The sequence below is a fragment of the Metopolophium dirhodum genome, chromosome 9 (assembly GCF_019925205.1).
Source record: "Metopolophium dirhodum isolate CAU chromosome 9, ASM1992520v1, whole genome shotgun sequence".
NCBI classification, from domain to species: Eukaryota; Metazoa; Arthropoda; class Insecta; order Hemiptera; family Aphididae; genus Metopolophium; species Metopolophium dirhodum.
Window position 1 is genome coordinate 18,796,021 of NC_083568.1, and position 280,044 is coordinate 19,076,064.

Sequence of the window (280,044 nt, forward strand, 5' to 3'; positions counted from 1 at the left end):
GTATTACTAAAACTTTTTGTACCACTTTCAATTGTAAACTGAAAAATGAAAATAAATAAAACTTGTTATATTATAGAAATTCTTTAATAATAGGTACCTAATTAAACAGTTCCTAATGAAATATAAATGATGTGGATATACAGAGCTAGGGGACAGGAGTTCCCAACAATTATGAAAGAAAAATATTTTTATAATTTATAAATAAAATAGTATAATAATTTTCAAAAAAAAAAAAAGTGACAACCGACGAATAATTTGTTCGAATTTTCAAAAGTATTTGATATTCAAATACAAATATGTCCAAGACAGTATTTAAAATACTTTCCAAATACTTAAACCAAAAAGTATTTAAAAAGTATTTAAATACATTTACTCAAATACTTGAGTACTTGAGTACTACGCGAGTTTATCGACAATGTTATCGATTAATAAATTAGTTCCGGAGCAATAAAGTAAAAAATAAATTTAAATTTATTTAAAAATTAATACAATTCCAAAATTATTATAGAAATAATATCAGTGTTCGATCACCCATACTATATAGTATTCTTGACTTATAAACCATGCAGTATTTTTATAATTCGTACCATATTTTGATTTTATTATTTTCATAACTATTATTATTATTATTATTATCAAATACATTTATGAAATGTGACTATATTATTAACTATGAAATATGTTATTTTTTTGATATGTTAAAACTATTATTTAAATAAATATTTTTGTATAATATAGTTTAAAATAGAAAATGGCAACGTTGCATAGTTTTTTATACTCAATTGTGTAGGTTTTCTTTTGTATTCCGGTTTCCTTTAATACGCCGACAATTTTGAAAACTACTGTGAAATTTTTACTTTTGACCCCCTTAAGTACCAATTAGATTCACTTTCCTATCAGAAAAGTTACTGTTGAAGAAAATCCAAGCCCTTTTATAGTCCTAAAAGGTGATGTCAGACACAAAAAGAAAAAAAAAACACACATCATTGTAAAATCAATACATTCATCGCTTCGCTCAGAATCTCAAAAATGGAAGGTGTGGGCGGCTGCAGGAAAATGTATTTTAGAAAATAAAAAAAAACATTTCCCAAGTCAGAGATCGGCATGTAAACTTTCTTGATTTTTAATTTTTTTGAAATTTATATACTGATATCACACTCAAGTAGTATAACAATTAGAATCTAGAAAAACGTCTGTGTGAACAGCCCCACAAAAAATCATTTTCATTTTCATTTAGTGAAATAGATCTCCGAAACCGGAGAGCGGATTTTGTTGTTTGGGGTCTTGTTAGGATAAGTGCAATGAAGATTTTCAGAACTTAATCTTTAATAGTTAATTCACTACGGAACCTTAAAAATAAATAAATACATTTTAGTGGGCTTTTTTTGATGTTTTTCTGCAGCTTTAAAGCTTTGTAGTGAATTAACGATTGTGGATAAAGTTCTGAAAATCTTAACTGCACTTCTCCTAGCTAATCTGGAGATTGTAGTTGGGTTGCTTTTTTAAATGTGAGTTCTTACTGTATAATTTTTCTACATTTTACTTTCTTGATTTTTAATCAAGTAAGTATGGTAATTGAAATTAAAAGTCTGAATTTTGAAAACTTCAAGAATTTGTGTTAAATAGGAAAATAATAAAAATGTAATCAGAAAAAATTGATATGGATACACCACTGAAAACTATAAATAATATATTATATTATATCATGTAAATGCACCATTAATTTTTTGAAATAACAATTATAAATATATGAAAATATGAAAACAGAAAGGTATTAAATAAAAATTCAAAAAAAATTCTATAAACTCAAATTTTGCCTAATGTTGTTAATATAAGAATACTGTTGCATATCTTTTGCTGCTTGCTGAGCACTATAATATATCTGACAGTTTAAAGAGTTGCACTTCAGTTCAAAGTTCCTTCCACAGCATGATCGACAGATCTGTTTAAACATATAATATAAGGTATTGTTTGAATAGTTTTTTTTTAAATATTTAATTATTTGATTTTTACCATTTCTAAATCATCTTGTTTTTTAGTCCATTTTGATAATAAATGATTAAGCTGTACAATTAAATACTGAGGATTTTGTTGACATTGTTCACAGAAACCATGCTGTGATAATTTACTACATAAAATACAATTTTGTGAAAAAAAATATTGAGATAATGTTTGTTTACGATTTGTTGTTGTAGTAATATCCGGAAAATGAAAGTTATATTTACGGGGTAATTCTGAATACCTGAAATAAGTATATTATCAAAATAATTTTTCATCAATGATTTGTTTATTGTAATAATTACCATTTGTTTATATCAACATTGAGCAAAGAAAAACATCTTTGAAGTGGCGGTATTATTGCTCTTGTGATATAGTATTCTGCATTTATTCGAGCAGATTTGTCTGAAATAAAATGTTTTGGTGACCGCACAAGTTTTATTAATGGTAAACCTTTTGGTCCGGCTACAATAAGGTATGGAACACGTTCTTTTACTCGTGGTTCAGCACGTCTATCTACTGTTGTCCATTGTCTTAAATAAAATCAGTTTATATTTATAAATATTTTACAGTGATATTACATACATTAATTATTAAAATATCTATAAAAATTTACTTAGCCAATTCCAAAGCAGGTACGCATGCACCTGGCCTATAATTATTGCGCCCTCTATATTCTTTAGCAAAGAGAAAATCTTGGATATTTACATTGCCTTTGAAAATTTTTTTGAACTGTTTATCAATATAACATTTTACTGCTGCAATATCTTTTGTTTCAAATAAAATACATAGACTTTTTTCTAAAATCTAAATAAATAGAAATAGCTCATACGATGTGATGAAAGTAAATTAATTAGGTTTAAAGCTTTGATGATATTCCAATTATTTTATTTCAAAAATAAAATACCTTTGACACTGCAGGACAACCATCACGGCGTACAGTTTCGATGCCTTTAGCTTCATACTTAGGTTTTTTTTGTTCAATATTTTCATACATATATCCACAATACCTTTTTTTTGTCTACATTTCATAACATGAAATTAATAACAAAATAATATTTGACTATTTATAGGTACTAAAGATATGAAAACTCACTTGCAAAATACAGGGAAGGTATACTTTTTCAAATTTCAACTTTATGGGTATAGGATTATCTTTAGTGACAATGTCAGCCATTTCATTACCAATTTTAAATGCCTCTTCTTTAGACCGACCTTGTAATAACACAAATATAGAATCAGTGTCACCATAGATAACTTTAGCATTCCATTTTTTTGTTGATTGAATTAAAGCTATAGCTCTTTCTAAAGTTTCACGTCCTTTGCTTACGACACTATCACCAACCTAAATATCCAAATTAACTTTTAAAACTAAAACAATAACACATATTATTTTTTTTAATTGGTACCTCAATACATGGCATTCTTCCAGAAAAATTTGCCGAAGTATATCCATATGTAACATTGGCAATTAATTTTAAGCCAAGTTGTTGGGCGTTTAATATCTTATATAGATGTTTATTATTTTTTTGTACTTTCATCAAATTTTTTACCTAAATAAATAGTTTAATGAAAGTAAGTAAATAAACAAATATAACAAGCACATTTTTATCATCATTGTTTACCATTATTCTGGTGTCTAATATTTCTTGTAACATGGATGGTAGAATGCCTTTACATATATTTTTCTTAACAAATGCAACTCCAGAAGGAGAAATTGTTATATCATCAGTTAATTTGAGTAAGGTTTGAAAAGGTACATTTAACTTAGTACAGCCAAATTTAAATACTTCTGTTCTATATATATTGAATGGCAGTTAATAAAATTTATAACAATTCACAAGTATGGAAAATCTGAATATATTTAAATTTAATATTAAATATTTTACTAACTTTCCAAGAAGATCAATATTTCCTAAGCATGTTGAAAAACAGTAGTTATAAGCTATAATAATAGAAGGGTATAAGCTTTGAAAATCTAATACTATGACCGGATCTGTATAAAATCTTGATATTTCCAAAAATATACATATTTTAATAAATATAAAGTTATAAAAAAAAATTGTATGGAATGGAATTGTTACTTTGATTCTGGTTCCATTATTAATGGTACACTTTGAGCTGCATTCATTTCAGCTCTTTGTTTTATACTTGGTGAAACAGCAACATAGTTCTTATTTTTGGCTAAACGTAACATCATTGATTCTACTCTAAACTAAAAAATGCATAAATTAATGTTTTAATGTTATACTTTTAAGTTATCATAATAGTACAATTTTAAACCATAAAGTCAAAATAAGAACAATTACTTACTTGTGAACCTCTCGACAGTACTTCATAAAATTGTATGCCAAATAATTTTGCAAGTTCACTTGTTCGACCAATTATATCTAGTTGTTGCAAAATATTTATTGTGCTCTCAACTTTGAACAGATAATAATCCATAGTCAACCATCTAAGTATAATACATAACAATTAATCACATAAAAACTGTTGAGAGGTGGAAGTCAAGATTTCTTACATCTTGTCAGATTCCTTCAACCAGTGTAACACCGAATCATAAGTCATTAATACTATGTACAAAAATAAATAAGTAAAGTAATTAAAGTAATTTAACCATCAAAAATATCTTATAGTCAACATCTTTTATGGAATAAATCATTTTTATGACTCATTATTGTCATAATATAGTATTTTATTACCTACTTAATCAATTTAAAAACATATTCAATATGACTTATGTTTATATTTTAAGTACAAGATATAAGACAAGTGAGGAATGGATTTTATTGTGTTAACATAATTTTACCTAATTGTAATATTTGATAACTTTACATATTTGGTAAACATTAGTGAATATTAGGGGAATTTTTGATGTTTTTAAATTTTTTTTTTATTCAACTTTCTGTATTTCACTATCATGCATTGAAAATATTTTCAATTATGGATTGATTATTTTAATAAGACTTTCTGAAATATTAGGTTTTTGTACATTAATATTTTATACATATTATAAATATAAAAAACCAATAATAATTGTATTGTTATATTTATAATATTGTTTAAGATAACTTAACTTTCAAGAAGTATATAGCTATTACCTGTATAAAAGAGTATTATGATCCCACCAAAACGAGAGTGTGTGATAAGAATAATTGGGTACTCTTTGATGTAGTATAAGGTATACCATATTTTCAAATGTATAACTTTGAACTGCCAACTAAAACAAAAAAGTTACTTAAAATATGTTTCAACAACTTGAATGAAATTGTTTAACTTCATGTCTCAGTAATCTCCAAACATCAAGAACGATTCGTCCTTTAATTTTCAATTCAGAATTTGTAATTTCTTCATTATACTCGGAGCTTTGTTCATTTTCTGTAGTAAGTCTAGATAGTTCTTTATTCATATTACGTCCTAAGTGACGACATCTTTCTCTCAAATAACCCCATGAATGCATTTCAATCTAACATTAGTAACAAAACAATAATGTTATTGGTTAATCAGTTTTCTCAATTCAAGCTACATAAAACAAAATGTTTTGATACATTGTGTTTTGATGCACTGTTTATCAAATTATTAAAAATAAGTTGTCAAATAAAAAATATTCTATAGAGTATATTATTATATTCTTAATTATGCTCACTTCATAGCCACAAATAACTTCAGGATCCCAATTATTTACCAACTGAAAAAATGTATTCACTAACTCAATTTCATCATTACAAACAATTATCTTTGGTTTAAAATTTGAAAAACCATTATAGTTGTTATTTATTTGATTCACCAAAATAGAACCTGATAAATTGAAATGTAAAAAATATATTGAAATATAAGTTCACCTTTCAAATTGATATATTTACCTGTTCTTGAAGAATTTTCAGACATATTGAAAATAGTATAAAAAATGCCTTGTATACAATCATATTCTGGATCTGGATTCATATTAATTCTAGTTTGTGTATGTAATTCCATTGTTATAATAGTAAGATTGTCGCTCTAAAAAAAAAATTAGTCATACTTTTAATTATAATTCAATGCATTAATAAAAATTAAATACATTTTTTGTAATATCTGTATCAATACAAAAGTTGTGGGAACTTTGACCAATATGTATTCCATCTAAAATATTGCTATCTGAACTGTTGGTAGTTCTAATTGAATTGAAAAATTCTGTTCTTGAATCATTACTTGCATCTGCCTACAAAAATATCATTTTATATATTAATAACTTTTAATAACTTTATTTGGATTATAGTTTTGTATATTTTCTCACGTTTAATGAATCCAGAAAAAGAGTGCTAAGTTTTCTTTTTGATTTCAAGCATTTATTCACTACTTGCATTGGTGTGTATGGTGAAGAGGTATAGAATTTGTTTTGACTAGAGTTTGGTGTTACACGATTGATTTTTTTCAATAGTATCGATTTTGAAAGTGAATCTGGAGTTATAAGACCCTTACATATATTACTGTCTGTATTTTTTTTTTTACGTTTATATTTTGAATAACGCGTGTCTAACCATTTCAAAGCCAATAAATATGATGGTGGTTGCTTTAATGGTTCTAAAATTATACTACTCTCAGAAGCAAAAAAACGTATATCGTTAATAATGGGAAAACTTAATGATAATAAATCCTTTCTAATATTTTCGATGACATTATTATTTTGAAATTGAAATTGTTTATTGTATCGAGTGTTTTTAAATGTATCAATGAAATTTAGAGAATCATTATATGAAGGAGGTTTAAAACTTAATGTCCACAATGTTCTTGAAATACTAGTATTATCATCAACATCAGTGAAAGATACATAATTAAATGTGTTATTGTCATATATTTCAATAGAACTATTAGAACTACGAAACATATCACTTGTTTGACTACTGTTTGTTTCTTCATTATTATTTTTTACCATAAATGTTCTGAAAAATTTACAATATTCTATATAATTATAGTTTAATAATATTATAAACTGGTATTTACTGATCATTATCGGATGAATGTAAACTGAAATTATCCACATTAAAATTAGACTTAATTAATAAATCATTTATCTGAGTTTGATTTGAAATATTAGTATTTTCTGCATTTTGAGATAAACTATAACATAAAAAATAGCAATTTATAATGAATCGTAATTAATAATTATTAATATAATAATGTTGTTAAGTAGTAGATAAAATGTAAAGTACTTTTCATTTAATTGCATCATAGATACAGAAAATTCTTCATTTTCAGAATCGTTTCCATCTTCATTTGAAATGTTGTGACAGAGTATACTATCTTCATTTTTAGAAGCAATTGTTTCCTTCATTAATAAATTCATTAAATCAATACTTTGACTATCCCCTATATTATAAAAGTATAGTTAAAAATCAGTTAATTTATCATTGATAGAAAATATAAAATAAAATAGGAAAACATGCAAATATTTGATAGTTACAGTATTTCAAATATAAAATGCCGTGTGTTCTTCTTAAGCATTGATATAATTAATATTTAAAACAACAAATTATATATTATTATCTAGTATGGTGATTTGTGGAAAAGTTGGGTATACTCACTAATAATACACACAACAAAGAATATATTAAATATTAATACATATTTTAAAGGTTTAAAAAAATATATAATTTATAACTTACAAGAGGTTTGAGACTGGAAAACTTGTGATAAATTAATTACTAGCTCTTCATTCACAGATATTTCTAGCTCTGTCAATGTCTTTTTTATTACATTTTTTTTCTGCAAAACATAAATGTTTTAAATGACACATAAGTATAAAAACAAATGTATACAGCAACCACTATGAAAATTTTTAATAGAAATATTAAGGTTGAAATTAAATTTATGTACACCAATTTATGCTGCTCTAAAATCCCCCAAATGTTATTTTGAAATTAATTAATATTTATATTTAACTGAGATAGATTGAAAATGTTTCAAGAGAATAAAAGTAATTAAAAATAATAATTAAAATTAACAGTAAATTATATAAAACATAAGACAATTACTTTTATTTCTTTTATTTTCTTTTTTAATTCAATTCCAAATTCAATTTCTGTATTTGATGGAACAGTTAATTTCCTTTCTCCACTGAATACTTCAAGTCCTTTTCTTGTTATGTTCAAGTCTGTAGATAGTTTATTTATTTGTTCCCGAATATTGACTAAACCAGAATTTTCTAATTCTCCTAAAAAATTAATAATAAATCGAACCAAAAAAATAAATAGAAGAAAAAATGTTTCAGAAGAAAAAAAAAATGTTGATACCATTAATCAATATAGGGTTTAAGATGTCGATAGCTTGCACATCCATTTCATTAGTACATCGACTAGTTTTGGAAAGCCTAAGAATATAAACATATAAATAAATGAAAGAATAAAAAAAAATTAAGAGAAACTTCTATTTAATAAAAACCAACTAATTAGTGTTTGAATTTTATAAATATTTTTTAAATATTTAAAATATTTTCAATTAAAATAAATAGAAGTTTTATTAATCTCAATTTTTTACCTAGTATACAGTGTGTCTCAAAAGTCTCGTATCACCCTTAGTATCGCTGTGGAAAATCAATATATTTAAATGCCTTTTTTTAACAGTATTAAGTATGGAAATTCTGATTGAATAGCATAATATACAATATTTTTGTTTATCAAAAATTCAAAAATTTTTTTTAGGCATAAGTTTTTTAAATTTCTAAAAGATAGCCATTTTATTAATCGTATTTTTTAAAACAGTTCAAAAAAATAATAATGAAATTTAATGAAAATTGACCAAGTTAGAGCTAACTATTATTTTGAATTTCTAAGAATAATAGTTGTATTATGTTACATTTGCAAACGGTATTAGCAAAATATGATTCGCATTCTTTAATAATTGGCTTAAACAGTCAAAAAATTATTTATTATTTGTGCGATTAATCACAAAAAAAAATTAAGAAAAAAAGTATTTGCAACATTATTGTAACATGAGGATAACGCAATTTTACCTGTTTCCTAAAATCGAGACATTAATCTGTTGATAGCATTGAACAATGGTTTATTATAATTGTATAAAGTATCTATAAATTGAACATTATGATATTCAATCAGAATTTCTATACTTATTACTGTAAATAAAACCGCATTTAAATATATTGATTTTCCACGGAGGGTGGTATGGGACTTTTGGGACATATTGTATAATAATATATTACCTTAAGATTTTAAAATGATGATTGATATTAAAAAATCAATACTAAACCTAATGGTAAAAACAGTATAATAACTACTACAGTTTAAAAAAAAATTTACCAACAAAATTTTTTTTTACCCAACTTACCCTTGTTCTACATAATTCCTATACTTGACAGCAGACAGTTTTATGTAATTCATTCCATGAAGATTATAATCTATCATAAACTGTAAATGATACGGTATATGTGCTTCGTGAGGCTGAAATATTGTATTACAAACTGCTCCTTTCTAAAAATAAAAATACACATATTGCAATGTCCAGGAAAAACTATTTTGTCTTACTGCTAAGTATAAAATATAATGTATATGAGATACTAAAATTATACAAATATATTATTTTATATTTACTTGTAATAAATCAACAGCAATTTTTGCTGAATATGGGTTGTAGAAGAGAATTTTTAAAAATTTTGTGTTCTCAGTATGATAGCCATAAAATGATCTATAAACATTAAATACATTTTTGAAATACATAAGTGGGGGCTTATTAGAAGAATTATTGCACTTACTTTCCACATACTGTAATAATATTATGAATATGTTTAGATTTTGAATTTGTGGATCCAATAGCCAGGCTCAACGCTTTATCTAGACTATTTCCAAAATTGTATAAGATCTCTTGATTCTTAGTTTCATACGATTCTTCTAATGGAATAAATATATAAGGAAAGACACCATGCACGTGTAGACAGCACTTTTCACCTAAACATTGAACAATAAGTAATAACTTTTTTTACAATTTATCCAGCACTCAAAAATATTATTATATCAAATATAAACCAAAATAAATTTTTAGCATACATTTTTTATTTTAAACACATTATCCTCATAATTACCGTTAGGCGTACATCCGAACACCCTAAGAACGGGAACTTTAAGTATCTGTGTTCCCCAAAACTCAGAGTACAGAGAATCGAAACCGCCAGCAGGATTACTCATGTAATGGTCTATTGTGACTAAACTCACGTTTTGAACAATATTAGTGTTCTCCATAGTTGAATAGATATTTCAGTATTTGTTATTATGATATATTTTAATGGAACAAAAATCCCTTAAATTCCTCAAAGTAGATACTTGGTGTAATAATCAGCATTTCAAAATCGATAAATAACTAATAAGTAACGCTGAATTCTGTTGACGATTGCTTAAGAGCACTCAACTGCTGAAGTACCTACAAAGTACAAAGTAGTAAGTACGCTACACGATTATTTTTGAAAGTCCAAGAACTGGAGGAAGAATTCTCTATACTTAACTAATTTTTTATGATTACGACCATAGAGTATCGCAATAAACATGGCGGGAAATTAACATGATGATAATTTTTACGATAAAGATACGTGAAATTATAAATCTTAATAGATGGTAGCACTGTCTTAGTTCATTAAACGCCACTGTGGCAAAAAGCGCTATAAGTCATTCTGGATTTTTGGAAACTTCCGTCTTCACCTGATAAGCTCTCGTTCGGCATCGACCTGTTAGTCTGTATATCTTAATTCGTGATCTCGGGGTAAAACTTGTATTTCACTACGGACTACTACACTGGACTGGGAACGAGACGTTTACCGCCGAGCCGCTTAGTGTCCGCGAGAGAGTAAGTTGTACGATGGGAAATCGTACATGAGCGAATCTGGCGCCATCTATACTTTAATGAAAAACCATTTACCAAATTTATTCTCGCCAAATAAAACCACATAATATCGTTTGACGGAATGCCGAATGGGTAGTATGCCTGTGGTAAGCCAGGCTGCGCTAGATACGCTCGCGTACTATTTCCCCTTTCTACACCTCTTTCGCGGACACTAAGCGGCCCGGCCACCATCACCCGCCTCCCTTGACGTTTCCAGTCCAGTGTAGTAGTCCGTACTGTCCGTAGTATTCACTATCACGGTTTAAGATAATAAATCGTGTTATCACAGATTAAAATTTTACATTTTTGTTATATTCATGGATCCACAACTGATATTCCAACAAATTAAACAGATTTTTGAGTGCTCAGCATGAACTAAGATAGTATTATCTTAAATTGTGGTGCTCACTGCTCAGTGAGTCAGTCGGACAACAGACTGCCCCCAACATACCATTCGTACCTATAATATGATCTAAGGCCTTAAGTACCGTATATTGCACATATCACGTACTATAAAATCTATTCTGTGTATTATAAATATTTCTTTTGTAATATTATGTCCATGAAGTATGTCTACAACTTATGTTAACTTCTTGAATAATGTATACCTGAATATTAGTATACCTACTTGAATTACTAACAACTATATAATTAGGTAAAGCAAACTACTTACTACTTAGTACATAGTAGTATTAGTTATGTTTAGTGCTCTACTTACGCTATAGCGCACATACACATTGTGACGTATCGACTAAACCAATTGTAACTTGAATAAAGTTCAACTGACCTAATTCTAAGTCGAACAATCGAAACAGTACTGTACCAGACGACATGTACCACGGTGCATCATTGTTTACTTAATTGACAGCCGACGACAACATTTTTGGCTATTCGGTAATTATACATTTTTAATTTGGTTAGATTAAGGCGAGGTTAAAATTGCTCTTGTTGTTCTCGTATGACATAGTAAAAATCGTACTAATTCTTGTTTATGTTTAAAATGTTCACAGGTATACAGTTTTGATACTTCACTAACTATAAAACATTCAGCTTTGAAATTAGAACTTAACACCATTGTCTTGAGCACTCGATTTCAATAGCTGTTGTGGTAATGTGGTTAGATCCATCGTCATCAAACCTGGCTTATGGAAACCAATGGATGAATCCAACATTTTATAAAAACATGACCAACGTACAAGGTACATATTATCAACAGTAAACAGTGCTGTAAAGGTTAGATTTAAGACAAAATTATATCTTCTAGTGGATTGGGCAAGTTTGGCTCAACAATGGATAAAAATGAAAGAAACTTCACCCGCTATATCCCCTGGACAACAAGTAAAGATCCCGCTTTCTGAACAAAGTTTGCACAAAGTTGGTCAACATATAGATGTAGTATCTCAGAATCTTTCAAATGTAGCAGCAGTAACAAATAAAATGTTTAGTGATCATAATATTGCCAGTCCTGTTACAAGTTAGTAATTTACCAAACTAGTGGGAATATTTTTACCCACAAGTAATATTTTTATTACACTTATTTTCTAGGAAATAATATTGAAAAACCAAGAACTTGGAATACATGGACTCAGCAACAACAATTAAATTGGAATTGGGCATCTACTTCAACAGCTCCACCAACTAAAGCACCAATTATAGAGTCAGTTAATTCAATTAGACCATCGTTTGTACCTCCTATATTATCCGAACCACCTCCATCTTTCCCAATGATGACACTAGACACACCATATCCACCTAATGTAAGTTTTTAACATTTAAATAATACCAATTATTTTTACTTATTTATACTATTTTAGAATTATTGGGCAGGGCCTAATACTACAGTTCCACCACCTTCTGAATCAGATCAGTGGAATAAACTTAATGTAATTTTCAAAGTGGATGATAGAACTCAAGATTCATCATTTATTGGTAAGTATGATTTTATATTATTATAATGCTAAATCTGCAACAAAAAAATATCATTTTTTGTTTATAATTTATAATCAGATACGGCAAAAAGAAAGCAATTGCCTGCTTGGATTCGGGAAGGACTTGAAAAAATGGAAAGGGAAAAACGACGTAAAATTGAACAAAAACAATCATTTGGAGAATCTGATTATTCTATTTCAATAAATGAAAATTTTATTCAAGAATTGCCCAATGTATAAAACATTTTTTATTAATTTTGTTACAAGTTTTTATCTCAGTCGAGTTGCAATAACTAAAAAATCTTGAATTGCGTTTTATTCCCCTAAAACATTTTTCCTTTATAAATTATTTAGATATCTCAAAGTAAATTTTTATCCCTCTACAACTTAGAGTTATCGCGATTCACAACTCGACAGTATTATAAAAAATATTTTGATAATTATGTTTTTTTTAGTCACTAATTAACTTTGATCATGAAACTGAAATGGTCGATGATGATATTGAACATGTGTCTTCCGATTACAACAATGAACCCAGAAAAACTGAGTTTATGCAGAATGATCCTTCTCCTCTCATTCCACGTAAGACTAAAGCTCAAATCTGGGAAGATACGGTAATACAGTTTTTAACATTTACTTATATTCAAAAAAAATAATTTTTAGCTTATTGTTTCTTATACTTTTATGTTAAAATATTTATAGTAATAAATCTATTGGAATTAAATTATTTCAGATGTTAAGTCTACGAAAAATTCTAACAAAATTATTAATGGATGTTACTAATGATATGATGTTAAGTATAGTTAAAAAGGTGCTAAAAACTACTGTACAAACAGGTAATATATATCAATAATGAATTATAATTCTGTTCATAAAATAGTTTGATAGTGTAAGTACGTAAATAATTATATATATGAATAAATTATTAGGTATATTTATTTTATATTTATATATTTTTAAATGTATTATCAAAATTACATTATGCCATATAACAGATATTCAAGGAAATCAAAGCCAAACATCATTAGCTGGTAAGCTAGGTAAGTTTTTGAAATTATTATATAACTTACTGTTTAATATACAATTTTACATCAATGTGCTATTTCATTACTTGAATCTGAGTTTAAATATACTTATTGTGAAGTTATAGACAATCATCCATAAATCAAATCAATAATTATATATTGCTAATTTGTACTATTTATATCGTTTTAATTTAAACCAATATTTTTATGTTATATATCATCTACAAATACATTTTGTTTGTAATTAACTTGTTATAAATAAAAAATTTACTAAAGGGCTCGGAGTTTATGGTTCAGAATCTGAGTCATCGGATGAAAGCGATGAAGAACAGCACTCATCTGGACATAAGCAACTAAAACAAGATTCTGATGAAGCTATTCAAGTAAATAATAGGTTTAATTTGTTTCAATTGATTGATTTCATTTTTGATCTTCAAACATAATTGAAAAAAAATTTATAATTTATATCATATTTAGGAAAGAATATTGAAACGCCAACGTGAGTTCAGTAATATTGAAGCAAGGATACTTAAAGAATTGGATCAGCTAGAAGATAAGGAAAAACTTGTGAGGTCTAAATTTGATAACAGTGTCAAGATGAGTGATGAAATTAGTGATATTGGTAGTCAGGTAGTGGAAAACATTCGGACAAAAGGTAAAATTATGTTTCATTAGTTTAATAAAAAAAATTGTGTATATTGAACAAGTTTGTAGTTTAGTATTCAATATTCCAGAGTTAAAAATAAGTTAAATAAATAAATAAGATTTTTGTTTTTAAATAATTAACTATTATTTAATAAATGGGATGTGTTTTGTTTTTTTTTTGTTAATATCAATACCAAGTATATTGTATAGCCTATAAACTATTATACCTAAATTATGTGATAAACATATTAATAAATTAATATATTTTTAACCATATTAATTTTAGTATTGAATTCATTGATTTTAGGAATATTTTAGAATAATGAATTACTCTAATCTTGTATTTCAGGGAATAATGAAGATGTAGGATCTAACCAAAAGATTGACAAGAGTCATGATATAGTCAAAAATGAATTACATAATGATTTGGATATTAAAAATGGACAAAAGAAAAATAAATCTAATTCCAAAAGATCGTTTAGTTCTAGTTTGTCAAGCAGTAGTAGTAATAGTATGAAGAGCGATAATAATAACAGTAAAATATATAACTATAAAAAAAGCAACAAAGTTCGGTCAAGATCTTCGAACAAAAAAATTTTAAAAGATGGTGTAAAAATAAAACGAAGATCGCGATCTAGAAATAAAAGTAGATCGCGTTCAATACATAGTAGTAGGTCACATTCAAGATATTATAGAAGATCTCCACATAGTTTTAGATCAAGACGAAGTCGATCGCCACTATCACGTCATTCATATTCCAAAAAGTATAAATGCAAACGAAATAGTTCTTCTAGTTCAAATGAATCAAAAACTAATAAACACCGGTATAGACGATAATTTTCTGGTCAAATGTTATTTTAAGAGATTAAAATTCTTAATTATTATTTTATTGATATTACTCATTCAATTAATTATATGTTACCACTTTTTTTTATTATAATTTTAGGTTTAGTTCTTACATTCATACATTTATTAAAATGTTCAATTAGACCTAAAACATATATAACACTTATTTTTTTTTATTTAAGTATTTATCAATATTAAATTATAATTAAAAACTTATGTTCTAATCTTAATCATTAAATTAAAATTTATTTTATAAATCCAAAATGTATGCAACACATCTTATAGTAAATAAGATAAATAGTAAATCTATAATTCATTTATTTATTAAAAATAAGTAATATTACCTATATACATAAAATTTTTAACAAATAAATCGGTAACTTTATCGTGCTCTTTTAATTTTTTGTTGAGAATAACCATATTTTTATTTCTGTGCAAAATGTCACTATTACAGTAACACACATTTTATTATTTATTTTCTACTGATTCAGATTAGAACTTGATAATATAACTATAATTATTTTTATGTTATAAATTGTATATATTTTATTAACTTTATCACTTAATAAATTGTCAATCTAAAAGTTAATCTACATTAGGTTATTATATCAGTTATAATCTATAATACACAATAACCAAAATAAATAAACTTATCATTTTTCAGAACATTGCTAATATTTTATTCAGGATTACTTAATTGGTAAAACAAATAATAATTATTGATCAATTTCTGTAATGGTAAACTGCCACTGGGACTAATTTATTCACCTCATTAAGTCTAAAAGTGTATTAGTTAAACAGTTTTTTTTTAGCTAGTTTAAATTTTTATCGATCTAATTATAGGCCTTATCTGGAAGGGGCAAAGTATAAGGGAGATGCGTAAAAAAAAAGCTTTGCTCAATAAAATATGTTAAAACCTAGAATGTTTTTAATCTCAAATCTTTTGAGCCCTGAATTACATTATATCTATATAATATATAAGGGTTAGGTTAAATGAAGGAAAAAAATTGCAAAATGTTCAGGTTACCCCTTATTATATGGAACTATTTATTTATTCCAAATATTTGGAAAATTATTTGTATGTTAAGTTGAAAATATCTGAATTTGAAGATTATTTTTTTTTTAACCTTACAATTAAAATATTTGAAAAAGTAAAATATTTTTAAATTATTATTATTATGTATGAAACAAATTGTAGTAAACTTAGTTTTCTATTATTTGTGTCTTAATACATTTTTTGAAACATTTTTTTTTCCTAGAGTTATGTGTAAAAATATCAAAGATATGTATAATATTTAAAATTTTCTATCTTTATAACTAAAGCTTTTGTGGCACTGGTTAAAATTAAAGAATTTGCATGAAACTTTTTTTGTAGTTAAACCTTTTAAGGGGGGGGGGGGAAGGGAGAAATCCTAAATAAAGAATAAGGACCACCCTAATTTATATATATCGACAAATTTGAACATATTTATTTAAGAGTTATAGGTTAATAAATATAACTATTTCAGTGCAGTTTATATACATGTTTTGCTTATCTTCAACCATTTCAATGATATCTGGAAACATATTCGTACATAAATTTGATTTGATTTTAATAAATAATTTATTAGGAAACAAATATCCTTTAAATAACAATGTTTTCACAATTGACGAACAAAATAAACTATTATTTACACTTAAATGTAGTTATCAAAATCTAACAAAGACTTCATTTTCCAAATCTTTGTTCATTTCTGCTGTATTGTTCCAATAATTTGTAAAACTTTAAAAATGTAACATTGTAATGTGTTTTCAATGTTCTAGAATCCAAAAACAGAATAATTAATGTGTGATTATGCAACAGCATGCGTGTTCTAACTCAATTTAAAATGTCTAATTATTTAACTCACAAAAATTCAGTAACACGAGTGTGCCAAGGTAATAAACCAAATGTTGTACATGACTTTCCACAGATTACGACCAAATCCGGTTCAACCATGGGGAATGTTTTATTAATCGCAAACTCGACTAAAGTGTCTGAGAATTCTTCTTCTGTACTACACACAGTTCGCAAGGCGTTAACTAATTGTAATTTAGAATGTTTAGATGTCAATATGTTGACTTCAATTCTTGGTTCCCATTTATATCCTTGAAGTATAAAAATATATATAGTTGTTGTACTATTTGTTTGAATAATAAATTCCATGGAATTGTTAATAACAATTTATCCAAAAAACTTGCAACATAATATATAAAGCATTATTCAATAATAATATTTACCATTAATACATTTTTTTGATTCGAATTTGATGTTATCATTGAATTCTAATCCCCAATTGACTTTTGTCAACAAACTACTGTACTGATCTCTAAATGCAAAAAATAATTCTTCTGGAGATATACCTACAAAAAAATAAATCAGTAATTTCAATATGACTATGTATAAGGTTACATATACATTGTAGTATTGTACACTTATGTCACAGGCTAAGCTATTCGGGGGCACCGATCTAAGGCCAACATGAGTGGAAGGGTGGATACAAGATTAATTTTCATAATTAGGTACATATTTTAATATTATTTACAATTGTTATTTTGAATAGAGCAAGCGGTGCAATTTATGTTTGCTGACCAGTGTTGTAAGAAAATACTTTATTGTAATGTATTTAAGTATATTTTGTTTTATCATACATTTCAGTACATTTTTATAATTCAATTTAAATTATTCGGTATTTATAAATAGTTATTAATTCATTTTAGTAGGTAGGTAGGTACATACTATATGGAAATTTGTAGTTATACTTACTATATTATTTATTAATTTATTCAAATTTAAATTAGTCATCAACATAAACACATTTTTATCGATGAAAGTTTTATTATATTTAAGATAAATTTAAATTAATATTTCACATTACATTTCAAAAACATTTGTAGTTCAAAATTAGTAGATGTGAATTTATTACTTGTCGAACTAGCAGTGGCATGTTATACAAAAATATAAGAATTTTTTTTTACAATTCCAAATATGGAAAATATTTGAAGGAAAGTATTCAATATAGTAAAACAAAATTTAAAATTTACTCAAAATACTTGTTGATGGAAAGTATTTAAAATATTATTAAATCAGTATATAATTCATGAAAAAGTATTTAAACACTGGTGTTGGCCCCTTGGATCTAACAATCATAGACTAGCTACATCATTGGCATCACTCATGAAAAAAAAACTGTAGGTTCAATTTTAACACGTTACCGTTTTCGTTGTGATAAAAGCTGACAACAGGTACTTCTAGGAACAACGCCCAGGCAAGCAACTTGGCCAGATATTCGTAGAAAACTTCCTCCTGGCATACAGACACCACGAGATGGTTGGGCAACTTTTTCAACCGGTACTTCTTGTATCCGTTGATGGAACGATTCTGCCAAGGATCCGGCTGTTTGAATATCGTCTGGTCGACGAGCCACGAATACAACGCGTACAGAAAGTGCAAGAAAATTAGTAACGACGAAAACGCGAATTTAATTAACAGCGTTCTGTAAATTAAAAGGTTGCTCATTTTTAATTTTTTTTCAATAATATTAAAAGAGATAATGGCCGTCTGTATAGCCTACTTTCATCGCGGCATCTGAACCCGGACTAAAATAAAAAAATAAATATAAATCAAAATTATAAATCGCGGTTCTTTGCAACAAAAAAGCCGCAGTTTTGTTGATGTTCAATGTTGAACGTGATAAACCATTATCTATGAATTTTTTTCCGAGTTGTCAATGATAAAAGTTTAAGACCAAGGTTACAGTGTAACCACGTCAACAAGGTAGGTTTTTATTACTTGGCGTACTACTTAAGCGTTTTTGAAAACATCAAAATTATTAATTATTACGATTTAAGATTGTAAAAATCGTGGTAATTACTTATTCGCAAAACACCCCCCTGGTTACGCCACTGACTCGTTCAGTCTAAGATTTTCATGTATAAAATATGAAGTAAAAAATTCAAAATAGTGTGTCAAAACATAAATAGTGTTTGACATTACAATTTTTTTTAAAAATAATGTATACTTACGAACCTTTGTATATACGATATAGCTATGAAAGTATGGAACCTCTCTACTATTTTATGTGAAGATAACTTAAAGTTGAAAAATAATAATATTTGCTGATGTTATTTAAGACTCAAGTAGGTATTCAAGACTATAGACAGTAATAAGGAAATTATAATGCTTCTAAAATATTTTGGACCTGGGAAGCTATATAGGTGGGACTGTGAGAACATTATAATTTCCAAATGCTGTGTGGGATTATCATAAGGTTTAGCACATAGTACATACCTAAATTATATTTATTATTTATATTATAGTCGTATAAATTATTTTATTACACAATGTAGTCTATTATTGATATATTTTTTTTTTATTTCTCGCGTTAATCGAGAATTATTATAAATCATAATAATTATCATAAATTCTTATTACTACTATTAAAATATACATTTAGCAATTTATGAAAATTTAAATAACGTTTACATATATTAGATACTCTAAATACCCTATTATATAGTCTGCCTTATAATAATAGGTAGGTTAGGTATAATATAATAGGTACCTAATATCATGGTATTGATCCATTAAAAGTGATTTATAGAAATATAATATACAATAAGTACTAAGAAGTCATGTAGTTTAATTTATTATAGGTAGGTAACTTTGATTTATTATATAATACATTCAACGTAAGTTTATTTAATTATTATTAGATATTTATCCATACCTAATAGATAATATTCATATTATTCTAGTGTTTAGATTCTGAGCGGAGCTATGTATTTATTGTTATCCGGACATTTTGCCCGCAGCTATTTTCGGCATAGTAGGACATTTCCCTTCGATACATTTTTGATGCGGACATTTCCCCCCCCCCGTTTTTTTTTTTTTTTAATTTTGATTATTTCCCTTCGAATATAAAATTATTATTTATCACACATATTTTTTAGCTTCTGTTCATATTTATTTATTTTTATTTTTGTATTAACTGTACGTTAACTAAAAAACTTTAATCTTAATTTCAATAAGAAAATAATAAATAATATTTCAAAACAAGTTAAGTAAAAAAATATAATTTTAAATAAAAGATTGTCTAATTAATATAATATAATACAATACAGCTGGCCGAAAAATCCGACATAAAAATAAAACAAGATTGTACAAACAAAAAATAATCAATAGGTACAATTGGCTAAAAATTCAGACATTAAAATGATACAGTTTGTAAAAAATTGTCCTACCACGCCGAAAACAGCCGGGGAGGAAATGTCCGCCATTCGTATTTATTGGTATTACGATTATGCAAGAGTTTTTTAGTGGCTATCATCACTTTGTGGAGCAGTCAATAAACTTCAACCATCAACCACTATTTTGTGTTGTTTTCTCGACTTCTCGTAGAAAATTGGGGCTAATTAGTACAACAATTATTAGACTCTCAATAAGGGAATCAGTGGTATAAATGTACAGCTATTGGCATATGAATTTTTTCATTTTTTTTTATGTTTATGTCCTCAAATATCGGTAAAAAGTTGTTGGCCGGGTCAAAATACTTTAAATAGTAGTTAAAGACTATTAAAGATACATACATTTAAAATTTAAATACAAGCATTTAAAGTTAAACAAACCACGGGTCACGGATCAACAAGTAAATTCGGCGGCAATCGGTTAAAAAAGACTGAAGGCAATTAATAGTTTCCGACCCAACGTTGTCGCCATGTCTGTTATCGCATGACCCCGCGGTTTGACCGTTTAAAAATAATAAATCATGATAGCGACCGTTCGCAATTTGTTACCATTGACAATATTTATTTTTTACCTCAAATCTCGATTCTCAATATTATTGTTATTAATATTAATACAAAATATATTTTAATGATGATAAATTATTGTTCGTAAACCGAGTACGTGATGTATATGTTGGATTGCTTATTGAATTTCATCCGCCGTGTTCTAGACACGATATTCTCTCGGCGCATCACGAATTCGCTGTTAATATTTGTTAAGACCAATACCGGCACTGTTGTGCCTGTGGGACTGGACCCGAAATGGGAAGTCCGAGACGTCAAAGAGTTTGTCGCCCCCAAGTTGGGCATGACCCCCGAAGAGGTTTGCTTGCAACTCATTATACTCATTATGTCATATATTATATTGCTGCATATCCTTTTTTTTTCTTCCACTCGCGGCTTATGCTGTTTCTCTCGTAGTTGATGATCATATTTGCCGGCAAGGAACTACAAGATTCGGAATTATTGGAAGAGTATAATCTAGCAGAACAGACTGTGTTACATGCTGTTAAGTCCAGACGCAGGTCGTTTAAACGCAAGCCACGTGTATCTACATGCATAGAAGAAGACGAAGAGTTTGATGATACAAAACGTGCAGCTGTAAACTTTTATGTGTACTGCACTTCACCTTGTGCCAATACAACCGTTGGCAAAATTCGTGTGAGATGTTTCAAATGTAAGAGTGGTGCATTTACTGTGGACGGTGACCCAAAAAACTGGAATGATGTGCTCAAACCTAAAAGAATTACAGGACATTGTGAGATATCTCAATGTACAGTATGTAATTTTAAGTTTAATTTTATGCCATTGATTTGTTATTATTTTGTAATTGTTAATTTTCTAAGGATGGGGAGGTAGGGTGGTCAGAGTTTTATTTCAAATGTTCTGAACATGTTACCAAAGGTGAAAATGATGAAGCAGTGGCACTACATTTAATTAGAAATAACTTGCATGATATTCAATGTCTAGCTTGTACTGATGTCAGGTAATATTATTTTATTGTTTCTAAGGTAATGACTTATTGTATGTTTTTATAGATCAAAAGTATTTGTATATCCATGTGATGATGGCCATGTAACTTGCTTAGAATGTTTTTGTGAGTATGCAGTTAGTAGACTCAGAGAGAGAAGATTTGTATTCGACAATAATATTGGTTACACATTACCATGCCCAGCTGGTTGCCCTAATAGTTTAATTAACCAGCCCTATCATTTTAAAGTGTTAAGCAAAGATCATGTAAGTATCATTAAGCATCTAACAATGTAATATGGATTGATATATCAATGGCAAAATCAAACGAGAAGTATGAGAATTAATCTTTTTTTGATAATGCCCAAATATTCATATATCTATAGCCTAAATGTTTATTTATTGTATTTTTAAATGCTATTATAATTAATAACGAATCATTTACTTATATCATATTCATGACTTTGCCATTGTCATACACAGAATATACATATTATGTTATTATGTCACATTAAATTTTCTAAAGTTTTTACATATTTATTAGTTTGAAATGTATGAAAGGTTTGCAACTGAAGAATATGTGCTTAAGAATGGTGGTGTTTTATGTCCTCAACCCAATTGTGGTGCAGGTATACTTGTTGATGATGACTGTGACAAAGTGTCTTGTATTAATGGATGCGGGGTAATACTGTTTACAGGAATTTTCATTTAGAAAGGATTCTAAAGTGAAGTGTTTTCTAAATTTTAGTATGTGTTTTGTAAGAAATGTCTCCAAGGTTATCATATTGGTGAATGTCTTCCAAAAGAAGAACAATTAATCATTGATATTACTGGTTATTCAGTTGACCCTAAGCTAGTTTCACAGGTATACAAATATACAATATTGATTAATAATAATAATATCTTATATACTCAATAAAAATAATTAAACTATCAATATTTTAGTCTAAATGGGATGACGCAAGCAAAGTAAAGATCAAAGTTTCTACAAAACCTTGTCCAAAATGTCGTACGGCCACTGAACGAGATGGTAGATATTATATTATTTGAGTATTTTATATGTTATATTGTTTCCTTTATTATTTTTAAGGAGGTTGTATGCACATGGTATGTACACGGTGTTCATTTCCATGGTGTTGGTTGTGTCAGACAGAATGGACAAGGGAGTGTATGGGGAGCCATTGGTTCAGTTAATACATTGTATTCAGTTTTTCAGTATTTGTATGTATATTTAAGTTAATTCTCTTAGCTTTTTTTTGTTATACAATATTATTTTCATAAAAGGCGTCTTAGTGCCTAACCTTTTTTTCTGTATCCAATATTGTGAATTATCTAATAAAAATGTGTACATCTATTTTGTCATGGTCTATTTATTACTATTATCTTTATTCATGGACCATAATATTAACCAAATACAACTTATTTCATATAATATTATTTACAATTATGATAATATAACCTAACCAAACCTCCATACAATATTGTTTCAGTCGACAGTCCATCATAAAATATTTCTATGCTATCAACCACTGCTGAAAGTTGAAAGATAGTGAGATGTCGCTCTACATCAACCACTAAATTATATTTCAATTTATAATGTAATTAAAATTACGTTTTTGAATAACAATATTTTCCTAGTTAAAATATAAATTAATTTTCCGACTTAAAAAGTTATTAAATAAAGATAACATACCTATACTCTGATCAAGTTGAGAAACGTAGTTGGCGGCCGATGTGTGCAAGGACGTGGCAATATTACACGGCAAGACGCAAGTATATAGATAATTGACTGAGTGGGAGTGACAAATGTGTATTGCCTGACTGCCGTCCGACAAAAACTGGTCGCCACCAACTACGTTTCTTAACTTACACAGAGTATATGTATAAACTTTTTTATTATAATATATATGTAATTACCTAATGGATTTTTTTGTAAAATTTCCATTTTAAGACTATTTACGTTTCAAAAATATGTGACAATTCATAAAAATACTAAATTATAAATCATAATTTTTAACACACACTCGCAATATTTCGATAACTCACATTCTTGATAAATTAGAAATTGGAGATCCTCTCTAATCATGGTTCAACTTATACCTAACAAATAGATGGATATTTGGTGTTTCATCCAAAATGTTCAAGGTAATATTCGAGGTTCCCCAAGGCACTTATCTCCCTTATTACTTAACTTTTTTATTAATAGGTAGTTTTTCCAAATTTTCCCTCTTATTGTATTTTACTTTGACGATACTAAGCTATTTGCTAGGGTATCTTCAACAATTGTCCTTCATTTGTCATTAAATACTTTTATAATCTAGTGTAAAATGTTTTAGCCTAACTCAATGAAGATAAATGTAAAGTTATGTCCTTTTCCAAATCTAGAACTTTTTTATATTACAATATCATACTCTCAACGGGACACCTCTAAAGTGGGTCATAGAGACTAAAGATCTAGGATTCATATTATGCTCATAACTTTATCCTTTAGATCCCATATAGATTATATTTCCTGCAAGGCACTAAGGATTTTAAGATTTATTCGAGGTCATACAACTGAATTCAACTCAATACATTGTTTAATCGCTCTATATCTATATTGTTCCTTGTTAGATTAATCTTAGATTACGGATTACGGAAAGTTATTAGTTTGGAATCTAATCATTTAGGTAAGATCAAACTTTTCAAACGAGTTCAATCTCAATTTCTTTTAACTAAAAATTGACCACCATCAGCACAATAACTACTCGACAGCCATGAGAATATTAACTGTTCACTAGAAAATAGTAAACACGGACCAATTAATTTTGCTCAACCTACTCCATGGGAAGCTGACACATCCAGACTCCTTGAGCGTACAAGTTTACCTGTACCAAGCATTCATACCAGATCACAGGAGCCATTCCTCTTTACTATTTCAAGGTCCAACTCTTAAATGAACAATCCCTTAGTCAGAGCCATGCATTCTTTAAATAATAATAATGTTGATCTTTGGCATTAATATAAATTTCTTTTGTTTTGTCTCTTATTAAATTAACACTTGTCATTATTTTACTGTGATATCTACTCATGTATATATTGTTATTTCAATTTTCAATACCTGTATAAAGCCGTTTGGCGTAAATTTATAAAATAGAAAAAAAATCAATCTTGGTTATATTAGAAAAGTTTATTTAAAATGTGATGATATTTTAAATTTAAAAAGAAAAATGACCAATTAGTAAATAACAAAATACTAAAATATATATTTAAAAAAAAATACAAAATACTTTTTTAGGTACAGATATAATTTTTTTATTCACAAGCAAATTGAAAAATAGTAAATCAATAATATTAATTTATTTCATAAAACTCCCAATTTTTTTGTTAATCTATAGAAAAATAGATTAAGTTTACCATACTTCTTATAATGAAAATAAAGTCATATAGGTATTTAAAATAAAATTACATATAACTAAAATATTATATAATTTTATAAGTTGTGTAGGGTGACTACAACAATATTGATATATTACTTAGAAAAAAAGACTTGATATATCAGATTTCAAGATTGTTTTGGCATCAATTTGTTGTTTAATCTAAAAAAAAAATAAAAAGTACTTTAACATAGTGATAAATGATGAGATAAGTGCTACAAATTTATAAATTCAAGTTAGATTTAGTCATTAAAAAAATATCTGTTCCACAACTTAAAACAGTGATATAATACAAATAAGTTGATTTTCACCATAGCAAACATTGAATATACGGTGTAGCAAACAAGTTGATCTTTGTAAACGATCTGCAAGTAATTGTAAGTACCTATGTTCATAATATACTTGAATATGAAATACATAGTTATGTAGTTGTAACTATAAAATATTGATTATTTTTGATATGGTGTATCAATGAGACTATGAGAGTAAATACCAAACATACTGAAGAATTTTTATGTAAAATATTTGAATTTTACAAGGCATAATATTATAATTATAAGTTATACTGACACTGAGTATAATTTAAAATATATTTTACTTAACCGATGATCTGGAAGCAAAAAACAAGACAACATTGGCTAAAAGATTATTTTAATTATAAATTTAACGATCTGATGAAAAATTATTAGGTATGTGGGACTCCATAATAATACATTACAAATGTAAGCCGACACATGAGTCTTGATATGTTTATGTATATTATACTACTAGCTGATCCTGTGCACTTTGTTGCCCGTTAAATGTACCAACTCTATATGACTCAAACTCTGTTCAATTCGTTATTTAATATTCGGTGTACGGTGTTCAAAATTTATCTTAACTTTTCTGATGCCTGGAATAAAAATTCTGATTCGCAGCAGTATATTATCAGGTAGGCAATCTACCTGCGGTAGATCGCGGACCCGGTGCGGTTTGTACGTAAGTGTATGATTTAACTCTAAAGTATCAAAGTTATACCAAGTTTATTTTGATATAATACGGCGGATTAATGTAATCAATTAATACATAGTCCTAACCTAACCTAAACGTACTAAATTCCGACAAATAAAAACCAAATTTAACTCTTTTTAAATTAGCCTATCTTCTTCACAGAGATCTGCACACAAACGTATATATTTTAATATAGGCTATAGCTGATCCTGCACACTTTGTGGCCCGTAAAAAATGACAACTCTTAAACAAATTGTGATTGTTCAACTTCTTTTTGGTGTAACTCACTGCAGTAAGTGCAACTCAGCCACCCTGGTAGGCAATGTGTGAAAATTCGATTTGATGCATGCTTGTACCTGATCTGCCCGATTAACCAATAGCAACCAATAATAAATAAATACTATTTCTATTAATTATTTATCCTATAACCAATAGCAATCATTTATAAACAAATATTTCTATCATAAATCTCAAAATCTCTGTTTGAGCACTTCTATTAATTGAATGTAGCGTGATGTTATATAGCCTATGACCTTCCTCAATGAATGGACTATCCAACAAAAAAATAATTTTTCAATTCGAACCAGTATAGCCCCTTACAGCCCTTTTTTAGTAATAAAAAGTAGCCTATGTTTTTTCTCAGTGTCTAAACTATCTATGTACCAAATTTCATTTAAATCGGTTCTGTAGTTTCGGAGCCTATTCAATACAAACAATCAAATCTTTCCTCTTTATAATATTAGTATAGATTATAATAAAAGATTAAAATTGTATGATTTATACCATTATAATATAATTACTTTTGTCTTGTTTACAGAAGTAGCCACCCGTTATCAATTAGCTGCTTCACAGGCATCAACCCAGTCATTATATATGTCAACTGGTTCTGATAAAAAGCTTGTAGTCGTTTGAAATGACTCAAGGCAAACACGACAATACACTTTCCCCACGTTTCGACTTTTGTCCCTGCAATAATGTCATCATAGACAAGTGTTATTAATTCAAATATGTGTATAACTACAAACATGGGGTAATACAGATTACGGGGTATCATTAAATTACTATGAGTTTGACAATTATAACATAACATTATTTATGTATTGTATTTCGATATGACAGACAGCTCAAAACCTATTGACAGCGGTACTTACATTTTGACTTCGCATGATTTTTCGTGATTGCAAAACGGACAATTAAACTGCGTGTCCAGAGGTTCAATAGCTTTCCTTTTCGCGGGCGGCTTTCTTTTACTCTTCCTTCGACCCATCGCACTGGGTGACTGCTGACTGGGCGAGTCGACAACTCGCGAAAAACGATATACCTCCGAGAACTTGGAATTTCGTTGTATCACGGACAGAATATTTTTAAAAAAAAATTTAAAAACTACTATGATAGTTTTATGAGTTCATTATTTCTCTACATCGACATAATTCATAATTATTGTAAATTCATCAATAATCAATTATAAATCGGGATAGAGTGTAACCAGTAAAAAACGTCAAAACAAATTTAACAAGTAACAATGGAAGATTTCTAAAGTCTAAACGCCGACTTAAAATTGGCCAGGTACCACCGTAGTACCATCTAGCCCAACTTTACTGACCAAATCCGGAGATGGAAGAGACCAGAAATCTAAACTATGTTTAAATAATTTCACGTTTATGTTGTAAACATATCTTCTGGAAATATAGAATAAATAATTGAATGCCGGCGCCCGGCGGTTGATAAACGCTACAGTGTGGACAACCAACACATACGAGTTAAATCGTAGTTAATAAACCACAAAAATGGGTACCCATTATATTATTTGAAAACCTCGTAATTTCAAATATTATATTTTAAAGCATATTGTTATTTGTTACAGTGAAAATATATTCTAAAATTAAAACTTAGCCGACGAGATTTTGTCAAAATGAGAACCCCAACACACAGTAACGTCAGTAACTGTTGGATTCACGTGCATAGATAATATATTATCTATGTTCACGTGTTCCAAACTGATATAATGATAATATACATTATACCATAGAATATTATAATACATATAATATTCTATGATTATTGATTATACCACGGACAAAATATAACAGAGACAGACTGGACACGAGATGAATATTGTGGTAATGTGGTTACGAGATGTTGAATAACAGGCCGAGTTCGGGCCTTCGGGGGGAAATTTTCCTTTTAGCATTACTAGCGCCGTCCCAGTGGATACTTATGAAAATAGAACACATACAAATTTCTAGTTCCATAAGTTTCCATAATATAATAATATCACAGAATAAAATATTATATAGGATAATATTATATCTTTAATCGTGGGTACCATAGATAATTCTTTTTTATTATCTATACCAATTGCCAGAATGGCAGAATATAGTTATTCTGTGCCACAACCACAGATATATTATTTTTCTATGATAATCTATAATAACTGTATATATTATATTTATATATTTGTGGCTACAACCATAATATTATTATCAGATAACAAAGCATCCCAGGCACGTCGGCTCTTAATATAATATTTAGTATTTACCACGGACTAAGATAGTTCTATCACAGATTATATGAAAAATATTTTTTTAAATATTTTAATATAATCTGTTGCTCTATGATAGTATGGACTGGTATCGACATGGTTGGGGGGTAGTAGAGGAACGGTCCTCAAATGTTTCGACACCGCCACTCCGCCGTCCTAATAGGCCACCGAAATGTACAACTAGGGGTAAATGCTCTCCTATAGCGTCAAATACACTATATTAATGTTATTACTTATTTTAATTATTGTGTTTTTATAACACACGTATAGATGGCGCTTTTACCCCTAGTTGTACCACAGAATAGATTAAATGTACCTTACGGCGGCTTTAGAAACATTTTAGGGCCACTGATAAGATAGTCGATAGTCCATGGTATCTTAGTCCGTGGTGTTTACATAATATTATATTTTTCTATTCTATACGTCATGGTTGTTGATGTTTTTAATTTATACGATGACCATGATATTATAATCATAATAACTGATATTGAATATTATTGATATTATATTATTATAACTATAGTTATAAAGTTATTTTGTTCTGTGTTATTAGTTATATAATATAATAACAATATTTACTAATTATAGCGTTAATCTAACTTCTAAGACTTAATTTTTTTATTATTCTTTCTCTCTTACCTCTCGTATATTCTTTATTAGTAAATAATTTAAATCTAATACATTTCATATGGAGAAGACATCAGATACAATAATCAAGGAATTATTTAACTCTTTGGAGCAGAAAGTGCCTTATGTTCCGGAATCAGATGTTATGTCTACTAAGTCGATGGTAGATTCCATTAAGAAACACAAGCGACATGATAAATCAAAAAAACATAAAAAACACAAGAAGAAATCGAAGAAATCCAAAAAAAAAAAACGTCATGCAAGGTCCAATTCACTAGACGATTGCATAGTGTTGAAACTCAAGAAGGATAAGCTAGAAGAAGCTAAATCTGGTATGTCAGTATCCTTAGATGTAATCATGGAAACAATTGTGAATACTGCTAATGAAAAAAGTGAGGAGGTCAAAGACGTTAAACATGATGAAAATGAGAACTGTCATCTAGATACGACTTTAATGGATAAAAATAAAGTAAACACACCAGAAAATGATTTAAACCAAACAAGTAAATAGTGATTTCTAATATTATATATTTACTTAACTAAACAGATTATAATTCTGTAAACACAATTTATTTTTCAAATTTTCAGAACTTAATACCACAGGACTAAATAATGGAAAAATCATCATTAAAGATTTAAAAGAGAGTCGTTTATACCATGAATTAGTTAATGAAGTCCAAGAAAAAGAACGACTAAAAACGGAAAAATGTAAAATTAGTGATCAAAGTAATTCATTACATGATTTAGAAAACAGGAAAAAAAAAAAAAAAGGTGATTGTTATTAAATAAATTAAATTATGGCATATATATTATATAACAATTTTAAACTAACACAATTAACTACCTAAAACGTATTATATTTATAGAAAAACATAAATCAAAAAAAAAAAAACGATCGCGAAGTAGAAATAGATCACGTACTCCAAAACGACTTAAGAAGTTTAGTCGGTCTCGTTCAAATAGTAGCAAAGATAGGTAAGTGCTCTTTTTGAGAAAATGTCCCACAGAATATGGTTTTGAATTTTGATAAACCCAATTAATAATCAATTTTCTCTTTGTACATTTAATTTTATGTGATGCATATTAAAGATATTTCTATATGGATTGATATTTAAAAGTTTGTATTCAACATTGGTTTAGGTATTCAAGACATAATGATTTCAAAAGTTCTAATTCAAAGAACCAAAGTGACTCAAATACTAAGTGTAAAAAGAATGATAGTGATATTAAATTAAAAGAAAAAAGCAACCATCATAAAAGATCTATAACACCAGATAAAAACTTAAAATTAATTAGACGTTCAAGATCGAGAGATAATAAAAAGCCAAAGAGATCAGAAGATTATAGAACAAGAAAACAATCAAGACCCAGAGAAACGTCTAGGTCTAGACATAGATCTCCTTCATGGTAAATAAATTAATTTTTAACTCTTATTTTTTATTAAAAATAATTTCATGGTTTCTTTTTTAGTGAAAAAATTGATAAAAAGAAACTATTTAAAATTGCTCGTAAAAATGCCTTGTCACTAGTGCAACAAGGTGTATTACCAGTGGGAAGTGTCAAAAAAGATAATTTAGCCAATGTACCCACTAAAACTGTAGATGAACTAACAGGTAATGCAAATTTATAGTATTTTCCTAAACAAATTAAAAATGCAAGACTATGATTAACATTTAAAATGATTCTGTCTTGTTATTCCTACAAATACTATAATTTATTTTCATTTATACATAAATGTTTTATTAGAACTAAAAATTATTATAAATATTAACTTTGTTAGGCTGTTAGCTTAGTAACATTATAATTTTTTTTAAATTATTAATATTTATGAGTACAATTTTAAATTACATAACATGAAATTAACATAACAATATTATATATGTCATCATACAGTTTATTTGTTTAAGATTTTTGTCGAAAACTTTCAAAAAAGGATAAGGATCATAATGACGATTCTTCATATTCTTCCGATGATGACGAGTTCAAACAACCTTTCCACCATCCATTTTTGGTCAAGGAAAGACCTAATATAGTCATGAATATTAGAGTAAATAAATCTCAATTATAAGCGTTTTCATTAGAATTCCATCAGATCAATTAACATATAATTACAACTCATATTTTTAGAACGCAACTCAATTACCTATTAAATCCTTTCAAGAAAAAACTATCGGACAAGATATATTAAGACAACAGTTTCCTGTATCTAGTGGCCAAACTCATAGTTTAGCTCTTACTGAATGGGTGCCCATTGGTCCTGAGGAATCTGCAAAATTAAATAAAATACTTAAACCTGATGAAGGAAACAAACTTATTAATAAATCACATCATAGCCATCAGGCTCCAAAAGTTGCTGCTGTAAGATTATAACTATTATAATTTTATGACATCACTTATAAAAACTCTTATTCAGGTGGAACCTGTTATTCAGCCTGTTTCAAGTCCAAACAATGCTATAGTACCTATGGATTATCAGTATGTGTCACCTGCTGTTGAAACTCCTGCATTCACACCTTATGTAAATGAGAACATTAAGATTATTGGCCCAAGTGGCTGAGTAGTCATTTAACTAAAGGTATTAATTTAGGTTTGATTTTCTAGACACATAGCAGTTATTCATTGTTGTCGTTCGAAACTGGACAGTTCACTGGCCATACTGGTGCTAAAGTACTAACTCCTGCAGAACTATCTGCTGGATTTCAAACCTGGGTGAAAAAGGTAAAATGTATAGGAACTTTATATTCCAATTTATTTTTATTTTTTTTAATATATAGTGGGTATAACACATTTTTGCACTATATATTATTTTCTTCAAATTCGATGTTGACAATTTTCATTGGGCTTTCAATCACTTGGAAATGCTACCTTAACTCTTAAGGTAGTATAAAGGATAAAACTAGAATGATAGTTGAAAAAAATCAAGAAACATTTGTGTTTAGCTTAAAAAATTACATTACATTTTGATAATTTATTAGATACAGTATGTTTATGTTGGTTATTGAGTATCTACTCAATTCAGACAGAACACATTTAATGACATGTTTAGTTATTTAATTTATAAGAAATAGTCTTGATGTAATATTTCAATTATACAATTGAATTATTCTAAATGAAAGTTTTACACATTTTATATCAAGACATTTTCTTTTGAACCGTGTTTATTTAGCAATTGCTACATTGCTAAATAAACATGCATATTAAGTGCATGAAAGCCAAATGGAAATCTGTTACAGGCAGTATTACTTGTGTTTAACATATTTAAGCGCTATATCAACAACACCACAATCGAACGACGGTTCGTCTGCTGAACATTCATGGGATATCTGATGCAGCCCCTTGGTAATTTTAATAGATACTTGAATGTATGCACTTTGACAGTGTGTACATTTACAGTATTTAGTTAAATTTTATTTTAAATGGAAAAAAACATTTGAAAATACTTAACATGTATTTTTGTAAGTATTAAAATTAATAAATGAAAACACATCATTATATGGATTTCAATGATCATCCAATTCAACAGATATTTTTTACCGAAAACAACACGGCTGTAAAATAATTATTACTTATACAATATACACTATACAAATTTTTTATGGTTGATAATTTCAATTTACATAACTTAATTGCTCAATGTAGTTAATTTTGAATTGTAGGACCAGTTAAAAAATTCTGCTCCTGTAAACAGTGGCATTGGGATTCATTTGTTACAAAAAATGGGGTGGAAACCAGGGGAAGGTCTTGGAAAGAATCAATCAGGATCTTTAGAACCACTTTTACTGGATGTCAAAATGGATAAAAGAGGTAAAAAATAAAATAATATTCTCAATATTGGTATAACTATAATGTACGCTTTATCTAATTGTACTAATAGGACTAGTGGCTGAAGAAGAACTCCAAGGAAGTCGAATCAAGAGATTTTCAAAAAAAGTAACAGTACCAGTGTTGTCACTGGAAGGTAAATTGTCCAAGCAGAATAATACATGTTTATGAACAAACAACTTTATTTAAGAGGACGCTACGATACATTTGTTGTCTCCGTCTTACACACGCATGATATACCAAATTGCCGTTCACTAGTTTCAATAATGTGCTGTTAGTTTTGATACTAGAGTGAATTGACCTATCATAAAACTTTTAGGTAAGAACATCTGTGCTAAAGCGTTGCCGATTTTTCTAAATTATCATTTTCAAGCAAGATATGGGTATATGAAATATGAAAAAATAAAAATGCCGATCTCTCACTTGAAAATTAAAATATCAAATAAAAGCCAACGCTTAAGCACAGATAATGGTATTATCTAAAAAATTGATCTATAATAGGTCAAATCGCTCTAATATCAAAATTAACAACACACTATTGAAACTAATGAACTAAAATTTGCTATGATGTACGTGTTTAAGATGGAGACAACAAATGCATGGGTAGCATCCTGTTAATACATATAATTTATTACTGTAGGAAAACATCCAGTTTCATTATTGAATGAATTTTGTGCAAAACGTAAGTGGGACATACCTAAGTTTAATACCTTAGATGAATCTGGTCCTAGTCATAGAAAAACATTTATTATGACTGTAAGTATTCAAAATGTACATGAAAATATTTTACTAATTACATTTTTTTATGTAGGTAATTGTCAACGGAGTACAATACTGTTCATCAAGGTGTCAAACAAAAAAATTGGCAAAAATGGAAGCTGCTAAAGAGTGTTTAAAAGAAATTGGATTACTAAATACAACAAATAAATGATTTTTAAAATGTCAAAATAAAAAAATACTGGTTTAAATTATTCGTATCATCACCCCTTTAAGACCTATTTTTATAGCATTAAAATAGTTATTTTTTTTTAATAAATCACATGAATAATGTATACACTGTCTACGACATAAATAATAATTGAGAAAAAACATCAACAAAATTATCTTATATATATATATATATATATAATAGAACCATAGAATAGATTTAATCTAATCGATTCTGAGATAGAACTTTCAAATGTATTATATTTCTTTATGCCATAGTATTTTATACATAATATATACATAAATATAATTAGCATTTAAATTTTGAATTACTGCAGATATACTATTTAACATACAGTGATCAAATAACAAATTATTTTAATAGAATTTGTCATTCTAAGAGTGAAGAACTAAAAATGTATCACAATATATTTTAATAGTAGTATATTCTATTCTAATAATAGTATACTATTTTCGATTTGTTAATAATATATTTTTAAAATTATTACTTTTATTTATGACTTTAGATTTTAAAAGACTCATGTAAGCTTATTACATTCATTTTTCAAATACAGATTATCATTATGTACACAATATTTAGTATTAACTACAAGCAAATAATATAAAAGGAGAACGGTATTTGGTTTTCCATCAAGACTTGTTGTCATGAAGTATAATGAAAAAAAGTGTTTTCTAAGAATATATCGTAAAATACAATTCTATAGGCTTACTTTCTGTATATTACTTAAAACAATGAAATATTAGTATTTTAAGTACTAAATAATGATTAAATAGATGAACTAATTAATAAATACCAAAACAATAAATAGGTAATTCTTAAAACTGTGTATAAATATAACACTAATAAAATATGTCATTTTGGATTTAAACCATTTTTAAATGGGATTTCATATACTGGTTGTAGATTTGTTTAAACTGACGTTTTGTATAAGGTGGTGGAATCTTGTTTCTAATGTAATTTTCAGAATATGTTTTATACATGTATGCCACACAAACACTAGTTTCAAACATTTGTTTCCTTAAGTCTCCAGGAATATTGGGTATGGACAAAACCTTAGGAATACTTTTTATGTACATCAACACTTTTTCTTGTTCTTCGAAAGACACATTTTCTAGACTAACTTCGGTATCACTCTCAGGTTCGTATAAATTGTAGTCCTTATCCAACAGTTTTAAAGATTCTTTCATGAAATCTGTGATAGTTATCTGCTCACTAATTACTTTTGCTTGTTTTGGTTGATTGGCTTTCAATACAGTATCACTATTAGAAAACCAACTGTAACTGGCTGGTTTCAAAACGGCATCGAGACGATGTTCAGAAATACCCAATGTATTCATAAAAAACGTTCGGCACACCTTCACAGACTCCTTATTCATAGTTAAGTGGAATGTCAGACATCTCTCGAAATTACTTTCTACATTTTCAACCATAATCAATTGCACTAATTCAGTGATTTTACAGTTCTGTTCAGTCACATTTTGCAACAAATTGAATTGATTGAAAATTTGTCTTCGTTGGGGACCAGGTATAGAATAATAACATTGTAGCTGACAATTAGGGTCGCAATAAGGTGGAAGCATTTCACCATAACATTCTGTTAAGTTTCGATCATAAATAATGGATTTTGGAGTTTCTATAGCAAAAAGAGACATTAAAAATGTATTAAATATAAAATATTTAAAAAATAAATGCACGGGAAAGAAAAAAATTACATTCATTATTATCAGAAAATGGTTATACCTTCAACAATTTTGTACTTTTTGGACTCTTCAATTTTATGGTTTTTGGATTCTTCAATGATATTTTTCGAATTCATTTTATTTATTTCAAATCCTATTTCAGTTGTATTACTACATTCATCCACTAAAAATAAATAAATAGTAAAATGTGATTTGTGATTGTTACAAGCAAGTTACCTTTTACGTTAATATTTGAATCATATAAAGATTGTACACCAATCATATTTTCATCATTTAACATACCCAAATAAACATATTCCAAATCTATGTCATTATTATTTGAAATTTTATTCATCGCTTCTTTATCTGAAATAATCAAAATATTTGAATTAGCTACATTATTACTTTTTACTTTTAATTTTATTTATAATAAAACTATTTTATAGGGTTATCAGTCGAAAACTTCAAAAATACAAACTATTCATAAATTCACAAAATTGTCTATACAAAGTATACCTAAGCCAGGTTTAAGATTTGTACTTGATAATTATAATTGAATAGGTAATAGAAATAATAATCAGAGAAAATTAAATATATATTTTAATAATTTTAAATTAAATAATTTTTGATTTTAGTATGTTTGTCAGACGAAAAAAATGTGCTGAGAAAAAAGTAAGATTAAGCAGACAAAAAAAATTAGTGGAATTATTGTAAATTTTTTTAAATTTAACTTTTTATCTAGCGTTCATTTTTTTGTTTTTTAAAATAAATCACAAATATTAATTTAAAAAAAACTTATTTAAATAAGTTAGTTAATAATTACCATCAAATAATAAATTTGTCTTTATTGATTCAACAGACATATTTTTCAAATCATTTTTATTTGTTTCGAATTCCAATACAGCTGTATTATGTTCGTCTGTTAACAATTAACAAAAAATAATATAATATAAAACAAATTTAATTATAATAAGTACTCAATTACATCCTATGGTGTGAAATCCATTATACATTATTTCATTAGTATTGGAATTAAGCACATTTTAGTTTAAAAATCATCTCGCAGTAGACTTAAAAATACAGTAAAATCTTTATAACTCGAATCGGTCGGGGACAAAACAAAATTCTAGTTATCATAAATTTGAGTTATAAAAAAAATGTTGAGTATTTAGGTACACTTTACTAAAATACAGGGGCCAAGACATTCCTTCAAGTTATCGGAAATTTGACCTATAGACGTTCGAGTTATTGAGGTTCCACTGTAATACATTTTTTCCATAATACCACAATCTATTAAAGTTAATTACTTAGTGGATATAATAAAAAAAAATTGATGTACCTAATTAAAAATTTAAAAGAGTAGTTATTTACAAAAATATAAAAGACATTTTAGATCTAGCAGTACCGGATCTACAAATTTTGTAACCCGGGATACAACATAATATTAGCGTCCCTATGCTATATTCTTTAAAAGTTTAATATTTGAAATTGGCCCCCCCTCTATGATTAGCGCCTGGGACATGGGCCATGGATTTGCCCCCCCCCCCCTAGATCCAGTACTGAGATCTAGTATTTATTATAATTGAATAATTTTTATAAATTATAAGTATACTTAGGTAGGATAATTTAAATTAGTAAAATGTTCAATTTACTATAGCTCTTATATTCCAAAAGCCCATTATTATGGACTTTTTATCTTTAGCACCTACACAAAGTTAAAAAACTACTCGTTCAAATTTTGATTTTGATACATCCATGATTTAGTGTATAAAAGGGAGTTTTTCAATTGTAAAACAAAAGTTTGTATCTGTAAATGACACTACTTAAAGAAACACACAATGCAAAATAGTTTTTTCTTAAAATTATTATTTAATATTAAATTATTATAAGTGGTTAGAACTATTAAAAATGATTTGTGCAAAGTTCATTTAAAAAAATACTATTCAAGGAGATATTAGGGTATTTAGAAGGACCAAGTTGCGTCATTGGGCTGAACTCTATATAACTGTTTATCTTATACATTTAAGAGTTGCTAACTTTACACAATGATTTACCTAAGTATCTAAAAATGTTATAATTGATGTTCGATTTATACATAAATATGTGACTTTTTGTGTAGAGACGATTGAGGTACCAGAATTGCAATATAACGTTTAGTTTTTTTTTAATATTAAAAAATTAGGAGATAATGGCCGGTTGCACCATGTAGCGTAGCGATAAGGGATATGGTATGGAAAGAAACTAACAAAAATTAAAAATGTCTATAAATAAATATTTTATAAAAATGTCAAAAATCTAGTTATTTGAATTACAACAAAATAAGAAAATTGTTAATTTACGGTCAGTATCAAATGTTCTAAAAATTTCAACTTCAAATGCTCATAAAAATTTACTTTAGACCCCCTAAAGTACTAACTAGATTCACTTTCTTACCAGATAAGTTGCTACATTGTTATATCGCACAGAATCTAAAATACCAAAAATCTGATTTTGAATAACTGCATAATAGAAGAAGCATACTTGGTGAATCATCATGTATATATATATTTTTTAAATATTAACTGATTTTCCTAAAAAATTGTTATTATATTTAGCAAGTTACCTTTTAAACTATTGTTTGTATCACATGTAGGTTGAACTTCCATCACACTTGCATTCATATTTACATCATTTAATATATCCAAATAGACATATTCTAAATCCATATCATTATTATTTATATTTCCATTTATGTCCTCTCTTTCTGAAATTTAATTTTATATTTTATTGACTTGCTTTAACAAAATATTACATCGAATAAAATAATTTAAGAAAACATTTTTATACATAAAAATATAGGTTGATGTATTTGAAGCATTAAAAATACTAATTTTTTCAAACTATTATAGTTAAAATTTTAAAAATGTAGTGTATTAAATGATTTATATAGTACTATACAGTTCCTATTTGTGTCCCAAAAGTCCTATATCACCCTAAGTATCTCCATGGCAAATCAATACATTTAAATATAGTTTTTTTTTTTTTTCACAGCAATAAAAAAGGAAATTCTAATTGAATTGCATAAGATTATTTTTTTTTTATATTAAAAAATGTTCATAGACCTTATTGTTAGTTTTGATAGTACTTTTCAAGCTTTTTAAAAAATATATTGAAATTGAGTGAAAATCTACCAAGCTATAGCAAAATAAGTTATTAATATAATAAGGGTGATACGGGACACACTTTATTGTATGATTCAAGTATAGCTACAACTTAATATTCCTTAAAAATAATAAAATAAAAAATATATGGGTACAATTTGATAATATTAAAATCTTTATCAAATTTATGAATTTTTTTTTTTCTATTAAAAGAAAAATTACAAGCTATACATAATTTTGTACAATAAATAATTTTGTTGAGTGAAATAGCGGTGAATATAACGGAGTGGAAAGGTACTCAGTAGTACCACCTGACAGGTCAAGTCAGCAAGTCTCTAGGCCAAGAGCGTTTCAATCTTCTTTGAGGATTGTCAGGGATCGCACAGGAAGACAGTCTTTTTATTAATGGGTTAATTTTGAGTGAAATGGGAGGAAGCGGGATTTAGTCAGATGTGAAAGTGTAGGACTTTTAGGTCGTTGTGAAGATTGGCGTTTTTTATGTACCATGGGGCAGATACGATTTGACGGAGGCATATGGACTGGAAGGCTTGTATAGCATGCAGGTTTAGCTGAGCCCCATATCTGGATGCCGTATGCCCACACTGGTCGTATAATAGCTTTAAAAATTAACAGTTTATTGCTGGTACTTAGTTTAGAGCGGAGAAGTGGACGTAGCAGGTGAAGTCTAGAGTTTACGGATTTCCTTTTGTTTTTAAAGATGGGATGCCCAAGTGAGTCGTCTATCAACGTTAGACCCAAGTATTTGACTTCAGGGGTTGCTGGAATAATGTTATTGTTAAATGAAACTGGTGGGCAATCCCCCGGTCTTAGTGAGAAGGTAATAAAGGATGATTTGGAGTCATTTATTTTTATTTTCCATTGTTCAGACCAGATCTGAATCATATTTAGGTGATTTTGTAGCCTATCGGACACTATTTAGTGGTTATCGTTTACAGCCAGGATAATTGTGTCGTTGGCATAGGTACCTAGTTTAGTGTGAAAAAATTTCGGTGTCGTGGGCGAAGACGGAGTAGAGAAAAAGTGCAATGTCACTTCCTTGAGGGATGCCGGCCAGAATAGGGAAGCTTTCCGAGTAGCTATTGTTCACTCTAACTGAAAAGGTTTGACTTTCAAGATAAGACTTGACAATAAGGTAATTGTGGAGAAATTTTTAAGTTTGTAGAGGAGACCGTCATTCCACACTTTGTCAAAACTTGAGCCATGTCCAGTAGGACATCTGCTCAGTAATGCTTGGATTCCATACTAGATGATATTAAGTCATCAGTACGAAGGAGTAGGTGGGTGGTACAGTGTTCAGCCCTGAACCCGAATTGGTGGTTGGGGATGATGTTAGATTTATTGGACAGTGGTAGAAGTCTTTTCAGGAGTATTTTTTCAAACATTTTTGAGAATGTTGGGAGGAGACTGATTGGTCTATAAGAAGTGGGGAGTTCAGGTGGCTTGTCAGGTTTAATTATAAGGATTATATTTGAGTGTTTCCAAGTACCTGAAAAGTAAGATAGGTGAAGTAGGGAGTTAAATATGAGAGTGAGAAAGAGGACAGACTTGTTTGGAAGGCTTTTAACTATGAAGTTGCTGATCAGATCGTGGCCTGGGGCTTTTTTTGTTGGAAGTCTTTTGATAATGTTCATGACTTCACTTGGACTAGTGTGTTTGGCAGAGAAAGTCATAGAAACTTATGAATTTAAATAATAAAAATTAAAAATATTTTATTACCTTTTGCGATTTCTTTTTCAAATGATTCTAAATATTGTTTTGTTAAACTTAATGTAGTCTTCTCTTTAGATTGAAATTCTTTTATGTCATTAACATCATTCAAAATATTATCAACATTTAATTTATTGCATTTTGTTGAGGAATTTAATAATTGCTGTGTTTGAGTAGTATTTTCTTCAGATTGAAATTCTTTAATGCCATTGACATCATTCAAAATTTCCTCAATATTTGATTTATTGGATTTTATTGAAGAATTTAGTGATTGTTGTATTAGAGGGTTCTTCTCTTTCGATAGTAATTCTTTGATATCATTGACATCATTCAAAATGTCCTGAACATATGTTTTATTGCATTTTGTTGAAGAATTTAATAATGGTTTTTCTGTTGAATAGTTCCATCAAATATTAAAATATAAAATCAGTACATTATATTTATTTATTAAAAAGGCATATCCGTACTTTTTAGAACTACATAGATTTTAATAGATCATTTTCTCCTTACCTTTAACACTGTTGTTTATTACTGTAGCATTGGCAAGGGTTGTTGTCTCAAGTATTTTGTCATATTTTTTTAGTTGTTGATCTATTTGATCTTCCAATGAATTTAACAAAATAGTTCTTCCATCATTACTTTTTTTAATTTTTTTTTCTTTGACTAACAAAGTATTTTTATCTATAATATTAAATTCTAGCTTATTAAAATCACATGGTTTTATATTATCATTAACAGGTGTTTTCGGCTGTCTACTATTGTAATCTTCGTGATTAAACAAGTTCTACAAAATATATGTAAATTAAATATTATATGTTTTAGACTAGGTACTGAAAATTCAATGTATACAAACTTTTGGTCTTATTGATGGGACTGCAAACTTATGAAGTTGAAAAACATTAGCAATCTTTGTAATGTAATAACTTTCAAAATGATCAGAGCATATTCGATTGGTTTCTAATGGCTTCCAATATGGTAATCCAATAATAGTTAACCATTTTTTAAGCAGAAACTTGTTTTCAAGTGGAAATCTAAAACCAAAATATCAGAGTATACAGATAACAAGATACATTTAGAATATATTGCATTTTATTACATTCAGTTTTATAAATTCAATATAGTAGAACCTACTCAGTCTTGAGTCTCAAAAATATGTGGAATATATTTTAATAAAAATATTTAAATATTATTTATAATATATTATGTATTGCATATTTCATAAGTTGTTTGTGACTCCAGTGGCCAGTAATCCTAACTCAGTAGCAAAACTAAGTGGATTATTAACTGTTGTAAGTTTGAGTAACTAGATTCTGGATAGCCTGCTTGAGCAATAATGATTGATAATCAATCATGCATGCAATATTGTTTGAATGATGTATAATGTATACTATGTATTTTGTAATTTCACATAAAACTTAAAAATTGAAATATAATTGTGTTATTAGTCTATTGCTACACATACTATAATGGTGTATTCTGTTTTGGTCAAATAAGTATTTTTACTATAAATAGTGAACACACCTTTAACAATCCTAGTTGTGCCACTAACCGTAAAATATTTGGCACTCATCTGCTTAAACTATTATTATGTTCAAATATTTTTAATAATTCTTTACTTATACTAAATATAGTTTAAAACAACTTACTTGAAAAATAATGTATTTTTTGCATTTTTTAAAGATGTTTTCTTACAGCCTTGAATTACACATACATAAACTGATGTTAATTTCTTGGGTAACTCTGTTTTTAAATTATATTTTTTTTTAAATACAATAATTAAAATAGAATAATTTTGATTTATGAGTAATAAACTTTACATACTGCAAGCATCATTAGCACGTTTTTTTCGTTTCCTTGTAAACTTTGTATACTCATACGGTTTTAAATAAAGAGTTGGTACAATATAATTGTTTTTCAATATAGTTTGTTTATAAAGTTTTCCATTTCTTCTTTCCATATTAGAAGTAAAATCATCGGTCTTAAAATGTATTGAGCATATCTTTGACATAGGATTAAACATTCCATTGTGTCCACATAATTTCCACCAAATTTCACAAAGACCTCTATTATCTCTGGGAAAGTTGATGAAAAATAATTTATCAAACTGGTTTCTTGCATTTGCATTACACAAAACAACGGCACATTTATCATACTGGTAGGTCTGAGAAAAACAAAAACAAAACCATTATTATGTATTATGTATTTGCATATACATTTATAGTAATAATAAAATAACTATGAGTACAAACTTTTCCATGACTCGTTACATATGAAGACAGCGATACTGCGTCAAGTTCATTTTCTGAAGGCGACGACAGTGAATCTTGATCGTATGTTTTTAGGGCTCGGTTTGTATTCTAAATAAACCATAAATCATACGAACGCTGTATTACATACTTGCAACACACAACGGTGTAAAGAATTCGAATAAAAAAACGGTCTTACTCTTTCAAATGAAGCGTTCTTAATCGGACGTTCATCATATTGTTCATCACTGTTGTCACTTAATTTCAGGTCTGTGGTATTCGGTGTATCGAAGTCGATGTCCGAATAATTTACATCGCTCGTAGAAGAAACGTCGCTAGAATCGGTATCCGACATGGCGACTGTTTAATTATTCTTTAATAATATCCGTCAAGCACTCAAGCCTCACGCACACCATAGAAAACATATATTGTGCACGGATGCGTCTCTGGCCACTGAAATGGATGCAGGAATGCAGGACGCTGGGTCGTCGGGATGGTAGATTGACGGACAGAATCCAATAACAACGATTAACGAATAACGTTTGGCGGGAAAAATAATACATTAATGATTAACTCCCAAAATTATTATTCATCATACGTTTACATTAGTGTATAATAATATTATACATCAGACGGACGCTAATACGCTATTATTTGGTATCATCGGTCGTGATAAAAAGTTATTAATAGAAATAAAATGTATAACCCAGGACGTCAGGTGCTATGTAGGACAGGCGTGACAGGTTACCTGAGAGCCTTGATATTAATTAGTCGTATATTATATTTATTATTTATGTACGTATCAACTATCAAGGCTCTCAGTTAGATTAGTATGATAATAATAATATAATAGTATAAGGGTTAAATAGCCAATAGGGTTATGTATATATTTATCGTTTATTGCATTTGTTAATCAATGGTAAAGGTAGTATAATGGTGACCAGTCGGTGTTGTTGCGCAAACTTTTTTGACCGTAGACTGCAGAGGCGAAGAAACGTAGAGAGTAAACAATAAAATAGTAAATACCTATTTCAGTTGCACATATTTTGCACCACTATTCAATATTCTGATAATCACATAATATTGTATTCACTAGGTTCCAGACGTTCTACGATATTGTTAATAGTTTTGTTCATTGTACACAAGTATGGCAGTACGTCAGCAACTCAGAAAATATTATTTTATAATGAGATTTCATAAGTATTTGATTATTTTTCGTTTATAAATAATAATACATTTACCGGGGGAAAAAATGTGTACCACCACTAGATATAGGAACGTCAGCTTTTAATAGCATTCGTAGAAATGTAGAATCATTATTCCATCTCCAGTTTTTGTGTTAAAAGTCAAAAATATGTCCAGAATTATTAAGAAGTGGAAAATCATAAAATTAGTCATTGTAATTACTAATTGCGTTTGTATTAAATTACAGTAAAACTTCCATACCACAGTCTTTTGGGGCATAAAAAAAATTCGTATTATAAAGAATTTTGTTAAAAAGAATTGAATAAATTTGGTTTAGTTCTCAAAAATATTTCGTTAAATGGAAAATTATGTTAAATAGAAGTTCGTTATATGGAAGTTTCTAGTTTCAACTGAAACAATAGAAAGATTTTAATTTTGATCCGGGCGAAGTCGGATAATACAACTTAATATAATATTACCTAATACATTTATCTACTACCAATATAAAATAAAAGACTCAAAACTGATGACTCTTATGGAAATTCATAGTTTTTGACCGATTAAAATATAATTAACACGTAAAATGTACGTTAATAAATTCAGCAAGGTCTGTTAAGTGTCATAGACTACTTTTTAATACGTACTTTTTTTCTTTTTAACGCATTAATGTTGAATATAGTTGACTCACAAAAGATTATCATTTTTTATTTTATCAAATTGTTATTAATTCATAGGTGCAACTAGGGGGGGGCTGGAGGGCGGAGGGCTCAGGCGCGGCTCCAAGGGGGGGCCATTGTGGCCATGCCCCCCCCCAGGCTTTTCAAAAATTTTAATTTTTAACATATTTGTCCTTGTGTACTATTAAATCTTGATTTTAATTACCTACCTAACAATTGTATTTGGCGGCCTAAAAAAACAATATGACATTAATATGAGGTGTCAGGTGTGTATCATAATATAGTCGGACTCTGTACTAATTTGGGGAAACAACTATTAACAGTGTATACTAAATTACATTATACAGACTACAGTCATAAACTCATAACATTTTAATACGTTTTCATAGTAAATTGTCGACGGACGGTTTATGTGCCTATATAATTTAGTATGTATGATATTTAATATGTATGATAAAGTGGACGAAATAATAGAAGTATTTTCTAAACAAAAAAAAAGAAGGCTGGAGTTTGTTGTATAAATATTTTATTAAATAAAACCAAATATAATGTGTAAATACAAGACATTATTTATTGACAAACTTACAGGTTCCCGGTTAGAATATTCTCTAAGTCCCCTTTGCAATTTAGTGATAGCTGAAAAAAAATGCCCCCCCCCCCCCTTTGTAAGTCTCTGGAGCCGCGCCTGGGAGGGCTTAGACTTTAAATTTTACGCCTATAATTATTATGGTTGTATATAATTTTAGGTCTGTATTTTATTTGCAGTTTACATTTAACGAAGTTTAAGAAGGAGCAACCACTCATAACTCATAAGTACCTATATACCTATATATATATTATATAATTTACAATTCAATATTCAAATATTTATAATATATGAAAAACAGCCAATAGGTTCAATTTATTTTAATTTTAAATAATGTCAATTAATTAACAAAATAGGTATATATAAAACTGATATTTTAAAAGATTAACTTAAATAGTTAAAAGTTAAATCTTCTTCAATAGTTTTCACATCTATATTTTATAATAGATAATATTTATAGTTTTAGATTCTTTGATTAAACTGTAGAAATGTGATTGATTTCATTAATATGTTTTGCTACCTCAAGTTAAATAAAATATATTTTTAGATAAGTAAGTAATATTCTATTTTAATAAATATAACCAATTTGTTTAAAGATATTTTTATAATTTTAATTTTATATCTATAACTTAGTTGCCACTTGGACTTGGCATACCCTGTACTTACTAATAAATAAATCTTTTAATAAATCAGTAGCTGTTGCTCGCTGATTTTGATCAGGAGTAAAACACCGAAGTATAAAACGGTATGCTTGGTCATTCAGTTCAACTGGTATGTTTGGATGTCTCTTATATTTACCAACAGAATAAGTAATTGCTGCTCTTGATCCAAGTTCTGTGTAAGGTACCTTACCTGTCGCCATTTCTACAACTGTACAACCTAAGGACCATATGTCAGCCTGCAAAAAATCAAAAAAACATTTGTTATAATTCTATTTTTAAACTTATACTTATTTTTTTCATACTGGTGTGCCATAACCGTTTGGTTCATTGTTTATCACTTCAGGAGCCATATACTCTATTGTGCCCATAACACTTCTAGCAATGGGACACAATTCAGAGAGACGTTTAGATATTCCAAAATCGGATATTTTTGCTATGCCATTAAACGTATTAATCAGGATATTATCCCCTTTGATATCGCGGTGTATAATTTTTTGATCATGTAAATATTTCAATCCTTCAAGAATTTGTTTAGTATAAAATGAAATAACACGCTCGTTTTTTTTTAATGGGCCCCATTTTAATTGTAATAGGGAGGAAAGACTTTCTATAAAAGACAATTTGTTATTAATGTTGTCAATGTCTCAATAAAAATGAAAATTAATTACCTGGTACTTGTTCCATAAATATTTTTAAATAACCACCTACAGATATTGATCCTAAATATCGAACAATGTTTTGATGACACAGTTGAGAATGAAGTTGTACTTCTTCGTGCACTGGCCTAGCATAACAAATAATAGATTACCTAATATAAAAAATGAAAATAAATATTATACTCAAATTTATAAATACACAAAATTAGTTTCTGATATTTCCTTGACTGCGATTTGCACTTTTGTATTGCAATCAAAAGCTGCATAAACTCTTCCATATGATCCATGACCAAGAATTTTTTTTGTGTTATAACCATCAAACTCGTATGCAAACTAGAAAAAAATGTTCACTTTAATATAAATTAAGTTAATTTGTATAAGTATAATCATTCAAAGGTACATAGATAACTACATTTACTTCTTCATTATGCAACTCTTCATTCAAGTTAGTCGCAATTCCTTCATCATTATCAATCATATTTTTTACAAGATCATAAAATCTTTGACGACAGAGAGATGATGAAAAATACATTTGGAAACTATCATTGGTGTTAACACATAAAAATAAACACCGTTCATCTATTTTGCAAATACTATTTAAATGAATAACAGATATTATAATTCCAACATTATAAATTAAAATGTAATTTACTAACAAATATTAATTGAATAGGTATATACCTAACACTCCTAATTGCACTCCCTGAAAATAGGCAACTCTGCATTAGTGTACAATCTTTTGTACACTGTTTGTCTAGGGAAATTGAATTATTATCAATCTCAAGGTTTACCTTAACATAGCTAGGCAAATAAACTTTTGATGATTCCAAAACAATAACCTGAAAATAAAATTTGTTTATATATTACAAATATTTTTACTTGATACCTAGCGATAATCATAGGCGTAGCATGATGAATTTATATGAGGGTCTTTAGTCTATAATGCTTTTAATGTCAACATATATTCTAAAAATGTATCTAATAAAAAAATTACTGATAGGGCTAAACAAAATTCCAAAGTGGCTACGCTTATAGTGATTATTATCTAATAGTTATTATTTATGTACTCACGGGGAAGTTGCAAATGTCACTGTCAATTTCTTGTTTGGTAGCATCTATAAAATATTTCATCCAGTACTTTAAGTATTTTTCTAGTGCAATTATTTCTCCACTTTTTTTTCTAAACTTACAAATTAATGTAATATTTTCAACTGTTGATTTATAATACCTATATAATTATTAAAAAATATAATATTAAACAAATAATTCATTATTTGTTACCTAATATTAAAATCTACAAATAATTACTTACCAAATTAAAGGTTTTAGTTTGAACATACATTCAGCAGCTTTCATAGCTTTACTATAATTTTCTGTTAGCACATTCATTTCAAAATATGTTGCAACAACCCAGTAGTCATTGATAGATGTTAAATTGCCTCTTTTGCCAATACAATTGCTTAAAAATATATCTATATTAAGAAATAATAATAATTTAAATGAGACATGAAACTGTTCAAATATTTTGGTTGATAAAACTAAACAATTAAGAGCCGTTCTTATACAATGTCTGGTAAAGTGTCGGTTAACTTTAACCGGATATTTTAAGAACGGCCCTAAGTAACTCAAAAACTAAAAACATAGTTAGAAATTTTTTAATGCATTTCGGAAAATCTGCATCAGAAAAATAAGAGACAAAACCATCAATGAACATATAAATTATTGTTTGCTGCTTTGAAAACTATACAAGTATACAACTGTACATTGTTAATTATTGTTAAGTCAATTAATAAAAATAATATTAAGTATTAACACATAGCTACCAATGTGTTGTAGTTCTTCAGACTTGGAAAATTCATTCCCAGCAACTAATAATAATGTTGCTAAATTGATTCCAGCATGAAGATTTGGTTGTATTTTAAATGCTTTTCGATACCATTTAATAGCATGTTGAAGGGCAGTTCTGTCTTCAAAAATAGACTCAACAAATTTGTCTTTATAAATACGACCATATAGACAAATTAAATCAGGTAGGAAGCTATTATTTTTTTCCAATGCATGTTCTATAACTAGCAACGCTTTTTGTCTATACCCAGGTTTATTACTTCTGACCATAGAATATAGGTAGATAATACAATTAACAATAATAAAAAAGTTACATTTTAACAGTTTTTAGTAACGTACCTATGTAAAGCAAAAGAATATAAATATTGCAACAACGGGGTTTGTGTAAAATGTCTTTTGTCAGAAATAGCTTGTATGTCTTCTACAAGTTGAACCATTCCTTCATGGTCCTGATATAAAATAATAATTTAAAAATATTTAAAATGTTGATCATATTTCTAGTTAACACTGACATTTTATTTGACTAGGTACCTGAACATCTCTAAATGCTTCCATCATTTTATGTAATACATCAACAGTTACACAAGGATCTTTTAGACGTTTTCTCAAAATGAGCAATTTTTCGCGTAACACTTCACCAGAGTCAGATAAAAATTTCTTATTTATATGAACTCTGTATCAATTCAAAATAAACATTTTCAATTAATTACTTTTATTATTAATATAAGTACATAATACATGTAAAATATAATTTTAGTTCCTTTGCATCCCTATTAAAAAGGAAAAATATATATACTTAGATTGAATTTCCACATCTTTAAACAATTTTTCTAATGTTACTGCAACTGATTTTGTGGATTCATCATTGCCATAATATGGAGGATTAGTAATAAAACATGTTCCACAATCAGCTAGTTTATATGAAATAAATGTAATAGAATCATCACAAGACCACTAAAAACAACACGAACATAATTATTATAGAAAGATAATTTTTTCCCATCTAATATGCAAATTAAAAATATCAGTGGCGTGCCCAAGAATTTAAAATGGGGGGGACAACATTTTAGATTCTGAGCGAAGCGATAAATGTATTGATTTTACAATGATGTGTTTTCTGATAGGAAAGTGAATCTAGTTAGTACTTGGGGGGTAAAAAGTAAAAACGCGACGCGCCCGCTGGACGGAAAAAGGATGCTTTTCAACGCTTCAACCGCTATTGCAAACCAAACTTTCGGTGCAGGCGTGACAAAAAATTATTTTAGAAGCTTGTGGTTTTACAATGGTATTTTTTTATTTTTTTATCCTGGATGCAAAATTTCTACCAGAAGGAGCGCTTTGATTTCAACTTATAGTATCTTATATTTTAGCAAATTGGATCAAAATGGTTTTTTAAAAAAGGTAATTTTTCGATTTACTCAATAGTAATATAATGCCACGGAAAAACCACCGACAAATTACGAAAAACCGCTAAAAACATGATTTTAATTTCTAACGCTTTGTTCATTACCATAGAAACGAATAAAAAATAATATTATTAATTGAACTTAAAGGCTATTAGGTAATAAATAGTAACAATATAAAATATCCAGACTGACAAACCGTCTCCGCTCAGAATCATTTTTCTTCTTATATTATGAAATTCAAGTTTAATACAATCCATTATACATTGACCCACTTGTAACCTACTGTACAGCAGAGTGACATCCACTTACTAGAATTACAAATTCAACATAAGAAAATCTCTACATGAGAAATCGAGTGAATATCCAATGATGTTAAAATTTGAACTTCAGACACTCATAAAAATTTTATTTGACTTTCCGGTAAACATTTTTATTTGATAAAGGTAGACAAACTTATGAGGAATCTTGTATTAAATTATCAAATAGTTAGATAGTTCGATAAAAATTTTTATGAATTTTTAACTCAAAATAATTTGCACATTTTCGTGATTTTTACGTGATTTGTCAAAATTCGAACTAAATGCTTGTAAAAAAAAATTGTGACTGTGTTTTTAATATTTTTCAACTGCCACTGTAAGAATATATTAGGAGCCTTGTATTAAATTTCAGGCTTGTTGACTGAACGAATAAAATTAATAATTTAGAAAAATTAATGACTCTTAACAGCTGTAATAACTAATAAGTGATTTTCTGTAGGTCGGTAAAAAAAGACAATTTGGGGGGGGGGGTATAACCCCCAACCTCCCCACCACTCCTGAGCATGCCACTGCAAAATATAACATTTGATATGCATTATACAATATACATACCTTCAAACGTAACGTAACTTCATCATCTAAATTGTTACATAAAATTATGTTTTGATTCATTCCAATATTATGGCGACAGCCCAAGTAATAAGACAAAGAGCTAAGTTTAATACTTTTTGACCAATCAACTATAACTACATCAGCATAATAAAATGTTTTTAATTCATCATTTTCTTCCAAATCTAATTCTTCAAGTAGTTTAAACTAAAATTGGTATCAAAATACAGAAGGTAAGTAAAATAATAGTAAGTGACAAATTTACAACTCAACAGATTAAAAATACTAAGTATTTGAGGCTTTACTCAAAAATATAATGAATTTAATGAATTATATCAAACAGAATAAAGGATATAATGATTTTATTATTTTCTTTTTTTTAGGAGAGGGACAAATCTCTGCACAAAACTGTATTACAGATGTTTGGATGTTTTGTACTTTTGGATATTCCTAGGACTTACAGCATGACATACTTATGATAAGGATTATTATTTATTATATGCTCACCATTCATTCAAAATAAATTATTACTTATTAGGTAGGTAGGTACCTACTTATGAGTTATTAGTTTAAACTTTAAAGTTTGGATGTAGCTCTATAAAATATTATAATAAAATAGAAATGTTCTAGTTATAAAAACCCTAAAAAAGCTTTACGTCGGCTAAGACGTAATACTTCTCAAGTCAAAAAAAGGTATTTTGAGATATATACAGAAAAATATACAGAAAAAATAAACACATAAATTAGTGAAAATATTACATCTAATCATATTGATCCCCGTATCAGTTTTATGGGTTTCTTGAAAAAACCACTTTAAGGAGATACGAGGTATTACGTCTTAGCCGACGTTTAGTAGTTATGTAATTATATATACAGTGTGATCAAGATTTAAGGTAATACTAAATATGTCAGGTGGATGACCTTGTATTGCAATGTAGTTTTCGGGAGGTAATAGGCAGTACTTAATTACATATTTTAGATAAATTTCAAATTTTTAACACTTAGTGTGCGCATGCGCAATACAACTTACATTTTTTTTAAATGAAACACTATTTTTTTACTACATATTTGGATAGATTATTTTTTTAAGCATTTTTTGTATTAAAAGTTTTTTTTAATTTACAAAACTGACTTAGAGTTAGAGACTTAGAGTAAGTCAAAATTTGGATTTATGCATAATACGTGTTTAATGCAATTTTCATTTATAACCACTGGAAATAATAAAATAATTGCCAAATAAATGTTTAATGGGGGACGGAGTGGCCGAGTGGACTAAGGCGTCGGTTGCGACACGCACCGTCGACGGTTCGAGCTCGGCCACAGGCGGCATTTTTCTTCTGGCAGTCACGGTGTGTCGGTGTCCGGAGAGAGAGCTCGTCATCCCCAACCCGGGCCTGGCAAATACTTACTGGTGCCCACTTAAAAATTCTGCCAAAACAAACACTCACGTAGGTATCTGCCATGCCCGGGTGGGGGATGTCGCATGTCGGCCTCTTTCCGGACACCGTGACAGCCAGAAGAAAAATGCCGCCTGTGGCCGAGTTCGAACCGTCGACGGTGCGTGTCGCAACCGACGCCTTAGTCCACTCGGCCACTCCGTCCCCCATCAAACATTTATTTGGCAATTATTTTATTATTTCCAGTGGTTATAAATGAAAATTGCATTAAACACGTATAATGCACAAATCCAAATTTTGGCTTTCTCTAACTTGGTCAGTTTTGTAAATAGAAAAAAACTTTTAATTCGCTCAGAATCTAAAATGCTTAAAAAATAATAATCTATCCAAATATGTAGTAAAAATAGTGTTTCTATTTAAAAAAATGTAAGTTGTATTGCGCAAGCGCACACCAATGCTATTAAAAATTTGAAATTTATCTGAAAATATGTAATTAAGTACTGCCTATCACCTCCCGAAAATCTCATTGCAATACAAGGTCATCCACCTGATATATTTAGTATTACCTTAATTCGTGATCACACTGTATATAGGTAATATATTATACACTGAATTATCGCAACTAAAAATACTTTAACTAGATCATGTGCGGAATGAGACATTTTATCTTTCGGTATTTTTCTTACAAATACAAATATAACCTACCTAACTTATCCCAAACTATATAAAAATTAAAAATACACGGATGACATATAAGACGTTCCACGACATAAAATGACTGAATATTGAAAAATTTTAAAATGTGTACCTATCTACTACCCAAAATCCAAATACAACTATTCCTATATAAGTCTATAATAAATATTATACCTATAAGATATAAATTAAACATTATAAAAAAAATCATTACAAGAAACAAGATAAAATTTATTTTATCCATTTCTGCGGACATTATAATATGATATAAAATAAATATTAACCTTTCAAATAAGTAGGTACTAGGTTGGTACGATAATATCATAACAAAATTGTATTTTTAATTATTATTTTATTTTACAAAACCAACGATGAAAAAAACCACCCAAAAATTATTAAAAAAAATTTAGGTACCATGATTGGTAGATACCCGGTTTATAAACATGCATTATGTTTATAAACATAATCCAAAATAAAATATTAAAATGTATATTAATCTTACATGGGTGATAGGTAGTGTGAAACAAATGTATTCCACTAGGACTACTAGGAAAAAAAATCAAACCCCTATTCCCTAATTCTCTATACAACATCTTAACTAGATTATTACTTAAAGGACATCATGACACTAAAAACAAGTTTGCTGGGATTTTAAGTATGTCATTACCTAAGAAATATAGTGTGGGTCTCGGTCTCACACTTCAACACTAATTATTCAATGAGATACAGGAGTTATAAATATGCTTACGACGTCATAGATCTGAAGTTGGAACGGCGGCGTATATTTTACGTGTAAAAAGGTCTAGATTCTAGATAACCATTTGCCACAACAATTTCAATCGTTAAAGATAAAAAAATTGTATGTAACCTTTAGAGTATTTTTTGGTTTATGGCATTTGTGAGGTTTAATTTTGATATACTTCCTGGTTTTTTTATAGTAGATAAAACTATTATAGTAAATTTTGTAAAATTTGGTTTATACGACAATACAACGCGAGTTGCAAACTCCATTATTTTACATTTTTACCTACTAATTTATAATTTATAATAATATTATATTAACGAGCCAATAACGAGATATGTAAAATTTCACATCACATCACCGTCTTAAACACATAAATACAATTAGGATTATGAAAAAAAAAAATTCTGAAATACTATCGTAAGTTATTAAAATAATTTCAAACTATTTTTACACGTAAAACATGGGCGGCTGGTCATAAGATTTAATATCTTAGTCTGTGACACGATTAAAGACAGTACTATATTCTATAGCCATGGTCCATGATGACGGCTCACAATATTATACAATAATATAACACGCGGCTATTTATCAACTCTCATTATCTCATTGAATAATAACTTTTTTTAACTTCGGATTTTTACCAAAAAGTTTTTTATTATTTAGGTATTTGCCTATTACCTATTACATTATTATTTATTTTATCCAAGAGAAGGATCAAAAAGTGGTACGTAGCAAATTGAAATACGAGATAAAAATGTAACATAGGTACTCCATGTCATCACTTGCTTAAAATATATTTGATCCTAAAAAGTAAGTAATTTTGATTTTAAATAAATGAGAAAGCAACCGAAAAATATATTACCGAAAAAGTAAACAATTTAGCAGAGTTTACCATCCTATTAGATGCTTGTTTTACTTCTTCCATAACTTTTCTATGATCCAAATCATGATAATTCTGAACTAAATCATCTACATCTGTAATACACACAATTTCCATATTTTGGTGCGATTTTAAATGTCGAATGCACTGAATAAAAACTAAATTGTCTGCAATTAAAAAAAAAAAAACAAAATTAGATTAATAAATAAATAAGGGGGGAGGTACTAATGTAATAATATGTATTATAATAACTTTTTATGTATTATTTTGATGTATATTGTCCGTGAGCGATGCACATTAGTGTTATTTTTATAATTTGGTTAATATCGTTAATGTACAATTTTCTTAAAAAATAAATGTCGGCTATCAGTCCATCATCTTTGAAAGGCGGTGTAGGTACATTATATATTATGCCATATTGTCATATTATATATAATAGGATTAATGATCCCCCCTCACAGATAATCATAAAAATTAAAAACCACACATAATGTAATATTATAATTCATACCTATATATTATTATATAATTTATATGTATAAATTATATGTACAATGTATAAACCTTAAATGTATAGTTAGGTAGGTATACTTACCGGCGTAACGAATATTAGACGTCTAAGGGCGTAAACAGTTTAAAACAAGTATATTGATATCACCAATCGGTATTTATACCTACTAATCTTTATGCTTACATTTTTACGAAAAACATCAAGGATAAGTTATAACTAATAATGTGGAAACGTCTCAAGAGTTCCAGACAATACGTTCTAACAACGAACAAGGTAACACTCGTGCCTTAAAAATACCTTTATTATCAAAACATAATATTGGCATGTACTTTTTTTTTTTATACATACTTTGACACACTATCTATCTCTACTTTTTAGATATCGAATAATGGTTTATTATAAGTAGAACGTAATTTTACTACCGGTATTTTAGTTTTTACTAATTGTTATAGCAATAGATAGGTAATATTATTATTACATGTTTACATGTACCATTTAGCTATGTACGTGTCAATATAGTTCCTTGCCTAACTCGGTGTAAGTATACTGACGTTATACACATACGACATACGTAGGTAAAGGTACCTTTATAGCGTTATACTAATGCTAATACTATACGGTGAGATCCATTAAACGTAAGACACTCATGAGCGTATCTATTAATGCATTATTTCGGAAAACTCAAAACACTAACATTTTTTTTAATGTTTAATTTAAATCATTTTAAGTATCTACAAATCAACATTTTTTTTTAAAAACTTTTTGCTTAGCGTGTTCCTAGTTTATATAGAGAGTATAGGGACTCCATGAAGTATTTATGGAAATATTTAACCATACGTCCGTACGTAATTTTATAGTGTGAACAGGACATAACAGTACAAGTGTTAATAGTAACAAGTAGGAGGTTTTTTTGGATTAATTGCGGTAGGTATTGCAGATTCTCTCTTCTTGAAAACAATGTGATAGAACGAGGCCACGAGGGCTTCGCTTGCTGTCCCTGCAGCGGGCCCGCTGTTGGATTCAACAACCATGCAAATATTGCATACTTTTAAAGGTTTACTTAAATAATATTATGCGTATAGCTTATGAATTTGTCTTCAAAGTTAAAATTCTATATTAGAAACATAATTGTGGTTTTCGTAATTTCGTGTCTGTGTAATTAATAATAATAATTTATTATAATATTATATGTTAGTATAGTTCCAAACTTTTCTATAGTTTCATAGTGTATTATTAAACAAATTTGAAATGATTTTTTAAACATGCTCACACTACTTTTGTGCTTGAATTATACATTGGTATATTCAAATTCTGATTTTTGGAATTTTTAAATACAATTGAAGATTTTCGAATACTTGAGATTTTATGTACCATGTAAAGATGATGCGATAATTACAAACTTCTGTTTTTCAAAAGGCCCTTTTTCACTTTTAATTATTCAGCAGATATTTTTTTTGAGAACTTTGATGTATCTAAATCAAACTTTGAACTAATACTTTTTGAGTTATATAACTTTGTGTACAAGAATAATACATATATTATTACTCTATGGAAATATGTTAAATAGATTTGGATCTTAGATGATTTGAAAATGTTAGTAATCACTATTGATATATCAATATAAATAATTTGTAAAAATTATCTAAGTATACTAAATACTACATCTAATATTACATATAGTTTATATATTACCTATAAACTAATGGACAGCGCATTCCACTCCACCCTGCCATCAATGCACTGGAAACATATAAGAGAAAGAAAGAAGAAAGAACATAAAGGGGGTTATCATTGGCGTATGAAACTAATTCTATATTTCCCCCACGTTCACTTTTCTCTTTTACTCTATATTGTACCCCTGACCTCTCCCTCTAAGCGCTGTCCATTAGTTTATAGGTCTTTGCTTAGTATAGGTATAAATATTTTAATTATTATTAGAATTTTGATTTAGATTGGTACTTACATCAAAATGTTCAAGAACTGTTATGGTACCAATATATCAGGAGCCTTGCATTTATTTTTCACGCTTTTTGACCCAACAAATAACATTTTATTGATATTTATAGAAAAAAACTAAAAAAATTTTAAATTGGAATTGTCTGTAAACACTGAACATATTTTGAAAATGTTATCAAGTATAGGAATTGATAAAATAAACATGATATAAATTTCAAGTGTCTACGGTTATTTGTTTTTGAATTACAACAATAATAAAAAATATTTTTTTATTAGTATCTACTGAATAATAATAAAAAAAAAAGGTGAGTAAGTGGATGTCGCTCTGTTGTACAGTAGGTGACAAGTGGGTCACTGTAATGGATGGTGTTAAATTTGAATTCAATGATATAATATCATTTTATAAGAAAAACGATTCTGAGCGAAAACGGTCAGTCAGCCTATGATATTACCAAGTATATTTGATGATATTATTGTGAATAAAGTAATTTATATATAACCTATTTACGTGGAGCCTTGTTTTAAATTTTCAATCCTTAGCCATAAAAGTTAAACATTTTATACATTTTTAACTACAAAATAATTAATAAATTATAAATTTGATAAATGTTGTCAAAATTTGAACTTTAAATGCTTATAAAAAAATATTGTGCCTATGTATTTTTTGATATTTTTCAACTGCAATTGTAATATTATATCAGGAGCCTTGCATTAAATTTTCACGCTTTTTTACACTTTAAATTATATTTTATTGATATTTATAGAAAAAAAAAACTAAAAAAATTTAAAATTCACAATGTCCGTAAACCGCTCAAAAAGAGTCAAAATATTTTCAAAATTTTATGGTGTATAGAAAATGCTAATATAAACATTCAATGAGATTTTAAAGTATCTACAGTCATTCGTTTTTTAATAACAATAAAATAAGAAAATTGTTACATGAGAAATCGAGTGAATATCAAATGTTGTAAAAATATAAATTTCAGACAATCATAAAAATTTAATTTAAGTTTATTGTAGACATATTTTTTTTGATAAAGGTAGACAAATTTATGAGTAATCTTATATTACATTTTAAAATCTTAGATTTAAAAAGAAAAATTTTTATGAATTCTCAACTCAAAATTATTTGTTAATTTTCGTGATTTTTTCGTATTTTGTCAAAATTTGAACTTTAAATGCTTATAAATAAAAACGGTGACTAAGGATTTTTAATTTTTTTCATCTACCTTTGAAACAATAACTTAGGAGCCTTTTATTAAATTTTCAAGCTTTTTTACTCAACAGATAAAATTTTATTGATATTTATAGAAAAAAAAACTAAAAAAATTGAAAACTCACAATGTCCGTAAACCGCTCAAAAAGTCAAATTATTTTCAAAATTCGATTTTCTCGAAAACAGATTTTGTGTAAAAATTCCCGTTTTTCCTTAATTTTTCTTTTGTTTTTCATGTCACGTTTTTACTCTTTACCCCCCAAAGTACCAATTAGATTCACTTTCCTATCAGAAGAGTTACTGTTGAAGAAAATCCAAGCACTTTTACTGTCCTAAAAGATGATGACAATCAAAAAAAAAAAATAAAAAAACACACATCATTGTAAAATCAATAGCTCAGAATCTAAAATGTTGTCCCTCCCATTTTAAATTCTTGGGCACCCCGCTGATATTTTTAATTTGCATATTAGATTAGATTAGATTATTTTAGAGTTGCACCAAAAACCAAAATTTTCTCAAAAACAGATTTCCATTTGCCGAAATGTTTACTTTTAATCCCCCAAAGTACCAACTAGATTCACTTTCCTATCAGAAAAGTTACTGTTGAAGAAAATCTAAGCATTTTTACTGTCCTAAAAGGTGATAACAGACACAAAAATAAAAAAAAAATAATAAAAAAAACACACATCATTATAAAAAAATAAATATATTCATCGCTTCGCTCAGAATCTAAAATTACAAAGTGAAATTGATTATTCTAAAGATGACATTTTTATATTATGCTTTAGTATGACAGAGACAACATATATGGGTTATAATATCCTCTTAATCAAATAAATGAATAATAATTATACAATACATATACATCAAATGTTTATTATGTATACACAATGATTAATATTCATTAAAAATTAGACAATAAGAGATCTATTAACATACTAAACAGTAAATAATAAGTATAAAAATAATAATAATAATTAAAAAAAATAGTAGAATTATTTTTCAAAAATAGGATTATATATAGTATGCTACATTCATTATTTTAATTATGATAGTTTCTGAAAGCATCAACATAATTCTATACATTTATACACAATAAAACAAGATACAAATTTAAACCATTTTTAAAAATGTCTTCATGTACTGGTTGTAAATTTTTTTAAACTGACGTTTTGTAAATGGTGGAGGAGTCTTGTTTCTAATAAAATTTTCAGAATATGTTTTGTACATATATTCCAAACAAATACTAGTTTCAAAGAAATGTTTTTTTAACGTTCCAGGAATATTATATGAACTCAAAACCCTAGGAATACCTTTCATGTATAGGAATACGTTTTCATATTCTTTAAAAGGCACCTTTTCTATACTAACTTCTGGGTCACTCTCAGGTTCATATGAATTGTAATCCTTGTCCAACGGTATTAAAGATTCTTTCATAAAATCTGTCATAACTGGCTCATTAATAATATTTAATTGTCTTGGTTGATTAGCTTTCAATGCAACATCTCTATCAGAATACCAACTGTAATTTATTGGTTTCAGAATAGCATTAAGACGGTTATCAGAAATACCTAATGTGTTCATAAAAAAAGTTCGGCAGACTTTTACAGACGCCTTATTCCAAATAAAACGGTATGTCGGACAACTTTCAAAAGTGCTATCTTTTTTTTTAGAGATACGCAATTGTACTAATTGAGTTATTTTACAGTTCTGTTCAGTCGCATTCAACATCTGAAATTCTTTATAAATTTGTCTTCGGTCGGGGCCAGGCATAGAATAATAACATATTAATTGACAGTCCTGGTCGCAACAAGGTGAAAGCATTTCACCATAGCTTTCTGTTAAGTCTTGATTATATATTATAGATTCTGGAATTCCTAGAAAAATAATAAACATTAAAAATGTAACCATATGAATACATTTTTTTGTTTAGCATAATAAAAACTATATCACAAATAACATTATACTACCATAGAATATTATAGTAAAATATACAAAGCCATTTTTTAAGTATGTGTATGCTCGACCCAATTTTATGATAATAGTATCAGTATAAACTACAAACTAGAACTACTAGCTAAAAAAGCTTGTATTGAATTATCAATCCTTTGCTTTAAGAATTGAACATTTTTAACTACAAAATGATATGAAAATGTTCATGATTTTGATGAATTTTGTCAAAATTCAAGCTTTAATTGCTTATATAAAAATAATAAAGCATAATATATATCTAGAATATGTTTTACCTAACTTATGAGGAATGTTGTATTAAATTTTCAAACTTTTTGACCTAGCAAAAATTTACTGACATTAAAACCAAAAAAACTAAAAGGGACAACATATTTTGTGAGTTCTATTATAATTTTTGAACCCCTAAAGTACCAATTGTATCTGATTTAAAATTAAAACTAATAGAAATTTAAATTTTCTATAAATACTCTAAAATAGGCTAAATATTTGAAAATTTAAGTTAAAGTTAATTGAATAAATTTAATTAAATTGTAGAAAATGATAGTATAAACATTAAACATTCAGTAAAAATTTGAAGTATCTAAGGTTATTCGTTTTTGAATTATAACAAATTAAGAAAATTGTTTGATAATAAATCATTATTTTACGTGAGAATACCCAATTTAATCAACATTTTAACTTAAGACGCTCATAATATATATTTGTGGGATTACACTAAACTTTTTTTTAATCTCTACAACCGCAACTTATCCTTGTAACCGTGTCATACATTTACTAACCTAAGGTTTAAATTGTATGAATTTTTAACTAGAAGTAGATTTTCAAAGTTGTGAGATTTTGACGAATTTTGTATAAATTTGAACTTAAAAGCTTATAAGAAAATACTGTGTATAAGTAATTAAGATATTTTTTAATTTGTATATGAATAACTTTTTAGGAACCTTTAAACTAAAAAAAATGTCAAATGTATATATAGCTCAAAAAGAGTCAACAATTTTTATAATTTTAACATGAATCGAAAGTGGTAATATAAACATTTGGCGAGAATTTCAAATCTCTAAGGTTATTTGTTCTTGTATTGTATTACACTAAATACTGGGCTTGCAATAAAAATGTTAAAAATCAAGGCCTAAACATTTAAAAGTAAATTATTCTTACCATCAGTATGATTTTTTTCTAATAGTTCCAGAATTTTTGTTTTGGAATTCTTTGAAATACTTTTTTTTTCAAATGACAACACATTCTTAGCATCATCACCATCCAACATGTCTAAGTATATATAATCACAGTCATTTCCATTATTTCTTGATTTTGGTATCATATTTCTTTCTATTACAGTAAAAATAATTTATAAAGAATTTATTGACTTAATTTTGAAAAAAAAAAACAATAAATATAGAAACATAAGAAAATGTTTCACTATTTTAAAAAGTGAAACCTTTTCTTTCAAGAACATGAATTAACACACCATATTTGAATGAATAAAATCAGTATTTTAAGGAAAAACAAAAGTTGGTTGTAAATTAATTACCTTCAGAAATATTTTTTTCAATTGATTCTTCATGCGATTTCTTAACTACTTTTGAAATAGATTTATTTTTTGATATAGTAGTGATATTTGAAGTATCGGTATGTATATTTTTCAAATTATTTTCATATATGGTCTTTTCATCTGGTTTGGATACTAATTTAGTCTGATTACATCCATCTGTTAACACTTAATAAATAATTATTAAATTATATTTTCTAAAATAAATTAAATATAACCATTGTTAAAATTATTATTATTCAAATGCAACAATAATAACAACGCTCAATGTCCTGTAAAGTAACACATCATGCACTCGTCCAAACATACAGGTGTTTGATGCGAGTTGAATGAATATTTTGTTATGTTACCACTAACAACACTATTGTTTGAAAGTTTAAAATATATATATTATTTTAAACAATGGTTTGTTTTTACTTTCTTAATCAAGTATGGTAATTGGAATTAAAAAATCTGAATTTTGAAAACTACCTACTATAAGTATATATTTGTAATTAAATATTATTAATGTGATATTTACACTAACTATAGTGCTTAAAAAATATTTGCTCAATCATTTTCATATGTTTGTGAGTAATATAAACAAAAATTGTAGTCCGAGGATTTTTATTTTGATTACCACATATTATACTATATTATTCTGAAAAATTATATTTGAGTAAATAAATATATATTTTGTATGATTTTTCTATATTTTTATGTGAATATATATGGGGGTGTGGGTTACTTTTCATGTAGTATCAGGTGGGGGCTACAGCCCCCCTAACATTTTAGCCCTAGTTGCGCTACTGGATTGATCCTATATGTCAATGTATAATGATTTGTATCCAGAAAAACGTCAACTCTCAAAACTCAATTTTTTTGTGAAAACTATTTGACTTAGAAATTTGGTTGATAGCTCAATAAAAAGTACTTGTCAACTATCAAGTAGATACAGCATTTATCATTTTTAACGGTTAAAAAAATAGTCAACTTTAGCTAAACTTATCTTTAGAAACATATCTCTGAAACTGGATAACGGATTTAGTTGTTTATGCCTTATGGTATTGTTACACATTAGCTAGAAAAGGTGTAGCGAAGAGTTTCAGACCTTTATCTTTAATAGTTCATTCACTAGAGATCTTAAAAGTTGTACAACATAAAAACAGACATGTAGATAAAAACTTAGTACCAAAAGCGATAATTATTTTAAAATTTTAAGAGGGCTAAAAGTATGAAGTGAGTTCCATAAGAGTACAATTACAATATTAAAAAGGGTTAAAATATTTTTAGAAACAGACCACTATAATGTTGTATACTTGATAATTCAGTCAATAACAAGTTAGGTACCTTTTTACACTATTGTTTGTATTAAATGTTGGTGGTTCTTCCATCAAATTTTTATAGTTTAATATGTCTATACAGACATACTCCAAATCAATGTTATTTGAATTTTCGTTTTTAAAATTATTTTCTGAAATGTATTATATTTCAAACATATCAAAAAATTATATAAAATGTTTGTATAGGAAAAACTCAGAATCCTGAGCGAAGAGGGTCTGTCAGCCTATATTAGTATATTGCTATGGATATTTTATGATATTATTGCTATATTAAAGTAATTTATATTACTATTAGACATTAATAGTGGTGTATACAAGGGGGTGACGAGGGGGTCAAATCCCTCCCCCATTGGCTTTTATTCAAAGTTTTGAGTGGGTGGGGGATTTTCCAATTTTACCCTCCCATTTAGATGTCATTTTTTTTTTTGATCCCCCTCTTTCAGGAATCATGTATTTCTTAATACAGTAGGTAGTATTATCTTTTTTGTAAGAATTGCATTTGATAATGTCATTGTGTGTATAAATTTTTTTTATTTATTTAAGAAAAAACTTACACAGTAACTGGTACTATGAAGGGGAAATTTTTCTATATTCTTAATATAACAAAACATAATGATGTGCAAACAAAGAAATGTTTGCAAGCACAGATTTAAATAATTATTGTTCAAAATTGTATTTTTTACTGTGATAATTTAGTATAGCTTTAAATGTAATCACTTTAAATACTTCTTAAGTGTTCCCACATAATATTTTTGTAGTATCACGATACTAGATACTAGAAACTTATCAATAGAATATCACATTACTAGATATTCGATACATTTGAGTAAAACTAGTCACAAGTTTTAAAAAAATTATATTTATTATTTTGGGTATGATGACTTTGTTAAGTAATGGGAATGGTAACGAAAATAATAAAAACATTACCTAGTTTATTGCTGCCACGCTAAAGATTACATAGTTTATGTTCTTACATGTAGAAATTACAGATATCTAATAAGGTACAGACGTGCAATAAAGACGGAAAGTCCCATTCAATGTGTGTGTGTCACAGTTATAAGTTATAACTAATATTATGATTTATCGGTAATGGGTTGAAAAATAATTTCCAACCTACAGCCTACAGAAAATCACCCAAAACTACTAAACTTACCAAAATTTGTATTCGTAAAATAAATATTAAAATAAAACTTTATTTAATATTAAATATTAATTTGATAGTAAAAAGCAGAATTGTATCACAATAATGTATCGAGTATCTTTCGATAACAATTTTTTATGAAATAATCGATATTTTGACTATAAATGTATCATGCTACAAGATAATTGATGCTTCATATAATTGTATCGAGATACGAGATATAGTTGTATCTAAGATATTTCCCAACCCTGCCTGAGGTAAGGATGAAACATTCAAATTATTTTAGAATTGAGGCATAAGAAAATTTTTGAAACAATAATTGTAAGCTTTGTATGTTAATTATAAAGTAATTGTTAGTTCCATACTTGAAGTTAATTCTTTAGAAAATAAACATTCAATATGTCAATAAGTATTCAATATTTTCAAAAACTTTTTTTTTGAAACTGTTATTTGAATATATAATACAAATAACAATTATTCATAACATTTTATACTGCCAGATTGGCTTTATATTTTAGTGCCTTTAATTGTTGAAATACAATAATTTATTTAAATTTTTAAATGAAATATTTATTTTAGAGGATGTTACACAAACATTTATTGTCTCTGTCTTACAAGTACTACATAGCACATTTTAAGTTCAGAAAATCATGTTTAGCTAAGTTTAAAAATTATAGTGAATTGACTTCTAATAAAATTTAAAGGTAAAATTATTATCTAGGCAATGTCCGAGGCTTTTTATTATATTTTAACTAGTAGAGCTATGAGTATTTTAAGACGTACAAATAATTTACAATTTTAATTAATTAATAATTTTAATAATTTATTAATACTTATAGCTCTACTAATTAAAATATAATAAAAAGCCTATGACATTGCGTATATAATAATTTTACCTTAAAATATTATAAGAGGTCAATTCACTCAAATTTTTTAACTAAGAGAGCTAAACGTGATCTGCCTTGCGTAAAATGTGCTATGTTACGCACTAGTAAGACAGAGACAACTAATGTCAGTACAACATCCTATTAAAATGTTATAGTATGTAGCAAAATACTTTTTTTTCCATGTTGATCTATAAATATTGAATACTGAACAAATAGTTTAATTATTTTTCACATTAAGCATTTAAAGTTTTGACTAAAGGAGTAAAGTATCTCTTACAAAACATGTAGAGCGCTACTTTACTCACATTAACTTAAATATTTAAATGGTTATTAATAAAAATAAAAATTTGTGTCATATTTGATATATATTTCAAAAGTAGAAAATGTTTATAAAAGCATTCAGCTTCAGACTATTAAATAAACTATAATAGGATGCCAAGATGTTACGAGATTTCAAGAATGAGAAAAATAAAAGCAATGTTAGTATTAAAATTGCGTATGCCTAAAATACAATAAATTAGGGCTGACGGTATACCGGTTTTTAAAAATACCGATACCCGGTATTATTGTTATTTTAGAATATCGTTATACCGTGAAATGATAATTACTGTTGTTACTGAAAATACCGTGCCACGGTAATTACCGGACATACCGTATACCTACATTTATTATTTATTTAACAACATAATATAAAAGGCCCTATCCTAGCCCCTAGGTTGAAAACTTGGAAGCACTAATAAATTTGCCGAGGTTTATGGTATTTTCGCTAATTACTGAAGTACAGTGCTTTCGGCAATTATCGAAAATACTGTACAACCGGTAATACCTTAGATACCAGTAATAAATAAATACCGGTATCAAAATATGAAATACCATTAGCCCTACAATAAATTAGTAAATTACTTGCATTTAGTTTTATTGTTCAATTAAATGTATAATATATACTATATATTAATAATTTCTCAGAATTGAATAATAAGATTAATAATATGCAAGATTTAAAATTTTAATTACCTTTATTGCCATTTATTTTTGTTGAACTAGATTGGACCGCGCATGCATTAAATATTTGTTGGTGATTTTCTGGATCTTGGTCATCTACATCACGTTCCAATGAATTTAACAATAAACTTTCATTCATTTTTTCCCTTGTGAAATCTTTAACTATCAAAGTGTTATTTTCTAAATGCTTAAATTCTAAATTATTAAAAATAATATCAATATATCTGCTGTTAACTGTGGATGCATGTTTTCTATCATAATTGTCTTCAGAACTTATTACAAATGAATTCTACAAAATATAAAAAAAATTGTGATAATTAAATGACTTATGAAATTGTTGTTACCTTATAATCATATACATACTTGTGGCTTAATTGATGGGACAGCATCATTATTTAGACCATAAATATCATTAGTCATTAAAACATCATCATTTTCAAAATGATCAGAGCAAATTCGATCTGTATCGGTTGGCTGCCAATTAGTTAATCCAATACTATCTACCCATTTTTTAAGCATATTTTTGTTTTGCATTGGAAATCTAAGTGTAATATCAAAATATAAAATTAACAACATAATATTTGATTAGATATAACCCAACCAAAAATAAGGCAGAAAAAAATCCATTAAGCAAATGGACCTTTGCAATAAACCGTGTTATTTATATCATTTTTTTCATGGGTATGAATATAGTCACACAACAATAATGGAATCTTTATAGTTTATATAATTTATGCCAAAACACTTAAAGGTGTAGGGATAAACAAAAATTAGGTTTAAAGACATAATATTGTATTTTTTTTAATGTTAGTATGTACAGAGTGTAACCGGAAGACCTGATAAATGAAATTAACTTTTGTTCTAATCAATATTTATTTTTTTAATTTTTATTCTTTAATGGTGAAAATAAAAAAATTATAACTGATGTAAATGTTTTAGTAAAAATGTTTATTGTTTAAACATTTATTTAAGTCACGTTATATGATTTTTACACATCTCATTATTTGTGTTAAATTAAGTTGATCTAGTCGTAATAAACATTTTAAACTATAATATTTTAAAAATATTTTATTAGAATTTTTTAATAGGGACATATTAAAATCTTATTTATTTTTAAAAAAGTATTAACTTTTTCAACAAATGAGGAACTTTTAAATATTTTGAAATTTTAAAAAATCAGCCATTTGACTTAGATAAATGTTTTTAGTATCAAAAGTTTTTGAAAAACTATATTTACAAATTAGCTATTTTGAATTTTTAAAAATTTAAAATAGGATTTTTTATTTTTGTTATTAAAAATTGTATAAAAAGTCTTATATTATAAATGTTACGCACATTTTAATAAATTATACATATAAATTAAAATGAAAAATAATAATTAGAACGAAACTTATTTTATTTGTCACTTCTTCCGGTTGCGCCTTGTATAATTTGTTTAACAATGAAAAATTAATAATGAATATATAATGATGTACTTATGGTTAAATTTGTACCAATATGTAATATGTAGAAATTATAAATTTTTAATTAATAATAACCACCCAAATGAAAATGTACAATTATATTTTTTATATTTGTATTTTGTGTCAATCATTAAATACTATTACTACCATTTTATAGCTTTAAATAAAATAAATATACATTTTTAATTTTGTAAGTAATAAAAACAACTAGTTTACTTAAAAAACAATGTCTTTTTTCCATCTTTCAAAAATGTCTTGTCACAGCCTTGAATAATACAGTATTCAAATTCTGTTGTATTATTTTTTATACCTGCAATTATGTTTTTTCCAAATTATTTTCAACAATAAATATAAATTTATGTTAACCTCAAATTTAACTAAACTAACTATAATTATCATTCACACTTCTTTTTCGTTTTCTTGCAAACTTTGTATACTCATGTGACAGTAGATAAAGTGTTGGTACAATATTATTATTATTCAAAATAGTTTGTCTGAAAAGTTGACCGTCTCGTCGTATAGTAATAGATGTAAAATCTTCAGGATCAAAATGAATTGAGCATATTTTTAACAAAGGATCAAATTTGTCTTTGCGTCCGCAAATTTTCCACCAAGTTTCACAAAGTGCTTTATTATCCTTTGGAAAGTTGATGAAAAATAAGGTATCAAACTGGTCTCTTGCATTTTGATTACATAATACAACCGCACATTCTTGGTTTATAGGCTGGTTTGTCTAAAAATTTAAAATATTATTAAATATTTACTTAAAATAATAAAATAACTGAACCAACATTTACAAAACTTGTTACAGATGAAGACAATGAGACAGAGTCTACTTCTATCATTGATTCTTCAATATCTATATTTTCAAGTTCAAATTCAGTGTCTGAAAGTGATGATAGAAAATCATCATCAAATCCAGTAGCTTCATTCGAATTCTAAAAAAAAATTTTACAACTGAATAACTCAAAATTATAAATTTGAATAAAATAGTCTTACACTAAAATTACTACAAGATGATGTACTTAGAGTTGAATCATCATCACTGGATTTCATATCACTAGTATTTGGTGTATCAAGTAAATCGTCAGAATTAATATCGCTTGTAGACGAACATTCACTGTCTTCAGAATCTGTCAATATCTTTCCATGTGTAATATCCTCAGGGCTGTCCTGACAATTTGCGGGGCCCAGGGCAGAGTAATATTGTGGGGCCTAAAATGTTATTATCGTCAGTTGGTAGTTGCATATATTTAATATTATGATATATACCTAGGTATAAGGGGTCAACGCGCAAATATATTTAAAAATATAATACCTTGTACTTGCAACAATATGAATAAGTAAATAAATTAATAACAAAACACGTCATATATTTCAACTTAATATTGATAAATTAATAAGTCTATAAATATAGTAGGTACCTAATACAATATAAAAAAAGGTGGACGAGTGGGTAACGCTCTGCTGTACAGTAGTACAGTAGGTGTCATGCATGTTGTGTTATATATGTGTTATATTTGAATTACATTGATAAATCATTGTATACGATAAAATATCCTTAGCGGAGACGTTGTATCAACCTAGCATACTTGTACAAAAAATCAAATTTAATAGTTTAAAAAAAAATTAACAAAGATCGAAAATATCTCTCTTCTATAAATAGTGTGCCTTTCCGGTGAACTTATTCAGTTTGATAAGAGATACAAAAACTTTAAAAATTTCTTATGGCTACAGATAGCTCAAAGCTATAAAAAGCTATAAATAGCTCAAAAAGAGTCAAAATTGTTTGAAAATTTTACCATGTATGGATGGTAATATAGTAATAATGGTAATTTTAACATTTGGTGAAAATTTAAAGTGTCTACGGTTTATGTTTTTGAATTACAAAAAAATATTAAAAATTGATGGATAAAAATTTGTTAATTTACCGAAGAAAAATCCAATAACGTAAAGTTAAATTCAATCGCTCATAAAAAATTAATGTTACTCTCTATCAATATTTCTAGTGTTAACTAGGAAAGAACTTTTATGAATTTCTAATATAGTTTGAACATTTTCGAAATGTTGATGAATTTTGTCAAAATTTGAACTTTATAAGCACATAAAAAATAATTGAGCCTATGTATTTTTTAACTTCCATTAATGAAAATTATTAGGAACCTGCATTACATTTTCAAGATTTTAAATTTTATTAAGGATAATTTTAAAAAAATTTAGAAAAATGGAAAAATTTCTAGGTTATAACTAGCTCTAAAATAGTCAAAATATTGAGAAAATGTTTTATGGAAGATGCTAATATAAATATTTGTTGAAAAAACAAAGGTACTACAGTTATTCATTTTTGAGTTACACCAAAAAAATAAAATGGATTTTTTCATAATTGGTTTTGTATAAAAGTTACCTCTTTTTTTGTTTTTCTCAACGCTTTCTAAAACTACTTGAATTTTCATAATTCATAACATACATACTAGATTTATACTTTATTACATTTACTTACATTATGAATTGTATTTGTCGTATGGATTATGGGACAAGCCTCTGGTCTAAGCCTATTGCCCCTATTGCCAGCTTCATATTCATCCATCTCAAAGTGGTCGTCACATATCCTACTTTTGTCAATTGGTAACCAATTTGAACGATTTGTCGCCATTATCCAAATAGGCAATAACTTCTCATCATCAAATGGGAATCTATAATATAATACACAATAATGTTTCAATTATTTTTGTTGAATCATTCAATCAGGTATAAGAAAGAATATATACTCATGCAATCGAACTCCATCATCAGAAGTATTCAAACATCCCAAAACAGAACAACGATTTTCCATGGCAATAGTACATACAAACTCTCACGTACTTATTAAAAGAATGAAAATGTACTGTGCTTTACATTTAAAACAAGTTTCATATAATTTATATTATAAAGTAGGTAGTACTATAATTGTTAGGATCATCTGCTAGTACTTACCACTATACTCACTATAGCAATTAGTACTCCGGTATATTACTGTCTACTATTCACCAGTCTGAGCAGTGAGCATGACAAAATAGATATAGACTATTCCACGAGAGATAGTAGTGGACACCAGGATCAACATCAATATCAACATGAAGTCCGTGCCACCACCGAATAGTTTGCACAATCGATTGTCATTCGATAGTTTAAAAAACAACCGAGTGATTTTTTGATTGAATAAATATTATTAACCATCGATTTTTTTGAAAAATACACTCGATAGTTTTCATTCGGTAGTAAATAGTAAAGGCGGGTTTCCACTATATACGTGTACGTCATGAACTAAGATAGTTAATTATCTTAGTTCATGGTGTACGTGTATAAAAATACTTTTCTGTGATTGGTTGACGTGTATATGGTGGGTTTTTGATATACCAGAGTGTTATTACCACAGGCTTGACCATTTATACCATGAAGTTGGATCCGGTTCAACTTTGTACGTATAGTTCACACACAGACTTCTATACTATGGAAGTATAGAAGTCTGTGAGTTCACGGCTCTATATTGATAACAATATTGATAACATGTATACAATTTATAATAACATATATAACATAATATATATAACAATAATTTATAAAATAATATATGAGGTAACTGATATGTTACCAATCCTAACCGATCCTAACGTTTACACGTCTGGTACCAATTAGTTTTGACCACAGATTATATGAAAATATTATTATAAATTATAAAATATTATTTTCATATAATCTGTGTTTTGACTATCGAGATTAAAAAAAACAAACTAGTGATTATTCGATATTATCGAGTGAATTCGATAGTTTATAAAATAATCGAATAATTAGATAGTTTTAACTCGATCGTGCCCATCACCACGGACTAAGATACACTAGACATACTATAGATATTATGTTTTTTGCGTTTTTTGGAAAATATATTCATTATTTTGAACCAACTTTAGATTTTATAGCTTGGACGATTACGCATTTATAAATTTGCATAAGTTTATATTTCATAAAGGTGCAACAACATTGCGCACTTTTTACCTTTTTATATTTGAGAAAATATAACACGATTGCATATTTTTGACTATATTATGTATTACGTTATTATTTATTATTAATGTTGGGGAAATTTTTTGAACTTAATTTATATAATTTATTTTTTGTTTGACGTGCGTCGTGCAATAAATATTTCATATTATACGTATTAAATTATTATTATTTTTATTATCATTATGAGTAAATCTTAGAGTTCTTTATTTTCGCAGACCAATACCGAAGATTATTCCTTTTTTTGATTAATTGTGATGTATTATATTATATAATTATTTATTTTTGACTATATTGCATATTGCGTTATTATTAATGTTGTTAATTTTTTTGAATTTTATGAACTTAATTTATGGTATAATTTGTTTTTTGTTTCATGTATATATTATAATATAGGTACTAAGTTTTAGTATTGTAAGTAAATCATTAAAGATATTATAGGACAATATTATTGTTAATTTCTTTAATTCCAACAATAAAAAATTAGTTTATAGTTTAGTATCATCTATAACCATTAACCAATAATTATATCAGATTTTTACTATGTGAATAATCATAAGCATGAACTATGATTATCTAATAATCATAGTTCATGATCATAACTCATAAGCAGCGAACGTTTGGCGCGCGTGTACCTAGGTACCTAATACCTATTTGTACATACATAGATATCTTGAAAATTTGGAATGTTACAGCTGATTGAATTCTACGTTTTATTCAGTATCTGTAGTTCATATTTAACTTATTATCAAGTTGGATATGTATATATATTCACCTTGCTTATTATATGTATAAATCTATGTTAACAATTCATAATTTATTTCCTTCTTTATATTTACTAAAATATGCTAAAATCACATTTTAAACAGTTATATAGAATCCTGTATTTTTGAGTTTATACAGATACATCATGCAAGAAGCACTAAAATTTGATTTCACAAGTAAGACTTCCATTTTTTAATATTTTTATAGTACGTATTTATTTTTCCATTTCACATAAAATATGTAGTAATGAGATATTTCTATTAGGCTATATATAAGTATATATAACTATAGCCTATAGGTTTATACGTTTATTAACCTTACGTATTTTCGTTACGACGAAGTACTTTTCGAATATACCATCACATTACAACATGTCATTGAGGTAGGACACTGAAAAATAGACGTGGTCTGCAGTGTTGAATTTGAATTCAATGTCAAATCATTGCAAATAATTAACAATTATGAGCGAAGACGATGTGTTAGGTATAGCCTCTATTTCTAAGGATATTTTATAATTTATTTATGAAACTTAAAATAATATATTTTTCTATTATACCTATACCTATAATAATATGTTTAAATAATGTTTTGGAAAATATATTAATAATACATTTATTAGGGGGAAAAATGTCAAGAGGGGAGATGGTTTAACACCCAAATCCTTCTTTGGCTACGCCACTGGTTCCGGGTTCGTGATGTAAATAGCTTAAACTTTTTCGGAGTGGAGTGGTAACTGGTAAGCAGTTACCCCGCCGCTAAATGTTGGTCCACTACTCCACTCCACTAAACTTTAAATACTTTCCTATAACTCATAGACATAAAGTATACTAGATCTAAATTCTTTTTACTGTATCAAAATACTCAGAAAATTATTCTGAAGATGAAATTAAAACTGTATGTTGCCTTTCAAAAAAATTAAAAAAAACTTAAAATTTATAAGGATAAAAAAAATTTATTAAAAAAAAAAATGTTGTTTTTATAATGACTAGAAACTATTTACTATTTTTTTTTTAAACCTTATACTTATTTAAATAATGAGTGGTTCATGATAAAAGAATCACCTGGTACCTATATACTCCTTTTTACGATACAGCATATATACCTACGAGTACCTAGTACTACGAGCTATATACCTACTGTTAATTAAATTGAGATTATTACATTGCAGCCGCACCAGATCCGGTGCTGTTCGACGAGAGCCTGGTGGCGTCGTACGATGATATGCTGGACGCTGATTGCGACGAGGACTGCGATCTCGATTGTTCGATGACGGTGTCGGTGGCCGACAGGCGCGCGGCTCACGACGCGTTCCGTGGAGTGCCGGAAACGCGCGTGGCTCAGAACCTGCATCTGTGCGCGTGCATCGAGCTCAAGCACAGGACGGTGGACACGGACGACGACATCATCGAGCAGACCGCCGAGTTCTGGCTGGGCGGCGGGGACGGCGACGACGACATCAAGGTGAAGGTGTGTAAAACGTTTTTCGCCCACACCCTAGGACTGCCGGACTCGCGGCTGGAGGCGCTGCTCGAGCCTCACACCTTTGAATGGTTCTCGAGGCACCGCGACTGCGGCAGATCCTTCGGCGACCGTGACAGTGACGACTGCGGCAACGGAGATGTAGATGATGACGGAGATTACGACGACGACTACGAGCACCGCCGACGGCGTTACGCCGTAACAACGTTCGGTGACAACGACGAAATACCCTGCTCAGATTTCGTGCTAAATTCAAGGTAAGCCATAACGCAATAATACAATACCTTCCTCGGAGTTCCTCCTCAATGGTGGATCGTGGATATATGAAAGGGAGGAGCCGATAATATTTTGTTTTTAAAAAACAAATATAAAATCTTTAATAATATAATAAGTGCGTACACCACGTCATAATTCATAATATTTTATATTATGCATAAAAAATGTGTACCTAATACCTATCCCCCCTCTCGGCCACTTCTATGAGAAAATTCTAAGTATGCAACACTGTACTTCTATTGCTCATCTCTTATTAGTATAAGATGACAAGATGTGCTAATAATATCTACTTATTATAAACTACCCAAATTATATTATATTAATATATTAAAAATAATTGTATCTAAGGTGTTTCGGTAATAAGTACTTTAGTTTTAATATACTTTTATGTATAAATACCCATTTAATTATGAACTATTATAGCGATAGTACCCCGCGGTGTAATATGTAGACAAAATATCCAAATAATTTGATTTCAAATATTAACCTATAACCTACATTTTTGCATTTATATGTTCTTGTTATATGGCTTATAGTGAGGATATGCTAGGTATTTTCGTTGAGTAGTGGCGGCGTGCGGATCCATTGACTAAGCACGGATCATTTGAGATTTTTTTTTTATTGAACAAAAAATGTATATTTACAATCTGTATTTACACGTTATACAATAAGTAAATTTGATGTGGTTTGATTGGTGGGAGGGGGAAGTCACCCAATGGCGGCACTCCAAAGAAACTTGAGATTTAAAAAAAAAAATTTTAGCCGATCCAAGTCATACATTTTAATTGATCTGTACACAATGTAATTAACAACGCGTAATGCCTTAAAATTAAATATTTGCATTACAATTTTATTTTTCTAGAAAACATTTGAACAAAAACAATTCGGCATTTGTTGAAGAAACAGATTCGGACGTAGAAGTATATTTGGACGAAATACCACATTCAGTCTACAATAACGTTATACGTCATATACAAACAATACCAAGAGTGGTGAGCACTTGGATAAGCCAAGAAAACAAGCAGGAAACGTTAAAATTCGAATGTAGTATTAATTGTCGTTCTTTGTATTTAAATTATTTGAAAAAATCAAAGAAGATTAAAAATAAAGTAAACGAAAAGCAGTTTAAAAAAATATATAATAGATATGTTAAGAAAAGTTTTATGGTATAATTCCGATTAACATTTTTATAAAATATCAATCAAAAACGTGCCTTAATATTTCATATTATTTTATATATTATCTACAGAATGTTTTTTTCCATGTTATTAAAAATAATTAAAATATTTTTAAATGATCGCTATATTATATAATGCACGTATAAATTATATCAATTATATCCATATATGGATAGTTGTTTATGACACGTAAATAAACATAATATTATATTATATAGTCTTTTTTTCATGTTTGGAACCATCACTATTACACGGGAGTGAACTGTTTTCTGAAATGATGAATGTCTTACATTGGGACGTTGGGTCAATGGATCATCCCGTATAATAAACATACTATAGTAAAAAATGTTGTTATTCATTGGAAACCAATTCACCAAAATGTTATAAATTTTAATAAATATAGTGCAGTCGCCGCTACTCCTTATTGATAATTATAGCGCTTATAAAAAAGCTATTACGATATGGGCATGTGGTTATGACTTATGGTAAATAATAATACTCATATAATTATTGTATAAATAATAAATATATAATACAATAGGTATACCACTACATAATAGCCAATAGGTATAGTCAATAAGTACGCGCCAGCTGTTACTGCTCCGTAAATACTATAATATAAGATAGGTACCTACATATTGATACATTCAAAAGGTACATTATTAACTTATTATGAATAATAAAATAAAGTTAATTTTTCGTGAATATTAGACTCAGAGAGGAGCGATGAATCTATTTATTTTACAACAATGTGTGTATATTTAGTGTTTTTTTTTTGTGTATCTGTGATCTGTCATCACCTTTTGGAATAGTAAAAACGCTTCAGTTTTCTTCAACATCATATTTTGTGGTAGGAAAGTGAATCTAGTCGTTACTTTGCAGTTACTTTGGGGGTCAAAAGTAAAAAATTACTAATAGTTTTCAAGAGCGTAGAAAAACAAACAAATTTTAATATTTGAGGAAAAGCTGAGATTTTTACACAAAACTAGTTCTAGGAAAAAATTGATCTGGTTTTTTAGTGTAACTTTAAAAAAAATAACCGAATACAAATGAAATTTTCACTGAATTTTAATATTGGCAATTTCTAAACACCATAACATTTTCGAAATATCGCAATACTTTTAAGCTATTTACAGACATGAGAATATGTCGACTTTTATTAGTTTTTTTTAACTATACAGACTGTTGAGACAACATTTTACGATCGGTCGAAAAACTTGAAAATGTAATACAATGTTCCTCATAAGTTGATGTTGGTGGAAAAAAAAGTTGGGTGTAAATCCACAATAATTTTTTATGAGCGTCTGTAATACGTCCATGAACTCGAGAGAACCCACCCACTTTATATGTATATGATACAATCCAAACCAATACAAAAAGTTAGCAAATTTTAGCAAATTTATTAATAGTAATAATTTTTTTATATAGGTGGTCCAAATTTAAGTAACCCATCCACTTAGTCCGATTGTTTCAGAACAAGTACCGCGGTAGTTAGCAAATAGTTGGCAAATCAAAATTCTATTTTTGGTGAACTTTTTTATTCAAAATTTCCTATGTACTTATAAGTGGTACAAAAAAAACAATAAACAAAATGTTTCAAGTTTCAATATACTAGGTAACTTAAACTAAAAATACCATAACGCAGCCTGTCCATGCAACCAGCATGGTCCCACTGACACCAAGCTGGTACCAAAATACTATTAATTAAATATAAACTTTTTATCAAATACAGATTTTTATTAAGATTTTTTTATTTTCATTTAGATTTGTTTTATTCAATTAAGTTTTAGATTCTGAGCGGAGCTATGAATATTATTGATATTATTAATATTATATTGATTCTACAATGATAATATGCGTTTTTTTTATTTATATTTATATTTATATTTTTTTGTGCCTGTGCCTGTACGCGTGTCGAAATAAAGCTTCGATTTTCAACTTCAGTATATTGTTCGATGGGAAAGTGAATCTTAAATCTAGTTGGTGCATTGGGGAGGTCCAAATTAATAAGAAGGGCATAGCCCCCTCCCCCATCGACTAAAATTTAGCCCCCCACAAATATCACTTATTGGTTTAGATATAAGTCCCCTATGGGTTATTTTAAATAAATAGTTTTGTTAGCCCTTCCAGAATTTTAACCCTAGTTGCGCCTATGTGTATAATAAAGGTACCTAAGAATAATAATGAGTCAGGTGATGATGACATTCAACAACAGTTTAATGATATATTGCTATGAGTATATAAATTTATTGTTAAATGATATATTGTTTTAATTTTGTAAATATTTAAAAGTTCCTAGTTCCTATTAACTGATTTTGTCATTATTAAATATAAATTGTTATTAATTTATAATTTATAATTTTAAATTTTCAAGCAGAAAGTGACTGTTATCTACTATCAACAATTGTTTAATGATACATCGTTTTAATTTTGTAAATATTTAAATTGTTCAAGTAACTGTTTTTAATTGATTGTTTGTTTTTATTTTAAAATATAAAAATTATAACTTTATGGTTATTTAGAATTACGACTTACCAACTACTGAGTACCTAAATGAATATTTATTATTTGACATATATGTATTTCAATATATTAGAGAACACATAATGTAATTTCTCAGAAATTGAATTTTTTGCCAAGTTGATATTGTAAAAAATTCCTGGTTTAACACAAACTATTGAATATTTAAAAACAATTATCTGGCGGGAAACCTGACTTTTTTATCATTGATTTTGGTTGTTTTCTAGTTTTTTTCTAACTGGTTTGTTTTGAAAATTATACTTGGCAACACTGAGTGCTTCAGTCTTATATGTTATCAATTATCATTAATTACGTTTCTATTTGACAATAAAACACGTGAGGTACAACACTGTCTGACTGAGGTAATATACCATTAATAAGATAATAATATTAATAATAATGTACTCTGGTACTCATCACTCATGACAAAATACTAAATTATGTATTTATAATATTTATATTATTAACTCATAATTTTAATAATTGACAATATAACGTATTTAATATTTTTAATTTATCCAATATAGTAATATACCTATTTTCAATTTTCTTAGGTAGCTAATCTGGACATAAGTTTTGCTTTATTTTCTTAAAATGGCTGTTATTCAAAGAGTTGTGTATGTATTTGACTCAATAATTAAATGTCACTGTGTTTAATTGAAATCATATTTTCATAGGAAACCGAGAACAAAACGAGGTAAAAGAATTTTGTTAAAAAAAGAACCTAAGATTATAGAAAACACAAAACATTGTGTGTTTATTCCTGGTCGTAAATCATCTTTATTAGTCAGCAGCTGCATGAAAGATTTGGTAAGTGTAAATCGAATAATTATGAATGATTTAATTTATTAATAATTTTCATTAGCTGAAACTCAAAAAGCCAGATGCTGTCATGTTAACTCAAAAAAACGATATTCTACCATTTGACGACGCCGTGCAAATTGAAAAACTATTGCAGAAACATGATTCATCTTTATTTTTTTTTTCATCACACAATAAGAAAAGACCAAACAATTTGGTACTTGGTAAGTAATAAGTGACATACTTTAAAAATTTAAAATTGTACATCAAACCTTGTCTCAGTAAAATATTGTCAAATTAACACATTGACCTTACATCCTTTTATGGTTCACTTCAGTAAGTACATATAATAGCTTCTAATAAATAGAAACTACTCCTCATAAGGTCATACTTATGAATGTCATATTTTTAAATATCTATTGAACTATGCTATCTAATGATGAAAACTTTTTCAACTACCCATACAAAACAATAAACAATTTAGTATTTACTCTAAATGTATATTTGATGTCAAGTTGCGTCGGAACGCAGTTGACTGTGTTAAAATATCTCAATGAGATACAATGTTATTTTAATAAAAAACAAGCATAACATTCAGTTTGAATTAATTGACTTCATAATTATATAATTATATACAAAATGTTTCGGAATTTAAACATAAATAATATGTATTCTAAATTAGTAATTACTTACATGTTTTTTGTAATAATAAGGCATTGGGTATAGATGTGTAGTTTACGCATGCATCCTATGATAAATGTTTATTTTGTTTGATGATTAAATTCTAAATAACTTAAAGTATTTTAAATACATACTTCAACAATTACTATACTCTAAGCCATAACCATGGTTAGCTAACATCACATAATTATTTGTTTTACAGGCCGTACTTATGACCAACACATATTGGATATGTTTGAATTAGGGATTGAATCATATAAAGGGTGTAGTGAATTCAAAGGTTTATCTGAAATCTCAGCTGGTGTAAAACCAGTTTTGGTTTTCTTAGGCGAACAATTTGACAGTGATCAACAACTAAAACGTGTACGCAATCTATTTATTGATATGTTTCAAAGGCAACCACTCAAACAGATAAGACCAAATGGTATTGAACATGTCATGTCTTTTACAGTAGTTGATAGTAAAATACTATTACGTTCTTATAGGTAAGTTTTGACTCTTGATATAATCTTCTATTGACAGAGTAAAATACTTAATGTTTTTTTTTTTTTTATCATTCAGGACAGTTTTGACAAAAACCAGTTTAAAAACTCCACGTGTTGAGCTCCATGAAGTTGGTCCATCTGTTGACTTTGTAGTGAGAAGAGATCATATGGCTAGTGCCGATCTATTTAAAACTGCATGCAAAAGACCCAATATTAAGGTATACACATATTTTTTTTTTCTGTAGTTCTATACAGAAATGTATAGTTTGTATGATATAACTTAACCTTATGTTTTTATATTTAGGGTAAGAAAATCAAGAGTGTACGTCGTGACAATTTCGGATCTAAATTGGGTCGTCTGCATATGACTAAGCAGGATGTGAATACATTGCAGACAAGGAAAATGAAGGGTTTGAAGAAAACGTACGCTGAGAGGAAAATGAAAAGGAAGAGCGATGAAGTTAAAAATGGCCCAGCAGTCAAAAAACCTAAGGTTGCAACTCAGAGTAAAAAATTGAAGAAATTTAGTAAAAAAGGAAGGAAACTAAGAGGCGGACAAGTTTAACAATTTTTTTAAATTTTTATAATTTATCTATAATAATAAGAAATACAATTTAAAAAAAAGTCATTGTTGTTAAACTTTAAAAAAAAAAAAAACACTACTTTTCTGTGCATTTTAACATTGATAATATGATTAAGCACATATTTTGTAGTTGGATGAGCAAAAAAATAATATGTATGGCAAAATTATCTGTTTAACATATAACTTTAAGAGGAACAGTCATGTTGCGTATAGTTCTCACTGCAATTAATTTTGAACATTCTGTAGACACAGCCATCCAACTATACTTGCCAATAGGAAATACTTCTTCCAATGTCTTTTGAAAAGTGACCAATAATGATAAACATAACCCATCATTAGAACCTTCCGGTTGGCCACAATGTTCAATGCTCAATACTCCGTGAGGTTTATGCAGAGCTACATCAGCACCAAATATTTCCTAAAAATATGATAATAATTATAATAGCTCACATAGCACATGTAATAAATTGTGTGCAATTACAGTCATAAACTTGCGTAATGTCGAATGCAAGTTCCGATTGTGGTTGATTTCACACATCGGGAAATGGGCTTGAGTTTTTTCTGACATAAGAACATATAATTTACCACTGAAAGAAATAGATAACCCTTAATGAGTTAGGTATTAAATAAAATTAGTACTTCAAACCCACCTAGTTTTTTGTCTAGCACAGATAAGAAGACGTAACAAAAGTTTTTTATGAGGTTTAATAACAGGCAAAAGGTTATGGTGCCAATCATTTCGAACCTTATGCTTAGCTACTTTATGAAAAGCTCGACCACAATCAATCAATGGTATTATATCATTGGAACGGAGAGTAACCTAAAATTGAAAAAATATGTTAATAGTTCATTATATTTCCATACTTGATCTGACTGTCATACTTCAGAAATATTTTTAATCCATTTAGCTTGTAAAGATTCACTATCAGCTTGAGCTGGTGTTTTCAAACAACCGCCAGTAACATTTCCAGTGAAAATAAATCGAAACCATGCTTTAGATGCAGCTTCAACTGTCAACAATGTATCAAGTTCCATTTCCAACCCTGTTTCTTCTAAGCATTCTCTTTTTACGGCATCCTATAAAGTAGCAAATTTTTTATTCTGTTAATGCTCAATTGTCTAATTAAATTTGGTATGTATGACAGACATGTAAATTTTCTCCAGGTTCAACGCGACCCGCTGGTAGGTACCATTGACCAGCACAAGTACTTTTTGCTTCTTGCATCATAAGCACTTCATCCTCGCTGTTGACTAATACTACTAGCACAATATATGTAACTGTACTTTTTGTGACTGGTATATAGTCAGAAGGCCCAATGGGTGTTACACCCTTAGCCACTAAAAACATAAAAGTTTGTGGATTTTAGTTAACCGTATACTTTAATAACATACTATACAATATACTCTTAATGGCCAGTAGCAACTAAAAAATTTTACCCCACCCCACTTTTCTCTAATAATATGTATTAGATATCTTGGTAATAAATCAAGTGTAAAATTGTCAAATAATGGTTGAACATCTTGTACAATAATTTATACACTCTAAGGCTTAATTTAATGTAAGGATGTCAGTATGTCACAATCTTTCAAACAATCAACTACATAATTACTATACAGCAAAACCTCAACCTTTCCAAGTATTTTACGACGTACAATTGTGTCAACTACAACCATTTTTAATTATAAAACACTATAAAACCATGTCATTACCGCAAGCTTCGTTTTGATCGGCCAACGTGAAGTCGCATAATTCATCGTTTTCGTCCAAAGCTTCGCCACGCAACAACTTCATAACCGTTGCATCTAACATTGCCATCGTGTACACGTCGATCGTTCACCGCAGTGTAAAGCGTTCTCAAAACGAAATATTATGATAAATTATTATGAACTACGTGGACACTCGTCATGGGGCCGACGAACAGAGAAACCGATTTCCTACCAAAAAGAGAAATCACGGGACTACGTAGCGCTCGGGGGATGATTTACACGCTTGTCAAACGGCCTTGGACCGAATACCAGAGGTATGCGACAGGTAGGGTCTAGGGGTGCAGTGAGTGGTCGAATACCTCTTCGCGGTCGTCCTGGTCTGGTGTTCGATCCATTGTCATCGTAGTTTGCTATTTACTCACTGCTGCGTCATACGTGTACAATATATACGTATATACTTATCTATGGTGTACGATGTACATACCATAACATAAATCGTGTATTCATATTCACAGTTTTATTGTGATCGACGTGATCTTCAACGATAACGCCAATAACGGAGGAGTAGGAGGAAAACAGTAAGAAAGAATTAAGGAGGGGTTTAGTGGTCAGATACAACTATGCACAGTACAGTATATCAGTATGAATAATATATATATGTTCAGTGTTCATATTTCAGATAGGTACTTAGAATATTTAGATCTTCGGATTCCATAAACGTGATAACAGTAATTCGATTTTTGGAAGATCAGAGTATCAGCATAGACCAATCATGGTATCAGACGCATAAATATCACCACAGAATCATGACAAAGAATAATAATATCGCTGATAAATAAAACGTTTTATCCATGGGTGCGTTCGAAAACTCAACTGTGGTATATATCTTATTTTTAATTCGTGCGTCAGACACAGAAGATTATAAAATATGGACAACGGGCAATTTTTCGGAATTTTAAAGATTATTTAGAAATTTGCGATATTATTTAAGCTACAATGGTGTGACCTTCCCTTTTATTTCGTAATAATTACTCCATCATGGCATTAATTACAAGCACGGCTTTAGAATATAGTCTGTATCTGTTTCGGCATGAACTATGAGGCCAGAAGTTGTGTGTCCGTGGTCCCATAATATCAAATACTATATACGACCATAGTATAAAGAATACGAAGCACAGACTAAGATTAACTGGACTGGGCACGAGAGAATATTGTGGACTGTGGTTACAAAATTTTATTCAACAGGCGCGGGTGTTCGGGGGGATATTTTCCTTTTAGTATTACTAGCGCATTCTAGTGGATACGTATAGAACTAGAAATTTGTGTGATGTTTATAGTTCCATAAGTATCCACTAAGACAGCGCTAGGGTAATGCCATAAGGAAAATATCCCCCCGAACACCGCCTGTTGACTGTTGCACTAATTTCGTAACCACAATATTCATCTCGTGTCCAGACTCCAGTCCTGTATATATTAGCATAGAACAATATTGGTCCATGGTTTTGACCATAGCAGCTGTCCCGTATATAGTCAGTAGTCACAACTCACAGATTTCTATGTAGTGTAGTATAGAAGTCTGTGTATAAGGTCCACGATTAAAGATATATAAAGAATATATTAGAATATATCTTAAATCGAGATAAGGACTATGGTGTATAATATAGTATTTGATAATATCATGATTTATTTATTTGTCTTATCGTGGTTATATTCTGTGGTTATATTTACAAGTTACAATGGTACTACAACATATTTTTGACTGTGGCGACACTGTAACGCAAATAAATTGTATTCAAACAGTTCAAACCGTCCGTTACAAATTCTGAGATAGACCATGGACATAAATTATAAAATAAAACGCAATTAATAATTATTTTCTCTATTGAAATTTCGACGTATAGGTATTATTAAAAATTTAATAGATAATTATTAAAAACATTTTTTCTGTAAACCAGTTGAATAATGCTCGTTTATCATTGTTATAATTCATCTTTAGAACTTTAGAGATCTAAGAGGTAAAGAGAGGTTCGTTGTTCACAGATCGCGGCTGACATTTTGAGAACATTTTCAACCAACTATAGAAGTCACCAATCACTAGGTAGGTACCTACCAATTTTTCAGTGGCAAGCACTGGAATATTGCTTTTAGCAATAGTACCGACGTTAAAAGTTTGTAAGCTTATTCATAAATTAATGTGTTTTTTTTAAGCATGTCGAACATTGTAGAAATTCCGGATCCCCGATCACCTACTGTAGCTTTTGTCAGAACTCCGTTACGAGTAAGTTCACTACGTCCTGCTAATTTTTAAATAATTAATTAAACCGTTATTAGGTAGTTGCCCTATGGTCGGAACAACTTCTCTTAATTAATATATTTTTAAAGTTTTATTTTGTAAACCTGTTGGCTAATATATATTATATTTTCACACCTAGAATTAATCTAAGAATTACTTACCTTTTAATGATTTCATTATAATGAATAAAACCTTATCAAAAATGTATTCCTAAAATAATTAATAAGAAAAAAATTTGTACCTAATTTGATACCCATAATATTGAGGTCATATCAACCAATTTGGGATTTAACCCATTTGTAAAATGTGACTATCTTAGATAATCATTTAGTTATTTTATTAGGTCTTGTAAATATTATCTTAAATACTGAATTATTTTAATAACATTTATAAATATAGTTATAAATAATATATAAAACCATTTGTATTTTAAATTTTCTCCATTACGGTCAAAATGACCAAGTTACGACCTGCATAATATAATATGACTGGTTAATCAAGTATGGTTTTTATAATAATTATTTTCATTTATATCACCGTCAACAGGTGGTCAAAATGATAATCGACGAAGAAAATATATCGACAGAGACACGAATAAACAACGAAGTATTTGAAAACGCTTTGTCTGGAAATCTATTGATGTCATCACCAATTGTCAGTAACACTTTTGATACAGATGATTCATTCCATTCAGCAGTTGGTGAAAATGATATTGAACCTCTGATAAGCAGTACAGACTCTAAAGGAGTGAAAGACAGTAATAAGAAAAATAGGAGAGCACTGGGATGCATTAAAAATCGTCTGATTGAAACACCAAAGACGGACATGCGTCGTAAACTTTGGCGTAACATGGAGGATGAAAGAGTAAAAAAAGGAGTTAATAATGGAGTTGAAAATACACCACCATTACCCTTTATGGACTTAACTGCTTCAGCTCCTCCAAAATTATATAGACACCGCAAGTTTACATAAGTTTTTTATTTTTAATATTTAATTAAATTTTTATTTATATCACTATTCACCATATAATTTCCGATTTGTCATTATACTATATCTTTACTTTTTTCCATTAATCTAGTAGCATAAGATGAACTGATGTAACCCATTCTCACTTTATTTACAAATTTAATTTTTTTACATCAATATTTGTAATATACCAGCACGTGTACATTTTTTATGCCTTAAAGTCAACATAATTATTAAGGTCATCATGTATTTTTTTTAAATGTAATATATAAAATATTAAAATCAATGAAATGTCATGATATAATAATGTGTATTATGTTTGGGTTAATATTTTTAAACACATAAGTTAAAATTAAGTACGGTGGCATATTCAAATAAAATTCCCACTGGCTCTATTCGCTTAACACTGATTTATATATTCCCTATTTACATGGGACCTTGTTTTAAATTTTCAATCCTTAGCTATAATTTGAACAATTTAAAAATATTTAACTACAAAATATATATTAAATTTTAAATTTGATAAATGTTGTCAAAATTCGAACTATAAATGCTTATAAAAAAAATTGTGTATTTTTAATATTTTTTTAACTGTTATTGTAACACGATATCAGGAGCCTCGCATTGTTCACTCTTTTTTACCAAACATAAAATTTTATTGATATTTACAGAAAAAAAAAATTAAAACTGACAATATCCGTAAACAGTTCAAAAAGAATCAAAATTTTTTCATGTATAGAAAATGCTAATATAAACATTTAGTGAAAATTGCATGCATCTACAGTGGTTAGTTTTTGATTTACAACAAAATAAGAAAATCGCTACATGAGAAATCTGGTAAATATTCAATGTTGTAAAAATATGAACTTCAAACGCTCATAAAAATTTAATTTGACTTTTTTTTGATAAAGGTAGGCACTTATGAAAAATCTTAGATTTAAATAGAAAAATTTTTATGAATTTCTAACACAAAATAATTTAAACTAAAGATTGTTAATATTTTTTAAATGTCATTGTAAAATTATAGTAGGAGCCTTGGATTTAATTTTCAAGCTTTTTGTCCAACAAATAAAGTTTTATTGACATTCATAAAAAAAAAAGTTGGAAACTGAGTATATCCGTAAACAGCTCAAAACATCAAAACAATTCGAAATATTTTGAAAATTTTTTCATGTATAGAAAATACTAATATAAATATTAAGTGAAGATTTCATGAATTTACGATAATTTGTTTTAAGGTCCCCACACACTGGCGGTGGCGTTAAATTCTATTGTCTTGGATTTACCGCTGCGGTGAGCGGTAAAATATGTCCTGCATCAATTCACCGCCACCGATGCAGTGTGTGGGGACTTTTAGAGTTACACCAACAGCAAAAATCAATTTTTCGTATAATTCCCGTTTTTTCTTAAGGGGATTCGATACCGTGATTTTCTGTTTTTGTCTAACACACGCGCGACATAGTATTTTAGACGTGTTTTTTGCCAAACATTCAAACTGATCTATTGAAGCGATAAGAATTCTGAAAACAGATTTGAATTCGTCGTCAAGTCTACTTGAAATCGACTTTCCCACATTTTTGATATTATACCCCAAATTCCAGAAAACGTCATATTAAAAAAGAGTATTTCAATTTTTGGAGAAGCTAAAATCAAACAATCAAAATTGTGAGAAAGTCGATTTCAAGTAGACTTGACAACGAATTCAAATCTTTTTTCAGAATTCTCATCACTTCATTAGATCAATTGACATGTTTGGCAAAGAATCCGTCAAAAATCCTATGTCGCGCGTGTGTTAGACAAAAACAGAAAATCACGGTATGGAATCCCCTTAGTTTTTATTTTGTTTTTCCGGGCGCCTTAAAAAACTATTGGGAATTTTAGATTTTGATCTCCCAAAAGTATCAACTAGATTCACTTTCCTATCAAACAAGATACTGAAGTTGAAAATCGAAACATTATGTCGACTACTAATTGTGTAGACACAAAAATAAAAAACACATCATTGTAAAACCAATACATTCATCACTCAGATTCTAAAAAAAAATAAATACTTGAATAATCCATGGTGTCGTTTACAATCCTTAAAATGTATTTGATACCTACAAGGTTGAAGGTTCTTTAAAAAACATAGTTTAATCATAACATAATCCCAAATGATCAAGAAGTTATTTCTTCTTTGTTAATACGCTTATGCCTTATTATAATTCAATACTAATATAATATAGATTAGATTCAGTGGCATGGATACAATTTTTTGTGGGAGTAATTTTTATTTTATACTTAATTTAATCATAAGTAACTTATCATTTAAAATCTTAATGCATACTATTATCTATTACTTAGGCATAAAAAAAAAATAAAATACAATACTTTGATGATAGTTTATTAAGGATTCATTCTGGGCTAATTTATGTTGTACAATATATCGACAACAGCTGTATAATTAATTTATATTCTGTTGGAATTTAACAATAATTGCATTTAAAAGCATAATATACAATAATAAATTGGTTGTCAATAATCAAAATAGTAGCCAAACTTAAGTCATATTGATGTTTGTACAGTTTTCAAATCAGTTATGACCACAAATTAAGATATTAAGTTATGACTGCATTTTCAGAAATTTGTTACTTCTTTGTTTTCCAACTTAATACATAATATTATAGTATCTATACTTTTGTATGTTTCAAATTTTCGTGAGGGTTTAGCCTGTTTGCGTCATATTATAATATTTTACAATTTGGAAGGATACATGTTGAATACGTATTGCCAAATAACACAATTTTGAATTATTTTGGCAAGTTAATTGATTGTATTAGAAGTTTAATATGAACTACTTATAAGATATTTTATTTTTGTTGATAATAAATTACACATAAATCTATTAAGGTAATAAATTTAAGCAATTAAATATATTTATTATTATAATTTTACATACAATAGAATAATAATTGTTCGTATTAGAAGTATAGGAAAACCATTGGATTGAATTCTAAAATGAAATAATTTATAAATTTGATAATTAAATTTAATCATTAATATTGATTTTCCATGAAGTTACACATAAAGAATATGATAATTAAGATGAAGACGGAAGTACTTGTATGTGGAATTTACATGACGGCATTCTAATTATTTCAACTGTTACGATGCTTGAAATTCCAAAATTTTCTAAAGCTCCTCTAATCAGACCACATGTAAACGTAGCATACTAAAAAAAAAATTATGCAAAAGTAATTAGAATAACAATGTTCAACTATATAATTAATGTTTATATATTTTACACAATTTACTTTGGGTGCAGATTTAAGGTACTGCGTTCCATTTGACAGTTTACTGAAAAAGCGAAACTCGTTGTCATGCAATACATAGACACCTTGATGATTGGTTCGTAAATTATCCACCTGCTTTTTATACACGCATGACCAAAAGTCTGTACATATAAATTTTAAAACTTCTAGCTCTTCTTTGTACCTTGGCAGCTCTTTTGTTATTCTAAGTAGAAAGGGGGCAGTTTCACAAAAATGCCTGATAGTTATAAATACTTAATACAATTTACCTTTCAATCAGTCGCCAACCACTTGAATAACCCAAGTGTTCTAATATTGATAAATCTTCATCCTGTTTGAACAATTATTTATTCGTAAAATAAGCTTTATTCAGTTCAAACGTAAAAAGCATTAAATTGTATTATTTTAGGCGTTATGTGTACAATAATTACCTCGGAGGACTTGGACACTAAGTACGATACAATTTCTGAGTGTAACATATCGAATAGAACGTCTTCAGCAGACATTTCTCAACAATTATTTTAACAAGAACCAAATTTTACTTAATACTGTTTTGCAATTCGCTGTGGATAGTCTGCACTGCACTCCATGTAACCGTACACAATTGCTAGCATTTAACACTGGCAAGTGACAAAGTAACGACTGACAATTGAATATTTAAATCATTAAATTTGTATAAAATCTTAAAAGTCAATGGAGATGCTCACTCTATTCTTTACAAGACCTACAATTGTACAAATTAGTAATCACTAATTAGTTATATTACAATTACAAACACGAAAATACGAAATATTATATCGTGAATACAATATTCAAATATTGAAAATACAATATGGTATAATCACAGAATATATGAAATTCATATATTTCATATTATATTCTATGGTATAATCACAGATAATATATACACAGAACAAGGTGTATTGATAAGGTGTCGTCACTTGATTGAAAATTTTACTACAGATAGTCGTCACCACCGGGAGCGCTATATGTTCTAAAGAGGCCGATGAACGAACACTTTACTACACCAAAACCATAGAAAATTTAAAATATATTAATAATTATTATATATATTATTAATATTTAATATATATATTTTAAATAATTATAATATCATGTTATAAGGAATAAAATTCAAAATTTTTCATTGCCTAATGACTTCTATGTTCTAATTTATTTGTATGTATGTATTTAAATACTTTCTTTTTATCAAATACAATTATTAATATTATTAAATATTGTCATTTTTAAATTTCCTATTACAAAAAAAATGTATGAAAAATTTAAGAGTTAATTCACTAAATTATCATACATAATGCTTTCAAATTATCACAATTAACAAATAATAATTATTAATTAATATATTGAGTTTAATACTAGTATTCATATTACCTATGTGTTACCAAAATGCATATATTTTGAATACCTTGTTATAAGCATTTATTACTCAGTTGTACCTATCACTATTGATTTTATAATAATATGTTATAGTTTTCATAGAATTTATTGTATATTATAAAATCAATGCTATTACCTATACATTATTATATATTATTGACCGAGATCCTGGGGATAGAAACATATCTATATGCTGAATGGTTGATAGATTTATATGGTCATCCTAGATCAGTGCTTATTTTCTTTAGACTTTAAGCGTTTATGGGAAAAATTTAAATACTTAAATTTTAATGTTATTATTAATATTTTTCAAAAGTATATTAAAACATTAATTTACTATACATTTTAATAATTTATCGGTGTGAAATAGTACATTTAGTATTTTAGTATATACCTAATTTAGAAAAAACAATTAATAATTTGGTTAAGAGGGCCTTGACAGTTTTACATTAAATTTAGGGAGCCTCATGACAAAAAAATTGGAGAAGCATTGTACTAGATTATACTGTAAAATATCTAAATATATATAACTAGATGTCCTGATAACAGATCATGTTTGTAACGTTGCATTTCAATTTAAAAACTTCATATACATTTTTCACTGTTTATTTTTCTAACATAATTTGTAGTTATTAAAGAAATATAAAACAACATTTTGACAAAGGTTGGTTGCTCAATACACAGTCAAATATTAACCAAATATATCATAACGCATTATGTCAAAACAAGAATGATATTCACTTGCAAAAGAAAAAAAATTAGCAAGTTACTAAAAACAAGAAAACACCAAAAAAACTATATATTTTTTCAAAATTAGTTTGTAGTTTATAAGATAACTATTATTGAATAATATTATAATATAAATAAAATACCTAATCATATAATAAAATATACAAAATATTTTAAACATGTTGTTAAGAGTTTTTTATGAGCACTAGAAAATAATACTCCATTCTACTAGACTACCATAAAAATTAGGAGCAGAATCATAATAGTTTCAATTTAATTTAAAGATTTTAAGAAAGATGCAAAAATCCAAAAAATAAGTGACTAAATTACACATCATGTTTTATAATTGATCGGGAGGAAGTGGTATATTTGGTCCACGGTTGTAATCTGAGCGTTTTAATTTTCCAAAATGATTGGCGCCGGCAGCGCTCATAAGTGCTTAAAGCGTTCAAAGCGCCCATGTCCAACGCACCCTAATTATGAATTATAGTATAATAATAGGTAGTACCTATTCATAATCAATGATTATACTCAGTAGTCAGTACTATTGATAGGTAAATCGTATATGTTTAAAGAAATCATTGTGATCGCCGTAATCTAAAATGTACCTACCTTGTTCTATGCTAGTACCTATTCTGGCTTTCCATTTCAGTTGTTCTTCATATGCCATATTTAACTGTAGTTAATGTCTAATGCATTCTCCCGCCGGTTCCCCTAGATACAGTGATGGGGAAGTTATATAAATATTTCTTTGGTAGTTAAATTACAATACAAATTATTATACCTACCTATGTAGGTACTTGTCCAAACCTGGATTTAAATTTAAAAAAAAAAAAGTGGAAGTTGTTCTGCTATACAGTAGGTTACAAGTGGGTGACTGTAATGGACTAATGGATGGGGTTAAATTTGAATTCAATCATATAATAATATCATTATTGTATTCGGAAAACGATTTTGAGCGGATACGGTTTGACAGTCAAGGAATTAGGATATTCTATATTGCAATATGTTATCATCAATAAGGTTAAGTTGAATTTTTTATTATTTGTTTATTAATTAATAATTTGTTATCATATTTGTATACCTATAATAATATAGGTACTTTAGAAATTTTAAGTAACCACAAATAATATTTTCAATATAGATATAAAACAAAACTAAAATTGTTCTTCTACATTTAAATATTATCTAATTTTGTCCAAATTTGAATATAAAATACCTACCCATAAAAAAAATTGTAAATTTATATTTGTTGGTTACAGAATAACCTTAGATTAAAAATATAGATGAAATTTTCATTGAATGTTAGTATAATGTTCATATTTATTAGCAATATCTATGCACCATTATATTTCGAAACTATTTTTACTTGTTTTGAGCTGATTACGGACACTTTTACATTCCAATTTTTTTTACAAGAATTTAAAGTTTTAATTTTGACAAGACGTAAAAATCACGTAAATGTGCAAATTATAAATAAATAAAAACTAGATAACTAGAAATTTATTTGGCTATTTTAGCCTCAAAACAAAAATCAAATGTTGACATTTTATTGTAGCATTGTAGTCAGCATCCAGACCATATGAAATATTTAATGGTTTCAAATAAGACAAAGAAAAAATATTTGAACATAAATTTTTATTCCATTCATCACACTTAATTTTTTTTAAACCAAGATTTTGTACAATTACAATATGATTTTTATTAAAATTATAACAATATTCATTCAATAAAATATGTAATACCAGATGATCCACTAAACACAATATTGTGTTAGCTGGATCATATTATATAAAAATTATACAACACAGTGTCCCAATGCCTCAAATATTTTTTGGTAGCAGGAGTATTATTATTATTACTTATTAGTAGTTTTAATTGGATTTTCATAAGTTGACATTGCATAAAATAAAGTCCTGAGGATCAAGGGACACTCTATATTATAATTTTTATATATTATATATTATACACAATTACATACACATTTTATAATAATTAATAATGGACTAGTTACTTTTATAAATATCACTTTAGTAATACATTATCATATTAATGATTAATACATTATATTATTTGAACAACAATAAACAACATGTAATATATTTATTAATTAAAACATTTGAATATCAGTACTTTTGAAACAAAACAAAATGTATGTTATTACTCAAAGAAAACAAGGAGCTAGCTTACAAGTTATATTTGTTTGGTTCATCAAACATTGTCAATAAATTTCTTTTTTTTTAAATCTTACATCAAGAATAGTTAATAAAATAAATTGATATTACTACAGTGATTGTTAAATTCGATAGGTGCCAAAAATCAAATCTGACAGAGGTAAATTTAAAAACAACACCAAAGTGTCAGAGTTAAAAAGAAAACACAGATATAAACTTATCCTAAGATCACAAGATTATTAATTGTTAAAGGAAATATATTTAATATTTTTTTTACACTGGAGTCTCGTGGTCGACTTCTTCAATCCTACTCAATTTCCAGCCATTTGGGTCGCCTATAACAAAATTGAATTGATTAAACAAACAAAATACTAATGAAAGATTGGCCAATATTTCTTTGATATCTTGAGTATATTTAAGTTTATATTTCTGTTACCACAGCTTGGTCTGTAGAAAACTAAAATATTGTTTAACCTTAAGCTATATTGATACTCTTTATGAATATTCTATCATAATATAAAGGGCAAACTGATTACATTCAGGCATTTCACAATAGCAATCCAGCTGAAGTATTTACACTATTTATAAAATATTGTGTGTGTGTGTATTTTACTTTTATTTAAATATTAAGTTACTATAATTATTATGCGTCAATTAAACTTTTAGTTAATTAGTTACTCTCTACTCCCACCACAAGCATTGCTCATAGAGAATAGGCAGGTATCAACATTGATATATAATTTATGCAAACACATTTGTAACATTTTATACAAAATGTTTTTATGCTGTATAAATAAAAATAAAAATATCTATCCAGTCCACCAAAGAATAATATATATATATATATATATATACATACACTTATAAACTAGCACGCAACCATAAAACGTGGTATTGAATACTTTAGAATAGCCAACAAACAAACAATATACACATTCTGTAAAAATCAAACTACACTTACTTAATGTTGCTATCTGTGTAGAGTTCTCAACACGTTACGTAGAGTCTGTTGCGAGTACCATGAAGACTGGTCATTAATCAATGGACAGTGTTCCAGGCATGCGTTTTCATTCTCTGATAATAACACAAGTAAATCATGCAAAAACTAATTTGATAACATATTACTGTCAAAGTGAATATACATGCTTAAGAAAAAAAACTATAATTATAAAATAAAGTAAAAAAAGGTGGGTAAGTGGATGTCGCTCTGCTGTACAGTAGGTTACAAGTGGGTCACTGTAATGGATGGTGTTGAATTTGAATTCTATGATATAATATCATTGTATAAGAAAAACGATTCTGAGCGAAAACGGTCAGTCAGCCTATGATATTACCAAGTATATATGATGATATTATTGTGAATAAAGTAATTTATATTTAACCTATTTACGTGGAGCCTAAGAGCCTTGTTTTCAATTTTCAATCCTTAGCTATAAAAGTTGAACATTTTATAAATTCTTAACTACAAAATAATAATTATTAAATTTGAAATATGAACTTAAAGCTTATAAAAAAAAATTGTGCCTATGTATTTTTAATATTTTTCAACTGCTATTAGAACGATATATCAGGAGCCTTATATTAAATTTTCAAGCTTTTTTACCCAACAAATATAATTTTATTGATATTTATCGAGAAAAAAACTAAAAAACTGACAATGTTCGTAAACAGCTCAAATTATTTTCCAAATTTTATCGTGTATAGAAAATGCTAATAGAAACATTCAGTGAAATTTTCAATTATCTACAGTCATACGTTTTTTAATTAGAACAAAATAAGAAAATCGTTACATGAGAAATCGAGTGAATATCAAATGTTGTAAAAATATGAATTTCAAACGCTCGTAAAAATTTAATTTTACTTTCTTGTAGACATTTTTTTTTTGATAAAGGTAGACAAACCTCTGGATTATTTTGTATTACATTTTTACACAAAAATTTTTATGAATTCTTAACTCAAAATAATTTGCTAAATTTCGTGATTTTTCCGTATTTTGTCAATATTTGAACTTTAAATGCTTATAAATAAAAACTGTGACTAAGGATTTTTAATTTTTTTTATCTACCTTTGAAACAATAACCAGGGGGCCTTCTATTAAATTTTCAAGCTTTTTTACCAAACAGATAAAATTTGATTAATATTTATAGAAAAAAAAACTAAAAAAAATGGAAACTGAAAATGTCCGTAAATAAACAGCTCAAAATAAGTCAAAATATTTGGAAAATGTTATGGTGTATAGAAAATGCTAATATAAACGTTCAGTCAAAATTTCATGTACCTTCGGTCATTTGTTTTAGAGTTACCCCTAATAACCAAAATCGATTTTCTCGAAAACAGATTTTGCGTAAATATTCCCCATTTTTTCCTTAATTTTTCTTTTGTTTTTCATGTTGCGTTTGAAAACTACTGAGAAATGTTGACCCCCAAAGTACCAACTAAATTCACTTTCCTATCAGAAAAGTTACTGTTGAAGAAAATCCAAACACTTTTACTGTCCTAAAAGGTGATGACAAACACAAAAAAATAAAAAAAAATAAAAAATAAAAAAAAACAGACATCATTGTAAAATCAATACATTCATCGCTTCGCTCAGAATCTAAAATATATTCTAACAATTTAAACAATTTGTAAGCATATAAAAATAATCACACATTAACTACAATAATGTAACTATGTAAGATAAAAAAAAAGAATATTAATTATAAACTATATACTGTTCAAGCAATTGATAATATTTTAACATAAATCTATAATATTCAAATCACGGTGAACAAATTATATAACAGATGACAACATTGTAATACAGTGGAACTTCGGTATCTCACTTAAGAGGACCAAAAAAAAAAAATTTGACATATTAATTTTGAGGTGCAGAAGTAAATAACTTCTACAAAAATATGTGAATGAATGATTGGGACTGTAAAAAATTCTATAGACACTTCAAGTTACCGGAGTTTGAGTTACCAAGGTTCCACTGTCATACCTAACTACCAAGGCACTGATATTGTCACATTTGAAAATGTACTTCTAATGTTACAATTTATTGCTAAGTAAGTTTTAAATGCGTTTCAAGTTAATATGAATTAAAATCTTAATATTTTAAGTGCAATTTAGGATTTTTTCAATTGTATTGCAACTTTTTGAATTTACTTATTTATAAAACAATTTCAACTATTTTTCATTTTTTTTCACTTAATTTTACTTAATGACTCCAAATTGAAGAACGTTTGAAAATGAAAATTTAGAAGAAACACTTTAAGTCCAATTAAATTATGCTTAAGTTAGGTAGTAGTATAGATTGTTAAGATAACAAATAAAATATTTATTTCATCTGTAGAATTTAAATATTATTTAAGAGTAAAATTAATTAATCTCATAAATTAATAACAAAACATTGTTATTAATTAGTGCAGTTTTAAAATTATCAACTGCAATTTTTGGTACTTTTTAGTGCAATACTGCAATTAATTTTAATAGTTATTTACTACTACAACATTATTTTTATACTTCTTAATTTTTTATGTAATTATTCATTATAGTAACATTTCAAGAATGTAACTATAGATAATAGATTAATCCAGAAGCAGATAGTAATAAATTGTTCAGCTTTAATATTATTGGCAATTTACAGTTGTTATAACCATGTATTATAGAATAGAAAATACAAAATCATAGAAATGAAAAGCACATAACACAAATGCTGCTTACCTTTTGGTGGTTGCGTTTAACACTTAAATTGTAAAGCAATAAAATAATATTAATTTTGTTTCACACAATTTATTCGTTTATTAATTAACAATTATTAATTAATCAATATATTTAACATAACTTGACTATAAATTTATAGTGAAAATATCTGATATTTTGTACTAAGTAATTGCACATTATTATAACGATGTATACATCTCTTATATTTATTTATATATAAAATGATTCAACTATTTGATTTTTTTACTATAACCCAGTAGTGACGGGTTATTCAGCTTAAGGGGATTCGATACCGTGATTTTCTGTTTTTGTCTAACACACCCGCGACATAGTATTTTAGACGTGTTTTTTGCCAAACATTCCAATTGATCTAATGAAGCGATAAGAATTCTGAAAACAGATTTGAATTCGTCGTCAAGTCTACTTGAAATCGACTTTCTCACATTTTTGATATTATCCCCCAAATTCCAGAAAACGTCATATTAAAAAAAAGTATTTAAACATTTTTGTATTTCAATTTTTGGAGAAGCTAAAATCAAAAAATCAAAATTGTGGGGAAGTTGATTTCAAGTAGACTTGACGACGAATTCAAATCTGTTTTCAGAATTCTCATCACTTCATTAGATCAATTGATATGTTTGGCAAAGAATCCGTCAAAAATTCTATGTCGCACGTGTGACAAAAACAGAAAATCCCGGTATGGAATCCCCTTAACTGTTAATTTTTTAATTTATTTATTTAACTGTACTTATATACATTTACTATTTTATTTTTTTTACTGTAACACAGAAACGACGGGTAATTCAGCTATATATAATATTATTTATTGATATCAGTTTAAAATAATAGGAGGATTAATAAGTGAAAAAAATAAAATATATTTAATCTTAGACATTTGTCAATGTACTTTTCTGGACAAAATTAAGTTAACAAAATAATTGGTGGAAAACTTAATAAAGTAAGTTTTTTATTATTTATCTTTTATTTGGTACATGGAGGTAGGTTGATATCAAACGTGCAACAAATATAACTTTAATTTTAAAAAAGATTATTTTTATATGAGTGAATTTTAAATGAATATTATTTTATTTTTATACATTACAGAGATAAGTTACAACTTATATTACACTAAACTAACTTCAAATGAAAAATAATGAATATATACATATATAGACAGTTATTAGCTAATTATTATAAAGCCGTTTATTATGTTTTTTTGTTCATTACCTTGTAACTCTCGTTTCAATATAGTTTCAATGCCTGCTTGTCCGTCACCATTACGCTTTAAATAAAGAACTGTTTGTTTCTCATCATTTACATTATTTGTCATTTCAGCTTCTTCTCCATCATACCACTGATTAGGTAAATGACCATTAGACATAGTTTCGCTTACCTAAAAACACAATTACAATTCATGTTAGTTTAATAGTTTTATGTGATGCACATAAACTAATGGAAATGGTAAACATCATTAACATATTTACGTACCTGCATAAGTTTTTTTACAACATCTCGACCAAGAATGTGATCAAAAATAGTGTATAAAAATTTATCTGTAATTATTGACAATCTTAATTTGTCTCTATGCCATAATAATACCCTGGAATCTTCTACAGCTGTGACCGATACCTAAAATTATTTTTATATTTAATTATTTTATATTTGTTATATATATAGAATAATATAATTTATTACTTGGAAGAATTCATCAGTAGATACACCAAACCACTCTGGAGAATCTAGGAATTGATATGGGAAGACAATATGCAGAGCATTACCGTTCTGTGATATTACTAATCTTTAACATAAAAGAAAAAAATTAATATAATATAGTATATTATACTAATATTAGTTATTAGGGAGTATACCAAGTCCAAACAGATCTTAGATCATACAAATAATGTAAATTATCAAGCAAAACCTTTAGAAGTTTATTTTTAAGACTGTTCAAATTTCAGAACTACTAATAATATTTTTATTTCCAATACTAAGTACTCAAATTTATGTTTCTTGGATTAAGATTTTCAATGTATTCATTTATGTCTTGAATACGAATATATTATGTAATCAAAATAACAAAAAAGAAGCCATATTATAATATATATAATTCAAAAATATTATTTTTGTAATCTATTATTGACTAAATAGCTCTTTCTTGTCATAACATTTATTTTATTTTAATAACATAAGAATTCATCTCGTTGTTTAAGGTTAAAAAATTAATATGTCATGTATTTAATCAAATAATATGGTTAGTTATTAATTACCAACTTGTTTTTAATATTAAGTTTATAGATTTTTATTAGTTTATTAATTTATTTTGGTAGGTATATTAGTATTTTATATTGGTAATTTAATATGCATTAATTCAAGCTAAAATTTGATATGTTAATACAGAAAAATATGTATTAGGACAGTTGACTCCTCCATAAGCTAGGCTTTTGGATACCATAATTTTTACCTATTGTACTGTAAACATGTAACAATACAATTTATACTACTAATATTAAACTATTGAAAATAATTATATTATGTACAGACTAAGTTTAAGTCATAGCACTTGAATATCAAAAAATTAATATTTATTTATAAGGAGACATGAGTTACACTTACTTTCCTGAAAGCACCAACGATAAGCTGTCGACCCTTGTTACTTTTTCTTCAGCAAATATCTCGAGAGTTTTTAGCGGTCTTATCATTTTCATGCAGGAAACTATTTTACTAAATTGTTTACGGCTTACTTTTAAAGGGTAGAAAAGCGTTTCGTACACCTAAATAATTTACAATAAAATATTAAGTAATCAACGCACAATTTGTATTCTCTCTCTAATCCACGTGCAACATAGCAGATTTTATTTGCTCAAATAGCGTTTGGGATATGGGGGGGGGGGGGGCTAAAACCTTACTATGGTAATATTGAATAAGCTCAAAACAAAATGTAGGAAATGTTTGGGAGGCTTAGCCCTTAAGGCCCCCCCCCCCTATTTGTGCATATAAGCAGAACCAATCTTGTGTTGTTAGCTTTAGTATTAGAGTGACTTCACTTATTATAAAACTTTAAGTTAAAAACATTAACTGTGTTTTTATGTTGTATTTTTTACAATATATTAAATTCTAAAAGTATTTTAAAATTGTTATATTTGACATACTCTTAATTCCAATAAAAATTCAAATATAAAAAGGCCAATAATGAAAAATAATAAAAAAAAATGTAGGAACATAGATGTTTTTAACTGTAAGTTTGATGGTAAATTCACTATTATACTAAATCTAATAACACACCGTTGGTACTGCTTAACACAAATTTGGCATGTTATGTGTGTGTTAGAGAGAAAACTAATCCTCATAAGACAAAAATCAATGAATTTACTAGTTCTAATTCATCATTAAATTTGATCGGCCTCAGTTGATAGAATAACACTAAAATGTGTACGACATTGACAGCAGCAGAAGCAGCATTCCACAAGAGGCTGTCAACCCAACACTGGACATTCCTAGCCCATAACGCCATAATGGTAGTGGCACCAGCCAGGCCAATGCGAATGAGGAGAATCAACTGACAAGGAGATCCAAATGGTAGCATGTAGCAAATAAACATGATGGCATGTGAAAAATGAAAATAGGGATGGTTGAACACCGAATGTAAACACGTCTGGCTGAGCATGGCCACGGTGATAGAGTCCAGTACGGCACCTAACGGCGCTACAGCTGTGTTGTTTCCGCAGCCTCCGCCGTCATAACAACTGTAGTTACCTGAAACACGATTATCATTGTCAGATATTATATCGGTGTCGGTCGGACGGATGGTAAATGACAAAATAAAGGTAAGGCTCTACCTTCGGCTTGAGCAGTCCCGTTGACGTCGTCCAAATACATGGTCGTTGAGTTTGTTTTTCGATACTATTTAACGTAGGAGTAACTACGGTTTTTATCTCCGACGTTGGCACTCTAGATGAAACTGTACACCGCCGATTTCAATCATCCTGCGACGCGACTATTACCTATGGAGACGATGATCGTGCGAGATCACGGGAGCAGCCGGCCGAGAATCGATAACATGCGTCGTATTTACGATCGCCGGCCACGAACTATATAGAGTTGTCGTCGTCACTCGTTGCCCACTCGGGACAGACACCAAACGCCACTCGCGGATTCGACCCTCATAGATTGAAACTTGAAAGGCACTCGTCCAAAAGCGTCGTTAGTCGTTATTGCAATCGCATTCATATCGTCTTCGTCGCCACCGTCGATCCGCAACGCCGTACATCGTCGCGGTGCATGCAAGCGAGTGGCGACTGCCGATTAGAGATATTTTATCTCGGCCGGTCGCGGTGGTTTTCCCGACAGATGACGGACTACCTATCTATTTACCTAGCAACGCGGATTTCCGACGGGAGACGACGTCGCGACTCGCGATTCTCGACATTTATAATAGTATGTTATTACTTATTACGTAATTAATAACAATAACGATTATAACGATATCGTTTCACGTTCGCGCAGCTGCTGATGCTGCTGCCGCAGTGCCGCTGAGGGGGTAATGGGATACTGGGAAAACAACGATAATACGAGACCGACAATCACGCCGGACACCGCGGCGACTGGCGCGCGTACTATAATTTATTATTATTTCTTCGTGGTACGCGGTGCCTGGTTGAGCTCAGAGGCCCAGAGCTGTAGCCTCACCTATAGTCTGTTTAGTGTATAGCGTGGAGGATAGTTTCGGGCCACAGCTGCCGTAACCAAGCGGGGGTTGATTGAATGAAAAAAAAAAAACAATGACAACAGACGTTTTGGCCCGGGGGTGTTTTATTTTTTGAGTATGATCTCGTACGAAGGGTGGCATTATGAGCTCTAGGTGATGGTTGTGGGGAGGAAGTGATAATACGACGCGCGCATCGATAATACAGAGTGCCATAGGGGCATAGGGCATAAGAGTATAAAACATAATAATTACCTATTATCGTTACCTAGCTAACTATTATGATTTTATGAATTACGATGATATGTATACAGACTGGTCCCTGTGTAAACGTACACTATCGGTCGTGAATGTAAATATTATTCAACATTTAACAACACTTTTGACGTAATATTATCTTCGGACGGAATATAAAATATAAAATAAAAAAATATATTAGCTGGTACCTATAATTGTATAAAAATATAAGATGTAAACTATTTAACGAGCCAGACCAGGCTCTCGGATTTCTACGTGGTCAAAGTCCAAACCACCTTACTGGGATCAGTGGATCTGGGATCATCGTACAGTGTGGCGTAATTGAGAGTTTGTAGGGAGGGGGATGGAGAAATTGAAACATTTATCCACCGACCACCAAAAAAAAAATTTGTTTATATCATAAAAACCTCTCAGTCCAAGTCCAACCATTGTGATCTGTAATCTGTATAATGTAACAAGGGTTTTACAGTCTGATTGCACCATTGTACTTAACTCGTTGAAAATTTAAAATATACCTAATACTTATTACCTATGTTTCCGAATAAAATTCCCAAAAAATGAACTAAATTGCAAATATATTTGTGCAATATTCAATTTGCAATAGTGATTAGTGTTTATTACGAATTAATATTATCTTAGTTACAGCTACCATAATGGATTTGGGTTTTTATTTGTTGTTTCTATAATATATACTATAGCATTACCAATAAATAAATAATAAATACATACATTTGGTTCTCCATTTAAAAAAAAAAAGTCATGGGGGGATACGATACCCTAATCCCCCTCCAGTAATTACGCCACCGCGGCAGTGCGGCGTACACATAACACACGTGATTACGTACTCCGAGTTTTAAAATATGTATAAAAATTAAATACTTATCGTACTATCGTAGTCGGTAGTCCGTAGATATTAAACTCTGGATCAAATGATCGAAAGATAGATGAATACTCGTAACTCATAAAGTCATAAGTCATATTACTAATTACTGTAATCTAAAGACTACAATAATTAATAAATAATTAGCGCATATATTAGGTATTTTACAACAAAAAGCATTTTGCAGGTCATACCGACCCGCCGGCCGCCACCGGCGATCAAACACCGATGATACACGGGGGGTTCTCGCGTAAAATATCAATAAAATAAAACTACCTATCCCACGTATTCGCACAAACAAAAAATAAATACATATGTACGAGTTCTACAACATCCACATCCGTGATCCGTATAATATGGTACATAATATAATATGACGAATTTAATAAGTACCTACCTATTTAAATAGTAAAAAAATAATTATTTTTAGTACAAAACAATGTACAATTTTTGGAAATAGATAACTTGTCATTTGTCAATTTATAACTTAATGATTATAAAATCACTTTGTATGTAGCTACTCTTTGTATTAAGATATATCTTAATTCGTGGTATCTACATTTTATAAAAAGTTAAATATTTTCCTAGATTTTCTTATTTATTTTATTTTAATTAGATTATAACAATATGGCTGATGGTGGTCAGTAGCGTACGCAGGATTTTAGTTCGGTTAGGCTTTTACCTAAGTAAATAATTTACATTATTTCTTACTAAATAATTTTTTTATTACAAATTACCTTTAGTTAGTATCAAATTTCGTCTACATTTACAGTATTTAACCTGATTATCTATAGCACCTCTTCGGCCATAATAAACGCGGTAATAATCGATGGACGATAATACACCATCGATTATGGTAGACGTTTAGCAATGTTTTAAGACAACCAAAAAAAAGCCGAAACTATGATTATCAACTTCATTGTCATATTCAACAATTTATTTTATATCTATTAAAAATGACCAACAATTGATCTGTGTGTACTGAAATGATGGTAAATAAGATTTTTTTTTGGGGGGGGGGGGCTAGAACCCCACCACTGCGTACGCCACTGATGGTGGTACGAGTACAAAATATTGCCTATATTTAAGGACAAAAAAAAAAAATATTTCAAACAAACCTGCAAAATTGCATAATAATAATGTGTAGGTATTAAAGAAAAACCTGATAACTGGTTTTATTAATATAAGATATAACCAATTTGGATTATATTATTATATATCTATGCTTAGTATACATGACAGAAAGTTCAAGATTTAAATTTAGTTCAAAATATTATGGACGAATTTTCAAAAATAAACGTAGCTTACAGTTCTTATTTTAACATTTAATTATCTTACTACTAATTATTTTAAAACCGATTCCGATAAACTCTTAATTAATGAATCTTTTCTAAAGTATATCGAAAAACAATGAACATTCTTGAATCATACTGATGATTTTCTTCTTCTGGTCGAAAATATGTATAATGAGTATAATGACAAAAATTCACAATACCGTCATTTCAGAGAAAAATTGTGTACTTGCATTACCTACGTTCTTGGTTTGTATATCCATTCTAAAAGTAAAGGTGCCTTTTATGGGCATTGTCTTTTATTTGAAAAAAATTAAAAAAAAATTCAACTTGTAAGTTGTAACAAGCAGAGGGTTATAACTTATAAGACTGTAAATTCTAATAATAATGAAAATCAGCGTTCTACTATTATTGACAAGAATATAGTCAACAACATAAAATTTAAATAATCACAATTTTAAAATTACGATATAAAGAACGTGGAAGAATTGATAACTATTTAGTAGGTTGGTACATCATAGTCGATAGGCGCAAATAAAGAAAAGGGCTTTAGTGGCTAAGCCCTCCCAAAAAAAAAAAATCTTGAACAATATTAATCTTACCTACTATACAGTATACAACCATTTAGAAATTGTTTGAGTTGATTAATTCAGAAAGTATATTACCTACTTAAAATACACTTTTTATTTTTTATTTTTATTAAGACATGTACAATCTGTACTATTGTCTATTTAGCAGTTTAGCACAATAAATGTATGTGATGAGTGGTGACAGAATAAAAATACAATGAAAATAGGAATAAGAAGCCACCAATTAGAGGCACTTGACTGGGAGTTGTTTGGTTATCTAACTACATATATTAAATAATATTTTTTTCCCTTTTTAGTTTCCTAACAATTCACGGCACCAGTTATATTTAGACGACGCCTGGGGTTGCCAGGTAAGGTTTGGGTGGACAGGTTTATAATGAGTGGGTTTGGTGTGTTTGGAGACGGGTACCTCGTACCTATGAAAGTTTTTGTAGAAGCATGCAGCAGCTTCTATCACATTTTTATTTGAAAAGTCTTTATGTCAAGTGTGATTAGATATAAAATAAACTGATTTGATTTACTGATATCTGAACCATTGAACTATATAATAACTAATTATTATATAGTTCAATGATCTGAACTCTGATGTATACGCAGATAATAATAATGACTAATGAGTGAGTGTAAAAAGTACTAAAAATTATCACTATATTCACTGGTCACCCGTCATAATAATGATGACGTATTGTTAACTATCTAAAATGGTACCTATTTAAAAAAACTATTTTTAATTGATAATAATTTAATTTAATAATACCTACGGTCATGAACATAATTTATTATTTATAAGTATTAAAATAGTAAAAATGAACAACGTGAAATGCATGTTATATATTTTTAGGAACATGATAACAGGGTAACTTATGCGATTTCATGTGTAGACATTGGCACATTGCAGTAGAAGATACGTCTGAAATAATTATGATACAGGAACGATGACGCCTTGGCCGGTGGTTCAACTGGTAATCGGAATAAAAATCGACGGATAAAAAATCATAGATTCATAGGACCATCAGAGTGATCCGTATGAATATTATTCTATTGACTATTATCACGAACTAAGATAATAAGATACTATCTTAGTTCATGCTATTATACAGTTAAGTAGGTAATCTATTTAGCATAGAATTATATTTCACGAGCAAGGGATTAGAGACAATGGCCCTGTAATCTATTACACGGTCACACGGATTGGGGCCCAAGCTGGAATCCCTGCCTTCCTGCCGGCTGCCATGGTCAGGGTGACTTTAGACCATTTTCCTTCTTGATATTGTTCGAGGGAAAAACGATAGGTAATTTTGCTGCTCGCTTCCTCCCAAAACCAGCAAACAACGTGACGAATCAAAATTAGTGTTTCTATAACCTATAATCTAATGCAATTTTGTTTTATCGATGCCAGTTTTTTACAAATTGCATTCCATTTTTTTAAATGCCTATTTAATTTTTGCACCCCCTAGTATGCGCCTGTATGACCAGTATTGGTTACACACTTACACCTAATGAAAATATGAATAATAAAACATAAAAATGTTTTCTATTAATCTATATTATTCTGTGAGCTAGTGAGTAGTTGTGAATGGGACTGCCGAGCCGCCGAGTGGGTAGGCCGTGACTCGACATGACTACAATAATTTTATTAGTTTTCTATAATTCTATGACTACAATGCTACTTAGGGCCAGTTGTACCGTCTACGGTTAAACTACGATTAAGCTTAATCAGCTGATAACAGATATTTAACCGTGCTAATTCGGCCGGTTAAACTCTGATTAACTTTAATCATAGACGGTACAACTGGCCCTTAGTACTTACTACTTAGTACTACCATTAAGTACTACACAGGGAGTTGGGAGTTCGGGAAATCCGGACTGTCAACATATTTTACGGATAATCTGATAATGATAATGGTACTAAACATATTTTCATCAATAAACCGTGGTAGTTTTATTTTCAATTTGCACTTTTTCCTCCATGATGTTGATATAGATAACGAATTAGGAATGTTCCAGAAATCACTAATCAAAATATTGTACATTTGTGCTTGTTCCTTGTGAAGTTAATTCTCTTAACTCTATCTCTATGTTATATTGTTGTATAGTAATAATACATTGCAGTACAGCATAGTCTATTATTCTATACTGTTAATTGTTAAAATTGTTAATTCGTAAGAAAATAATTATTCATTTTTAAATACTATTCTACCTCGTCAGAAAATAGTTGCGTCTTACAAATATCGTGTTTTAATTGATTTCACAGTTTTTTGCAGTTGAATAGATTATCCAATACCTTTGAACCGTGTACACCCAGTCAAAAGAATAATCTATCTATAATGGTTGATTATAGCAAGTGGAAGAATATTGAAGTATGTATATCTCGTCTTCTATAATTTTGGTTCATTCTTATGTTTAATGATTTTATGGTATAGGTGTCCGACGATGAAGATGAAACCCACCCTAATATTGACACACCATCATTGTTTCGTTGGAGGCATCAGGCCCGTGTTGAACGCATGGAGGATATAAAACGCGAACAACAAGAATTGGAAATTAAGAAGAAAACGTAAAATATTTCATTAAATTAACAATGTACAATAGTGATTTGTGGGTATATTATTGTTTTAGTTTTCAAGAAAAGTATGAACAAACCAAAAATCAGCTTTTGGCAGTTGGACAAGAAGGACAAAATAAAAAAGAACTGGAAGAAGCATTAAGTGCATTAAGTGTCGAAGAACAAGAATTAAAAAAACGAGAAGAAGAGTTCAAAGTTAAAGAAAAGGTATTGACATTTACTATTTATATTTTTACACATTTGTTTTTTTTTTATTGGAATATATCTTTCGACTAGGGGGTTTATCTGTAATTTTCTACTTTGTACTATTTCGCTAGACCATAAGATATAATATTATTATATAGATATATTCTATATAATTTTGCATTATTTTGCATTATACCCTTGAATTGTTACTCTTGATAATGTTATCAGTTGCTATGGTGACATAATTTGTTACTACTATTGCTGCATGCCTGATCGATCAACAATTGACCGAAAAATGATGAAAAGAAGTAACCTCTTGGAGCTTAGTAGGTGGTACCTACATTTGGTTTCAATGTGTTTCAGGCTTCATTATATATCTCTAACCTGGTCTAAAACATCCATCAACTTAAGTCATCTGTTTATAATATGTTTTTTTGAAAATGAAACACCAACGTGCAGGATGAGTATCTCTTTTATCGATAGGTGTTGCATTTGTTACCAATGACTTTTTAAAATTCAGTAAACTTGTGTTTCTAAAATATATTATCACAAGGTTAAAGTTACACTGATAAATGTCATTAAAAATAATATATCTCTTTAGATATATTTCTGAGACAGTAGATTCGTCTGATCTTTAACATTTCATCACTTAACACATGAATTACCATGTATATCCTTCTGAATTGCCTCTGCTCAATGATGGTGCCTGTATACTGTATAGTAATGTGTATATTAAATGTATAACATGCCATATTATTATCATCATCTTGTATTTTTTTTTATTCTAATCAAAATTATTTTTTAATTTCTTGTAATTCAAAAGACATGGTCATGATTTAATATTCCTAACGAGGGAATGGTTGTGATTTTGCCTTTATTAAATATTTTGATATTTTTCTCAACATTAATTTGTTGTGCTTACAAGCAAGTAGCTCGTAAAATAATCTAACGGCTATAATAAACAAAATTGTATTCGATATTTTGTATTAATATAATATTATGTATAATTTTAAATAGGTAATGCCATGGAATGTTGATACTATAAGTAAACCAGGGTTTACAAAGACGATCCTGAACACCCCCAAGGCTCCACCAACCGAAGAAAATATGACTGAAGAGGAGAAAGCTAAGCGATTAGAAACATTTATTAATGAAAATAAAAGTAAATTGAAAGTATTTGGTATGTTCAAAAAATATAAAGACAGTCAAGAGTATTTACAAAAAAATCCTCAACTTGTATGTGAAGACACGGCAAATTATTTGGTTATTTGGTGTATTGATTTACAAATGGAAGGCGTAAGTTCTGCTTGAAAATCATTATTTTTAACATATATTTATAGCAGTATTCCCCCCTAGAAATCAGATCTAATGGAACATGTAGCACATCAAACAATTTGTATGCAATATATTTTGGAACTGTCTAGACAACTAAGTATTGATCCAAGAGCATGCGTACAATCATTTTTTTCAAGGTATTTACTATGATTTATTTGTTATCCACCATACTGCCTAATATTTTTATATTTCTAACATTTAAATTGTATTATTAAAATATATTCTATGCTGTAATATTTAAAATTAATTTACTAATTTTATAGATTTTATATTTTAATTTGTATTTATCATGTTGTTATAGTTAATTAAGAAACTTGTATACTCTACAGTAAATTGAAATGTGCTATTGTAAAATTTATATTTATGCATAATTTAATCAAATTTAACTTTTTAGAATACAATTAGCTGAGAAACAGTACAAAGATTCTTTCGAGGAAGAACTTAATATGTTTAAAGACCGCATCCGAAAAAGAGCTGAGGAAAAGATCCGTATAGCTCAAGCTGAAATAGAAGAAGAAGAACGAAAAGCAAGAATAGGACCAGGTGGTCTTGATCCAGTTGAAGTTTTTGAGAGTCTTCCAGATGTAAGAAGTCTTTGGTAATCATAGGCAGTTAATAAGTAATTTATGTACAATGTTTGTTTTAGGAGTTGAAAAAATGTTTTGAATCGCAAGATATTCAGTTACTGCAAGATACAATTAAAAATATGAACCAAGAAGATGCTACTTATTACATGAAGCGCTGTGTAGATTCTGGATTATGGGTACCTGACGCTAATAAAGATAAGAGCAGTGCTGAAGACGATGATAAAACACAAGAAGAAAATATTTATTCTGAGATAAACAGCTCATAAAATAATCTTATATTATCCTATTCATTGATTAACTTATAATTATTAGATTATAATCATTTTTCTGGTTCTAAATTTATCTGTTTTACATACGACAAAATATGAAATACTTTTGGTTGCATTATAATAGTAAAACTAATTTTTTATATAATCAAATATTGTTTGTTAAGTGTTTATAATGATAATAATAATATAGAAATAGTATTTATAATATTATTTAAAACAATTTGTTCATTAAGATGTAAATAATTATCATTTTTTTTCATTTTTTTCCTTATCACTGCTTTTATCACATTCTTTTTGTAAAAATGGTAAAGGTATGGGTATGGGAATAGGTATTGGTATTGGTAACATAATAGGATATGGTACTAATATCATAGGTGGTGGTAGTAACGATGGTGGCAAGTTCAATGGGTAAAGTGGCGAAGGTGTCGGATCAGCATTTGTTGGTATGCTGCTATTTGTCGACTGGGATTGTGTGAATGCTGGTGACCTACATATCGGTGGTGTACAGTAAACTGGCGCATGTGGGGAAAATTTAGGGTAAACAGGTGGCATAGTGTCTTCGACTGTGGGTCTCTTGCGTTTTCGGTTTTGACGGTCAAAAAGTTTATTGGATATGCGTAGCTGAGGAACTGCCGGTCCAGGTGGTGGTGGGGAATGAGGCCTTTGAGGAGACGGTGACCGGTCTGGAAGTGGCGGTGAATGACAATCGCGTAGCCATAGGTCAGGTGTAATGAGTGGCAAGTTCGGCTCTAGGGTTTTACATAGGTTTTCTGGCAGCGACGTATTCTGTAGGTGAGGGTGCAACTCTAGCTGGGCTTGAGTTTCTTTGCAAAATATGTTCATTTTATACTGGTTCAGGCATTTATCACTGTGAATTTAAACATAGAGATTGCAATTATTTTACAATTACGCGGTGTTTTTGAAATAAAATCAAATTAAAAACTCTTTACGTTTGTCACCTGCAGAATTGTAGCTGATGATCGCCGTCTTGGAAATCTACACAGTTTACTGTGTGTCTGAGATGTCTACACCAGTCGCATGTCTTATTTCGTTTGAAATTGGCTCTACGGTAGTGTGAGAAACATTGTTCGGAACAAAACACTTTCTCATTGTCCGATTCTGCCGTGCGGAATGTAAACGCTTTGGCTATTAACGTTTTGTCACACCATCCGCATGTCATTTGCTGTACTGGTGAGTCTATTACAAAATACAAAAAATCGAATATTAATATGTACCATATAGATATTATATTCGGTACTGAACTAGTTGACCCCCGCTAAGAAAGTATTTCCCCGCCACTCACTATTCGTCACTACTCGGGTTTGGTTGACGCCCGCCACTTATTAAAATGTATAACAATGGTACGAAAAGTATTTAAAGCGTTTATCATATTGTAATTTATACATATGCATTAAGACTAAAAATTATATAAAATTCTTGTGGTTAAAATACAAATAAATAAATTAGTTAATTGTATATGAATAAATAAATCGTAAAAAGTAAAAAAAAATTATACAAAAAAATACAGCATTCATAAATTATGCGATGTCCTTTAGCATTTCATTAAACGGATCGCGTCGGTTTAATTTACATTGTCACATGAACTCTGCTAAATAAGAATCTAGGAAGTGTATCTTAGTCCCTCTTCGTTTCTTGTTGCTCCATTTAGCATTTCCCACATCCTCTCAATAATATGTGTGTGTCGTGTGCGAGCTCCAAGCATCCACTTATAGGATGTTAAGTTGTATTTGTGGTTTACTGTTGAGTGATTATAAAGGCCGTTTTATATACCTTACGGCTAACGTATATAATTTTCGTACCTTTTTTATCTGCAGTATATAACTTTTATAACAAATTGTTAGAACAACACATCACACATCACATCGACAACACGAGGTAAGTGGCAGGCGTCAAATAAACCTCAGTGGCGGGAATCAACTAGACCAGTACCTTATATTTTATTAAAATTTAAAAACTTGAAATTCGCTATTTTTCTGTCATGGCAGTTTTAAGAGGATGTCAGCGCACTATTTGTTTTTCTCTCTAGCCCACGCGCAACATAGACAAACGCATTTACGCAGAATCATTTTTCTATGTTTTTAAGTAATCTTAGAGTAATATCACCCATTACAAAAAAAATAGAGAATAATATTTTTGAGGGAATGACGTATTTATTTGTCTAAATATTGGCTCAAAACAATTTAAACATAATTTTAATTTACAAAAATTTTTTGTTTATTTTTTAAATCGAATAACAATAAAATATAAAATCGATATGTCATTCCCTCAAAAATTTTATTCTCTATCTTTTTTGTAATAGGTGATTTTATTCTAAGATTACCTACTTAAAAACATAGAAAATATTGCGTTAATGCGTTTTGTCTATGTTACGCGTAAACCAGAGAGAAAACAAATAGTGCGCTGACATCATCTTAAATAAAACTAAATAAATAAACTACTACAATCTGCAGTACCAGATCACAAACATATTATGACTAATAGTCCTAGTGAGAGGCGCGCTCAGGAATTTTTTTTTTTGGGGGGGGGAAGTTCAATTTTTTTTTAGCCGTATAAATTAAGTTTAGCGCCCACGTGAATTTTTCAATTTTTTTTTCGAAAACCTGTAGTACAACCAATTAAGAACCATGGTATAAAAATGAATTACCGGAAATCATTAGTTATTATGGTATAGCATTACGAAGTAACGCACAACGTTTTTAGCTTATGGCGATTATAATTAATTTTTGTTTTTGAAACCTAGGTAAAAAAATGTTTTAAATATCATGATGCAAAAATAATTCTGACACCCACCCATGGTGGTTTTACATAACAATCAAGGGATGTTTTCGATTTCGATTGTTCGAGCAAGCGCAGCGAGCGAGTGACCACGCCAGGTGTATATGGAAATACCAAAAATGTCAACTTTAAAATAAGTCTGACCGTCAAATTCAGACTTCCCTGACGTTTTCAGCATGCTTAACTACATGGACATACAATATAACAAAAAAAATTGAAATAAAAGGTTTTTCAGTAACACAGAAAAGTTCCAAACGCGCGGTAAACTATTGCGTTGTACGAATGCGTACACCAAAAATCGTGAACTTTGTAAGGCTATAAGTACCCATAACCAGGGCTTGAAATCGTTTTCAAAACCGACTTCAGAAACCGGTATAAACCGTTTTAACTTTTAAGACCGAAACCGAAAAAAATTGGATACCGGTATTAAAGTCAAAACTGAAACCGGAAAAAATTGGATACCGGTATTATAATTTAAAACCGAAACCGAAAAAAATTGGATACCTGTATAAAATTCAAAATTAAAACCGTAAAAAATTGGAAACCGGTATTAAATTCAAAACCGAAATCTGAAAAATTGGATATTGTTTTTTTTTATTTTAATTGACGTGTTTTTGAATACGTAAACTCCAATAATACGCAGAATAAATACTCATAATAAAATTGAGATCATAATTAAAATGTTGATAAACATTTCATTATTCGCAAAAGAAAATTGGAAACCGGTATACAAAACCGAAACCGAAATTTCTTAATACCTGTATTGCTAAGTTGAATTTGTGAATCCGATTTATCCAATACAGGTTACTAGATTAGATACTATTTAATGATTATATTTTTTTTTCAATTTAAATTAAGAACCTCTACCTTATTATAGATAAAACTGTCTTAAATATAAAAGAACAATATTATAAATTAAAATATATGATCTAAAATTTAGGTACCGTAATTTACCCCTGTAAATAACATGACGCGAGACGTGCGATTCCTATTTTAATAGTTACAACTTTTGAGGATACCGCTATAGGTAACTATACTAAAGCACTGCAGGACAATAGGTATTTTGATTCTAAAATCTATAGATAGAAAATTAAAGATTTAAATGTCAAACTTTGGACGGTACGATAAATATCCGGGGACAGAGTACAGAGCACATATTATTATTACTATATAGTCATATGGGAAGTTTAGCGCAGGTTACCGACGGGGTCAATTCATATATATTAATATATTATATTCCATTATTACACAAGCGTTGAGCGGTGATACCTATTGGCCATTACCTGTAATATATCGTGATGGTAGCTGCAGACGACTATTTGGTATACCTACAGTGTATATATGGTGTATACGGTATAGTTTAGGTCCTACACTATACACCACACTATAGTATGTATGTAATATATTTAATATAATATTGTAAACATATCATTGTAATCGGGAATTTGAAACTAACCCGGCAACACATGTTTAGGAGTTAGGACATAGGTACTATAGGTAGGTACAAGTGAACGTAGCGATTATTAACCCGTGCTGATTATTAACACACGCCCGGTACGCGCGGAATGATGCACACACTCGACTCGCATCGAGATGAGACGAGATGACCCTTATTTTCGTTATACGAGACATCCGAGAGCGCTTTTTACGCCCGAACGATATTGTATTACGACGAGACGACTATACAGACGAGTCTTTGTGTTAGACGCCGCGCCGCCGATTGGGTGTATATATATAAATTGTACCAAAGTGTACATATTAATATATTGTACGCACACACACATGGCGTTTAATATAATACGAACAAGCTACGTATGTTATTATAGTATATTATAATATATTGTAATATACGCGCTAGTCCTAGGCCGGAGTCGACTCGCACGCAGACTATAATATTATATTATTATGCGCTGACTTGAGACATTCTCTGTCGCGACCGAAAATAACTATATACGCAATATAACTACATACGTATAACCGCGGCATTTTACTACAACGCACTGACGGCGCCGTGTTATACTTATATACACTTATTATACACGACTTGTGATTTGTGCACATGTTGTATACCATATATATATATATATACACACCCAATACCGATAATATTATACGTAAAACATTACGCGCATGTATATAATATTATTATTATTATAATATATTATTTCCGTGCGAGCCGGCCCTGATCCCGTGCAGTACAGCGTAAAGTGTGTAGGTACTGTACACTAATATCATATTCTGACATCTGGCTCTTCAGACTTAATATACTGTGTGATTAATATGCAATATCAATCCTATGTATTATATGGTCGCTTATTTAGAACCATCGTGGCCAATCTAAGAAAATTCAAATTTGCGTTTTGTCAATGGATTTATGGATTTTTCAGATTTTTGTATCTTCAAATTAGTTTTGTGGTTAGCACGACATGTTATCTGTGAAAATGTTTATCTAATGTGCAAAATGCAAATATTTCACTATCAAAGGCAATCTCATGAATCCTTAGTAAAAATGTATTTTTAATAAAAATATCGTGGCATCCAAAAAACGAACAATTTCAGATATCACAAGTGAATCTTAAGTGTGAACATTAAACTATCGAGATCCGAGGCCATAGGTTTTAATAAAAATAACTTTTCAGAAAGACGCAGTTTACCTACACATTTAAGGATTAATAGTTGTTCAGCGGGATACCTACCATCGTTCAAAACAGTTTTTGGTTTCTCCTGAACAGATGGAAAAACACAGATTGACCGTGAATTATGATGGTTCTTAAATGACAATACATAATATTCTGATTATCTAATATCTAATATTCAAATTTTGATAGTTGTGTATATTTATCACGTATACAGAGGTGCCGAGTTATCTGGGCATTTGAATCGAGAAAAAATTGTTTCGCTTCGATCATCTCGCTGCGTCGTTGTGCAAATCTAACTAAAATTTGTATAGCTCTTATATTATAATCTGCTATGCATCAAAAATAAAGCTGTACTATTACATATCCACGTTTAAATAGAGTTTTTATTAATTTATAGTTAAAACTTAAAATTAATTCCTTCACATTTAGATCTGTTATAATAATCTATCCATTTCACTTCATAATAAACTTTATAATTTTCATCTAAATTTAATTTTGTTAATAAATGTCTGAATATACCTACAGAATGGTGTCGTGTGACAAATAGTAAGTATTCAGTAACATAATATAGAGTATCTTCGTACCCTTTTTAATTTAATTTTTAACTTAATAACAATTTAAATATTATACTAAATTATAAAAATAATTTCCATTATTAATCAACTATACCTAGCTTGATCGTTTCTTTTCCATTCGTCGACTAACATAAGACACAATATACCCGCCTATCACCAGTCAACGGACCTGTAGCATGTCAACTTACACCGAAAGTATTTTTAATACCGACGTTAAAACGTATACCCTACAGCATTAGAATTGGTTATACTAGGTAAGTTTTTATTAGGTTTATCATAGATTTAGTATAATTAGTATAATAAATATTAATATCTGTCTTTACTACCTATATCTACATTTAAAACAGACATAATATAACATAAAATGATAAATTAGATATAATCTTATACCTGTAATGCATTTTTTTTAGTCACTAAAAAAACGAATCTTATATAGACATATAGTTATTATAGTAGGTAAGCGTGTAGGTACGTATATAAATAGGCATACAATTTATTATTAATTATAAAATATAATAAATCAAATTACTCGACGTTGTTGGTGATTGTGGACTATTGTATTCGTCTGACGAAGTTTCTGGTTCCGTACTTTTTGAGCGACCTCGATATTTTTCTCTGAGCTTAACTAAATTCATACTTTGCAGCGAACAATCTTTGGAATTAATTTTGTCATATCCGTACCATCCGAGCATCTCGTTCATTGTGGTTTTCACATACTCCTATAAAATATTATATATATATTATTATATATACTATGACGTATGAACGTATTAAATGTAGAAAATCATGCTTGTTTTTCTTTAGTATTTTTACGTAATCTATTGAGCCAAGTTTTTTGTCTCTGTCTTAGTACAATCTAACAAATTATTGTTCACTATCTATATTCACCAATCAGCCGAAACGATATAATAATAATATTTAGCTGTAGTAAATACTATAAAAATTATTGTATACCTATGTAGGTATGTTACTTTCCTATTATTCAATAATTTAGAAATTCGCCTAAACGATCGGTTAATTTCTCGCCCAAACGATGTATGCTTTACTCAGGTAAATTTTGGGTTATTTGCCCGAATGAATGACGCTCATTTTGATACATCAGTGGTTTACCTAGGTTCTTCCACATAAGTGTAACATGCCGAAGTTTTATTTTAAATTTCGGTTCCTATAAACCTTATTATATATTGCAGATTTAATAATGCACTTGTATACTTTAAATAATTTGGATATTGCAATACATGTATTTTATAGTAATTAGTAATATAAAATAAATTATTTTACACGTATTACTTATTTAAAAAAAATAATAAAAACAGTAGTGAATTTTCTTTTTAATAGGGCATTATTATTAATATACCAACATTTTTTATATAATAAAACAAACTCCTATTTAATAAACATGAATATACGGTGAATTAAAAAAAATTAACAATATTTAATTGAACATTTTTAAAGTGATAATTTTAAGTGTTAGCAAATGTGTCCATAATATTCGATCATCTGAAATGTCAATATCTCTAAATATAGAGATATAATGTAAGTCCGACAAGTCTTGAATCTGAAACTAAATTTTTGAGGTAGGTATTTAGTCTTCACAAAGAAGAAAAACTCCTTTCAACAGTAGTAGTTGATACCGGTAGAACTGATACTAATATAAAGTAATAATAACTTGCAGCTAAACATAATAATTGTAAACAATTTTTGGTCTAAAAAATATGTCTGAACGGTCAAGTTTCGAATGTTAATTCTTTCAAAACACATGAAGTACACTGGCCCACTAGCCAGTGGCGTAGCCCCCAGGGGCTATAACCTTCCACTCACCTCTGAAATTTTAAGAAAATATAAAAATCAATTCTATTATCTATGAAAGGTACTAAAAATACAAATTTGTATAGCCGTATACAGGAACCGAAACCTAAAATAAAACCTCGACACCAGTATGCTAAACTTATGAGTTATGCGGGAGACCCGAATTAAACCAACTCTGTGTAAATACATTATCAGCCCCTCCTCCCCCTCCGAAAAAAATCCTGGCTACGACACTGTTACTATACTTATAGCTACGAATAGTATTCGCTAACGCGAAAGTTTTTTTTTATGTACCTATATACTTATGTGATAAGTGCTCATTTATTGATCAATCGATTAGTAAGTATGAATATTAGAAAGCATCGCGTAAACTAAGGTGGTGCACGCAGTAATATAAAGTGGCAGGGGTGAGGCAAAGTCAAATAAAACACCACATATATAATATATTTTAAATTGTTCATGATATGATAACGATTAGTAATTAAATAAACTATAATAGTTAAAACTAAAAAATGGCCTGGCATAGTGGCATGGTTCTGTGTGGTATGTGCGCACCGCAAGGCCAAGTTTAGGAATTTGGCGCCCAGTGACAACAAAAAAAACCATGAACTCAATTATACGAAAACAATTTATTAATTTTTGTATTATTTTTGAAATAAAACAAATTTGTACGTTAAAAAAATGATAAGTTAAACAATATCAATTTTCTTCCAGGATTGTGACTAGGACAATTCTTGAATTATATTTACCATCATAATTAATGTTCTAGGTTATATGACTTTCAATATTTAATACGGCTACAGCATATATGCTTCAATAATAATGGTAATATGTATTATAATAATAAATAATTATGGTAACAAATCAAAAAATATAAAAATAATATATTAACTGTAGGAAATAAATTAATGTAGTGGATTAAATCTATGGAAATAGCTAAAGTAAGCTCTCTCAAAATCAACCAACCGGTTATATATATCGAGTAAAATATATATATATCGACTTCGACTGCCGTAGTTACACGGTTTTGCAATCCGTGGTTGACACAATATTTACTTCCAAAAACGTAAATGTATAATTATACCTACTCATATCACTATATCAGCAATCACATTATTAACAAAAATGCTAACAATTTAAAAAATATTTTTGTAACTTTAAGTTAAACATTCATGTAACATATTATACCGGGAAGTTTTTTTTATGAAACGATCTATAAAGTAATTATTTACAATAGGTATGCGTAAGTGCTGTACGATGGGTATTGGGTATTGATAGTTGATTTTTGGCGGGCGAAGAGGGTTTCCATTAAAATCACTATTATTGACAATAATAGTGGTGGGGCATGGGCGCATGTCGTCAACGGCTTTGCCATCCTGAAGTTATAAGTTAGAACTAAGGCGCGGATTTTTATGTAAATACATAATTTAATTTAATGCGAATTTCACAATTCTGATTTAAATTAAACACATTTCATTACACCCTGAATAAAATGATTTTTTTTTTTAAAAATATTTCACGTTTTTTAATAGGTACACAATTTTGCCAAAAATAAGAACATAAATATTTACGTATTTTGACTTTTTTATTTTATAAAAATCCGCGCCCTACACTAGTATACAACTGTATGCCGTTCACCTAACCTGCTCGCACGCGTAGTTATATGTTTTATGTACCTACCTAATTTTATGCGTATGAAATATTTTATGCACCTACTATTATTATTGTTTATATTTCGAAATATTCAAAAGTTAACTTTACGTTGTATACACGAACCTACGACACTACTATATACATACGGATTATTATAATTTACTGGCAGTTCACATATGCGGGTTCACATAAATAATTTCGTCTGGACTTCTTGAAATAACATTTGAGTGGTATACCTCGTACCTGTATAATATATAATAATATGTACCTATACAATAATAATACGCATCATGCGTGTGTGCAGTTATAAATGAGAGACAAAAATGGATTGATTAAAAGCTGTTCTCGTTTTTCCACAGACATTTATACCGTGCTCCGCTGCCGCCGGGGTGGTATTGGGTGACGCACAAAGGACGGATAATGATAGCTATAGTGTGGATATCGGGTGAAATAATGAAATATAATGTGTAACTGTAAACCCTAAAGTGAGGACACAATAATGTGATGTACACCTATATATAAATACATATTACATTATATACATATACGAACAGTATATTATATGTATGCGTTTATCAGTCACACACACACACACACACACGCACACACACACACTGTTTGGCCAGAAAATATGAAATATAGCATGTAGACAATATTATATATCTGTATATATATAAATAAAACTCGTTTATTTAATATAAAGAGTGCCAAAATTGAGTTCTTTATCACCTATTCGATTAATGGTATTAATATTTTATGATTACCTATGGTATAATGTTCTGCGTTCATAATATTTATCATATATTATTAGGTATTTACACGACTCCATACATTATTTTATATTTTATAAGTACAAGCAATTAAGATTATGCCACCCACTATACTACTTATAAAAATTTTTTTATACCTATACATTGAAATCATACTCGGAGGGAAGCAGTATTATATATCATATATAGGTAATAGGTAGGTCGTAGGTAGGTATAGGTAGGTATAGGTACGTGGACCTTAGCTATGTGTCCAACAAATCACGGTAAAAAAGTCCGAAGTAAAAAAGTCCTAGGGAAAAAAGTCCGGTATACACTATACATATTTATAAAAATAATAATATACATAATATATTATAATGATTTCTAAGTTTAATTAAGTGGTAACTATTGTTAAGACTTTTAATTAATTTTGTCAGGTAAATCATTTAGTTACAATTTATATCTAATTGGAACGTTTGATTATGTATCACATTGTATTATTCCTTTTACCTAATTATATGTACTGGACTCTTTATGCTTAGGAATTTTTACCGTTGACTTTTTATGCCTAGAACTTTTGAAACCAAGGACTCATTTACTCGGACTTTTTTTCCTAGGATTTATTACCTCGGACTTTTTGGTAGTATACCGTTTCCCACTGCACTGTAGTTATATCTAATATATCTGAACATAATATATTGTTAAAATACAACTATACAAGTACAAAACTATATATATATAAATAAATTGTTAAATTACATAAACTTAAATAAGTATTTTAATATGTTAAATGAACATTTTGGTATCAGTGATGGAAATGCGATTAATTTATTTTATTGTTTGAAACAAATCAAGGAAATAATAGCACTTCACCATTTCCTTTTAACTTTCATAATAATATAATGTTTGTACAACTTACTTACATTTATGAACACAATATCATAAGGAATAAATCATATGTTTTGGAATGAATCCAAATTCCGATGAAAAATTATAATTCAAAATAATTTGTTGTAGGTACCTACTATATTATATACACGAAATGTTTCAAATATTGCATATAATATGGTTTTATAAACATGGTAATTTGTATAATATACTCAATGACAAGGATCATCACCTATGGGCTATGACACAACAGAACGACTCCCCCTGGTATTTTTGAATAATGTATTAATAATGATATATTATTTTTAATGTATTATAATTATTTAAGAAAACAGAACCCTTGGTCGTATGGCCAATTGGGAATTTCTGCATATTACATATTAAAATATTGTAAAACATTTTTACATTTTTAGATTATATTTTTAATCAATGTTGTTATAATTTATTATGACCAGTATAACTGCTCGTTAGCCAATTTAGGAAACATTCGATTTCTCAGCCGGATTACATTGGATTGAATCTGGACGTTTAAACAGACAGGGCTGCCTAAGGAATATTTTTTACTTCATAATAACTAGGCCTCTAAAATGAAAATTCACTATTAATTTTAGAGAGCCATTTAAAATGAAATTATAAATGCATTCTTTCTGATTTATAGTATTTATTGTAGTAATTTCTTAAACCACTACAGCTGTCAGCTAGTGTGCGATTGCCAGTTACTTATCAAAAGAAATATTAGGATAAATTTTCAACATAATTTTATAGGTATAGGTAGGTATAGTTTTATAGGTATTTTATCATCACTTGTTAAGCCTGGTACTCACGATGATAGTAAAACGTAATATTCTTATTAATATTAAAGAAGTACTTAATAGAGTAATTATTAAAAACGTAAAGGAAAATGAGATTTATTATTAAATTATTTTACTATACAAGTACTGAAGTACATATAATATCCATATAGCCATATATAGGTATTGTATTGTAAGTAAGTAGTCACATAAGTGGGTACTTGACATAAATGGTATTATCTTTATACAAAATTGTATTATTCATATAACTATAACAATATGAGGGTATAAACATTTAGAAATCTCAAAAATGTATACGTAGGTATATGATCTTCATGTTGAAGACGTCTATTCGATATCTGTACCAACTATGATATTTGAGTTATGGGCCAATGTATGTGGTTCGACGAAATATGGTCACATCGCAGTGGTCTTATTTCATGACGCCTGTGTGTGTATATCCCCCCCACCCAACAATACTGCATAATATTATATACCCATATACTAAGTATACGTTGGCACCCGTCCTGTACTCCTGTGCCGCCTCCGCCGCCGCCATAAATCATGCCACCCTCGATCGCCTGGGCAATTTTACCCGACCACGGCTATAATAATATATCTACATAATATAATAGGTATACCCACCTCGGCTCGTCATCGTCGTCGCGACAGGATATATTGCGGGATAGCCCGCGACCGTGCAGCAGCTATGCGTCTATAGCAGACGTAAAGTGTGGCGAACGGACGGACTACGCTCGTCGTGTCGGTAACTCGATAGCAGTGTCAGTTTGCACGCCTTTAAGCCCCTCACCGCCACCGCTTCCCATTCCGTCATCGCCGCCTCGTGTATCGCGCGCGCCAAGGAGAGAAATCCGATATGCATATATATACGCGTATTTATACATATATAATATGTATGTATATATATGCACACGATCTATTGCTCGGGATGCCGCCGCGCCGCCGTCTTTCGATCAATTTTACATCACGTCGTCATCGTAGGCGAGGTGTTGGGGTGAGGGGGACAAAAACGCGGGAAAAATTAGAACGGACGTGCGGCGTAACTGCGAAGGCAATTTTATTATGTTAAACTGTAAAATACATCGAACACGAGTACCTATATAGCCTATAGGTATATATTATACAGGTTAGGTACTCGTGTATATTGCACTATAGTACCATCACTCGGTAAGCTACTGCAGCAGGGTCTTCCAAATTTCATGTGACGGTAGATCACTCCGGTGTGAAATATATTTAAATTAGGGAAAACTGACCTGTGCGAGAACGATTTGGAATCATCATAATACGAATATATCATATTGTAATGAGGTTAACATTTGATAATACAGTTAATTAATTAATAAAGGCAAATTCTAGGGGTAACTTTTAAGAATGGTACATATTTTAAATTTTATTCATTTAAATGTTTAATAAAAAATCGGGAAATCGCTTTGTTGTATATAAGGTGTCGAGTGTTTATCATCATTGAGTAGGTCACAGTAGATAATATGAATTATGAATGTATTAAATTTGAATACAACGATAGATCATTGTACACGAATATACAATGACAGATCATTGTTACAAATATGTGATGAAAAACGATTCTGCAGAGCGAACACCGTCTTCAGAACCTATATTTCTAAGGATATTTTACTTTAGGTATACTATATATTTATGCTGCTATATTATATTAGTAATTTAAATTAATATATTTCCTATATTATTATTGTATATAATATTACTATTTGTTAATACACTTTCGAGGCACCGTAGAAGGTAGGATGGCAATGAATAAATTCGTATAGCTTAAAAGTGGTCCAAATATTTTGAAAATTTCGTTGTGCATAGATATAAATCATAATATAAGAAATGTCGGAAAGTATAAATTCCCTACCAATAATATTTTAATATTAATATTTGGTGAAAAATCCAAGTCTCTATTATTCAGTTTGAATTACAACAAAGAAACAAAATTGATTTTGTTGAAAACTGGTTTTGTAATTTAAATTCTCCCATAATTTATTTTTCGTTTTTCTAGATTATTTTAAAAGCATTGGGAATTTTTTATTTTTGACCCCCCCCCCCCCTAAATTATAAAAAGATCCAATTTGCTACAAAAAACACCAAACTCAATGTTTAAAATTTAAGCAGCTCCATTTAGTGTTTCAAAAAAGGACGTCAGACATAAAAATAATAATTTAAAAAAAAACACATTATTGTAAAACCAATAGATATTATTCACATTATTCATGATTCGTCGTTCAGCTCAGAATCTAAAATACTGATATTTCATTACATTGAATCGATGTCTTCATTCAAGTTTTATTTTAGTTTTTTTTTATTAATTATTGATGACCCTATTATATAAAATCAAAGGCCTTTATGATGTTATTTATGCAAATCCACAGTTTTTGACAAATTGGTACAATATTTTGCACATGTATTTTTTGTTCTCTCGTGCGGGTCGTGCCTCGTAGACTACTATTCATCCCGGAATTCAATCACTAAATCTAAATGTTGGCTCATATATGATTTTTTTCGGCTCACGAAGAAAAATATTCTGATTTGTTACATGAAATTAAATATTACCTATGCTGTCTTTCAAAAAATTGAAAATTAAAAAGTAAAAACAATAAAAATACGTAAAAAATATGTATCTTTTCAAAAATGTTGTATTGTATAATGCCTGTAAATTATAATAAAAAAATGTTAATACACTTTTCAAGATTCTGCAGTACATACATTTCTTGGATTTGTACTTAGTAAACACATTACAATTTAAACTATTATAATAGGTGAAACTAGTAGTTCACACCATTATCACAAGTCCTAGGCTCATAGGCCATATAATAACTATAAGGTTTTCTGAGAAGTGTATTTTTAATTTTATATATATCGTATAGGTACCCAAACGTAAACTTAGGTATTTCAGCATTCAAACTGTTAAAAAAGTATTATTAAAAAGTTTCGTTATTGTTTAAAACAAAAATAACTATAGTGTAAGTACCTAATAATATGGAAATAGTTCTAATGAGGTGTATAATGTTACCACCTTTTTCAAAAGAGAAGGTAATAGTAAACTAATCAATCTAAATATTGACTTAATACGCATAATATATTCCAATAATTATTAATTATAATACATATAAAAAATTATGTAAATTTTCAATTGATCTTAAAAGTGTGACACATATAATATATTATTATATACCTACGAGAATTGTATAAATTGGCATTAGTATATTGAACACAGATTTGTCTATTTTTAGGATTTACTTCTCATTGGATTTACAGTAATTTTAAGACGTTCGGTTAGGCAATGTAATACTATTATAGTGTGCAACTTCAAAGCTCTATTTATAATTTGTTTGTAGTTAGTGTTTCACGCTAGACTATACTGTCCACGTGTTGCATTAAAACAGATGCGCTGCAGTATAGGGACCTATGTTCGAAAAAAAAGTTGTATCGATGAATTAAGGTCAAGGCAAATATGTAGGCACATTAAATTAACTAATAATGTCACTACCTATATAATATTAGTAAATATAGAAGGTTCGGATTTCAATAACGATAACAATTTAATATTACCTAGGTATATTGCACTATAGATTAGTGATTTATATTTTTAAGTAGACACATATTAATATATTATTGTAATTCAAATCAAACAAACTACATAATATAGTGTACGTTTATTTGTATATTATTTTAATCGTTTTCTGTTGCAGTAAATATTAAACAATTCACGCATATAATGGCAGGAAAGCGGAAAATTTAAGTAAAATAGTGAAGTTGACATACACGTGTTGTGGGCAAAAGAAACTGCCTATAGAAAAAAAGACGACACGCGATACCGGTAAACACTATCAATCATATCGTATTGGTAGTATATTATGCACATGTGTTAACTTTATTACTATATTATTATACCATAATATAGATGATGGCAATCTATATGACGTGATACTCACTGCTTAGTGCTTATATATATATTTTACTTATGCCTATTGCTTATACAGTACACATTAACACACAGGTCACAGATAAATATATATATATGAACGTCACGTAAAAATATGTTTGTGAAATTTGTTTATTGCACTATGCAATAGTGCAATATCGAAATGCGAGTTTTCACATAGTGCAGTTGCCAGGTTCTATACATATACAGCAGTTTTGTACTGTTAAGTGCAATACATATGTACAATAATATCTATAGGTATACCTATATAGATACATAAACACAATGTATACTATAATTTATAAATTATTCTATAATACCTATCTATATACAGTATACACTATATCATACGATAGTATATTAAAGATAAACAACGCGCGTAAACAAACGATTAATAAATTATTTCGTCACATTCGAACTATATAGGTACCTATATTTACGTACTTTGATCTCTTCGTCCGGCGTTTCGTTTTTCACCAACCCTGCTTTGGAGTCCGTCGCATCTTTTCGAATGTTTCTGTTCATCTCTCGCCGTGGAAACTGCAATGATCAATTCGCTCTGAAATCGATCGATCGATCAGCTGCAGGTACAGGACGACGACGACGACGACGACGACAGACGAGTGCGAATCCTGAGGCGCCGTGGTATATAATATTTATTTTTTCAAACTCATGCATGCATAAAATATTCTGCTATTTAATTATATTTATCACTAGGTGTTATAATATAATATTTATATATGTGCTGAAAATAAACGTACACCACGGTATTATCGTTTTCGAAAGCGTGCAGATGATTATTTCGGACGTCAACCAGTGGTGACGGCGGCGGTGTTTGTTGTGTCGAAAAGCGAGGCCGAGGGAGGAGGAAACCTACTCGACAGTATAATATTATATTATGAAAACGCCGCGACCAGCTTAGATGATGGCTGTACACGGTATAATGTGGTGGTCGCGCGAGCCCGACGGTATGTTATGATGTCGGGAAACCGGCGCGCGTCGCGTGGCGTTCGGGCGCGTAATAGTGTAAACGCGGACTTTCGAGGCTTAACCGACTTATAAATAGGCGTTCACCGGGCTAAGCCAGGGTGGGTCGGCCTCGGTTTCGTGACGAACGGCGGTCGACGAGTGGGATAAATACATCGCGATAGTCGTCGACTGTATAGTTACGAGTATATTATTATTAATCTGCATTATTGCGCGCGATTGCCGTCCGCAGTCGAAAAAAATATGACTATACCGCGGTTCCTGTTTGCAGAACCACGGAGGCAAACATTAATACAATGGTATAATTTCCTAGTGCGGAAGGGTTGTTATTCTACCGCGACCTAATATGCGGTACCTACTCGTATCAGTGGCGTATTTACGGGAGGGGGGGGGGGGTTTCCATGACTCGTGTCTCGTACGTGTAACGATAATCATACGATACGAAGGATTTTGTAAAAAAATTTCGATGCTTCAATTATCAACATTTTCAATTAATATCTTGTTTTTTTTTTTGTTATCAGTTTGGTACCGAAAATTGTTGAAAAATACCGAGTTCATTTTTTAATTCAAATATTTTGTAGTTTTGTACATTGCCGGTATTTACAGCCACTCCAGTTTGTTTTGTACATATCATTATTTAATGATTAAAAACTCAAACATTTTATATCGTCTTATAAATACGGTATATTTATTTAATAGAGAGTAATTGGTTGGTGGGGAAGGCTTTCCCCCCCGCGGCTCTGTTTTTTTGAAATTAACTGGACCCTGACAAATTCTTAAATACGCCACTGACTCGTATGTAATATTATGCGCGGATGACATAGTGTAACGAATCGTCTTATGAATCACGCTGATGATACTACGACGGTACTGATTATTTTATGACTATGATATTATAATACTGTAGCGATAATATATTTCGAATGCACTGCTTTTCAATGCTACTGAGCCACGCATGGTGCTAGTTTTGTTACGTCAAATTCGTTTCATGTATTTATATACACGATATCTTATTTTGTGTTTTTGAGAATTTTTTATGTGAATGGGCAATATTGTAGAAACAATTTAGAGTGATTTAAGAAAACTTTACATTGAACTCAAAACAAACTCATTACTAACTTACGTTTCCACAAAATACATTTAAAAACTTATTTTTAAATGGTTTTTTTCTGTATTCTGTTTTAAATTTTAAGTTTAATAGGTAAGTAATAGGTATTCAATATCATTTGTTATATTTTTTTTGGTGTCGGCACCGATGCGGTCGGGACATTTGCGGTCGGCACCTTTTGCGTGCCATTTGCGGTCAATTTATTTCTATCTACCTGACTATAAGATTTGGGTGCTAAATATAATATTTTATATACTATATACTTAATTTATGCTAATAGGTATAATATAATACTTTTTTACTATAATTCATTACATATCTAAACTTCCCTTCACACTTTTCCAGGCTTAGGACTTGCAGTATTTTTTACTGGCGTGTTTAAAAATTCACATAATAATCACAATTCACTGTACTTACATAAAAAAAATTAAAAATATTTATTATTATAAAAATGCACATAATAATATATTTGTCAATCACAATTCACAGACTCACAGTACATAATAAACATAACCTTATTCTAATTTTTGAATAATAGCTATTTTTTTAAGCATTTTTCTAAATCATTATCTAATTCATAGTCTACTAATGTTTTTCTAATTATTTCGTCTAATTGTATGTACATTTTTTTTCTCCTTTTACCTTACATATTCAAGTAGCTTCTTTCATATAAAAGTTCCGCATTTTCAGTCTCTTTTTTAAGACAGCTATATAAGTTCATAAACGTTGGTCCTGGTGTATTTAATATTTTATTAAGTTTACTATTCCAACCCTCAACAATATTATTGGTTCTGTGTCTTCTTTTATGACAGTTCCACATTCCCCTTGAAATAATTGGATTTTCCAACCACTGTTCAATAAAATAATTATAAAATAATTTAAGTTTATCATTATCAGGTGTATTACTCATTATAATAATCCAACCTTCATCTATGTCACTAATTAGAATATGAGCTAAAGCAGAATACATTCTAACGTGTAATCGAATATCTGCATTATCTTTATAGTCAAGTACTTGCTAATCCAATATTTTGAATTTTTCTCCAAAGTGCTTGATTAAAATGAAAGTTGCAACCGTGTATTTTAGCACTAGGAAATATTTGTGTAATTGATTGAATAGTCGAGATTTCAAAGTCTAATGTAAAAGATTCAGGATTAAAATTTGGAATATGTGTTTTAACAATCGAAAATAAACGTTCGTAAACCATTTTTGTTTTATTCGGAAGTAATATATATATATCACAGGAATTATATTTATTTCTTCGTTCGTAGACCCAATATCTATATGTATAGTGTAAATTTGGTAAAATTGTTTACTACAACTTTTAAATGTGCCATCTACAAAACAGGCTTTTCCTTCAGATACAATTTGTCTACATTTAATTGAACACAAACCTATAATCCTATTTTCTTCTCCGTCATCAAATAATACAAATTCGGAATCACAAGGTATAATAATATCTTCTCTTAATTTAGGATCCAATGCACTTCCGAGTGATTTACTCCGTATACAATGTTGTTTTTACCGATGAGTAAACTGGAATTTCAGTCACTAAATCTAATCCCTGTTCTAATAATGGTGTAAACTCTTCTCGAAAAATTTGAGCGGGGGAACATGTTGTATCAAGTGTACGTTTTTTTGCAATATTATATTTTTTTTTTACTTCAATTTTTGCTAAGTCATATTTACATGTATGAGTGGTAACACTTAAAACTTTATTACCTGTTGTTTTTAATCTTCCTTTGCATTTTTCTTCTTTTTTCTCATTTAAGCATACCCAGGTTATTATATTTGCGTTATTTGTTCGATACTTTCTGTATTGGCAATTGTCATGTATAGCTAGAGGATGGCCTTTAGTTGTCTCTAACACTTCAAACGAATTATTCATTTTTAATTTAAATTTTAAATCAAAACACTGTTAACAAATCGAACTGAAGGTACCAAGGCGTATACAATACTAAATTACCTAACACTGAGTAAATATCGCCGACGAGTGAACGAATGATAATAAAAGTAAAATAAAATAAAATATACGTAAACGTTTTCTCCTTATCGATAATGACATCGAATATCCACAATCAACCAAACGGCTGTATCACAAATTGGTTTATCCAGTATAAATAAATATCACGGCCAACATATATTTTCTTACTATGGCAGTATGGCGTACCTATAAGGTGAATTGTGATTGACAAAAATATTATTATTATGTGCATTTTAGATTCTGAGCGGAGCGATGAATGTATTGATTTTACAATTTTACAATGTGTGTTTTTTTTTAAATTTTTAAATTTTTTTTTAATTTAATTTTAATTTTTGTGTTTGTCATTAGATTTAAAAAAAAATTAGGGGATGTTCTTAATGTAAATACAGTGAATTGTGATTGACAAGTATATAATTACCTATATCAATTATAGTAAAAAAGTATTATATTATACCTATTAGCATAAATTAAGTATATAGTATATAAAATATTATATATAGCACCCAAATCTTATAGTCAGGTAGATAGAAATAAATTGACCGCAAATGGCACGCAAAAGGTGCCGACCGCAAATGTCCCGGAACCATTTTTTTTTAAGATTGATCATTTTTGATTGACAATAGTGACAATATACATTTTTATTTATTATTTCATACCCACACGTATTGACGTTTTTAACTTTATTTTGACATGTCGGTACCTATACCTAAAATTTAATACCAGATACCGTATATATATGTACCTACAATATAGTTATGTATTTACCGTGGTTATCTTCTGACTTATATAAGTTCTACATAAAGTGGTAATCTAAGTATTATTTAACTCGTTATTCGTACCTATGAGTTATGACTTATGACCACAGTTCTTTCATATATTGTTTAATCGATGACATGTTGAATTATTCGATATATCTGTTCATCGGGTTCATCTACAGAATTAACTCCAAAAATAATATCACTTATTCATTATTGTTATTGACGGTTAAAGTATTTTAAATGGAGTATATTATTGATATACTTCAATAGCAAACACTGGACTATATATGGACTATAGTAATATTATTAATTATGAATAGTTGTTTATATGTAAATATTAAAAGGTTTCGTGTGCTAGTATAATAGAAATATCTACGAACCAAATTACATATTGACATGTCATAGACCAAATTGTAAAGGCAATTAGAAACTCTTAACACGCAGTCCAAATATGTCTAAGAAATGCATTCTTCACGCTCCACCTTACCAAGGTCCTAACTTAATATCAAGTGATATCAATGTAAAAGTGCAAATAATTAAATTACCCTAAATGTGCAGTACCTATGAGGCTATATATAGTGGCAGCTATCCTATTCCTATACTCAAGGTGTCAATACACCTTATAGTTGGGTGGGTGGCCATGGACGACGGTGGGTATAGTAGATAATGACCCTAAATTAATAAAAACAATATATTTAATAATCCAACCGGTGGCTAAGTGTAATATAGTTAAGGGGATTCGATTCCATGATTTTCTGTTTTTGTCGAACACTCATGTGACATAGGATTTTAGGCTGGTTCTTTGCCAAACGTACCATTTGATCTAATGATAAGAATTCTAAAAACAGATTTGAATTTGTCGTCAAATCTTCTTGAAATTGACTTTCCCACATTTCTCTTCCCACTTTCTCTAAAATTAAAATACAATTTTTAAATACTCTTTTTTAATATGAAATGTTTAGGAATTTGGGGATAATATCAAACATGTGGGAAATTTGATTAGAAGTAGACTTGACGACAAATTGAAATTTGTTTTCAGAATTCTTATCGCTTCAATAGATCAATTGGAATATTTGGCAAAAAACGTCTAAAATACTATGTCGCGCGTGTGTTAGGCAAAAACAGAAAATCACGGTATCGAATCCCGTTAAATACGAATAGAAATACTAGGTAGTTATTAGATTGGAATATTGGATGTAGAAATTATTGCATTAATTTCAATATTTCGGATAAACAGTACAATAAAATTATTTTAGAACATAATATTACATTATTATATATTAATAAATAATAAGTAATCATTCACTATATATCTAGTGGAAATAAATCATTTTTATATTTTATTTGTTTCATTTATTATTTGGCTATACAGTAGGGCGTAGGCATATGTACACTATAGAGTATAGAGTATTGACTGAAAAAAGTCACTAAAATATTATATGTTAGTCTTTGTCGTTAATATTGAGTACAAACTACGAATACCTATTTGAATTTAAAAATACAAAGTTATATCTGATTTACCATGTTTACATGCAAATAGGTATTCGTAGTTCGTATAAATAGTAAATTAAATAAAAAAAAAATCTTAATTTATTTTAGATTCTTAGTGGAATAATGTGTTTTTCTTTTTTCTTTTTTTTTGTGTTTATTATCACCTTTTAGTACAATAAAAATGCTTCAATTTTCTTCTACAGGATTTTTTCTGGTTGGAAAGTGAATCTAGTTCCGTACTTTGAAGGGGTAAAAAGTAATCAGAAATAGTTTAGAAAAACAAACAATATGTGAACAATTTATAAAGTCTCCTGATATATTGTTACAATATTAGTTCAAAAATTTTAAAAATACATCGGCACAATTTTTTTTTTTATTAACATTTAATATTAATGACTAAATAATTAACCCATAAGTAGTGGGATACCTAAATATATTGTTAAATGCCCACCCTGCCCCCCCCACCCCTAATGATGCCACTGTGTCTGAATCAGAGTTAGTTTCTCCGTCGTTATGCTGGGTAGGTATAGTGCTGATTGCTGATGGATTATACAAACGTCTAGCTTGTTTAAAAATTCAAGTAATAGCTCTAATTTTAAAATACGAAATCGCTTCAAAAACACGAGTTTTGCCAAATATTCAGCATAAAACCGATTTTTTGTGGCATTATTGAGGTTAAGATGCCTACTTGCATGGTGCCCTTTAACATTGTTTGTATGAGCCCCTGTCAGTTGAACAAATTGTATTGAGTGATTGACAGTAAAATGTCAATAACTCTCCTCAGCTAAACAGCCATAACTCGTAAGAAGTAAACATTATTATTGTGTTAAAAACAGAAAATTATCAAAGAAATTAGGTATACCCCAGTACGATGTTTTAAGCTATTCAAATAGGTACCTAACCTTCCAACAATCTCTAATAACGGTAGTTCCTGGTAAAATCCAATCCTTAATCACCTGCAATAGGGTATCCTTGTCCCTTTTTTCTACAGTTACCTATTAAAAACGTATCCCCAGTTTCTCTCTGAACTCTTACTAGTAAAATTGAATATGATAGGAGCTATAATCCTATAATCGGAGCTATTGATTTGGTTCCCTCGACATTTATTTTATAAATTCATTGGTTATAAAAAATGTTCGAAAATAAATTAAACTATACATTAAATAATTTAAAATACAAATATTACATTTTAATATTTTATATAGGTATACATAACAAAATTTAATATACCTATTAATATTCACTTGACCTGCACTGTTTTAATATTATTAAATAGGCTTAAATTTGTTTGCAAGAATTTTTATATATTCAAATCTTAAATATACCATTGTCATATTTCTGAATTTGACTGTATAAATTGTATTAGATTCTGAGTGAAACGATGAATGTATTGATTTTACAATGATGTGTTTTTTTTTTTATTTTTTAGATTCTGAATGTATTGATTTTATCTATGCATTATTTTTCAGAAAGTTTCGACCTACGATTATATGACTGAAAAGAAAAGTGTTTAACAGGATAAAACGGTATTATAATATCCGTGCTTAGTCCGTGGTTCAGTGCTTCAATGCTTCATACACAATGAAAAAACGGTTTATCATTTATATCAGTAGCAAATTATACAAACAACACATACAAATATACTATATGTCTATATAGTTATAGTAGGTAAGTACCTAGTCTAGTAAATAAGTACCTATGTAGAAAGTTTATGCTTTATATCCTTAGTTCCTATCTATACACCTAATTCAGAGACCATTATATGTACATATATTATATTATCGTCACGCTGGGTGACATTTATAACAAACTACATAATATTATACTATTATGACGTATTGTTTTGTAACTGAACTTGCAGTTCTACTAATTTTAAAGTAGTTTTGAGTGCACAAGACATATATAAATTATTAGGTATCTACCTAATTATCAAGGTTGGGGAAGGTTAACTCAGTTAAGTTAAGGAAATAAGACTGAAATAGTGATATATAATTAAATTAAAAACAAAATAAATTAACTTAACTTACATCCTTAAATAAAATAACTAATTCGTTAATTTAACGTTAATTAAAAAGAAATTTAGTAAGGTAACAGTTAAGTTAATGAAAAGCCAAAAGAAACAGTTGAGTTAAAAAGTTAAAATAAAATTAACTTTTTAACTTAACTTTAAATTTTTATCTCGTTAATTCCCAGCCTTGCTAATTATTATTCTTGGCTTTTTTTTCTTTCTATAATTTATATTTTATATTCATACAAAATGAATTTACTTTTTAAACCAAAACAGAATTCCTTATATAATATAAATATTATACATTATAAAAAAAATAATTCTGAGAAATATTTCTTGGTGATTGTCGTTTGATATTATAAAATATTTATAATTAAAAAAAATGATTGCTCGACAAATTTTTCCAACATGTTGTTGACTGGGGTCTAAAAAACAAACCGGAATAAAATTATTAAAACCCCTGGAGAAGAAGGCTTATATATTCTTTCTAGTTAGTGTAAACTGTAAAGCATTGATTTTATAATATTTTAAGAACATAAAATTAATGGTTTATTGTAAGTAGTTATAGACACTACTATGTGGTATGGAAACTGCTATCTGTGCTATACTTATCTATAAATCATAATCGGCAGATGACATGGCCTGTTTGTTTACGCTATCAGACTGAGTGTTCTATGTTAGTTTGGTACCGTACCCTACAACTGCAGAAGATCAGTGATAATTTGTTTGCAATTTTTTCTTGTAGCAGGTGAAATAATTTTTTTTAAATCTTCATAATAAAATACATAATTCACTGTTAGATGTGGATGTGTACACTACATAGATAATAATAAATACAAACAATAAGAACCATACATCTTATATATTAAATAACATTGCACGCAGTTATAATATTAAACTGTATTAAAGTTTTACATTTTTTTTAATGATTTATTGGTAATAACATAATAGTGACTAAAGTACACCAACAGAAATCAAACTACACACAAAAAGATTTGATATTAACAACTTATTTCAATACAATCATTATATTATTATAAAGTAATTTTAAATTCACATCCGACCGCAATTTCTAATTACTATAATTATTATTAATATAATATATTTTAATAAATATGTTTTAGTAGAGCTGTCGTATTAATCAGACGCAAAGTTTACAACTTGAGATTACAACACGAGCACGGAGAGGATACAAATCAACAAAACATTATGAAGTGTACACATTACAAGTACACAATTGTTTCATTTTAACAATAAATTACTTAAATAAAATAAACAAACAAGTTGAAGGATCTTCCAATTAATTTGTCTACGGCAGACACACAAGTAGGTATATAAAAATTAAAATAAAAAATATCACAAATTTTTCATTTTTACATAACAATATTTTCCATTCACTAATATAATAATAATAACTTAAAGCTAATGAAAAAAATATTTACACTTGAGTATTTTTTTAATTTTTAATTTTTAAAAATAGATAATTTTGTTTGATCAACACTTGACTAGAAAATATGACTTTAAATGAGTTTATTATTGATTTTGAGTTACCAATTTAGATGAAAAGTTAAAATTAAAACATAAAACAAAATTATAGAAATAATAATATTGAAAAAATAAAATAAAATAATATATATTAAAGGCAATAATATTAGCAGCCTAGATTTTGTACTGAACATTGTCAATATGCTCGGCACAGCCTTTTTGATGATTGGTAAGATACAAGATCTTGACACATTTAATAAAATAAAATCTGTACAAATATAATAGTACGATTAAAAAATAAGAATAAAATGGAAATGATTAATATTTATAGAACATAATGGACAGTATCGAGAATGAAAATAATAAAATCAATAAAAAATAGGAATGTACTAGATTGGTAACAATACATAAAAAATGTACATACAAAGAACCTAAGACAAAAGACAATGAGACAATAATAAGTGAGGAATATTATAGTTTCAAAATACAACAATGACAACAGCTTACAATAATAAAGGTAACAGCTTACAATAATCATACAGTAACAATTTTTTTTGATAAATGCACACAGACATAATTTACGCCGCTGTCATCAGGAACCATCTGAGGAATGGTGTTGAAAACACGACCAAGAACAACATCAAAGATTATCGTATCTGTTACAGCTAGTAGATCTGGTCATCGAACAAATTGGAAATGATGTTGTCCTTTTTGCAGATCTGTTAAAAATTTTTTTAAAGAAATATGTTGATTAAAAAAATTGAATATGAAAAATACTTTACATACAAGATACTCGTTTCACAGTGACAGTAGTATACATAGTAAATGTCCATGTACATAAAAATATAATAATAATAATTGTATCGTTATTGAAGTGTATGGATGAAGTGCAGGGACAATCAAGCATATGTATACTAAAAGGTATCAAAGGATGAAAAACAAGACAACTGAAAATATATGATAGTGTTTCAATTATTAAATCCAGTGTAATTTACTACAGTCATTTTAGGTAGACACAAAAGCATGGGTAGGGGTAAGAAAGAAATCAATTTTACTAGAGTGTGCACAGTTTTTTTTTACATGTACCAGAAACAAGGGTTTTTTTTTGTTCCACACAAAGCACATTCTCATATTGTTTACCTGACATTTACTTGCACCATAATATGCGGTCAAGTATGGATCAATTATTGGAACCATGTGTGTCGCCAGATCTCTTCTCGGGACACCTGATTAAGACAAGTTTAGGTCATGATAATTTTAAGTATAACCTCTGATGGTTATTTTTTAAGAATTTAATTGTCGATGAAAACCATAAAAATAAATGAATATATCATTAAAAAAATGACTTGTGTTACAAACATTATGGTGAGAGATATTCAATATTATGGGTTTAACTGATATTTAAATTTTAATGTAATTTTTTAAGTGAAAGTTTAATATTAAAACAGAAAAATTAAAAAAAATTAATTATTCCAAGTATACTCTACACATCTTTTAGATCAAAGATATTTTAAATATACAGCATGTTTTTAGTACGGTTGTGATTGGTATAATTAAATCAATGATTAAACAAAAACTTCACTATTGTGGAAGACCGGTCTGAACAGCATAGCAAATTACATATTTAAAGAAAATATTTAAACATAGCTCCTAGAATTGGTATTGTATCTATTATCGGTCTGTAATATGAGTTACAATATTTCTGTGGTAAATATTAGTAGTATAAATTTTGAAAAATTAAATTTTTTATCATATTTATCAATGATTATTAAACTTGTACACTGATATCTTAAAAACAAATACATATTTAAAATACATACCTCCTACGTCTCATTGAAGCATTATGTCCGAAGCGTCCTCTTGAGGTCAAAAGCATCCGAGCATTTCCTTGAGCTGGCCTAGATCCTCCGTGACACTGTAAGGCTGATAAATGTGCAGCATAACCATCACTCAACACGGTTGCCATAGAGTGATGTTTACGACCCACTTTGCCTATGATAAATATTTGTTTTGGTTTTAGATCCAATGCACTATAGACAGAAATATCTTTACTACTTCCATAGGCCGCGTGTATTATCATTTTATGATCCTGAAAATAAATTTTATGTGGGATAAATATATTAGTATTGTTGGAGGAATACATATTTCACTATATTATGTGATATATTTACCAGCACAAGGCTTTTGAGATATGTAATTTTGTGAGCAAGGAAGTCTGTAGAAAGACCATCGGCAAACGAAACTAGTCCATGCGGAAAGTTATGTTGACTCAACCATGACAGAACGCGTTGTTGTTGCATATCTGGTCTTCCCGTAATATAAACTATTAAATAGCCCAATTCTTGCCAGTGTCTATAAAGTGTCATTTAAATTATTCAATTTATTATACATCACATTATATTAAATTTATAGATATAACGTATTTAATCAGATAAAATTGAACATATGCGATAACTTTATTGATAAGCCAAATATTATTTTTATACAAATACTAAAATCTACTATTTAATAACATTATTTTTTTAAATTATACTGATTATACCAATATTTTGTATACTGATAATACAATAAAATTAGTTTCATTATATTGAGTGAAGAGAAAAATAATTGATGATTAAGTAAGTATAGAAGTAAAAGTTATATCAACTATGTTTTAGTGTAGTAGGAAAAATTAAACATTACGATTAATTACAAGTTTTTATTAAAAGTATTTTCTATATTTTCTACATTCTACACACAATATGTTTATACAATTTATGTTTCTAACACTGATTTTAAATTAGTATTTTTTTAAAATTATTCAATATAATTGTAAAATATAATTTATTGCATATAGTAAATGAAATAACATTATAAATTTATATACAAATTACAAACTATATTTTTAAAAATGAATATTATAATTTTTATTTTGGTAATTGTTGTGGGCCAATTACATATTATTTAATGTAATGAATAAGTTTGCCAAATTTTGACACCTAGATGGCTAGGTATATTCAATATGTTAATACACATTACCTCACTATGTCAACAGCGCCTGGTCGAACTTTTGGGTCACGGCCAGTAACAGAGACACTGGCAGAAAATGATCCATCTATGCTGAATACAACAGTTTCAGTTTGAGGTGGAACAATAGCTAACAGAAAATCTACACTAGTATGATCTCCTCTAAAAAATATAAGAGCATTTATTACGCCAGTTTACATTGGAATTCGGAGTTATATAACAATATGTTTACCTAACAACCATTTTAACGGGATATATTCCAAATCCAAGAGATTTATTTTCAGGTATTGTATAGGTGACTCGTCCATTTTTATCTGAATCTTCTGTAGTTAGATGTGTCCATTCACCATTACCGGGTTCTTTAATTATATGAATATCAACTTTTTCCCCTAGGAAAATATTATAAACAAATATATTAATATAGTACTTTAATCGTTATGTAAGCTACTTATCAAAATAAAAAAACAAATACACACCAGCCAATGAAAACATATCAAATGGTCCATAAATAAAACGAGCACTAATTATCTGTGACAAACCTTCTCGAATTATCACATCATTTGCTCGATGGCTTGCAGTAGAATTCTATGTGATTAAAGTCATTAATATATTTTATATTAAGAGATATGTCAGAGTTTACTATTATTTACTTTTATCTTAATGAAAGTCGTTTTACGCTGCCATTTTTCTCTAGGCTGACTGGGGCTAAAAGTAGCCAGTTCTTTTTCCTCATTTCCAATCGAACTATTATAGTCAAATATAGCAAACTGAAATTAAATTTAAAATCAGTTTAGAATATATTAAACTATTATAATATTTTTCAAATTTTAATTTTATATTTTATTTTTACTTGTCTTAAAATAAATGCAATGACATCTGAGGATTCCCAATAGCTAGCATGAAATATATGAGGCAAAGCATTTGTAGGGAAATTTGACAATCCGTCAGGACAATACAAAGCATAGTCCAATCGCTTAGAACCCCACCATTTTTTTGTCACTAAAATAATAAACTCATTATAATTTGTAAAGAAATAACAATTAAAAATTAAAATAAAAAAAACTAATTACATTTGTTTATTGCTTGAATTGGAAGTGTATCGGCTATCCCAGAAACTGTACTCAGAATACTTGCTTCAGACGTACGCCTGGCATGATTGTGCTCGGTAAACAATTGAGGATTTGTTTGCACTGCTTCTACTACGAAGATAGAATAATGAATAACAAAATATTTTACTCATTGCTTGGTCACTTACATAAATAGTATGGTTGTCCTGTTCCAAGAGGATATTTTTGATATCGTGGGATGTTAACGGGTGGCAGAATTGAAAATTTGGCAGAAATTAATGGTTCTAATCTAGATGCAATAGGATCAGATGGATGAAATAAATTGTAGACTTGTTGTAATGCTGGACGTTGAATTGAAGCTGAAATGGAAAAAAACATTTGTAAGAAAAAATACATATAGTATACATTTATTAATAAACACAGTTAGAACTTACTTGACTTATCATATTTATGTGCCGAAATTTTTCTAAATGCTAATACGAGTGACAACGGAGATGCAAACATAAACATTTCGTTAACTTCAAAGTCCAAACATACATTACTGTCACTGAAATAATAACAATCATTAGTTTTCATCTAGGTTATAATAATACCAATACAATCTTGATTAGAAATAATAAAAATACCTTGTGGATGATGATCTTCTTCTAACTGGTGGAGTAACTAAAACCTTAAAAGAAGAGTCCATACTACCTACTGAAGTACAATCATCTGAAATAATTTATTTTATAATTTATTAATATAAATCTTGAGTGTTTCATAATTTTTGTTTATACCATTATCACTTTTTTTCGGCACATGTTCTGGAGTGCTGTGTCTACTTGCGTCATGTGACGAATGAGAATCAGGACTTCTACACAAAGCATCATATCCTATTACAGATCCCATAGAATCTCCTATGGTAATATAAAAATAAATAGGTAAAAATAATAAATACATATACTTATAAATTAAAATTAGTCTTACAAACCTATAAAATAAACTCGGCCATTAAATCCAAAACCTTCATCTGACTTTATAAATTCTCGATAAACTTGATTTGCCATACGAATAACATTAGATACTATGTCTTTATAATCATGCGAGCAACCCGCTAGTATAGGAATAGCACCTATTGGGACGGAATCATGGGTAATATTTGTGCATTCCATACCAGATGGAGATACATCAAAACTGTAAGGACTCAACCTAAAATTAATACTTGAATTGTTAAATAAAATATTAAAACATAGTTTAAATGTATAGTATTACTTTGATAACACGCTAAGTCCTTCAGCACATATAGATGGACAAGGAATAAGTCTCATCGCAACATGACCAATCATATTTGGGTAGTGTTGTCGCATGACTGATTCAAATGCTCCTCTAAATGTAGTGAAATCTGATTTCTTTGCCATAATATCGGAATTAGCATCTAAAATATTATTTATTTAAGTGAATACACATATTAATTTATATTAATATATTATTTACTTAGTACAAATATACAAGTATACATATATATATATATTTACCTAGTACACTACCGGAATGTATAATCATCAAAAGTGTACTTATTTGACAATTGTTTTCTTTACTAATTACTGGTGAACCTGGACATGTATCAACACTGTGACCACGCTGAATAAAAGGAGAAGACTTTTTATATGTAGGAGAAAATATACTATCTTCTGTGAACAATAAATTTATTAATGCAATTTTATTAGATATTAATAATTACTCATTAAAAATATTTCCAATGACATAAGTTCAAGATTTCAAATAGTAACCTTCTTTGTCAGGAATACTGGACGAATCATATTCTTGTTCATTTAGTATTGTTAAAGAACTCCATTTAGAGAGAGAAACAATTTCTGAAGTTGGTAAAGTTTCTGAAAGTAAAAGTTTTTTTGAGATTTTATTTAATAAAAATAACATGGGGCTTTCATAATTATACAAATTATTTACAAAAGTCATGCTTATAATATATCCATTTTAAAAAGTTTACTTTACAGTGGCGTACCCAAGAATGGGGAGGGGTCTGGACCCCCCATTGATTGAAAAAATTTAAAATTCTTAATTTTCGTATACCACTAACGTAAACTTTGTTAAATTTGGACCCTTTTTTGAAAGATTCCTGGGTACGTCTCTGTTATTATAAAATATATTATGCAATGTTTCTCTATTTCAGCGTTTCTCAAACTGTAAGGTGTGCCCCACTGATGGCTTTCGAGCAAATTATTGGTGGGTCAAGAAGCTTATGTTTTTTAAACTGTATAAACTATAAATTATTAAGTATTTTAAATCCCAAAAATTAGACAGAAAACGTCAAACTGTTACAGTGTTGGGTAAATTACTTTTAAAATGTTATGAAATTATGTTACTCATTACTTCAAATATTTTTATTTAAATTACATTTAAGTTACCTAAAATTATTTTTATCACGTGACATTACTTATTTATTAATAAAGTAGTGCGTTACAAATAACGTTAGTTTTTTATCATTGATAACAGTTATTATTTTTTTTGAACCATATTCAATTCATATGATTTCAATTAGTATCTATATATTTTACAATCATAGACCTATTATGTAGAAATGTACAGTCATCTCATTTAAATGGCTATATAATCATAAGTCATAATTAATTTTATTTTTAAACCAAACTCTTTTCCTTCTATTAATAAAGTGATAAAATTTATTCCTGTTTAATGTTTAGTAATATTGTTAACTATTATCGGAATCGAAAATAAATATAATTGGTTTTAATTTTTTTGGAGTATTCTATTGGCTTGTTTTTGTAATACATTCAAAACTATTATTTTAATAGCGTGGAAAATAACGGGGTACTTTAAAAAAGTAATTTTATTACAATTGCGTTACTGAAAAAGTAATTGCGTTACGTTACTACCCAACACTGAACTGTTACTATTATCAAATAAATATTGAGTTTGATTATTAGGATAAGACAATCAATATGAACAAATCAGTTCTATCGCCATACCCGACTTCAACACGACAGCAATTGATATAGATCAATTGCTTTATCTGTCCTATCAATAAATGACAGCGATAGATTTTGAGGGCAACATTTGGATTGTGATGCTAAACAAATTGAGAAGCATTTAACTATTTTATGTATATTATTTTTATATTAAATTTTGTTATTGTATAATTAAAATAAAAAAACATAACCTAATTTACAAATTATTAAAGAGAAAAATCTCCAAGTACCCCACAATATTTTTTTTTTTAATAATTTATTTAATATGAAAAATAAAAGTATTTAATATTAATATTAAAATATAACGAAAAGTTTTAAGCATGGACTATAATTATGATTTAGTTATAAGTGTATGAATTATTCAAAAACTACAAGTGTTGTGCTTAAAGTGCCAAATAACAATTAATAGCATTCAAGTAGTTTCAATTTGTAAAAAAAAGTTTTGATTCTCAAGTGTTGAAGATGATCAATTTTTTTATTGAGTTTAAGCCCGGCAACTATGGCCATTTGCAACAGCTGTTTTGTTGTTTTGTAGTGGGGGGAATGTTTGGAACGGTTGGTTGAAACACGTGTGTTTTTAGGCTTTGGCAGAATTTCAAGTTGGGCACCCGTAGGTTGCTGCCATGCTCGGTCGGGGGATGGCGGCCTCGCTCTCTAGAGAGTTGCCTGCCCAGAGAGAGGAGCCACCTGTGGTCAAGGTTCAAACCGGCGACGTTTTGTGTCGAAATCGACGCCGTAGTCCGCTTGGCCACTCCGTCCCTCTATCAAATGATTGTATTGACCTTACCTTGACAATCAAAAAATTCATCGTCATTACTGAGATCTGAATCTGAATCTCGAATCAAACTTTCCATTCTCCAATTAGGCGCAGTATCAAAACTTTGAGTAGATCCTGGTGAAGGTATTTGTGATTTGGGATTATTCCAATTTTTTTTCACAGGTATTCGCCTGAATAAAAATAAAAAACATAGATTTATAAAAACATTCTTATTAAAAATGTTTTAGGACTGACATGCTTGATGATTGTTGAACACTGCTTGATATGGTATCAGAACTGCTAGAAACACATGGTGCTGGAGAATATAGGGTTGAATCTTGCATTCGTTTTGACGTAACAGGTGTGGCTACTTCTAAATCACTTTTTTCTATACTACCCATTGTGGCAGCTAAATTAGTGGCAGTTTTTGTATCATCTACAGTGTCATTTCCTTCACAAATCTCAGAGCTACTGCTACTACTACCCATTTTTCGTTTAAGAGCTTCTTGAGTTTGACGCTCAATTTGACGTATATCATCCATTGTTAGATTTACCCATTCATCTTGCCATGCCCATGCTTGACGATGAGCTCGGACCATAGTTTTCCTCAGAGCTATCCATAAATAATATATTAATAGCAATGTGTAAATGTTATTACAGAATTACAGTTAGCACCTTATGTAAATTTACAGTAAATATACAAATAGAAATAATAAACTCACCAACTTCATGAATGAATTTTTCAATTTTTGTCTGCATACCCCAATAACGAAATTCTACTTTGCACAATTTGTATGCACACATAATAGATTTTCCTGACGATGTGGGCATACTTTTATTCTAAATGTAACAGTTAAAAATTATAGACAACATATTTATATTATATAATATTTTATTTCAATTACTTGACATTCTTTCCAGTATTCTGATATCCAATTTTCTGATAGTGGGCCTCGACCTGTTTTATCACTTACATACGATTTTGGATCTTCTTCTTTAATGTAATCTGCCCCATATAACTGGTCTTTAACTATGTCTATTATATCTAAAGGTACATATATATTATAAAAAAATAATCAATAATACACTAACTAATTGTTGAATAATATAAATTGTTCAAACTTTGTACTTTTATATTCTAATTTAAAAAAAAAGTTAAAACATACAATATAACAATTCTAAAAATTAAAGACTATTATATTATACATACCAACAGAAACATTTCGAACTTCACTTTGAGACATTTTGAAAACATTATCATGAGTTCCATTATCAGGATAATAATAAGTTTCAATTTCTAATGAAAATTTTTCTACAAATGGGCAAGTATACCGAGTTTTTGTGTATGGATATGCATTCCATGCTTCTTCTTCAACGGATAATGCTGATTTTGGTAATAGTCCTTTAAACCAGCCTATAGATAATTCATTACATAATTATTTACCAAGATACTTTTGACCTATTTTTGAATTATCAACCATTTTTATTCTTTGTAATATTACCTGGTAAGTGGCTCCCAACATGATAAATTTTTCTTGTATACTGTCCACCACTAGTATTTCCATCGCCACCAGGGCCACCTTCATAAGGTTCGTTAACTAATATTTCAACTCCACTATCAGCTCCTTTGCTCTCTTCTCTACTTTTTTTCTAATTGAAAATATCTATTAGTAGTAAAGTTATTTGTTTATAACAATTTATTTAACATTACTTACAGCTATCATATAAAGCTGAGCAATTCTGTACTCTTCCACACTGAGCGGGAGTGGTATACGGTATTCCTTGATCAGCATATTGAATTATTCTCACCAAATGTTTCAAACTAAATTGGATTAAGCAAAATTGTTAATAATACAAATACATTTTAAAAGTTGTAGATATGGTATCTGAGAACAAACAGAGAAACAGTAAGTACTTGGAGTTAAGCCATATCTCAGAAATCTGAGTTAAATTTACAAAAGTGTTGATTATATACCTAAACATAGATGTTTAATTGTTAACAGAAATTTTTCTTTTTAAATGAAGTACAATGTAGAGCATGAAATAGTATCTCAAGGCCATTAAGTATTAAAGCGTATTTGCGCTGATATGGCATAAGGTTTCATTGTATGATTAGTTTTTAGTTTGGCTTCCTAAATCAACAGACTGATTTAAATTCAGGACATATAATTAACAAGGATATTGGCATTAAAAATCATAGCCTTGATATTAACATAATTTATAAAAGTTTCTGTAAATAATAGTAAAAATAGAATTTTACTGCTTGGCTTGGCATATAAATAAAACATTTGAGATAAATCTAATAGGCTTTAAATCAAATATTGCTTAACGGGTTTATAGTTATTTAATCAATAGAATAACTTTATAATGATTTTATTATAAAAAAATTTATAAACATTTGACTCATTTTAGGCATCAATATGGGCAACAACATTTTAAAAACATGTCAATTATATTGAAGTTTTAAGTCAATTAAATTTAAACTATTGTTCATTTATTTTATTATTACCTTTTCTTCGTGTAAATATTTTAAAAGCAATATAAATTTGTACAAGTATTATTTATTTATTTATTTTTTTTTTTATAATTATTTATTAAGTGAGGTCAAAAATAAATAAAATTATTGAAGTGATCAAGATAATACATAATAAGCACCTATTATAATAATTATATTAGGTATATAGCTTTGATATTATCTTATAAAATTTTCATTCCACTAGACGAAATTCAATGTTTAGGTATCTACATGATATCAGATTCTTGCATCCTCTTAAGAATAATGAATCATTGTAGATAAGTTTTTTTTTCTAAGAAATACTCATGTATGTTTATATAAGTACCTAATGTAAATCTAAATAAATTTAACATTTTATTTTTAATCATAAAGTAAAATTAAAATAAAAGTAATAAAATCTATTTACTTGTATGTTTCTATATGAACAAAAAAAAGTATTAATCAAAATAACCATTCATTTTAATTCTTGGAAAATTTATTATCTATTAAATTATTATATTTGGTACTTATGAGGATGTCAGCGCCTTATTTATTTTCTCTCTCAAACCTACGTGCAACATAGTAAATTATCGTTCAGAAACAGTTTTGTGTTATTAGCTTTAATATTAAAGTGTATTGACATATTATGAAACTTAAAAACTTAAATTAATTATCTGTGTTTGTATGTTGGGTGTTACGATACTTAAATTTTTCTACAATATATGAGTATTTTTAATATTTTGTATATTTTGTACTATTATGACTTACATAGAAATTGAAATATCTTAAAAAGTCAATGTACAAATATTGAAATATGAATAATGTTCTTAACTTTAAGTTTGATAATAGGTCCAAATCATTAAAGCTATATTTCTGCTGAATGCAAATTTGTTATATGTGGGTCATGGAGAGAAAACCAATAGTATGCAGACATCCTCTTAATAGGATATTTAAAATAGAAAAATATATGAAATATAATCAGAGCAAATGCATACAATTTGTGACTGAGAATTTTCATGTAAAAATTAACCATGTTTTAGGAAGCAACATAGGTAGGTATTTAAATTTTTAAATTGGCAATTAAATGTTTTAAGTTGATACTAAATGTTAACTACTATTTTACTAATATAGAAGTTCAAAAACAAATTTCAACGTTGGATGTTTTTAAATTGAAAATGACATGCACATATTTGTTTTATTGCAAAGAAGTCATAAACTAAAAGACAAATTAAATAAGAACAACTGCACCTGTATACATATTAATACAAGAACTTTAAACTGCCTATTCATATGAAAGTGAATACATACAGGGTAATACATGCAGGTGTTTCAGTATTAGTCAGTTGAAAATTTTTAAATTTGATGTATATTTAAATAAACAAAAATAATTTGTAATCATGCAATCACACTTTTTTACATATCGTTTAAAATAATCTATTTTACAAAATTTTAAAACTGGATAACAATTTTCATACCCAGTGACAATTTGGGTTTAAATCAGTGGTGGATCTATGGAGGGGTTGAGAAGGTCAGCTAATCTAGTTATAGATGTTTTTAATAGGTACCTAGATCTACTAAATGCCCCTCTTAGCTTCAGAACATTACTTTCTTGATGGGTCAATTTAAAAACTACAAACGTTGGATGACCCGTAGTTTTCTAAATCTGACTAGATCCACCACTGGTTTGAGGTCCAACAACGCAACTGCTTAAATCCTGTGTCAACATGTAGAAAAGAAGAATTAATGCATTGCAAGTATGTGTTAACGGGGTGAGGGAGGAAAAAACAAACAAATGGAAATGTTGGAGGGGGTGGTGCATGACAATTAGGTACTAAATAGGTAATAATTTAGGCAAGTACAGTGCACGAAATAAAATAAAGTTGAAATATTGAGAAGAAAAAAATCGATAGGTAGTGTAGGTAGGTAGTAGGTACCATTAGGTACGATTCTTCGGAATATTTACCATTTTTCTCTGCGTCAGATCGTGTCCGAAAACCGATGGGGGGAATTCTCGTGAGAACGACGAATCACGCGATTTAACGCATATCGATCGACAGACGACGACAATCGCGAATTAAATATGTGAGTACCTATCAGGTCGAGAATAAAATTTAAACCAAGAGTAGGCACCCTCAAAGGTATATTGGCTTTACGAAATAACGTTCATAATATTATTATATAATATTGCACGAATGCGCGCTCGTTTTTGTACGTAACGGTAAATGCAACGAATATTAACGATAATAACAATAATAATAATAGTAATAATAATCGGCAATCGGTGAGCTGGTGCGGACACGAGAGCGTTAAAATAACGTTATTACCTAAATTTTTATGGAAACGCGATCACAACACACGTCGGAGCGACGCGCACGGCAAGAGCAGTTTACAAGAACTTCGGCCGCGCACCTCGCCAGCAGCGGCAGTCGTCCAGCCAATTTTTTCACGTTAACAACAACTACTACTACTACTACTACTACTACACCTTATCAGATGAGCCGCGGCCCGCCGACAACGCTGCCTGTCGGGCTGGCGCGCAAACGGCGCGGAAAACGCAGCTACGACAAATTCGGCGTACCCACTACATATAGGTATGTATAAATGCACGAGAACGCGCGATCATGTAAGTACATTTTTTTTTTGTTTATGCGTCCACCCGATTTAAGAAAATATTCGTTTAAAATACGATAAGTACCTACATCGAGGATCGACATTGATTTAATTTTATTTCAAGGCGTCCAAGATGCGACGAACAGATTAAGTCTTGTCGTGTTGATTGGTACCAACATTAAAATCTAGATAACCTATACTGTCTAGATTTAGGCACCGAATATATGAAATATATATAGTCTGTGATTTCGGTATGAACCGAATATTTGAATATTTCAGACGCTGAACAATTCGATTTATTTTAAAAATCTATATTTTCGTAGAAACAAAAGTTGGCATAATATTAAAATATATCTTAACTAGTCGGGGGGCGAATCTAGAGTTTTATTTCAGGACGCTAGTAAAAATTATAAATAAGATATAGGTAATATGTAATTGATTCATAAGCAACGAAATATTGAAAAAAATTAAAGAAAAAATATCGTCGTATAAATTATGTTGTACCTATAGGGCCCTCAATAGCCCTTATTAGTATAGCAGGATGACTTTAAAAAAATTTAAAACGATGTTTGAAAATGTCAAATTGTACAACTCTTTGATTTCGTTACGTGATATAGCTCAACCCATTAGCGGTTGCTAGACAATTTATTGTCTCACAACTAAAATATGGCGGTAGAAATGTTAGGCTTATCTAAATTAATAAATTGGGCCGTTTTGTGTCGTAAAACTTGGAAAAAAGACAATATGCCTCCCCCCCCCAAAAAAAAAAATTTCTAGATCCTCTACTGTTAGACTACCAAAGCCGGGTATACTTAGTATATTGAGAAAGTATTGCAGGGTACCTATATTATATACATAGGCGACTCTGGGGTAAATTCTTGGGGGGGGGGAGGGGCTGTCTGTGTTAAAACTAAAAATCTATAAGGTAAAATGACACTATAACGCCCACTCGGTTAAATATCTAAAGGAGCAGTTTCCTCCCTTGCCTTCCCCTCACCACCGATTACGACTATGCCTATTTAGTATACAAGTACTTATATTGTATTAATTTACTAACACAGATAAATTATTTGATCAATACAATTATGCAAATAAACTTATCGACATCGGTGTAGGTTCAGTTGGATACTTGGATGTAATAAAGACTCGCTGTTAGACCCAGAATGGCTATAAGGATTAAGGAGATTAGAATAAAGAGGCAAACTCTACTTAAAAAACGTACAGAAAAGAGTCACTTGAATACTTGATTAAAGGATTGCGTTGCGGTATTGCATCAGTTGCTATATTTTAACCCGAGTAATATATAGGTAATTTTTCATGTGTGTTTTTTACGGTTTTTGGATATTTAGCCACCGAATCATTATAAATTATATAACAAAATTATACATAGCCACACAGGCATTAAATACCAATGTCACATAAGTATACACAATACGTATAGGTACCTATAATATATTCTTCATAAACATTTTAATATTATAGGTATTGTGTATAGGTGTAATTAAATCTAACAATATGTTATTACTATTTAAATACCACTAAAACCGACACGAAAAAGCATTTTTTAAATAAAAATAAATTTAATATAATAAAATATAAAATTATGTTGTATAGTAGAAGCTGGAGACAGGAATATATTTTGGTTTTCAAACCCAATAAATAAATAACTATTAAATTAATAAATTAATGATTATCCAGAGGTCACTTGGGAATACCTAGCAAAACTATAAAAAATAAATAACCTTGAGTTTAATATTATATAAAAAAAACATGGCAAGAGGAACACTGGAGCTGCTGGCAAATACATTTTTATAAGCAAAAATAATTAAATTGACTATAAAATTATGTTGTGGGAGAAATAACACTCCGCAGTCTACAGTAGTCTAAATTATAAGTTCATAGATTAGATTTACAAACAAAAACATAGACAAAATTTGATTAGAGGTTAGTAGAGATTAAAGGCAAATGTATAAAAAGTGCATACAAATTATGTAATACTAGGTACCTATACGGAAAAAAAAATTATAAGGGATTCAGATTTCAGAGGCACACATAGGTATATGTATAAATGCATACAAAATTAAAAACTTTGCGATTTTTCTTTTTAAATCTAAGATGTGAAAATGTAATACAAGATTCCTTATACGATTATCTACCTTTATCAAAAAAAAAAATTCTTTACGAAAGTCAAATTAAATCTTTATGAGCGTCTGAAATTCAAATTTTTACAACATTGGATATTTACTCGATTTCTCATCTGGTGATTTTCTTATTTTGTTGTAATTCAAAAACGTATAACTGTGGATACATGAAAATTTCACTGAATTTTTATTTTATCAATTCTTATACTTAATAAAATTTTCAAAATATTTTGACATTTTTTGAGCTGTTTACAAACAATTTCATATTTCAATTTTTTAATTTTTTTTCTATGAATATCAATAAAGTTTTATCTGTTGGGCCAAAAAGTGTAAAAATTTAATACAAGGCTCCTGATATATTGTTACAATAGCAGTTGAAAAATATTAAAAATACGTAGGCACAATTTTTTTTTATACGCATTTAAAGATCAAATTTTGACAAAATTTATCAAAATTAAAATTGAATAATTATTTTGTAGTTAAAAATGTTTGAAATGTTCAACTTTTCTATCTAAAGATTGAGATTTTAAAACAAGATTCCACGTAAGTAGTTAATTATGTCACCGAAAAATCTAAAAAAATACATAAACACGGCTTATTTTTATAGTCATTTTAAGTTCAAATTTGGACGAAATTACATATTAAAAAATTTAGAATATTTTTTTTAGTTATTTTGTTGTGATTGAATAATATTATTCGTGGGTACTTGAAACTTCTTAAGTATACTATTATATATCTATGATAGTATCACCGTTTGATGTTGATGTATAACGCGTTATAAGTACCTAATGGATATTGTGATAAGATTAATTTGGAATTTATTATAGGTACCTATTATGGGTCAATTATTATTTTAATACCATAGATAAGTATATAATATGTCTTAAACCTAGACTTACATTCCGTCTACGCTCAGAACCGTTTTTCTTATACAATGATATTATATCATTGACTTCAAATTTAATACCATTCATTATACAGTGACCCACTTGTAACCTACTGTACAGCAGAGTCTGGCAGAGATACATCCACTTGCCCGCCTTTTTAGTTTTTTAGTTACACCATAAAACCAAAATTGATTTTGTCGAAAATTAGTCTTACATAAAAATCATGAACTAAGAGTTCATGGTAAAAATTACCGTTTTTCCTTAATTTTTTATGTTTTTCTTACGCTTTTTTAAACTAGGTACTTAGAATTATTTACTTTTGACCGCCAAAGTACCAACTATATTCACTTTCCTACCAGAAAAGAAGCTGAAGTAGAAAATAAAAGTACTTTTAATACCTTACAAGGAACTGATGACAGACAGAAAAAAAACGCATACACACCGCATTCAATCATTGTGAAATCAATACCTACATTCATTGCCCCGCATCAGAATCTAGAACTAAAAACATTTAATTAACTATTAAGTAAAAAAGAATGTTCTAATGGAGCTGGAAACTGTAGACTCTAAGTGTAAACTAACATTTTTAACTAAAAAACAAATAACAATTAAATTAAAACAATTAATGAATATTCAGATGTGACATGGAGTTTGCTGGAATAATTATAAAAATTTAATTGATTTATGGAAATATATATGAAAAAAAATGGTGAGAGGAACAAAGATGCCCGTAGGCAAATGCATTTTAAAATGCAAAAAAGATAAAATTAGATACAAAATATATTATGTTGTAGAAACAGAGACACATAGTCTATAATGGGGGTTTAATGCAAAAGCATATAGCTAGTACCTTATAAAGCCTAAAAGTGCATATCAGTTAAAGAACTTTAATAATATACCAAAAAAATGGGAAATGGTTCAGGGGTTCTCACAAAAAATACATTTTAAAAAGTAAAATAAAGCTCTTTTCGGAATTTTATTTGTGAATAAAAAGTGAGTACCTTCCTAAAATTAAATAAAAGTGTATTTTAACGTTCTCGGGCTAATGTCACATTTTAATTGTTAAGTATTTGTTTGACATACTATGGTTAAAATGTAATCAATATAAACGTAAAGCGTATAATTATTAATTTGTATTATAGGTGCAAAATCACTAAACTGAATATATGTATTCAGTTCAGTAGGATAAATAAATATTTTTCCTCTGGGCGCTTCAATATATAGCTACGCTGCTGGTACCTTACCTTGGAACATTTCTGGTAAAGAATTATAAATCATAATTAAGTATTGACAAACTGCAAAGATCAGTGACACAACCATAATTGTGGCAATTTCGGATTACACACTCTTTATAGGTGCAACTAACGGAGGGGGAGGGCTAAAACTTAAATTTAAACCCCACATTTTTTTAACAGTTTTCCAGGCTTAATGGGAATGTATATTTTATGAAATACTAGCTGGCCCTGCAATGCCCTGGTATTGCTAGATTTTATTAATATTATTATTTATTATTTTATTAATTTCTTTATTTAAATTTTTTGTAAATTTTTATTTTAAGGCTACATTTAATTTTATAGGTTTTACTTTTTTATTTTCTAATTTTTACCTTAAAGTTTCACTGTACACTGCATTGGCAGTGGTATTTGTAGGTGGCCACAAAATATATTGATTTTCTGGAGATCCTACTTGAGAAAGGACAACATTTAATTGCCCATGAGAAAAGGACTCTTTTTCTTAGGTCGATGCCAACCATCTAGAAAGTTTGTCCCTGGGATTTATTTATTGTAAGAAAAAACGATATAATTACAGGGAACTGTAACTTTTTAAAAGATATAGGAAAATCCGTGGGTATCATCGGGATCTGCGGAATGTGAGCGAGCTGTCCGGTTGCGGGACGGGTGATGATTGGTGCTACAATCACATTGTCTCGTAATTCGTTAAATCAAAAGTCTTGTGCCATTAGTCATTACACATACTGCGAGGGCTTAAATTTCTCAATAGCATAATGGGAGTACCTACTTTTAATTTCAATTCGTGGGGTGGAAAGCCGATAGGATTGAGGGAATTTAAAAATTCTTATGGGTAGTGCACTGATACAGACATATCGCTTTAATAATAATAATTATTAGAACCGATAACAACCATTTACAAACACATATTTCCATCGTAAATATCAAAAATCACTGTTTGAGCACTTCTCCGGGTTGGACCTCTAATTTACCCTTTTTAAATTAACCTATGTTACTTAGGGATAATGTAGCATTCTAATGGTGATAGAATTTTTGAAATCAGTCCAGTAGTTTTTGAGTTTATTCGTTACAAACATCCAAATGTTTCCTCTTGATAATATTAAAAAAAGTAAGTATAATATATTATAATATAGATTATAGAGTTTAGAAATATATAGATATATAGATATAGGTACAGACGTACAGTTTAATATTACATTGCCGGCATTTATTTTTTAATATATTAGTTGAACCTAAGGCTTCTCTCAGTGGATGGACATACAGTGGTGAATAGGGTACCCTGTAACTGGTGTTACTTTACAGTTTACACCGCTCAAGACTCAAGCTGCTACTTTAAAATTTAACTACTCGTTTGATATTCGATGTGAATGCATACAAATTATCAGGAAAATATTAATTTTTGGAATATGAAATTAAAAATGAATGTTGTCTGTTGTCATAATAATACAAGAAAATAAAATATTTAAATAAACAATGACGATAATAAATAGTAAAAATATAATAGTTTTTTAAACATGTTGTTTTATTATGATTTCAATTTTTTTAAATGAATACATTATTGATAATGTAAATACTTTTCGGGATAATGCGTGTTTACGTCATGACGTAAAATCGTAAATAATTTATATTTCTAATACACAGTTTTGGGCTCATGAACTAAACAGCATACTTTGGATACGCTCTGGGTATAACTAAAAGGGTGGGTAATCGCAAGTAACTTCCGGAAGTACCTATATATATTCGGCATTCGCCAACGATAATATTACATAAATACGTGTTATATTCATAATGCAATTGGCACATTATACTGTTATAATAACTATCTATATCGGGTATACTAAAATAATTTATAATGATTCTAAATACGTATAGATTACTGCAGGTGTTTAGCGTACATGACATACCTATACGGCTATACATATACTTATACTACGCGTATGGTTATATATAGGTATGATATGATGGTAAATACAATGGTCAGATGTCCTAGAAACGCTCATGCAATTATTTTTTATAAAAATTACCATTTATATTTGCTAGTTTTTTTTAAGTAGTTTAATACCACAGAAGTTTGTAATATGTGCACGTGTGCATATGAATTTATTTAGGTTCGTTTCTGTCATTGTCAAGCCATACACATTTTGCTCGGCTAAGACTCAGTCAAAGGCCAAAGCACAAACAAACGTTGCAAATGACCTGTGAATATTGTGATACAGCCTATAGGCTATAGTACTATATACAATAATTTATGTATGTGTGATTTATTTGACTCATATGTGTAATACAATGGAAAATGTCAAAATCAGTACAGGTTGTAGTAGAGGTTTCTTAAAATAATTATTCTAAATCTATATATTCTCTAAAAAATTAATATAGGTTGTATAAATCCTAACACCGTATAGTACCTATATATTATTATGATAGGTGATCTTAACTCAGAATCTAACGAATTTAATAATGTCAGTCAAGTATACTATATATTATTATAATTAAAACAATATTGGTAAGTATATTATAAGGGGACTCCATACCGTGATTTTCTGTTTTTGTCTAACACACGCGTGACATAGTATTTTAGACGTGTTTTTTGCCAAACATTCCAATTGATCTATTGAAGCGATTAGAATTTTGAAAACGGATTTGAATTCGTCGTCAAGTCTACTTGAAATCGACTTTCCCACATTTTTGATAATATCCCCCAAATTCCAGAAAACGTCATAATAAAAAAGAGTATTTAAACATTTTTGTATTTCATTTTTTGGAGAAGCTAAAATCAAAATTATGGGAAAGTCGATTTCATGTAGACTTGACGATGAATTCAAATCTGTTTTCAGAATTCTCATCACTTCATTAGATCAATAATTGATATGTTTGGCAAAGAATCCGTCAAAAATCCTATGTCACGCGTGTGTTAAACAAAGACAGAAAATCACGGTATGGAATCCCCTTAATACGTTATTATACGCATCGTGTCATCATTATGGACTATGGTGAAAAATGTCAAAAGGTCTACGCCAGTCGTATCAAAATATGACCTAACCTATTGTATTTCCGAGAAAAAATGATTTTCGATGCGTGTATCTCGACTATCTTGTGTACACTTTCACTTGAGTTAAGCCGGATACTGTTCATTTGAGATAAATATCATATTATAATTAATAGTAGAAAAATAAATTAAAGTATATTATTGTATGTATATACAGCTTGCATATATGTATAGTCGGAATTTTATTTTAAAGAGAGGGCACCATTCAGTAGGTTTACAGTGCACATTTATAATATTATAATATTGTTGTATTATTCGTATACAGTACTATGCATATTGATATTATACATGTTATATGTATTACATATTGTATACATAATTAATAGTGTGCGAAAAAAAACCGAGATTTTGTGAAGGGAGGAAAGAGCACTTTGTCTGGATATAGCGCCACAATACATAATATAGCATTATATACTATATACACATAGGTACTCGAGTGTAAAAAATGATATGCGAAAAAAAAATAAAGAGTATGGTACCGAATGTTTTAGTCGTTTTACAGTGATATTTTCTTTTCGTAAATATGTGTACATACGCATTCATGCCATTCATGGTTATTTGTAATGTAGAATTAAGAGATTATTATTTTATGTATGGAAAAATAACTATATATTTTATAGTTTATACTAATATATGATGTAATACAATTCTTATTCAATAATTAATTCTATCTCATCAACAGTCAATAAAAAGTAATAATTATTATTTAATTGTATTATTATCTATAGACTATATTGATATACGCGATGTATGATATAAATTATTGTAAAATTTGAGAGATTTTGTATACCTTAAATATATAAATATATTATGTTAATTAACATGCGTTATTATACATGTTTAAACATATCCACGGGGAAATATAAAAAACCCATAGGTACGTCGAATAGGTAGGTAACGTAATCATGAACGTTTTTGCGTGTGCCCTAGAGAGGTAATTTTTTTTTAAGTATTAGCAGTGTTTTTTAGGAAAACGAATTATTTTTTAGGGACGTTGAGTTAATATAATTTAGTACAATTTTAGAAACCAATGCTACATAATATTATACTAATTTAACGATCAATTTTTAATTAAAACAACTTTTACATTTTGTAATTTCATAAATTGTAGCAGAATATATTTTTATGAATTATACATTTATACGACTTCCAAATCTATCAAATATTGAATTTAATTTTTAGGAATTTAAAATTAAGTATTTCGATGAATGAAGTCAACTTGTAGGTTAGGTTCTTGTATATTTTCGTTGAAATAGCCATCAAAATTTAAAATAAACCATAAAAAATTCTTTATTTCTGGTGAAATGTATCGTTTTGTACACATTTATTTGGTATCAAATAGATAAAATATACTTAATTTGGAAACTGCATGTAAATATTAATACCTTATACCTAAAAATCTTAGACTAAATATCAAGATTCACAACGAATTTAAATTTGATATGACATAATACTATCATAATATAGTAAACTATTAATTGTCCATACGCTATTACATTTGTTTTAAAAGACTTCCTAAAATAATTAAAAGAATATGTCAACATTTGGAATAGAAATAAAAAAAACAAACCTAATACTATGATAAATTTATATTGTCAATAGTATTTATTTATAACTTGTATAAAGATATACCTTATAAGTTTTTACCTTTTCTTTACAACAACACGCAATAGATAGTAAATATTTGTTGTCACGCTAGTAGATCATAACATTATATTCATATTATGACAATAAGTAAAGTACCTATATTAGGTACCTATATGTGAATATTATGTTAAAGCATGCTAACATTAATACGTATTTTGTACGGTAAAATTTTAATTATGAATTACTATTACATAATTTAATAATTTTAATGAGTAATGATAGTCAAAAATTCATCATACGTATGAGAATAAATAAAAATTTAGTAGGTACTTACGTAGTTTATTATAAATGATCTAATAATAATTTTAGTGACGTTGGTTTTATTATACGAGTAGTTGCCGCACATGAATTACTGCAATTTAGATTTATTAAAATGAAGCCATTTCATTTATTTTTAAACGTTAGTAAACCACAAAATAATAAATATACACTATTATACTTTATGTATATATTTGTTATTTTTGACATGTCAGTCGAAACATTTTTACGACTGGAAAAATATACTGAAATGACCCCGATTGTAGCCAACGATAAAACATATGAAAAATTATTATTTCATTTTTAAAAATTAATCAACAAACAATAATATTAATTTTCTATGAGGTATTGTGATGTATTTTTAATGATTTTTCTGAGGGGTGTGTTTTTTCATAACAAGAAGGGGTTTATCAGTTTAATAAAAATTCTAATATTATATATTATATTTCTACGTACTAATCTACTATAGGTAGCTGTATAATAATTAAGCAAATAATTAATTGAACTGTATAAAATCTTGAAATACATAAAAAGTAGTAAGTATAATAAATGGTACACTTGGTAAGACTGTTTTTTGAAAGTATCTATGTTTTAATATACATTATTTATTAATTTACATTAATAATTTTTATACAATTTTTAATATTTTAAGTATTTATACACATACTATTACAGACACGAGCTGTCGCAAATTAAATCAAATACAAATCAATTACTAATTGTTTTTAAATTAAAATTATCTAATTTTAAATATATGTATATTGCATTCCAATTATTAGTTAATCACGTATATGAGTCATCGTAAACTACAAATAATATTACCATCGATTATATATTTTTTAAGTCTTAAATTGTATTATATCACCTATTGATCAATACCAATGCTATTAAACAAGTACCTACCTAAACTAGTGACTATAATAGTTAAGAGGATGTGTGTTCGTCGATTGACATTAGTCATAACTCATAAGACAAGTGATAAAGTCTAAAATCTAGTATACAAATATTAAAAAATACGTAAATATTTCTTGAAAAATAAAAATTGTGGTTAACGTTATATAAATAGCGGCGTACTTTAGCTAAAATACTTATCATTAACCGGTATTACCAATTATTTCCAATTACTATATATTTATTTATTTATATAATATATTATTAAATCAGTGAACAAACGTAATTTAAAATACACATTCAATGAGTGATTAGAAAATTATATTCATTAGGTATATTACAAATTAGTTTGCATTTTAGTGTTAATTTCGAGTTTTAAGTAAAAAGTAAACCATTAAAATCAGATTAATAATATGAATCATTTTTTGTTTTTTCATCCTCTCTCGGGACATCTAAAAAATATAATAGGTTCAGGACAAGATAATATTTCGGTATTTATAATTTATAAATATAAAATGGTTTAACTTTTTAATGAAGTTGTATTTTTTTGTTTTATTATGCGATAATTATTTAATCATAAATATAAAATATAAATAGCCAATAGGTAAGTACCTATGTCTATTGTTTATTGTTTATAACAGATAATTTAAAAAAAATTTAAGTAAGATTTGATTATAATTTATAATATTAATTAGTAATTTTTGTGGTACCTATACATAAAACATATCATTAAAATTTACTGATATCAAAATTGAAGAATACTTGATTGCATTGCTCATCAAGAAATAAAAGTTTTAATTTCTTTATTGTTTGAAATTAAAAAATCTAGAAGCAAAATGTGCTTAGTATATTTTGTTTAAAGAGTTTAGTAATTAGTACCTTTAATAACATTGTGATTATTGAATATTGATGGTAATTATACGGCTATTAGATCCATTTCAAATAAATTAAGTTATATTGATACATGTATAGTAAAATTATGCAAAATATGTTGATTTATTTTATTTACGATGAATATTAAGTATTAACGGTATACACGGTCCGCACTGATTGGATGTATCATTGAGTGAAAAAATTACCTACAATAGTCAAAGATTTATGTTTTATGTTTAAAAGTCCTGAAGGTGTAACTATACCTACAGATTTGCTTTAAGTTATTTAAATATGGCCGTGTAATAGATAAAAAAAAAACGGAGTAAGTACCTAACTAAACTACAGTGCAGTTATATTATAAGTGCTGTGCTAGTGGTTTAATCGACTAATAATGATAATAAAATAAATCCTCATATTAAAATATTATGATAAATCATATAAAACATTATAATTCTGTCGATTTGTATTATAAATAGTGGTATTTTAAATGTTCATTTTAATATTCAATTTGCGTATACATCATTATTTAAATATTAGGTACTATTGTACTAAAGAGAAAAACGGTAGTAGTAATATAGTATACTAATATTAAAACAAACATATTTATGGGCACATGTTTACTAATTAGAAAAAACTAATTAGTTGAAACTATAATATAGTTATGTATATAATAAATATCATTTACTAATAATAGTAATAAAAAAACCCACTCTACTTAACCGCTAGTCGTTAGGAATTAGTGTAAGGTTATTACCATTCACCACTATATATATAATTGTAGAGTCAAAAAATGTTTTAGCTAACCAGCAGTTGCCATAATAGTTTTTAATTGTGGACAGGAGTTAGAAATGGTACCTATTTATTCTTTTAATACATATTATAATGATACACACTAGCCAAGTAGGCCCCCTATATTAATTTTTTTTTTTATTGAACTGTAAGCCCCGCAACTATGGCCATTAGCTGCTAAATTGTACTAAATTAATATCTAACACTAGTAATATATACAGATACATATGATATTAGTAAAATAATTATGATCCTATATTGGTGAAACACGAAAGTATTTAATACTTGCTACCTATATCAGATTATCACATATTATATTTTATTGTGTATTGAAATTCAAAACAATTTTAATCGGAAAAAAAGATATTTCGCCATGTAGATTGTTATCGTAAAATGTGCGCGTTAGTATTATAAATTTATAAAGTCAAACGTGAGTTCCAATTGTCAGTTGTTGGTAGGTATAAAATAATGCGCAATCGGGTGCAAAAAAAAACTATACTGTTTCTATACCGGATAACGATTTTGACACGAGTCGCGACTATACATTATACTCTATATATGTATAGTTACGAGCCAGAAATTGAAAACCGCGTTAACCTTCACTTTTTTTTTGGGATTCTGAGAGCGCGGAGCATCGAGAACTATCGGTTTCACAACTATGCGTGGTTTTTTTTACAACTCAGATGAAGAGGGACCCTGAAAGTTTCTCTAATATAGCAGGTTTTTTGCATGCCATCTGTAATTTTCATCAAGAAGGCTATGAAAACTTTACTGAAAGTCAAGACGAGGTCAGTCATTCACCTATAGAATGAGTTTGCACAAATATCTGTATTTGTTTATTCAATGTATAATATACGAGCAATGTGCCTTAATTATATAAATACAATGTACAAATTTAGATTTTGTGATTACAGATAAAGAAATCATAGAAATAAAATAATATTATATACAAAATAAAAATCGCTTTTTAAAACCGTTTCTCGATTTAACGACGAGCATAATTTTATTCACGTATCCCGTATAAATTATATAGTAATATGTTGTATACAAATATACGACCCTGTACGGTCAGTGGTGGTCTTAGGAATTAATAAAATATGGTTTCGGCATAAAATATATGGTATCTTTAAGTGTAAATAATTAAATACTCGTAGTTCGGTAAAGGGATAGTTGAAATTTGAACGGACACTAAACAAATTGTAGGTGCGTTAGAGCGATTAATTATTATTATTACTATTATTATAAGTACTTCACCGTTTAATAAATCAACTATGATAAACGAGAAGGGTAGGTATCTTAAAAATAGTGTGTTCAGCCTCAATATCACACCCCTTTGTGTATCCGCCCCTGTCATATGGTAAATTTATTATTTTGTATGCGGTATATTATTATTGTTCGAATATAACTAGCGGCGTAACGATTTTCGCTATGTCGTTATCACGATATTAATAATATTATCTCGTATATAATTCGACCGGAAGTAATCCCGGGCCAATCCCCGCGCAACAGCCACTCGGGAATAGACATATTATATAATATAATATTAATATATAGCCTTCGTATAACGTACAGTGTAAGCCCTGCACGTTGGCCAGGTTATTCGCGTGTCGGAGAACGTTTACGTGGCGAGGAAATAAATAAATAAATACCACGTTTAACAATAAAATATATTATACATATCATACCAGTTGCTGCAGCAGCGATACTCCGCGACGCCATAACTGCAATTATAAATTATAAAACACAATGTATACATAGTATCTACACACACAAATATATTAAAGTGTACGGTCACTATAAGGTGTATGTATATATATATATAATACATTATACATTATATACATCGTCATCTTATCGTTGACCGACTTTCGTGGGTAAACATTTATTACGAGCGACGCGGTGCTTACATCGACGGCGATGGTGTACTCGTCAAGTATTTTAAATAATAAATACACCTACATATTAAGTAATATTATATTCCTAATACTTGCCTACAATCGGATTCCGGCCCCGAATCCCCGCTCCCATCGCGATAATATTAGAAATATTTTTAAAAAGTATATATTATATTTTATGCTATTTAAATAGGTGCCAGGCGGCCAGCACCAGGAGCACGGCCATTAGAAATACACTTCAAAAGATTTTTTCCAGAGTATTATGGTCAACACTGTACGTCCGCTGCCTATAGGCTGAAGGTTGAACTTTCGTTCGATAACAGTACGAACGAAAGTCACCTGTCGTCACTATAATAATATAAACGCGCTTAACCGCGTGGCATGTCAGCACACGATATGATAATATGAGTAGGTAGTACACACGTGTAGTACCGACATTGTATAAAGTAAATATAAACTCATAGACGGCGACGACGATAAACTGCAGGCCCGGGGTAAATGATAACATCGCGTGCGTACAGACCATTTCGGCGCGCGTAGGTGTTCGGTGTTCGCGAAAAGCCTACTATAATATACTATTTGGTTAAGTATATATTAAACGGTGTGAAAACTGTTTCCGGCGGTGTATAGTGTATTTCTATGTATTTATAAAACCGACGGGGAATAAGTATATAATACGATATGAAGAACAAAATGGAAATATTCTCCGCGGTCCGTCCGATTTCGATTCACCAGCGATTGTTGACAGTAATACACTGCAAGAGGTATACTGATGAGGAGAGGAACGCTCTAAATATTTTTATTTGATATATCATATATAGGTTCCTACAGTTTATTAATTATAATCAGGTCAGTCCGATGCATTGCGAAGACTTCTCGCTCACAGGTCTTGGGTATATTATTATATAAACAATATTATTAGCAGTACCTCGACAGAATGGACGATGCGCTTTAAACCCTCAATTTTGAAAATATCTGCACCCGTATAATATTTGGATTAACTATAATAAATAAGTTGTTATTTTATATATTATATTACTGACTGCAGTAATACAGTACCGAGGAGGAGGAGCACTCAATATATTTGTATTTAATATATATATATATACAGTAGGTATATAGGTATTTAATAATCAGTTCAGTGCGATACCGCGATGCACTGTGAAGAATTTTTGCGGTCGCAGGTTTTAGCCCTTAGGTATATTATATATAAACAATATTAGCAATACGTCGACGATTTACGCGCGGCAGCATATATAGGTGCAATTTCGGATGGTGGAGGGTGCTTTAAACCCCTCAGTTTTGAATCAGCACCCTTATAATCTTTGGATTAACTCTATAAGTTGTTATTTTATATATTCAGAGCCATTATTAAATATGTGATTATTGAATGGATGGTAGTGGGGTGAACATACTATTTAGTTTTTAATTAAAAATTACGCCACTGCAGGTTCATGGCAGGTGCAAACTCGCCGGTAGAAAATCGAGATCGAAAATAACCACACGAATTTGTCGATCAGTGCGGAAATAGGGATTTTGAAGATTTTTTTATTACTCGATAGAATAAATTAAGAACAAAAACATCATTAAAATTATTATAGAAAGATATTCCGTTTTTGGTTTGAACTACGCGCTTATTGTATAATAAATTTTAAATATTTTTTTTTTGATTTGGCACTACCCATAGGTATCATATTAGCCGTTTTTTTTGGCAACGAATCTAGTCTCAATTTTTTTTTCACCTTTTTGGACTCGACACTGCTGCGGCCTGCGGCTAGTGACAATATCCCAAAACACAATGTGCGTTAAGTGCGTTCTGTTATTCGTACTTTATAATTCTGTATTGTATATAAATATGCCCCAAAATACTATACATAATTTATATACAATACATAATTATATAATATTATTGTAGGTATATATAGACACCGTATACATCCGAGCGCCGCCACCCGGGAGTTTGCTTAGAGCTGATCGTTGTATCATTGGAGGGAGTAGATGGCCATCGAAGGGGTGAAGGGGTGTGCGGTGGGGTACGACATTATTATATATCACATTATATATATATATACATATTAAAATGTAGGGCACGCGGATGTGTCGTATAGCACAGCAGCCATTATACACGGGTCGAAACTCGGGTCGATGAGGCGGCGGCGGTGGAAGTGTGCGTAAGTATGCGTCGTTGGTGGTTTGAGGGGGTGGGTGGTCGTCGAAGGGGTTGGCCGTACCCCGTGCGCGGCGCGTGTGCCCCGGACAGCAACATCCGCGTAAACACGTCACGTCCGTGACGTCAGCGGTGCCTGTACTGACGTCACTCCTGACCTCGTTCCGCAAAAACCCCACCCCCGCCGGCCTATTGCTCGCCGTTCTTGCCCGGCTTTTCATCCGGCGGCACACAATAGATGTATAGGCCCGCCGAACGCTCGGTGTGTGTGTGTGTGTGTGTGTGTGTGTATATACAGCGCTTTTCCGTCCTGTCAGGTACGCATGTACACGTATATAATATAAAACGTTATCGACGAACGGTCCTGGAAACGTTTTCTCCGTTTCCTTTTTTTTTTTCTCTTTTAGTCTTCGCCTATCTCCGTTTCCGAAAGCACACACACGCCGCAACCCTCACCATATACGCGTACCTCATTCAATTTCCACACCCTCCCGCGGGCGACTGCGGGGACAACCGACTCGATACCGTGTTCATTATATATATTACATACATTTTATACTATAATACCAACATATATAACACACGCCGTACCAGAATTGGTTGGCAAACGAATATTTTTTCAAACCGTATTTTTGAACATTTTTATAGGTTAACTTTTAAATAAAAGTCGAACAATTCAATTGCTGCAGCTCTCATTTAGCCAACACGTAACCGCGAATCAAATGTTGGTAGTCTTTAATAAAAAAAAAAATGTCCTCAAAATGGCTATTTTAAAATGTCCTACAAATAATAAAATCATATTTAAAAGAAAAATGTTTTATCGTTTCGGAGGAGGTGGTGTGATTTTTATCGTTCTTTTAAAATAAGCGTAATGGGTCTCATTTTATAATATATATAAGTATGAAAAATCGATTTAGAAAATAACCTTTTTTCAACGCACAACTTAAGATCGACTTTCCGATTTCCGATATAGTCACCGCGATTGCCGATTATATTATATACCTACTACAGTGCAAATACACACACACACACACACTTCCGTACACTATATATATATCATTATAAGAATAACGACGAACGGTCGTATTGTAATCGACATTTTCTCAGGTGCCCTTCAACCCGTACTCTACACACCACCACCAATTTATTAGTGTACACCTAACCGGCACCCATCATGGTTTTATACAATTCAATTTCTTTATTAGTATTTCACCCAGCAATGATATTGTGTATCGCGTAATACTATAATAGTTACGCGCTACACATTAAATCTTACTATAGGACGAGACTTTATCACGTCATTATATATATAATTGTGACATATACATATTACATATGATTGTACATAAATTCGTCTATTAGTTCATATTCACCCGCGAAATGTATAGTTAAATAATGACTTTCAATATTATGTATATACGATTGTGATGCGGTTTATTGTCGATATACAACACGGCTTTCAGTGTACAGACAAAATATGGTGTTAACGATTTAAATTTGTTTGTATATTAATATGTACATTGCAGGGCAAAATCCTGTGAACAATTTAAACGTAAAAATAATTAATATAATGTAATGTGTGCGCGATCCGTTATACACGGAGTATAATGCATGTGATGCGTACTTAACACGAAATACCTAAGTATATAGGTTGTTGTCAGATTATCATAATATATGTATAGTGACGTGTAGTGTTGATGTTATTATATGCCCCGTTTATATAATATAACATAACGTCGTCATTATATGTAGGTTAGTCAACAAGTGTTTTTTTCTTCTCGTTAACCACGAGACCTGTAACATAGTTCAATATAAATTATCAATTTTTTTCCCCCCTTTACACATCATCAACAACGTACGCGTCATACGCGCCGTAGAGTTCATATTATATTTTATACTTATATTATCCATAGGCATATTTTGTATTATAAAAAGTGATGAACCGTATTAGCCGTTTTTCGATGTACCTTTCGGAACGTCGCTTTATATATTTTGACGATAAAAACCATAATAATAATATTATATTGCGAAATACTTTACGACGTCTATTGCAAATATTTACCGTCGCGTTGCACATTTTACATTTTACTCTAAGCATTTCCACGAAGTATTTATTTGATTAGTTTATATAATATAACACGCAATAAAAATATGTAGAAAAAGAATGATAAATATTTAGGTTAGACGAAATGCACGGAATAACAAAATGTTTTTAATATTTATTGATATCTCTGGTTTTAATTTATAAAAAGTGGGGCACGTGGGTTATCATATTTCGGAATTTTCGACCTAGTGGTAATAGAATATTGATATAATTGAGATATTTTATTATTAAAAAAGCAACAGCGATAATAATTTGCTCTGTACACTACACAACTACCTAATTAATATTTTTTATCATTGTAACTATGAAATGTACGATAAGAAAATAAAAATAAAAATATTAATAAACAGAATAAATTGTTGATAAAATATTTTGTACGCGTTTAAACATAATGTTTGATGTAAAAAAAAAAACAAATAAAACATGCACGGTAGATTCTGAAAAAAAAACCAATAAAAATAATTGTATAACTGTACCTAATATGGTTGTTGTGTATTTTGATTTTTTACTTTTCATTAAAAATGTTTTCCGATCCAAACTCAAAGCAGACCGATCCATATACACATATTAATATTATAATATATTTCTCTGGAATACTAATATTTAAATTGTACAATACATTAAAATATATTTAAGTTAATAAAAAAATAGTTGGTATTTGGTTTTCAATGGTTAGGAATTGAAAGAACCCTTCTATATAATTATACTTTAATTTCGTTTTTATATTTCGAATAATGCAAATAAAGGTGCCGTAGCTATTATTTTTTTTAAATTATTTTTTTAGACATTGAAACGATATGGAAAAAATATAATTTCTAATAAATAATAAGCAATATAGGTTAGAGGTCTTTGAAAGAAAAATTCTAAGCAAGATTTTCGCACCATGGAAGAATGATCAAACCGGGTATTCGAGGAATAGACACACTCAAGAACTCCAGGACCTTTTCCAAGGTCATAATATCACAAAGGAAATCTCAGTTAGAAGACTGAAAGGGGCAGGACAGCATGGAGAAAACAGGGATCAATAATAATAAGGACTGCAATCGAAAATAACCCGACAGAAAAACGACCTTTGGGAAGGTCTCGTTTAACATTGGAAGACTGTATATAGTTAGAAATTTGAAAGTGCTGGAGAAGTAGCGGATGACAGAAGCAGACGGAGGAAAATATGCTTGCATGACTATTGACTAGTCTTGAAACCCCCTCCCCCTAAAAAAAGGTAAGCAAAATATTATTAATATGCAATGCACATCAATAAAGTTTTTTTTTCATTAAAATGTGCAATGTAATATTTATTTATTTATTTTTTATTATTAAACAAACTATCCGCGGCATCTGTGGCCAATACATTTGATATATATTCATACATTACATAATACCAAAATGTATAATACAAATAATAACGTTTTAATATAATATTGTTCTGTAGACTAAATATTATATTTTAACACGATTATTTTGGCGTATTGTTAATAATAACATTTTGCCGGTTGGTTAAAATATCGAGAAATACGGATAAATAACACCGCCGGTGTACCCAAATTGTCTATCCGTAACGCCGTGTGATCATAATTATATTACCATTTACCGTACTTTATCAACGAGTACCCCATAGCCATTATTGGTGGGTTTAAGACGTCCCACTTGTATTTGTCGTCTCCGTCTTTCGAATAACGCACAATATAGTAAGTTTACGGTCAACAGTACTCAATCTAACCTAATAATATACAATTTTAAGGTAAGAACGTCATAAGAATTATGTTTGAACTAAAACTATAACCAACTAATACTGTTTGTACAAAAATAATTGATTGTTTTTATGAAATTAAATATTAAATATTCAATAATCAAGTATTTGAACTGAGCCACTAACATTTAAATTTAATTACTAACGACCTCGTTTTTTTTATACTCAATAATGCTTTAATTTTTATTCGAAGCGAGATTAAATTTAAAAATCATAAAATTATACTTACGAAATAATCAATTAAAAATACGCAATATTTTATTGCTAAAAATTTTTGTACGAGGATATAAATTTAGGTTTAAGACCATAGTCATGGTATAATAATATTATAAGTACGAGATTAATAACATTCTTTTGAAAATAAATTGTATTTTTTTAATGCCGAACATATCATAATAATATATATGCGGCGTCTGATTTTTTTTTTTCAATCGAACAAAATATATATTCTCGGGCGTAATCCTCACCACTTGAAAGAGTTCAGGCATCCAACGCCAATACAAATAATAATATATTATTTATATCTTATAAGAGTAATAAATAAGTGTATCATTACTATACGCTTTCGTCACTATATAATATATTGGTTGACAACTCTGTGAATATTGTTTTGTTGTTATTATTTCCAAGTTGGAAAGTTTCCAATAAAGACACCGATACGCACTTTTATATGTGTCAAGATCACCGTTCCTGTTCCGGTTAATCACGAAGAACAATAAATAATTGCTTATTTTATCGTTTTAAAGTTACGAACTGGACATTTTTATTTTTTTTTCTCCACCATACTAGTTAGGTACTACTATATATCTACGTATTATTACAATACGTTCGTGTTGAGTTAACGGTTATTGGTCTCTTCGGCACTTATTGGCTCCCGCCTCTATCCCGCCCCCCCAATTCGTGCACATTCGACGTTTCGCGATGGTAATATATTTAGTTTTAATTTTTAATATCCATAGAGATATTTATACGGATGCATTTAACTATGTTTATTTCGATACTACGAGCAAAGAGCGATTATACGTAACACGCGCACTCGGTTCGAGTACAGAGACCATCGATATAATATTATGACGACGAGCTGTAATATTTTACCTGCAGTCATCGGGTGACGAGAGAGATATTTTCCACTTGATGGTTATTGTACTGATTGTTATTACACAATGTCGACGCGGGCCGATTAAAATGAAAAAAAAAACCGACAAGGGAACTTTGGTACTTTCCGATTATGATGATTCGGTTGCTCGTAATATTATTATTGGCAAGATAATTATTATTCACGCACCGTCGTACCTAAATATAACATTTTGCACATATCACAAACAATATTATGTATATTTCGTATCTATATAATTCATTATTATATTAATATTTTTTCACGACATTCGTTCACCATATTTATATACGTACCTACGTCATAATATTGTATTGATCGTGAACTTAATGTTGCACCCGCGTGTTACGAACCTTCGATCGATACAATCGCTGGAACTAGAATATTAATAGGTCGAGGATCTGTTGGGAGTCCAATCAAATTATATTAAGTACCTACTTAATTATGCATTAAAACTCAAAATTATGCAACACCATTATATTATAATATTATACTCACTATTATAGTTCCAACATTCTCGGAGAGCGGACTCATTGTTCCTTATCAACTGTATTATTATAATACAATATGTGCTTTACCTTTTACCGGCTGGATGTGATGTAGCGAAACAAATATAAACTTGATTGTATGTTAAAACTTAAAAGTTTATAACACCATAATATAATATTATATACTCACTATTATAGTCCTAAGTCTTAACCCACATTATCAGAGAGCGGTCGTTACACTACACATTGTTTCTTATAAACTGTATTATAAATTAATCATAATATCATATATGTTTTAAAGTTTAATTCAATAAAAAAAACGGTTTCCTATGACGTTCATTTCATCTCTATAGACTTCGACGATGATGACCAAACGACACGCACCATCTGAAGTGTGTAGTTAATTTTACCTGTTGATGTGACGTAGTGAGACGAAATTTGTATTAATTAATTTGTATATTTTATATGTACTTGATTATACATTAAAACTTAGACGCATACAACGACACCATACTATTATATACTCACTATAGTCTTAACCCACATTCTATGAGACCGGTCGTAACACTACTCATTGTTTCTTATCAACTGTATTGTTATAAATACATCTATATATGAACCATAATATTTGTTTTAAAGTTTAACTCGATAAAAGTAACAGTTTCCTATGACGTTCATTTCATCTGTTTTGACGTCGACAAGGACGGCCAATCGACTCGGGCCATCAGCAATGTGTTCTTAATTTAACCATTTTAACCCACTGATGTGCTGCAGCGTAACACTTTAGACACATCGGCGGAAATGTTCACAGTTATTGGAATGTATATAGAGGAACAGGCGAAGTAAATAACGAACAAATACAAACGATTATTATAAGTTAACAATTAGCATATCTTTATTGGAAACATTAAAGAAGCTGAATTGTACAACGGGGTTAAAATTAATTTTAAATTAAAAGAATTTAGGTTGAATAACATAGTTATCATTATGATAATTTGTTTTCATATAAATAAAACATTGTTTTACACACTAATAAATACAGACAGGCCGCATGTGTGTCGCAAATGATGATGTAGATGTATGGTTGATGCTGCTGTTTGGTGTGTACGTGGTGTTTTATGATACATTTCGAAAAAAAATAAAAATATTGTAGTACATTTTTTTAAAGTTTTATTACAAATAAGTTAAATTTTGTTTAGAAGTCGCCTTCTGGGTGGAGGTCGAATCTGGGTGGGAAGGCGAATCCGTCGAATTGTGGTTTAACGGGCGGCCTGTGTCCCTATAAAAGAAACAAATAAAACAAAAACACGTTTAAAAATGTTCAATAATTGCCTGAACGCATGTAATAATTTTAATATGAACAAAATGTATTATTAATAAAAGTCTAGGTCATGTGCGATAACTTTTATTGGATTGATCGTGCTACATGCATAAAACAAATAAATAAAACATTAAATTCGTAACTGATAGTAATTTTCATTTTTCAAATAACGTTAAACCGAAATCAGGTCTATGATAGTATAGCTAAATGGGCATTTTGTTAGGAATTAAAAATATTTATTTCACAAACATATCGTATGATTATTAATAATTCGAATTATTTCGTAATCGGAGTATTCAACACTTATATTATTAGAAATGTAAAATAGTCAAATGCAAGTTAGAATAGGACCGTATCAAGTCATGTTGATTGTGCGGTTCAAATCGGTGAAAAAACATTCTAACCGAGTACATGACTCGTCAACTACAAATCTAGTCTATCCGACTTACAAATAAATAAATAGATAGAATCAAGATTTTACTCCAATGGTAGCACCTTTCGTGGCTTTTGAGGCTGGAATAATAATGATTCTATTAGCTCGCTATATGGATAACGCGCAACAATGCATCGTACAATTGAGACAATTAGGATGGAAGGTATCAATTTTATTTTAAAATTATGTTAGCAATTTCAATATAGAACTGCTCAGAAAGTTATAGGACAGGTGTCTATCATCCCAATTTTACGATACATCGAACTTTTTTCTAGTGAACACGTCATTTAACGTGCGTCAATTAAGTCGAATGAACATGTACAAATCGCCATGTATAAATACGTCGTCATAAAAATTTATAATTATACATTTTTAATTATTAAATGTGAGAAACACTTACAATTGGGCTTCCGCCTCGTGCTGTAGATCCTGATCTGCCCTTTGTTCTGAACTTTGCAATTGCTTGTTCAGCTAGATCGGCTCTTTCTTCAGCCTCTTCCAGTTCTTGTTGGGCCTTACGGAACTTAGCCAAGTTGAGTGCGGCAATTTCTTCGGCCTCTTCGATCTGTCTCTTGTATGTCTTGATCTTTTGTTGCAGTTTGTCAACCAAGTCTTGCATGCGCTCATGGTTCTTTCTGTCTTCGTCTCCTTGGAAGCTCAACTCCTTAATTCTACGTTCAGATTTTCTTAGGTTCTTTTGCGCATCGGCGTGTCTGCGTTGTTCACCATCCAACTCATTTTCCAATTCTCGTACCCTTTGTTCGAGTTTCTGAATAGCTTTCTTACCGCCCTTCAATGCATTATTTTCAGCTTCATCTAATCTTACCTAAAAATATTAAATAAGTATTAAATACAATGACATCATACTTTAAAAATTAAAACAGTACATTAAAATAAAAAATTATTATTTTAATCATGCTTACTTGTAATTCCTTGATTTGTGTTTCAAGAGCTTTCCTAAGTTTTTCTTGGGTTTGTGCGTGGTCTTGTTCGGCTCTGAGTTCATCAGCAAGTCTGGCAGCGTCTACCATTGCCTTCTTGGCCTTTTCTTCGGAGTTCTTGGCTTCATTCAATAACTCGTCTAAGTCAGACTGTATACAAATAAATACATTATTAATAAGCTTTATACTTGGAAAATATTCAATTTATGTTATAATATTACATGTAAGGTTTGTAGTTCTCCTTCCAATTTCCTCTTGGCAGCAGAAATGGAGGTAGCCTGTGCGGAAAGTTCATTGAGCTGTTCATGAGCATCAGCCAATTCTTGTTCAACTTGTCTCCTGCCACGGTCAGATTGTTCCAATAAGGTTCTGGATTCTTCCACTTCGTTTTGTAATGCGTTCGCTCGTCTTTCGGAGATTCCTAATTGTTCTCTGGCATCTTCTCTAGCCCTAGATTCTTCTTCGAGAGCAGTTTGTACATCCTTCAATTGTTGTTGATACCGCTTAATGTTCTTTTGGGCTTCAGCATTAGCCTTGTTAGCGTGGTCTAAAGCAATTTCAAGTTCATTGATGTCAGCTTCCAACTTCTTCTTCATTCTAAGAGCTTCAGCCTTTCCTTTAGCTTCAGCTTCCAAGCTAGCTTGCATAGAGTCTAAAGCACGTTGGTGGTTTTTCCTAAAACAATATAGGTTGTATGCGTTATGTACATTTCAACACTTTCAAATCTTACTTATATATAATTTCAGTATTGCATTAAATGTTAATTTAAGTATATAAAAATATTCATCATTTCTAGAATCACTTTGCTAGGTATAAATATTTTAGCGATTTTATTTTACCTGGTATTTTCGAATTCCTCTTCTTTCTCTTGGATACGTCTGTCAATTTCTTGTCTAACTTGAGACAGTTCCAATTGTGCTCTCAATACTTTGTTCTCTTCTTGTTCTAATGCTGCTTCAGCTTCTTCTAATGCAGCCTGGAGTTCATCCTTCTCTACTTCCAATCGTTTGCGTTGTTTTTCAATTTCATGGATGTTTCTGCCACCTTCACCAATTTGATCAAGAAGATCCTTGACTTCATCTATTCAAATTAAAATAGTATTAATATTGCACACTATAATACACTACACATTCAAATAAAGTATAAAACTTACCAGCTAGATTCTTGTTTTCACGTCTGACTCCTTCCAATTGTTCTTGAGCTTCTTCATAGGCTCCCTTAAGACGGAAGAGTTCAGTGGAATAGTTTCTGCATTCTTTCTGGCTTGCATCTAATTCAGCTGCTAAGTCATCAACCTTGAGTTTCCATTCTCCAATGATCTTGTCAATGGCCTTGGCCTTCTTTTCAGCGGCATTAGCAATTGCTGTCGCTCTGTCAACTTCCAATTGTAAGTCTTCGACTTCAGTTGCCAAACGTTGTTTCGTTTTCTCTAAAGCAATAACCTTTTGGTTGAGTGACTCAATGGTCTCTTCAGCTTCAGCGAGACGAGCTTGCAATTTGCGTCTAAGAAAATAAAAGTTATGCGATTAGTATATATATATATTAGATTTAAAAATACTATAATATGTCTACACAGGTTTTAAATCCATAACATAGTATATTTAATTTTTGCAAATGTGAATAGAAGAATACTTACTTAGCTTCCTCAAGTTCTTCAACTCTGGCAATACCCTCAGATTCATATTTGGTACGCCATAATTGAACTTCAGCATTAGCCTTGCTCAATTGTCTTTGAATGTCAGCCTTAGCTTCAGCTTCTTCTTCCAATTGTTCACGAATGTTGTCAATATCGTGTTCCAAGTTTCTGAATTTACCCAAAAGTGTAGCACGTTCCTAAATAAAATTGAATAATATCCATTAATATTATAAGTAAAAGTGCAATAAGTTTTTATATAAAAATATTTACCCTTCCTTCTTCATCAGCCAGTCTCTTAGTATCTTCGAGTTGGGTGGTGAGAGAAATCTTGATCTTAGCCAACTGAGAAACCTGTGATTCGGCTTCTTCCAGTTGACGAAGTAAGTCGGAGTTTTCAATGCTCAACTTCTTCTTGGCAGCATCAAAGTCATTCAATGTGCGGTTGGTTTCATCAAGTTTACCTTGAACTTCGTTCAACTGGTGTTGTACTTGTTTGTAGATCTTTTCAGTCTGGGCCTAATATTATAAATTCGAAATAAATTAGAATCCTATCATACATTATTTATAGAACAGAAAATGAACACGAACACGAAACAATTATTTGAACACATTTTACAAGTATTAGTACATATTGGAATAAGACATCATCATACATTTACAACGCACACTTTAAATCTAAGTTATTTTATCGTCACAGAAAACGTATTACTCAGCACATTTTAACTGGAACATAAATATTTTAAACTGTCGTTACTAAATTCTATGTTTATAAAATATGTTAGTAACTTATGATAAAAAAATTGTATTATTTTGACTATTTATAATGTAATATTATAATATTTGCCTGCTAATAATGACGAATTTTAAAACTTTCAACAACGAAGCTTCTATTACATACATAAAGTTAAGTGCAAAAATAAATTTAAAGATTAATTAATGTGAAGCAATTTTTTTTTTGAATTATTATTCGAATGTTCTTTTTTGCCAAAGCAGTACATCATTTGTTTTTTTCAACCAACCTTTTCGTTAGAAATGTGGTCTAAGCTTGCACGTGTGTCATTCAATTCACACAAGAACTGGCATTTATCCTTCTCAGCTCTAATAATCAATACAATATTATTTTTATTTACATTTTAAACTATCGTTGCATTTAAAAATAAATATTATATTTATATATTCATTTATTTCAGATTCGTCACTTTAAACCGACCAAGTAATATATTTAATTGCTTCTGTGGTACCTACTGATTATCTCATCAAGATCTTAATACACTAATTAAATAATAGATAAAAATGAATTTATTTTAAACAGGAATAAACATGCTTTTGAAGTTTGTTTTCATTGATTTACAAATGAGGATAAAACATGGTCATGCAACATATACAAACACTGAACCTCAGTGTTTTTTCTACCTTTTCTCTAGATATTAAATCAACAGCAGCTCTAGTGTTGTTTAAGTCGTTGGCAAGATAATGTGAATGGTGCTCAGCCCTAATTTGATAAAATTTATATTATTTTCAATCGTTAATACAACAATTTACATTAGACAGATAATATCAATAAATTAAAAAATGATTTAATAATTAATAAAACTTACTTTTCTCAATTACTTAGTGTATAATTTAATTTATTTAATACTAATAAAATATTCTAGTTCTTGGAAGTTTAATTATTTAAAATTATTATTTTTAACGCTAAATGTCGTAACGATTATGTATTTCAAATAGTTTATGGATAAAGCACCCAAAAATAATTAAATCATATCAGTGGGGAATGTATATTATTCAATATTATAATATTGAATTTATTAGCTGATATGTAAATTTTTTAAATAGTAAAAATACGAAAATTACTTGGTCTTGAGTTTGTTCAACTGGTCGATTTGGTCACCCATCTCTGCAACAGCATCATTGTGCTTCTTGCGTAAGTTGGCTAAGGTAGCTTCGTGTTGAATGTTAGCTTCCTCCAAATCACGACGGAGTTTGCTCATCTCAGCTTCACGTTTCTTGTTCAACTCAATTTGAGCGGAAGTAGCACCACCAGCTTCTTCAAGGCGTTCACCCAACTCTTCCAATTCACGGGCAAGATCAGCGCGTTGCTTCTCAGCCTATCAATAATATAAATATATATATTGATTAGTAAAAATGCGTATCTTACATTAAATCGTAAGACCAAATCCAAAAATGTAAACGTTATTTTTCAATTGTTATTAGTTGTTACCTTAGCGCGGGCTTGTCTTTCGGCTTCAACCTCTTCTTCGAGTTCTTCGATTCTCGACTGAAACGGAAATTATGAATATTAATTAAAAATTAAAAGTTGCAATTAAGTAAAGTATCTAATATCATACTTTTCAAAATATAAAATAATATATTAAATCACTTACTTGAAGTTCTTTGATTTGTTTTTGTTGTTTGCCAACTAAAGCTTGTTCATCTTCTAGTTTAGCAGTAAGGGAAGCCAATTCCTTGTCTTTCCTTTGAATTGTTTGTTCAAGTTCTTTTTTGTTGCGTTCCAAATCAGAAACAGCTTCTTGGGTAAGTTTCAAGTCTCCTTCGGTCTTCCTCTTACCCTTTTCAATATCACCTCGTAATTTCTTTTCACGTTCTAACGAATCTTCCAACTCGTCCAAAGTTTGTTCCAACTTGTTCTTAACTTTGTTAAGATGGTTGATTTTGTCTTCAGCCGCCTATATTCAAATAATGAGCAATTATTTAGTCAATTAATGTATTCGAAAGTTAATAAAAATTGTGAATTAGGTATTAATCTGAAATGTTTAAACTGACCTGTAATTCTTCGGCAGTTTTCTGGGCGGTTTCACCAGACAATTTCTTTTCTTTGTTCAACTTGTTGATAAGTTCGTCTTGGTGAGCAATTTCATCATTCAAGTTGCGAATTTGGTGATCTTTGGATGCCTTATCTTGATCGGACTTTTGAATAGAAAGTTCCAAATCTTCGACATCTTTTTTGAGTCCAGCATTTTCTTGTTCCAACTTCTTTTTCTGTTGGAACAGTTGGTTACGCGCATCTTCTTCCTGGGTTAACCTCTCTTGGGTTTCCTATAATACATTTTGAAAATCTTAGCAAGACGTACATTATTAATACATATATAAATTATTTGAATTCGTAGAATATACGTAACAAATTTATGTTGTATGTCTTTTGCATGTATAATTATATATATGTCTATCTAAATAGGTAAGAGTTTTCAGAGTAAAAAATACAAAAATAATTTGTCTGTAAGTTTTTATAAAATAAGATATTCTGTAAAAGAGTAATATATTCTTAATATTTAAAAGAGAAATATGATTGCAGTATTTTTTTGAATGTCTGCCAAATCTAATTAAAAAAATAAATACTTCGAGTAATACTAATAGTTTGAATACTCATCGGTGCATGTCAAAATCACGTGGGTATAAATTATACAAATTAAACAGGTTAATGAAGTACATGTTTAAAGAATTTTACTTGATTAATGCCGTTTACACATAAACCAATGTTATCCAGATGTTTTGATAATGACCCAACAGTCAACGCGTTTGATTTAATCATTTATTTTGGGAATATTTTCAACATATCTATAGAGGTCGGTATGTTGGCATTTTTACTAAAATAACGATGAAATCAGATTACGAAACCTATACTATAGTATGCCTCTATGTAAACGTGTATTATGTTCAACATTTCAAACACAAACTCTTTTAATGAAACATTTATAAATACACAATTAAAATAAAAAGAGTAATATTTACAATTTTAGTAATGTAACATTCTATGATACGTAATAAATCGGACAATTTTACTTCTTGAATTAATGAAATGCAATGTTATAGAAATAAACTCTTTTACAACTACTTACATTTTAATAAAATATCTAAACAAGCACACAACTTTGAAAAAATGTATAAATTGTATAATTATTCTATTTAATATAAGTTTAACTAACTGTTAACGTATTCAAGCGTCTATATTTAATACACCGAAAGAGCGAAAAACTAATATATTTCTATATATTCCATATATTTGTTTTGCCTATAAGTGTACTTTATATTGTATAGGACTGTATTTTTCTAATACAGCAATACAGCATATATTTACAAGCATATACAACCTATCAATTTAAACAAAATTATTTAATCACCAACCAAATGTAATATAATGTAAGTATTTTTAACTTAGATAATATCGTTAAGTAAATATGGCGATGTATAAAATATTAAATAAAAGTGCCGACCAAGCAGCGTTTCTTTTTTAATTTAAATTAAATAGTATACTATAGTGTATAAATTAAAATTCAACATTCTTAAATAATAATTATTAAAGTTACAAACAAAACATCGCCGAGTGATGTAGGTATTTACTTTTTAGAAATCCTTAATTTTGCATATTATTTATTTTTAAATATCTAATATTATAATATTGTATTAAATAACATGCAATAAATAAAATTTTTCGTTTTCATACAGCAGAATATTAATCTATTTCCAGGTACATTGCGTGTAGGCACGTGTTATCGCATGTCCCCCACCCCCCATGACGGGATTTATGGGCCTTTTCGTTGCCAGCGAATTTTTCCAACATGTCGTGAAATCTATGTTATGAAAGAGGGAGAAGGAGATCCGATGTTCCATGGTAATATTATTATGGAGGCGTTGAAACTAGGATTATTCATCGAACTTTAAAATAGACCACCAGAAGTGACTCGTGGGATATTTTTTCACGCCGCTTATGTCGCATGGAACTATTCATGGATGATAAATATAACATAATATTAACATTTTTAAAGTTTATATTCTGCAAAATGTATAATCGTTATGGGTTATTTTAATACTGGAAATCGTTGTAGCAATTTATTACGCTTGCTGTCAAAGTGCTTGCTCGGTCCAAAGCTTAGTTAAAATAATATGTATTTTTAATTTTAGTGTTCTTTTAATATTATAAACTTATGAAATAGTTAGGTATTTTATTTTTTTGCATTTTACGTTTATTATATTTAATTTAATATGTTTTAGTTGAATTTTAAAAATGAGCATTAGAGTTCTTTATATTAGAAAATCCATCTTATGTAAAAAGACTAACTAAAACACGTTACTCGTAAAGCATGTTAAGTACATTATTATTTATTGATACTTCTCGTTAAAATCTTAGTTTGAAACTTAAATATAAGAATACATTAATAATAATGCATATAATATTATTTAGGATTTTTAGAATTTTATTTTCTATAATGTTTTGAATTCTTTCACACTTTAAGACATAGATTTCAAATTTAATAATATAAATAATTAATACCTATTTATGTGTTATTACTGCCTTCAATATAGTTAAGAAAGTTAATAAGAACTACTTAAGCACATACTTGAATATCAATCTATTTCGAATGATTTCAATTGCGAATTTTTATACTAACTGCTTTAATATTTAATAAATGTAATTGAAATTGACTATACGTTCAGAAGCCAACGTCTTAAATTAATAAAACTGAATTGTAATCAACTTCGTTTTCAATCGTTTAAACTACTGTAAGTTATATTTTCCCACGACTGTATCGAATAAAATAAAAAAATAAAAACAATTGAAGCACTCACCGAAAGTTGAGATTCCAAGTCGCTCTTTTGTGCTGCCAATTTAGCTGCTCTTTCTTGGATGCTGGACGCACTTCCCTTTTCGCCTTCCAAAGATTGAAGTAGCTGTGTCTTCTCCGACAACAATTTGGTGTTGAGTGCTTCAAGTTCTTTGCGAAGTTTTTCTTCACGTTCAAATGCAACTGTGACTTTTTCTACTTCTTCTTCCAATCTCTGTTTAGAATTTTCCAAGTCTTTTAGTAACTCCATGGCGGCACTGGGTTATTACTAGGCTAGCACTGGGTTATTACTAGGCTAGCACTCGGGAAGGCAAGTGATGTGTCTAATGGACCAAGTGGTCGATGATGCCGAAGAGAGCGGCTATGTGGGTGGACCAGTAACGCGAGAATATTTTTGGTGGGGGTACTATATTGTGTAGAGTGCATATTTGGATGCAACATGGGTGGTGATATTTATATAAATTCTATTTAATATATTTATAATAATAGCAATTTTTTTTATTTTAGGATTATATTATTATTAATGGTTATTTGAAAACTTTTATTTTATTTTAAAAATGTTTAAATACTAAAAATATCAAATCCCGATGATATTAATATGTTTAAATAAATACAAATTTGAAAAAAAATCTATATTTAAATCAATGATTTTATAAACACATTCGTTTTCAAAACTAACTATGTTGGTATACGTTACAAGATTTTTTTATAAATACAATATAAATTAAACAGGATCTAAAAATAAAAACATTTGTCAGTTTTTTTTTAATTGATCTGTTTTATATTAGGTTTGGTATTTTTTCATTTATTATTATAAACTACTCGAATGGGGGTCAATTTATATATGGTATTGATATTGGTGATAATTTAAAGTTAATATGATCACATTTTTAGTAATATGATTTACTATAGCTACATAAATAATTATATATTATTGTTACATGTAAACATATTTGTAGAAAAATTATTTTTAACGTTTGTATGATTCATGTTTAGGTATGAGTTTAGAAATTAAATTGGGTATACATTATATTATTACATATGTTATACCATAAATAATTAAACATACTATTATATTATAAATATAAAAAGATTTTAGTATAAGATTAAAGATATCTAAATTTAATCATGATGTATTATTGAATTTCAAGGAACCTAAAAAAGATCTCTTATTTTTTGTGATATTTAAAACTTGAAATCCCATTAAAGCGATAATAACTACGATTTATCACAAATTCCATGTAGATTAATCCGGAATTCAGGAGATTAAATGTACATGGTATATATTTAAAATTCCAAAATTAAAAAGTGTAAAATACTTACTCTCAATTCATCTTCAATGTTGGCCACATTGAGTAATGGTTTGACACGAGACCACATCTTCCACCATGGCCACGACCTCAATTTCATGTATTTCCTTAAGCTTCTCTGGATAACCAATAGAGCCAATCTGTTCAAAAATAAAATCACTTGATAAAAAACTGTTTAAATGTTTGGTGAATCGGTTACACGATACCGTTAGCAAGTTTTAACATACAAATTAAAATAGAAATTGTAAAAATTTGTGAACATGATTTTTCTGTTCAGCCTATACAGAATATTCAGAAAGCGATATAATATCTACGCCATAAATAACTTGAGTATATTTTTACAAAATATCGTGGATACTATTACGATGACATAACAGCCATAACGCATAATATATTATATATATTTATAAATATACTCGCAAAATGTTTTTTTTAACGATTTATTGTTAGTATTTTCATATTTTTATTGAGCGTTGCAAGTTTACTAACCTCTGGTCTTGTAATTTCTTGAAATCTTTTCTGGCAATATAACCACGAATGTATGACTGCAACCATCCAATGATTTTGCTTAGCCGTTCATCACGTAATTCTTCCATCTGACCTAATACTCCAGCACGGAAGAATACCTATTGAATTCGTAGAAAAACCCAAAGAAAATCAAGTTAGATTAGTGAACAAAAGAAAGCTGTAGAGTTCAATCTCGACAAATGATATACGAACAATTTTGAACGAATATTTGTAAACATAAAATGAAGTTTATGGCAGTTTGTATATTATATTGATTATATAATTGATCACATTTAAACAAAAAATAAACATACAATCAATGTATGTATTGGCAAAAAATAAATTAACTGAAAAACTTCATTTTATGTAGTACCAGTTTCTTTTTTCATAATTAAATATTGTAAAACTCGTCAAAGCTATGAAACAAACACTTAAAAAATGAAGCAAAATTCTACTGTTAAATGATATCAATAGTAAAAAGCGGAATTTTCCATGCATGATAAATTTGTTTTCATAATTATTATATCCTGGGTTATTGAATTTTATCTTATAAATTAAATTTTTTGATAAAATATTTAACAAATAATGACGTTCACAATATAATGATGAAATATACGTAAAATATATTTGAAATTAAATGTTCTAAAAATATTGGACATTGACCACGACCTACATACATATGAGTCCACGAAATGAACAAACGTATACAAAATATTTCTTAACCTGTTAGTCTATTATATCCTATTAATGGCGTAATTCCGGACTGTAAAAGTGTATTATGTATTGCAAGACGTTATAATTTTGATATTTGTTGAACATACATAAACATTTTGGAGTACTTTATACAATATAGCCAATATAGGTACACCTTACCCACTATTATTTTTAGCAAAAATAATATTATGTTGTTTTATAGTTCGTAATAAATTTCTCAAATACAAAAAAATATATCTAACTAAGTACATATCATAAATCTTAGGGAAAAAAATCGGAATATTTTTTAGTTACTCTATTGACATTTTTAAACTTTTTTTTTGCGCATAATAATTGAATGATCATATTTACATAATATTTAAACATATTTTACTAGAGTGTATATAATATTTTGTACCCTGAACACTATAAATAGGCATCATACAGTTGGGTTTAAAATATACACGATGTGATTAGCGTTGTTAGGTCGTACGGTCAAATCAAACAAATCGATTTTGAAACATAGACAACCTCGAAAGTTGAAAATATCATTACATCCGACAGTTAGAATTTTCGAAACAAAGTTTATCAGCATAATATTGAAATGTTATACGTCAACAAATTGTATTTCGTCCACTTTAAGACCAAAATTACGCCACCATATGAATGTGATGGTATTATATTATATGCGTGAATCAAATTAATAATATAATGACGTCAAATAAACATATTGTCCCATAAGTATACCTTAGTGTTACCCAACCGGTATTGTTCTGGGTCGAGTTCAATTCCTTGCAAAATCGTTTTTGTCGCTTCTTCGGGCGACATTGAGTCTTTCACACCTTTTGGATACAGTATTTTGTATCTTTTGTGATGTGAGGCGAAGGGTATTTTTTAAAAATAAGCGGTGGAACATGTAAAAACCAAAAAACAAGCAAGGATAAAACAAAAAGGTATTGTTTTTTGTTTGCATTACAAATATAAATTGGTATACAAAACTTCTAAAGGAATTGTATAATAATACGTCTACTCGTTCGTAGGTTTATTCAATAGTATTATACTAGACTACGCACTACGTATATAAACTAGTAACTACAGTACTAAGGTCTAAGTGGGCGCATGCTGCCGCGGCTATTCTAATATTAGTAAAACATCGATGAGCGTCATTGAAGTAGATAAACAACTTTTTTATAAACGGCCAGCTTAACAATAAATAATCCTAGAGCCCAATATTGTATACAGCGAAAACCTTCAGCAAAAAGTTGCAAGAAGTTTATGCATAGTGTGAAGCAAAATGGCATAAATTAAGAAATTTCGCAAACGAAAATTCCTATATTGGTTTTGCTTTTTAAACATGCCTTAGTGTGGCCAAGCCTGAATTTATCTGGGTCCAACCCGACGTTTTCCAAAATGACGCCAGCGCATTTCTTTGGGTCAGTCTCCTTTTCCGCCGCAGCAGGAGCTAAGATCTTGTATCTATTGATTTGTTTATCGGTTTAAATAGAAATTAATAATAATAATTATAAAAAAAAAACACATTTAAATTATAATATGTTAAATTTCCATTTTCCACTACACTGCTGTTACATTTTGTAACATATATATATATCACTACATTGACGCTTAACAAACTGCAGGGTGTATGGTGCGGAATGCTAGGTAGGTAGGTTTGATCGTGCTGCATGCCAATAATAATTATTAATATCAAAAAGGGTTCACTCGAGGGTATCTAAATTACTAAATTTGGGTATTCTAATGGAAAATAATGACAGTTTTCGATAACTAGCCTTTGTGTGCCCAATACGGTAACTCTCCGGATCTAATTGGATTTCTTGGAGACATTTAGCTGCTGATGTTTTAGGATCAGGTTCCGAGGCCATAGTTGCGGGCGCTAAGATCATGTATCTTTTTACCAAATAAAATAAATTAATTTTAATAATTGTATATATAAATCACTTTGTGTATAGGATATAGGTAGGTATATTCGTATATTTAATATATTTTGACGATGGCTATATTAAATTATACTTGAAGGCAATTTAGAAATTCGATGTTCACTGATTGGGAATTTAACTGTTTAAAAAAAATGTGTACGAATAATATATTTTTAAAATTCATAACTAAATATTATGACTGAAAAATATAATAAATATAATAAGTGTTGTGATGCTTACCGCAATTTGAAGTCTGGGTATACCATTCTGTTGGGGAAACCTTTACGGCAAATACGGATACCTTCAAGTACACCGTTACATGTCAGCTGGTGCATTACCAAGTGAGAGTCAATCACACCTATGAAAAAATACGATTTCACGAGTTTTTATCAATCCATTACTTATCAAATATTATTCATGAATTAATCATATTAAAAGAAACTTACCAGGCTGTTTCAATTCATTGGGAATAATACAACGTACGAAATGAGGTTGTGTGCTCTTCAATGTTGTCATCAAGTTGTTCAATTGTTCCTATGATACACATACGAATATTAATAACAATACCTACCTATTAAACATTGTCATAAAAACAAAAACGAACAGAGAAAACAAAAATATACGTCTTGTTATCGTTGTACAAAACACGTTAAAACATAAAATTACAGCTAAAAATCGTACTTTTCAAGTTAAAACTTAAACCAAAAAAATCGTTGTTATAACATTATATTTTTACATAAAATTATGAAATAAAACGCTGATAGGTTTCGTGGAGCTTGAGTTTTGAGTATATACTCTCCCTCGTTCCACTGACCAACACATTTTATTATAAAACAAAAAGCAATAATGTACATCATTACATTTGGAAAACGATTTTGAACGGAGCTTTGTTTAATATTGTGTTCGTATAGACGTTTTCAATTTAAAATTTAATTAATATCAAACGGATATTGTATAATATTGATTAAAATTTGTTATTATGGTGAAAATATTTAAGTACGACCAAATGGTCTAAAAATGATAATAATTGTTTGAACATAGCAAAGTATTGCTTAAAATAAATAATTGATAAGCATGGAAGTTTCTCAAATTTAAAAGTGATAAAAAAATGCAAAATAATGTTTTCAAACAGATGAATGAAACAAGATTTTGTCACGTGTTATCAGTTTTTTGAAAATTTCTGGGCAATGATTAAACGATTATAATATGAACTATTTCCTTTTAGTACTGTGTGTCTGTGTCAAATTTTCAAAATTATATAGAAAGGCCATAGGTGTATAACTTATGGAACACTCCTTTTTCTGGGTAAAGTGTTTGTACTACCTATATTAGGTAGGTACATTAAAATTAAAGCTCTGCTCAGAATCATTTAAATAAAAATATTGTTATTAAAAATATAATACATTCCAAATGCAGTAGTATTTTATTATTATAATAGCAATCGTACACAATTATTAGTACTTGCATATAATAATGCACTAATTGTTTTTTTTTTTTTTTTTTAGTACGTATTTGTCTACGCGTGCAACACATTCAGATATATCCGGTTCAAACGGTATTTTTCAAATCGGCTAATTAAATAAATATTAATACTAATTCGGTTTATGCCTAAGTATAATGGTCTAAAGGGCAAAAAACAATAAACTAGTTCTAATTCTAAATCTACTTTGAGGAATACACAAAAAAAATATGCCGAAATTGTAGAGTTCATTTTGCGTCCTTATCAAAACAACTCAATTCGTTGGTGTGATTTTTCAAAATCGGCATTTCAGTGGATTCAAAAACAAAAATCAAGGCCGATGTAATTATTATTACTAATGATATACCTTGTAGGATGACGACACAGTGGCGAAACCACCACCCTTCTTTCCACGACCTCCTGTTTATTTTCACAAATATTTTAGAATTGACAATAATAATAAATATGTAGGTAGGTACTATCGGTATAATAAATGTTGTGTTTCTCCTAAATAATTTGTGTTGTTTTTTTCAATATATTATATTATATTATATTTTGAGTGTTGTTTAGTATTAAAATAACGTAACAAATAGTAGACAGAAGATATCGAAACAGTATTGTAAATAATTATTGTAATAACGCAATATTTGCGAAGCAGTTTTATGGTCTCACAAAAAACACGATTTTGTGTGTAACACTTTGGTAAAATTACCCTGTGTAATGTAGATACTGTCATGAAAGCCGAACCTTTTGTGCGTTTACCACCTGCATTATATAAAATCCATCAAAAATCATGATTAAGTTAATATTAACTTAAAATGTCGATATTAATTCATTTTTACTTGATACGGTATTCTTTAATACGATGATTCTAAATATTAATGTAGGTAAAAAAATCATACTAAAAAATATGCATCAGTTACTGAATGATTTGTACATGGTTGAAATTAATAATACGTTTACGTAATACTTCAAAAATGGTTGTTGAAAATTTGTGTTTAAGATACTAAATTATAGGAGATTTGATTTTGAAATATTTATGGTAGCTCAAAATGAAATAATTCACAGTCATTTACTTCTTGTACTGTTAGATCTAAAAAATTAATATGAAATGTGTCTGTGTGACGTGTGTGTGTGTGTCCTGTAGTTCTGATTTAACAGTAATCATAAGTAATGTTTACACAATATTTAATCAAATTAATATGGTAATTATTATTAATTAAAGATTTTAATTAATACAAGAAATATTACCTTTGCCACCGGCATCAGCTTGACCACCAGATTGACCTGGATGATCAGCGAAGATCTCTACCAACAATTTGTTTGTTCCCTTTTTGAATTGGTCAACAACGGTGTCGTTCAATGGATCCTTGTTCTTTTCTAACCAACCGGTGATGTTGTATGATACCTAAACACAAATACAACAAAATATTTAAGCATGGAAACGAGTAGGTATTGCAAAAAAACCGTTCAATTTATTTTTAATATCTGATAACTTACCACACCGGCGTAATGGGCAAGTGCGAAATGTCCGGCTTGGCAACCTGGTTTGGGAATAGCTGGTTTCCTGAAGTTGGGTGATTTACCCAAATGGTTGGATGTCAATTTGTCTTCAAAGGTCTTATCCGTGGCTTTGGGGAACATAGATTCCTCTTCAAGGATTGACAAGATACCCATGGGCTATATTATGTAAATTTAAATAAAATTAGATACCTATAATGTGGGTACAAACACAGGTTTATAATGTACACGCATTGAAAAAACTTTTTAATATATTATAAATTCGAGTTTATAGTACTAATTTTAAAAATGAAATAAGAATAATTATGTATTTAATCTTTAATAAAATGTTGTTATTATCATTTGCATAAGGCTTTAATTAACATTATTTTTTTATATTTTTGAATGTAAAAATGTTTTAAAAAATAAGCAAAAGTTATTTTTAATATTTCAAACGAGAGTAATTTAACATCTTATAATACAAAACTTACCTAATTTTTATAAAAAAAAAACGTTTACACTCCTTTGTATTATAATGTAATAGTCTAATCTTAATTTAAATTTTAAGGTAAGATAATATAAGCAACAGTTTAACTATCCTTATTGAAATATGGTTTAAAATTAATTTAATATTTTTTGTTATTCATTAAAGTATAATAAAGTGATTTGAATGCGTTTAGGTACATTATAAAGTTTTTTTTTTTTATAAATTCACAAATAAAAACAAAATTGTATCATGTCTCGTGTTGTACAATCTGGATAAAATAAAAACATGCAAACATTCTATACTACAACTCTATTTTTCTATATGAAGATATATCTGAATATCAACATTTCTGATTACTAAATACTTATACCTGTATTACAATAGCTAAGAACTTGATGTTTTTGAACTACTCAATGACCTAATTTTGTACAGGAACTGTACATTGGCTTCTTGACGATTCATTTTTAATTTATATTGATAATAAATAATGAAAAGTGTTTTTCCTAATATTTTTTCATACAAACCTTTTCAATAAGATCAATGCATTGTTGCAAATCCATTCCAAAGTCAATAAATGTCCATTCAATACCTTCGCGTTTGTATTCTTCTTGTTCTAATACAAACATGTGATGGTTGAAAAACTGTTGCAGTTTTTCGTTGGTGAAATTAATGCAAAGCTGTTCGAACCCGTTGAACTACATAGTACAAACGAATTGGAAAAGAAAAAAACAAGCAAATACAGTTAGCATGCGTGAGGTATAAGTAGGTATAAAAATACAACATTTAAACAAAAACTATAATGAGTAATAACTACTATATTATTATACTAATTCGACGTGTCTCTCATGGCACGTTTTGGAAAACCAACTAAAATACTTATGTTATACAACTTCCTCGTTTGTCATATGGAGGATCGATCTAATTACTGTGCAGAATCTCAACTCTAACACTCAACCGCCTGCTCCAATACGGGTACCTTTTCAATAAGTTCAATACAGGCGGCTAAGTCCATTCCGAAATCGATAAAAGCCCATTCAATACCCTCACGTTGGTACTCTTCTTGTTCAAGTACAAACATGTGATGGTTGAAAAACTGTTGTAACTTTTCATTGGTGAAGTTGATGCAAAGTTGCTCGAAACCATTGTACTTTAAATTAGGTAGCAAACAATAAACATGTTAAATGGATGTGATGTGTAAAATAAAATATTAAACTGGTCTGAATACGATGGACTGTGGAAAGTATTATACGAACATAATACGTAGGTAAAGTCAGTATTATTATTAGAGTGATATCATGGTAACATTAATTGGCAGGTAATAATAATAGTAATATGACGCTACAAATTATGTAAAGGGTGATAATATTATAAAGAGTTAACTATATGTCTTAAATAGGTCTATTTTAGGTAGGTATGGTTCAAAAATCAAAATAGTAATATCTACTAGGTATACAAAAAATATCCTTACCGACGTTTCTCGAAATATTCTCTCGTCGTAAATTGAAGTGTAACATATAACTAAAATTCTGGGTACTCAATCGAGGATTGGAAATCAAACAAAAATGCAAATAAGTCATGCTATCCGATTATATCGAAGTACCTTTTCGATCAAGTCGATACAAGCTAACAAATCCATTCCAAAATCAATGAAAGCCCAGTTGATACCCTCTTTTTTGTATTCTTCTTGTTCCAACACAAACATGTGATGGTTGAAGAATTGTTGAAGTCTTTCGTTGGTGAAATTAATACACAATTGTTCGAAACCATTGAACTGTGTTTATCAAATTCAGAATTTAAAATATTATGTAAAATATTAAGGAATAAAATATGTTCATAATAAATAACCGTCGTCGTATTAAAACGAAAATTACCTATGTTGTTTTTAAATGTAACTAAAAAACTATTTATTTAGAATCAAGGTAAATAAAACAATCCTAACAAATTAAAACTATGATAACATTTTTATGTTAAAAAATGTACGATTATCTATGGATAAACTTATTCAAACATACCTACTATAATAAGAAAGGAATATTGAACAAAAAATGTTCCTAAAAATGTTACTTATATAACAAGTTCATAATATGTAATATAATACAATAATATGTGAAAGGTGAATAATTTACTTAATTAATATTGATATTATTAATTGTAAATTTTAATATACCTAATTACAATTTATAATACGATAGTAGGTAACTATTGCATTTCCAATTGTAATTAAGTATACTAAGTAGATTATACTCACGTCGAAAATTTCAAAACCAGCAATATCCAACACACCGATGAAATGTTGACGTTTTTGTTGTGTGTCCAAAGTTTCATTACATTTTTTCACCATGAATTTGAAAAGTCTGTCAAACATACCCTTGGACATAGCACCTACAGAGTAGGCGACCTATAACAGCGCAACAATGTACGATTAGCACATATTTTGGTAGGGAATGCAAAATAATAGTGCACAGTTAATAATTCATAAGTTATACATAGGTACCTGGTGTAAGAACTTATAAAAAACAAAAAATCACACTTACTTGATCCTTATTACGACCTTGTGTGACGAATTCGTTTCCTACTTTGATTCTTGGTTTCAATAAATTTTTGTACAAATCATCGCAGTCGACGCCCAACAATTTTGCAACACGTGCACCTTCCTACAATCAGAAACAAAATATGTATTTTATAAATATGAAAATTAAAAATATAATATTATGACATAATAATTACCTCAGTGCCGTCGGCTTCAGCTTGTTCCTCCCGACCACGTTGTTTGAATTTCATGCCTCCCATGTGCATGACTGAGGCGGTAATCTTATAAATGTCATTCTTTTCTTCTTCAGTGAATCCAAGCACATCGAAAGCTTGCTGTTGTTTTATAAATATAAAGAATAAAGATACACAAAATTAGAGGAGGAAAAATAATTAGAAATTCGAATTAGTGTATTTCACTTTAATTGAGATACTTGAAAAAAAAATATAAAAATGTTAACGTGGTTCAGAAAAACACTAAAGAAATTTTTAACTTTTTTCTTGTATGTAAAAAATAAAAATAAAAATAATCTTAATAAGGAAATAATTTAGAGTAAAGGAAAAATTGAAGGTTGTCTTAGACTTGAGTCAAAAAGCAAATTTTAGTCCAAGTCGACAAGTTTGTACAATAAGCAAAATACTTACAAAAACCCTAAGCAAGGAAACACAAAAGCTTATAATAAAGCTAAATAAAAAATATATATGATGTAAACTTACCCTCACTCAATCAAAATACAAAATAAAAGTGAGGAACATATGAACATTTTCAAAAAATTATAAAATATTATCTGCTCGAAAATGAAATAAAATATAATAATATAACAAATTTACTAAAGTAATGAAAAATTAATTAATGATTGTGTTAAAATAAGCTAAGCAGAGAAAGCTCCCCGAAGTATAACGAAATATTAATATTATATTTTATATTCGATTTTCAGTATGATGAAAATGAAGAAGTTCCATCAATCATTAAATGTTTTGTATACATAAATATATTATAACTGTAATGGCATGAGACTCACATCGGTAAGCATAAATTCCTCTCCGTCATCCATTCCGGGAATAGAGATTTTTCCTTGAGATACATTGTTGTAATCATAGATGTTGTTAGATAACATACACATTTCTGCCAAATCAAGCGATTTCAGTTAAGCATGTAATGTTTAATTATATTCAACACGAAGACATTTTATATTTATACACAATATACATATTTCTAAATTATTATAAATAGTGTAACATAGAATCAATATAATATTATTATACTACTAAAATCATGTTTGTCGAAAATATATTTTTATTTTAGATACATTTTCTTTAAATATTGTTTCGAGACAATATTTACAACAAACATAATTCCATATAGGTTTGCGTGATACTATTATACGCTTGCTAACATACACAATAACATAAATTTTGGACAATACAATAAGCATTTGACGCTAAAATATTCTGTAATACAAATATCAAAATAAAACATTTACAGTAAAAATAGTCATAATATGCACCCAAAATGTAAAATGAATACCTTTTTTTAAATATAATTTACGGTTTTAGATGATAAACAATTTTTTTATTTTCCCCTGAAAACCTAAGGATCCCATTTTATTTGCTTGGTTACGCTCGTAAGATATCCATAATAATTAAAGCACATGAATAAATGATGTAATTAAAGTGAATAATGAGATTACACGAAGTACCCGCGCAGTGGCACTTACATCAGTAATTTGAAATTCTTCACCATCATTTACTCCAGGTATTCGAGTTTTACCTTGGCTAACGTAATAGAAGTCTGAGATTCGATTCTTACTCAATAAACACATTTCTGCGTGCAAAGTGCATAAAACAGTTATTAGGTATCACAAAATCATACATGTCCAAAACAAACAAAAAATAAAATAAAATTATGATATGCTAGTACATAATATTGTGAAGATATTTCAAGTTACATATAAGTTGTGCGATTGACTTGAGTTTTAATATATATTATTAAGTAGTACACTGCCGATAGTCACAATAGAGTTTAGCCAAAACAATCAAGCCACTTGGTATTCAAAGATTACACATTGACGGTAGGAGAGATTCAAAAGGATATTCGTTTAGAATGCTCATTTATTATTTTATTCGTATAATAGTTTTGACGCGTTGAGAATTTTCTTAAGTATTTAAAAACGGTTAGGTATTATGAGATTGAAATGAGCATACTCGAACGAAAATAGGAATAGACAGGGAAAGACTTACATCGGTAATTTTGAACTCTTCTCCGTCATCTACACCAGGTATACTAGTCTTTCCTTGGCTGACGAAATGATAATCGTTTACATTGTTGGACAGGAGACACATTTCTGGTTAAAAAAACAAACCCCATTTGTCATGCATTGGGTTTAATGAGTAAAATTGATATAAGAGATAATCTCATATATCTCATTTACTAAACACATTCGGGTATCGGGTTCAAATCAAAACTATTTCCGATACACAAAGAATAACATATTCCAGAAATTGAACACGCATAAAGAACCATGAAATATGTTACTCTCATAAAAATTATGTTTGATATTTTAAAAATCGATTAAAATAAATTAATAGAAAATTTAATCATGCAACTTCTGGAATAAATATTCTATTGTGAAAATAGTATAATATTAAACTAAGATATTGTTCAAAAATCAAAATATCTCCCATATTCGCTATCAGTAGTGTATAGGATTTTTTTCGTAGAAACATAATAATTTGAATATTAGAATTAAGTTAAAATGTCACGAGAAAAAAAAATTAATAATAATATGAACAAAATGCAAAAACCATTTATACGGTACGAGTTAAAAATGGTCTGTTAAGTCTGTACTTATTATAACCTTGTACACTACGATTCGCGGTGTTTTAAAACTAATTGTTTTAATGTTAAAAATAAAAAATGTATTTACACGACTACAACAGCTAATGTCATAAAATCTGTTGGTCTGTTCTATATATAATACACTCTATACACTTTTATCAAAAATAAAAATAAAAAATAAAAATCACACATTTGGCGGTTTGAGACTAATGTCGGTCATCAATGTATATATTATATCAAGTATAATAATATATAGTTTGGGACATATTTTTTATAGTCATATCGTATGTAGGTAGACGTTACGCCTGTACTAGTTTTGTAATGTACGGCTAGGCAGTTTATTTACATAATTGTATACACTCGTAGATTTTCTAAATAAATAGATCAAAAAAAAAAAAAAAAAAATATGCATCTATACTACATCATCTACGGTTGCTAAGACGCCCAGCATTTCGACGAATTTCAGTAGGTACGAGGAGAATATACGTGAACAGTATATTATTATGGAATATGGAATAATATAGTTTGAGGAAGTGTAGTGAGGATAAGACCGATTTGTAGGCTCTTACGTCGGTCAATTGGAATTCTTCTCCGTCATCCATACCGGGGATGGTAGTTTTTCCCTGTGACACGTAGTGATAGTCGTGGATATCTTCACTCAGCATGCACATGTCTGTGTTTAACAACCAATCAGTGTTATTCGGATTCAAAAGTGGTATGGTTAGTATCGATCGAATAGACTACGATTTCATTCGCCAACGTTTTATCGCAAATTATTTTACCTTACAATATTATTATCTATATATATATATTATTACCTCCCCATGACATAATATAACCGCCGCCCCCTTTACTGTGTATGAGAGCATTAATACAATTTTAAGAATAATCATTAAATTGTTCACATTAAAGTATAAAAAAATATTTTTCTTATTATAATATATATATTACCTTTTACGCCTTTCACGGATCCAGACATGATTTGGTAGAAAATATGGTAAGATCTTTCAAGAGTTTGCTGAGAGATGACACGAGCTTTTTCCAATAGATCTGTAGTGGTAAAACGTTTTAAAATTATAGATTAGCTCAAATTATTTTACTAAAGTCCAAACGATATTTATGACCACGAGGTACATCGATTATAATCATGTGACTACAGTAGTACAGTAGGTATTTATCTTAATATGTACTTACAAGTTTCGATATCAGCTCCGGCCAATTTTCCAGAGGGACCGAAATGAATACGGATGAATTTACCCTAAGCATCACCAAAAAATATTTTATAGTATCGTTAGGGTATCGTTATAGATTGTATACTTACGAAACGAGAAGAGTTGTCATTACGGACGGTCTTAGCGTTACCAAAGGCTTCCAATACCGGATTGGTTTGTACGACTTGATCTTCCAAGGAACCCTATTAAATAAAATAACATATTTGTTAAAGTAGGTTCAATAATTATTATTTATGTACTTGTAAGTATTCAGTTTTTAAAAATCACCTTCTTCTTAACACCACCAGCGGCGGCGGCGGCTTCTTCTTCTTTCTTTGTGCTAGCACCAACAGTGGCGAAGTACGCAATTACCTTCTTCGTGTTTTCAGTTTTTCCAGCTCCAGATTCTCCTCTGAATAACAAAATATAAAATATAAACATAACAATAATTCCGATATTAAACTATAATAATTGTGACTTACGTGATCAACATAGATTGATTTTCTTTGTCTGAAAAAAAAATGAAAGAAAAAACATTGTTACGAAAATATACACTTTTACAATGATTATATCATATTAATCGCAGCTCTATATTTTATGATACATTTATTATTATTATTGAATTATATTTGCATAGTATTTAAAACTATGGTTAAATTCTAATCGATAATTCAAAATGCTTAGTGAAACGAATTCATCTCTAATTAAACATTTAATTGAACATTGTACTAACTTGTAAGCATGTTAACGTATGCGCCGTCAGAAATGGCGAAAATATGGGGTGGAACTTCATTCCTCCTCTTGCCTCTGTACAACTTAGCGCAACGGTTGGTGTACACGGGGAATCGTTTGTAAGGATTGATAGCAACGCAGAACAATCCGGAGTAGGTCTAAACATATTATGAATATTCTCAAAATTAATTAAAAAATAGAAATATACAATCAACGTTACAACAGACACTTGTAATAATTATGTGGGTATTCAATTTTAAAATATAATCGTTATATGTTATATAAATATGCAATAAACAATCCATATGATAATCTAATTTAAAAAAATGATATATGTATTTTCATAAATCACGTAATTATTTGTAAGTGTCTCTTGTAAGAATATAAAATATACATTGTACAAAAAAAGTCTAATCTAATAAAAATGTCATTCAAAACAATCTACTGACTACTACTATGATTTTTACACATCCAAGAAACCAATAAAACAAACATGTTGTAATCTCTAATATGTGAAGCCAATAGGTGTTGTTCTCTTGAACAGGGTTCACCTAGAACTGTCGATCCAATGTCATATTCGGCCGACAGTGATAGCAAAACAACGAACACACAGGATAAGTAGGTATTTGGGTTTTAGTCTAAAAAATGAAATATGTATATTCCGGCATATCGAGAATCAAGATAAAATAATATATTTTAATAAGGATAAAAATCAAACGGGATTTCAAAACAAGGTTTTTCGTTAATTCGGGTATTTTTGTCATTTATATAAAATCATATCCCGACAACGACGAATAATCGATATTAATTATATAATAATTATTGAAAGTAGAAAATATTTACAATCTGTATTTATTAATCAAATATTTGATGTAAAACGAATTAACGAAGTGTTCGCGTGAAGGGAACGTACAGTGACACTATTTTAAGAATACGAACTCAGTGTTTGTAAAGTAAAATATTTATGAATAAATAATGTAAAGATAGTGTTGATTAAAGAAATATATAAAAAAATGTTTAAAACAGTAAAATTAAAATTAGTGTTATTATCTTTTAAAAAATATACCTTATAAGTAAAGAATATCAAATTATATTTTAATTGGCTAAATTGTAATAATTATATAAGTTAAAATTGTTGGTAGGTTATTATATTTAAGTATGCATCTAATGTAATAAATTATAATTATTGTATTCTTGTATTTTATGAGGGTTATTTCAGGAACTGGATTACACAGGATGTTCTAAACGGGTTTCAAAATCCAAAAGCACGATGCACGTAACCTCGTTCATTGGCCACCCTAACACTTACGTAAATGAGCTTATGGTAATATCTTTCTTTCAAATTATACAATACAGACGCATCGTTCAAATATGTCAAATTTGACATATCCTCGGCTTTTTCATATTTCGGTGGGTTCACTTGGCCCACTTGGTCCTTTTTGAAATCTTTTACCTGACATACCATAGAAAATGTATATTAGTAAAATTGGAATTGGTACTTACGTAAATTAATTTGCAAAAGTATCGCTGCCTCAAGTTGTGCAACACACTGGCATCGTTCAGGTAAGTCAGATCAGCCATGTCTTCGGCTTTCTCAAATTTTGGCGGGTTCACCGGACATACATTATCTTTTTTGAACGATTTTTCCTATGCGATCCAAAATACAGTGTGTAACATTGAAATGCAACATATTATTTAATACACCCAAAACTTATCTGCCTTTTACTTTCGTCCTCCATATTCTGGTATGTAAGGTTTTATTCTCATTGATGAGTTTAAGAACATTAAGTTATTAACAGTTGAAACAAAATAAAATCAATGATTATCTATACTGATTAATATTAACTTTATAAAAATGAATCCCTAACATAATTTTTTAGAATTTTCATACATTAGAAAGATTTGAATATACCTAAATTCAAATTATTTCTATTTAGAAAATATTTTTTGTGTATAAAGTTAATTCTATTCTAAATAAAACCTCGTAATCGTAGACGAAAGTGCAAAGATAACTAATATCGTAGGTAATATATAGTTATTTTTATCGTATGATAATTTTTATCAATAAAATAAAAATGTTTAAATAATTAATCATCAGAGTACATTGCAGTGAAATGTCCGCTCTCATCGTCCCTTAGGGTATTTTTAATATTTATAATATCAAATGTTATCTCAAATCTATCCTTCCGATTCATCAGTGAGAGAATTTTAAAGTATATTATAGGTATCTACTTTGTTGCTGCAATATATTATTTACTTATTGTCACTGACTGCGATATACTGATATATATATACTTATATATAACTACTATGATGCAATGTTTATCTACTTATACAAATTACAAATTTGTTCATTTTATCATAGTCTACTGAGAATATTATTCCATTAAAATTATAGTTAATATTTATTGTTCATAATACAAAAAAAATATACCGTGAAATTTGTATGAAATATTTCAAAAAGTAAAAATGTTATCCTAACTATATCTATTAAAAAAAATATTAAGCATCACATTGAAATATCCAATAGATTTTACATGATTTTAAAATTCATTTGAAACATCGTAGAATGACTTACCTCTCCATTAGGCAAAGCGACGGTGACCAAGTCACCCTTGGTTCCTCGGATTTCTCCCTGGAGGAAACCTTCATCCTCATCGGGCACCCAGCAAGCCTTTTTCGCATCGTAGGGTTTGGTCTGATCGATTCTCTTCTGTTCGAGTGATACGAACAAGTATGGGGTTGGATCTGGGTCATCACCTTCTTGTTTAACTACACGCGGCATTTTTGTAGTTTGAAGTGAAAAGGCAAAGAAACAATTTGTTGCACGTCGTCACACACCTCTTTTATTTATGGTGTTATTTGCGACACACCTAAACAAATAATTCGCGGTCAATTAAATTTGTTATTGTATGTATATCACTGTATATAATATACACATTATATTATAATATAGAGTTTTACTAATGTTCATTAATGCGAGTTAAGTATTGGTGAAATTCCAATATCAAAAAAAATTTAAAAATTTAAACAAAAAAAATAAAAATAAAAATGTTTAAGTTAAAATTAAAAAAATATTTGAAAGAAAAAATTGTCGAGCAAAAATCAAACTGCAAAACTGTTCATCGATTATACAACGGTTCGTTATAAGTTTCAGCAAACCCAAACTCGACAATAATATAACCTCACGGTGATGAACACACAGTAAAAATAACACATACACAACAGGCAAATGTTAGGTGACACGATTTTTTTTTTTTTAAATTGAAAAGCTCTTTATCGCATATTTGAGGTGCCTGGAGCTATACAAGGCGTGTATATTATTAGAAACTTGGGAGCCGGAGCCAAATAATGCAGAATCCGGGTGGACACTATACAGACCGAAATAGATCGAACGGAAATGAACGTTAATGTACGGTATCGGTGTTATAGACGCAATCAGCGAGACGCGTATATAATAGTTAGTTATAGTATTTTCGATCGCACAAATAGATCGTAACTGCAGTATTCGAATGCATAAATAATATGCACTCAAGAATTTTAAATGTACTGTAAGATGTATGCGTATACCCGTTAATAACGACTTGTCCGAATGTATTTGAACTTTTATGACGACGACGGCCCTGCAGTTTGGCTATGCTACATGTGTTACGGTTTGGTTCCGCGATACTCGAGAGATAATAAAAATTATCATCAAAGCGATGTATTGAAGCACGCGATAATATTATTTTATTGTCTATAAACGATTGAAAATTTAAATCGGTGTAGGTCGACGGTACCTACGACGTTAAAAAAAAGTACCTACTACGTCGGACAGGTCGAACGAATTGTGCACGTTCACCTATTATGGCGAATGTGTCAATTTCGGTGCTCTGAACGTCAGGATCGTAAAATATTATAAATAATTAACTATTGGCCGGAGTCCAGAGTTGTAGGGCGTATGTATGAAATACGACACGCGGCGGCCTACATTTCGCGGAGGAAGAGAAAACGAAAAAAAAAATCTATTATTAGACCAGCTCGGGCCGGCAAAAAACTTCAAACGATTTGCTCGAGGATCTTAAGCGGCTATGCGGTAAACTTACACTCGTAAATTGCGCGGGTAAGCGGACGGATATAAAATGGTAAGCCGATGGTGACGGGTAAGCAGGTGCCGGTATATAGGTGTATACGATGCACGTGGATATATTACCAGGGTCTGGATGGAACACGGATTGATCGCAAACGAATAAATGATAAAAACAAATTTAAAAATTATACCAGAGAGGTCGTTGTCCGTTGGTTATTTGGCGTACACTGCCGCGTTTGGTTAGACGGCAAACAAAACAAAACAAAATCTGCGCACAAAAACAGCCGCCGACACTATGTATATTTTATTTATGTATGATCACCGACGCGGCGAATTCGATTTTCGACGAATTAACGCACGTATTACGTCGTAGCACTAAAAAAAATAAAAACAAAAAAAAAAAAAAATAAGATCACGCGACTTTCACAAGAAAAGAAAAACACACACTTTGTTGAATTAATAATAATAATATTATAATATACTACTCAACAGCAGAGCACTATATAAAAAATAAAGATATAATTATATTATAATAGATATTAATGTAAAATTATTATTTAGCGGTTAAATTATAATACAAAATTATATATTATATTTATACGAACTCTAAAAGCACACTGCCAGTAGTCTTATTATTATATTATGATGATAATATTTTAATATTATTAATTATAATATTATATAGTATGTTATCTACACAACAATAAGCGAATAGTAGTGTCCGAGGTGCGTATTATATTATATTAGATAGTACCTACTCGGCGGTTGAGACGTAGAATGAATGGGATTGTCCCGGAGTTTCAGCATGTGAAAAACCCTAGTCTCCCCACCACGGCGGACAGACACCCCTTCCACCCGCTGATCACAACAGTTTCCACGGCGGCTGTGTTTTATTATTTTTTTCTATTTCGGTCCACGGGCGGCCGTCTGCAACGCGATCCCGGTGCCCGTCGCAAACTCCATGATTGGTCAAATGGCGGTTGTCCGCCGCGGCTATGGCACCGGGGCCGCCGGGCAGGGTCCATTTTTAGAAGGACCGCCGCCGCCACTTAGCTCGTTGCTGTCCGCCGCTGCCGCCGCCGCCACACAATCCGTCATAAACGATGGACGACGAAGGGATTCCATTTCAAATCATATTACTTACCTATGTTAAAATATTACTATTATTTAGTTTTAATAATTAATAACAATTTTTTTTTCGTTTCTAACCTTTTTTTAGGTATACTTTCGATTTCTTTCCCTTCCTTTTTTTCTTACGTGAAATCCTTGTTGTCCGCACATCACATCAGCCACCACCAACACCACCATCACCTCCACCACCACCAACACAACAGCACCATCTCCACTACCACCACTACTACCAACACCACTACCACTAACCTAACCACACATGCCGCACTTGAACCACGCACGCCATGACCGCGACTTGGCGCTTTAGAATGGCACCGAGTTATTCGCTTCTATTCTATAACCTGCAACACGCGTTCCATCAACCCAAAACTCGTTTTTACTTTCTGTGGGCACTGCAATCGACCTATCCCGTTTTTGTTTTAGTATACTCAGTTATTATTTTATTATTTCTTATACCTATAACCGTTTCATTAGACGTTTCTACGTTATATTATTATATTATTATATACCAAACACCTATACATGCGGTACGCCTATATGTATATAATGTTATATACTAGCTGTTCTCAAATGATGGGTTGTATTTTGTAGGAAACTCGAAGGATCGTCTTCTATTTAATAGGTATATCACGCATTATTATTTTCTTTTGACTCTATATAACTCTTGGCCGAAATCATAATGATAATCGTGCCAGACAGTAATAACTATAATATGTAATAACATATTTTAAAATATAAAAAAATAACCAACGGCCGACTGCAACATTTTCGTTTTATTACTGTCTGGGACATTATTATACTACGTAGGACGTAAAGTATGTATTATTCGTATAAATCAGATCTGTATAATATATTTTAGAAGTATGATTTTTTTTCATGACTATATTTAAGTTTAGGTAATCATCTTCATACAGTTTTCACTCATATGTAACGTACAAATTATTTTTACTACCTATAATTTTTTAATAGAGGGCATTATGTTGATATGCTAATTAACTACCTATACCAACCTATTATATGAATAACACCAAATTTAACAAGCTATTAGTCGTATACGCGATCTATATATAGGTACCTATTAATTCATTTTAATGTACCTATATAAGTATAGGTACCTACTAGTGTTTTTGCTCTGTTCGCTAAAGTTTCAACACTATACCTACTATAATATGCATCGTACAATGACATACTGTATATATATAATATTATTAGTTTAATATGATTTATATAAGATTTGTTAAAATTTATAACACATACCTATACAAGAGGATGCCATACACCCACATGTGTGGTATCCGTCTTATAATAACGTACAACATATAACGTACCAAATTTTGAGTTCTGTACTACCAGCTAACTTTGTGTCGATAACTTGTTTATTAAAGTAAATTTACTTATTATCAAACTTAAAGGTAAAAACGATGTTCGTGTTTGCAAGTTGGTGTCTTACGATATTTTAATTATTATTAACGAGTTATGAGTATTTTAAAATTGTAATAATAATATTCTTAACTATGTATAGTTCAAAAATTGAAATATCATTAAAAATCCAACTAACCTACATCCAAACACAAATATTGTTCGTATACCTCTAAAGTCTAATTATGCCCGTATGCTTAATCAATTTATGTGTCACATAAATTGACTATGCATACGGACATAAGTTTTTTTATAGGTCATTCGCTCTAATATGAAATAACCTAACAACACAAAATAGGTTCTACTTAATGCATATTTGCTGTATTGTATATTTGTATACGTTTGTAAGACGGAGAAGCATACATTTGTGTGGGTGATCATGTGGTGTCCTGCTCTTAACTTCTTAACCGAATATACATTCTTTTTTTCTTTTATTATTTTATTTATTTAATTTATTTAATAATTGATTTTTATTTGATATTATGAAGTACCTAAAAATGTGTCAACTCTACTCAATTAAAGCATTAAACTATGTTATACCAAATAATTTATTTTTATTTTTATTTAATTTATTTTTATAATCACTTGGATAAATTAGTTCAACCAGTCGATTTCATTTAATATATAATATAGAATACCTACATTAGACGTGTTTATTTTAAAGAGCTATATGTTTACATATTATAGCAACACGTATTATACATTAATACGAAACGAAATATCTGAAAGAATAATAAAACGAAGTAAAATAAGTAAGTAATACATTTTATATTATTTTTCATAAGTAGGTACCTACCTATTATAATATGACGAGTTAAAAGTTGGTATCGCAATAGTAATTTTTATGTTTTTAACTATCATGTAGATTATGTAGGTATTGCATATTGCATAATATTTCTTTTTAATAAAACACAATTCGAACCTTTTTTTTCAGGTTGTAAGTACTCACACGTTTAGGTGTTCATATAGTTGATAACTATATATATTTTTGATGACATGTATATTTTTAAGTAAATATTGTTTTCCAACTAAAAACTTAACAATGCTTATTAAAATATAGGTATACCTAATATTAATACATTTTAATTACCAATTAGTTTGGATTTGCTGAGAATCTATAATTATTAAATAAATAAAAGAATTATACTAAAAACGTTGATATCTTTAAGCCATTAATAGCTGTCGGTTGTATTTACGTAATGAGTACAGTAAATTTATCGTTATTTATAAAATATACTATGTGCATTAAATTAAACAATTTGTGGGTGGCTTATATAAAATATTTTGACTTGCATAAAATCAAATAATTCCATGCCTATTACTTCTTTGAATGATTTGACATACACATTCATGTAAGTACCAAGTAAATTAAATTATTTACAAACAAAATATATCAATATAGGTACCTATATATATAGTAGGTACTATTAATTTTTGACATTTTTAAAGAAACTGTGGAATAAAATATTAAATTTTAATAAAATAACTGTGCCGACTTATTACTTATGTTACGTTAAGATTTTCAATAAAACGTACTTAGTATATTTATTTAACGTCAGTTTTCTATTTTCAAGAAAATTAAAAAATACTTCATTTTAAATCTACTAAATAATTATTACTAGGTGTTTACGAACATTTCAGTTAACGTATTCAAATACAAAATTAAAAACTAATTATATTTTTAAAAATATAATAATATGTAGCATTAAACTAATTATTTTCTTAAATATATTGACACGAAATTTCTATTATTTTACCAGGTATAACGAATATTTTACACAGGTAATATTATACAGTAGATATTAAAATTATTTAATAGAATTAATAGATTATATTAAATAATAGGTACCTACCTTTATTTTTTCCTTAAGTTACTGAGTTATAGTTTGAACTAAACTTTTGTATAGGAAGTAATATACAATGATTTATATATAGATATATTTTAAGTTAAAAATTGTTCACAAGATTTAAACATTGATGGTAGACATTAAAATAATTATAAAAACCCTAAAATTATATAGTATTATAATAATATATATTATTGTATCAGTTTAATAATGTACAAATATTATATTTAACTAATACTTGTGGAATATAATATTAAAAAAACACTATCACACTAGGCACATAAACTTAAACATCGTTAAATTCTAAAACAATCGCAAAAAGATATTTAAAATGTTAATAATTGTACAAATTAATTATATTATAATATAATTTTTATATTTAATTAATTATTAATTATACAAACATCAACAATATGTTTATAATCAATGTGTGAAATATGCAAAATTACAACACTTGTAGTATATTTGTATATGCAATGCCAGTTAAATTCGTATAAAATTATTTATGAATTTACTAATAATTTCATTCAATTAAAAGCGGATACTGCAGTGTTAAAATATATTGTATGAATATAATATATTCTTTGTCGTATTTGAGATGAAGATGTTAAAGGGAAAACATTATGACAAACATATTAGACAGCCATTTAATGTGTTTCATGACTGTTGCTGGAGACTAAATTTAATATTGTCAACTTCTGCGGGATATATATCTATTTTCGTATATGCGCGACGATCTGCAACATTAAAGAAAATAGTTGTCAGGGAAATTCTTGGAGTACTACATTAAGCTAATTTAAAAAATATATATTTATCTTAATATTTTTGAACTAATGGATTGTATAAGTAATTCAATTTAATTATACATTTACACATTATTTGCATATATTTTAACATACCTACTAGGTACCTAAGCATTTCGTTTTATCTTATAGTGAGAATGTAGATAAAACTTGTACTAAGTTTAATTTTAACATAATTTATTCATAATATAGGATAGTTTTTGAAGATTTATCTAATTAACTACTTAAAGTCAACAAAAAAAAAAATAAATAGGTATTTTTAATAACATTGCATAACACAGAGCAAATAAATAATTTAATCCAAACTCTAAAAATGTGTTACTGTATTTCTACCGACTACCTAGTACCTAGTATAATTCATAGAAGTTTGATTTTAATAATAGATTTTATGAAGTTTTGATGTCGTAAAGTCTTATTATAATAGGTAGTATAATAGTATATGATTCCATAAAAGACTATCTTTTTATTACAATTTTAGAACACATTTATGACTTGATGGTCTTCAATAATTATTATATGTTCAAATACAATATTAAAAATCAACGAGTTCCAATTTGATATGAAATTTTATTGTAAAGTGCCTACATGCAGGCTACAAGATAAAAACTTATATTTATGCTGTAATAAAACTTAAATATTTCACTAAATTAATAAATAAATTTAAAATTGAAAAGTGGGGTAAAATCTGAATGTATATTATGCACCTATTATGTAATACCTAACTAATAAGACTAATGTGTTATACTTTAAAGAATGTATTCATAATAAACAATAATGTTTGCTTTCTGATAAATATTTTGAGTTTTTGTTTTAATTGTAATATGTTATTTAGTTCTTTAAGATGCTTCACATTCATGCTTTATTTTAAAAAACACACACTTGAATGTAGCTAGTTTAAATACTAAAAAAAGTAATAATAAATCAGTTATAAATGGATATTACAATTTACAATTTATAGTGTACGAATGGTCTAAAAACAGAATGCTTAGAGACCTTGCCGATTCTAATAAAAGGGTGTCTAAAATTCCACATTTAAGCCTATACCTCACCAATGAGCAAAGAGACATTGCACTTTAATTAGAGTCCACATCATGGCCTTGTAAATTCCTCGTGGATCACTTACGTATACAGAGTGAGCAACGAGAATTTAAACTTATACTTATAAGGGAATAGGTATTATTTTTATAATCAAAATTGCCTATTTAATGTTGTTAATTTTTATTTAAACTGCGGCAATACGACCTAATTTTATCCATTGGAATATATTATATTTTATAACTAAATCCATATATACCTAACCATAGAAATGGATAAATAGGAATCTATAGGTACTCAAATTTAATACCGCAACCAAATTTTGGAACAGGTAACTTTATTTATAAATTCACAACTTATAAAACTATAATATAGTACCACCTATCTATAATATTCAGTGTCAATAAAATATCGTACACCTAAAATTCTCAATGTCTAAAAAAAATCTCAACAATTTAGCGTGGCTGTAAAAGCCTGAACTGCACCGTCAATATGACATTATATCACAATACATACGCATTTAATATAGTAAAGAAGCCATTATAGGCGGACCGATGACGAGAGTCAACAAAGTATATATAGCTTGCATTAGATCGCTTCGATCCTAACATCGCAGAATACTTGTGATAGAAGCCCTGCAGGCTACAATACAGTATTAAATCTTCCGAAATTTCGATAAATTAACTGTCTAGAGATTTTTGAACGAACGCGGAATTTAATAAGATAGTCTAAAAACGTATATACTTACTAAATAATGTAATATTTTACATTCCTGCTAAAATTCTGCTTCAATAAGGTAACTGTTATATTTTTTAATTTTCTTATAGTTTTCAAATATTTGATTGTGGATGTAGATATATGTTGTACAATATATTATTAGAATATTGTCAAAATTGTTTCTTGTTATGATCGTACCCAGCCACTACTAATCACTGTATATACTATAATATACTATATAGGTATACGGTATACCTAGTGATGTGCCATTAGTAATATTCCCCAAGGAATGTTCCCGGGAACAGGGAATACTCCCGGAATATTCCCCAACCTCTCGGAAAATTTCTTTAAAAGAAAAAATTTATAATTTTTATGTTATTCAGTATTTTAATTTTAGTATGTTTATTTTTACTTTTTCAACATATATAAATGAAAGTTGGATCGTTTATCGGACAGATTTGCATTACAAAATTAAAGTATAGTAACTTTTTAGAAAAAATATCTAAACTGACATAATATCATTAAAAAAGAGCTGTCATTTGGATCATTTATACAACCATAAGTTTAATTTGATACTGAAACCTATGATCAATATTTAAAAAACTTATTATATTCCCGGGAATTTTGCCCATCACTAGGTATCGGGCTATAGTAATTTCTTAAGTTAAAAACGTGTGAAACAAACGCGTTTATAAAGACACTCGAGGTGAATGTATAGCGTGCTGTCCGAAAGCTGATGATCCGACGCATATAATTATACTGCAGAGTGTATAGTATTTTCAAGTCGCACACGAATCGGGAAACAAATTTTATACGTATATTATAATATATATAGTTATATATATAGGTACAGATAAATCACCGTCGTGGTGACTGCAACGGGACTTGGACGGTTGCCGTGCGCCGCCGGATAGGTGTCGCGGTCAATTATATTACAATCAACATTTAATTGAACATTATTAATAGTGGATTCCGATAAAAATCATCGAAGGCGGCACTCGGCTAAATTGTCGTCGGTGCGGGGCGCGGAAGGGAGGGTTAATAAATTTAGGAGAGCGCGTCCGACCGGCGCACCTGGGCGGCCGCCAGATTATATCGTTCCGTGTGAACGCGTACATATTTGTTCGTAATTAATTCGATTCGTCTTCATAATATATTATCATCTCGTTATTATACTGCACTTAGATCGTCTAGATAATGACGAGGGACGACCGTAATATTTTCGTCGGTCAATTTTCGTGCGCTTTTTTTATTTACAGCAGTTCCGTCGCGGGTTAAAGAATAGTCAACAGTGTTTTCATATTTTTTAATCCCGTTAATAATATTTTGATGTTTGAAACAAAGTATTTATCTGAAAATATCGATATAGTATATTATTATGTATTATATATCTAATAATTAGAAGTGTCGATAAGTGAAATATATATTTAAGTATAATATGACAAGGAGTAGGAGGCGGCAACTCGCGATATCATTACTGTAATAATATTATATGCTCATCAAAACAATACTAAAATGCATGAAAAAACCATGTCGGTTCGATATTGCAATAATTTTGCAATCATACCTATAAATATCGAAATCCTCAGAAAAGTATTTAGAAAATGAAATAAAAAATAGGTATGTAGATATAGATAGAGATAGATCACTGATTGAAAGAGTAAAGGTAAATCATGACCAAAATGATAAAAATAAATTTGGTTTTTAACCACAAATGGAATGGCATAGGTAGTATAGTAGGTATGCAGTAGGTAATCGGAATTACATAAAAAAAAAAACAATTAAATCCGTCTCGAAAAAAACACAAAAATTGGAAAATGTATAGAACAATAACCAAAGACACCGCTGTCGATCAGTACTGCAAAAAAAATTTGTCTTGCAGTAGGTAGGTATAGGTATAATGTATGATGGGTATACCTACCTACTGCAAGACAATTTTTTGACTATATAGGTACTGCGGCAGCACCGGCTGTTGTTGCTGCCGAGCGACAGTCTAATTTTATTCGTCGACTCGATTAAATAATTTTATCCCTCTCTCACTCATTCATTCTCACTCTGTGTCTCTCTCTTTAGCATTATTTGGTTCACTCTGTGCTGTCTAGCAGTAGAACGCGTCGGAATGGCGACGATCGGAGCGAGTTGCCAAAACGGTGTGCAGTTCGGGTGGTAACGGCGGGTACAGCGAAAAATAATATATTGCCAAGCACCTCCTAATATCCACATCATCGTCCATAATCATATTACAATTATTATTGCCTTAAAGCACCTCCTCGCGAGAGAAAACGATAACACGATCGGAATAAACATTAAACTTCCCTGGCTGCAGCAGCACCAGCAGCACTATTTGGTCGACAACTTTTACGAAACACGCTGCCGGTTAGTAGAAACTATTTATGGTAAATTAAAATTGTCAGTATCGCGCAGTTAAGCTCGGTAAAGTAAAAAGAAATGACTATAATATATGTATATCAATTATTATACTTGGATGTTTATGCAAATGTCTTTATAAATTAAATATCAATATGATGACGCATATTTACAGAGCATTTTACTAAAAAAAAAACACATTCGATAAAAGTCGATATACGAGTACCTATTATATATTATACTCAATTAAAATTCTTATTACACAGATTCAATACGGTGTCAAAAAAAAGGTTTTTAAATTTTAAAAAAGCCGGGGAGGTCGCTCCGCTACATAGTATCGAGTGTACTTAATACCATTGAGTATAGGTCACTGTTTAATGGATGCGTTAAATATTTTGAATTCAATGATAAACCATTGCGTACTTACAATTATTCTGAGCGAAAGATTGGACAACTACCTAGATAGTAGATCGCTATATCACTACCAGCTATATCATAGGTACCTACATAACTTACAACTGTTAAACTGTGTACCAAACGGTATGAATAGATTTGTGGTATAAATAGCTTTAAATATTATTATATATGTTTTGAAAATAGTTTTGTGTATAAAAAATTATATTATATGTAATGACAAAAAGTTTCAAGTCCCTATGACTTTTCCAAATAGGCTTTTTAAGTTTAGATATTTTGTAGTATTATATATTGACCTTATCCGTTAGTTATTTCAACCCTGGATCTCTTAGTCATTAAATATTGTATCCATCGACATGTACTTTGACCCGGATTTAAAAATGTCATATCGTGTATATAAAAAATAATAATTTTAGTAAAATTTGAATTTCTACAACTAATATTTTTTGCAGTTATAGAACAAAATCATGTGACAAGAAATCATTATTTTACGTGTGAATATCATCATGGTTTTTTAAACCAATACATTTATCACGCCACTCAGAACTTAGAACGCATCGTTTCAAAAATGTTTGTCACATTGTGAGAATTATTTATTTTTTCATGAAATTGTTGGACACTTATTCGTTATACCAAGAAACTCTTATACATGAATAATATAATATACACGTTACGCACATTTATATCCCTAATAGCTAATATAATTAAGGAATACCCAATAATATTATATGCCTATTGCCTACACATAAAATTGTAAAACATAATTCAAAACAAAAAAAAAAAACCGACGATTTTGAATCGCTTTTCAAACGTACCACAGTTTACACTTTAATCGGTTTCATCAAATCACGAACCGCGGCCTCTCGAAGAGGAGCCGCTCATCTCTACGCCCCTCGCTGCCCATGCACTACTTCACCGCAGCCCATCACATCAACATCGTCAGTTACGCGGGCCGTAAAATGTATTTTCACAAAACATCCGCCGCACGAGTATTATGACGCATCCAGGTTTATATTTACGGTTGTGTTTATTCGACTGCCAGTGAGCTCCGAACCCGCGCACAGGAATTCGCTGCAAAAATAGCTGTCTAACTTTTGGGACAAAATAATATATTATCGTTCCGACACTACCGGGCCCGCTACATTGTTGTCGGCCGGTTAGACGTTGATATTATGATATTATTGTACACACATACATTGTTATTATGCATACAATATTATTATGATCCACTCGCGGGGTCGGCTCCGCGGTTTGGTTAGGTTAGGTTACGAGTTTTGGGATTATATAGTTACCGGCAATAGGTACAACGACTTTGAATAAACTCGTAGAAAATAATTTATTATGTGCATGCGTAAATTAGTACGAATTTAATTTTAAATTAATATTCATCGGATCCTCGTGGAATCACTTTGCCCGGACACCTGCACATTCGCCGAAAATCTACTGGGACTACTCCATTTATAATACACAATACCTATATATTTCCGATCTAATATCTAAACGAACCAATTAATATAAATAAATATTAACCCGATATGTATCAGGTACTATAATTATAACTTATCACTTATTTTAAGACATGCAATAAAATGTAACAGCAGTCAATGGTCATAATATAGTTACCATAGTTTCTTACTTAATAAAATAAAAAACAAGAATATGTATTCAAAATTGTAAAATATATAAATTATAATATTATATAATCTATATATTATCTTCAATTATAAATTATTTTGTACGCAGGTATAATTTGATTTAGTAGAGAATATTACAACATTTATACAATATATATATTATAGAGAAAACCTACCTAAATAAGAAAACATAATTTCATGAAGATCTTAAAAGGAGCCGCGCCTGGGTTCCCTGCTTTGGTGTGTAGTTTTTAAATTGGCACAAAAACAATATTAACAAATAATCATATCAAATTTGTAATATTATTTATAACCTAAATATAATTGACCAATAAGGCACGTAAATCTACTGCAGTATAACTAACACATATTGACCACTGATCAATTTCCGTAAAAAGTTGTTTCTTCCCTATTCTAGGTCAATCGATCAATACATGGTAAACACGGTACTCCGCGATTGCCGGAGCAATCTTAAATTTTCAAATAACTTTTCCAAAACATTACGCTGAAATTGGTTGTACTAAACTCCAATACTCGAATAGACTTTCATCAAGTTGCATTCTCAAAAACATGGGTTAGGTTATATATTACATAGTACCTACCTATATGTCAAATTGTTTTCATAGACTGTTTGTGCGAAACGGCGAATCTTTATAAAATAATATGCGTTCGACTTTCTCGTAGGATATATATTAAATAAACATTGAATAATAACAGCTGTACAAAGTGTAATAGTATAATACTAGTATGATTATAGACTATAGTATAATATCATATTATAACTATTTATCGTTTTTTTCTGAGAGTGAGCAGAAATTAACTGAAAATAAGTAGGAATCTCTAGTCGGTCCATCAAACGACGAATAGTAATAATAATATTATGTACAATCGAGTTTTGTGAAAAATATTTTGTGGTATATTTTGAATGAAAACAGCTGCAGTGACCTTATAATTCACTATACCACATTTAATGTGAATATTATTTTTGAACGTCATTAAAACGTCAGTAGTAACAAAAGTGTCAATAACTATATTATATTTTGAAACGTATCGAAAAACACGTAAGTACAACAATTATTAAGTACTTAGTGCTACTTATTATTGGCATATAACTGTAAGTGGACTAGTATAGAGTTGTAGCCCCCCTCCCAATATACATCTTTTGACCCTTTAGAATATAAACCAAGTACTAAAAAAAAAAAATTGCCGTGCGGTTAATATGTATAATAATTAATTATAACATAAATTATGTATGTGCAGTATATTATACTATTAATGTTTCGGATGTTGTGGTTAATGATTATTCCAGTTTACGCGGAAAAAACAATCGTAACGGCCATTGAAATATGATTTCCGATTGGTTGTTTTTCTCGTTTGAGGATAATTAAAACGTACATATAAGATCGACTAAGCCTCAAAATAGATTCAGTCTTACTAAACATAGTTAAATAATAAAGTAAATGATAAAATATTAACATTGCATGATCCTGATATTTTAAAAGGATTTGCTTCTAGAACTACAGGCATGAACAACAAATTATAAAATATCAAATGTGCTTACTAGCATGTGGAACAAAAATATATGCTTATTTTATTGTTTACATTGGATTTTTGAGAATTCTTATTTAATAGCCTTATGCCCTTATGACAATGGTTTATTCGAACATTTATTTTCTAGCCCCTCCCCCTGTAATTACGACTAAATCCTAGTTACGCCCGTGCTTCTTATTAATTATTATAGACACACAAGAATGATGGTAGTTTATTGTTTTTGTAAAATGAAATATTTTAAAAATTGGATATTATTGTTTATTTAAATTTTAAATATTTTAAAATCTATATGTGTACTATACTAATTATATCATAATCGTATTTATGCACATTGCACATATGCGTATCATTAAGTAATTTAAATTTAATTAAACGCGTCGTGGACGCTTAGTTTAATAACACACATGAGATGTGGAATATATAATAATAACGACAATTTATAATTTCAAAATTGTATTTAAAACCATAGACCTATAGATTAACTTATTAAATTATATAATATAAACGTCAACTGCACTTCGCCGTCGTCGACCAATTGTAATGAGACAACAAGTGCAGTATTCATTATCGTTATTGCTTATTAGTTAACGATCGAGTTACCTATTTATTTTGTATTACGCCAATAAATAATGATTTAAAATTCTTTGAACAATATTAATATACATAATAATATTACGGCCTGTGCATTATAATAATCGTCACGGAGCAATTTTTTGACAGCCAGCAAAATTATATTAATTAAAAAATAGTGTCCTTTATTTAAGCACGCCGGTGTCGTTTCGTGTATAGTGTACGAGTGTCGAGTACCTATATAGCGCTCTTTGTCGGCATGCCATTAATTGTAAGGCGGAAAATTGTCCGAGCCGTGCGTGATGAACAGCTATATAATATTATATTTTATACACAGTCATATCATATAAATAATTATGTTATTTATGTACCCGAATTAATTCGATCCCATTAATTAGTTTCGTTTCAAATTATCGTCGTCAGCCCTAAACAAACTTTCGGTCAAATAAAAACTATTTTAATAATATACAGTATATACAGGGTGAATTCACCGAGCAAGTTCACCCCCGTTATTTGCTTTGATGATAAAATTATTCAAATTCTGATTTTTGGAACTTTTAAATATCATACGACTCAAAGACAATATTTTTTCAATAATTTTTTTACTGTGGCGACACTAACTTCTGTTTTTCAAATATGAATCCTCCTTTTCATCTGTAATTTATTTACCAGATAATGTTTTTTAAAAATATGGATTTATCGGAATCAAAATTCGAACGAGTAATTTTGTGTAGGTACTTAAAGTTTGTGTACTAAGAAAATGAGTCCATGATCATGGGTTTAGAAGATATGGGGGCAATATGGAGTACTTATATAGTGATTTAAACGTTTTGCAGGTGATAAATATTAATTATTAATCCATCAACATTAGTAGTTTGTAAAAATGGTCCAAATATAATAAATACTAGATTCAATATAACATCCGTTTTATATTTTTGTTAAACCTCGTTTAAGTCCTAGTTATTATCCTTAGGATAAACATTTTAATAACTGAGAAACCACTAGTTCGAAATTCGAATTTTGAATTAGACACATCAACATTTTCAAAAAAATGATCTACTTAGTAATTTGCAGTAAAAATGAAGGGGGGTTCTTATTTGAAAAATAGAAGTTTGTATCGCCCCAGGACACTCCTTAAGTGGTATAAAATAAATCAAGGATTTGAGATAATGGTTTTTGAGCATATTAAAAAATTAAAAATCAGAATTTGAATTTATTTATTATTGAAGGAAAAAATAAGGGGTGAGCATGCTCGGTGAACCCAGAATCACTCTGTATATAATGTATATGCACTTTATTAATTAAATGGTGGATATATTGAATGGGAATATTTAAATGACAATATTAATAAAATTGAAACACTATAAGTATAATATCTCTAATAGTCTATATTATTGATATTTTCGTTTTGTTGAACATATTATTATATGTTGTTTTAACTTTTATATCAATATATTATAATAATATATAATATCTACCTAAATGAGTAAATATTTAATAAAGTCAACAATTATATAATTCTATATTCCGCATGAGTTATACGAAGAATGAAAAATGTGTAATATGAAACGTCGGCGCGCGACCAATATAGGTAGGTATACATTTTATTATTCTTTGTATTTTAATTATTTATGATTTCCATTATTTATCCATTTGGTATTGACTATTGAGTATAGTTTAGTTTAAAATCCCATTATTTAGTTCTACCTACGTGTAGTAAAACTATCGTAACTATTACTGCTATTACGATGCACATTATTATTATAGACTTTTATAGTACTTAAATATTAATTTGAAGTACCTTCGATGAAATAAAGTTACGAAATCTTATCGGATAGCGATGGAACTCGTTACAGATCAGTTCGTAAATCGTAATAATTGTTTTATACTCGACTTATAATAATCCGGCTGCGACGGCGACTAATAGCGAAGGAAATAAAAGATAAACTCTAAAAACAAATCGAGACGAATCGCATCGAAAATAAAAAAAAAACTGACTGACTGCAGGAACCAATATTTAGTGATAAAATTACTTCGTAAATCATAAAATAATCTTATGTGATTCTGTGGCGATTAGTGATTACGGTATACGCCGTGTAAACTGCAAATCAGAGAATTATTTTCATATTTAAATATTTAATCAACTATAGAGTTTAGAGTAAATATTATTATTAATAAGGTAAACTATAAGGCATTCAAGGTGGACAGAAAATGTAACAAAGTGGACTAATTGTTGAGAAAATCTAAAAATTTTAATTCCGTTTTAATTAGGTTTAACAAACACGCAGACGTAATCATAAACTTAAGTGTAAAAAAAAATCTACGCGAAGAAAAAAACAAGCAGAAAGCTTTTTTTAATTCGAAATCATTTCAATTATTTCAAAAGGTACTTAGAAATTATTACAGCTATTTTTTTGTTTTCGTAGAAGATAATAAGTATACATCCGCCCACATTTTACAACAAAAATCTTTATGAATACGGCTGATAAATTTTTCCTGCGAAATAAAACAATGTAGGGTGATGTAAAATAAGAAGGTTTCTCGTCCGCTGGGAATATAATAATATATACAGAGAAACCTTTGCAATATGCATTTTAGTACACGTTTTATGGTACATGTAATATGTACTGTATATTATTGATCACTTTGATAATAGCTACCTGTCTTTTAGAAAATATAGAAACATTCGGGTATTACGTACAGTCGAAATAGTTCGATAAATCGAATAACAAACCTAACAAACCGACAACGAACAATTATTGGGATGATTGGGACTATATAATACATATTGCAACTAAACAATATTGAGCCAAAATCCATCGTATTAATACCAGTGACGCAATCAGTGCAGGGATGTTTTGGGGGTTGTAACATGTCTAATTTAACCTTTCCAGTAATATCTTTTTAAATTCAAGTCATTCATTTTTGAGAATTTTGAAACGTTATAATATTATAAATTATATAATATATTTATTAATCAACGTGCTTTGAGCAATGGCCATGGCTGTAGAAGTTCATATGGCACTACTGAGTACTGACAGATACTACTCATCAGTGGCGTACCTGTGAAACATTTTTTTTTTTTTTTGGTGGGGGGAGGTAAATTATTAAATACCTTGCTTTAAAACCACTACGAATCCAAAAGCAAAGCAAAATAGATAAGAATTACGCTAAAAAAATTCTTGTGTTGGGGGGGAGCAAATACCCTCGTTGCGCTTTTCCCACAAATACTCCACTGCTCCAGCTCCCATGTGAATCATTATTATTAGTTAATTATAAATATCCTTTTGAATTTAATTGTACTATTGATATTTGGTAGATTAGTAGATTAGTTCTGGCATTAAGAAATGACATAAACAATTTTTAACAATCATTATTATAATATATACACTTTACACAGCGTTCAGTAGACTTTAATGCGTTTTTCGTGTTACAAAATTAAAATGTTGAATTTATTCATTCCACTACTATTTATTTTATTCGTGGCCCATTAAATTATAATTATTCATTATATACATTATACTTTATAGACGATTTCCATAAAAGGGCGTTATACCAAACAGACACCCTGTATATAATTTTACTACAGAAATTTCAAAGCCTATAAATATCCTTTTAAATTGCAAGCAGAGAAACAACAAAAACCCCGACGATAGGTACTATATTATATTATTCAGTTTATATTATTACTGCTCGTACCGCTTTCGAAGTAAGTGCTTTGAAAAATGCTTCGCATTTTTTCTTTAAAATTAACGACTCAGACTCAATAGTTAATAGACAACAATATTAAAGTGTATTTCTATAATAGAACCGTTCGATAATAATTAATTATTAGCCTATTTAAATCAATGATTGAATTGTAGATAACACGGCGTGTTATATAGGCAAATCGGGTAGCATAGCTGGTACGGACCCTAACTGAGGAATTACTAGGACTATATATTATAAATTATAATATAGTTTCCGAATCTGCTTGGACTCCGTAGTACGCGTTTTCAATGCGTTATTTCTAACTGATTTAGGGCACATCGCCACCTAATTTTATATTCGTGTAGCAAGCGTAATACATATTATTATATGTTATGTTAATTGGATTAATTTAATTGTCTACAAAATAACGTCATAAAATGTATGCCTAACTGTAATACTCGTATAAACTTAAAAAAAAAATGATTACACATAATATATAGGTATATATTAATACTTTATATTATATCAACAGATGAGATGAATGAATACATCTGGGCCGTAAATTCGCCAGGGTAGGGCATACTAATGACCGGGCCAATAAGTATATTATACAACTTTTAAGGACATATCAAAAAAAAAAGCCGCTCGCTAGGTCCACCAACTATCATTATAATATATTACAAATTATATACACTCAAAGTGCTTTAGTTGTGGTTCTTCCTATACTGAACAACTGATTTTTGACGATAAACTGTGCGCATCACTCAGGAGACCAATTTCTACACGGTGTTCAGCAACCTGTATATTATTATCTTAAATCGTGATACTGATACCAATTAATTTTATACAGTATATTCTTTATCTCGACGTACTTTTTAAAATGTGTACTCATCTTATATTGTAGATTACTAATAAATAATTTTTGATTCATAACGATTTATATGTTGTTCACGAACCGTATTGGCTCTGGGGCCAATTAATGTTGATCTGGCAGCCGGCCCAAAGCTACTTTAAAATCTAGGGTTGGGAAAATACATACTCCTGCCCCCTCTCCCCAAATGACGCCCCTGGAATACACTATAAAAATAAATCAATTAATTCAATATTATTCAAACAATTGATGTCAATAAAAAAAACTAAAAAGAAATAGGTGATATTCATCATGATAGATATAGTAAGTATAGTAAATATATCAATAATTAAATCTATCATTTGAAATTTTGATATAATGAACAATTAACATTTCATTTTTATATAGTGAATAATCAATATTGAATTTTAAATATTTCATGCCTACATTTAGTATTAAAATCAAAAACTAAATTTGATGCATAAATGATGATGCTCCATTTTAACGTTCTGATTAATTTCGTGAAATGGATAAAATTGATATCAATTTCACGAAACGAGAATCAATATATTACACTCCATATTTTAGATAAATAAATAGATAAATTAAAATTAAAATGATTGATGAAGTAGTCGAATTACTTAAAAATGTTGACATTTTTTACACCAAGATAAAATAGGTATGAAACCACATCATGTTGGTTAAGTTGACAGTTGACAAAATAATCTCCAAACTAAAACTGGCATATGTTGGTAAAAACCATGATAATTTCTATGTTATAAATAAAAATTATAATTTAAATTAATAATCATCATAGGTACTTATAAGAAAAGAAAATGATAATATTATCTCTTGAACAAATTTGATGGGCTCTGTAGTCGAAAAGCAAAATTTTATATGCAAAACAAAAATCCAAGAAATTAAGTAAGCACGCTTGTTATTCAACGTTGTTTTGCTCAATAAAATAACATAGCCTGTTGGCACTGGGGAACCTCTACTAATTTTTAAATACAATCAAGTCGTTGCCATAATACGCGTGTTCAAACAAATAATAATGTTTTCTATTTTTAATTTTAATTAATTTTAATAATTTTTATTAATTAATTACGTATTATGGTTTTGCAATATTATAACGTTTTTTGCTTTTCCGTAATTTTTTTTTATTGAATTTTGTACTATTTTTTCTATTGGTAATTTATTGCATTATTAATTTATATTTATTTACTAGAATTAAAATTGCCTTTAGTAAATATAGTTTTTAGTTATAATTTAATTGAGCTTTTAAAGTTAAAGATAGTTTTAGTTGAGTTAAATTACGGCAATGTTAAAAGAGTTTCTATTTTCAAACATGTAATACGTCATACGTGTTATTGTTTCGTTACGTGGATGATGTACAGTCGTATACTGATTACGGAACAATTGCATGTTCTGTACTACAAATTTTCAGTGCTGTTTCGAGAAAAGTTATCCATGGTGTGTAATTACGTAAAATATTAAGTTCACTTTCGTGAAATGGATGGAATTTCTATCCATTCATAATGAAACGGATCAGAACAATCAATGGATGCGATAGTTGATACCTATTATATAATATAAATTTTACCACTACCTATAATACATATATTGTTATAGTCAATAGTCTCAATAGTAAATATAGAATATACATTTGAATATTATTATAATATTTTAATAGAAAATTCCCTACCTCCCTATAGTCCCTATTAAAATTACTTAATATATAATTATTTACATAATTCTAAAATATTTATATTTATTTAACGTTAGAACCTACAAAAATGTGATTTTAAATTTGATTGATTATTCTCAGTAATACAATATTAATAGGTCACTTTTCCTATTTGTATTCGCTGTTACATTTTCAGTAGGTCTGCGCACGCTTGTATACTCTCTTCGAAATTTGAACTTAAAGTCATTCCTAATTTTCTCCTTGTAGGTATAGCGAGTGAAGTTGGCTGCTGGACTGCCGGTCTCCAGTTTGTCAACTTTTCTTTTGCAGTTATTAATTTGTGTCAAAAATGAAATTGCTTCAGATTAACTCGTATCAGTATATAACTAATAGTTTACTCATCAGGTAACTCATTATTCGTTGCGCATACCTATCTACAGGGTAATTGCCAATGTTTTTTTTAATGGTTTAATTTATTTGCATAATAATTATGCAAAAAAATTAAAATTAATATTAATATTAATTAATTATTATTTATAACTATTATAGGTTTTATAACGTGTATTATTCAATATTAAATCAAATTAATGTAATTAATATACTTGCTACATAATTTAATTATTTGTGCTTTAAATCAGTTAAGGAACGTAGATGCGTACTGTATGGAGTCTATAACATGATTTGGGCACTATAGATCAGTATTAGTATTAGGGTTCTCAAATAGGTATAGTAAATACTCAATCAGGTATATCAGTCCACAGGTTCATTGGCATTCACTAAAATTGTCCATGTCAACGGTTTGATATTACATTTTCAGCGACAAACATAATTTACTGATATGAATACCTACGCGCTCTAGTGTTATTTTTATGAATTGTAACAACAGGAACGATATTACCGCCCATAGCGCATTGTATTATGCACGCTACTTTTAGAACTTCCAAGTTCCTTCAGTGGGAGGAATCCACCGTGATTCATTCCGATGGAACATATTTATATTTTTCTTCATAGGTATGATACTCACTTTTTTTTCATTAAACTGTTGCAACACGTTGTGAAATAGGTAACAATTTAGGTTAAGAATTTATTTATTTTATAAATACAATAGTTTATTAAAATGTTATTGTATATTAAAATAAGTACTTTGTGAAAGATCAAAATAACAAAATATGAAACAATAACGATAATAAATAAATAATTTATGATTAGTATTATTGTGTTTAGCAAAGTAAAATATAAGTAACGTAGATTACTGCACCGTTTTATTAAGGCAAACCATATAGGTAAATTTTTTATTATATTCTATGATAAAGGTAAAGTGTATGTATGACATATAAGAGAAGTACAAAATACAAAAGGTTATTGTAGGACACATTTGGATAAATTACGCAATAGTATAAGTATTATATTAATTCTGATGATTTACTTTAAACAGCGAATTGAAAAAAAAAAAAATTATGAAATCTTGTTCTTTTTTTATTCGTTTTACTTGGGTATCTGGAATGTTCTCGATTTACAATGTGTTGATAATTTAGAAAAAACGCAAATAAAACCGTGGAATTAACTTGATGTTTAAGTCAATAGTCATAAATAATAATCATCCATCGGCTCAAAATATAATTCAAAATATAAGACTTGAAGTAGTTGCCAATACGACGATGCATCAGAAGCGAGAAATATTTCAAACAATATAGTTGTATACAACTAGCAAGTTATTACACGACGACTTATAACAATTATCATATCAAGTAATATAATATAAGTAGGCACACTACGCCTATACAAGTTATAATATATTGTATCAATCTCGATGACAAGTGATAACAAGTTTTAAAAATATTTCGATCAAATTCGAAAGTAGTAAACGATTCTGAACAGTTGACATTAGGCGTAGTGATATAAACTATAAGAGACAATTATTACTGTAAATCAACCACTCCCCTAAACGTTATGGTTTAATAGACCGCAAACTTAATACTCACTTTTAATCCGTGATCTATAGAAGTGCACAGTGCACTTGTATATTCAAACATATGACATTTGTCTATTAGGTATAATGTAACAGTGCTTAAAATTGTGTGTATAATTAATAATTATATAGTATAGGTTATATGTAGGTACATCGGTACATGTATGATTATGAAATATGATAATATACAATATTATATTATTTATACTATGCTTACAAGGATATTTTTTCCGACGTATGGGCATTATTATATAGGTAGATAGGTTACATACAATAATCGTTTAACCAACACGAATTTCAAGCCAAATTTAAATTACAATTTGAGTTGTGGGCAATGATAGTGCTATTATACCGCCTACTATTTATCATCACCTCGTTCACAACAACATGAATAAATCGTTTCATTCTACAATTAAAAATAATTTTTTTACATTTTAAAAAAAAAACTGCTCTTGAAATACTTACTTACATTGTCCTGTGATATGTATACATGCATTATGCTCTCATATTATTACTTACAGGATGATACTGTCTATCGGGTAATCTTCATGATTTTTCTTGGAAACTTAAAATCACACGTATAAATTTATATAACTTATAATACGATAGTATGATACCTACGAGTAGTGTCGTGTAAAGATACATTTTATAGTATTTAGATAAAGATAAATTATAAATTATTAAAAAAATATTCATCAACTTTTAATCTAGAAGGAAAAAAAATGTTAATTACCTATCATTAAAACTAAATTACGAGGGCTTCGCAAATCATAGCGCCGATCGACTGGTATTGCCGTTAAGTGGGTACTTAGGTATAACAAGCTATACCTATTTAGTTTATTTGTTAATTTATAACTATAAGAACATAACAAATAAACCGGTGCAATACAATCGTTAAAATATCGATAATAATAATTTTAAAAAAAGCATATAGGTATATATGAAATAGGTAGCACGCTGTACCAGTGATTCGTGTAATAATAATTTATATTATGTACAAATTGAATATTTTAATAAATCGGACAAATAATTAACAAATAACAATTAACATTTATAATAATATAGTCACATATTGATACCGTTAAATTGTATCTAAATAAATTGGTTTGGATAATTTAACTATTTAGTTCAGATAACTATTATTTTCCATTTATAAAAATATACCTATTTAGACGATTTATATAGATAAACTACAAAACTGGAGTTACTTTTATATGACTGAAGTCTGAAATGATGTTATCGCGTTCGTTTATTTATCAACCAAGTACCTTCACTTTCAATTTTCAAACGCCAACGTAATATTTAACTTTCAAGTTCTCAAAGATAATATTTTTCTGGCGGAATACTGTACAGGTTTATTTATTTTCGTAATAATTATAGACATTACTATTAAAGAATAATCTAAAAATAGACAAGACCTTTATGTATTACCCTTCTCTGTTTCATCAGTCTCTTGAAATCAACTTTGAACTTATTATAATAAGCAATACGTCTGGTATTAAATAAATATACTCAGTTGTGAGTTTCCAAAACAAAATATTGCAAAAATAACGAATAATTTTCGGAACGTATAGTTTGGAACATTAAAAGAGACACCCTGTATTAAATAGCAGTTGAAAGAATGTTATTAAAAGAGTGAAAGTGTTGGCAATATTGCAAAAATCGACTAAAAATGTAAATTGTATGAGCCAAATTATAGTAATTTATGATATGCGGTTGTAGGACTTCAGGCCGAAATTCCACACTTGTCCTTATCCTGGAAATTTTTGATACAATTGGAGTAAAAAACAAAATAAAATATTATATTAAACCGCAAATATGAGTGGGCATATAATTATTTATTATGATACTAACACTGCACTATAAAATTGTTAAACACAGCCCGCGACCTAACACAATTTTTAATTCCCATTAAATCTCTTCATTAATGTCACTCAGATCTGGTATACATTAGTTTCATACAATTTATTCAATTTCGACTGCGTCATATAGACAATTTAATTTCTGGTTAAAAATGCATTCAATAAATGCAAAACTATTCCAATAATCATAGAGTTGAGACCTTTTTAAAATGTCAAATCCTTTTAAGAATTACTAAATTGGCTTGACGTTTATAAATAAACACAAGTATTTGACATTTTAATCGTTTGAGGTAACCAAAGAAGGGACCACGTCGATACCATCATTGGCACCCCTATTAAACATGGGTAGACACTTTATATACATTCTAGCCACTAGGGATGCTAAGATTGTACCTATATAGTATATAATATGTATATTCCAACCACCACTCCCAAACTTAAAAAAAATATTCAGATCTTTTTATTTTGGTGTCCTTAAAATTCTTAGGCCATTTGCCTAAATTATTATAACTTACTATGAAGTATAATTATGCGTGAAAAATAAAAATAATATTATTATCATTCTGTGAAGTCATATATATATATGCGTAACTAAAAAGTAGGCTAGTGAGCAATAACTAATACCTAAGTAAATTTACTTTATATTCTATACTAAACCGACTAAAGAGGAGAATCTGTTTAACCATTACAACTCCACATATTAATTAAATAACCCATTAACTATTTATTTTACAGTCAGACTAGGTTCTCAAAGTTAAAGGGACCAGCTGAAATTTTGAAATATCTAAGAATTCGAGTATTACTTCTAAGGACCGTGAAAAAAGTTTGAGGCATCGACGATTTCAAGTTAATCGAGTTTGATTTAATTCTAATTTAAGTTTAATTTTAATTTTTAACTAGAGTGTGTTCATTATTAGGTATGTATACTTAATTATTATTTAAAGAAATTATTTTAGATATAATTTGTTGAGCAACCGTTGATCAAGGTAATTATACACAAACATTGTTTACTATTTGAGTGAGGGAGCTTAGGATTACATAGAGAATTATGACATGGGGCCAATTTCAGTGTAAAAGTTGATGTATTTAGATTTACCTTAAAAGTTGATACCACCATTTTAATGGCGGTCAGTTTGATGTTATCGTCATTGTCGGTTACTGATTGTGTGGTACAAAAATATTATAAAGAACAGGAGAGGATATATCGCCTATTCGGGGGGAAACTTGCGTTTATATTATAGTCGGTAAGTCCAAAATAACTGCAGAGCCACAACGATTTTATTTTTTTACTAATAGAAAAGTAGAATACTAATAAAAATTAAGTCCAACAGACGGTCTCCGCTCAGAATTGTTTTTATTATTTTTGTACGCAATGATTTATCGATGAGTTCAAATTTAACACATCCGTTAGTGGCGTACAGTGGCGTACTCAATGACGAGGAACACGCTCGACACCTACAACTATATGGCAGAGTGGCTTTCCAGGTATTTTCACGCATAAAAAAACGTTTGTATTATTAATTTATAACCACTCAATCTACATTCCGATTCGGCACTGTACGACGGACGTACCTATATACATACTATACACACTCGTAAAACGGTAAACAACTGTTGGTTATTATACGCGTATACACCTATGTTTATATTTTTATGTACGCTACATAGTTGTATATAATTGTATTCCAATGATATTTACTCCGAACGTTGTTTATTGTTTATACATATACGTCCTGTATAATGGAGATTTGTTTTATCGTTTGGAGAAACCTTTAATGAATTGTTGAAGGAAAAAAGAGATAAACATAATATATATCGGCGAATAACCATTAGTGCGTAGGGATATTATACTATAATATATATATAGACTTAAGAGTTATAGTCCATCAGCACCATTCGCCGGATCCCAGTATTCGATCGGCACCGCAGGAGGATTAGACTTGATTTAAATTTAAAATTAAATATATTTGTAAACACTGCAGTACCCCATTTGTTTCGGTCATGGTGATCCTGCATTTTTTATACATTTTATTCTGTGAACATTATAACAATAAGTACAAAAGTGAGAATCTTTTTTTCGATTTCTATAACCTGCACATTAGCTATTATAACTTACCGAATCTGTACGTCGTGTTCAACTAACTATAAGAAGGTATACATTGCGATTTATTAATCACTAAAACCGAATTGACCAATAAATATGTACATTGTACACCTATCAATGTGTTCTCAAAATGTATTTTAACATAATTTTAAGTTATTACAACATTACATTTTTACTATTTTTTATTGTCGTTATTTTTAAGTTTTTTAAACAACATACTTTAACATTTTTTACACTTAATATTTGTATTTTATGGACTTATAATTAACAATGAACAATATTAACAATATTATTCGTGATATTTATAAAACGGTAATTTAATAAAATTACAACAGATAAAACATTGAAATAAAAATCAAGTAGTATTTATTATTATTTATGTATAGTATAAACTATAAGTACCTACCTATAATGTAATTTAAAATGCATTTTACGAATCTTCATTTTATGTAAACATAAATATTTATGGTATTAAATGTATTTGGTTTTAATGCTATTATATAACTAATTTTATTAATGAACTGACATATTGTCTTAATGACTTAATTAATCTTCTTACTTAATAGTATCTGTGTGGTAACTGTAAGCTGATGATATGCCATAACTCAAAATAGCTGCCTATACTTAGTTCATATAGTTGACGATAATTTATAATTAATAATAAACTAATAAAATAAAAACTGAATAAATTCCTATACATAAAAAGTTATGGCTCAACTATTTTTTGTTCGAAAATATTATTTAACCTCCACATAATTTTACTATAACCATAGAACCTATGACCAAAGCATAATAATATAATACGTTGACCTTTGGAGGAACTGCCAACCTAATATCCGAACTACTAGGTGACGAAGCACAGAGACAATTTCCTGATGTTACTTATTCGTATCCTGTATATTATATTCGTGTATTATTTATTGTGTCATCAATGAACGATGGCAGCAGAGGAGTAGGTAGTGTTGTGCAAACAGACTCTCCTCTGCTGCCGGTTCAAACTGGAAAAAAAAAACCTAATGTCCAAGTAAATTACATAATTGTATACTTTTAAGAATCTTTGTGACCACTGACCACCTTGGTCGAATTATTACCCATACAAAGCTAGGTATACCGATACCGATTTGCCTGTGAACTTAGGTCTGAGGTACCTATGACACTAAAACTGAGATACGCCATTATAGAGCAATATTTTAAATTCGTTAATTTTTTCACAGCGATGTCAGGTTATGCAACTACTAACTAGTAGGTATATATGTTATAGATTATAGATTATGTAAACGCTAGGTATTCTTTCTTTCAACGAGACGCTTGCAAAATCGATGGCTGAAAACGAGTACCTATAATTACGTAAATAATCTGATTAAAAACCTCTGTTGGCTGTTATGAATATAATATTATGTTAAATGTTAATATGTGATACTATAAATAGTAATATAAAAAAGTTGAAAATTGTGAGAAATATTTTTAGTTTTAGCTTTTAGTTATTGTAATTTGTAGCCCTCTCTCTCCAAAACGTAAAAAATGTCTAGCTCCTCGTTTGAGACGTCGGTCAATATAATAATACGTTACATAAATATATATAATAACATCGATAGTATTTGATACTTGATAGGTAGTTGTTACTACTTACAAATTAATGTGTGTCTGGAAACTGACACGCGAACGTAAAGCAAGCGATTGCGCACATCGGGATATTATATACTACATACGATCCTCGCGTGCACACTGCACAGGGGTGGCTCCGGAGACATGGTTAGGGGGGAGGGGGGCTAAGTCATAATTTTCAGAAAAATATACTAATATCATGTGGTTTTTTGTTTGTAACAATTTACAATTTTTTCGAAATACGTTCTAGGGAGGGGGCCGCCCACCACCCTTTCGGATCCGCCCCTGTGCGTGCGGCTAGTATTATAGCATAATATATCCGATGTACAGTTATTATTACAATCGTCATTCATCGCGATGATGTTCGATAATGATGATAATAATAATAATATAATAATACAATATTATACTATTGCGCGCAATCACCCGTAGTTTTATAGGTATATACAGGCATATATATATACGTACCATATTATTATGACACAATATGCCTTCTAATAATATTATTTCGTATATAGGTCTGACCCATTGACATTTTCACGATCGAGCGTCGGTGGACGCGGTCGTATTATGTACACGAGTTACCCGGTAACGCGATCACAGTTGACACGGTTTTTCGCGCCCGTTTATTTTTAAACGCCCGCGTTATTGGCAACGACCGGTACGCTGACAATTATATAGTGCGCTACGCTCGGCATATATGCGATATTGCGATATAATATGACGTAGTGCACGATGCATAATACCATAATATTATATATTATAATTATAATACATAATATTATCCGTCGTGCACAGGTATAATATAATATATGCATAATAATATTTTGTGTTATCTGTAGGGATGTAAGACTATTAAGCACCCGTCACCGATGCGTATGAAGAACATTTTGCTGATATAGGTACACGCGTAGTCTCTCCCCGTCCTAAAATAAGGGATCAACTTGCTCAAAGTTGATAGGGGGACACTATACAATATAATCCATCATAAACGTGGTCGAACAATTGAACAAACAGTTGCAGACTTGCAGTTATATTATACGCTTCTAAGCACAGTATTAATACAAAAACCAAAATATGCATTAATATTTTTTGAAAAAATCGCACAGTTTAAACAATTTAAACTAATCAAAAAATTCGAATTTTTTCCATTTTGGTACGCCCTTTCCACCCTCCCACCAATACATAGCCACCTTTGAAATGAATGTAATATCACACAACAGATAACTGTATACATGGTTCATTATTATAATTTTTAGCCTAAGTAACTATAGTGATAATATGCGATCAAACAATTTAAACAAACGCAAACGACAGCAGTCGGAGCCGTCCCTAAATGCTAAAAATTATCTTTAATTTTGATTTTTGAATGATCGATTCTTTGAAAAAAATCATATTAAACTATGTACGTAAATATAATGAATTCGTTACTTAGACTGCTGAGAGTTCTGATTGGGGGTCCCAAAGCTTTACCCCGACCACTATACGACGAACAACGCGGCGCCCCACGACAAACTGAAAAATACAACAATCGAAATGTCTACTTGGAAGGACGAGAAAATATCCCAAAATATCTATTATTTATAAATATGCTACACATGAGTGGGGCAAAATCGTGTCAACCTTGGCCAAAATTGTGTCATCGTTATATTATTATTATTATTATTGAAACTGGCTTAAATTGTATACCTACCATACTCTATATATTAATTAACTAATAAACACAAAAATGAGGCTACCGAAACTTTTTTAACATTTTATATAAATACGTGCATTGTGCATAAGTTTTTTTTTAACGACCTATTCGCTCTGAAATACAACTATTAGTGACTATACTGTATCTTTCATACTGCGCGGACGCCCACGATTTATGACATTAGTGCGATAAAATATTATGTCTATGCGTTAATGTTGTTCTAGATTTAAGTATATTATACCACTTCAGAGCGATAAGTGATAACCTATCTGTATGTTATTGTCCGCACGGTACGGTTTTGGCAGACGCGTCAAAAACTGTAAAAACAAAACTGCCCTTAAACGACGATTAGCAGTTATAGCTACTAAGTACATGCGAAATGCTATAAATTCAGTGTTGAAAATGTACTCATAATGTCTCATATCGGGTGAAACGCCGTAATTTTATATAATATTCGCCATTTGGTATAATGCTATACTATAATATTATGTGCACTCACCATCAGGCGATACATAAATAATATAAACATATTATGCACATTTTATAAAATATTATGCGGACAACAATATTTAGAAAAAATACGGTATATGGCCGCGTCTTGTCGTGTGCGGGAGATTTAGGCCGCCGCCGTCGCAAAGATCTATTGTTAGCTTCCGCGACGAGCGCCAAGAATGCGGCGGCGGCGGCGGCGGCGGAGCGTTTCGATCGCCTTCCGGACGGACGCTGCAGGGCGGGGGCGCTTGCGAGGACTTTTGCGTACGGCCCCACGAAATCTTCGATCCGATTTTTCGCACTCCCTCGACCACTGATACCTATCCATTGGCTGTTTCGACTATAATTCGAGGCTTTTTGCAGGGAGTTAATAAAAAAATAACAACTTCCCAAAAAAAAAACGCAAACAAAAACAACCGACCTACAGCAGTGCCAGTTTTCAGTAGGTATAGATCACCACTATTGATCATCTGATTATCGTGCCGACAGTTTGCATAACACGTCACGATCTCGTCCTCCGATTTCCAAATCTAAGTCTCATAGTAATAGGTTCCTACTGATATATATTATATATAGTATAATATAATATTATACTGCAGTAAACTCGTGCACTAGTCGACTATGTTTTCGCCTCCATATTATCAAGTTTTAACTAGTCCACACTTACACTACAGTCCACTCCAAATCTGTACAGAATAAGTGTTGAATTCGCGTTTCTACTGTGAATGCCTGGATAGTGGATACCCAGATGTATTGTTTTAACATTTAATTTGATTTTAAACACCGTGCGAACCGATCGCTTCATCACAAAAATAAAACAAACAACACAATTATAGTTTTCTTAAAATAAAATGAATTTTTTTATTTTGTTTTTGGCTCGCAGCTGCAGGTATTTTGAGTTTGCCGCGGCCGTCGCTTTCTGCGCGATACGCTTCGTTGTATAATAATATAATGTATTATATACCCGTGTTTTGTGTTTACTTGTTGTACCTATAAGGTAATGCTGCGCAAAAATTACAGTGACAATTTTTTTCAAGACCCTGATGATGATAACGCCTGAAATTTTTATTTCGTTAGATATTGCAGTTTGCTATTGTGTCATATACTCATATTGTATAGACACGTATTGTCCGTGTCAAATCGGTTATCCGCCTCCCGAGAACAAAAATGGGTTCATAAAATTGGCTTTAGCCTTAAGGTAAGTATAGAAACACATTTACAAATGAAAAACGTATATTATAGACGTGCTGTCGTAATTGTACAGTGCTGTACGCCTATACCTATATAGTGTTGTTGAAAACGATTTTTATAGCATAACAATCAATACCCATATTATAGCTAGGTACTATAAAATAACTAGGAAACAGTGTTGATTCACATTTAATTTTTTTAGGACCCAAGAGTTATTTTGATACTACTACCTTATAAATTATTATAATACATCATATCAATACCTAAGCATTGCGTGCAGAAACTTATTTAGGTTGACTAGGAAAGGGTGAGTGGCACTGCTTTTAGGTGGACATAATATTATATTTGCGGTTATATATGTTATTAGATGAAATTATAAATATCATCATACCTAACATAATATTTTATACGTAAATGTATTTAACTATGATTTACACTTACTTATTACGATTCTAGCTCATTAGGTACCTTCTTATCATTTATCAATGTTGGTAATCTAAGTGCATGTATGTACCTACAATTTCTTACCCCTACAAGGAACCTATCGAACCTGTGAATATGTTGGTCACATGATGTGCAGCTTATCTTGATGCGCCGCTCTCTCGGCTCGTAATCCTGGAGTAACGGACAACACATTTGGTGGACTTGAAATTCTTCAGAGGCAAATCGCCTTCACAAACCCTGATAACTTCATTTACTATCATATTTTTAACTACCAGTCGTACATTAAATAACTACGAAAATACCAGTTAATAGTTAATGCTAAAATATATTTGTTTCTTACAATCTCAAGTCCGGATCAAGATCTGTCTTAAAACTTCGTCTCCGAGCAAATTACACGTTGACACCATCCATACCACTTTAATGTGGTTGCTTACATTGGGATCATTATCACTGTCGAGTGTCGAATTAACATGCGCAGCCAGCAATATGCTATATGAATTATGTTTAGGATATCCTTTGTTGTAATGTTATAGCCAGACTTTAGAGCATCCATCAGTTGTATGATAATTTTTACTTCGTATATAATGACTTTTTAATTTTAATTTTAAAAAATCAAATAAATTAATTTATTACTATAATTAAATAATATTATGGACTGTGGTATATGGTGTATTATTTCTTGTTCAATAATTTATACAAATGTATTGTTATATGTATACCTATTATTATTATATTGTTTTACGATCAGGGGCGGGGGCGGTAAACGAATAGATGTAAACCACCACGATACGCTCTGCAGATTGTTTCGGGCTCGCGCGTATTTCATGCATTCAAGTAAATTATTATAAATTGTATATTTTAGATAACCCGCCTGAAAGAGTAGAAAAAAAATGTAGGTTAATATTGATTCTTCCGGAGAAACCCACGCCATATAAAATATAGAGTTCAGTGCACCGCCGCCGAGGGAACGTTATTTTGTCTTCGCCGCTCCGATCTGTATTATTATTATGATTTATAATATTTTATAAAAAATAATCCGAACGGAACAAAATATTATGTGAATGCCATATATGTTATGACTACAAACTGTATACAACTACATATAATATGTGCGGGTGCAACTGCAATTTTCTTGTCTCGCTGGCAAAAAAGATTAGGCCACCACTGCTCCGCAAAGTTTAAAAATGTGTCGTTCTATACAATATATTATCATTTTTGTTTATAATAGTTAATTAAGAATTACAAAATAAGACAAGCTATAGTACCGCCTCATACATATCTAATAACAATAAATTAGATTTGGTTTTTGGACTTTGTTCTATAATGAAGGGGGTTAATAATAATAATATGATGTCTAATAAAAAAATTAAAAATGTCTTTACTGTCCGATATTCTTATACAATTACGACGTCGATGACTGTATTAAATTTTTGTTCAATATTTGTGAGACAGCGTTGTTTTTTACGTCTATAAATACTAGCGTGTCCAATAAAAATGACCATCAGTGGAAATATAATGTAGGTAGGTACTATTATGGCGGCGACGACACCATCCTCACGGCTCGCGGTGTTGATAGACAAAACTACTCACGCCAAAATATTTTAGTTTTGTCGTTCCACTCTCAAATTCTTTACGACCACCGACTGTTTTCGCACACACGAACGTCACAAATTTTCTGTTATTCACAGCGCGAATGGTCTAAACAAAAAAAAATTTAAATTTTTAAAACGCACAAATCGTCGAAAATATCTTATGGCGTTTTAATGGTTTCTATCTTCGGACACGCGACGTTGAAGAAATCACACTATTTTGTAGTTTGCAGTGGCGCTGGCCTTATTCGAAAATGGATGAAACCAAACAACAAAATTTAATCGATATTTAATATTTTGGGGATTTTAGATATTTTTTTAACTAGATTCCCAACCCGGGACCTTTCTGGTTTTAGCTCACCAGTTCGATTTAATGTCACGTTATTGGGGGATCTATAATACATTAATACCACGGCAACAGTGAGTCCGTTTGAAAGTCGGGAATATGCTAACCAGTGGTATCAAATATTGAAGAAAAAACAATAGTTGGTCATTTGCACCAAAAACATACCTAGTTAAAAATGTTGTTTTGTAATTTCCTCTACATTTTAACCAAAAAAGTAATTACGTATAAATGTTAATAATTTTCATTGAAACTATATAATATATGAATGGTTCAGTATAAGTATAATAACTGGTGCATTGTCAACACATCGAAAGTATGATAACCTCACCGCAATGAGATTGGACTAATAAACATTTAAACTTTAAAGGGACACGCGGGGCAAAGGAAATCTGTTTTACCTGTCTGTGTAAAATTATATTTAACTAATTTAAGCACTTCACTAAATGATGATATGTGAGAGAGATTTTATAATAGTTCGTAATTTAATTAGGTACCCATCAGCTGATGGTTTTTTTTCACTAGAAAGTTTTTTTTTAAAAAATTGATTTTTTTATTTATCAAATTAAACAAAGACCAATTAAACTTTATACCATGTCATTTGAATTGTGCGAAAATGTAAGAAAATCAAAACAAAATTAGGTATTAGATATACCTCACTCAAATTTATTATTACATATTTTGTACGACGACTTGTCTCCCGTAAACATAATAATAGTATACAGTGACGAAATTATTGGCCAAGCGACATGAATCATAATAAGGGCAAAATATATAGATAAAATTAGAACAGATTTATGGAGCGTCTTATAAATAAATAAAACAACATAATATATTATACGACCCAGTCTCGACTACGTATAATAATTATGTCGACGACGATTTCCGCGGTTTATAATAACAACAACGATGGATTAAGTCATTTTATTATTATAAATGTTTAAGTAGGTATAGACGGGTAACCTACCTTATTTTACTTAGTCCTCCACCAATCAGCTTTTAAAATTTAAATTCATAATCAGTTAAGTAGGTATCAACACGCTTTTTTTCAACATTATATTGTATACGTAGATTTTTCGTACCAAAAATATAACTGGTTAACAATTTAAAACGCAAAGTTAATTTTAATTTAAGATTTTAAATGTGGTGTGCTAAATGTAGGTATAGGTAACCTCAGGGGTGTTTTTTTAGAAAATTGAATCTAACTAGTACTTTGGGGTATCAAAAAGGGGGGAGGGCATATTCCTGTACTTTTTGTGATAATCTATGAAAACTAAAAACAAATTACTGAAAAACTCTTTAGTGTTATTTATAGACATTTTAAATCCAACTTTTTTTTTTATTTTTAACGATTTAAGTAAGAAATCATTTTGGTATGTATATACCTATGTATACCTATAAAATATCCCCAATATTAAATTATTATTTATACAGATATAATATATAGCACCCAAGTCCAAGTACAACATTTTAGAATATTTATAACACAACTATAATACATTATGGTTAAAAAATGACTCGTTGATTCAGCTATAGCAGTAAGTATGCCTGTTATTTGGCTCTGAGCTTAGGGAAAAAATATCGAAATTCTTCTTTTGAGCCGGTGTATTATTTTCTATTTTGTTACTAAATACTAAATTTTGAATTTTATCTTTCAAGTTTTTAATATAACAATACTAGAAACTTTTATTGGCTGGTAAATTTAAACATAATTTATTTTCTACCTATATTTACTTAACAAGTTAAAAAGAACGGTTAGGTAGGTATTTGCCCAACTTTGCTATAGTACCTACGTCCTACCTATAAAGCTATATGTAAGTCAATAATTTATTACTACCTGTAATAAGACAATAGGTACCTAGGTGATTGGGTGTAGATATGGTATCCGTGTTTGACGATAATTGTCGTTAATTACTGTTCGTTGATAAGTCAATAATAAAGCCCTCTCCAAAAATCAAATTTTAACTCCTTGCCAGGTTTAGTTGATGAGTCCACTAAATAAACATTATCAAATCTTTCAAAAGAAAAATAAGGCGAAGAGGCGAATTAAACTGAAGAACGTCGTTGCCATACGAAGGCGTGCAATTTTTGTATTACGTTTCTGTCTAAATTTAAACTCGATTTTGGCCACAAAAACGGATATCTTGTTTGGTCCACGAGTGCGTGTTGTTACACATCTTTTCTGTTGAGATATATCTTGTCCATCATCTTAAATATTTATGTATTGGGTATCCCGGTTCTTGAATTGGTAGGGGGGCATGTAGGGAGATAGAGAGATATATCTCCTTAACATTTTTTTATATTCTATAAGAGCATCACTAAAATGAATTATGAGGGGTGATACCTATATAGATAAGTTATTTTTCACAAAATACCTAACCTACCTATTGGATAGCATTATTTGGCAAAATTGTATTTAATGCGATACCTATATAGGTATTCAAATTTAATTTGATGTGTTATTTTACTTTTTATTGTTAAGATGGTTACTTCAAATCAGCCGTGGAATATAATTTTAACAATTATAATATAGGTAGATACCTACATTTAACTAATTTATATTATTTTTAATGTGAATAAGTTACTGCTTATTAATTATTCAAAAATATGTATTTTAATCACTTATATAAGTTGTCATTACTGACATATAGGTATCTACTCGAATATATTGTAATTACTAAATATTAATTAGTAGGTAATTACTTATTTGTTTGATAATTGATTGTAGGGGGATATGGAGGGCTTCGCCCCCATAAGTTAAATTGAATTAAATAATTTCAATGGACGTTAATATTTCTTCAAGTTTTTTTATTTTTTCAATTTACGTCTATTTTATATGTAAAACCATTTTTAAGAATTATGATCATTAATACAAACATTTTAATAACTAAGAAACTACACAATTGAATTTTGAATTAGGTAGGTACCTACATCAGAATTTTTAAAAAAATTATCACTAAATAATTTACAGTAAAAAAATGAGGTTCTCATTTGAAAGACAGAAGTTTGTATCACCACAGGACATTCCTTAAGTAGTACAAAAAGATTCAAGAATTTTAAAATATGGTCTATGATTAGGTATTCAAAAATTCCAAAAATCAAAATTTGAATAAATTTCTTATTAAAAGAAAAAAGGGGATAAACATGCCTAGTGAATCACCCTGTATAGGTACTCTTCAAAAGTCGAAAGTATTAAAAAATATATATATATATAATAGATAGGTAGGTATCAACCGATGAAGCAAACATAGCTATCATAGGACTGCGGTTCTCTTTTTTGTCGCATTGTCCTATAATATTCTTAATAATTTAAATACATGCAATTGTACACTTTTTTTTACCTAAGTCCTAAATACATAATTTATAATTTGAGAACCTACCAATTGTTTTCGATTGTTCAATCCTCAATCCATATATGCGTACACGGTGATGATTATTTTTTTGCTCTTCCATCTTTTTAATTATCAGTCAGGTTCAAAATGACTCTATAATGATTTTGACGAACATTTCATACATTTTTCTTAGAGTTCTTACCACGAAGGTTTAAAGAAAAGTTTGAACAACTTCCGATAAGCGACGAATAAACAATTATGTTGATTACCTATACCTATATACCTATACCTACACATGCCATATAAACTACTGTACCTACCTAGGTATACTTACTAACAATAATAACAAATGTCATACTTTAAAAAAGTCCATTTTCGAGGATGAAGGTACACTTAAACTGATTAGCTCGTGAAGTTGTTATACGTGAACCGAAATACACCAAACGATGTAAGATTTATCCTCAAAACTAAAGGTGCACACTGCACCACACCGACATGCCCGGAAACTGAAAACCAAAGTACAAGAGTACACCGGTAAGTTTCGTGGTTTCCGAGTAGGTACCTAATAACATACGCATAATTGTTTTTATATAATATAAAGCCATATATAGGTAGGTACCTATATTATGTTGATGCAATTCGCTGTTTACGTAGATAGGTACCTACTACCAGCAGCACGTACCATATTATATCTCTTAAATTGCCTACCTGCACGAGACCGTAATTCATAGTTTTATACGTATTACTACATGATAACATACGTACCTATACTAGCCACTAGCCAGATACATTTCGGATTTTTATTTTTTATTTTAATTAAAATGCTATACACATTTTAATCTCTATTAAATCGTTGCAAGCATCATTCGTTAGCCACCTATGTATAAAATAAAACACTTAACAAAATTACTTGATTAAATATCTTTAGTTAGGTACTAGGTATTGAGTTATGTATCATATATTATATACATTAAATTAGGATAGGAGGCAGTGGCGCAACTATGGGGGGAGGGCAAAATGGCTTAACCCCTTAACAACGATTTAGCTCCCCCCCCCCAATAACTATTTAGATACAAGCCTCCTATGGGTTATTTTAAATAAATAGTTTAGTCAGGTGGGCTGTAGACCTCCGGAATTTTAACCCAATATAATAGAGCCAATGAGGCAGGAGGACGATAGAAAATACAACATTTTACTCAACAATATATTATGCCAGTTGCTATCATTTTTACCGTTTTTGCTGTTCGTATGAGATGCGTGTGATTGTATGAGCAATAAAACTTATATAAATATTAACTAGAAACCCATATTATTACCAAATTCAATATCCATTCAAAGTTGTCCTATTTTTTTTCAAGCAACTGATGAATGCATTTTTTTTATCTCAATAACACCGTCTTACAGAAATTGAAATGATTCCGTTAAAAAGGGGGCGTAGAAAAATTTGACTCTTGTCTTGGGGGAAAAAAATGATTGAACATGACAAAATTAAGGCATCTGGCGAGGGCACGTGAAATTAAATTATAATACCTGATAATACCTACTCACTATATCTACTGTAGGTGGTAAAAATAATAATAGGCAAATAAATCAACTCGGTGATGGGAGTGGAGCCTTGGAGGGATTGAAGCCTTGAACCCACAAACGAGAATCTTTTATACTAGTGCCACTTAATTCAAAGTATGTACGTGAAAAAATGTACTACCGTTACGTCATCGTGCACTAGTGGAGTAGTATACGGGCGTCTGAGATAATATATTATTATTATTATTATAGCAACTCGGCCAAGACTTTATTATTTCAATTAATTTTTTTTTGTCGTCCGACGGTCATCGCTTTAGGACCAGCGGCAAACGCACGTTTAATAATAACTCGACGCCAAACTATACTTAAAAGTTGAAAACATCGCGAACGGTGGTCAAGTGTATAACCACTGATACTCGGTGACCGCAAAACAATAATATTAATACATAAGTTTTTTATATTTTAATCAAATGCTATAAACGCATAAATCGGCAAGCGGAGAGATTCGACTATTCGTAATCTGTAGGTTTTAAGGTTTTTTTTTTTTTTTTTTGATTAGTTAACCCGCGGCAACTCGGGCCATTGGGTAGTTTTTAAACTGTGGGGGAGGGAACTGTAGGTGTAAACACGTGTGTCACAACCGACGCCTTAGTCCGTTTGGCCACTCCGTCCCCCTTTTAAAGGTTCAAAACACAGTTGTTATAATGTTGTTCATGTTTAAACGCAGTATAGAAAATTACATATCTATAACTATACTGTAGTTATTACGTACCTACCTATAGTAGTACATATAAATATATAATTATATTATTAAAATTATAAAATACTAGCTGATCCCTTGCACTTCGATGCCCGTTAAATGTATCAACTCTATATGACTCAAACTTTGTTCAATTCGTTATTTAATATTCGGTGTACCTACCTATATGGTGTTCAAAATTTATCTTGACTTTTCCGTTGCCCGGAATAAAAATTCTGATTCGCAACAGTATATTATCCTGGGCAATCTACCTGCGGTAGATCACGGACCCCGTAATGTTTGTACGTAAGTGTATGATTTAACTCTAAAGTATCAAAGTTATACCAAGTTTGTCGTATTCCAGTATTCCACCTATGGTGGATTAATATAATCAATTAATACAGTGGCGTCATTTCAGTTTTTAATAGAGGGGGGCAAAGGTTTAGACCGGCCCAAATGAGTAAAAAAAAAATTGCTCGCTTCGCTCGTAAGAAAATATCTACTTACATTTTATCAAATTACCATTCTCACTTCACTTATATTATAATTAAAATTTTTTTTTCTCTAATTAATACAACCTTTTCTTCTAGGTAACAACATAATTTGAAAATATAAGGAACCAGATATTTTACAGAAACATTATTGTATACCTATACCAATTAAAACTCAGTAAACTATTTTGAAAATTTTTATTAATTAATATAAATATTATTAGTTTATTAAAGGATATCTTCTTTTTTTCATTTTTGAAAATGTATCGACTGCATCGTCTAAATTAATTTTACTTGATACATCACTTTCCACTGCAATGACCAGTAAATCACTCAGTCGTTCATTTCCCATTGTTAGCCGTAAATGGGTTTTAACTAATTTTAGAGAAGAAAAAAATCGTTCATTGGAAGCAGTAGTAACAGGCAGAGTCATAAGAATATTTATAATTTTAGGATTTTCTTGAAAAGCATTTGGAAGTTGATTTAAAATTTTGGAAATAGAATAAAGGTCATGAATTCCATCATCTCGGTCTTTGTTTGCATGATTTATTAAATTTTTTGCAGATGGAAATTCACTTTGAAGATTTTCATAATTAATTTTAAAATGTCTATAATGGTCAATAAAGGTTAACTATTATTATTCACTATTATTGTTGTGCATACAATATTATGTTTTTTTTCCTTCACAAAACACACACACACACACACACACTAACACACATACATGCACGTGCCCGCATGTGTCTAAATATAAATATACAATATAGGTATAAGGTATTCCAACTATCAATTATTAATTAAAAATGTATCTTTGTGACAATAATTTCTTAGTACACGATAAAATATTTTCTGAAAATATTATAAAAATAGGTACGTTTTTGAGGTAATAAGATATAATAATGATTAAACGGCAACAACCAGTCACAGGCCCATCGGTCTGCTTTTAAAATCAGACAGGGGCAAATGCCCACCTTGCCCCCCCCCCCCAAATGACGCCACTGAATTAATACAAAATCCTAACCTAACCGTACTAATATCAGATGAATAATTAAAAACCAAATTTAACCATTTTTTAAATTAGCCTGTCTTCTTCCCAGAGGTCTAATCTATACACAAACATTCATTTATATATATATATATGTACAAAAAAAAATAATACAAATTAACAAACATGCCCGATTAACCAACAGCAACCCATATATAATACACTGTTGTATTTTTACATCCAGATTTCCTACTTTTCCGGTGGATTTTCCTAAAATTTTCTTTCATAAAAATTTTCACATGGCAATTACGAACATCTTAAAAAAATTGAGCCAAATCGGACCAACCGTTCTCGATTGATGAGGTAACGACATTTTTCACGCTCCATTTTTAAATCTATAGATTATTAACCTATATTATTTATACGAGTATAAAATATATACAGGACAAATACGGTATGTTTAATGTAGTATTATTTGTTTAAACCCAGCATTACAAATTATTATTTTCTGTTATGATTAAAAACAGGGACGTACGCAGAAAAGAGGGTGTTTTTGAAAATCAGTAGACAGTAATTGAAAAAAATAATATATATATTTTTTTTTTAATTAACATGATACATAAAATCCCAAAACATTTCGTAGAGGAAAGAGTTGAATGACCCCCCCCCCCCCCCACCCGCGTACGTGCCTGATTAAAACATTTATTTAGATTTTATTTTATAAGAATATTAATTCTTAACCATGTCGTGATAACGGAATAAAATAGGCAACTGTGGTTTAACAGTCTGTTGTGCAGGCATTTTTTCGTAGTGTTCGTACATATTTCATCATCGTCCCCGTATATTATCGTTTTTAGTATCTTCCATTTGAACAACGACTGCATGACCTATGCACGTCGAACGAATTTACACACATATTATTGAAATCATTGATATATACTCAAATTAATGTATACCTCCTAATACACTAATTTATAACAGTCTCTATTTTTACGATTTTTAACAAAAAAATACATATACATCGTAATTCGTATCAACTGTTCAGTCGGGGGGCGGAGTTAGAAAAATTCGGGTTGTGTATAAAAAAAATAAAAAATAATAATAAAAAAAAAACATTTATAACATAAAGTATATAACGGTAAAAAATGTCGACATAAATATAATAAAAATGGTTTTTTTACAGTATATATATTTAATATCAATATTAAAAAGCAAAATATAAAAAGTATAAACTCTTCACGTACGCATAATGTATAATGTATGTACACATTTATGTTTGCACGACGATCGTCTCGAGTCCATGAAAACCGTAGGTGTGTGTATAATACAGGAGAATAAATTGTAAAAACACACAAACACGTTCGTCCTCATCGTCGTGATCAGATAATAAACATAAATATGTCATATGTGAGCATAGTAATAATTATAATATAATAATATATAGGAGGTTGTACAATATACGTAGGAACCGGAAATGGGAAATACGATTTCATTCGTTATTGCAATTTTCTTTTTCACGACACAATAATATAATATATCACTGGTATAATATAATAAAATATATTATGATATAACGCAGTCGCATCCTGTCTTCTCCGAGAAATAATAAAATTATATTATTATTGGTGTTGATGTAGGGAGAAAACGAACAGGATATAAAAATGATAATAATAATAATAATGGTGATAATAATAATCAACAGTAGTAGGTACACGTTGGTAACTCAACGACGAAAAGCCGAGGGGGAAGCGCAAATCGATGTACGAACAATAATATTATTACATTATTAATTCCGTTGAAAGTGCAGTCGATTTTGCATACGCGGAGCGGCTACTAAATTAACAGGACGCCTAAAAACAAAAATAATAAAAATGATAATTTGCATAAAACAAAACAAAATGTGATTAAAAATTAAAAATTAACAAAAATGCGTTGAAGAGATGAACATTTTTTAGCGGCACAGGTACTGAGGACGCAATATTTTATTTTGGGCGTGGCTTGGATCAGATATACGATTTAAGCCATCTAAAAGGTGCTGACTGCCGAGTGGTGTTGGTCATACAAAGGGCACAGATTTCAATGTATTTGTATCTTTTTTTGGATTGCCAGACAATGATGCTTTTCTATCTACGAATGTGTTTCAAGTGCATACTATTCTAAAAAATTATTTTTTGCACATTTTTTAAATTTTTAATATATTTCTGGGGATATAACAAAACAAAAATTACATTAAAATATGCCTTTTTTTTTTAATATTTACAGTTTAACACGCAGTTACTAGATTTTTACGACGATCAAATCGTAACACGAAAACCGATCGATTACATACAGATGTCAATTTTAATAATTCAACACGGGTCAACCCATTTTTATAGGACATTAATTAAATAATAGATAGTTGTATCGTAGGTATAACCAAAATAAAATTCTTTTAAGTGTATTTTTAGTGTTTTTATGTCATAAATGCATTTTTTGAGTTTAGAGACATTAAAATCCATTCCCTAGTGGTCATATTCCCGTGGAGTCCTGATGGCTGAGAGTGCCCCTTACTAGGAAGAAATACTATACACCGATTTGTTACGATGCGCAACGGATCTAAAGATTGGTTGAAATCGAGGATTTCCGGAAACTTCCAAAAGTGGCAGTAACGCTAAAGACACTATTTGTCTGTATGGGTTCAAAAGTAACATACTTTTAAAAATATTAAATATTTTAACAGTCAATAATTTTTGATTAGACAACGCCTATAAATGGCAGGCACATCATTACATACGTATGAATTACAGTAGCACCTACACCATCGTTTGAGGCTATGCGAGCGCGACCCGAGGCGAATGCAATTATATTATACCCATATGTGTTATGTGTAGCGTGCAAAAAGCGAATAACAGTGTTAATATTAGAATAATAATAATTATTCTTACTTATTATTATTGTGATGAGCGATGACGTGTGAAAACGGGGTAGGTATTGGGATGTTAGTAAGAAAGAAAGATGAAACGGAAAGAACAATGAAAATAAGTACCTCAAAATAAAATATCTGTATTAACAACGGTAGCGGTAAAACGAAATATTTCAAAAGGTAACCTTCGTAACTACGTATAAGATTTATTTCTAACCATTTTTTAATCACAGCAAAACCAAATTAGTTACAGTTTAGATTTATGTATAATATTTATGAATATATTATGTTAATGGAATTTTTCTCACAGTATACGATTTTACTAATTTCATTCCAATTGTATATGATTAGTTGAAACTTTAAATCACTCAATCAGTCAATTTTTAAAATCGAAAAAAACTTAAAAGTCAGATGATTATTATAATTTAGGTGGGTAATTCAATTACGAACAAAAAAGGTTGGGTTAATTTGAAAAAAAATTGGTTCTGCCACCCGTGCGTGGAAAAATAGGTGTATTAGAAAAAAACAGAATCAAATTCAAGGTCTGCGTTTGAAACATTAAGTATCACCGTTATCGTTAAAAACACTGTATTTATACATAGGTTACTGTAGCGAGTATAGGCGGGTGGCCTAACCCGAAAAATCGCAATAAGTCTTTTTGTTTTTTTTCTCGGTTATTTTTAATAACAATATCGTATAATTAATTCAATTGTTTTTTTAAAATAATATTATGTTATATTCACAATAATCGGTGAATAAAAAAAGCCTTTCTTTGTTTTCTGTGCTTAATTAATACATTACACTACAAATTGTTTGTTAATAATAATATTGTATAATGCGCATAACGTACAATTTATCTTTTTTTCGTTTATTGCTACAATCCGACACGTTTTTGTCTAAGGTACATCAATTTTTTTTGCAAGTGTCTTGTATATATATATAATATTCAGAGATAACAATATTATTTATTTATTTAAATTTAAATTGATGGTATAGTAAATGGTTAATATTTAATGAGCGTTATTATTACATAATATTAAAGCCAATCATTTTGAGTCGGAGCTAAAACACATGGTCACTCGATACTGTAACGCGGTATGGTACGGTAAACTATAAACTGTAGGGCAATACCTAGCAACCACTATAACATTGTTGTTATTGTGAATTAAGGTACATTAAATACAACGACCCCGAGTCGCCGAATATCGATAACATAGTTAGAAACTTCTAAACATTAATGACACTGTACAAACCGATCATCTGCCGTCGAATTTAGGGTTACTCGCAAGGTAACGGTATAGTACCGTGAGTAAGCTCACATATAATTAAGTGTAACAAGTATAGGTCAGTCACAATTGTTCGGTCTTATTATGAAGCGAGAGATGACGGCAGTATTTTAAAAAATTTATTCAACAAAATTTATTGCATTGACCGTATTATAAAAAAGTATTTTAGTGATTAAATTATATACGTTAAGGTAGGGTTGGTGCTCATACCTCGGGTATGAGTATAACATTATGCACGCTATTGAATTGCACGACTGTGGTTTTAGCTCACACTCACAAAAATTGCTTACGATTAATTTATTATTAAAAAGCAATCAAATTACTAGGAACACAAAAAAAAAACTAGTTATGTCGTATTTCATCAAAAAAGTAATTGACTTAACAATACAATTATATCAGAATATATAACCTAAATATTCCTATTCTGTAACATACACTTAATGATTATCTTATTATATAAAAATTACAAAGTCTTTTTTTCCTTGTCTAATACAATTGAAACGACTTAACAATTTTTTTCAATAACGATGACATAAAATATGTCTAATATAAGTTTGTTTTAATTGTATATTTTAAACAACATCCAATTATTGCTCTTTATAAAACAATGTAATTTTATATTGTGAAGTAGTCACACTATGGATTTAGTGGTGCAAAGCCAAAAATTACAAATTAGGTAGGTTATACTTAAGTTAATTTTAATATATTCTCTTTATTTTAAATGAAAATATTTATAAATTTTAAAATTATTAATTTGCCACGTCTAAGAGTAATTTATCAACAAACAAATGTATATATAATATATCATTTCATTGAATAAAATTGTTTTTCTCTATGTTAATTTCCATTCGTTATGACTTATTATGATTACACTAGTCTCTGTATTTAACTTCAGGAACTCTGGTAACTAAATAATTAACAATATATTAATTTTAAATAGCTTCATTCTTGTATACAGACAATAAAAATATAACCTTTTCGACTTTATAAAAATAAATGCCGCTCAATAATTAAAATAACTGATTACATAATACATATTACATACTTAAAATGTGATTGTTTATAGGGATTCATGTTAGAAAAAAAAAAACAGAAAACCCCTAATTGCACTTAAAATTAAATAGATAAATTTAATAAATGGAATGATAATAAATTATAATAATAACAATAACAGGACCTCTTTGTCTTAAAAATTATTAATAAATAACGAGGCCTTCGATAATAATATTATAATAATTAATATTATTATTTTATGTACATAACAAAAGAAAAAAATTGAGTTTATGCGTAAACATTCAGTTACTAAGAATCACATTTCATACGTACATCACATCTAGACTATAGTTAAACATTTTTAAATTAATTAGCCTAAGAGGAAATGGATAATAAAATCTAAAATAAATTATTTATTTTAATTTTTAAATTAAAAATGTTTTGTCTTGTTTTTTGGGCATTCACCTGCTTCTTAAATAGAAGATAAATCAAGTCTAGACATTTTCTTCGCGTGCTGAAATTAAAGAACCAAAATAATGTTGGCATACATTTACTTTGTTTTTAAACTCCTGATATAACAACTACCTATGATTAATAATTATTATATTATGTGTTTCACTTGTCTTAATACATTGAGTGAACAAATTTCAGGTTTTAAACCAAGTAAATAAAATGGCAAATACGTATAATACTTAAAAGTATAAACTGAAAATAATTTTAACTGTTCACATTGTCCATAGTAAATATTATAATAAGTATATTTCATACATAATAAGGATTAAGGTTATACTTATACTTATTAGATTTAACAGATATAATAAAAAAGACAAAAACCATAAATTTTTTGTTGTCTTTGGTTTGTAAACTTTTGAACTATCTTTCAAAAAGCATTTCAAGACAAATGAAATACATTTAACAAAAAATACACTAAAATTGACATGAATACATTTGGTATAAACTCACCATGCCATGTATACATCTAGTAAGTGAAATACACAGCTTATTTGAAACGGTTGGCAAAAGCATTGGTAAGCTCATTGACAGCTACTTGTGCCACAGCTTGGCCGACCGCTTGTTGTACACGTTGCGGTATTTGCGGCATTGATCCTCGCCTGTTATCGCCAATACCATGATAATAATATGAATATATAACTCGCGCATAGCCATTATTTTATAATTACAGATATTTCTTATAGTTTAGATAAATATTTTTTATAAGATATAATAAAATGTTTAAATAAATATCAACAATCTATTTGTACCATAAACCCATTGGTATAACATTAATAAATTAGTTTAAAACTGACACCAATATTATTACCAGCAGAAGCATTTGTTTTGATAAATTTTTATTAAAATAATACATATATATATATATATATATGAATAAATTTTAACTGGATTATAAGCGTTGAATAATATGCTGATTGCTGAATTTAGTAACATTAATATAAGTGCATTTAATTATAACTACGTCTAGAAAAAATAAAATTTTGTTGTTATTAGTTGGTTTATCTTATTATTTTAGTATCTAGTTTTATACATGGTCAAGAAAAATGTGATTTCATGTATTGAAAATGCAATTTAAATTGATTTGTATTATATTATATTATAAATTATATTCATCATCAATTATTTGTTATTATATTTCCAATTCACAAATTACCAATATTATATTTTTCAGATTACAATATTGAGAAGTTATTTATTTACTATTTAGTATCATAATATTGAAAATGACTTTCATGTTTGAAAATATCTAAAATGAAGTAAATTAATAACATTTTCAACATAATAAAAGGTTTAATTATACTTTTGTGAAGTATACAGCAAAACTACCTGCAAATTCTAAAACATTTTCTTGACTATGCAACTAGAAAACATATAATGATGAGCTTAAACACTAAATAATTTCTAACCAGATATTAATATCACTTCTTAAATTGTTTTAATTATAATAAATTAATAACAATGTACATCGTCTAACATTTCGTTAATTATGAGCTAAAAAAATAAAATAGTAGACAATATACCTTAAAATAGTCGAATAATATTTTATATACGTAATTCACAATCACTACCAACGATAATTGTTTAAGGGTGACTGTGTAAGTATTCCTAATATAGGAAATAATTATAAATTATAAAAGTTAATACTTAAAGACTTACAAACTGTGAATTATTTAACAAATATTAGGTAACATACCTAGGTAAATAACATCTAATTACCTAATTATACTGATGTGCTAACCTAGACAATGAGATTAACCAACATAACGAATACAAAACAAATATAATATATAAGTAAATATTTTTTTTTTATAACAAATAAATAATAAAAATACTATTATTAATCACTCAAATTAAAAGAAATAAGACAATGGACCAAATTTAGCTTACTCTGGCTTCAATTTAATGTGTATAGGTTAGTTGGTTATGAATATAGTGATTATTATTAATGAAGTTGCAGATTTAATCGGCCTCTGAAGACATGCTCGACAATACACATTAACGGCGTCTGAAATGTAAAAAAAAACCACACCGTCGCCGTTGCTGCCTTTTACACTAAATGTTAGTAGCTCAAACTAACTACATGTTAGTGAGTACTATCATTAAGTACATAGCTAACTAGCTAATAATTGTTAGTAAAGCTAGTAGTTAGCTACGCACTAAATAATTACTAATTTTAATAAATATATAATTAACAGAACTATATTATATTAGATTCAATTTATGGGAATTTCTATGAGCTGTAATGATAAATGTTTAAAGCAATGAAATGCCCAAATTGACTTACGAAGGAATTAAAGGAGGAGGAAGCCCCTGGCCACCAGGCCTACCAGGTGGAGCAGGAGGTTGTCGTCCCTGTTCTGGCCCAGGTCTGTTGGGTATTGCTGGAGCTGGTCTTCCTGAAGCTGGAGGTGGTGGAGGTGCTCTTGATGCAGCATTTGCAGGTGTTGGGTTAGAAGGTACTCCTCTACGTCCAGCACCACCAGGGCTTGGAGGAGACAACCTTTAACAGTTATACAAATATAGAATATGAACTGTATGAAGTATGCACAAATAATTTATAACAAATCTACCTTGGGTTGTCAAGACTAGATGCAAGCCAATCATTCTTGACTGGTGGTGGAACGGGTGTGGTAACAGTAGCCATTGATACATCACCAATAATTCTCAATGCTTCTTTACATGCTTGGTACATGCGCATCATTTCCTCACGTTTTACGGCCTCTTCAGCACTTTCTTCCATCATTTGAGACTTAAATACAAAATTTATTGATTTAGTCTTAAAATTCATTCATTATTAAATAACAATAATAATTATTTATTTATTTAATGATAATAACAGGCGTATTATATTATATAAAGTGTAATTTATTTATTAGAACTTTTTAATAAAATAAATTTAATACTTATTAAAAATATTTTATAATTTTTAAAGCTATTTTATTGTTGAAAATAACCAAGAATTATGTAAAAGTTGGTATTTTTGAGATAGTTAAACCATTATGAGGACATTTTTCATCTGTTGTCCATCTTACAAATGCACAAAAAGCAAATTTAAATTCAGTAGAATCAATTTTGGATTTTTAACTTTAATATTAGAGCAAATTTATCTATTATCAAACATAAAGATAAGAGAATATTATGTTGAATGTTCAACCAATTATTGATTGTTTACAATATTTTTATTTTTAAATTGTAATATTACACATGGATACTCAAATTGTATGTACAAACATAATGTTATCTTTAAGTTTGATAATGATCAATTCACTCTACTATTAAAAATTGAAAGCTAACAACATAATAATGGTTCTAGTAAACACATTTTTGTTATAATGTATGTTTTTCAGACATAGACAAGATATGTAGGTAAAGAGTCCTCTTCAAATTAATCATTATCATCAGATTTGAATGGTATCACACTATCTCATATGTAACATTCAGAAAATATGTCTTTTTACTAATCTTTAAGTGCATATTCAAACATTTTAGTGTATATATTTAAGATATTTTAGCACATATTTGGTTGGTTTTTAATGCACACAAATCCACGCTCTATTAATAACTATCGAAAATCATTATTATGCATAATTATCAATATAGCTGTTATTAAAATGCTTAAATAATGTTATTAGTAATTTGATTCTAGTTATATTGAATCATCATCATCTAGTTATTAACTTATTTACTTGTAAGCTATTACCGAATAAGAACAAATGATAACAATGTTTTTTAAAACTATTACTTTTTTATCAAAATCTAAAAAAAAATTGTCTTAAAAGAGCCAAATATACTTAAAATAATTTGTGTTATTATAAATAAATAAAGTTTTAGTATATACAGGGCGATTTCTTAAGCATACTCACCCTACTTTTTGCTTGTATTAAATCTAAAACTGATTTTTGTAATTTTTTTAATACACTTAAAGACCATATTTTAAAATCTTAATAATAATTTTTTGTACCATCTAAGGATGATCTTGTGACAATACAAACTTCTGTTTTTTTAATTGGATCCCCTTTTTCATTTTTCAGCAGATATTTTTTTGAGAATTTTGATGTATAAACCAAATTGATAATCAAAATTTAAATGAGTATTTGAGTTATATAATTTTGTACACTAAGGATAATATGTCTATGGTAATGGGTTAAGTAAAGATGGGGGCTTAGATGATTTTAAAATGTTGGTATTTACTATAACTACTATTGACCTATCAATATAAATAATTTGTAAAAATTATCAAAATATAATAAATACTTTTTTTAAAACTATTTTTAAGGAATATTATCATTAGTATAAACATTTTAAATTTTAGACACATCCAAATTTTCAAAAGAAAATAATTTGCAGAAAAAAAGGGGTTCTTATTTAAAAAATAGAACTTTGTATTACCACAGTGAGTAAGTAGAAATCAATATAAATAATTTGTAAAAATTATCAAAATATAATAAATACTTTTTTTAAAACTATTTTTAAGGAATATTATCATTAGTATAAACATTTTAAATTTTAGACACATCCAAATTTTCAAAAGAAAATAATTTGCAGAAAAAAAGGGGTTCTTATTTAAAAAATAGAACTTTGTATTACCACAGTGAGTAAGTAGAACAAAAAATATCTAGAATTTGAAAATATGGTTTTTTGGTATACTTAAAAATAATTAAAATCTGAATTTGAATAAATGTACTATTAAAAGAAAAAATGGGGTTTAGCATGCTTACATATTGTATACAATTTTAAGCAGCGCGACCAAATATGAAGAAAAAAAACCGAGGGACCGATAGAAGGTTACATTTTATGATACATTTGACTCTTTAGCATTTAAGCAATCTTGACTTGTTAAATATCTGTATTTTTATTATTCTAAGTTTAGAAAATTGGAAATAACACAAAATATTAAGAACTATTTTAGTCTTAAGCGCTGCTCTGTCAAGTTATCTGAGAACAACTATACAATATTATATACTGTATTGATATTAAATAGTTGCAACATTTAAAAATATGCATTATACATAAATTACCTGATCGCCAGATGCATAAAGATGAGCTAATAATTCTCCATTAATAAAATCTTTTGAGTTGTTTATGATCAAATGCATAATGATTTTAGGGACTAGATCTCGACAAGATTTTGTCACAATTTTCATATATGAATCAACTAGATTTCTTATAGTCTCTACTTGTCTTTCCAAAACTGGATCCATAGATGTAGTCGATTCTGTACTGCTCTATAATAGTGAAATATTAAGTTGAGAAATATTTTATAAATTATTATTGAGAAATTAAAATATGACACTAACCTCACGACCATCCTGATCGAAAGGCAAAAAAAAATAAAATTTAATTAAAAATATATGCATAAATATCTCAAATGTCAGTTAATAAAATTTTACCTCATCACTATTGGATATATCGGATGACTTTTCTGGATAAACACCTGCACGTAAAAATGATGCCTTCCAAGAATCTACATCATCTTGTGTTTCGCAACTTAATTCAAGCTGTTTGTAGTCCTAAATAAATATATTTATGTAATTAAAAAAATGTTATAAACCAATTCTCCACTGATCTTTTGGAAAAAGTTAAATACAATGATAAATTTTGATTGTAATTGTCATTGATAAAACCATAATAATAGTATAATATACTATTTTTTTAATCATAATTTAGAACATACTAAGAGTTAAAAATTACTATGACATGAATTTTGAATTTAATTAAAAACCAGTGGAGAGTAGGCTTAATGTTACACATAATTCAATTCAAAATTCACCTTGTAAACATTACGGCCTTCTGGATTAAATAGTGCAAATGTATGACGACGTGACATGAAACCTTGTTCAACATCTTTGATTTTTAATCCATCTAATGGTAACATGTACTTTTTTTCTCTTTCCTTTAGAAGTAATAATTATTTATTTCCATAAAATATCTAACAAAAAATATTTATAATTATGTACATACCTCTTCATCTTTAAACCATGAGATGTTTTCTGACATTAATACAAACCAATAATCCCTAGATCCTCCTTTCATAATGCCTAAATTGTGTATACACATCCATCCTTTACGTATCACCTGATTACCAAGCTTATGAGTTTTGTTGGAGTTATCAGAAGACTGTTGTGCACTACAAGACAATAATATATTATATTACATAACAAATTAATAACATTCATAATTGTTGAGATACAACTCTTGTTACATACTTTGCAAATCCTATGAAATCTTCATGATTTGTATTCATGTAAGCAAGTTCACATTCAACCAATAAGATTAACTGTTCTTTACACATTTGGTCACGATTACGAATATATGATGTAATGATACGTTCTGTTTCTTCTCGTAAACGTGGATACCTGGACATCTATAAAATCAAAAATACATATTTCTTAAAACATTTTTACATAAAACAAGTGTATGAATATCAATTATGTTCACACCTTATCTGTACAAATTCTAACTACGTTAGATAATTCATTAACAACGAGATCGGTACATTTCAATGATGGTTCTTTCAATCTAGCAATTTGTTTTTTCACAATAGCTTCAAATGCCATATCAGGTGTGAATAAACCCACTCTAATACCTATAAAAATAAACATATTTATTTATGAATGTTAAGTATCTTCTTGTGGTGTATTACATACCATGAATGTTTCTGATGGCAAATGCTATTTCCCTCCTTAGTTCTTTTTCATCAATTTCCATTTTCACAATTTCAAATGGGAAACGTTCATGGAATAAACGATTGATTTTAGCACCTCCAGATAGTTCATTGGTATTTATCTGAGCAGAACCAGAACCTTCAATTGTGCGTTCAAAATCAGATTGAAGTTGTTGAATCATTCTAAATTCATGAGAACATAATAAATAATAGTGTACAAATAAATAATAAATGACTTAAAATTTCTTACTGTAACATTGCTTTGGTTTTAATAGCCGGATCATCTGGCCTAAAGTATTTAAACTGTTCGACATCTTTTTCTAATGTAAGTAATTGTTTCTAAAAGTGATAATATTATAAGTGACAATGACCTTTACAAAAATAAAATAAAACATACTTGTAATTTATCCCTAAGGCCTGGCAATGTATCTCTAATATGATTTGTGAGCTGTTGATTCAAAACTCTTTGCAAATATGGTGTACCAAGTCTGTCAGCCATGTGTCTATACGATGGATGTCTAAACAGAAAAATTATAACTTATATAGATTCTCTTATAGATTTAAATTTTAAACTGAATAAAAATATTCAACATACGCCAAGAAGAATTTTCTTTCTGCACTCAAAGCAGCTTTTATATCTTTACGGCCATCGATATCTTTCTGACTTCTATTTACTACACCAATGTAACCACGCCTGAGAGGCAGAAGCTTGTTTTCCAGTATGTCTCTAGCATCAGTTCCTTCATCCATCAGATCCAATTTTGTTATGACACCAATAGTTCGCATACCTAAGAAATTAATATTATGTGTTTTAATTATATACAAATTCAAATGTAAAAAAGTGCATAAAACTAATTTCAACAACATTTTTAATTTAAAACTTAAAAAAAAAAAATATACAAATTTTGTTGATAAAATATGAACATGCTTCGTTAATATTAAGTTAGGTAAATAGTTGCAATGGTTCAAAAATCAAAGTGGATGTAATTATTTATTGATAATGGAAAAAAAATGCATAAAATATCTAAAGTAATAATTAAAAAAAATAGGATTTATTATTGTATACATAACATGCAGTTTCACTACCATACATGATACATGTCTAAATAATCACATTTATAGGCGCGTGATAACTTATAAAATGGAATAATATTTTTAAAATTGATATAATGAACAGTGAATAGTAGTTTTCAAATGTTACTAAAGCTTAAAATTGAATTTTAAAATCATTAAATATCAAAATAAAGTGTACAACCTGATAAAGAATACAATATATCAAAAACTCATCACACCAATATATAGGAATAAAATGAAACAAATCTGATTGTTTTTATATTAATATTTTAAATGGGTATGCCGTTCATAAGTTCTCTAATAAATAATCATTTTATACTGATTATGTTGATATAATAGGTACAGAGATTATTTAAGAGTTTATTAATACACAATATGTAGGTAGATGGAAAATCTTATCATTTCTTACCTTCAGGGTCAACTTCTTTAGAAATTTTTAATGCATCACTGTTGGCCAAATCTTGGTTAGCTGGTGTTACAGCCAAAATCAGGCAATTATCTCGTTTAACAAAAGTATATAACATTGATCTTATTTGTTGCTCTATGTCGGGAGGCTGGTCCCCAACAGGTACCTTGGTCATACCAGGCAAATCAACAAGGGTCAGGTTCAACACTGGAAAATAATACTAGAACAACTACACAACGGCCACGAATAAAACCAACTATGTTGAAAAATGTATGACTTGTTCCCTAGCCCTACACCTTGATTTATAACGAATTATTAATGATAATTTCTATACACTGTTTTAGTTTTCAATTAGAATTAAACCATTTGATTGGTAAAACATTTTTTTTAAATGTTTAAAGAAACAAAAAATACTTTTAAGCAATGTACAAAGAACATTCTAAGGAAAACTAAAAAAACGACAAAATTGCTAATAGCATGACTTGGTGCAATATTTCCGAGCAGACTACTGGCCGATTAACGTTTACCGTCTGGGTCAACTTGTTTTGAAATTTGTAAGGCATCTGAAGTAGCCAAATCAGCATTAGCTGGAGAAACAGCCAGTATAAGACATGTTTCTTTTGTGATAAATTGGAACAGCATGTCTTTGATTTGTTGTTCAATGTCAGCTGGTTGATCACCCACTGGCACTTTTGTCAAGCCAGGCAAGTCGATCATTGTGATGTTTAAAACTGTTTACACACGTTATAAATAATAACCATAATAAAATGGTATGACTTTTAAACAATATATAAATTAGATTCAAAACTACTGAATAAAACTAACAGTTTGGAAATCATAATAAAAAATTAAATACTATTATCTACTAGCTATCTTTTTTTTCTTTCAAATGCCAAATAATCGTTGTATAAAATATGTTGGAGTTAATTAGTATAATATGTTATTAACAATTTCATTTATGGAAATTAAAGGTGTTACTTTTAATAGTTTCTATATTATATAACAAAAATGAAATAAAATTTCTTTAAATTCTTTTAATGGTACAATATAGGTAGGTTAATATATGTACTGTACTTACCATTAGGAGAATATACCCTCAAATTTATTGGTATGTTAGAAATTCCTTTATTAGATCCAGTCATACGATCAGTTTCATTTTCTATTTCACGCCTAATTTCATCAAAATCAGCAAACTTTTTTCCTTTGCAATGAAGAAATTCTCCATATTCTATAAAAATTAAAATTTAACTATAATAATGAACAACATAGGTACCTAATTAATGAGGCACTAAAGAGTAAATCTTGGTTTAGTTAATTTTTAATTTGTTTAATTTAATTTTATAGTACAAATTTAATATATTAATATAGTTATAATTTTTTTTATAGATAATTTAACAAATAAAAATATATTTTAACAAGCAATGGCGAAGGTTAGAAATGAATAAAATTGCTTTTATTAATGATGTCAAAATGTAAATGATTTTAATAAGTGAGATGTAATAGAAGTTAAATGGTACTTAAAAAAGGTCATAATTTATTAAAATGTTTTAATGTTTAATAATTCAAACTTAAGTTGGGTATTGATTAAGTACAAGTTTTTAAGTTTGTTTTAATGAAAAATGTCTTTCCTATAGGTATATCATACTTAGCGACATCAAAGGAAGCGGTTATCCGATTGGATATTAGATCACGTTTGAAAACAGAAGGGTATTGATCAAACTCAATCAAATAACAAAAACCTTAGCATTTTACATAATATAGGTACAATTTAACTTACCCAATGAACTATTAATCAACTGAAGAATAAGTGGACGACGAGTTACAATTCCAGAACCTCTTGGAAGAAAATCCCTAAAAATAAATGTTGTAAATAAAAATGTACCTATGTTAAACAATTCAAATATAAAGCATTTTCAAAGAATGAGCATCAACATTCTAATAACATAATATGTATGTTTACATTATGCACAAAAGTACTAGGTAGTTAATAATCATTCAAAATGTAACTAATTATTTGTATTTTATTATAGAGAATATAATATATATATATGGTTAGTTTGAATAGTGGGGAGCAGCTAACTTTGATTAAAGGTGCTGTAGATTAAGCCACACACATGTAAGACTGGTCTTACAAAACTTTTAAATGTTCATAGTTTGCTTAAAGAGGATTTCAGCGCACTATTTGTTTTCTCTTTCTGGCCCACGCACAACATAGGCAAAACGCATTTACGCAGAATCATTTTTTGTATGTTTTTAAGTAATCTTAGAGTAAAATCACCCATTACAAAAAAGATAGAGAATAATATTTTTGAGGGAATGACATATCAGTTTGTCTAAATATTGTCTCAAAACTATTTAAACATAATTTAAATGTACAACATTTTTTTGTTTATTTTGAAAGTCGAGTACTAAGTCAAATAACAATAAAATATAAAATCAATAAGTGATTTCCTCAAAAATATTAATCTGTATCTTTTTTGCTATAGGTGATTTCACTCTAAGATGACTAAAAATCATAGAAAAAATGTTTCAACGTTAATGCGTTTTGTCTATGTTGCGCGTGGGCTAGAGAGAGAAAACAAATAGTGTGCTGACACCCTCTTAAAACTAAAATTACCTAAAAAAAACTTCAAGATGTTTGAATTTTAATTAAATTTAGGACATGTATATGTCTTATAGCTGGGGGTCATTCTATAATTAGAATATTATAAATTCTATTTTAACGGAGAGCGTTACCATGATGTCATGAACGAAACCGGTTCATTATCACCAGTCCACCTTTTCTATACCGTCGTCCAGTTACATTGGAACGGCTGCGGAGTCAATAGGTGTAAATAAAATATATAAATTAATTAATAAACCAATATTGGTTGATACTGTTGATAGGTGTTCGAAAAATTTGGCACTCAGAAATTATTGGTATTCGTAACCTTAGCTCTCATAATTATATTAATGACTTACTGTTATGGTAAATTAGTCAGTAGCCATAAGACATATAACATGTACTGATGTATCTGCATGCAGTGTGGATACTCTTAGTTTTTTTTAATTTTAAAAATCCAAATTTTTTTTAATTTGAAGTGGGATCAGGTATTTATGAACCAATTCCTAGACTTTTTCAATTAATAATTTTATACTGCTTAACTCATCGGCTATACAGAATCAATCACAATTTATTAATTGACAAGCAGATAGGTACAAAAAGGTTAAGTATTCCTGGTATATAATATACTTAAAAACATGGTCTATATATGTATGTGATTATTAACTTTATAAACCTAGTAACATTGATAATTAATTTTTAAACTCTTAACTTTACTGTCTTAATGTAAATAAAATAACTAACAGAATTAAATGGACAATTATAAAAATAAATTAGGTGCGATAAAGCTGCCTTAGAAACTATATCTATAAAAGAGTCTAGAGATTTATGACAATAGAGGGATGACTACCAAAATAAAAAATATCACAGTTGGCATTGATTTGCACTGAGGCACACAAATTAGACATTGGTAGGTATCTACCTAACTAAGTTTGGCACCATAGTACACCATAGAATAATATGTAAAATAACTGGCATATTAAATTAAAACAATATTGTTTATATTATGGTTTCTAATCAATAGTTAGGTAAGTTCCTACTTATAACTTCTTGTATGAAATGTTGAAAATATTTAAACTAGGTTTTAATAAGAAAGTGAATTGTTGAAATTAATGTAAAAAGTTACACATGAGTAAATATGGAACACCATATTAATTTATAAAATATAAAAAAACCATTGACCAAAATTTCTAGTAGTGAATCAGATCTATTACTAGATTTCTCTTTAGTAAATAGGTAAAGTAGGTGGGGATGAATGAAATAAACTATAGTGAACATAATGTAGGTACAATGAGAAACCCACCTAAAAAATAATATAGGTAGGTACCATAATACCTATAATATTTAATGTATTTAAAACAATAAAGCATTGAATCCAATAGTTATTAACTATTTATACCTACAAAATAGATTTACAACCAATATGCTTGACTAAAATGTCAATACATTTTATGAAAATAAATATCCAAATATCTACTGAGGGTTATTATGAAACTATAACACATTTTACGATACCTACCTAATAAGATTTTTCTTGAAATAGTTATTTAAAACATACAATGCCTAATATATTTAAAAGTGAACCTACTACTATTTTTCATAATACACATTTTTATCTAACCAATAAAATATATTTATGCTAATACAATTGTTTTTTTAAGTAGATTAGATAGGTACCTATATTTTTTACCATTGCATTCAAGTATTCAATTTGATGTTCTTTTTCAAACATGGTCGGTAGGCGTTTAGTTAAAACATGTTTAGTAAAAAATTTACATGTGTTTATCATCACGACTTAAATAATCAATAGTTATTGTTGTTTTGAACCACTAACTGTTTAGTTGTGTATTTGCATATGAAATAATAATCTAAGCTATAATCTGCTTTAGGTATCGTAAAATTATGTCATCTAGATCTTCGTCTAGGTCTATGCACCTTGAAAGTAAAAACATTAATTATATACTGTTATTACTATTATTCAAGAGTTTAAAGTTATTCAAATCAAAATATCTTCAAATGCATTGGTTCATATAATGATCATGTTGCAGATTAAGTTACAAATTAATTGTCGATCAAGTAATTAAATGTATCTACTTAAATTAATAATTACAAGAACTGGTAATATAGGTACTCTTGAGGCTACAAATAAATAGAATAGATACAAAATTATCATTAGTTTAGATTAGAAATGATCAATTACATTTACAGTTATAGCCATAGACCATACCACCTAAAGAAGTTTGAAACATACGTATGTTATAATTAAAAATATTTAACAACCAATGTGAAACATATTACATATTTAAACATCAACTGATAAATTTCTATCAATATGTAAAATAACCCGTACCCAACTGCCACAATATTGGTAATGTTCATACACTGAGGTATGTACTTACCTGATTTAAATATTACATCAATAAGCATGTACATTTTGTATAACTAGAGGTATTTATAAATTAAATTTTACATCTATCTTTGTAATTCGTATGGCCCATCATCCAAACGATTAACCTTATAGATATGTCCCTCTGACGTGGCTCCCGAAATATATTTTGATCTCGTTTCATTTTCTAATGAACTAATATTCGGTTAAAATAACCTATAGATAGGTACATGACAAAAAATAAATAGTGCAAATAATAATGGTAAAAATATTCTGTGTGTAAATACAGAGGTAAACATGAAACTGATATCGGCTGTAGGATCGTCATTGTAAACGAAGACGTTTCACATCGACTGAAATGAGACGAGATGGCCGCTAATGAACATTGTGCAGGTGTAACGGACTAGTTTGGGGGCCACCTATGGACAGATATTACACAGACAGTAGACATAAAACAAACATCAGATCTCTAACAAAAAGCAATTTTTTTATAATTTTGTATTTATTATTCAAGAAGATAAGGGGCCACACTGAAAATGTTGTTGCATGAAATGTAACGAAAATAACATTCTGGCAGTCGGTTACGGGCAAGTCGTGTGTCAGCGAACCCAAGACACTGACGAACGTCGAGTTTTGCTTTACCTTCCCACAAAGTTCTCCAGCACGGAACTTTTACCAGCGCTCTGGCCACCGACCACCGCGATCTGGGGCAGGTCCAGCTGCATGTGCACGCCCAGCTGGGTGAACGCATCTTGGAGCTTGTTCACGATAGGTATCAACTGTTCCATGCCCATGTTGCCGGCCATCGCGGACAGCGGCGAAGAGCTATGGGTAGTGTTGTAGTGGACGTATGTGTCTCACTGAAGAGGACGGCGGGGTCCAATACGTCAGATCAACGACGACAGACAGTCGGGCGGACTCTTTATTATTTTACAGTGATACAGCTGCGATGATATCGCGCGGCGGTGACGGCAACGGTGACGGCGGTGGCGACGACGACACACGCACTACGCACAATCACGTCTCACACCGTCCGCTGGACAATAAACGTCACCACTGGCAGCAGCAGAAGCAAAACATACGGACGGAAGCGATCGTTCGTACGGATACGGATGATTGTGCGTGTGCGCGCGCGCACCCGCGCTTGTGTGAGTTTTTGGGTGTTTATGTGTGTGTGTGTATGTGCGTGTGCGTGAGGCGGCAAGTGGCAACGATTACAGTCAAACGGTCCGGCTCTCTCGGATTCCGACGAATGACACCGACCGGGTACGAGCGGCGCGGAGCGCGGCTGCCGGTCGACGAGCCGCTGTTCGGCACACGAGCGCGCCCGAATTCAAACGAACCCCGCGCTGCGGCTCAAACGCTCCGAAGTCCGGAACACTTCTAAATGCCCAAACAACCCTTCCGGAGGCGATTTCGCGCGGGCCCGTGGCCGTGCTGTCGTCGTCCGCGGCGTGCACTGTCGGGCTGAAATTTATAATACGAGTCGCCTGATTTTCACCTGGCAAAATACCCAAAACGGAAGATGCCGAAAGTAAAACGTTTCGAAACGGGAAAAGGAACACCGTAGTCGAATACGTTGGGTTTGAAATTGAAAACGGTCCTGCGCGGCGGCGGCAGCCGAACAGCGGTCGTCACACCGGTGCGCGTCCGTACGGGTGGACGTGTGCGCCACGCCCCGCCGCCAGCCTACCGGCCGATGACGACGACGACGAGGAGCCGAGGAGGAAAAAAGCTCTCGCGACGACGACGATGACGACGCCACCGCACTAAGTTATACTTTACGCACGACGACGACCCTTTATCGATTCCCTTTTCACTATTCCGCATTTCCGCGCGTGGTGCGTGCTATATACATGTCATAATATCGGCAACTCGGAAAATCCTTGTCCCGCACTCATTGCATAATTATTATTATTATTATATCGCAGTGCATAAATGCATAATGTTACGAACGTCGCAGCATACGCGATTATCATTACATTATACATTTATAATATGTCGGTTTATTGTACGCGATACGCGTACGCCCACCTAAAACCGTGACATTAATAAGAAATATAATATTTAATAATATACAAATTGTCGAATCCTCTCGCTTATCGAAAACGCGAATGGTATTATAAATTATGATATTGTATTTTGCGTAATGTAATCGTATAATACATAAATTAACATGAACTCAGACGCAACACGCGTGCGTCATTGTAACCCGTATTATTATTATTATTATTATTATTGTTAAGTCGTTATGTGCTGGTGGAGTAAATAATATTGCTTTAATATCATTACAAATTATTTGTTCAACGCCAATGGACTAAAAAAAATTTTCAAATAATAAGCGCATAGACACGTGGAAAAATTTTACACGAGGATCTATATAATATTATTATGCACATACCGTAGTACTCTAATTATATCGCTGTTTGCCGTATAGGTATAGTCGTGTAGACCTAACTGACTATATGAAATATTATATACTATTTTCATAATATTATAGTCTGTGGTATAGACGTAAAGTGTACCTACACCGGCTATACCCAATGTACCTACGCAGACGGCAGACGCGACTGTTACGGACAGATTTGCACAACTGCACAAGTGTCCCCGCGGGGAGTGGTGCCCATGCTACTTGCTACGACCGACATAATAATAATGTATCACTATATATGTTATATAATATTTACGTGTGCGGTACAAATAATTTGCGTTATTATTATTATTATTATTATTATTATTGTCGTGTTCGACGCAAAATAACAGGAGCCAATAGCATGAAATATAGTTGTTGATCGTTATATGTGTATAATATTATTGTTGAGGAGTTAATAGGACACTAGATCTATACACCGTCGGTCGTCGAAGGTACCAACTGGGTTTTCCTGATTTCCTCCGTATGCTTACCCCTCTTCCACCTCCAACGATTGTTGTTTTCATGACAGCCGAAACGTAAAAATAAGTAACCGTAATCCTTCGTCTCAGGAAAATCAAAAAAACATTACACGGTGTGCCGAAAAAAAACCGACTATAGATGCATAATAAACGTCCGTAACGAAATGAATTAATAACCGTCCCGAATCGCCAAAATAATGTATAGACTATAGCCCTATAATAGCCATATGCCAATATATAGGAGACGATTTTCGTCATATATTCATATCTATATCGCATGATGATTTCCTGAAAACAACATTAGTTAAGTCTAATTGGTATAAAGTGTTATTTGTATACAGTGGCTCAATACGAATTTGTACAGTCCATTGGAACCCAAACTATATTTTTCTAGTGTAGCAAAGTTTAAATTTTTATCTACCAACATTTATACCAGGTGATGTACTCTGTGTGATAGGTACTAATTCTGTGATTAAAATAATGTGGTGAAAGTTTTAGATGGCAACTTTACGGACTCGCGCGCGAACGACTTCGTCGTCCAATTCCGGTGGGTACGAGTCTTGTGGGCGTATATAATTGGAATTATTTGCGAGCCTCGTCACTTCATAACACTGACGAATCTATATAATATAGGTACGTATAGTATACGTTCAACGTACACCCTGCACATAGACGTAGATAGGCGAGTTCTTTAAGAAGGGTGCCTAAGTGCCTTGGTCTCCCAAAAAAACTCAAAGTCCCCCCACCCATTAAAATAATAATAATAATTTTTTATTTTATTAATTGGCTCATTTTGTGTGGCAACATTTCAATTAATTTTCCATCTATATGGATTATGACAGCAGTAACGCCATAATTATACAGATTTTTCTTTGCCGGCGTCTATAGTCTATTCCGGGTTTTCAATTATATAACGACCATCAAGGGACCGTTTAAAATAAGTCATTGTAATAGTGCCGTTATAAACAAAAAGTGATAAAAAGAAAAAATTGAAAAAGTTTGATTACATGACATATAGGTACATATTTTTAAAAGATACAAAAATGCGTTGAAAAAAATTAAATACTTCAATATGTTTTGATTATTATTTATTACCGATGTTATATTGAAATTTTTACAAATTTTTCTGCAAATGTATGTCGTTATTAGTTATTATACTTACTTATCTGAGTTTAATTTTTATATTAGATCAATATAGATAAAATTGATTGTGAAAGCCTATTGTCTGCAATAGTGAATATAGTCAGTAATAAAAGAATATATTTTAGGAAGTTTCCTACGTTGTAGAACTTTTTTAACGTTAATCTAAAAATAATACATCGGTACCTACATCAGTAATAACTCGATAAACGATTCCGTGACCAGTGTCCACTGTTCACGACAAATCGGCGATCAATATCGGCAATCCGCAGTTCCCCGGCGAGTTCCCCGGGATAACTTGGACGATCCGGATAACAATGTCACCCAGTGAATTATCAAACGTTCCGATAAACGAAAAACGTAACGATAATAACTCTCGGCGATCCAATAGAATTCGATGCTTCGACGGATACCACCGGCAATCGACCAAGAGATTCCCGAGTCGGATGAACCTGCGGCCGACAACCCGTGTATCTTTGAAAAAAACCGTCTTTTTTTGAAGACATATTATCTACATGATCAAAATTCAAAGCCCAAAATAGTACTTTTCAGTTTTTAGGCTAATAGATAGATCTCCTCACCCAATTAGCTAATTTAAATATTGTCACCCCGAGCTAACTGGATTATTACAAACATTTATTTCAATGGACATTTCTATACCAAATAGCCTTTTCACATTCTATACGTATAGATACTATAGAACCTATAATTCACCAGCACTATTCAAATATTTCAACATTAGCGCCATGCGAACTACTGATGGACGATGTCGCCCACGCCAGCCATCTATTTGGATATCGTCATCCGGCTATCCGGGTTGACCCCACTTTTAGGTCCTTTTAGAACCTATATATATATACAACTTATAACCTAGGTTAAATAATCGAGTTAAATTAATTTCCATGTTATGTATAGTTACAGAAACAGACGGTATATTATTTTTGAAGTTAATGTCATTTTTTGTAAGTAATGATAAATACTAATATATATTGTTGAATTTGCTATTTCTGGATTTCAATAGGGATAACAAATTACGTATATATAAATACAACAATAGAAAAGTACAATCATAGTCAAATGTATTAAATTCAAATCTCAACAACGCAATAACACTAAAGGTACCTACTAGATGGGTCCGATGCTTAAAAAGCCGTTGGTGTCGTGAATTGTGATCTCTTTTAATTAACTAACCAACAATTAACCTAAATAATTTATTACTTAGATTATAGCATAGGATTCTAACATTGGATGGCATTTGACCTCCTTTGCTGTATTTTTTTCCGTCAATTACTCGTATATGTACCAGGTACCTACCTATTAATGTTCCTTCGGGACATCGGATAGTACAGTACTTAAAACGTTCAAATAATCAAAAAGTTTGCAAGAAAAATATACATTAATACGCGTATACAAACTTTTTCTAAAAATATATTATTATAAAATATACCGGAACAACATTATACGATTAGGTATTATTTAACTGTATATTGTTTAAATATATAAAAGTACTAACTATAATAATCGATACCAATACCTTTAAGTATACCACGGTATACTTATAAAATATAAGTTATAACCTATATAATTATATAAGTACCTACTACCTAATAGAATATTATAGTAGTATCTTATATATATCATATATAACTAATAGACATAAATGCATAATGGCTAAATGGCTAATACATCAATCAATATACCTCCAACTTATATAATACGCCAATACTCAATAGACAATAACTCTAAAACAATAAACATACGTTTTATGTTAAGATACCTATTTGCCTTGTAGTTATAAATTATAAATTATAATTAATATTATGCAGCCATATAGGTACCTACCTCTTATATTAATTCAATAACTTAATAGTTATAATTTATAACAATATAACTATAATAAACTAATAACCTGATATGTCTTGTATATTCAGTCTGCAATCTGCAGTTATACTGCAACCATACAGGTATCAGGATCGTTGAAGGGATGGGATCTCACTATCTCAGTATTAAACCTATAGGTACTTACAATAGTAATATATTTTAGCTATTTATTGTATTATAAATATGAACATTAATATCATGACGTGATCGATAACAAGCATCTATATTATAATTCACGTTCCACTTAGTATTTACACCATTTTTTATGAAAAATACATTAACCCAACGTGCATTTGTAATTACCAAGTAATAAAATAATTAAAAATACTAAACAAAAACAAATTATATATTATTTATTTAAAATTTAAAGTTGTAAGTTAAGGTTAAGACTTAATTTTTAGGTTAAGCCCTCTCCCTCTATACCTGCCTATGATATTAAACCCGTATCGTCCATACGTGCACTATTTGTTTTATAGGGGGATCGGTGAAAAACCTAACTTGTGTAGAAAAAAAATACAAATAGACGTTTTAAGGTAGATATTATAATATTCTTAAAATTTCAAGTTCTGTTTCGCCAACTTGCAACTTTCAAGTGAAACCATTAGTCCCATCTACGATCTACCCTTGAGGTATAATAATTTATTTTAAAATAGGTATAGAGAAGTTTGGTATGTTTTTATTAATGAATAGGCCGAGCTCGGGTTGAATATAAATAATTTCATATTTCATATTGTTTGTTGTTTCTCACTGCAGACAGAAGTATTTCATATTATGTAGAAAAATACGTTTTCACCTGGCTCTTCATCGACTAATAATAATGCAGTTTGCGGTTCAGTGAACTGAATGTTTTTGCCAATTTATTTTCTTAAAGAAATAGACAAAGAGGATAAATTCAGTTTTGAGTACTTAAGGTCTCGTTTTAGTTTCTCTTCTGGTACTTCCATGCTAAACATAGGTACTACAAAGTACAAGAAAAGGGGCAATGGTGTTATTATAGAGTATAGGTGGACTTAGGACTTACGAAGCGCGAGTGGCAGATAACGGAGCGTGAACAAACTGACGTATACCTACACACTTATAACCGGTAACTGATAAACTCGGACTGTATACAGTTAGCATACTAAGTTTTTAATACAAATATTATGAAATAATTCGGCACCGAACACAAATTTAAATAAAGCATATATTATCGCGCATAATCTCGCGATTGTGAGTGATTTTTCGTTAAATATAGACATTTTCATTTTATATCAATAGGTACATTTCATATATATATTTACTATAGATATTACTCAATAAATATTATAAATGCGTGTATACTATACTACTATATGTGTCCGTATACCTTGTGTCTATATATACTTGCAACAGTGATGACGCGAAAAAGTTATTGTTATATAAACACACTAGGTGAGGTGTGTATAAAAATTTTGTATTTACACGTATTTTCATGTAATTTGGTCATGTTTGTGGGGGTTGGAGGGGATTAAAACTTTTACCCCTCGGCCCCCACTACTAAAAAGAAATCATAAATAATTACCTACTTAGGTTAGAGTTATGTATAATGTGGAATAATCTGCTTATAAACGTAAAATAGGTACTCAAAATAATTTCAAAAAGTTATAACTTTGAAACTAAGTCCAACCAGCAAATGCCAAATTCTGATTGCATCATTGTTCGTAACTCGATGAAATACATAGGTTTCCGAACAAAATTTCCAAAAATCGTTTAGGAGCTAAACTCCATTGTTATAACGTATTTTAATATATTTGTGCAATATAGTGATTAGTGTTTATTATGAAGTAATATTATTTTAGTTATGCGTACAGATAGGGGCAGTCGGGATTTTATGTATAATTTCTATAAAATATACTATAGCACCTAATACCTATAAATAATAATATTTATAGCTAAATAAGTACGTAAATATGGTTTGCCAATTTAAATAAAAATAAATCATAGGACAGTATACAGTATATATATATGACACCCAACCCCCTGGAATTACGCCACTGATAGCATAATGAATATAGTTTAGATAATAAAATACTAAAATATTATAATTTACTACAAAACAGATGAAATAATTGTATCAATAGAAATAATGATATCGATTATTAGAGGTATATTTTGACTGGTAGATTCAGAAGGACAAGAATTTTTTTGGAAAATATATGCAATATCTTTAACCAATACATTGTTATAGTTTGTAAAATACTAAAATGATGCATTTATAGCTCATGCATGTGTTATATGTGCGTATTGCGTATATAATATAATATTATATATATTATACAATACACTTACATAGTTACATGTAATCTTAATTTATAACTTAATTATCCATTAATAATAATGTAACCACAACCACGAGCTAATGACCTATCTGTTGAAGCCTTTATTCTCAATAAAAAAAAATATATATTATATACTTACATATATTCTTTACTCGTTATACTCTATGATATGTGTATATATGTATATAGTATATATACATACTTAAACATTTTGTTAGTTTAGGCATTGTATAAATAATTAAATTAAACAATCCGTTATCACTGTTGACTGTAATACTGTATCCATTCTTACTATGTCTATAGGGCATCAGTAGGAATTTTATTTAAAAAAATTAATTAAATAAAAACTGATGGTTAAGTAGAAACCTGACAGACTTCAGTCTATTCTGATTTTCAAACCCAATATTTGAATAACATTAAATTCGTAATGATTGAGGTTACCTAGTTAATTAACACAAAGGTCAAATTTATAGTGATAGCTGGCAAAAATATAAAAAATAAACTTAATTGAGTATAATATAATATGTAAAAAACAATTGGCGAGAGGACAGCAGAGGAAAATGAATTTTATAGAAGCAAAACAAATATTAACTTCCTATCAATTTCATAATTTAATGATTATTTAGAAGTCACTATTAGCAGGTAATCGCTGGAAAAAATATAAATTCATACATGCTCCTCCTATTCCTACTCTAAGTCTAGAAAGTTAAGTGGCATTTTATAAAAGACAATTGTGGACGCGTACAACTTAACAATTCACATCTAGCTCTGTCACTTCAAATGATTTATATTATATGGACACTTGGTATACTCATTAGTCAATATAGATAAATTAAGTGCTAATGAAATAAGCTCGTGCATTCACCATGATTACCTAACCAATTTATGAGAAGAAGTATCACAATAATTTACATTTTATAGTGACTGCCGGCAACGGACAGAATAAAATTGGACATATTGAATGGTCTGCAGTGTTCACATATTATGATTCCCAGACATTGAAGAGTAGAATGCGATTCCGACCATGCTAGAATCTAAAAAAATCGTAAGTCCATGCGGTTAGTTCAACTCTTTCATTTTGTAGGCAAAGATACATTTTCTATTTTAAATGAATTAAATACATTTTTAATTTCAATATTTTGCTCAAGAAAAATGTAACATAAAAATAAATAAAGAAGGCAAGAAGTAGCTTAACCATTTGTTTTTAGAAATGTTAAATTGCCAAGTTACACCACAGAAAAGAGTAAAGACAAATATAAAGTAATGTACAAAACGTCGTTAGCTGAAGATTTAAGATAGATGTCATTATGTGCTCAAGGTGACAATTCATGTGGAATGATAAATTGTCCGTATCATACGAGATAAGTAAATTAAAAATAACTAAATATAATAATATATTATGTTTAAATTTTGTTTTTATTGGATTCAATAATACACTGTTTTAACTTTATTTATTTAAAAAAATATATTGCAACAATTAATTTTGTATGCCTACTGTAGTACTGCACTCTACTTACCTATATAGATATAACATGATATAATTATATAAACGAATATTTTTTATTAAATACACATATACCTATATATTTGACTATACACGATACACCCATTAAGCATGTACATATTCTATTAGATATCGTCTATATTTATGACAATAACATGTGTCATTTTAAAATTTTTATTTGAAGGTATTTATTCGTCAATAAACGACGACGACAATAAATAAATAATAAACGTGATTTTGAGTAGCGTTTTAAAATAAATTGACCATGGACTAATAATAATAAGAACATCAAACGTTCGAATGGTTGACAAAATTAAACTATTATTCCAATACAATTAACAAATATTGAAATAAATATACATTTTATAGGTATGTATAATATAAATATATATTAACATTTAAAATCAACGCATAATTAGCATACATTTATTAGTGACTATGATGCATAGCTGAGTAGTGAATACTGACTAGGTATATAATGTTAATTGTAATAGCACTAATACAAACAAGTTCTATAGTTTATTTATAAGACTGCACTACTGCAGAGTAAGTTTTACACAATGTATACACTAAATAAAATATTTTAAATACTGAGCGATGCATGCGTTGATTTTAAATAATGATGGGTGTTTTTTTTATGAAAAATGTTTTTTGTGTCTGTCATCATTCATCAGTCTTCATCTTTTAGCTTTTGAAGCAGTAAAAATACTTAGTTTTCCAACTTAATCAACTAAATATTTTCTAGTAGAAAAGTGAATCTAGTTGGTAACTTGGGGAGGGGGGTGTCCTATTCTCAGTACCTTTGATAATAATTGGGAATAACAAAAAAAAAAATGTAATAAAAACAGGAATTTTTGTCTATACAATATCTATTTTTTTATTTTGTTTTAATTTTAAACGAATATCCGTAGTTACTTAAAATGTTCACTAATAAATAAGATAAAAAATGTTTTGATCAGTCAAAAAACTAGAAAACTGCAGAATACAAGGTTCTTCATAAATCAGTGGCGGCTATCCTATGGTCCTATATCCTATATTTTGCAACACTTACAATTTGGTGGGTGGGTGGGTGTTAACTGGTTAATAATTATTTACCACAAAATGACTAATTAGTGTAAAATATTTAAAAAATACATATAATGACTATACCCTATTCAAAATAAGAAGCCAACAGAATTACGTAGCAAAACCGGTTTTGCCTGTGACTGCCTGGTGGCTTTTTATTTTGAACAGTGTAATTTTATAATAAATAATTATTAATCACACTACATAACATAAATCAAAAAAACTAACAAAAACAGTCAACAATTTAAAATACCTATAGGTAAACAGCACAAAAAAATCCGTATTATCTAGTAATTGCTAGTATAAATATTAGGTGATAATGTCAAGTTTCAATATAATATCAAGTTCGATATTCATTTTTGAATTACAACCATAAATAAATAGTTCTTTTCGAAATTTGGTTTTGCGTCTAAAATTTACAAGAAAATGCTTTCATTTAACCCCCAGATTTTTTACTATATAGTCAATTTATTACAAGTAACCCACAGTATCGAAATTGAAGTTCAAACATTTTTTTATACTGAAATAGTGTGTAACATATTTTTTCAAAATTATTAAACAAATTTTAATCTGACATCACCCAAAAAACAACAAAAACATTGGAAATATATGTGATTCTTTGATTGAATATTGATGATGTATTGATGTATTTTGTGGTACCTGGTGAATAACACGGGGATGATTTGTTATCAAGTTTTACATTTTCAAGTAAAAATACAGCCATTCTTTGTAAATAGGTCATAGGTGGGTCACTGGGTCCACAGATATTTCCGAAGCAATATATATTATTTGTAGGACAGCCCCATACTGCATAAGTTGTTATTAAAACTATTTGAAAATTTTAAAGGAACATAGGCACGGTTTTTTTTTTTACATAAGCATTTGAAGTTCAAATATTGACAAAATTCGTCAAAATCACGAACATTTAAAAACTATTTTGTAGTTATAAACGTATAAAATTGATTATATTTAATACAAGGTTCCTCATAAGAAAGTTTATTCTGAGAAGCAAAAAAATATTAAATGTACCTATATGCAAACCTTTTTTTTAATAGACATTTGAAGTTCAATTTGGACTATATTGGATATTTAAACAAAGAATACTACTTGAAACTTTTACGTTTATTACTAAATTTTATAATTTTATATACACAATAACATTTTAAAAACATTTTGAGTTATTCTCAAGCTATTTCAAATGTATACAAACATACAACAATTTTATTCACACCGTTTTCTATGGTAGTACCTACCTACGGTATATGGTGGTACTATTGGTACTGACTCTTTAAAGTCAAAAGTTAATGTCTCAATGCTAGACAGAAGAACAAGAAAATACATTAAACCGTCATATATTTTATTAACTAGTTCTAGAAATTCTCCTAATTACATGGGGAAAACTATTTTCAACAATTTAAATAACGAATTAAAGAGTCCAATAAAAAGTTTATGTGAAAGTCAATCCAATGATATAATTAAAATAATGAATAAAAATCAAATGAAAAAGGCAATAAATAAAATGGTTAGTGATCTTGATGATAATGTGTGTATCAATAAAATCATAAAAAGTCAATATGTCTAAACATAATATCGTATAATATTTTAATACGTACCTATAATATGTAATGGTGATGTACATTTTTGTTTCTAAAGTTTTTTTTTTTTTATCATGTTATGTTTATTTAATTTTATCATATTTTTATTTGTATAAGTATTTTACTTTAAACGAATTGTAATATCGTTGAACTCCGTGTACCAAATACGAGCTTATAGCTCAGTTGGTATTCGTATCAGCTATTATTAATTTATTTTATTGTAACAAGTATTTAATTGTAATTGTTTTGGCCAAATAAATAAATAATAATAAAAAAAAAAAAAGTTAATCACAATAATAAATATTAATAATACAATAATAAGTGTGTTCGGCAAAAATGTAATCGACTTACTATAATACATTAATGCTGATAATCAAACATATTAGGTACTTTAATAACAAAATCAAAAAACATATCATGAAATATATATATTTATCAATAGACCGTCATCGCACAGAATCATTTTTCGTATGCAATTATTTATCATTAAATTCAAATTGAACTCATATATTTCAGTGACTTACTCGTTGACGAGGTACACGTGCTGTACAGCAGAGTGGTTACTGGTTATCTACCCCTCTTTTAAATTTTAATTAATTCAAATGATTTTAAAATAATTATGTTAACAAATTATTTCGTTGATAAATAAAATCTCGATTTGACCGATACCTGTATTTACTGAATTTATAATGTTCAACAAAGCATATTTAATCGAAATTTTATTTTTATAAAAATTAAACAGTTTTATATTTTCTCTGTTTTTCTACAGACTTGTCCAAGTACCTACTCACTTACTCACCTACTACACAGTATAAAATATAATTATAATATATACATGTAACTTTCAATCGATAGATGGTTTGGGGAACATTGAAGTACTTTCTTACAATTTTACATATTTATACTTTTAATTTTACTTATTGATTATTCTCTTCAAAATGTCAGGAATAATAACTAAATCTTAATATTTTTTTGGTCCGTTGGTCGCTTGTTTAAAATGATACGTACAAATAATATTATACTCTGCAGTCTGTGTCAGAATTTATAAAACACTTTTAAAAGTTTATAAAAGTTTTAATCGGAATTTTTAAATTTAACATAAAAAACTTATATACAATATTAATAACATATATGTACTACATATTACTAACAATATTCATCGAAACTGTTGTATTTAATACTAGTTATTGAAATACATAATTTATATTATAATATACATTATTTATAATCAATATAATACACAAATAATGTTTAATATATAGGTAGATTTAATTCATAAATATTTAAATATATACAAATTACAATAATTAACGAGTACTGTATTTATTAATAACATTTCATAGTGATATGGCATAATATAAGCAGTAAGCATATTTATATATATTAAAAATCAATATTGAAAATTAGATTTTTGAAATATTACACGTACTTACCCATAGGTTTATTTTATCCCGCTTAACTCAACAAATCCTTTAACCTACATAAAAACGCCGCATAGCTTTAGAGCTTACATTTTAAAACTAAATTTGATATAGTTAATACAACAAAACTATATTTAAATATTTAAACAATTCTAAACATAATATTATATTATACTAAAGTAATAAAGGGTACGAAGGTATATAGTATATTATATTTTTATCTGATCATTTTTATTTTTTATTTTAAATCGTATTCTTGCGTAGATATAATAACAAATAGAGACCAGCTTTTAAAACACACTTTTTCGTTAAATTTAAAATGCTTAAACTGTTTTCAATAAAAATAGTTTATATACAGTTCATTATTCATTAAGACTAATTATTGGTGCTTGGAATTATATAGAACTAAATACAGCGTTTGCGTGAACACTGGAATTTTTGAACCAGGTACCTAGGTATTATACCTAAAAGAGCAAAGGCACATATAATTTAATTTAATTATATACAATTAAATAAAATAATAATTAATAAATTGTATTTCAGTGTTTTAAATTTAAGTTTGTAATCGAAACAACGAACTTCCTATCATTTGGATTCATGAAATAAAAGATAGGTTTTTACCGTCACTAGTTTTTGAGAAGTAAAAAAATTAATTCAGAATGAGTTTTTGAAAAATATTCTTTCGGATTTTAGATTTAAAATTAGGAATTCCTATAAGGCATAAATTATCACATTAATTTAAAACTTCACATTTTTTTAATACATTTGTTAAATAGAATTAAATAAATTTGGTTCTAATTTATTTGATTTGGTTCTCAAAAATATTTCGTTTAATAGGAAATGTTGTTAAATGTAAAATGGAATAGGTACGTTATAAGACAAATAATAAGGTATATCTATATATATATATATTATAACTTATAAGTAGTCATGTACATTTTAAGATATAAAAATGCATTCAAATATAGTCGATAGTCGACGGTAAACAAATTTTTAAAATCGGTTAAGTAGTTAAGAGATTACCCTAAACAAACAAACAATTTTCTTCTTTATAAAATAATAATAATAATAATTGTATATTACGCAAATCAAAGAAACATGTACAAATGGTATACCCATAAGATAAAATACAAAGATTTTCAACTCCCCTATAACGCGTATTATAAATATGATCAACATAAAGATTATTATTTTTTAATTTATGAAAACACATTAATAAGTTCTTATAATATAAACATTTAATATTAAGTAGATTAAAAACATTGTATACAAATTCATTATTGGTAAGCTTTGGTTAATTGAATATAAATTGAATTATATTATTTAAAGAATAAATACGAGACTCATACGCCTGTCCCTAAAATACAATACCATAGCATAAAATAGATTTCATATCAATATTAAATATATGCCAAGAATCATAAAACACATAAAAAAATTTTCAAATAGTATTTGTAATATTATTATTATGATAATTCCATTTAAATTTATTATCCAAGGTGAGGTCTATGTACTTAATATAATTAGAATTCTCTAGAATAACACAATTACTAGATTGACATTTAGATGAATGTATGCATATATTTAGTTCTGGACTAATTACATCTGAATTAATATTATTAAAGTGAATATATTTGGATTTATTTAAATTTAATTCTAATAAGTTATTATCAAACCAATCTTTAATATCTTTAATAACATTATTTGTTTTTATATATTATGACTCTGTAGAACTACTATGATATAGGTATTAGTAATTAGTATAAATCACCTATAATTTATAAACAAAAACAACTTTAAATCTAAAAATGTCTGTGCTGTCAGTCAGCTGTGTAGTGAGTTTTGATTGAGTAGGTCACTGTTATTTAAGAGTTGAATTTGAAATGAATTATTTATTAAGTCATTCAATCATCATTGTATACGAAAAACTATTCTGAGCTAAAACGATATGTTAGCATCAATGTTTCTAAGGATATTTTATACATATTTTATTACTATAACTATATAATGTATACCTTACTATGTAAGTAATTTATTTATTTTTTTAGTAATACAGTAGGTTAAACAAATTTTTAACGAAATCGTCGCATATATATATTATATAATTTATAAGTTTAAGTAACAAATCAAAGATAATATCTTTCGAATTTATCACGAGAGAATGGTGTGAATAGTTTCGCAGTTCATGGTATAAATAACATACTATCAGTGGCATAGCCAGGAATTTTGTGTAGGGGGGAGGGGCGACGTCCTGATAAAAAAATCCTTATTAAACTATCCTTCACTTACACTATCCTTCACTTACACTATTTGTAAAATCATTTTTTTAATACCATGTTATAATGTAGGCTAAAATAAACGCACGATCAATGGGGTGGGAGCGCTATAGCCCCCTTAGCCACCCACCATGGCTACGGCGCCTCTGTATGCATTAAATCTAAATGTTGTTGCTTAACAAATACAATTAATAAATATACATAATGGTGAAAGTTTCAAGACCCCTCTACGATTAATATTTTTTTAAATACAACATAATAACTGAAATTGTTAATAATTTGTTTAAAAATCCAATTTTATGAAAAAGTGAACTTAAAGTTATTATGGATATTAATAAATAATAAAAACTGTTCCTACGTATTTTCGATACACTTAAATAGTGGTACCTAATACCTATTTAGAGTGGTACGTATTAACAATTTGAATCCACTCAGAAGAAATTAAAAAATAATCCACTTATTAGTCAACAAAATATGTACCTAAATTGCAATCGCTAATCTGAATATTTTTTTAGTGACGGTGATTCATAATTTTTGAATAATTACAGAAATTTACGACGCGTTCATCAAAGTAGCTTAACGAGATTAATATCAAACCGAACAAAATATATAAAATATAAACTTTAAACAGTGTAAACCCATGTTTTCGGTGGTCGGAGTACTATACAACTAACAACTATACATTCCCGGAATCCAACATAATATATTTATAAAATATAGAGTAAGTGTAATAATGGACTTTAGCTGAAACTATATATATCATATTGTATAATCATGTGTAGTAAACAAAATAATAAGTTGGACATAAACATTTAAGTAGGTACGATTTTAAGTGAAAACATTTATGGAGCTCTATTTTTTTTAGATACCTATTTTTATACATATATATATAGGCATATAAGTATGTGTAGGTACAAGGACGGAAAATACCAGTAAAATCAAAATTTGACAATTCCAAATTCAAACATCAGTTGTTTAAGCCTATAAAATAATGAGTAATGACATATTATAATTGATTACACAAATGTATTTCTGCTGTAAACATAATATCGAAAATTGCAATAATGTATAATATATACTACTATATTATTATCTAAACTTCGGAATTTTAAAAATCTTTTTTGAAAAACTATGACGTTCTATCATTTCTACCGAATATTGAACTTCTACCTACGAAAAACATGATAATTACCTATTTACCTATGTACAGGGGCGTGCCCAATGAGTGGGGTCTTAACACCCCCATTGATTGACAGAATTTAAAATTCTTAAGGTGCAAATCACTGATTGTATACTTTTTAGATGTTAAAAAAATTTGGATCCCCCCTTGAAAATTTCTATCTAACATATTAAATGAATATAGTGTAGACGAAACGCCCGCGTACGTTGTCTCTATTTTAAAACGCAAATACCATAAGTAGTATATTGTACGTTCTGAATAATCCATTTAAGTCTAACTCTGTCTAACACAACTAAGTCTGACTCTGCTATATATTATGTTTAATATTAGAGAGAATTAACCTAATATCCAATTTAAAAGTAAGAATATTATCTACTGAATTCCATAGGTTTTTTTTTATATTTTAGTTTTAAAGTGAGTTGTAAGCATTTTGAAATCGTAAATTGTTTATACATTTGAAATGCTCATAACTCGAGATGGAGGATGTCAATGCGCTATCTTTTGTTTTCTCTTTCTGCACGCTCAATATAGAAAATTTGTATTCAGCAGACCTTGTGTTGATAGCTTTAATATTAGCTTTAGTATTATAGTAGTATACTTTTATTATTTAGCCTTAGGTATTACGATGAGTTGACCTATTATAGTAATATCAAACTCGAGTTTTAGAACATTATCTGTGTTTGTCTTTTGACTTTTTTATGATATTTAAATTTTAAAGCAAGATTTGAGAATATTTTAGTTGTAATATTTTAAACTTGTATAAAATATATAAAAATACTAATGTACAATTAAGTAGGTAATACAGATTAATACATATGATAACTTTAAGTTTCGTAACCGGTTAATTCGCTATAATATTAAAAGTATAACAACACAAAGTTGGCTCTGCTGAACAAAAATTTGGTATGTTGCGTGTGGGTCAAAGAGAGAAAAAAATAATGCACTGGCTACTGACATCTTCATATAATGATTGACCTTAAGCCTATTTTTGCATGCCCGTCTATATAGTGACTATCTAGCCAATATTAAAGATTACCGATTGGGAGATCAGGATGTACTTATTTAAGCTTTTCTACAGGGACCTCTTCTAATCATTGTCTCATGAAATTTTTTGTTTACTCTAAAATGGATGTTTAAAAATTGACACTTATTCGCCAATTTTAATCATGAGTAGTAAAATTGATTATTTATCTTTCTAATCTTTAATAAGCTATTGGTACTTATACAGCTATAATAATAATTACCTATACGGCTTTACCGGCTAGTGCCTAATTAATAATAATAATAAAAAGTTTTATTCAAATATTCTAGTACTTGTGTACTAATTATTTCATTTATAATAATATTTTTTCGCGTATTCACATGCAATCGTACTAGCACAGCTGATAGATAGCTGTAAAGTGTTAATACTTATGGTAAAATTGTAAATATTTTAAATACAATTTAAGACTTTTTGAGCGACTATCAGACCATTAAAATAAATTTTTTTATTCCCTCCGGAGGGAGGGGGGGCTGCAGCACTCCAGCCCCCTGCCTACGCCGCTGTTTACTAGTTTAGCTGTAGAGGTTAGGTTAGGTATCTTATAATTCGTTGGTCACCCATTTATAAAAAATAATTAGACGTCCGAATCTATAGTTATATTAATATGTGTAACACAAAAATATCGAATTACTCAAATATTTGTTATCTGTACGTGCAGTCTTGGGTACTCATTTGTATTATAAAGGTTTAGGGCTATTTAAAAACTATAAAAAAATAAGAGAACGAATGTATTATACGTACATCCTAAACCTTTAATTATATAGTCGTACATAATAATGAATAAATATAGATTATAACTACCTATATATAGGTAAATATAAATTAAAATTTCATTGTTTTAGCTGTGGGTACGGGGTAGTGTCATAATGATTAATTTATAAATATATTATTTCGGAAAAGTGTGTAAGTGTATCTACATTTAGGTAGGTACTTACTTCGTACTTGCATTGTTTTTATAAATTATTAATTAGTAATTAAGTACACAAGGTTTACAATTTGATGATGCGTATGACTCCGAATATTACACCCATTATATTACGTGTACGGTGTACGCACACGCGAGTGTATTAACCTAGGTAGGTACAAGACAAATTAAACCATTAAAGTTTATGTACCTATTGTACTTTTGTAGAACAGAGAATAAAAACTCAAAAAAAAACCTACATCTGTCGTATTTTTATTGTTTTCAGAAAACTAATTTGTAATTCACACAACCTTAAAGCAATGCCATTGGTAGGTAGGTATATAATGGTACAATAAATTGCAATGTGGAATCTTAAATGTCTAATTCCAATAATAAACGAATAGTGATAATCTGAACACAAATTCCACCTATACAAATTAGTGCAAAATAAAATCACCTCGCAGATCACACATAAAATAATACATACAGCACCAATGCATATATTATAGTTACATAGCGTGCGATTAAGATAAATAATATGTGATTGTTAATTGTTGATCAGGAGGATATGCATATAGGTGGTAGGTATATTGATTTTGTGACTACTGCAATGATTTACGTTAACTTTCAGGTTAAAGTGTTGTGTTTTTATATTTTGTATTTATTGATAGGTATAGGTAGGTACACGAATAAAATAATAATTAATACCTAATTAATAATACAGGCTATATGTCATAACACACCATCATATCTTTAAACAAAAATCAAACACGCTATTAAATTTCAAAATTAATTCTCTAGCATTGTACTGTGAACAGTTTAAGTTTTATTAAAAAGGTTTCATTCAAAAAAAAAACAAACAACAACATTGTTTTATTATTTACCATTCAACCGTTGCGACGAAATAAAATTAAAAACTATTTATAAAGTAAACAATATAATATTATGGGACCAAAAATGTAAACGAAAATCGAGTGAAAAGCACCAATGACCCAGTTTTAATCATATCCGACCTTGAAGAATTGAAACCCTGTTTAATCAATATAATGCGAGGTGGTTGATGGTTAGGTGTGGTGGTGAACTGATGCTTGCGCACCCATCGTTTGCTCTCGGCTTGACCCACTTATCTCACCATTTCACTTATCGGCGCTACTGTGCCATTTTTCCGAATGCAGTTCAACGAAAAAAAAAACACCCCAAGCCTATAAGTAACAAAAACACGTCATGATTAGAAAAATTATCAGAACATCGACGAAGTCGATCTGCAGCTGCATATATTACCTATAGATACCAATCGTCACTGAGTAGATTATTGTAATCGTAATAGGTCAAAACAAATGGATGTATTAAAATTGAATTCAACCACAATAGTTACTATGCATAAGAAAAACTATTTATGTGAACGGAGACGGTGACGGAGACGGAGACGGCCACCATTTTAAAGAATAATTTATTATTAATTTATATATAAAAAGAACTGTAGGGGTAATTGGTTGATAATTTATTTTTGTAATAGCAGTACCTACGGTATGTTGAAATAATTGTTACCAAATACATTTCATATAATGTAATATTATATCATACATTATTATTAATAGCAATAATATTATAATAACTTATACAAGTCCAATATCACATGTTCACATAGGTAGGTACGTAGAACGGTGTGAACAGTGAAATGTGAATAGGTTCGTTAGTATAAAATATGTTGAAAATTTTAAATTATATGATGTCTAGAAAAGACTAATATAGATATGAAATATAATATTATATTTGATGAACATTTCAAATCCCTTTAGTTCATTGATTTTTTAATTACCTACAACTAAAAAACAAAAGCCGATTTGTCCAAAACTATCGTGTTGCTCAATGCTCATATTATACAAATCACGGTTTTCCATAACATATGCTTCCATGTTTTTTTTGCTGATCCTTTTGAAAAGTACTTTTGCAATTTAATACCAACTATCCAACTATAGATCCTATTATTTTGAAATCTTCCAGACTCCAACAGTCCAATCATAATGTTGAAGATTGATGCATTTTGACTGCTCAAAAGGCATAACAATAACATCACGAATTTTTAACCAAATTCATCGTTACGCTCAAAATAATATAGTGAACCTCGATAACTTGAATCGGTTTAAAAACCGATTTCAAAAACCGGTATAAACCGTTGCAAAACCGAAACCAAAAACAAAATCAAAAACAAAACTGAAAATAATTGGAAACCGGTAATAAATTCAAAAGCAAAACCGGAAAAAATAGGATACTTACCGGTATTATAATTTAAAACCTAAGCCAAAAATAAAATTTAAAAAACAGAATTTTTTTGAAAAATTTGGTTATCTGGAACATTTTGGAAAGTTTACTTTATACAAAACGCGATTCGAACGATTCAAACAAATGAATAAACCACGAATGAACGTAAATATCCCAGGGGCCAGGGCTTAAACTGGCATAAACTATGAACATTTTTAAACCTGAAATCAAAAACAAAATCAAAAACGAAATGGGAAAAAATTGGAAACCGATTTACAAAATCGAAACGGAAAACAACATTTTTTCAATCGATTTCAAGCCCTGGTGTAATCAGTGCCATTGGAGGAAATTGGGGGGGGGGGGGCTTGGTCTCTCCCCAAAAGTCCGTCAAGTCACCTCCTTGTTTGGTTTTGTAGGATCGAAGCCTCCGTTCACATTGTTGTTAATAATGTTAGCCCCCTGAAATTTTAATCGATTTCCACCTGTGCAGTAAGTTAGTAACCTAAATTACCCCCCCCCACACATCGATACACACAAGTTATTTTAGTTCTAAATTATACAATTTTTTTTTTTTTTTTTTTTAAACACATAATGAAAACATTTTATATATACACTAAATCGTTCCTTGTTTTTTTTTTTTTTAGTGAGTTCGTCAATTATAATATGATCATGATATTTGATCCAAACGGATTATTTTCGAAAACTTATATTTTTAATACCATTTGAGGAGTGTCCTGCTATAGCTGGAAACTTCATAATTTCAAATTCGCCATTTTACAAATTTAAACAGTATTTTCGACAAAATATTTTTGTTAACCAAATAAGAAGTAAATTATTTTAATTCTATTTAACTAATTTCTCTAGAATACTTATATGTTTTGTTGCCCATAACACTTCGTAATGTGGAAGTTTCACTGTAAAAACTTCATCGTATAATTATGTGACAACTGACAAACCTATAATCACTTCAAAGTTAAGATCTTTGTAAATATCTAACGTAAAAAATATTTATGTATTTA

The 280,044-nt window shown here is 29.1% G+C and overlaps 20 protein-coding genes across 91 annotated transcripts; 7 read left to right on the forward strand and 13 right to left on the reverse strand.

Moving 5' to 3' along the window:
* Window positions 1-1,673: 1,673 nt before the first annotated feature.
* On the reverse strand, window positions 1,674-10,746 carry LOC132952952 (DNA polymerase zeta catalytic subunit). The gene is made up of 26 exons (XM_061025477.1): window positions 10,073-10,746; window positions 9,746-9,938; window positions 9,585-9,678; window positions 9,322-9,464; window positions 8,271-8,347; window positions 8,013-8,191; window positions 7,644-7,743; window positions 7,191-7,347; window positions 6,982-7,098; window positions 6,275-6,920; window positions 6,059-6,199; window positions 5,862-5,997; window positions 5,645-5,796; window positions 5,276-5,464; window positions 5,100-5,218; window positions 4,312-4,453; window positions 4,083-4,213; window positions 3,892-4,005; window positions 3,624-3,795; window positions 3,408-3,551; window positions 3,095-3,343; window positions 2,906-3,019; window positions 2,615-2,805; window positions 2,304-2,531; window positions 2,014-2,242; window positions 1,674-1,942 (listed from the first exon to the last, which is right to left on the reverse strand). Exons 1-26 carry the CDS (start codon window positions 10,227-10,229, stop codon window positions 1,799-1,801), a joined length of 4,458 nt encoding a protein of 1,485 aa, XP_060881460.1. The 5' UTR covers window positions 10,230-10,746; the 3' UTR covers window positions 1,674-1,798.
* Window positions 10,747-11,124: 378 nt separating this feature from the next.
* On the forward strand, window positions 11,125-15,712 carry LOC132952953 (arginine/serine-rich protein PNISR-like). Its single transcript, XM_061025478.1, has 12 exons — window positions 11,125-11,757; window positions 11,874-12,062; window positions 12,128-12,337; window positions 12,409-12,620; window positions 12,678-12,792; window positions 12,871-13,025; window positions 13,247-13,405; window positions 13,525-13,627; window positions 13,787-13,831; window positions 14,093-14,199; window positions 14,294-14,471; window positions 14,811-15,712. Exons 2-12 carry the CDS (start codon window positions 11,975-11,977, stop codon window positions 15,296-15,298), a joined length of 1,860 nt encoding a protein of 619 aa, XP_060881461.1. The 5' UTR covers window positions 11,125-11,757; window positions 11,874-11,974; the 3' UTR covers window positions 15,299-15,712.
* Window positions 15,713-16,878: 1,166 nt separating this feature from the next.
* On the reverse strand, window positions 16,879-19,040 carry LOC132952955 (dehydrodolichyl diphosphate synthase complex subunit nus1). Its single transcript, XM_061025480.1, has 4 exons — window positions 18,542-19,040; window positions 17,567-17,689; window positions 17,197-17,434; window positions 16,879-17,106 (listed from the first exon to the last, which is right to left on the reverse strand). The coding sequence occupies exons 1-4, from the start codon at window positions 18,843-18,845 to the stop codon at window positions 17,016-17,018; spliced, it is 756 nt and encodes a 251-aa protein (XP_060881463.1). The 5' UTR covers window positions 18,846-19,040; the 3' UTR covers window positions 16,879-17,015.
* A 1,387-nt stretch (window positions 19,041-20,427) lies between these two features.
* On the forward strand, window positions 20,428-23,435 carry LOC132952954 (E3 ubiquitin-protein ligase parkin). The gene is made up of 8 exons (XM_061025479.1): window positions 20,428-21,434; window positions 21,533-21,889; window positions 21,958-22,097; window positions 22,150-22,348; window positions 22,626-22,763; window positions 22,830-22,946; window positions 23,027-23,111; window positions 23,172-23,435. The coding sequence occupies exons 1-8, from the start codon at window positions 21,237-21,239 to the stop codon at window positions 23,273-23,275; spliced, it is 1,338 nt and encodes a 445-aa protein (XP_060881462.1). The 5' UTR covers window positions 20,428-21,236; the 3' UTR covers window positions 23,276-23,435.
* Window positions 23,436-25,264: 1,829 nt separating this feature from the next.
* On the reverse strand, window positions 25,265-28,175 carry LOC132952025 (transcription elongation factor 1 homolog). Its single transcript, XM_061024139.1, has 3 exons — window positions 27,639-28,175; window positions 27,288-27,453; window positions 25,265-25,659 (listed from the first exon to the last, which is right to left on the reverse strand). The coding sequence occupies exons 1-2, from the start codon at window positions 27,752-27,754 to the stop codon at window positions 27,321-27,323; spliced, it is 249 nt and encodes an 82-aa protein (XP_060880122.1). The 5' UTR covers window positions 27,755-28,175; the 3' UTR covers window positions 25,265-25,659; window positions 27,288-27,320.
* Window positions 28,176-29,390: 1,215 nt separating this feature from the next.
* On the forward strand, window positions 29,391-34,530 carry LOC132951700 (protein SON). Of its 3 annotated transcripts, XM_061023581.1 has the most exons (13): window positions 29,391-30,159; window positions 30,245-30,427; window positions 30,523-30,631; window positions 30,797-31,063; window positions 31,127-31,269; window positions 31,564-31,703; window positions 31,784-32,014; window positions 32,070-32,174; window positions 32,258-32,374; window positions 33,313-33,460; window positions 33,531-33,614; window positions 34,119-34,234; window positions 34,290-34,530. In XM_061023581.1, the coding sequence occupies exons 1-13, from the start codon at window positions 29,718-29,720 to the stop codon at window positions 34,407-34,409; spliced, it is 2,205 nt and encodes a 734-aa protein (XP_060879564.1). In that variant the 5' UTR covers window positions 29,391-29,717; the 3' UTR covers window positions 34,410-34,530. The 3 variants fall into 3 exon arrangements, 2 of the variants coding, with proteins under 2 accessions (XP_060879564.1, XP_060879565.1); XM_061023582.1 differs by lacking the exons at window positions 33,531-33,614; window positions 34,119-34,234; window positions 34,290-34,530 and adding an exon at window positions 32,890-32,995 and having other exon boundaries at window positions 29,392-30,159; window positions 33,313-33,453; XR_009665381.1 differs by lacking the exons at window positions 33,531-33,614; window positions 34,119-34,234; window positions 34,290-34,530 and having other exon boundaries at window positions 29,392-30,159; window positions 32,258-32,995; window positions 33,313-33,355.
* A 132-nt stretch (window positions 34,531-34,662) lies between these two features.
* On the reverse strand, window positions 34,663-45,134 carry LOC132951698 (protein PF3D7_1417600-like). The gene is made up of 12 exons (XM_061023575.1): window positions 43,420-45,134; window positions 43,224-43,331; window positions 42,796-43,135; window positions 42,621-42,714; window positions 41,828-42,005; window positions 41,485-41,758; window positions 40,984-41,364; window positions 38,709-38,849; window positions 36,930-37,025; window positions 36,344-36,472; window positions 36,168-36,290; window positions 34,663-36,060 (listed from the first exon to the last, which is right to left on the reverse strand). Exons 1-12 carry the CDS (start codon window positions 43,573-43,575, stop codon window positions 35,291-35,293), a joined length of 2,790 nt encoding a protein of 929 aa, XP_060879558.1. The 5' UTR covers window positions 43,576-45,134; the 3' UTR covers window positions 34,663-35,290.
* Window positions 45,135-45,995: 861 nt separating this feature from the next.
* Window positions 45,996-55,604, reverse strand: LOC132951699 (mitogen-activated protein kinase kinase kinase 15-like). Of its 5 annotated transcripts, none has more exons than XM_061023579.1 (15): window positions 55,417-55,604; window positions 54,804-54,988; window positions 51,107-51,310; window positions 49,628-49,785; window positions 49,363-49,504; window positions 49,171-49,280; window positions 48,810-49,093; window positions 48,299-48,458; window positions 48,058-48,214; window positions 47,668-47,825; window positions 47,405-47,579; window positions 47,186-47,319; window positions 46,999-47,114; window positions 46,633-46,937; window positions 45,996-46,566 (listed from the first exon to the last, which is right to left on the reverse strand). In XM_061023579.1, exons 2-15 carry the CDS (start codon window positions 54,936-54,938, stop codon window positions 46,291-46,293), a joined length of 2,514 nt encoding a protein of 837 aa, XP_060879562.1. In that variant the 5' UTR covers window positions 54,939-54,988; window positions 55,417-55,604; the 3' UTR covers window positions 45,996-46,290. The 5 variants fall into 5 exon arrangements, with proteins under 5 accessions (XP_060879562.1, XP_060879563.1, XP_060879561.1 ...); XM_061023580.1 differs by having other exon boundaries at window positions 45,997-46,566; window positions 47,399-47,579; window positions 54,834-54,988; XM_061023578.1 differs by having other exon boundaries at window positions 45,998-46,566; window positions 47,399-47,579; window positions 48,810-49,090.
* Window positions 55,605-59,194: 3,590 nt separating this feature from the next.
* LOC132952235 (uncharacterized) lies at window positions 59,195-71,131 on the reverse strand. 5 transcript variants are annotated; one of them, XM_061024462.1, is made up of 12 exons: window positions 70,825-71,130; window positions 70,608-70,728; window positions 70,340-70,532; window positions 68,839-69,054; window positions 68,631-68,777; window positions 68,227-68,572; window positions 68,056-68,149; window positions 66,740-66,917; window positions 66,389-66,665; window positions 62,007-62,192; window positions 61,634-61,804; window positions 59,196-60,381 (listed from the first exon to the last, which is right to left on the reverse strand). In XM_061024462.1, exons 2-12 carry the CDS (start codon window positions 70,670-70,672, stop codon window positions 59,618-59,620), a joined length of 2,637 nt encoding a protein of 878 aa, XP_060880445.1. In that variant the 5' UTR covers window positions 70,673-70,728; window positions 70,825-71,130; the 3' UTR covers window positions 59,196-59,617. The 5 variants fall into 5 exon arrangements, with proteins under 5 accessions (XP_060880447.1, XP_060880445.1, XP_060880444.1 ...); XM_061024461.1 differs by having other exon boundaries at window positions 70,813-71,130; XM_061024464.1 differs by having other exon boundaries at window positions 59,195-60,381; window positions 62,007-62,183; window positions 70,608-71,131.
* A 534-nt stretch (window positions 71,132-71,665) lies between these two features.
* On the forward strand, window positions 71,666-75,802 carry LOC132952322 (uncharacterized). 3 transcript variants are annotated; one of them, XM_061024600.1, is made up of 4 exons: window positions 71,666-72,291; window positions 72,772-72,818; window positions 73,811-74,378; window positions 75,260-75,802. In XM_061024600.1, the coding sequence occupies exons 2-4, from the start codon at window positions 72,788-72,790 to the stop codon at window positions 75,567-75,569; spliced, it is 909 nt and encodes a 302-aa protein (XP_060880583.1). In that variant the 5' UTR covers window positions 71,666-72,291; window positions 72,772-72,787; the 3' UTR covers window positions 75,570-75,802. The 3 variants fall into 3 exon arrangements, with proteins under 3 accessions (XP_060880583.1, XP_060880584.1, XP_060880582.1); XM_061024601.1 differs by having other exon boundaries at window positions 71,666-72,273; XM_061024599.1 differs by lacking the exon at window positions 71,666-72,291 and adding an exon at window positions 72,500-72,516.
* A 2,592-nt stretch (window positions 75,803-78,394) lies between these two features.
* LOC132952130 (ribosome production factor 2 homolog) lies at window positions 78,395-80,690 on the forward strand. 2 transcript variants are annotated; one of them, XM_061024297.1, is made up of 7 exons: window positions 78,395-78,457; window positions 78,650-78,712; window positions 78,773-78,905; window positions 78,961-79,120; window positions 79,780-80,062; window positions 80,139-80,280; window positions 80,367-80,690. In XM_061024297.1, the coding sequence occupies exons 2-7, from the start codon at window positions 78,690-78,692 to the stop codon at window positions 80,625-80,627; spliced, it is 1,002 nt and encodes a 333-aa protein (XP_060880280.1). In that variant the 5' UTR covers window positions 78,395-78,457; window positions 78,650-78,689; the 3' UTR covers window positions 80,628-80,690. The 2 variants fall into 2 exon arrangements, with proteins under 2 accessions (XP_060880280.1, XP_060880279.1); XM_061024296.1 differs by lacking the exon at window positions 78,395-78,457 and having other exon boundaries at window positions 78,478-78,712.
* LOC132952129 (8-oxo-dGDP phosphatase NUDT18) lies at window positions 80,671-82,869 on the reverse strand. Its single transcript, XM_061024295.1, has 6 exons — window positions 82,356-82,869; window positions 81,793-81,983; window positions 81,528-81,722; window positions 81,296-81,465; window positions 81,127-81,232; window positions 80,671-81,063 (listed from the first exon to the last, which is right to left on the reverse strand). Exons 1-6 carry the CDS (start codon window positions 82,459-82,461, stop codon window positions 80,818-80,820), a joined length of 1,014 nt encoding a protein of 337 aa, XP_060880278.1. The 5' UTR covers window positions 82,462-82,869; the 3' UTR covers window positions 80,671-80,817.
* On the forward strand, window positions 82,793-85,902 carry LOC132952131 (uncharacterized). Of its 4 annotated transcripts, none has more exons than XM_061024301.1 (4): window positions 82,793-82,930; window positions 84,393-84,450; window positions 84,561-84,630; window positions 85,192-85,902. In XM_061024301.1, exons 3-4 carry the CDS (start codon window positions 84,562-84,564, stop codon window positions 85,615-85,617), a joined length of 495 nt encoding a protein of 164 aa, XP_060880284.1. In that variant the 5' UTR covers window positions 82,793-82,930; window positions 84,393-84,450; window position 84,561; the 3' UTR covers window positions 85,618-85,902. The 4 variants fall into 4 exon arrangements, with proteins under 4 accessions (XP_060880284.1, XP_060880282.1, XP_060880283.1 ...); XM_061024299.1 differs by lacking the exon at window positions 82,793-82,930 and adding an exon at window positions 84,098-84,253 and having other exon boundaries at window positions 84,349-84,450; XM_061024300.1 differs by lacking the exon at window positions 82,793-82,930 and adding an exon at window positions 84,113-84,253.
* Window positions 85,903-88,493: 2,591 nt separating this feature from the next.
* Window positions 88,494-89,762, reverse strand: LOC132952112 (trafficking protein particle complex subunit 6b). 2 transcript variants are annotated; one of them, XM_061024273.1, is made up of 5 exons: window positions 89,609-89,740; window positions 89,333-89,543; window positions 89,171-89,232; window positions 88,905-89,106; window positions 88,494-88,822 (listed from the first exon to the last, which is right to left on the reverse strand). In XM_061024273.1, exons 2-5 carry the CDS (start codon window positions 89,405-89,407, stop codon window positions 88,691-88,693), a joined length of 471 nt encoding a protein of 156 aa, XP_060880256.1. In that variant the 5' UTR covers window positions 89,408-89,543; window positions 89,609-89,740; the 3' UTR covers window positions 88,494-88,690. The 2 variants fall into 2 exon arrangements, with proteins under 2 accessions (XP_060880256.1, XP_060880255.1); XM_061024272.1 differs by having other exon boundaries at window positions 89,333-89,762.
* A 2,887-nt stretch (window positions 89,763-92,649) lies between these two features.
* On the reverse strand, window positions 92,650-101,636 carry LOC132952198 (blood vessel epicardial substance-like). Of its 2 annotated transcripts, XM_061024400.1 has the most exons (8): window positions 100,747-101,629; window positions 100,281-100,663; window positions 99,524-99,681; window positions 98,606-98,708; window positions 98,399-98,539; window positions 98,138-98,303; window positions 94,164-94,276; window positions 92,650-93,537 (listed from the first exon to the last, which is right to left on the reverse strand). In XM_061024400.1, the coding sequence occupies exons 1-7, from the start codon at window positions 100,784-100,786 to the stop codon at window positions 94,173-94,175; spliced, it is 1,095 nt and encodes a 364-aa protein (XP_060880383.1). In that variant the 5' UTR covers window positions 100,787-101,629; the 3' UTR covers window positions 92,650-93,537; window positions 94,164-94,172. The 2 variants fall into 2 exon arrangements, with proteins under 2 accessions (XP_060880383.1, XP_060880384.1); XM_061024401.1 differs by lacking the exon at window positions 94,164-94,276 and having other exon boundaries at window positions 100,747-101,636.
* Window positions 101,637-106,651: 5,015 nt separating this feature from the next.
* LOC132952136 (hsp90 co-chaperone Cdc37) lies at window positions 106,652-109,824 on the forward strand. The gene is made up of 8 exons (XM_061024310.1): window positions 106,652-106,794; window positions 106,887-106,992; window positions 107,056-107,189; window positions 107,252-107,405; window positions 108,402-108,680; window positions 108,741-108,856; window positions 109,114-109,303; window positions 109,366-109,824. Exons 2-8 carry the CDS (start codon window positions 106,960-106,962, stop codon window positions 109,570-109,572), a joined length of 1,113 nt encoding a protein of 370 aa, XP_060880293.1. The 5' UTR covers window positions 106,652-106,794; window positions 106,887-106,959; the 3' UTR covers window positions 109,573-109,824.
* On the reverse strand, window positions 109,505-126,486 carry LOC132952135 (sine oculis-binding protein homolog B). Of its 3 annotated transcripts, XM_061024308.1 has the most exons (5): window positions 126,201-126,486; window positions 125,884-126,129; window positions 116,115-116,304; window positions 110,535-110,772; window positions 109,505-110,443 (listed from the first exon to the last, which is right to left on the reverse strand). In XM_061024308.1, exons 2-5 carry the CDS (start codon window positions 125,962-125,964, stop codon window positions 109,822-109,824), a joined length of 1,131 nt encoding a protein of 376 aa, XP_060880291.1. In that variant the 5' UTR covers window positions 125,965-126,129; window positions 126,201-126,486; the 3' UTR covers window positions 109,505-109,821. The 3 variants fall into 3 exon arrangements, with proteins under 3 accessions (XP_060880291.1, XP_060880290.1, XP_060880292.1); XM_061024307.1 differs by having other exon boundaries at window positions 125,884-126,486; XM_061024309.1 differs by lacking the exons at window positions 125,884-126,129; window positions 126,201-126,486 and adding an exon at window positions 122,121-122,261.
* Window positions 126,487-134,646: 8,160 nt separating this feature from the next.
* Window positions 134,647-148,038, reverse strand: LOC132951858 (protein retinal degeneration B). 7 transcript variants are annotated; one of them, XM_061023871.1, is made up of 27 exons: window positions 147,533-148,038; window positions 147,135-147,283; window positions 144,791-144,897; window positions 144,578-144,725; window positions 144,286-144,489; window positions 143,981-144,120; window positions 143,798-143,915; window positions 143,331-143,688; window positions 143,106-143,266; window positions 141,104-141,205; window positions 140,849-141,004; window positions 140,586-140,748; window positions 140,305-140,522; window positions 140,111-140,230; window positions 139,961-140,045; window positions 139,769-139,881; window positions 139,523-139,693; window positions 139,338-139,466; window positions 139,118-139,266; window positions 138,918-139,034; window positions 138,744-138,852; window positions 138,500-138,656; window positions 138,280-138,429; window positions 137,433-137,613; window positions 137,082-137,350; window positions 136,402-136,487; window positions 134,647-135,980 (listed from the first exon to the last, which is right to left on the reverse strand). In XM_061023871.1, the coding sequence occupies exons 3-26, from the start codon at window positions 144,866-144,868 to the stop codon at window positions 136,442-136,444; spliced, it is 3,642 nt and encodes a 1,213-aa protein (XP_060879854.1). In that variant the 5' UTR covers window positions 144,869-144,897; window positions 147,135-147,283; window positions 147,533-148,038; the 3' UTR covers window positions 134,647-135,980; window positions 136,402-136,441. The 7 variants fall into 7 exon arrangements, with proteins under 7 accessions (XP_060879854.1, XP_060879848.1, XP_060879849.1 ...); XM_061023865.1 differs by lacking the exon at window positions 136,402-136,487; XM_061023866.1 differs by lacking the exon at window positions 136,402-136,487 and having other exon boundaries at window positions 144,791-144,961.
* A 22,305-nt stretch (window positions 148,039-170,343) lies between these two features.
* On the reverse strand, window positions 170,344-199,034 carry LOC132951682 (myosin heavy chain, muscle). 39 transcript variants are annotated; one of them, XM_061023542.1, is made up of 37 exons: window positions 198,851-199,034; window positions 197,169-197,463; window positions 195,900-196,043; window positions 194,592-194,748; window positions 194,341-194,368; window positions 194,147-194,270; window positions 193,969-194,061; window positions 193,842-193,905; window positions 193,599-193,697; window positions 193,217-193,320; window positions 190,007-190,144; window positions 189,814-189,933; window positions 189,528-189,677; window positions 188,256-188,426; window positions 186,793-186,972; window positions 186,544-186,700; window positions 185,660-185,712; window positions 184,280-184,367; window positions 184,074-184,191; window positions 183,258-183,375; window positions 181,189-181,325; window positions 180,713-180,839; window positions 179,394-179,603; window positions 176,592-176,864; window positions 176,192-176,494; window positions 176,029-176,085; window positions 175,662-175,915; window positions 174,827-174,905; window positions 174,078-174,323; window positions 173,808-174,004; window positions 173,325-173,674; window positions 173,011-173,251; window positions 172,393-172,846; window positions 172,154-172,321; window positions 171,631-172,056; window positions 171,247-171,310; window positions 170,344-170,755 (listed from the first exon to the last, which is right to left on the reverse strand). In XM_061023542.1, the coding sequence occupies exons 2-36, from the start codon at window positions 197,373-197,375 to the stop codon at window positions 171,275-171,277; spliced, it is 5,871 nt and encodes a 1,956-aa protein (XP_060879525.1). In that variant the 5' UTR covers window positions 197,376-197,463; window positions 198,851-199,034; the 3' UTR covers window positions 170,344-170,755; window positions 171,247-171,274. The 39 variants fall into 39 exon arrangements, with proteins under 39 accessions (XP_060879525.1, XP_060879515.1, XP_060879516.1 ...); XM_061023532.1 differs by lacking the exons at window positions 171,247-171,310; window positions 174,827-174,905; window positions 183,258-183,375; window positions 188,256-188,426; window positions 193,217-193,320 and adding exons at window positions 175,221-175,299; window positions 183,687-183,804; window positions 187,804-187,974; window positions 190,831-190,934; XM_061023533.1 differs by lacking the exons at window positions 171,247-171,310; window positions 174,827-174,905; window positions 183,258-183,375; window positions 188,256-188,426; window positions 193,217-193,320 and adding exons at window positions 175,221-175,299; window positions 183,687-183,804; window positions 188,880-189,050; window positions 190,831-190,934.
* Window positions 199,035-239,426: 40,392 nt separating this feature from the next.
* On the reverse strand, window positions 239,427-258,840 carry LOC132952876 (dynamin). 8 transcript variants are annotated; one of them, XR_009665525.1, is made up of 20 exons: window positions 258,209-258,831; window positions 254,356-254,429; window positions 253,657-253,806; window positions 252,582-252,785; window positions 251,694-251,886; window positions 251,496-251,616; window positions 251,349-251,437; window positions 251,082-251,281; window positions 250,875-251,020; window positions 250,641-250,798; window positions 250,396-250,561; window positions 250,205-250,327; window positions 249,825-249,944; window positions 249,732-249,743; window positions 249,453-249,659; window positions 247,005-247,183; window positions 246,719-246,934; window positions 246,322-246,439; window positions 244,885-245,033; window positions 239,427-240,590 (listed from the first exon to the last, which is right to left on the reverse strand). XR_009665525.1 is itself a non-coding variant. In XM_061025356.1 (19 exons), exons 1-18 carry the CDS (start codon window positions 258,370-258,372, stop codon window positions 244,922-244,924), a joined length of 2,634 nt encoding a protein of 877 aa, XP_060881339.1. In that variant the 5' UTR covers window positions 258,373-258,840; the 3' UTR covers window positions 242,292-244,435; window positions 244,885-244,921. The 8 variants fall into 8 exon arrangements, 7 of the variants coding, with proteins under 7 accessions (XP_060881342.1, XP_060881339.1, XP_060881338.1 ...); XM_061025356.1 differs by lacking the exons at window positions 239,427-240,590; window positions 246,322-246,439; window positions 252,582-252,785 and adding exons at window positions 242,292-244,435; window positions 253,106-253,309 and having other exon boundaries at window positions 258,209-258,840; XM_061025355.1 differs by lacking the exons at window positions 239,427-240,590; window positions 246,322-246,439 and adding an exon at window positions 242,292-244,435 and having other exon boundaries at window positions 258,209-258,832.
* Between the last annotated feature and the right edge of the window lie 21,204 nt (window positions 258,841-280,044).

What these genes read in the sequence shown, in the direction of transcription:
- LOC132952952 (XM_061025477.1), bottom strand. Translation starts at nt 10,229, where the DNA reads ATGGAGAACACTAATATTGTTCAAAACGTGAGTTTAGTCACAATAGAC. An exon ending in ATAATGGAACCAGAATCAAA is followed by an intron (nt 4,006 to 4,082) that starts GTAACAATTCCA and finishes GGAAATATCAAG; the next exon opens with ATTTTATACAGATCCGGTCA. An exon ending in CCTGCTTTGGAATTGGCTAA is followed by an intron (nt 2,532 to 2,614) that starts GTAAATTTTTAT and finishes ATTTTATTTAAG; the next exon opens with ACAATGGACAACAGTAGATA.
- LOC132952953 (XM_061025478.1), top strand. Translation starts at nt 11,975, where the DNA reads ATGTGGTTAGATCCATCGTCATCAAACCTGGCTTATGGAAACCAATGG. An exon ending in ATCATTAGCTGGTAAGCTAG is followed by an intron (nt 13,832 to 14,092) that starts GTAAGTTTTTGA and finishes AATTTACTAAAG; the next exon opens with GGCTCGGAGTTTATGGTTCA. An exon ending in ATTCTGATGAAGCTATTCAA is followed by an intron (nt 14,200 to 14,293) that starts GTAAATAATAGG and finishes TATCATATTTAG; the next exon opens with GAAAGAATATTGAAACGCCA.
- LOC132952955 (XM_061025480.1), bottom strand. Translation starts at nt 18,845, where the DNA reads ATGAGCAACCTTTTAATTTACAGAACGCTGTTAATTAAATTCGCGTTT. An exon ending in CTTTTATCACAACGAAAACG is followed by an intron (nt 17,690 to 18,541) that starts GTAACGTGTTAA and finishes ATTTTTTTGTAG; the next exon opens with GTATATCTCCAGAAGAATTA. An exon ending in ATCAAAAAAATGTATTAATG is followed by an intron (nt 17,435 to 17,566) that starts GTAAATATTATT and finishes TTATACTTCAAG; the next exon opens with GATATAAATGGGAACCAAGA.
- LOC132952954 (XM_061025479.1), top strand. Translation starts at nt 21,237, where the DNA reads ATGTATATGTTGGATTGCTTATTGAATTTCATCCGCCGTGTTCTAGAC. An exon ending in TGGGCATGACCCCCGAAGAG is followed by an intron (nt 21,435 to 21,532) that starts GTTTGCTTGCAA and finishes TTTCTCTCGTAG; the next exon opens with TTGATGATCATATTTGCCGG. An exon ending in CTTGTATTAATGGATGCGGG is followed by an intron (nt 22,764 to 22,829) that starts GTAATACTGTTT and finishes TCTAAATTTTAG; the next exon opens with TATGTGTTTTGTAAGAAATG.
- LOC132952025 (XM_061024139.1), bottom strand. Translation starts at nt 27,754, where the DNA reads ATGGGTCGAAGGAAGAGTAAAAGAAAGCCGCCCGCGAAAAGGAAAGCT. An exon ending in AAATCATGCGAAGTCAAAAT is followed by an intron (nt 27,454 to 27,638) that starts GTAAGTACCGCT and finishes ACATTATTGCAG; the next exon opens with GGACAAAAGTCGAAACGTGG.
- LOC132951700 (XM_061023581.1), top strand. Translation starts at nt 29,718, where the DNA reads ATGGAGAAGACATCAGATACAATAATCAAGGAATTATTTAACTCTTTG. An exon ending in AACTGTAGATGAACTAACAG is followed by an intron (nt 31,270 to 31,563) that starts GTAATGCAAATT and finishes TATTTGTTTAAG; the next exon opens with ATTTTTGTCGAAAACTTTCA. An exon ending in CTCCTGCATTCACACCTTAT is followed by an intron (nt 32,175 to 32,257) that starts GTAAATGAGAAC and finishes TTGATTTTCTAG; the next exon opens with ACACATAGCAGTTATTCATT.
- LOC132951698 (XM_061023575.1), bottom strand. Translation starts at nt 43,575, where the DNA reads ATGTCGGATACCGATTCTAGCGACGTTTCTTCTACGAGCGATGTAAAT. An exon ending in ACGTGCTAATGATGCTTGCA is followed by an intron (nt 42,715 to 42,795) that starts GTATGTAAAGTT and finishes ATTTAAAAACAG; the next exon opens with AGTTACCCAAGAAATTAACA. An exon ending in AAAGTACAAAATTGTTGAAG is followed by an intron (nt 36,061 to 36,167) that starts GTATAACCATTT and finishes TTTTTGCTATAG; the next exon opens with AAACTCCAAAATCCATTATT.
- LOC132951699 (XM_061023577.1), bottom strand. Translation starts at nt 54,938, where the DNA reads ATGGAAATTGTGTGTATTACAGATGTAGATGATTTAGTTCAGAATTAT. An exon ending in ATTTATGGAACAAGTACCAG is followed by an intron (nt 46,938 to 46,998) that starts GTAATTAATTTT and finishes TGTCTTTTATAG; the next exon opens with AAAGTCTTTCCTCCCTATTA. An exon ending in CAAACGGTTATGGCACACCA is followed by an intron (nt 46,567 to 46,632) that starts GTATGAAAAAAA and finishes GATTTTTTGCAG; the next exon opens with GCTGACATATGGTCCTTAGG.
- LOC132952235 (XM_061024462.1), bottom strand. Translation starts at nt 70,672, where the DNA reads ATGGAAAATCGTTGTTCTGTTTTGGGATGTTTGAATACTTCTGATGAT. An exon ending in AAAAAGACATTGTTTTTTAA is followed by an intron (nt 66,918 to 68,055) that starts GTAAACTAGTTG and finishes TATTACACTTAG; the next exon opens with ATTTCCAATGCAAAACAAAA. An exon ending in AAAAATAAATGGCAATAAAG is followed by an intron (nt 62,193 to 66,388) that starts GTAATTAAAATT and finishes TTATTTATTAAG; the next exon opens with TGTTAACAGATGGATGTAAT.
- LOC132952322 (XM_061024600.1), top strand. Translation starts at nt 72,788, where the DNA reads ATGCAAGAAGCACTAAAATTTGATTTCACAA. An exon ending in ACTAAAATTTGATTTCACAA is followed by an intron (nt 72,819 to 73,810) that starts GTAAGACTTCCA and finishes ATTACATTGCAG; the next exon opens with CCGCACCAGATCCGGTGCTG. An exon ending in GATTTCGTGCTAAATTCAAG is followed by an intron (nt 74,379 to 75,259) that starts GTAAGCCATAAC and finishes TTATTTTTCTAG; the next exon opens with AAAACATTTGAACAAAAACA.
- LOC132952130 (XM_061024297.1), top strand. Translation starts at nt 78,690, where the DNA reads ATGGCTGTTATTCAAAGAGTTGT. An exon ending in ATACTATTACGTTCTTATAG is followed by an intron (nt 80,063 to 80,138) that starts GTAAGTTTTGAC and finishes TTTATCATTCAG; the next exon opens with GACAGTTTTGACAAAAACCA. An exon ending in GCAAAAGACCCAATATTAAG is followed by an intron (nt 80,281 to 80,366) that starts GTATACACATAT and finishes TTTTATATTTAG; the next exon opens with GGTAAGAAAATCAAGAGTGT.
- LOC132952129 (XM_061024295.1), bottom strand. Translation starts at nt 82,461, where the DNA reads ATGGCAATGTTAGATGCAACGGTTATGAAGTTGTTGCGTGGCGAAGCT. An exon ending in CGATCAAAACGAAGCTTGCG is followed by an intron (nt 81,984 to 82,355) that starts GTAATGACATGG and finishes TTATGTTTTTAG; the next exon opens with TGGCTAAGGGTGTAACACCC. An exon ending in GGATTAAAAATATTTCTGAA is followed by an intron (nt 81,466 to 81,527) that starts GTATGACAGTCA and finishes TTTCAATTTTAG; the next exon opens with GTTACTCTCCGTTCCAATGA.
- LOC132952131 (XM_061024301.1), top strand. Translation starts at nt 84,562, where the DNA reads ATGTCGAACATTGTAGAAATTCCGGATCCCCGATCACCTACTGTAGCT. An exon ending in TTGTCAGAACTCCGTTACGA is followed by an intron (nt 84,631 to 85,191) that starts GTAAGTTCACTA and finishes CACCGTCAACAG; the next exon opens with GTGGTCAAAATGATAATCGA.
- LOC132952112 (XM_061024272.1), bottom strand. Translation starts at nt 89,407, where the DNA reads ATGTCTGCTGAAGACGTTCTATTCGATATGTTACACTCAGAAATTGTA. An exon ending in TAGTGTCCAAGTCCTCCGAG is followed by an intron (nt 89,233 to 89,332) that starts GTAATTATTGTA and finishes TTGTTCAAACAG; the next exon opens with GATGAAGATTTATCAATATT. An exon ending in GGTTGGCGACTGATTGAAAG is followed by an intron (nt 89,107 to 89,170) that starts GTAAATTGTATT and finishes CTTTCTACTTAG; the next exon opens with AATAACAAAAGAGCTGCCAA.
- LOC132952198 (XM_061024400.1), bottom strand. Translation starts at nt 100,786, where the DNA reads ATGTATTTGGACGACGTCAACGGGACTGCTCAAGCCGAAG. An exon ending in CGGGACTGCTCAAGCCGAAG is followed by an intron (nt 100,664 to 100,746) that starts GTAGAGCCTTAC and finishes ATCGTGTTTCAG; the next exon opens with GTAACTACAGTTGTTATGAC. An exon ending in TTGTAAAAAAACTTATGCAG is followed by an intron (nt 98,304 to 98,398) that starts GTACGTAAATAT and finishes TTGTGTTTTTAG; the next exon opens with GTAAGCGAAACTATGTCTAA.
- LOC132952136 (XM_061024310.1), top strand. Translation starts at nt 106,960, where the DNA reads ATGGTTGATTATAGCAAGTGGAAGAATATTGAA. An exon ending in AGTTCAAAGTTAAAGAAAAG is followed by an intron (nt 107,406 to 108,401) that starts GTATTGACATTT and finishes AATTTTAAATAG; the next exon opens with GTAATGCCATGGAATGTTGA. An exon ending in TTTTTGAGAGTCTTCCAGAT is followed by an intron (nt 109,304 to 109,365) that starts GTAAGAAGTCTT and finishes TGTTTGTTTTAG; the next exon opens with GAGTTGAAAAAATGTTTTGA.
- LOC132952135 (XM_061024308.1), bottom strand. Translation starts at nt 125,964, where the DNA reads ATGAACAGAAACATTCGAAAAGATGCGACGGACTCCAAAGCAGGGTTG. An exon ending in CGCCGGACGAAGAGATCAAA is followed by an intron (nt 116,305 to 125,883) that starts GTACGTAAATAT and finishes AATATTTTATAG; the next exon opens with GAGTATGTGAAAACCACAAT. An exon ending in ACAATCACCAACAACGTCGA is followed by an intron (nt 110,773 to 116,114) that starts GTAATTTGATTT and finishes ATTTTGTAATAG; the next exon opens with ACTCACCAGTACAGCAAATG.
- LOC132951858 (XM_061023868.1), bottom strand. Translation starts at nt 144,868, where the DNA reads ATGCTGATCAAGGAATACCGTATACCACTCCCGCTCAGTGTGGAAGAG. An exon ending in TGTTGGGAGCCACTTACCAG is followed by an intron (nt 144,490 to 144,577) that starts GTAATATTACAA and finishes AATTATCTATAG; the next exon opens with GCTGGTTTAAAGGACTATTA. An exon ending in TGATATGTTTTCATTGGCTG is followed by an intron (nt 138,657 to 138,743) that starts GTGTGTATTTGT and finishes ATATTTTCCTAG; the next exon opens with GGGAAAAAGTTGATATTCAT.
- LOC132951682 (XM_061023532.1), bottom strand. Translation starts at nt 197,375, where the DNA reads ATGCCGCGTGTAGTTAAACAAGAAGGTGATGACCCAGATCCAACCCCA. An exon ending in CGGAGCTGATATCGAAACTT is followed by an intron (nt 193,698 to 193,841) that starts GTAAGTACATAT and finishes TTACCACTACAG; the next exon opens with ATCTATTGGAAAAAGCTCGT. An exon ending in AAAGACAAGCCCGCGCTAAG is followed by an intron (nt 175,916 to 176,028) that starts GTAACAACTAAT and finishes TATTATTGATAG; the next exon opens with GCTGAGAAGCAACGCGCTGA.
- LOC132952876 (XM_061025356.1), bottom strand. Translation starts at nt 258,372, where the DNA reads ATGGCCGGCAACATGGGCATGGAACAGTTGATACCTATCGTGAACAAG. An exon ending in GTTGATTAATAGTTCATTGG is followed by an intron (nt 253,807 to 254,355) that starts GTAAGTTAAATT and finishes TAATTTTTATAG; the next exon opens with AATATGGAGAATTTCTTCAT. An exon ending in CCTCCTCCTTTAATTCCTTC is followed by an intron (nt 245,034 to 246,718) that starts GTAAGTCAATTT and finishes TGGCGATAACAG; the next exon opens with GCGAGGATCAATGCCGCAAA.